Source organism: Aotus nancymaae, unplaced genomic scaffold (assembly GCF_030222135.1).
Source record: "Aotus nancymaae isolate 86718 unplaced genomic scaffold, 86718_ANA_hifiasm-v0.15.2.pri h1tg000028l, whole genome shotgun sequence".
NCBI classification, from domain to species: Eukaryota; Metazoa; Chordata; class Mammalia; order Primates; family Aotidae; genus Aotus; species Aotus nancymaae.
The window spans coordinates 19,758,617-20,046,974 of NW_026988441.1; the positions used below are offsets into that span (position 1 = coordinate 19,758,617).

Sequence of the window (288,358 nt, forward strand, 5' to 3'; positions counted from 1 at the left end):
ATTCGAACCAAAGGTCTCCTATAAATTTCATGCAACAAGTGTTGCCCTGAGTTGTGTGAGCCATCCTAGCAAATGATTAAACCCAACAAGGGGGGTCATGGGAACTCCAACTTATGTCCCATGAATGAGAAGCCCAGGTCACACTTTTTTTTTTTTTTTTTTTTGAGACAGAGTTTCTCTCTGTCCCAGGCTGGAGTGCTATGGTGTGATCTTGGCTCACTGCACCCTCCACCTCCCAAGTTCAAGTGATTGTTCTGCCTCAGCCTCCCAAGTAGCTGAGATTACAGGCAAGTGCCACCACATCCAGCTAATTTTTTTGTATTTTTAGTAGAGATGGGGTTTCACCATATAGGCTAGGCTGCTCTTGAACTCCTGACCTTGTGATCCGCCTGCCTGGGCCTCCCAAAGCTCTGGGATTACAGGTGTGAGCCATCACACCTGGCCCCAGGTCACACTTCTTTAATTGGTGTCTGAAGTGTATGTGTATGGCAGGGTGCTGCCTTGTGGGCCTTTCACCTGTGGGGTCTTTATAGACAGTATCCAGTAGAGGGTGTCAGAACTGAATGATAGAACACCCAGTTGGTGAAGTTCTCTGTTGAATAATTTTTTTTCTTTTTTTTTTTTTTAAATTGAGACAGCGTCTCACTGCAACATCCAGGCTGGAGTGCAATAGCCCAATCTCGGCCTACTGCAACCTCTGCCTCCCAGGATCAAGCAATTCTCCTGCCTCAGCCTCCCAAGTAGCTGGGATTACAAATGCCCACTACCATGCATGGCTAATTTTTGCATTTTTAGTAGAGATGGGGTTTCACCATGCTGGCCAGGCTGGTCTCGAACTCCTGATCTCAAGTGATCTACCCACCTCAGCCTCCCAAAGTGCTGGAATTACAAGTGTAAGCTACTGCACCCAACCAAATTACTCTATATTCTTTTGATAACAGGAGCTCTTACTTGGCTTATTTACATTGGTCTTATTAGCCTTAAAGTTTTAAAATTCTCAGGCCAGCACAGTGGCTCACACCTGTAATCCCAGCACTTTGGGAGGCCAAGGCAGAGGAGATCACTTGAGGTCAGAAGTTCGAGACCAGCCTGGCCAACATAGTGAAACCCCATCTCTAGCAAATACAAAAATTAGCCGGGCATGGTGGCATGCACCTGTCATCTCAGCTACTCTGGAGGCTGAGGCATGGGAATTGCTTGAATCCGGGAGGTGGAGGTTGCAGTGAGCTAAGATCCTGCCACCGCACTCCAGCCTAGACAACAGAGCAAGACTCTGCCTCAAAAAAAGAAAAACTCTCAACTTAAATATGAAAGAACAAGTATGCCGAAGATTCTCATGGTACTGCAATAAAAACACCCAGAATCTTCTATGGATGAGATGAAAAATAAGTAAATGAGAAAAACATCTTTCCAGATATTCATCTTGTCCTCGTGGAGAGAAGACTGCAACATAATCTTTGCTCAGTTCCTAACAGCCAGAAGAAGCAATATTTGAAATGTGACTTTGATCTGTCTTGACCATAGCCAAAGATCCTTCGTATGGAGACCTATCTTCTAGGATTGCATCCTGCATTAAAAATCTGAGTATAATCATATTGTGAGTGGGGCAGGGTAGCTCACACCTGCCACCCAGCACTTTGGGAGGCTGAAGCAGGCAGATTGCTTGAGTACAGGAGTTTGAGAACAGCCTGGGCAACTTAGTGAGAGCCTGTCTCTGCTAAAAAGACAAAAATTAGCTGGGCATGGTAGCACGCCTGTGTAGTCCCAGCTACTCAGGAGGCTGAGGTAGGAGGATCACCTAAGCCCAGGAAGTACAGGCTGGAGTAAGGCGTGATTGGGCCACTGCACTTCAGTATAGGCAACGGGAGTGAGACTGTCTCAAAACAAAAAATCACATTGCAGAAAAGCACTTGGAGATTTACAATACTGAACATCTTACATAATGAAATCTGTGAAGGATAAATACACTGATCAGGATGTTCACTCCCATTCAAATATCAAAAATTAAGAATATATGTGTATACATATATATAGACACAGAATCTTGCTCAGTTGCCAGGCTGGAGTGCAGTGGCGCGATCTTGGCTCACTGCAACCTCCGCCTCCTGGGTTCAAGCAATTCTCGTGCCTCAGCCTCTTGAGTAGCTGGGATTACAAGCACACGCCACCACACCCAGCTAATTTTTGTATTTTTAGTAGAGACGGGTTTCACCATGTTAACCAGGATGGTCTTGAACTTCTGACCTCATGATCCACCCACCTTGGCCTCCCAAAGTGCTGAGCCACTGCACCCAGCCCCAAAATTAAGAATATACATTTTTTAAAAAAGGTCAGGTGCAGTGGCTCACGCCTGTAATCCCAGCACTTTGGAAGGCTGAGGCAGGTGGATCACCTGAGGTCAGGAGTTCGAGATCAGCCTGGCCAACATAGTGAAACCCTGTCTCTACTAAAAATACAAAAATTAGCAGAGCATGGTGGTGGGTGCCTGTAATCCCAGCTACTTGGGAAGCTGAGGCAGGAGAATCACTTAAACTGCCTAGGCAGAGGTTGTAGTGAGCCAAGATTGCCCCATTGTACTGCAGCCTGGGCAGCAAGAGCAAAACTCCATCTCAAAAAAGAAAAAAAAATTAAAAAAAAAAAATCACAAGTTGAAGCTGGGCACAGTGGCTCATATCTGTAATCCCAGCACTTTGAGAGGTCAAGGTGGGAGGATAACTTGAGGCCAGGAGTTTGAGACCAGTCTGGGCTACATAGCAAGGCCCTGTTTCTATTTTTATTTTATTTTTTTCCTATTATTTCTTTTTTTTTTTTTTAATCACAAGTTGATCTCTGAATCATTGGAGGTGACTTTTCCCACTATTACTTTTAATTACATTCTAGTTTGGGCCATCATTCAAAAAGTAGACAAAGCCGGGCGTGGTAGGGCGTGTGCCTGTAGTCCCAGCTACTAGGAAGGCTGAGGCAGGAGGATCGCTTGAGCCTGGGATTTCGACACTGCAGTGAGCTGTGATCGCACCACTGCATTCCATCCTGGGCAACAGAGCGAGACTATGTCTCTGAAGATGAATGAATGAATGAAGAAAACAAAATAAAAAATTCCTAAAAGCAAAACAAAATCAAAGAGTAGACAGAAAGTCCTAAATTCCACCTTAGAGCCGATGCTGCATACACAATCAAGCTAGGCTATGCTTGTGTTTCTCAGCATTAAAGGAGCTCATGCAGTTCTGAGGCTACCGAGTTACTTACGGGATATGATTCTCCCAGCCTCCAAGACAAATGACAGAGCCGCCTATCTACTGTTCCCAGAATCTGGATGTTCAGGTGGCCTGGATTGCTGGGTAAAACAGACTGTTTTAATAATTAGTGGGCTTTCTTAGACTCTGACTTAGAGCCTGAATTTAAATTCCTAGTCTAATTTAAATACTACCAATAAGTACAATAAGTAGCATTTACACACATTTGCTTTTTTTTTTTTTTTTGAGACAGAGTTTCGCTCTTATTGCCCAGGCTGGAGTGCACTATCTCAGCTCACCGCAACCTCCACCTCCTGGGTTCAAGTGATTCTCTTGCCTCAGCCTCCTGAGTAGCTGAGATTACAGGCATGCGCCACCACACCCAGCTAATTTTGTATTTTTAGTAGAGACGGGGTTTCTCCCTGTTGGTCAGGCTGGTCTTGAACTCCCAACCACAGGTGATCCGCCCGCCTTGGCCTCCCAGAGTGCTGGGATTACAGACATGAGCCACTGCGCCCGGCCCACACATTTGCTTTTAAGCCCATTCACTAATTCTGGTGTGCACTAAAATCACGATACGCTTAGTTAATTCTGATTTTGAAAATTAATATGAAGTTTTAAAGTATTTTTTATTAGTTTTTGAAACTAATATCAGACAATAACCAGAACATGATATGATTCCATTCCATTATACACAAAAACCAAGCAACTACACCAAAAAAGACAAAACAAAACCAACAAACATAGGCCTTTCTTGTTTAACTGCATTCTGTTCAATGTTTTAAGCTCTAGAAGGGGAGTCTTTGAGTTAATCAGTTAGGACTCTCATTTTGCAAATGAGAGACGTGAGGCACAAGTAGGTCAATGACTTATTGAGGTACTTGGAGAGAGAGGCAGTGTCCTCTGCCCATCGCAGCTGGCCGGGTTTTGCAGGAGGAAACACACCAAAAAGAAATGTAGAGGCCAGTTCTACTGCATTCATTTCACGCCCTGGGGCTTGCACCCTTAAAAAGTATTTATTCCAGAACAGAGAAGTACATTTTAAAAAGGAGTAGAGTAGTTACACATGTACCAGTGTGCACATTAAAAAGTAAAATAAAATGCAGCATTGCCAAAGTCCCATGCAAACTAGAACTGTCTTTAATCAAAACTACTTTGTGGTCATTCAATATCACACATCTTTTATGTTGCTTTCTGTAAACCTTAGGTAAATCATGACATTTATGCTCTAATTTTATTTACCAAAAATATTTTTTCCTTGTGGGACTTAAAAGGGCACATTCTTAGCTTGGGCACAGTGGCTCATGCCTGTAATCCCAGCACTTTGGGAGATAGAGCTGGGAGGATCACTTGAACCCAGGAGTTCAAGACCAGCCTGGGCAACATAGGGAAACCCCATATCTACACAAATAAAAAAAAAAAAAATTAGCTGGGTGTGGTGGCATGCACCTGTAGTCCCAGATACTCAGGAGACTAAAGTGGGAGAATCACTGGAGCCCAGGGATTCAAGTATGCACCAAGTCACAATCTTGCCACTGTATTCCAGCCTGGGTGACAGAGAGAAACCTTGTCTTTAAAAGAAAAAAAAAAAAAAGCGGCTGGGTGTGATGGCTCATGCTGGTTAACCCAGCACTTTGGGAGGCTGAGGTGATTGGATTGTTTGAGTTTGGGAGTTCGAGACAAGCCTGGGCAACATGGTGAAACTACATCTCTACCAAAAAAAAAAAAAAAATTAGATGGGTGCCTGTAATTCCAGTTACTTGGGAGGCTGAGGCAGGAGGATAGCTTAAGCCCAGGAGGTGGAGGTTGCAGTGACCCGAGGTCCAGCCTGGGTGATAGAGCCAGACCTTGTCTCAAAAAAAAAAAAAAGAAAGAAAGAAAAAAGCAAAAAAAATATACTCTTAGAACATATAAACATAATTTGCCAGGCATTTTTTTCTCCTACAAATATTATTTTTACTAATAAAAAAAGTCCAGATCACATTCTTCTGAAATCAAAGTTTCCATGATAAAACCCTTAAAATTCCAAGTTTTTGTCTTTTCAGTGTCAGCTAACACAGTTTGAATTTTTCTGTTTTTTTTTCTACACTTGTATCATGGTTTAGCATCATACTAAATGTTCATAGAAAATTAATGACGTATGCATCAAACATCTCAATTTAATCAGGCTTCTATTAGAAAGCAATCTCTTGCATGATATATATAAATGAGAACAGAGGTACTAGTTAGAGAGCAGCCTATTGCACAAGGCAGAAAGTGATTTTGCTTGTTGTATAGCAGAAGTTCTATTAGGCAATGTTATAACTCCAAATAATACCCAATACTCCTAATGCTTAAAATTTTCAAACTCAAAGAGCCGTTTACTGTTCATAGGTCCACAGGGTGAGTATATTTATTGTAATTCAGGTTTTTTTTTTTTTTTGCAACATTTTATCACTAATTTCAGTGAGCAGACCTTCAGAATCATGTACACATCTGATCCACATATAACTAAATATCCAAAGATAAGCCAAGTAGGTGTAAAGGGTAACAATAACAAAAACTTGTTTATCCACACCGGGCATGGTGGTGCAAGCCTGTAGTCTCAGCCATTCAGGACGCTGAAGCAGGAGGATCACTTGTGCCCAGGAGTTTGAAGTTGCAATGAGCTACCATTGCACCACTGCACTCCAGTATGGGTGACAGATTCAGACCCTGTCTCAAAAAAAATAATAAAATAAAATAAAAAGAAAAACCTTGTTTGTCTCACTGCTCTCAGTGGAACACACAGCATCTGATGTGTTAATTTCAACAGTAGGTTCTGCTAAACCATTCTTTAAAAAAATTCATGAACCTGGCCGGGCACAGTGGCTCACGCTTGTAATCCCAGCACTTTGGGAGGCTGAGGTGGGCAGATCACCTGAGGTCAGTAGTTTGAGACCAACCTGGCCAACATGGTGAAACCCTGTCTCAAAAAAAAAAAAAAAAAAAAAAATTCATGAACCAAAATACCTTGATAAGAACAAAGGTTCCCAGTGTTAGAAACAGGAGAATACCTTTAGGACTTGGGTTTTAGGTACATTTTATTTTATTTTATTTTATTTATTTATTTTTGAGACGGAGTCTTGCTCCATTCAGGCTGGAGTGCAGTGACACAACATTGCTCATTGCAACCTCCACCTCCTGCATTCAAGTGATTCTCCTGCCTCAACCTCCCAAACAGCTAGGACTACACGTGTGTGCCAACATTCCCAGCTAATTTTTGTACTTTTTAGTAGAGATAAGGTTTCGATATGCTGGCCAGAGTGATCTCAAACTCCTGGCCACAGGTGATCTACCTGTCTCAGCCTCCCAAAGTGCTGGGATTACAGGCTTGAGCCAATGTGCCGGCCTAGGTATATTTTCCAACACAGGGTTATGAAATGTCCCAGCCTTCTCTTGCCAGAGAGAGATGAGACTTTGGGGAAGGTAGCAAGAGACTCCAGGTGTGGGAGGAGGGGCTTAAAAACGTTCTATGTCATCTCCAAAGGCACTCTGGACAACCAGGTGCAAAAGAATTGGAAGTGGCCCTTATTCAGATTCACCCAGACTGGATGAAGCAGGAGTTCTTGGTATTAGTAATTGTCAGCTAAGCATGGTGGTTCACGCCTATAAATCTCAGGGTCTTGAGAGGCTGACATGGGAGGATCGCTTGAGCCCAGGAGTTTGAGACCAGCCTGGGCAACACAGTGAAGGTTCCATCTCTACAAGGACTAAAAAATAAAAATATTTAAAGAATTAGCTGATTGTGATGGTGCACGCCTGTAGTCCCAGACAGGAGAATGAGACAGGAGGATCTCTCAAGCCCAAGAGTTTCAGGCTGCAGTAAGCTATGATTGGGCCACTGTACTCTAGCCTGAGCAACAGAGAGAGACCCAGTCTCTCTCTCTCTCTATATATATATATGTGTATATATGTGTATATATATACACATATATATAATTAGAAAATTGCAAAACGTTTCCTCAGCCTAAGACCTTGTGGGTCTTTTAGAAGCATGATCGCAGACACAAACACAGATCCCACATTTGCCCTATCTGAGCTACTGGAATCTTTAGTCCTCCTGAGAAGTGGGCGGTTGGTGGTGGAGAGACTCTTAAGTCTGGGTGCCCTGAGAACACACCTTCTGGTATGCACTTCTGCCCCTTGGTCCTCCAAGCTGCCCTTGTGAAAGATGGGCAGTTCCTTTCCCCTGGTCCCCATTCTCACTTCAGGGGTAAAAAGGAATTAAAAAAAAAAATCCTTGTCAGTTTTCAGCCAAAGTCTCTGAAATTTATTGCAAATTACCTTTAGAAAGTTAAATGTGGCCTGGCGCAGTGGCTCACTCCTGTAATCCCAGCACTTTGGGAGGCCAAGGTGAGCTGACCACCTGAGGTCAGGAGTTTGAGACCAGCCTGGTCAATGTGGTGAAACTCCATCTCTACTATAATTACAAAAATTAGCTAGGTGTGGTGACAGATGCCTGTAATCCCAGCTACTTGGAAGGCTGAGGCAGGAGAATTGCTTGAACCCTAAAGGCAGAGGTTGCAGTGAGCTGAGATGGTGCCATTGCACTCCATCCAGCCTGGGCAACAAGAGTGAAACTCCATCTCAAAAAAAGAGAAAAAAAAAGAAAGTTAAATGCATCTGTTTTCACAGCCTGACTTCCCCAAGAATGGGACAGAGTTCCAGAGCTCTCTCTGGACCACAGGTGGGAGCTGGCAGCACTGCTCAGGCAGATGTCATCCTGGGATCAAGGACCAAACATTTTCTCACTTGATCAAAAGAATTAGGGGCCACTTAACATTCTGTCACTTAAACCTGTGGTTCCAGTATTTTATGCTACTCAATAATATAGATTTTATTTTGAAGTGAAATTATAGAAAAAATAAAGAATATTGCTTTTAGACTGAGCATAGTGGCTCATGCCTATGATCCCAGTACTTTGGGAGGCCAAGGTGGGAGGGCTGCTTGAGGCCAGGACCAGCCTGGGCGACATAGTCACATCTTGTCTCTACAAAAAATTAGTTGAGTGCAGTGGTGTACCCCGTTACTCCCAGTTGCTTGGGAGGCTGAGTGGGAGGATAGCTTGAGCCCAATAATTCAAGGCTGTGGTTTGAATTCCTGGGATTGTACCAATGCCCTCCAGCCTGCGTGACACAGCAATATCCTGTCTCTAAAGAAAAAGAAAAATAAATAAATAAATAAACTGCCTTAAAAAACATTAGCCAGGTGTGGTGGCACACACCTGTAGTTCCAGCTACTTAGGAGGCTGAGGTAGGAGGACAGCTTGAACCCCATTTGGAGGCTGCAGTGAGCCACAATCACACCATTGCACTCCAGCCTGGGTGACAGAGGGAGACCCTGTCTCAAAAAAGAAAAAAAACATATATCAACTTCAAAAATAGATGCAATGTATATTTAGTAATCTAAGTATCTATGTAAAAATGCTATGTTTGACTCATTGGCAGGTATGAGTTCATGGCCCAATGTTCTTTAATTAAAAAAACAGCTTTCATAGTACACGCTGTGGTGACGTCATTTTTCTTTCAGAGGATAATTACTATTTAAAAGCTTCTTAAATTCCAAGTTAAAGCTGTTACATTCTAACCCAGTCTCAGAGCTGATTGGCTCAAAACCTCTGTGGGCCAGTAATACTACATTACCTTGGAGGGGCAGGCAGCGTCGGGCTCAGGGAGCTGACAAAGCCAGCCCTCCTACTGGCCAGCACGCATATTCCAGGGGATAAATAGGATTAAGTGCTCTAAAGAGGATTCCCAGCCCTCCCACAAAGGAGGATCAAACACTCTGGTCTAGTTCTGGAAAAAAAAAAAAAAAAAAAAAAGCCCCAGAGAAGGAGAAAGTGCCAGTTTAAACAGCAGGTGGCCCTATCCCAAGCCTCTGCTCTTCCTCTTACCCCCATCTCTGGATGGCTGGGGAGAGCCCTTTTCTGCAGGCAAGTGTGCGTACTGGGTCCCTGAGAGTGGGTTCAACCCACCCTCTTTGGTTTCCTAAATAGTGCCAGCCCCTGGGTGGCAGTGGGAGGTCATGACCTCAAATCTCTTCTAGCTGCTTTTGGAGACGAATGGATAAACTCTGCCAGGAAGCGCTAGTGCGACTTAGAGAAAGCCCTTTGTATGAACTGCTCTCGGCACACTCTCCTAAATTTAGGCCCCGAAAGATGAAGGTAATAAAAACTGCTGACATCTGATTGCAATTTGTTTCTTGTCCAGGAAACAGACCAACCAACCACATAGAGCCAAACAGCACCCCTCTCCAAGCTTCACTCCACCCCACACCACTTTTCAAACTGTCCCACGCGGAGAGGGGGCGACACCGGCAGGAGTGGGGGTTTACAGGACTCCCTGTAAAGACGCCCCAACAGCACACGTGTTAACTCATTAACTCGGAGGGATCTGGGGACACTGTGACGGTTTTCTATTAATAGGGAATAAAGCTCCTGCAGACATTAGCGGTAATGCCCTGACCGCCCGCGCAAAGTTAACTCCTCCAGGGCCAGCAAGAGGAAACCGTGTCCTGCCCAGGCAGAAGTGCGCTGGAAATGCGCGTATCCCATGCACACACAGGGTTTTAGGACCGCTCCCCTTGCACAGGCCAGACCCCACACCCATCTCGAGTCTTGTCTCCGGGGAGGGAGCGGGGGCGGGCAGGCAGCCGTCGGGGGTCCGTCAGCTCAGCTTCGCCACGCACACGGCTAGGGCCACAGCCGCCAGCAGCACGGCGGCGAAAAGGATGGCGGCCAGGGCCTTCCTGGGGTCGAAGCCCCGCTGGCGCTCCTCCACGGACACAACCGAGGAGGGGCCGGCCCCGACCGTGGACAGGAGCTCGGCGCCAGGCGCCTGCCGGGCTTGCACGGTCCAGCGGGGCACGTTGACTTTCATCTCCATGCTGTCGATCATCTCGCCCACCTGAAGGACCTCGCGCTCCAGCTCGCGCAGGTCCGCGACGTCGAAGTCGCCCTCCGCCTCGAGCCGCAGGCTGCGGGTGCTCAGCGCGCGCGCCGCCACGCCGGAGGAGGCGCCCGCCACGCCCGTGCACACCAGCGGCCGCCGCGGTGCGTGCAGCGGGAACGCGGCGCCCAGGTCCAGCGCGCGTCGCATGTCCGCTTCCAGCAGGTCCAGGCAGCCCGAGAAGGCCACCCAGAGCCGCTCGAACTCCGCGCGCTCGTCGGCGGCCAGGCCCCGGTCGCGCAGCACGGCAGTCAGCCGGGAGCAGGTGGCCACTGCCAGCTCCTGCGCTTTCTGGCGCGTCTTTTGCAGCTCCTGCCGCAGGTTCTGCGAGTCCGCCGAGCCGCCAACGGTCAGCACCAGGTGGTGGTAGCACGCGGTCGTCTTGTTGAGCCCGTCCAGCAGCGCCTTGCACTCCTCCCTCGCCATCGCGGTGCGCTCTGGCGGGAACCGGTCGCCCGCGCCCTTGTTGGCCTCCCCCTCAGCGCGGCAGGACGCGGCCAGCCCCAGTCCAGGCCTCGGGCCGCGCGGCCCGAACGCTCCTCATGGTCCGTGACTCGCTTGGCGCTGCTGCCAACGTCCACGGAATCCGCCTGGGAGCCTCGACGTGCGCCTCAGCAGACGTGGAGTGGAGAGGGAACCCCGTTAGCGGTCCCCCGCCCCCTCGTTCATCCTCCCCAGGCGCTCACACGCCGACTCTCTGCGCTGCCCTGGCCTCCACGTTGGCTCCTCTCGAAGCTGAGGGTGCGGTCCCCATCCTCTACGGGTGCGGACCCCGGGGCGAGCAGGCGGCAGAGCCGTGCGCTCCGCCTTAGGCGCTGCCAAGGGCGGGCGGGTCGGGTTTCCTAGGACCCGCCCACTCCGCCCGCCCCGGCCGGAGCTGCCATCCCCTAGATCAGGGGTGGGCGGGGCTCCGCGCGGGGAAGTCACGTGTGGGTCGCCCATCCCTCCCTCCTCTTCACCCCATCCGAGTTCTGGAATGTTAGCGCCTTGGAGATCCAACCTGTCCTATTTCATGGATGAGGAAACTGGTAAAAAGGGGGCCAGGCTCCCGCGGAGTTTTTGCCAATGAGGGGACTAGAACCCAGGGATACTGACTCCTAGACCCTGTCAGCGACAGGACGTGGGGTGCCCCTCAGGACTGGGCACCTCCGTGCCCCAAAGCGCGCAGTGACTGGCAATCCCAGGGGCTGGGCGCTGACCGGGTCGGTTGCCTCCGCAGCATCGCGCTAGGGCTGGCCCTGGCTTCCGAGCGCAGACCCCACCCCTAGTGTCAGCCCGGCTCCCGGTTCCGCCCCTCCCTTCTCTGGGCACGCGCAGTTGCTGGCGCGGGGCGGGGCCAGCTGGAGTAGGAAGCGCTGGGAGCCGTCTGAGCCCCGCCTCCGGCTGAGCTGGGCTCAATGATTGCTCTGCGCGCACGTCACTCTGGGAAAGAACGGTTGCTGATTGGGCCAGCCATGGCGCAGCTCCGCCCCACGGCGGAGTAAGTTGGGGGCTGTAGGGCAAGATCGCCGTGAGAGGGTGGTGGGCAAAGAGGTCCCAGCCGCGGACCTGGGAGGTGCCGCAGCCGCCCGGGATGGGTTGGGAGTGAAGCGATGTAGCCTTTTAAGTAAGTGTTCTCGCGCTGGCCTCCTCCCGCGTCTCCCCTCCCGTGGGACGGCTGCGTCTCGGGGCCCGGCGGCCGGGCAGGGCCCCGAGAGCGAGGGGGGAGGGGCTCCCTGCTCTCCGCAATCCGCTCCCGGGTCCGCCAGGTGGCCCCGCGCTGCCCCAGCCCTCGCGCCCCCAGGTGGGTGTCCCGTCCGCAGCCGGCGTGCCCTGCCCACTCCGCCCCTCGGGTCTGGAGGAAAGGGAGTGGTCGGCGCGGAGAATGCGCGCTCTGAGCCCCGCTGCATCGACATTGGCGGGTGGAGCCGGGGTCCCGGGTCCGGGGGTCTCAGACTTGGCTGGGCGCGGGGCCGTTGCCGCTCGGTTTCCCGGAGGCCTCGGGGCTGGTGGAGGGCAGACGGCGGGTGGGGGTCCGAGCCGCGCGCCGGGCAGTTGTGGTTTCCGGAGGTGCTGAGGGCACAAAGCGGGGAATCCTTGCCTGCCGGCCTCTCTCGGGGTGGGATCTCTGCGTCCCCCCAGGTAAAGATGGCTAAAGTAAAACTCTTACAGAGAGATGTTCTGGACTCTTGAGTCTGTTCTCTCGTTTGGTTGAAAATGGACTGCCCCGGAGCGCACGAGCCACGCAGTGCCCCCTTGGCCGCCCCTCGAGGTGCAGGTGACGTGGACCCTCACGGCCCGTGCTGGGCGAAGGAGCAAGGGACTGGTCTTAACTGAGGAATTAGAGCATGCATGGAAGGAGGGCTGCTGGCAGTGCTGGAAGGGACTGTGAGGCTGCAGAGAGCTGGGATTTTACAAGTTGATGAGTTTCATGGAGAGAGGCCCCTATTTTGATTAAATAATGCAGTCTTCGTACTGGCCGAAGAGTAGAGCAGTGGATTTTCTTTTTTTAAAAAAATTTTTTTTCGTTTTTTGTTTTTGTTTTTTTTTCTTTTTGAGACGGGGTCTGGCTCTGTTGGCCAGGCTGGAGTGCAGTGTTGCGACCGTAGCTCACTGTAGCCTCAAACTCCTGGACTCAAGCAATTCTCCCACCTCAGCCTTTGCAGTAGCTGGGACTACAGTCACATGCCCCTAAGCACGACTAATTTAAAATTTTTTTTTTTTTTTTTTTGTAGACATGGGGTCTCGCTAGGTTGCCCAGGCTGGTCTTGAACTCCTGGCCTCAAGCCATCCTCTTGTCTTGGCCTTCTAAAGTGTTGGAATTACAGGCATGAGCCACCACGTTTTGCTGAGCAGTAGCTATTATTGTTTCAAGATCAACCTGGCATGAGGCCTGGTGTTGAGGCACCTTGAGGGTCCAAAGCACTGAGCCCCAGGGCCTGCTGTCACCCAGGGGTCCGTCCTTTAACTGGGTGAGCAGTAGGCTGAGTGTTCACTGCCAGGGCTTGGGTACTTCTGGCCTTGACCATTGTATGGGAGTGGGGCGGGGGGGGGGTCTCAGCCACCCACACCCTACATAGGGTCATTCTCAGGGGAATAGTAGTTTTCAGGATGAAATGGGTGGAAAGCTAGGAAACCCATATTTGGGGATAGCTTTGGGGACAGCAGAGGATGACAAAGCTGCAGAGGTGGCCAAAGGTCAGACAAGCCAAGTCCTGAGCGCCTAGCAGAGAAGTTGAGGGCTCACCTGGTGGGGAGTGGAGGTGAAGCCTTTGAGGAATCCTGCAGAGCTCAGCATTGGAAAGATGACTTTGTTGTGTTGCTGGTGGACAGGTGTGAGTGAAATCCAGGGAGCAGATCCAGGAGGCACAGCCTGGAGACCTTGGGGAAGCAGATGCAGGATGGTGCAGAAACAGAGACTTCTCCTGACCAGCCCTAGGGACAGGAAAGCACCTGGGGCTCTGACGTTGGATAGACTTACATTCCCAACTTACACCCAGCCTTTCCGGGTCATGGGAAATAATCTTGGCCGGCAGCTTCCCTGGGAGGGCAGGCAGAGGTGTCTGCAGAGGGCGGGGGGTTAGGGTCTTCGTTGTGCCTCTTTGTGGCCATTGGACTGTGTCTCCTTCACAAAGACCTGCTGCTAGGTCTTTGTTACTGATGTTTCTGTGTCCTGGTTAGGGTTTCTGTGGCATCTGCCCTGCTGAGGCTCTTCCTGTCTATCATTTGCCAGCATTAGGCTGGTATCCAATGACTCCATCCTCTCACAGAGGAGCAGAGGAATGTGACCACGTCATGATAGATACCAAGCCTAGAAAGGATTCAGTCCAGAAGGATCCAGACTTGATTTGTCCTGAGGTCGATTCTCTATCTGAGGAACACTGAGAAGTGTCCCTGGAGCTCCTGCCCATCCGTCCAAGATGCTGGGGCAGGGATGAGTGCATGGTGGTTCTCCCTGTGGTCCGGGAACAGGGTGATGCAGTGGCGTTCGAAGGGGCTGTTGTGTTCCTCCATACTTTCCTGCTCCCTGCATAGTCTCACTCTGGTTCCGGTCCTGGGCCTTCTCTCTGACCCTGCTCATTCCAGCTGTCACTGTGTTTGGCTGGTGCTGAGCACTTTGTTTTGGACTCTTTGCCTTTGTTCCTTCTTGGCTGTGACTTGGGGCTAGGCTCTCACCTACCCTGGATGTGGGCGGTGGAGTTCCAGCTCCTATGAGAGATGACCTCTCCTTGGGAGCTTGGGCTTGCTCTTAATGCCCCACTATCATTTCATTTAAGTGGGTGAGCAGTTACTCCATGTCTGCAGGGAGCCAGGCGCAGGGCTGGGTGCTTTAATGAGAAGCTTTGAGAAGAATATGGACAAGATCTATACATGTTATAGACCAGAAGGACACAGGTGACTGTAACAGCATACATTACATCACCACATTGCGTCCATTGGTATGAAAATAGATGAATAGAAAGTTTTCGGTTTTTGCCTTTTCCTTCTGAATCATAAATTAGACCAAATGGAGAATACTGCTCATCTGTTGGGAAGTGTTCCTGGTCAGAGGGTTTGGTCAGAGCCCTGGAAGGGTAGGAACAGCCGTCACAGTGAGATTTCAGCAGGGAGTGCATCTCTAAGGAGGCTGAATTTTCCATGCTGCATTCTGCTGAGCTGGGTTGCATGCTGTCACCAGATGGTTCCTGACCACCCAGACTTATCTGGGCTAGCAGGACGGTTGAAGACCACAAAACCACGAGTGTGCACAATGCTGCCTGAAATACTAATTTGAGGCCTTGCATGGCTCTCCTGTTCGTAGAATGACTGCAGATAACTCACATTCAGGGGTATTTGGTATCTCCAGCTAACTCAACTGGATTTTCAGTACATTTTCCCCTCATTTGAACCCAGGCAGGGATGAAATTTTTTTAAAGAAGTTCTATAAGATTCACTTATCTTTCCATGTTATTATTTTTTTCTTTCTATGTTATTTTAAAATAGCAAACTAATTCTTTTTTTTTTTTTCTTTGAGACAGGGTCTCGCTCTATTGTCTAGGCTGAGTGCAGTGGCCTCATCTTGGCTTACCGCAACCTCTGCCTCCCGGGTTCAAGAGATTCTCGTGCCTCAGCCTCCCAAGTAGCTGGGATTACAGGCGTGGGCCACTACACCCAGCAAATTGTATTTTTAGTAGATTTCACTGTGTTGGCCAGGCTGGTCTCAAACTCCTGACCTCAAGTGATCCACCTGCCTCAGCCTCCCAAAGTGCTGGATTACAGGTGTGAGCCAGTGTGCCCAGCCAGCAAACTACTTCTTGCAGGTAAACTTAACAGGATATAAAACTGTTTTTTAAGCATTTACCCTTACGTAAGAACTCAACTCTGGCATTAAGCATCAGATCATATGATATTATTACCTTTATTTATTTTTTGAGACAGGGTCTTGCTTGCTGTGTCGCCTAGGCTAGAGTGCAGTGGTGCAATCATAACTCATTGCAGCCTCGACCTCCTGGACTCAAGCGATCCTCCTGCCTTAGCCTCCCCTGGCTTGGTGTGTACCACCATACCCAGCTCATTTTTTTATTTTCCTATAGAGATGGGGTCTCATTTTGTTGCTCAGGCTGGTCTTGAACTCTGGGGCTCAATCATCTGTCTGCCTCAGCCTCCCAAAGTGCTGGGATTACAGGTGTGAGCCACTGTACCAGGCATATTACATTTTTTTTTTTTTTTGAGATGGAGTCTCACTCTGTTGCACAGGGTGGAATGCAATGGCATGATCTTGGCTCACTGCAACCTCTGCCTTCCAGGAGAATCAAGTGATTCTTCTGCCTCGGCCTCCCGAGTAGCTGGGATTATGGGCACCCATGCCTGGCTAATTTTTGTATTTTTAGTAGAGATGAATTTCACTGTGTTGGCCAGGCTGGTCTTGAACTCCTGATCTCAAGTGATCTGCCCACCTCAGCCTCTCAGTGTTGGATTACAGGCATGAGCTACTGGGCCCAGTTTTTTTTTTTTTTTTTTTTTTTTTGGAAATGGAGTCTTCCTCTGTTGCCTAGACTGGAGTGCAGTGGCATCATCTTGATTCACTGCAACCTCCGCCTCCTGTGTTGAAGCGATTCTCATGCTTTAGCCTCCCAAGTAGCTGGGACTATAGGCATGTGCCACCATGCCTGACCATTTTTTTTTTATTTTTTGTAGGGATGGGTTTTTGCCATGTTGACCAGGCTGGTCTCGAACTCCTGACCTCAGGTGATCTACCCGCCATGGCCTCCCAAAGTGCTAGGATTACAGGAGTGAGCCACTGCTCCCTGCATATTGCATATTTTTAACACTAGGACTGAAAGGTTGAGAACAGTATTGGACAGAGGTCTTTTTTTTTTCTTTTTTTCATGTGCCAGCATGGATGAAAGGACAGAGCTCTTTGAATCTTTACTCCTGACAGAGGGTTCAGTCTTTAATGACCAAGAAGACAGGTCTAAGATAAAGCAGATGACTTGGGGTTGGATGACAGCAGGCTCTGTCTGCATAGCAGTGCTTGTTAAGAGCCTGGTGTATGCACATTCTTGCACGTGACCTGCGTGTTTTGATGTGGCATTCAGTGGCCTGCCCTTCCCTTGCTGTTCTGCCCCTTTCTGGCCTCTGCTTGGAGTCTTATTACTTCCCCATCCTCCACCTCATCCCCCTTCCCTGCTGTTTTCTTCTTTTTCTTTTCTTTTTTTTTTTTTGTGACGAAGTGTCACTCTGTCACCCAGGCTGGAGTGCAGTGGCACCATCTCGGCTCACTCAACCTCTACCTCTTGAGTTCAAGCGATTCTTCTGCCTCAGCCTCCCAAGTAGCTGGGACTATAGGCGCCTACCACCATGCCTGGCTAATTTTTGCATTTTTAGTAGAGATGGGGTTTCACCATGTTGGCCAGTGTGGTCTTGAACTCCTGATCTCAGGTGATCCACCTGCCTCAGCCTCTCAAAGTGTTCAGATTATCCGGCCCTTGCTGTTTTCTTCTCTTTCTGGTCCTCACCTCCCAGCTCCGTTGTTAGTTCCTCCATGGAAGCCCGGCTTTGTCGCCTCATTTTGGGGGTGGAGGTGTTGGTGTTCCTCCAGCATCTTTTCTGAAGCAGAAGGAGTGTCTTTTCCCAGCTTGAGTCTGACCATATTGCATCCTGTTTCTTACATGGCTTTCATCCAGAGCATCTTTTTGCTTTTGCAATGTGCTAGGTAGAACCAACTATGTCAGAAACTAGACAGAGTTTTTTTTTATTCTTGTGACTCTGTCCTGGCAAAACTGCATTATCTCATTGTGGTGGAGATGATCTGGGCTCCAGTAATAAGTGAAATTAATGACTTAAATACCTGAATGGTTGCAGAGGCACTCCTGGGGCCCAGGCAGAGATTATATGCAGCCATTTTTATGCTAGTCTCTTCTCCCTAGGAGGACTGACCGGAAGCTCACAGGCCTTTTTCATGCAGAACCCAGGGTGCCTGCAGCCAAGACAGTTCTGGCTGGACCTGGGGAATTAGGTGTTGGGTCTGTGTAGCTATCTGTCTTGTAGAGTTTTCCATCTGGGGAGATAAAGTATGACTGTTAGACTGGGCATGGTGGTTCATGGCTATAATCCCAGTGCTGTGAGAGGCTGAGGTGGGAGGATCACTTGAGGCCAGGGGTTTGAGCCCAGCCTGGGCCACATAGCGAGACCCCATCTCTGCTAAATGAATGAATGAATGAATGAATGAATAGCTCTTCTCTAACCTTGAGTCAGCCAGCTGAATCTCAGTTTCTTCATCTGTGACACGGGCTAGTGATACCTACTTGTCTAGAGTTATTGAGAGCATTAAAATAGGATGAGAGCTGGGTGCTGTGGCTCATACTTATAATCCCAGCGCTTTGAGGGGCTGAGGCAGGAGAATCAGTTGGGCAACATAGTGAGACCCCATGTCTATTGAAAATAAAAAAAAAATTAGCTGGGCACAGTGGCTCACGCCTGTGATCTCAGCACTTTGGTGGTCCGAGACAGGAGGAGTGCTTAAGTGACACAGTGAGACCCCATCTCTACTAAGAATAAAAAAATTAAGGGGGCATGGGTGGCTCATGCCTGTAGTCCCAACTACTTGGGAGACTGAGGCAGGAGGATCACTTCAGCCCGGGAGCTCAATGCTGTAGTGAGTTGTGATTGTACCAGTGTACTCCACTATGAGTGATAGAGCGAGACCCTGTCTTAGAAAAAAGGATAAGGACTGCACAGTGACTCATGCTTGTAATCTCAGCCCATTGGGAGGCCAGGGCAGGAGGATCACTTGAGGTCAGGAGTTTGAGACCAGCCTGGGCAACATAGTGAGACCTGTTTGTACAAAAACAAAACAAAACAAAAAACTCAGGCTGGACCAGGTGGCTCATGCCTGTAACTGCAGCACTTTAGGAGGCTAAGGTGGGAGGAATGATTGAGGACAGGCATTTGAGGCTGCAGTGAGCTGTGATTGTATCAGTGTACTCCAACCTGGTCAGTAGAGTGAGACCCCAACTCATAAATATATGAAAGTAAGTAAGCAAAGATGAGGATGCATAGAAGTTATCACAGTGCCTGGGACAAGGACTCTCCCAAATGGTGGCTATTTTTTATCATTAGTCCCAAGGAATTGAATTCATCATGCAGTTATGTATCTATAGTGTTTTCCCAAGGAGGCATTCTGGAACACTATTTCATAGTGAGAGAGTACTTCCTGTTTCATATTTCATTCATCTAATTGTATCAAGGGTAAATTTGCATATACTTTTTTTAATAGTTGCTGATTTTCTCGTTTTAATGAAGAAAGAAGGCCCCAGGCTCAAACTTAGCATCTAATGAGGTTTTTTTTTTTTTTTTTGAGACGGAGTTTCGCTCTTGTCACCCAGACTGGAGTGCAATGGCACAACCTCAGCTTGCTGCAACCTCCACCTCCTGGGTTCAAGCGATTCTCCCGCCTCAGCCTCTTGAGTAGCTGAGATTACAAGCATGAGCCACCATGCCCGGCTAATTTTTGTATTTTTAGTAGAGACAGGGTTTCACTGCATTGGCCGGGCTGGATTTGCCCCCCTCGGCTTCCCAAAGTGCTGGGATTATGAGGTTTTAAATAACATTAATTACCTTTATAATTTTCAACTTTAAGGTGATCTTCTCTTCATTGGAAGTGATGCCCTTTTTCTATTTAATGTAGTAATAAGATTTCTTTTTAAAATAAATTTTAGGCCAAGTGTGGTGGCACATGCCGGTTGAGCCAGGAGTTCAAGACCACCCTGGGCAACACAGCGAGACTTCATTTCTACAAAAGTAAACAAAAATAAAATAAAAAATGAAATACATTTTTAAAAAGACAATTAAATTGGCCAGGCATAGTGGCTCATGCCTGTAATCCCAGCACTTTGGGAGGCTAAGGCAGGTGGATCACGCGGTCAGGAGTTTGAGACCATCCTGGCTAACACGGTGAAACCCCATCTCTGCTAAAAATACAAAAAGTGGCCAGGTGCAGTGGCTCACTCCTGTAATCCAAGCACTTTGGGAGGCCGAGGTGGGCAGATCACCTGAGGTCAGAAGTTCAAGACCAGCCTGACCAACATGGAGAAACCCCATCTCTACTAAAATACAAAATTAGCTGGGTGTGGTGGCCCACGCCTGTAATCCCAGCTACTCGAGAGGCTGAGGCAGGAGAATCGCTTGAACCCAGGGGACAGAGGTTGCAGTGAGCCGACATTGTGCCACTGTACTTCAGCTTGGGCGACAGAGTGAGACTCTGTCTCAAAAAAAAAAAAAATCTGATCTCCTTTTATATGCCCATTTTGTAGGCACCCTGTCTGAGAGCTCATTGGCACAGAGGAGCAAACCAGGGACAATGACGAGTGGCTGTAGAATGTTTCATAAAACATGCAAAGCACTGATTCACATTAGTTAGCAGCATGGAGCAGTTTGCAGACAGCAACATCCTTCAAACAGCTTTCTTCCTAAAGTGAGTTGAACATTGATTTGTAATTTGGGTGTTCACAGACGTTTCAGTCATGAATCATGGAAGGGTACACTCTGGCTTCAGAAGTCCTAGTTCTGATGGAAGTGGTAGGTGTGTTCCATACTGATTCTTAATTTATCTTTATAGCGTGACTGAGGTAAGTCCATTTGGCTTTTGCTTTTAGGAGATTACCTATAATAAGCAATCTAATTTTAGCAACTCCATTCACAATAGCAGTCTATAGAGAATATATAAATAGTCTAATAAAAGTCGTATATGATCTTTATGGAAAAGTGGGAGGACATAGAAGAAAGCATTCATGGAAAGATACACCATGTATGTGGATGATAAAATTCATAATGATAGGTCTGAGTGCAGTGGCTCACACCTGTAATTCTAGCATTTTGGGAGGCCAAGGTGGGAGGATCACTTGAAGCCAGGAATTGAAGATGCCTGGCGAACATGGTGAAACCCCCTCTCTACCAAAAAATACACACAAAAAGTTAGCTGGTATTGTGGCATGCATCTGTAGTCCCAGCTACTTGGGAGGCTGAGACGTGAGAATTGCTTGAACCTGGGAAACAGAGGTTGCGGTGAGCCAAGACTGTGCCACTGCACTCCAGCCTGCGCAACAGAGTGAGACTCTGTCTCCAAAAAAAAAAAAAAAAAAAAAAATTCAGGCCGGGCATGGTGGCTCACGCCTGTAATCTCAGCAGTTTGGGAGGCTGAGGCTGGCAGATCACCTGAGGTTAGGAGTTCGAGACCAGCCTGGCCGACGTGGTGAAACCTCGTCTCTACTGAAAATACAAAAATTAGCTGAGTGTGGAGGTAGGCATCTGTAATCCCAGCTACTTGGGAAGCTGAGGCAGGAGAATTGCTTGAACCCAGAGGCAGAGGTTGCAGTGAGCTGAGATCACATCATTGCACTCCAGTGTGGGTGAGAGAGCGAGACTCTGTCTCAAAAAAAAAAAATTCATAATTATAAAGATATTCACTCTCCAGTATATTAATTTAGTGGAGGTCCTATAAAAATCCTAATAGGATTTTTCATGTAATTGACAAGCTCATTCTGATTCATTTGATATTGTAAAGGACAAGGAATAACCTTTGGAGGACAAGCGGCTGGGAAGCCCTTCTCTGTGAGATAGTAAGCCTTATTATGAAGCTGTAGTCATGTAAAATAAATGTTCATATGTGGTCTGTCCCTGCCCTGTCTAGTATAATAGCTGCTAGTGGCTATTCAGCACATGAAATGTGGCTAGTATGAATTGAGAGGTGCTGTAAATATAAAATGCATACTGGATTTTAAAGACTTAGTAGGAATAAAAAAATGTAAAATATATCATTAATCATTTTTTTTTTTTGAGACAGAGTCTCACTCTGTCATCCAGGCTGGTGTGCAGTCGCCTGATCTTAGCTCATTGCAGTTTCTGCCTCCTGGACTTAAGTGATTCTCCTGCCTCAGCCTCCCGAGTGAGCCGAGATCGTGCCATTGCACTCCATTTTTGTATTTTTGTAAAGATGGGGTTTTGCCATGTTGCCCAGGCTGGTCTTGAACTAGTGGAGTCAAGCGGTCCACCTGTTTCAGCCTTCCAAAGTGCTGGGATTACAGGCATGAGCCACTGCATCTGGCCATCATTATCATTATTATTTTTGGGGGATGGATTACTCCATTGCCCAGGCTGGAGTGCAGTGGCACAATTTCTGCTCACTGCAACCTCTGCCTCCTCGGTTCAAGCAATTCTCCTGCCTCAGCCTCCCAATTAGCTGGGATTACAGGCACCTGCCATCATACCCAGTTAATTTTTGTACTTTTGTAGAGATGGGGTTTTACCATGTTGGCCAGGCTGGTCTTGAACTCCTGACCTCAGGTGATCTGCCGGCCTTGGCTTTCCAAAGTGCCAAGGATTACAGGCGTGAGCCACTGCACCCAGTCAATAACTTTTTAAAATGATCAAGTCAGGCTGGGTGCAGCGGCTCACACTTGTAATCCCGGCGCTTTGGGAGGCCGAGGCGGGTGGACCACGTACGGTCAGGAGTTTGAGACCAGCCTGGCCAATATGCTGAAATCCCGTCTTTACAAAAATACAAAAAAATTAGCCGGGCATGGTGGCGCACACCTCTAATCCCAGCTACTCGGGAGGCTGAGACAGGAGGCAGAGGTTGCAGTGAGCCAAGATCATGCCATTGCATTCCAGCCTGGGACACAGAGCGAGACTTCATCTCAGAAAGAAAAAAAAAGATCAAGTCAAGTACATTGGCATATACCTACTGTCCCAGCTACTTGGGAGGCTGAAATGGGAGGATTGCTTGAGGCTGGGAGTTCAGGGCTTCAGTGAGCCGAGATTGTGCCTCTGAATAGCCATTGCACTCCAGCCTGGGCAACATAGCAAGACCTCATCTCTAAAAAACAAAACAAACAGTTAATGGTCACACATTGAAAATATAATATTTTAGATCTATTAAGGTAAAATATATTATTAAAATTAATTGCAGCATGTTTTTTATGTGCTACTAGAAAATTTAAAATGACATTATATATTTCTATGTGATATATACATAATTGTATTTCTCACATGTGACAGTGAGACCCTTGAAACAGAGTAGAGCCTGGAAACAGGCTAAACATACGTGGGATCTTGGAGTATGACAATGGTAGCATGATCAACCAGCATGAAAGGGATAGAACATTCAAACAGTGATGACGACACATTGGCTTACTATATAGAGAAGTATAGTTAGACGCTCGATTGATAGCATGTACAAAAATAAATTCCAAATGAATTGAAGACCTAAAAATAGAAAACTTTAATATTTTTAGAAATCATGATGATGATTTTTATGGCTTTGAAATTGGAAAGGACATGGTTTCAGGTAGCCTTTGCTGTAAAACAAACCAACCCAAAATGTACTGACTTCAGATTGCCACAATTCATTATTCCCACATTGTGTGAGCTGAGTGGGTAGTTCTTCTGCTGGTCTCACCTGGGCTCCCTCAAGGGGCTGTATTCTGCTGGTGGGTTGGCTGTGCTCACTGGGCCACCTGGGCCTCGCTCTTCAGACCCCGTGGCCTTTCATTGTGTGGGCTTCTTCACAGCATTGGGATCTTGGGGTACCAAGAGAATGAGTGGAATCTGCAAGGCCTTATATATATATATGTATGTATGTATATTCATTTACTTTTCTTATTCCTTGAGTGTACTAAGACTTTTTTTTTGAGACAGAATCTTGCTTTGTCACCTGGGCTGGAGTGCGGTGGTGTGATCTCGGCTCCCTGCAACCTCTGCCTCCTGGGTTCCAGTGATTCTCCTGCCTCAGCCTCCTGAGTAGCTGGGATTACAGGCCCGTGCCACCATGCCCGGCTAATTTTTGTATTTTAGTATAGATGGGGTTTCACCATGTTGTCCAGGCTGGTCTCAAACTCCTGACCTCAAGTGATCCACCTGCTTTGGCCTCCCAAGGTGTTGGGATTACAGGTGTGAGCCACTGTGCCCGGTTTTGTTTTTGATTTTTGAAGAGATGGGGTTTCAGCCAGGTGCGGTGGCTCACACCTGTAATCCTAGCACTTTGGGAGGCCAAAGCAGGTGGATCATCTGAGGTCAGGAGTTTGAGACCAGCCTGACCAATATGGAGAAACCCCGTCTCTACTAAAAATACATTATTAGCCGGGCGTGGTGGTGCATGCCTGTAATCCCAGCTACTGGGGAGGCTGAGGCAGGATAATCTCTTGAACCTAGGAGGCGGAGGTTGCAGTAAGCTGAGATCATGCCATTGCACTCCAGCCTGGACAACAACAGCAAAACTCTGTCTCAAAAAAAAAAAGAGCGACTGGGTTTCACTGTGTTGCCTAGGCTGGAGTGCAGTGTTTCCATCATAGTTCATTGCAGCCTCAAACTCCTGGGCTCAGGCAGTTCTCCCATCTCAGCCTCCCGAGTATTTGGGACTACAGGCATGTGCCAGGATGCCTGGATAATTTTTCTATTTTATTATTTGTAGAGACAGGGTCTCTTTGCCTTGGTTGGTCTGGAACTCCTGGCCTGAAGTGGTCCTCCTGCCTTGGCCTCCCAAAGTGCTGGAATTACAGGAGTGAGGATAGACATGCCAATTACAGATTTCCTAAGGCCCAAAAAGCACTGACCTTAAAGGCAAAGAATGTCAAATCCAATTATTATTGACCCTTGAACAATACGAGTTTGAACTGTGTGGGTCCACTTACATGTGTTTTTTTCAACCAACCTCAGGTTGAAAATACCATATTCACAGGATGCAAATTTGTGTACGTGGAGAACTGACATAGATGTGTGAGTTCCACGGGCCCAACTGTGGGATTTGAGTCTGCATGGACTTGAGTATACAAGGGGGTCCCAGAGTACACTGAGGGATGACTGTCCATTTACATCAAAACTTCTGGTCAGGCACAGTGACTCACACCTGTAATCCCAGCGTTTTGGGAGGCCGAGGTGGGAGGATTGCATCAGGCCAAGAGTTCAAGTTCAGCATGGGCAACACAGCAAAATCCCGTCTCTACAAAAAATTACAAAATAGCTGGGTGTGGTGGCACATGCCTGTAGTCCCAGCTGCTCTGGAGGCTGAGGTGGGAGGTGGGAGATCACTTGAGCCCAGGAGTTCAAGGTTATGGTGAGCTATGATCATGCCACTGCACTGCAGCTCTAGGTTGGGCGACAGTGCGAAACCTTGTCTCAAATAAGTAAATAACATGCAAACTTCTATTTCTGAAAACACCCATTTGACAAAATGAAAAAGCAAGTTACAGACTAGGAGATGGTGTGAGTGTATATGTATATGTATGTGTGTGTGTATATATATATATATTTCTTTTTTAGACAGCATCTCGCTCCATCATGCAGGGTAGAGTGCAATGGCATGATCATGGCTCATAGTGGCCTCAGTCTCCTGGGCCCAAGTGATTCTCCTGCCCCAGCCTCTGAGTAGGTGGGATTATAGACACACACCATCACACATAGCTAATTTTTAAAAAAAATTTTTGTAAAGATGGGATCTCGCTGTGTTGCCTAGGCTGGTCTTGAACTCTTGACCTCAAGCGATCCTCCTACCTCATCCTCCCGAAGTGGTGGGATTACAGGCGTGAGCTACCACACCTAGTCTGGGAGATGATATTTAGAACTTACTTTAGTATACGCATGAGTAAAGAATTATCAATCCTAAGAAAAAGGCCAACAATTTAGTAGGAAAGCTAGCAAAAGACATGATAAAGCAGGTTATATAACATGAACAAAGAAATTTAGTTCATTTAATTAATGAACTAATGAAAATTAAAAACAGTGGGATAAGACTTTATACTCACAGACTGTCTCAGCCCGTGCAGGCTGCTATAACAAAACACTGTAGACTGGGTGGCCTGAAAATGACAGAAATGTGTTTCTCACAGTGCTGGAGGCTGGGGAGTACAAGGTGAAGATCCTGCAGGTTGGGTGTCTGGGGATGACCTGCTTCATAGTCAACTCTCTGTTCTCTGTAGCTCTCCCAGGCCTCTTTCTTTCTTTCTTTTTTTTTTTGAGACGGAGTCTCCCTCTGTCACCCAGGTTGGAGTGCAGTAGCGTGATCTCGGCTCACTGCAACCTCTGCCACCAGGGTTCAAGTGATTCTCCTGCCTCAACCTCCCGAGTAGCTGGAATTACAGGCAAGCACCACCATGCCCAGCTAATTTTTGTATTTTTAGTAGAGACAAGGTTTCACCATGTTGACCATGCTGGTCTTGAACTCCTGACCTTAGGTGATCCACCCACCTTGGCCTTCGAAAGTGCTGGGATTACAGGCCTGAGCCACTGTGCCCAGCCACATAAGGGCACTTACGTGGCTCTTATTCATGAAGAGTATGTGGATCTTATTCATGAAGGCTCTGCCTTTGTACCTAGTCACCCCACAAAGGTCCCACCTAGTGGGTTAGGATTTCAATATATGAGTTTTGGGAGGACATAAACATCTAGATGATAGCACAGACTAACAGAATTTTTTTTTTTTTTTGACCTCTAGAAAAAAACAGAGCTTTATTATTCTGAACACCAGCGGCAGCGGTCTCTGTAGGACAGGGGAGTGAGTTCTGTTGACTGATAGGCATAGGTGGCTCCTACTTGCTGGTGATAAGCAGATTCCGCAGGACCACGATGGCTGAGTCCCCGTGCAGGAACATCTTGGAGATGTAGCGGTCTTTGTTGACTGGCTTGGACTTCTTGCCCTTGCCGCTGTTGGGTACCTCAGTCCACATCTCCTTCACATTCTCCAGCGCCATGTTGCAGCGCCTATCGAAGGCCTTCACGCGGCCCAGGAGTTTCTTATTGTTGTGGCAGTTGATGAGCATTTGGGTGTTGTTCTTGACGGACTGAGTGAGCACAGAGAGTGGACCCGTGTTAAATGCCTCCTCCTCTCGCTTCTGCAGCTCCTCCGGGGTCATCTCACTCTTGGGCTTGTCGAAGAGGCTCATGTTGGTCACTAAGCTCTCGGTTCACTCCGGTTTCTTCCGCGTTGCTCGACTAACAGAAATTTTATTATTTTAATTTTTATGGAGATAGTACCTTGCCATATTATCCAGGCTGGTCTCCAACTCCTGGGCTTAAGCAATCCTCCTGCCGCAGCCTTCCGAGTAGCTGGGACTACAGGCATATGGCACCTCACCCAGATAATTGTTTTATTTTTGTAGAGACGGGGGTTTTGCTGTATTCCCCAGGCTGGTCTTGAACTCCTGGGCTCATGTGAATCCTCCTGCCTCAGGTTCCCAAAGTGCTGAGATGACAGGCATGAACCACCACACCTGGCTTCTAGTTTATTTCTTAAAAGAAAATCTGAGGCAAACATTGCAAAACGTGACGATTCCTTAATTCTGGTGCTAGGTTTGCATTATTACTCAGTACTTTCCCGTGTGCTAAAATACTTCATTAAAAATACATGAGTATCTTAAGAATGTCATAATTTTGGTCATGTAGGATATTCTAAAAATAGCCGTTTATACTTTAGCCAGGAGTTTAACAAGATTTTCTGAACATAATTTACACATTAGCTAATAAATAGGTCATCTTGGAATTGTTGGGTTATATTTGAGATTTCCTGGTGGAGTGAGAAGAAAATTGCATGTCATGAATCCTTTTTTTTTTTTGAGGTTGCTCTTTAGAAATTGTCAGATGCAGGCTGGGTGCAATGGCTCATGCCTCTAATGTCAGCACTTTGGGAGGCCGAGGTGGGCAGATCACCTGAGTTCAGGAGTTCAAGACCAGTCTGGCCAACATGGGAAAACCTGACTTTACTAAAAATAAAAAAATTAGCAGATGTGGTGGCCACACCTATAATCCCAGCTACTCCCAAGGTTGAGCCAGGAGAATCGCTTGAACCCGTGAGGCGGAGGTTGCAGTGAGTCGAGATCACGCCACTGCACTCCAGCCTGGGTGACAGAGTAAGACTCTGTCTCAAAAAAGAAGAAAATGCCGGATGCAGACTTTCATGTGTTACGTAAACTTGCAAATGGCTATTCACTGCTTTTCCCTCCCTTGTTGCAGGAGATTTGCTCAGACCCCGCTGAAGTCCATATGGCTCTGTATGATGAAGACCTCCTGAAAAATCCTTTCTATCTGGCTCTGCAAAAGTGGCGTCCCGACTTGTGCAGCAAGGTGGCCCAAATCCATGGCATCGTAAGTGCGCTGAGCCTCAGGGGTTGTCCTGAGGCGTGAATGGTTCCAGACACGTGGTAGACTAAGGCCCAGCTTACCAAGCTTCCAGCAGTGTGCTTGGTCTGTGAGTAAGCAGCGAGGGGCCCCTATAAGCCGCTCCCTCCAGGAAGCCTCCTGGGACTGCAGCCCAGACTGTAATCCTTTCTCTGAACTCCTGGCCCCACCTGTGACTAATTGTGCCCTTTCATGGAGTACCCCCAGTGACACTCGGTCTCAGGCTGTGGTGCTCACCTTCGTCTCTCTTGTTTCTTTCTTGCCTATAGGGGCTTCTCCAGGGCTGAAATCAGTTGCTCCCTGAGTCCTGGTCTGTCTGGGAGGTGGGTGCTCACCCTCATAGAATAAGGGACCGAGTAAACGCATTCATACACTGCTTTGAAAGGTTTTTCCACAGGGAAAGCACCGTGATGAAAGGACTTTTCTGGTAGAGGCCACAACCTCAGAAGCCTCCAGGGGCAGCCAGGTAACAGGAATAAGAGGAGCAGGCAGGAGACACTGTTGCCTGTCATGGTGGGGGCATCTGCCTGGATGGAGGACGGGCCCCGCATTGTGGGTCTTTCCAGTTCTTGGGTCAGTGAACTTGGCAGGCATCCTATTTAGACAGCACTTGGGGACACAGTGTCCTGTGTTCACTTGTGTCGTCTGTGGCCTCCGCTTGAGGAGTCTTTTGCCTTCTTTTTGTCTGTTGTCTCCTACTCTCTCTTTTTGTTGTTGTTGTTGAGACAGAGTCTCGGTCTGTCGTCAGGCAGTGGCGCAATCTCGGCTCACTGCAACCTCCGCCTCTGGGATCCAAGCAGTTCTTCTGCCTCAGCCTTCCAAGTAGCTGGGACTACAGGTGCATGCCACCGTGCCCAGCTAATTTTTGTGCTTTTAGTGGAGACAGGGTTTCACCATGTTGGCCAGGATGGTCTCAACCTCTTGACCTTGTGATCCACCAGCCTCGGCCTCCCAAAGTGCTGGGATTACAGGCGTGAGCCACCATGCTCTTCCCTAGATCACCATCTTTCTCCTCATGGAGCTTAAATTCGAGTGTGAGAGATGGGCATTCACTGGGCTTGTACATATTAATTACCATGGTGGTGAGTGTCGCAGCAGAAAAGTACAGGATGCAGAGCAGACTGGATTAGGGAAGGCCTGGCTGTAGTGCGGGAATATTTCCTCCCTGTCTTCGTTGTATGATATTTTAAACTACTGTCTAGACAAGTGCATATTTTCATATATATCTTTATCTGGCTTTTTGGAAGTGTCATGCTGTGCATAGTTATTTCTGTGGAGGCTCTTTGGGGAAACTCTGTCTTGCTCAGCATGGTGTTACTGAGTCTTGGTGACTGTCACTTGGGGCTTTTCTTTCTTTCTTTCTTTTTTTTTCCTGGAGACAGGGTCTCTATTGCCTAGGCTGGAGTGCAGTGACACAGTCAGGGCTTACTGCTGCCTCTACTTCCCAGGCTTATGCAATCCTCCCACCTTAGCCTCCTGAGTAGCTGGGACAATAGGCACACTCTACCATGCCTGGCTAATTTTTGTAATTTTTTTTTTTTTGAGATGGAGTCTCACTGTGTCGCCCAGGCTGGAACGCAGTGGCTCTGTCTCGGCTTGCTGCAACCTCTGTCTCCTGGGTTCAAGCAATTCTCCTGCCTCAGCCTACTTGCTCCTGCCTCAGATGCCCACCACCATGCCTGGCTGTTTGTATTTTTAGTAGAGACATGGTTTCACCATGTTGACCAGGCTTGTCTTGAACTCTTGACCTCAAGTGATCCACCTGCCTCGGCCTCCCAAAGTGCTGGGATTACAGGCGTGACCCACCGTGCCTGGCCTAGCACAGGAGTTTTGACCTGCTCCATTTCCAACCTGGTGGTGGTCCTCTACTCTTGGGAGGTCACCAAATTAATGCCAAACTTAGTGTGGAAATGAAATCAGCATAGTTCACGACATCCTAGAGCTCCTGGGCACCAACGATCCTCCCACCTCAGCCTCCTGAGTAGCTGGGATTACAGGCGTGCACCGCATGCCTGGCAACCTCACTGATTCAAGTTCACCAAACAAAGCTGAGGAAGACCAGAGGCTCACTGCTGCCCTATGTGGACTCAAGCAGTTCCTTGTAGATGCCTTGGATCTCAGAATGTCTGGGGTTCTGTGGGGAACCCAGGATGGCAGAGCCTGAGAAGAGTCTCTATCCTCCGGTGTCCCCAAAAGGAAGGTGACAAGGGAGAAAAGTTCATTTAAAATCCTCCTTTTGCCAAATTGGGCTTGAGTGGGATCCCATGACTTGTGACCGAAAAGCACTTCATTGGCCAGGTGCAGTGGCTCACACCTGTAATCCCAGCACTCTGGGAGGCCGAGGCAGGCGGATCATTTGAGGTCAGGAGTTCAAGACCAGCTTGGCCAACATGGTGAAACCCCATCTCTACTAAAAATATAAAAATTAGCCGGGTGTGGTGGTGCATGCCCGTAATCCCAGCTGCTCCGGTGGCTGAGGCATGAGAATCGGTTGAACCCTGGAGGTGGAGGTTGCAGTGAGCTGAGATTGCACCACTGCACTCCAGCCTGGGCAACAGAGCAAGATTCTCTGTCCCAGAAAAACAAACAAAAACAAAACGAAGGCCGGGCGCGGTGGCTCACGCCTGTAATCCCAGTACTTTGGGAGGCCGAGGCGGGTGGATCACGAGGTCAGGAGATCGAGACCATCCTGGTCAACGTGGTGAAACCCTGTCTCTACTAAAAATACAAAAAAATAGCTGGGCATGGTGGCGCGTGCCTGTAATCCCAGCTACTCAGGAGGCTGAGGCAGGAGAATTGCCTGAATCCAGGAGGCAGAGGTTGCGGTGGGCCGAGATCACGCCATTGCACTCCAGCCTGGGTAACAGGAGCGAAACTCCGTCTCAAAAAAACAAAAAACAAAAAACAAAACCAACCAAAAAAAAAAAGAAACAAAAACTCCTAATCAGTAGTGGGATGGTACCTCTGAATAGCCACTGCACTCCATCCTGGGCAACATAGTGAGACCCCATCTTTAAAAAAAGAAAATTCTTAAAGAATTAAGGAGGCCAGCTTCTCAGCAGAAATCAGCAGAGTGCAAGAGCTGATGTCACTGTCACACCGGTCAGGTTTGCTGGCCCACGCCGGCCCCCTCTAGTCTGTGTGATGAGGGACGTGGGCCCACCCCTGTCCAATCTGTAGTCATGCTCTACCCATGTTTATGGATTGAAAGAAAAAGTCAAATATCCTGATGGTCTCCAGGAAAATGCCATCCTTTCTGTCACCTCTGAGGAATCCCTGTGGCTTTAGCAGTTGAATGCCAAATATCTTTCCATGAATTTTGGGCATTGTACCAACTTTATTTCATTTTTAGTATTTTGATAGAGTTAGAGATGGGGTCTTGCTGTGTTGCGAGGCTGGTTGTGAGCTTGTACCAAGTTTGACTGCCCTGAGTCTGCCCTGGGGATCAGAGTCCTTTATTAGTCTCCCAAAAATCTGAAATCACCACTTACAAACATGAGTGTCCCACAGAGTGAACTGCACCACACTTCTGTGTCCAGCCTGCTGAACCACCTCATCTCTGTGTGGCCCTGCAGCAGTGTGTGGGGCCGCCGAGGGCGTGGCTTGACTGCTTCTCCTTCCCCTGCCCCCACTCTTGTCCCTACCCTGGCCCTCACCCCCACCCAGCCGCGTCTTCAGGTGCTTTCCTTCCCAGGTGCTCCTTTTGTGGGGATGACCCTATATTCAGGCAGGTTTCTTCTTCCTGCCCTCCTCTCCTCTCTGATTGGACAGTGGAGGCACCTTCTGTGCTCACCCAAATTTCAAATTTCAGTCTCAGAGGCCGGTGACACCCCCACTGCTTCTAAAAGTCACTGCTGTGCTTACAGCTATCTGGCTAATTATGTACCTGTGGCGTCCTCAGAGCAGGCTGGCAGGTCTGCGTCCCTGGGCCTCTAGTGCAGGGTTGAAAGTCCTCCAGGCTTTCCAGGTGCAGCAGGGAACCTGCCCATTTGCCTGCAGGAAAAACAACAATTTCAAAGGAGTAATATTAAGCTTGGTCCTTTTATTGAGGTGTCTGATTTAATGGGGTAAGTAGGCTCTGGGGGTTTAGTTTGGGAGCCTAGGGCATGTTTTCTAAGCCTCAGGAACTGACTTTCATCCAGGCTAAGGGTGCTGAGACCCCTGCTCCAGTTCTCAGGAATTATTTAGTATAAATGATTCCAACAAGCTGTGACCATCCACTCCACCATGCCAGGCACTGTGCCAAGTTTAAGGGTTACTCGATCAGTGGGGAACCTGGCACGCCTTCAGGGAATTCCAGAAACAGGCCATTTTGCAGGCCAGAGGAATGAGTGTCAGGACGGAAGGCAGCATGGGCAGCTGTGGAGTGCCTAATCCAGCCTGGGGAGGAGACAGGAGGGCGCCCTGGAGTAGGTGCCACTCATGCAGATTCTTGCTTTTTATTTGACTTTTCTTTCTTTTGAAATGGGGTCTTATTTATCACCCAGGCTGGAGTACAGTGGTGTGATCATGGCTCACTGCAAACACTGCCTCCTGGGCTCAAGTGATCCTCCTGCGTTAACCTCCTAGGTAGCTGGGACTACAGGCATACAACATCATGACTGGCTAATTTTTGTATTTCTTGTAGAGATGTGGTTTTGCCATGTCACCCAGGCTGGTCTTGAACTCCTGGACTCAAGTGATCCACCTGCCTTGGCCTCCCAAAGTGCTGGGATTATAGGCGTGAGCCACCATACTTGGCTCCTTTTATTTTTCCCCATAAAATGCAGCTTTTAGTGCATTTAGAGTGATTGCACCACTGCACTCCAGCCTAGGTGACAGAGTGAGACCCCGTCTCAAAAAAATATATATGGAAATAATAGTAATTAGTAGTGCGGCTGACCATGGTCTAAGATGTAAATATATCATGTTCAAGAAACTGTGGGGTAAATCACTCTGTAATCTAAGTATATAGCATATAAGAATGCACTCTTTGGTGGGGCATGGGGGCTCATGCTTGTAATCCCAGCACTTTGGAAGGCTGAGGCAGGTAGATCGCTGGAATCCAGGAGTTCGCAACAGCCTGGGCATCATGATAAAACTCTATCTGTACTAAAGAAACAAAAAACAAAAACAAATGAAACAAAAAAATTCACCGGGTATGGTGGCACATGCCTATAGTCCCAGCTACTTAGGAGGCTGAGGTGGGAGGATCACCTGGTCCTGGGAGGCAGAGGTTGTGAGGTTGTAGTGAGCTGAAATCACGCCACTGCACTCCTGGGTGAGAAAACGAGACCCTGTCTCCAAAACAAACAAACAAACAAACAAAAAGGATAGAAGGAAACCATCATCCATGTATCCATGTGTTTGTTTTTTTTTTTAAAGACAGAATCTTGCTCTGCCATGGTGCAATCTCAGCTCACTGCCACATCCGCCTCCTGGGCTCAAACACAACCTCCTGGGTAGCTGGGATTACAGGCACACACCATCGCACCCAGCTAATTTTTCTATTTTTAGTAGAGACTGGGTTTCACCATGTTGGCCAGACTGGTCTCGAACTCCTGAACTCAAGTGATCCACCTGTCTCAGCCTTTCAAACTGCTAGGATTATAGGCGTGCGCCACCACGCCTAATTTCTGTATTTTTAGTAGAGCTGGGGTTTCACCATGTTGGCCAGCCTGGTCTTGAACTCCTGACCTCAAGTGATCTGCTCGCCTTGGCCTCTCAAAGTGCTAAGATGACAGGCGTGAGCCGCTGAGCCCGGCTGTATTTTTTTTTTTTGAATGGTAGGAGAATGTGTGATTTCTTAGCTTCCCTTTTCTATACTTTCCAAGGGCTCCTCTCTTTGTCTGGACTTGTCCCTGAGCCCCCCTGGGTCCTTGTAACTGCAATGTTGAGAATAGAGAGAGAGCCTGGGGCTACTAGCTATAGGGGGACTGAGCGAGTGTGAGAAGGAGCCGTCCGCCTCCACATCTGAAGGTGGAGAAGGCTTTGTGCAGTTCTCCTCCTCCCTCTGCCTGTGGTGGGGCGAGGCTGCTTCCATCACAACAGCAACAACAATAGGAGCAGTAACAGCGGATTAGCTCAGCTGGCAGCCACTGTGGCCGTGTTGGCAAGGGACCTCGGGCGTTCTCTCTACCAGCAGGTCCCTGTGTGTGGACAGCAGGTCTCTATGTCCAGCTGGGGCACCTTTGGGCACACCCTGTTCTGTGGAGGTGGTAAATGGCACATCTCTGTAATGTTCCCCCGAATTGTTTTTTCCAGGTCTTAGTACCTTGCAAAGGAAGCCTGCCGAGAGGCATCCAGTCTACTTGTCAGTTTGAGTCCTACATTTTGATACCTGTGGAAGAGCATTTTCAGACCTTAAACGGAAAGGTATTCATTTCTTGGTGGGTTGGCCAGGGTCACCTATGCGGTGTTTGGGGGCAGAGGGGAGGGAACCAGAGTCCCGTTCTCGGCCTTTCACAGCTACTGGCAGTGGTGGCATTTGACACGCACTGCAGCCCCGTGGGGAGCTGGACGGACCCTGCCTTTGTGGTGGAGGAAAGGGAGGTGGTGACAGTGAGCAGGACCCCAGCTGCTGACTTGGAGGATGGGAGGCTCGGGGCATCTCTCCCTGACCCCGTGATGGGTTTCTGCCATGAGTTGCTGGAACACCTCCTCTTTGCTGCTGTCTGAGCCAGGGGAAGCTGTTTTATCCCAGTGCCATGAAAAGCTTGTCAGTTTCAATGTCCTATTTCCCAAATAGGACATCAGGGATAAGTATTTTAGTTTTTAAAAGCTTTTTGTTTCAGCTGGGCATGGTGGCTCACACGACTGCACCAAAGTGCCATGTAATCCCAGCACTTTGGGAGGCTGAGGCAGGAGAATCACTTGAGGCCAGGAGTTTGAGACCAGCTTGGACAACACAGTGAGACCCTATCTCTGCCAAAAATAAAAACCAAAAAATTAGCCAGGCGTAGTGGTGTGTACTTGTAGTCCCAGCTACTTGGGAGGCAGAGGTAGGAGGATCGCTTGAGCGAGGAGTTTGAGCTTGCAGTAAGCCATGATTGTGCTGCCACACTGTAGCCTAGGCAACAGAGCGAGACCCTGTCTAAAAAAAAAAACCCACCCAATAAACCACCTTTTCGATTTGAAATAATTTCATATGTTGTAGTAAAGTTGAAAAAACTCTTAAACATGCCTGCCCTTAAGCTGTTAATGTTCTTGCCACATTGGTTTTTATCTCTCTTGACACATATCATTATTTTAAATCTTTTTCTTTTTTGAGACAGTCTTGTGCTATTGCCAGGCTGGAGTGCAATGGCACAATCTTGGCTCACTGCAACCTCTGCATCCTGGGTTCAAGCGATTCTCCTGCCTCAGCCTCCTGAGTAGCTGAGAGTACAGGCACACACCACCACGCTCAGCTGATTTTTGTATTTTTAGTAGAGACGAGGTTTCGCCATTTTAACCAGGATGGACCTCATGATCCACCCACCTTGGCCTCCCAAAGTGCTGGGATTACAGGCATGAGCCACTGCGCCCGGCCTGGATCCTTTTTAAATGTTGCAACAGAAAAAGCATTGAGCTATTTCTTGAGTAGAAGTCCTGTGTTCTTTGTGAAAAGAAAAAGTAGGAAAGCTCTCCATGTGTAAGAGATGGAAATAATCTGGTGCCACAGTGTACCCAGGGCTGAATCCTACCTGCTGCTCTCTGCACGGCTCACTGTGGTCATGGCCGGGTGTGGGGGCAGACCAGCCATGCAAAGGCTGACTCCTGCCCTCTTTGTAGAACTGGGTGTCCAAAAGAGAACAAATCAATTAAGAGGTGACTGACAGCTGGGGTCAGCAGATCTCTGGCAGGAAAACAGCAGCGTGTCTCGTGAGCCGCAGGGCAAAGCAGACACACTGACAACCCCATGCTTCCTCTCCCCGTCACAGCGCTACAAGCCTCGCCTGCCACGTCTGTGCACAGTCCCCTCCCCAGTGAGGACAGTGTGGCTGGGCTATACTGACCCCAGGGATACCAGGGAAAACAGGGCCATTCCTGAATGGGAAGAAAGTCTCCCCCTCTCGGAACCTACCTGCTTCCGCTTTAAAAGCAAAACAAAATGGAACAACACAACACATATCCCGTGGTTAACATCAACAGTGAAAAAAGCTGACGTCATGTGCCTTCCAGCAGGATACACAGAGGGAGATAAAACACCCCTTTCAGGGTATTCCTATCAGAAATGTGTAACTGTAATGTAATTGTCAGGACATATCAGACACACCCTCCCAAACATGGAGGGAGTGTCTGCAATACAAAACAAAAATGTCAGTGTCCTGAAAGGCAAAGACAGACTGAGGCACTGTTCCAAGCGAAGGAAACTGAAAAGACGAGCCGATGCACTGGGTGGGTGGGCGCAGTGGCTCACGTCTGCAATCCCAGCACTCGGGGAGGCCAAGCCGGGTGGATCACCTGAGACTGGGAGTCTGAGACCAGCCTGGACAGCATGGTGAAACCCCATCTCTAGTAAAAATAGAAAAATTAGCTGGGCGTGGTGGCGGCGGGTGCCTGTAGTCCCAGCTGCTCAGGAGGCTGAGGCAGGAGAATTGGTTGACCCTGGGAGGCGGAGGTTGCAGTGAGCTGTGATCATCCCACTGCACTCCAGCCCGGGTGATGGAGTGAGACTCTGTCTCAAAAGAAAAAAATAAAATAAAAATGATCCAGGTATTTTGTAGCCACAGCTACGAAAAGAGGAAACATTTTTGTATCAAAATGAGCAAAACAGGAGAGCATTTGTGCCCCAGCTAACCCACACTGGGGTGAAGGCCGTAGGGTCTGGTTAAGTGCCACACTGGGGGCCAGGCTGAGAGCGGGACATGGTTGCCACTGGCCGCTGGTGCAGTGACGGCTTTCTTGTTTGCAGGATGTCTTTATACAAGGAAACAGGATTAAATTAGGAGCTGGTTTTGCCTGTCTTCTCTCAGTGCCCATTCTCTTTGAAGAAACTTTCTACAATGAAAAAGAAGAGAGTTTCAGCATCCTGTGTATAGCCCATCCTTTGGAAAAGAGAGAGAGTTCAGGTATTCTAGGAGGAAAAACCCTTTTCTCCTGTTTTAGAGAAATGTGTTTGTTGAACTTGTTCCTGACTTAGCTGTCTAAAGGTTAGACAAGGCCAGTCATGGTGGCTCGTGCTGGTAATCCCTGCACTTTGGGAGGCCAAGGTGTGAGGATCACTGATGCCAGGAGTTCAAAACCAGCCTGTACAACATAGTGAGACCATGTCTCTATAAAAAAATAAAATAATCAGGCCGGGCACGGTGGCTCATGCCTGTAATCCCAGCACCTTGGGAGGCTGAGGTGGGCAGATTACTTGAGGACTGGTGTTTAAGACCAGCCTGGCCAACATGATGAAACCCCAGCTCTACTAAAAGTACAAAAATTAGCTGGGTGTGGTGGCGCACACCTATAATCCCAACTACTTGGGAGGCTGAGGCAGGAGAACTGCTTGAACCCAGAAGACGAAGGTTGCAGTGAGCCGAGATCATACCACTGCACTCTATCCTGGGTGACAGAATGAGACTGTCTCAAAAATAAAAAGTAGGCCAAGCGCGGTGGCCCACGCCTGTAATCTTAGCACTTTGGAAGGCCAAGGCGGGTGGATTACCTGAGGTCAGGAGCTCAAGACCAACCTGGCCAACATGGTGAAACTCTGTCTCTACTAAAAATACAAACAAATTAGCTGGGTGCGGTGGTGTGCGTCTGTAATCCCAGCTACTTGGGAGACTGAGGCAGGAGAATCGCTTGAACCCGGGAGGCAGAGGTTACAGTGAGCCAGGATTGTGCCACTGCACTCCAGTGTGGGGAACAGAGTGAGACTTCATCTCAAAAAATAATAAATAGGCCGGGCGCTGTGGCTTACGCCTGTAATCCCAGCTCTTAGGGAGGCAGAGGCGGGAGGATAGCTTGAGCCAAGGAGTTCGAGACCTGCCTGGGCAATATAGCGAGACCCCGTTCTCCACAAAAAGGAAAAAAACAAAAAGACAAAAAATAATAATAATAATAATAAAGTATTAAAAAAAAAAAATTAGCCAGGCATGGTGGTGTGTGCCTGTAGTCTCAGCTACTCAAAAGGCTGAGGTGGGAGGGTCACTTGAGCCTAGGAATTCAAGGCTACAGTGAGCTATGATCACGCCACTGCACTCTAGCCTGGGCTACAGAGCAAGACTCTATCTTTAAAAACAATTTAAAAAAAAATTATTTTTTAAAAGAGGTTAAACCTCCTGGAAAATACTCAGGAGCCACATGGAGACCTATATAATTGTTTTCAGTGGTTCCTCCTAGAACTTAAAGTCACTGAGCTAAGGAGGTGTGGATCGGGGCTGCTGTTGCACAGGTTGGGCACTGCACACTTCCAGGAGGCAGCATTCACAAAGACCTCAGCCTGCCTGTGATCCATGTGGGATGTGACCGTTACCGCCTGAGTGGTACAAAGCAGTAGCCCTGACTTTGTCTCTGGGTCTCAGCTTCAGGGCTGGCTCTTACAGCGCCTGGCCCCAGCATTGCGCCTCTTTGAGATCTCGTTATTTTTAATAAATAATTATTCTTCTTTTGCCCCAGAAAATTGAGATAACAATTAATGTGCTGGATGCAGACTGATGCTCTTGTTGTCAGGAACTGGGGTCTTGCCCATCATCCCAGATAGTTTGTTTTTGTCCCCGGAAGAGGCCTTGAGAGGACCAGGCTCTCTGGACCCCAAGGTGTCCTGTAACTGGGCTATTCTCGTGCAGTGTCTTGAAATAAGGACATGTGCCCTTCTCTCCAGAAGCCCTAGACCCTGTAGGATAGGACAAAGAGTCAGGAACCAACAGAGGCTTCAGCAGCCGGCCTGACCTGTTTCTTTTTTCAGAAGAGCCTTTGGCTCCCTCAGATCCCTTTTCCCTGAAAACTATTGAAGATGTGAGAGAATTCTTGGGAAGACACTCCGAGCGATTTGACAGGAACATCGCCTCTTTCCACCGAATGTTCCGAGAATGCGAGAGAAAGAGCCTTCGTCACCACATAGTCAGTAGCCGTGCTGTCCTCTGCCTGGCGTGCCTGTCTCGGTTCAGTGCAGGGTGCTGGGAGCCCTCAGTTTCCTCCAGAACTGCTGGGTGCTGCCTCACTGTTTGAAGTCTTTGAAAAATGTTTCTCTCGAACTATAAAAGTAGTTTAGCTGGGCATGGTGGTGCAAGCCTGTCTTCCCAGCACTTTGGGAGGCCAAGGCGAGAGGATCCCTTGAGGCTGGAAGTTCAGGACCAGTCTGGGCAACATAAAGAGACCCCATTGCTACAGAAAATACAAAAATTAGCCAGGCGTGGTGGCATGCATGTGCATTCTCAGCTACTTGGGAGACCGAGGTGGGGTCGCCCAGGAGTTTGAGACTGCAGCGTGCTATAGTCAAACCACTGCACTCCAGTCTGGGCAGTAAAGTGAGACCCTGTCTCTAAAAAAAAATGAAGCGGGCCAGGCGTGGTGGCTCACGCCTGTAATCCCAGTACTTTGGGTGGCCAATGTGGGCGGATCAAAAGGTCAAGAGATTGAGACCATCCTGGCCAACATGGTGAAACCCCATCTCTACTAAAAAGACAAAAATTAGCAGGGTGTGGTGGCATGCGCCTGTAGTCCCAGCTAGTTGGGAGGCTGAGGCAGGAGAATCGCTTGAACCTGGGAGGTGGAGGTTGCGATGAGCCGAGATTGTGCCACTGCACTCCAGCCTGGCAACAGAGGGAGACTCCGTCTCTAAATAAATAAATAAAATTTAAAAAACAAATGAAGCAGTGTAAGTCATGAGGAAATATAAAAACAAGTACTATTATCCTCTGTGTTAACCCCGAGAGGAAGTTTCTCCTGTTTTTAATGCATATACGCCTAAAAAAAAAAACAAATGTTGAGAAAAATCATGTAATTGACTTGATAAAGCTTGTGTTAGCACCTGAAGCTCTGGGCGAGTTACCTGCTCCGGGTCTCTTGTCCTGGCCTTGCGAGTAAGGGTGGCCTGTCCCTCTGCTCTGTGTGGTTTAGGACTCAGCGAATGCTCTCTACACCAAATGCCTCCAGCAGCTTTTGCGGGACTCTCACCTGGTAAGCAGCAAGGCTTCCGAGAGGGCGAGTGGTGGTGCGCCCCATGCAAATTCAAGCCCTTTCACTGTGCTTCCCTTGCCCTCTAGAAAATGCTCGCCAAGCAGGAGACCCAGATGAGCCTGATGAAGCAGGCAGTGGAGGTGAGGGGCGGGGCAGAGAGGCTGGGAGGCGCTCCCTGTTGCCAGCTCACACCCTGATTGGGGTCTGTTGATTCCACAGATATACGTCCATCATGAAATTTACGACCTGATCTTTAAATATGTGGGGACCATGGAGGCAAGCGAAGTAGGTTCTCAGTCATTATCACTCAAGTTGGAAGCTTCCTTCTGTGCTTTTTGAGAAATTTGAGGCTTCGTTAATATCTGTTGTTAGGATGCTGCCTTTAACAAAATCACAAGAAGCCTTCAAGATCTTCAGCAGAAAGATATTGGTGTGAAACCGGAGTTCAGGTAAGGGTTTGCACTGCAGTGGCTTGGCATCCTTGGGGGCAGGGGCGCTGTCTTCTCCCAGAAGCAGGCCCTCCTGGTGGCAGAGGTGACAACACTGTTTTGATGTGGTTAGTTCTGAGGAGCAGTGCAGTTACTGGCAACTAAAGATAAAGGCTGCTCTTTACAGGTGACTGTGTGGCCGTCCCCCTCCTGCACCGTGCCCATCCCCCTCCTGCACTGTGCCCCAGCATGCTGGCTGCATGGGAGCCACTGGGCATGGGATTTTATGCAGCTGGTCCCCAGGCGGGCATGTCATTCGATCGTGTGGGTTCTGCTTGCAGGGGACATCCCACCTGCCCACCCAAGGGAACCCTGCCATAGAGGCACCTACTTAGGAGTTAGTTAATTTAAGTTTCATTTTTTTAATTTTAGTTATTATTATTATTTTTGAGATGAAGTCTGACTTTGTCGCCCAGGCTGAAGTGCAGTGGTGTGATCTCGGCTCACTGCAACCTCCGCCTCCCGAGTCTAAGTGATTCTCCTGCCTCAGCCTCCCAAGTAGCTGGATTACAGGCGCGTGCCACCACGCCTGGCTAATTTTTGTACTTTTAGTAGAGACAAGGTTTTGCCATGTTGGCGAGGCTTGTCTCAAACTCCTGATCTCAGGTGATCCGCCCACCTCGACCTCTCAAAGTGCTGGGATTACAGGTGTGAGCCACTATGCCTGGCCTAATTTAAGTTTCATTAGGTCACAAACATTTTTCACCCTCCCAAATCCTCTTTGGGTTGTTTCCTTCTTGGAATAGGATTTTTTTTTTTAACTTTCTGGTACAGCTGTATCACCTGGCAGCCTGAATGGGATTGAAGGCTGTTCTGTTTTGCCGCTGACTTGAGTCAGATGACGTCTCAGAATCTATTTTTGTTTTTCATTCCTTCTGGTTTGTCGCGAGAAGTGTAGACCCTGAGATGTGTTCCTACATCCAGGCGGAAAGTTTCTCTTACTTCTCCCAAGTTGTCACTTTCCAAATTATCTTACAGCTTCAACATACCTCGTGCCAAGAGAGAGCTGGCTCAGCTGAACAAATGCACCTCCCCACAGCAGAAGCTGGTCTGCTTGCGAAAGGTGGTGCAGCTCATTACACAGTCTCCAAGCCAGAGAGGTTCGTGCTTGGGGAAGGGGGCTTGGCCAAGGCCGGGGTAGATGCTACTTCCAGATGAAAAAGCAAAGGAGTGATCTTATCTTAAGGGATTTTATGGGGCTCGGCACGGGTGCTCACCTCTGTAACTCCAGTGCTTTGGGAGGCCAAAGTGGGAGGATCACTTGAGGCCAGGAGTTGGAGGCTGCAGTGAGCTATGATCACACCACTGAACTCCAGTCTGGGTGACTGAGTGAGACCCCTTCTCAAAAAAAAAAAGAAAAGATTAAAACAAGTTAAGAAAAAGTCAATAAGGAAGAGACATAGCTATGTGTGTAGATAAGGGATGATCCTGAGTGTATCGAGTGAAATAAACAGGAATGCCTATGGTAGACATCCAGCCAGCAGCATCAAACAAAGAAGGGGACAGCTGTGTAGCCATGATGTGATGGCAGGCTCATAGCTGTCCTGGACAGGTGTGCAGAAAGCAACAGCAGGAGCCTCTGGGAAAGGAGACAGGTTGGCAGTGATGGGAGGGACGTCCACAGTTTGCTCTTTTGTATTGTTTTAATTTTTAGATGTGAATTAATTACTTAAAATTTCACAATGGAAAAAAAAGTGAAACTCCACGTGGGCAGTGGACTCCATGTGTATAAAACGGAAGTGACCTTAGGAAGACCTTAGTGACTTGAGGAAGAAAGAGGCTTTTGGTCATGGCTCCTGGCACATCTTCAATTTGTGTCACTGCTGCCACCTCCGTGGGCTCTTTCATTGTCCAAGGGGGTGGCAAGGCATGATCTGCTGGGAGTTACCATCTTTTTTTTTCTTAAGAGACAGGGTGTTACTCTGTCACCCAGGCTGGATACAATTGTAGGTCACTACAGCCTTGAACTCCTGGGCTCAAGTGATCCTCTTGCCTCAGCCTCCCAAGTACCTGGGACTACAGGCATGCACCACCATACCTGGCTACTTTTCATATTTTTTGTAGGGGGGGTGTTTACTATATTGCCCAGGCTGGTCTCAGACTCCTGGCCTCAAGCAATCCTCCTGTCTCAGCCTCCCAAAACACTGGGATTACAGGCCCATGTCGCTGTATGTGGCCTGAGTTATTCATATCTTGTTTTGCACGTGTTCTGAAAATGCTGGGCATTCTTTTCCCCACTGAACCTAACATGTGATCAGGACGCTGTAAAGCAGCTTGTGCGACGGGGTTTCCTCTTGGATGTATGATTTCCCTGATAACTTGGTTTTGTGAATTGCGCAGTGGTAGGGAGTTGGTACACCTGTCGATCCATTTGAATCTCACTCTGGCATTGAACATGTGTTTCCCATTTGCAGTGAACCTGGAAACCATGTGTGCTGATGACCTGCTCTCAGTCCTGTTATACTTGCTTGTGAAAACGGAGATCCCTAATTGGTAACATTTTCTGTTAAAATATTCTTTTAATAAAACGGCAGTGCTGGACTGTAGTAGTTCTAGTATGACTCTAGGAAAAATCCACCTTCGATTGGACACCTGTTATGAGCCAGATGTGGGGACTCCCCTCGCTTTATCCATCCACTTAACAGTTGGGGAAACCAAGGCCCAGAGAGCTTACATTTCTTGTTCTGGAATGAGTGTCTAGGCAGTGATGGGGCAGAAAAAACCCGTCATCTGTCCTCTGGAACCCACAGCTCAGTTTACAATAATCATCTTGCTAATGACTACTTCCAGGAACTAGCTAGTGTTCCCATCACACGTGCTCTGCAGAGACCCAGGGGTCTCTGTTCCCATCACGCGTGCTCTGCAGAGACCCAGGGGTCTCTGTTCCTCTCTGTTCCCATCACACGTGCTCTGCAGAGACCCAGGGGTCTCTGTTCCCATCACACGTGCTCTGCAAAGACCCAGGGGACTGTGGTTATAGTTCCCTGAGTGAACCGACTGACTTGATCAGTCACTCAAGCCAATAATTCTGTTTTTGCAGAAGTGTGACTTTGGTAGACAACAACATAATTTTTTTCTTCCCTTCATTAGGATGGCAAATTTGAGTTACATCAAAAACTTCAGGTTTAGCAGCTCGGCAAAGGATGAATTGGGATACTGCCTGACCTCATTCGAAGCTGCCATTGAATATATTCGACAAGGAAGCCTCTCTGCTAAACCCCCTGTAAGATCTCACCCCTGCTGTGGCCTTCCTGTGTCGATATCGCGGTTCCCTTGATAGGGTGCTGGGGTTTGTCTGTGGGCAGAGGGATTCTTAAATTGCCTCCCAGGAATGGGGCTTCAGCTGTTAGAGGTCTGCGAGTCTTGAAAACCACTCAGCCCCCAATTGGTGGTAAAAGCTGGTGCGTTATCATTGGGATTTACGTTGTTAATATCCTTCATTAGTCCCAGTCCTCTCCAAAGGCATGTGGGTGCAAAGGGAAGCCAGAAGTAGGGAATTTGGATTTCTTGACCTTGATAGGCAAGAAGTGATGTCACAGGATCCCTGGGCTGTCACTTTTCCAACCGGAAAGCTCTGTGGCTGGTGGCTCCTTTGCCTGGGTTTTGTTCGGGCCTGTTGGGCTCATTCCACCCTCTTGACCTGGCAGGTTGCGCTTGGCTTGTGCTACCAGCCTGGATCCCACGCCTGCCAAGGGCGAGCCAGGTGTGGAGTGGCGAGGGGTGTGTGAGCAAGTGCGGGGTCTGGCCACTGCACACAACCAGGTGTGCTGGCTGAGGTGGGGTGGGCAGCTCCAAGGTGCTCGTACAGGGTCCTGCTCCATGCAAGGTTGCAGCTGCGCCTGGGAGTGCAGGGCTTCCACCCTGCCGACTCAGTAGGGGATGGGGCTCCCGCTGTTCCTGGCTCCTGTAGGCCCCACAGGGTGTGCAGCTGTGGCTGCACCTCCTCGCTGCAGCTTATGTCTTTGCAGCAGCCGCTCCCAATGGGTCGCCGCTACCATCAGTGAGACTGTGCAGTTTGAGGACTCACTGGCCTTGCCTTTGTTTCTTTGGTTGTTGGTGAGCATTGGCTGGGGGATGATGACATTTCCACCTGGATCTTGAGAATCTTGAACCACAATTGGCCTGCCGGCCTAATTCACTACATACCAACGAGTAAAATGTGATCGTACAGAAATCACAAAGTTGAAATCAGTAAAATGAAGATCTCCATATTACAAGGTGAGAGTGCCGAGGATTGAACATTCCTCTTTGTCAGACCTTGATGTAGAATCTCCCAAGATAACGATGAGCTAAAGCACCTGGGAGACAGCATCAGCCTGTCCAGGCGCCCTCAGGTGTGGGCAATTCCACTGCATTCATTTGTTATCAACACATTCATGCATTTTTAGTCTTTTTCCTACTCATGTATATTTTATAGAATTGAAATTATATTGTGTACTGGGCTGGGCGCCGTGGTTCAAGCCTGTAATCCCAGCGCTTTGGGAGGCCACAGTGGGTGAATCACTTGAGGTCAGGAGTTCAAGACCAGCCTGGCCAACATGGTGAAACCCTGTGTCTATTAAAACTAGAATTAGCTGGGCATGATGGCAGGTGCCTGTAATCCCAGCTACTCAGGAGGCTGAGGCGAATTGCTTTAATTCGGGAGACAGAGGTTACAGTGAGCCGAGATCATGTCTTTGCACTCTAGCCTGAGTGACACAGCGAGACTGTCTCAAAAAAAGAAAAAAGAAAAAAAAATATATATGTATATATAGTACTGTTTTTTCCCCAGAGGAATAGCTTTATTTTTCCTTCTTAGAAGGCCAGTTTTACTTACAAATAATATTTACAGTATATAGAATGGCAGTGAAGACAACATTTGCCTTTCTTCTGTGCATACATAATTGTATCTTTTTTTTTTGAGGCATGTGAGCCAGTGTTTTATTCGTTCATTTCTTGCACGTGAAGCGCTCCTCGGTGACATCCTTGGCCCGAGATTCTTTGCCATAGTCCGTAACTGCTATACCACTGCCGTTGGCCCGTTCAGAGGGTCTCCCCTGTTGGTTGGTTTTACAGAGCCCTTACTCATTCCCCTTGTTTCTCATTGTCATCAACCTTAATTAGTTTGATCTGGTGTTCAGCACCCAGCGTGGCACACGCAGGCTCATTACAGTTGGCTGCAAGCACACCAGGATGGGCTCAGCGCTTGTCTGAGGCTTTGGCAGCTTTGCGAATTCCACGCCCTAGGCCACTGTGGAGTAAAGCGGCTTCAGCACCCCTTGTAAAGCAGTGTTAATGTCCATTACACCGCCAGCAGCAATGTCTTCCTTAGCCATGGCGGCGGGTCACAGGTACAGCAGTGCAAGGCCTTCCTCGGCCATGGCGGTGGGTCACAGTTACAGCAGTGCAAGGTTTTCCCAGGTCACAGCGGTGGGTCACAGGTGCAGCAGTGCAAGGCCTTCCCCCGCCATGGTGGTGGGTCACGGGTGCAGCCGTGCAAGGCCTTCCCCCGCCATGGTGGTGGGTCACGGGTGCAGCAGTGCAAGGCCTTCCCCCGCCATGGCGGTGGGTCACGGGTGCAGCAGTGCAAGGCCTTCCCCCGCCATGGCGGTGGGTCACGGGTGCAGCAGTGCAAGGCCTTCCCCCGCCATGGCGGTGGGTCACAGGTGCAGCAGTGCAAGGCCTTCCCTGGCCACGGCGGTGGGTCACGGGTGCAGCAATGCAAGGTTTTCCCTGGCCATGGTGGTGGGTCACGGGTGCAGCAGTTCAAGGCTTTCCTCAGCCACAGTGGTGGGTCACAGGTGCAGCTGAATCTTGAACACACCTGAGCCTCTGCTGCCGCATGACGTGGCAGTGGTAAGGAATGAACACAGTTACCTTTTTAACCAAAATTTTAGATCGTGATCATTCAGCACTTGTTGACAGTATCAGTATTCAGGTACTTGATGAAGAATTAATCTCTGCTCTTCTCTGAAGTCTGATTTGTCCCCCACTCAGCTGCCAGTGAAATTGGGGGTCCTCCATTGCATCTCATATGTGGCTGGCTGTGGCTCTTTCGAAAAGTTATTTTCTTCTGCCTTGTTTCCATATTTAGGGGGAAATCAGCAACATTCTAGGATATGTATGTGGGCCCCGTGCAGTGGCTCTTGCCTGTCATCCCAGTACTCTGGGAGGCTGAGGCGGGTGGATCACCCGAGGCCAGGAGTTGGAGACCAGTGTGGGCAACATAGTAAGAATCCATCTCCACAAAAATAAAAAGAATGTATGTGTGTGCTCTTGTGTCTCTGCCTATTCGTGTGCAGCATCAGAATTTCTGTTCGTTTCCGTGGCTGGGGAGTAAGAGTTGTGAGTCTGACTTGTTTCCCATGAGGCTGTGGGAGCTGTGCTGCTCTCACCGTGTCTGCCCTGCCCTCCGCTTCTTTCGCTTTGATTGCTCTGAGAGTTCACTTCCTTGCCGGCTTTCCCACCCTGCAGAGGAACCGATCTGCTGCTCCTTGCTGGGCCCAGGGTGTCTCTGGTCACCTGGAGGGAGGTGTCCACCTCTCGAAGGTGCTCCCATCCCCTTACTGCTCCCGTGGTGTGGCTCTCTTCTGCTTTCTTACTTTCCGTGGCACTGAGGCAGGAAGGTCATCATGTGGAGGCCTTTGCCAGGCTGTAAGGAGGTGGCTGACCTAACAGTATCCGTCGGCTTCTCACGTCTCTCACACCTTCTTTTATTTCAGGAAATATTGCAGGCAGATTGGGAGTAGTATTTGAGAGGTTGCCTCTCTCGTGCTGGTGTTGGTTTGAGGCCAGTCCTTTTTTTTGTTTTCGAGAATGAGTCTTGCTCTGTCACCCAGGCTGGAGTGCAGTGGTGAGATCTCGGCTGACTGCAATCTCCATCTCCCAGGTTCAAGCGATTCTCCTGCCTCAGCCTCCCAAATAGCTTGGACTACAGGCACACACCACTACGCTCTACTAATTTTTTTGTTTTGTTTTTGTTTTGGGGATGGAGTTTTGCTCTTGTTTTCCAGGCTAGAGTGCAGTGGTGTGATCTTGGCCCATTGCAACCTCCGCCTACCAGGTTCAAGTGATTCTCCTGCCTCAGCCTCCCAAGTAGCTGTGGTTACAGGCATATACCACCATACCTGGCTAATTTTGTATTTTTATCAGAGATGGGGTTCTCCATGTTGCTCAGACTGGTCTCTAAGTCCTGACCTCAGGTGATCCGCCCACCTCGGCCTCCCAAAGTGTTGGGATTACAGGCGTGAGCCACCATGCCTGGCCCTAATTTTTTTATTTTTGTAGATATGGGATTTTGCCATGTTGGCCAGGCTGGTCTCAAACCCCTGACCTCAAGTGATCCACCTGCCTCAGTTTCCCCAAGTGCTGGGATTACAGGCGCCAGCCACTGCACCTGGCCTGAATCCAATCCCTCTGTGGGCTCAAACAGATGTCTTGGGCACATCTGTTTGTCTCTGCATCTGGGGTGTAAGGATGCCCTTACACCCCAGGGATAGGGATAGTGTTGTGTTTGGATGGTCAAGGGAGGGTCACAGCCCAAGGCACCCCTCTTGTTGTCGGGGTGTCGGACCCTGGTCCTGCCCTCCCAGTTGGAGTGTGGTTGATTCTGGTGAAACCTTGAGACAGGTGTGCATCATCTTTATGGCTGGCTGCGAAGCCCGCCCTGTAGATATTGAGAGATGCTGGTGTTTACAGTGGCCTGTAATTGACGGAGCCGGTGTCATGGCTTTCTTGTCACTTGTGACACGAGCGTTGTGATTCTGTCTGTATTATGGCCTCTGTCTTAGCCACTCACTGGTTTAAGTAATGACGCTCCGTTTAGGAATGTGGAGAGTCATTGCTATGTATTGATGGTGTTTCTTAGAGAAATAGCCCAAGTGTATCTCCTCACAGCAGAAGAGGTTTCGGAAAAGTATTAAGGACTAAATGAGTACATCAAGTTAGATTTTACTATTGATTTTATATAATGTAGTTTCACGGAAATTTTCTCTGCAAGATACAATTATACCTGAGATGACCGTAAACATTTTTTTTTCTTAGAGACAGGATCTTGCTCTGTCACCCAGGGTGGAGTGCAGTGTTATGATCCTAGCTCACCACAGCCTCCAACTCCTGCACTCAAAGTGATCCTCCCATCTCAGCCTCCTGGGTAGCTGGGACTACAGGTGCATGCCACCACACCCAGCTAATTTTTTAATTCTTAAATTTTTTATAGAGATGAGGTCTCGCTATTTTGCCCAGGCTGGGCTTGAACTCCTGGGCTCAAGTGATTCTCCCACCTCAGCTTCCCGAAGTGCTGGGATTACAGGCCTCAGCCACCACACCCAGTCAACATTCTTTAAACGTGTATATAAATGAAGACTTCAGCTTTCTGAAAATAAATTACTGCGCTGACTGTAGTGTTACCTTTGTGAATGGAAAAAAAGAGAGATCTTTGAAAAAATCTGGGTTGGGCCTGGTCACTCACATCTGCAATCCCAGCACTTTGGGAGGCTGAGGCATGAGGATCACCTGAGGCAAGGAGTTGAAGACCAGCCTAGGCAATGTAGCGAGACCCCATCTCTACAAAAAATTAGTCATGCATGGTGGCGCACGCCTTTAGCCCCAGCTACTTCAGAAGCTAAAGTGGAAGGATCACTTGAGCCCTGTAGTTCAAGGCTACAGTGAGCTGTAATTGCAAAACTGCAGTCCATGCAGCTTTGCATGCTTCTGGTCTTCCTTATGTTACTGGGTTTCTCATAAATAGAGTTAACCCCTTTCTCTAGTAAATTTTTGTTGATGCTCCCTCTCTTCTTATAGCTCATTCTTCCATGAAGATTCAGTCTTGGGAGACCTACCTCTCTTCATCACTGCCGTCTAAATCGTTACCCAGAGTTGAGGAAAGAGTGCTGGATTTACCTGGATAACAATGTGTGATGTTTCTCTGACCCTAAGCTGCTCAGCCGTGAATTGCGATGTAAAGCGGATTGTGAGAGCTTTATATAGCACACAGCAGCTGGGGGCAAAAGCGCCTCTAACTCTCGGGTGCTGGTGTTCCTTTGCTAAGTTAACCCTCCTGGGGGACTACCTAGAGGTGATGTTAGCTCTATCTTTAGGTGGACCTCCAAGTCAAAACTTAGAGGGCTGTGAAGAGACAGCTTTATTTCACAAATTTGTCAAGGTTTGGGGGACTTCTGGCAGCCACCGGCTGGAAAAAATTCCCATTACTTCCCACCAACACCCTTTTTCAGGCAGTGAATTTGTCATTAGACAATTTGGTTGCAGTTGCTCAAGGGTGCATTGAACTGTCTTGCTAGAAATGATTTCATAAAGTAATATGAAAAGTGTCTAGAGTTTTGCCTTTTTTTTTTTTGAGATGGAATCTTACTCTGTCAACCAGGCTGGAGTGCAGTGGCAGGATCTCGGCTCATTGCAACATCCATCTCCCAGGTTCACGTGATTTTCCTGCCTCAGCCTCCTGAATAGTTGGGACTACAGGCGCCTGCCACCATGCCCAGCTAATTTTTGTATTTTTAGTAGAGAGGGGTTTCACCATGTCAGCCAGGCTGGTATCAAACTCCTGATCTCAAGTGGTCCACACACTCCGGCCTCCCAGAGTGCTAGGATTACAGGCGTGAACCACTGAGCTTGGTCCTTGCCTTTTTTTTTTGAGACAGGGTGTTGCTCTGTCACCCAGGCTGTAGTACAGTGGCATTATCATGGTTCACTGCAGCCTCCAACTGGGCTCAGGTGATCCTCCCACCTCAGCCTCCCATGTAGCTGGGACTACAGGCACGCATGACCACACTAGGCTAATTTTTTATTTTTTTGCAGAGGTGGGGTCTTGCTATGTTGCCCAGCTGGTGTCAAACTCCTGGGCTCAAGTGATCCTCCCGCCCTAGCCTCCCAAAGTGCTTGGATTATAGGAGTGAGCCACTGTACCCAGCCCGAGATTTTTGCATCTAGGCGGACATTACCAGCAATATGAAGATCTAAACTTATTAATTGGTGTGGATCCTGAAACACCCAAAGAGAGGCAGGAGTAGTTAATCTCTGTCTGTGTCATGAATTCTCCCACCATGTCTTCTGGATTTGGCCTCATGGCCATTTTATTTATTTATTTTTGCTCTGTCACCCAGGTTGGAGTGCTTTGGCATAATCTTGGCTCTCTGCAACCTCTGCCTCCTGGGTTCAAGCAATTCTCATGCCTCAGCCTCCAGAGTAGCTGGAACTCCAGGCATGCACCACCATGCCCAGCTAATTTTTGTGTTTTTGTAGAGATGGGGTTTTGACTTGTTGACCAGGTTGGTCTCAAATTCCCATCCTCAGGTGATCTGCCCGCCTCAGCCTCCCAAAGTGCTGGGGTTACAGGTACGAGCCACCACACCTGAACTATTTATTTATTTTTGGGACAGAGTCTCACTCTGTCACCCAGGCTAGAGTGCAGTGGCGTGATCTCAGCTCACTGCAACCTCTGCCTCCTGGGTTCAAGTGATTCTCCTGCCTGTCTCCCAAGTAGCTGGGACTATAGGCATGCACTACCATGCCTGGCTAATTTTTTTGTATTTTTAGTAGAGACAGGTTTCACCATGTTTGCCAGGCTCGTATTGAACGCCTGACCTCAGGTGATTCGTTTGCCTCAGACTCCCAAAGTGCTGGGATTATAGGTGTGAGCCACCGTGCCTGGCCATGTGGCCATATCATTTAATAAGCATGTCCAAAAAACAAGACCCCTCTCTCTTCCTGTTGGTTGACACTGGGAAATAGAGACTAGCTTGTGAAATGGCTTTCCTGCCCAAAGACCCCAGATAAGACAGCAGGGAGTTGGGCTATGCAGGCATTAGGTCAGAGACTTAAGGAGGGAGGGAGGCCAGGGCAATGCGAGTTTCCATCTGGAGGACGATGGTGTGTGTGTGCTGCATTCCACGCTGGAGACGGCACATTCCACACGTACATGCAGCCAGGGTGCCGCCGCCATCCCCGTCCCCTCCGGGGAGCAACTGTCAGAGTCTCCACTTTCCCGGAAGCCCTTCTCCCAGCCTGATGTTAACCTGTCCTTTGTCTCAGCGACAGGTCCTGTGTGAGATGCAAGAGGCGCGGCCGATGCTGCGCTGGAAGAGATAGCCAGGGCTGTTGTTGGGGCGCTGTGTTTTGAAGGATCTGCACCAACGTGTTTGGTTTTTTCCTGCAGGAGTCTGAGGGATTTGGTGACAGGCTGTTCCTTAAGCAGAGAATGAGCTTACTGTCTCAGATGACTTCGTCTCCCACCGACTGCCTGTTTAAGGTAAGACACCAAGATGTCTCTATGGGTAAAGGTAGGTGAGGAACACTGCATCTCTTGGCATCTCTGTAAAATCCATCAGGGTTGGCTGGGTGTGGTGGCTCATGCCTGTAGTCTCAGCACTTTGGGAGGCGGGCGGATCACCTGAGGTTAGGAGTTCAAGACCAGCCTGGCCAACATGGTGAAACCCCATCTCTACTAAAAATACAAAAATGAGCTGGATGTGGTGGCGCATGTCTCTAGTCTCACTCCTTGGGAGGCTGAAGCAGGAGAATCATTTGAACCCAGAAGGTGGAGGTTGCAGTGAGCCGAGATTGTGCCATTGCACTCCAGCCTGGGTGACAGACTCCATCTCAAAAAAAGAAAAAAAAAAATCCATCCAGGTGGTGGTCTGCATAAACCCTGAAGTTCCATTTTGTGCTCAAAGTGGGCGGTGGGAATGATGAGGTTTTTAATTTGGGATCAAGGCTGGGTGGGGTGGCTTACATTTGTAATCACAGCACTTTGGGAGGCCGAAGTGGGAGGATCACTTGAGGCCAAAAGCCCGAGACCAGCCTGGGTAACATAATGACTACCTGTCTCTATAAAAACAAATACAAAAATAAGCCAGGCGTAGTGGTGGGCACATGGAGTCCTAGCTGCTCAGGAGGCTGAGGTGGAAGGATCACTTGAGGCCAGGAGTTGGAGGCTGCAGTGAGCTGTGACTGTGCCATTGCACTCCAGCTGGGTGGCAGAGTGAGACCCAGCACGTTTCCCCGTCTCCCCCACGTGCTGTGCTTAGCTGTGCTGGGTGGCACAGTGTGGGCACCGGGCCCTTCGATTTCTCAGTTCCTTGAAATCCGACTTGTTCTTCCAGGCCAGCTCAGCGGTGCCTCTGCTGGCAGCCCTGGCAGAGCTGATGCCTCCCCTGGGCTGGAGGAGCCCCTGTCAGATGTTTGTGGGTGTGTGCACTGGGTTGGGAACGCTGTGCCTGACTTCCTGGTGGTCTGGTCACCTGGCACATGGGGGCAGCTCCCTGCTCAGACACTGCCAGGCCACTCAGGTGCCCACAGGGCAGGCAGTGAGGGCTGGGCGAGGGCAGAGCCCTCTGGGGACCTGGGGCCAGGCGACCTGGAGCCAGAGTGGGTCCCAGGAAGGAGCACGTCCAGGAAGGCAGGTTTGCGCGTTGATGGGGTCTCCTGCTTATTGCAGCTGTTCTCTTTCCTTTGCAAGCTGAAGCTTTATTAGAATGAAAGGATCCCTAGTCCATTGCAAGGATTAGAATAATAACAAATTAAAAAAAGAAATACAAGATGAAGCTGGGCATGGTGGTGTACACCTGTAGTCCCAGCTATATGGGAGGCTGAGGTGGGAGCATCACTGGAGCCTCGGAGGTCAAGGCTGCAGTGAGCTCTGATCATGCCACTGCATTCCAGCTGGGCAACATATTAAGACCTTACTTCTAAAAAAGAATGGACAATGAATTCTGTTATTTATGACCATGTAATAATTCACTGAAAAAGCAAAAAAGAATAGAAGAGGACAGGAGGCTGAGGCAGGAGAATTGCCTGAACCCAGGAGGCAGAGGTTGCGGTGAGCCGAGATCGCGCCATTGCACTCCAGCCTGGGTAACAAGAGTGAAACTCCGTCTCAAAAAAAAAAAAAAAAAAAAAAGAAGAGGAACAGGACTGAGGCTTTTTCTAGTGAGGGGGCAAAATCCACACTAACGTTCAGAGCTGTGTTGTCTGCCTGCCTTTTCCTATTGCTTTATGAGTTTTGTCACTTTTTTTTTTTTTTTCCCCTGAGACAGAGTCGCACTCTGTCGCCCAGGCTGGAGTGCAGTGGTGTCAATGGCATGATCTTGGCTCAGCTCACTGTAACCTCCACCTCCTGGGTTCAAGTGATTCTCCTGCCTCAGCCTCCCAAGTAGCTGGGGTTACAGGCATCCGTTACCACACCCAGCTAATTTTTGTATTTTTAGTAGAAACAGGGTTTCACCATGTTGGCCAGGCTAGTCTTGAGCTCCTGACCTCAAATAATCGGCCTACCTTTGCCTCTCAAAGTGTTGGGATTACAGGTGTGAGCCACCTCGCGAGGCATGTTGTTTTTTTGATTATGGAAGACTTTTATCATTTCCAGAAATAGAGTGTAGTAGAGTCAGCAGACCACCATTGCACAGTGGTTTCATCTCCCCCCGTCCCCTTTCCCCACCACCAAGATGATTATGAAGGACATGCGAGAGAACAAATTATTTCATCCACCAACACATAGATTAGCGTTTCTAAAAGGACTCTCGGCTAGGCACGGTGGCTCGCGCCTGTAATCTCAGCACTTTGGGAGGTTGAGGTGGGTGGATTACTTGTGGTCAGGAGTTCGAGACCAGTCTGGCCAACATGGTGAAAACCCGTCTCTACTAAAAATACAAAAATTAGCTGGGCGTGGTGGCGGGCACCTGTAGTCCCAGCTACTCGGGAGGCTGAGGCAGGAGGATCGCTTGAATCCAGGAGGCGGAGGTTGCAGTGAGCCGAGATTGCGCCACTGCACTCCAGCCTGGCGATAGAGCAAGACTCCGTCTCAAAAAAAAAAAAAAACGGACTCAAAAAATCCACCCCTAATAATCGCGTAACTCCTGCACGTGGATAGCATCTTGGATGTCCCTTTTCAGCATATTGCATCAGGTAACCAGAAAGAAGTGGAGAGACTTCTGAGCCAAGAAGACCACGATAAAGATGCCGTCCAAAAGATGTGTCACCCTCTGTGCTTCTGCGACGACTGTGAGAAACTCGTCTCTGGGTAAGAGGGTGCTGGTGGGGGCTCTGTGTGCCAGGAAGCAGGAGACAGGAGGCCCCCTGGAACTTCTCCACTGTGCTCCGTGCGACTGCAGTTAAGAGCTGTGCTCCCTGCCCCTCAGCTGCCTGTGCCGTAGAGCAGAGATGATAACATCTGCCCCTTTGGAGAATCACATGGGTTAGAGGTTGTCAAAACACTTGCCCACCAGCGGGCTGGCTGCCAGGGTAGGCTGGTTATAGGGCCTGCCCCAGCCTCAGAAAGGGGGTTTTAGGATGGGAGGAATGTCAGTTTTTCCAATAACATTTTCGGTTTCCTGTTATCTTTGTCAGGCTCTTTTGCTGGGTGTTGAGGCCTAAAGGGTTGGTGGCGGAGAGACTCCAGGGCCAGGTGCCTCTGTTTTCACGCTGGGGGAGCCCTGGGATAGTGCGGGAGACACACATCTTGGGTGGGATCCTGTGAGCCCCCTTCTGTCCATGGTACCTGCAAATGTACCTGGGCAGGAAGAGGCGCTGCGGCACCATTCCCATGTGTTGTTTCATGTGTCTTTCTGTATTTTAGGAGGTTGAACGATCCCTCAGTTGTCACTCCATTCTCCAGAGATGACAGGGGGCACACCCCTCTCCACGTGGCTGCTCTCTGTGGTATGTGGTCCTGGGCTGGCCCCTAAGGGCTGTCATAGCAAAGGGATGGTGCCCAGGGTGACCCAGCAGAGAGGCCTGGCTGATGGGCAGGGGGTTGGCAGTTGGGGCCACATCGTGCGTCCACCCTCCAAGGGCCGGAAGGAGAAGAGAAGCAAATGTTGCAGAGGTCTTGATGGCCAGCGTGCTGTCTCCTGTGCTGGGTGAGCTCCCCTGCGTGGTTCCCACGGCATGGAGACATTCCCTAATGCTGCCCCGGGCTGGGGGCGCAGAGAGGACAGGCTTGAATCTGAGCTATGAGAACGATCTCAGAATTGTCAGCTTGCAGTTCTTGTGGCCTTGCCTTTAAGAAGTTATTTTATTGCCTGGGCACGGAGGCTCACGCCTATAATCCCAGCACTTTGGGAGGCCGAGGCGGGCAGATCACCTGAGGTCGAGAGTTCAAGACCAACCTGACCAACGTGGAGAAATCTTGTCTCTACTAAAAATATAAAAATTGGCCAGGCATGGTGGTGCATGCCTGTAATCCCAGCTACTTGGGAGGCTGAGGCAGGAGAATTGCTTGAACCCAGGAGGTGGAGGTTGCAGTGAGCTGAGATTGCACCACTGCACTCCAGCCTGGGTGGCTGAGCAAGACTCTGTCTAAAATAAAATAAAATAAAAATAAAGAAAATAAAGTACACATTCAAGATAGAAAGCATAAAGTCCTCCAGAGTCCCTGGCCTTCCCTGTGTCCCAGAGATCACTGTGACTGATGAGTGTCTGGGGTTTCTGCATGCTGTGTGGATACATAAAGTATGTAGTGCTCTAGGGCTCATAATGTTCTGCTGTGTGCAGTTTTTCTCTTAGCACTATGCAAGAATGTAGTTCCTTGGCAGTATTTTTAATGGCTGCGTAATAATCCATCTTATGAACGATGAGTCATGGAATCTGTGGCTGTCTAAGGCTCTTTTCGATTATTTTCTATTGCTGAGAGGTGGACTTTGGCTGGGTTCCCTCCAAGGGCCACCCAGCGTGTCCAGAGTCTGCAGAGCCTTACTTGATATTAGCTGTAGTTCCTCTCTAGCAGAAAAAGTATGTATCGTGTGTTTCATGCCCAGGACTAGGAGGGTGCAATAGTGTATGGTATATAATTAAGGTGTGGAAGGCCTCTGCGCCTTCCTTCTCCATCGTGACATCCTTCTCCTCTGCAGGGCAGGCATCTCTCATCGACCTCCTGGTTTCCAAGGGTGCTGTGGTGAATGCCACAGACTACCACGGGGCCACTCCACTCCACCTGGCCTGTCAGAAGGGCTACCAGAGCGTGACGGTGAGCAGTGGTGCCTTTGCGGCGGGCTGTTGCTTTGCTCCCGTGGGCTTGGTTCTGCGTGGTGATGGTACAGTGGTGCTGGCTACACTGCGCCCCCGTCTCCTGGTGCTGTGCCTCCCTTGTCCCACACCAGCTCTGCTGTGGCAGTAGTGAGGGAATCCAGGGACTGGTCCCACCTTTCTGGCCCTCCTGGACAAGATTGTTAGGTTTCGAGTTGAAACTTCCTGGCCAGACGTGGTGGCTCACACCTGTAATCCCAGCGCTTTGGGAGGTCAAAGCAGGAAGATGAGTTGAGCCCAGGAGTTCGAGACCAGCCTGGGCAACCTAGGGAGACCCAGCCTCTACAAAGAACAAAAAGTTTAAATTATCTGGACATGGTGGTGCACACCTGTAGTCCCAGCAACTTGAGAGGCTGAGGCGGGAGGTTTGTTAGATCCTAGCAGGTCGAGGCTGTAGTGAGCAGTGATCGTGCCACTGCACGTCAGCCTGGGTGACAGAACAAGACCATCTCTCTAAAAAGAAAAACTTCCTGATCATCTGGGGGAAGAAAGGGTAGGGCTTTAGACTTTTTTCTTCAGTCGCTAAACTCTGTCAGGAAGGATGGGTGTTGGTATAATTTGAATAGTAGCATAAGTAAGATTGAAGATGGGAACAGACGACCTCCCCCTACTAAGACTGGGGGCCGGGCCTCCTGGGGAGGGGGCTGGGCCCTGCTCATCGCCTTCCTTTGTCTCTGCAGCTGCTGCTGCTGCACTACAAGGCCAGCGCGGAAGTGCAGGACAACAACGGGAACACACCACTCCACCTGGCCTGCACCTACGGCCACGAGGACGTGAGTGGCCCTGCTGTTCCTGGGGGGCTGCGCTCACTCTTTGCCACTCGTAGAGAAGTCGAGATGTCTCATTAGTCTAACGTATTTTGTGTCAATAATTATTGGAACATTGGGTGTGTGAATTTTTTTTAATTTAAAAGAATGTTAGGCCGGGCGTGGTGGCTCATGCCTGTAATCCCAGCACTTTGGGAGGCTGAGGCGGGCAGATCACTTGAGGTCAGGAGTTCAAAACCAGCTTGACCAACATGGTGAAACTCCGTCTCAACTACAGATACAAAAATTAGCTGGGTGTGGTGGTGGGTGCCTGTAATCGCAGCTACTTGGGAGGCTGAGGCACGAGAATCGCTTGAATCCGGGAGGCGGAGGTTGCAGTGAGGTGAGATTGCGCCATTGAACTCCATCCTGGATGATACAGCGAGACTCCATCTCAAAAAAAAAAAAAGAATGTTTAATATATCACAGATGCCTTATTGAAGTAACAGAAAATTAAAACTAGTTGCTCATTATCTTATCCTGAGGTAAAATCGTTCTCATTTATCCTTGCCACCATCTGGTTCTTACTTGTGCACATATTCAATTTTTACATTTTCTGTTTTTATTATTTATTTATGTTTGAGACAGGGCCTCACTATGTCCCAGGCTGGAGTGCAGTGACACGATCTTGGCTCACTGCAACCTCCGCCTCCCGGGTTCAAGTGATTCTCCCACCTCAGCCTCTGAGTAGTTGGAATTATAGGCATGTGCCACCAAGCCCAGCTAATTTTTATATTTTTAGTAAAGTCAGAGTTTCACCATGTTGGCCAGGCTGGTCTGGAACTCCTGGCCTCAAGTGATCTGCCCACCTCAGCTTCACAAAGTGCTGGGATTACAGGAGTGAGCCACTGTACCTGGTCTTTATTTTTTATTTTTTAAAATTAGAAAAAAAATTTTTTTTTTTGAGATAAGGTCTTGTTTTGTTGCCAGGCTGGAGTGCAGTGGCATGATTTTGGCTCACTGCATCCTCTGCCTCCTGGGTTCAAGCGATTCCCTGCCTCAGCCTCCCAAGTAGCTGGGATTACAGGCACCCACCACCACACCCAGCTAATTCTTGTATTTTTAGTAGAGATGGAGTTTTACTGCATTTACCAGGCTGATCTCAAACTCCTGATCTCAGGTGATCTGCCTGCCTCAGCCTCCCAAAGTGCTGGAATTATGGGCATGAGCCACCGTGCCCGGCCATCTAGCACATTCTTTAATAGCTGCAGTGATCTATCGTGTGTCATGTCATGGTCTCCAAGACCACCCCTGGGCTCAGTGATTTGCTGGAAGGACTCACAGAACTCAGCATACAGTTGCTTCACAGCTGTGGTTTGTCACAGCAGAAGGAACGCAGAACAACATCAGCAAAAGAACAGGCACGTGGTGGAGTCCAGAGGAGAGCAGGGGTGAGCTTCAAACAGTCTCTGCTGGCCAGGCACCGTGGCTCGCACCTATAATCCAGCACTTTGGGAGACCCAGGCGGGTGGATCGCCTGAGGTCAGGGGTTCAAGACCAGCCTGGCCAACATGGTGAAACCCTGTCTGTACCAAAAAAATACAAAAATTAGCTGCGTGTGGTGGCACACACCTGTAATCCCAGCTACTTAGGAGGCTGAGGTGGGAGAATCGCTTGAACTCAGGAGGCAGAGGTTGTGCGATGGTTCACCTCTATAATTCCAATACTATGGGAGGCTCAGGTGGGAGGATTGCTTGAGCCTAGGAGTTTGAGGCATGCCTGGCAACAGAACGAGACCCCCATCTCTGCAAAAAAAATTAAAAACATCCAGGCATGGTGGTACATGCTTATAGTCCGAGCTGCTCGGGAGGCTGAGGTGGGAGGATCATGTAAACCCAGGAATTCAAAGTTGCAGTGAGCTATTACTTTACCACTGCGCTGCAGCCTGGATAACAGAGACCCTGTCCCAAAAAAAAAAAAAAAAAGGTGTCCTGCTCAGATACTATGACAACCCTGAGTTCTATCTGCACATTTGCTTGGTGAGTGGAGCCTTGCTTGAACGAAGACATGGACTGAGGCCGAGGAGAGCACAGACCTTGTGGAGCCTTGGTGCATCCGTGAGCGATGCTGTTTCCCATCTCTCTGCAGTGTGTGAAGGCTCTGGTCTACTATGACGTGGAGTCGTGCAGACTTGACATTGGCAACGAGAAAGGAGACACCCCTCTACACATTGCTGCTCGCTGGGGCTACCAAGGCATCATAGAGACATTGCTGCAGAACGGAGCGCCCACCGAGATCCAGAACAGACTGAAGGAGACACCCCTCAAGTGTGCATTAAACTCAAAGGTAGCTCTTCCCATCTCTGAGGGGCAAGATGACTTTGAAAGATCGATGTCCGTAGCTGCGGTCTTGGCCTCCTAGACAAATTGTGCATTAGTGCCTGAGCTCAGGGCTTGGCTTGCACCCTTTCTGCTGCATGTAGGACCTCATCGTTAATGGGTTTTACTGATTCATGTTATTTTCGGTTTGAGTGGGCGTCTTTCTCAGGGTTGTTCCAGGAGCTGCTGCCGGCAGAGGTTGTTCTGGCTGCCGAGTGCTGTTGATTTATTGCCAGATGGAGCGGGCAGAAATGAGGCTCCGCAGGGGCAGGAACCGGGGAGGGAGCAGGATGTGATAGAAACCCCTTTTCCCAGGACGTCACCTTCAACGCCTAGAATCTGACTCGGCCAGTTCCGGACATCGTTGAGGACGGTTTCTTTCATACATAAGTTGTTAATGAACTCACCTTTTTCTCCTAGATTCTGTCTGTAATGGAAGCCCATCATCTGTCCTTCAAGAGGAAGCAGAAGTCATCTGAGGTAAGTCAGCCGGGCTGAGCCGGTTGGTTGCCTTGGAGACCAAGGGTGCCTTCTCTGGTCCTCACGTATCCGTGTGCCCTGTCTTCTTTCCCTTTGGGGCTTCCTTGCTGCAGGCCCCTGTGCAGTCCCCGCAGTGCTCCGTGGACTCCATCAGTCAAGAGTCCTCCATTTCCAGCTTCTCCTCCATGTCATCCAGCTCAAGGCAGGAGGAGCCCAAGAAGGACTACAGAGAGGTAAGGCTTCCAGAGGGAGGACGGGGTGGTGGGGGAGGCCTTGGCAGCCCCAGGCAGTGGCGGCCAGCAGAAGAGCCGTGGCCTGATGAGGGCTACCCTCTCAGCCTGCTTGCCCGTTCTGGGGCTGCTGCTCGTCTGCGGTGGCCGAGGTTGGTGCCCTTGAGCTAGGCCCAGCAGCGTCTCGCAGTGCTGCGCGCTTTGGCGTGCCCTTCCGTTGGCCGCTCCCTGAGCAGCAATTAGTGTGGTAGAGTGTGTTTGCATATTAGAGAGGGGATAGGCTAAGAAAAATACAAGTTAGTTCATGTAGAGGTCCACTGATTTCAGATCATTTTATTTTTATTTTTTTGAGATGGAGTCTCGCTCAGTTGCCCAGGCTGGAGTGTAATGGCATAATCTCGGCTCACTGCAACCACTGCCTCCCAGGTTCAGGCAATTCTGCTGCCTCAGCCTCCCGGGTAGCTGGGATTACAGGCATGTGCCACCACACCCAACTAATTTTTTTTGTATTTTTAGAAGAGATGGGGTTTCACTATGTTGGTCAGGCGGGTCTCGAACTCCTGACCTCAGGTGATCTGCCTGCCTTGGCCTCCCAAAATGCTGGGATTACAGGCGTGAGCCACTGCGCCTGGGCTATTTTTATTTTTATTTTTTATTTTTACTTTTTTGAGACGGAGTCTTGCTCTGTCGCCCAGGCTGGAGTGCAGTGGCGTGATCTTGGCTCACTGCAACCTCCACCTCCTGGGTTCAAGCAATTCTCCTGCTTCAGCCTCCCAAGTATCTGGGATTAGAGGCACCTGCCATCATATCCGGCTGATTTTTCTGTATTTTTAGTAGAGAAGGGTTTCACCATGTTGGCTAGGCTGTTTTAGAACACCTGACCTCAAGTTACCTGCCCACCTCGGCCTCCCAAATTGCTGGTATTACAGGTGTGAGCCACCATGCCTGTTCTGATTTCAGATCATTGTAGAAAGTATCTGCATAGCATTCTGTGCCTTCCATCCCCACCCCGTAAGCACCTCTGCTGAGAGCCCGACGTCATTGTTCCTGACTTCTTGCAAAGTTTATGTAGACACTTGCATGCATGTATACCTTGCATTTTGCAAAAGCTCACTGATGGCCTGTTTTTTTGTTTTTGTTTTTCATTTAACTTACCTTAGAGCTTGTTCAGTGTCAGCCTCATTCTTTAACTGAGGGGTGGACTGTTGAACAGATATACCACCTTTGATGGTCCCCCCATGGGTGCTGAACCCTCACTGACCCCACTGTAGTGTCCCACCACCCTGACCTGCTCTTGGGGGGCCCAGTAAGCTTAGCTCCATGCAAGACAGCGTAGAAAGCCAAGAGACATGATCCAGAGTCTAATGGAGACCTGAAGTTGTTGCTGGGAGGGGTGTCCACCCTCACGGTGCCCCAGCTAGCAGATAGAGCTGAGTTCAGCATCGCTTTTTCTTTTTTTTTTTTTTTGAGGCAGGGTCTTACTGCGTCACCCAGGCTGGAGTGCGGTGGGATATGAGTGCGCTCATAGCTCCCCGCAGCCTCAAACTCCTGGGCATGGCCTCCCAAAGTGCTGGGATTACAGGCTGAGCTACTGCACTTAGCTACATATATTTTTCTAAGTCATAGGGGTGGCTCGCATCTTAGGAAGCACTTGTGCTCCAAGGTAACTGTGGCCTCACCTTTCCACATCAATAAAGTTACAATTTACATTCCCTAAATGACAGTGGGTTCTCTGCACACCAGCAACTTCCTAGGGTGGCCTCTGAGCAGTTTTAGGGACACGTTTGAAGGATACTAAATCAGACGTCAAAACTCCACAAATCAAGAGAAAAATGAAAGCCAATAGGTTTTCTGAATGTTTATGTTATTTCTATTATTATTTTATTATTGAAATCATTTTTCTAACATTCTTGTTCCTTTTATTAAGGTAGAAAAACTTCTAAGAGCAGTTGCTGATGGAGATTTAGAAATGGTGAGTGCATTTTAGAAGTGCCTTTTGTCTTATTTTTATTTTTTAAAGACAGGGTCTTGTTCTGTCCTCCAGCTGGAGTGCAGTGACGTGATCATGGCTCACTGCAGCCTTGAACTCCGGGACCCAAGCGATCCTCTTGCCTCAGCCTCTTGAATAGCTGGGACCATAGGTGTGCACTGCCATGCCTGGCTAATTGTAAAAAAATGTTTGTAGAGATGGGGTCTCGCTGTATTGCCCAGCCTGATCTTGAACTCCGGGCCTCAAGTGATCCTCCTGCCTTGGCCTCCCAAAGTGCTTGGATTATAGGCATGTGCCACCAAGCCCAACTTTAGGAGTGCCAGCTTTAGAAGTGCTTTCTATTATAAAAAGCTGCTTCTCAGGTTAACACAGCCACCCATCTGTGTTTCTTGTCTCCAGTTCAGTTTTGGGTCACGTGGACTCTGATTTTGTGCAGCGGGTGGTATGTTTAGTGCATATTCGGTAATGGCGATGTTAGATTTTTCTGACAAGTAATGGGGCAGTTCAGCACACAGGCACCTAGCGAGCGTGGTCCCTGCCTTTTAGATGTCCACATTCCAGGAGTGTGGTGAGATGTTGCCAACACCAGAGACCGTGTTCAGGGCACAGAGCGTGGGCTCAGAGTGCAGGCTCACTAGCCAGTGTGCAAGGAGGGCAGCTTGGTTTTGGGGAGAGGAGGAAGTAGGAGAGGCAAGGGCCTGGGTCATGGGAGGGGGCCTGAGGCTTGGGGCTCCGAGGAGTTGTATTCAGGTGTCTGGATGAGATGGGGCCCCCTGGCCCTGGGCTGGCACCTGGAGAGAATGTCGTGGCTTGACGAAGGCGTCTGTCCAAACCATCAGGTGCATCTGATGGTGAGATGAGTGGACAATGGAGATAGCCTTTCTTAGATTCCCACGGACTGGTTCCCCTGGCTTGCCTTTGGCCTCCTGAAAGGACTGTTACTTCCACTTTTTTTTTTTTTTTTTTTTTTTGACACGGAATCTTGCTCTGTCGACCAGGAGTGCAGTGGTCCAATCTCGGCTCACTGCAACCTCCACCTCCCAGGTTCAAGTGATTCTCCTGCCTCAGCCTCCTGAATAGATGGGACCACAGGTGTGCGCCACCACAACTGGCTAATTTTTTTTAAAATCAGAGATAGGGTTTCACCATGTTGGCCAGGCTGGACTTGAACCCCTGACCTCAGGTGATATGCCCCCCTAGGCCTTCCAGAGTGCTGGGATTACAGGGGTGAACCACTGTGCCTGGTTGTATCTTCCACTTGTAATGAAGGAGGGAGTGAGGTGCTCACTAAGTGCCCTAGGACCAGGGTGGGTTTATGGGCTTATTTTTTTGAGACAGTCTTGTCCTGTTGCCCAGGCTAGAGTGTGGTGGTGCGATCATGGTTCACTGTAGCCTTGAACTCCTGGGCTCGGGTGATTCTCTGGCCTCTGCCTCCCAAAATGCTGGGATTACAGGTGTAAGCCATTGCGCCCGGCCCTAGGACTAGACTTTTAAAGCCATCACCCTGAGGCAGCACCAATCTGCCCCTTTTTATGATAGAAGAAAAGAATCTCTGGCATAAGCCGTGAAGCGGAAGGATTGAGAAAGGCTTCACAAGGCAGCAGAAGCCAGTTATTAATGGCTGTGGGGTTGAGGAAGGAAGTGTGGGCCCACATCAACGGTGTGTGTTTAAGATACTGTGCAGGCGAAGATGCTGAGGATGTGTTCCCGTTTCCCTTACTCTCCATCACCAGGTGCGTTACCTGTTGGAGTGGACAGAGGAGGACCTGGAGGACGCAGAGGACACTGTCAGTGCAGCAGATCTCGAATTCTGTCACCCGTTGTGCCAGTGCCCCAAGTGTGCCCCAGCTCAGAAGGTTCGGCTTTGTTTCTGTTGGTGGCAGTCAGCGAATGGAGGCAGTCTTTTTTTTTTGAGACAGGGTCTCGCTGTGTCACCCAGGATGGAGTGCAATGGTACAATCGTGGCTCACTGCAGCCTCAACCTCCTGGGCTCAAGTGATCCTCCCACCTCAGTCTCCTGACTGGCTGGGACCACAGGCATATACCACCACACCTGGCTAATTTGTTTCTTTTTGTAGAGACTGGGCCTTTCTGTGCTGCCCAGGCTGGTCTCAACCTCCCAGCCTCAAGTGATCCTCCCCCCTCAGCCTCCCGTGGTGCTGGGATTACAGACGTGAGTCACTGCTCCCGGCCATCAAATTCTTCCTTTTCCCCTCGGGAAAGTTCTCTGCTTCTCAGCCAGATAATTACTGTACTGAGTGGCTGTGAATAGGTATTCCCCAAGATGTGGTGGGACTCATTAGCCAAGGGTGGATGCCAGCTTCCTGCACGGCAGGTAAGTGAGCAGGGGCGTGTCCCTGTGCTTAGCATTTTGGCGGCTATTTGGGTCCCTGAGTCCCATGGCAGGAGCTTATGAACAGATGCTCAAGGGTCTCCTTCCATGTACCCAAAGGCCCCCAGGGAAGCTGCACGCATGTTCTGCTGCTGCCTTTTCTCAGGTGAGTTCACTCTTCGTGGGGGACTCTTCTTCCAAGTGCAGAGAAATCCCCACACCCTCTCCCAACTTCCCCCAGGGGTAACATCCTTGCAAAACTATGGTGCAGAATTACAGCCAGGATATCGACATTGATGTAATCTGTGGATCTTAGTTCAGATCTCCCCAGTTCTGCTTGTTCTCGTGTGTGTGTGTGTGTGTGTGTGTGTGTGTGTGTGTATTTAGTTCTGTACAGTTGTACTGATTTAGTTCTGATTCGTTTTTATATGAAACTAACGGTCTTTTCCCAAGTAGGCTGTATCGTTTTACATGCCCACCAGTGAGGTATGAGTGATCCAGTTTCGCCACGTCCTCCCCAGCACTGGGCGTTGTCACTGTTTTCTGTTTTAAATCTTTTTTTAATATAAAGTATACATATTTAAGTATATAATTTGGCAAGTTTTACAGATATATAAACCTGTGAAACCATCGCCACCATGAAGATACAAACGTTTCCCTCATTGCAAGAGTTTCCTGTGAGATTTTGCAATCCCTCCCTACCCTCCCCCGTTCCCCCACCTCTTCCAGGCAACCCCTGACATGCTTTTCATCATCATGGATTAGTTAGCACTTTCTAGAATCTTGTGTAAGTGGAATCACATTAAGCATGTCCCTTTTTGTGTCTGACTTCTTTCACTTAGGATATTTTTGAGGCCCGTGTTGGATCAGGAGTTCATTGCTGGGTAGTACTTGATTGAATGGACACACCAGAATTTGTTGATTCATTCACCTGTTGACAGACGTCTGAGTAGTTTTCCTGCTTCTGGCTTTGTAAATAAAGCCATTGTGAACATTTGTGTATAAGCTGTTGTGTGGATATATGCATTCTTGGGTAAACACGTAGGAGTATAATTGCTGGATTATATAGTAAGGATATATTTAACCTTATAAGAAATTGCCGGTTTTCCGAAGTGGTTGAAGTAGTTTCTGTTCCTCCAGCAGAGTGTGAGCGTTCAGTTGCTCCATATCCCTGCCAACACTTGGTATTTTGACTTTTTTTTTTTTTTTTTTAAGATGGAGTCTTGCTCTGTTGCCCAGGCTGGAGTGCAGTGGCGAGATCTCAGCTCACTGCAACCTCCACCTCATTGGTTCAAACGATTCTGCAACCTCAGTGCACACCTGTAATGTAGCTGGGATTAACAGGCAGGCACCACCACACCTGGCTAATTTTTGTATTTTTAGTAGAGACGGGGTTTCACCATGTTGGCCAGGCTGGTCTAGAACTTCTGACCTTAGGTGATCCGCCCACCTTGGCCTCCCAAAGTGCTGGGATTACAGGCATGAGCCACTGTGCCTGGACTTGACATTTTAACTTTAGCTATTCTGGTAAGTCTGCAGGGTAGTTCATTTCATGTGTGTGAGTGTGTGTGCATGCACTTGTGTGTTTTTCAGCTTGTTTTTGATTTGTGAGATATAATTTACTTACAGTAAAATTCAGCCTTTAGCATACAGTTTTTTTTTTTTTAAGAGGTAACATATTTAGTCATCAAAAAGTAAAATTACTCGTACCGAAACCCAAGAATCACTGTTTCTTGTAGCGGTGGTTTAAACAGAGGTGCAAATAGCAAGTGAATCTCGTCACCTTTGATGGGCTGTGGTCATGCCCCTCAAAGTGAATTTGGAGGTTCTACATCCCTGGCGAAAAAAAAAAAGTGAAATTAGCTGGCACAGTGGCATACACTTGTAGTCCCAGCACTTTGGGAGGCCGAGGTGGGAGGACCACTTGAGCCTGGGAGTTCAAGACTAGCCTGGGCCACATGGTGAGACGCCATCTCTTTTAAAAAAAAAAAAAAAAAAAAAAAAAAAGCTGAACACAGTGGCTTGCACCTGTGGACGTAGCTACTTGGGAGGCTGAGGCGGGAGGATCACTTGAGCCCTGGAGGTCAAGGCTGCAGTGAGCTGTGATCATGCCACTGCACTCCAGCCTGGGCAACAGAGTGAGACCCTGTCTCAAAAAAAGAAAAGGAAGTTATTCTTTGGCATGCCATGCACTTCTAAAGGAATGGGAATCCATCTGGGATCCCACCATGATCCCACATTTTATGTAGGAGCCATGGGGGGCACATGGCGCCAGTCACTCCGGCCCAGTTTCTTGAATACTGATGATGTTTCTGTTTCCATCTTCTGCACTTCCCAGAAGCTGGCGAAGGTTCCTGCCAGTGGGCTTGGTGTGAACGTGACCAGCCAGGATGGCTCTTCCCCGCTGCATGTCGCCGCGCTGCACGGCCGGGCAGACCTCATCCCCCTCCTGCTGAAGCATGGGGCCAACGCAGGTGCCAGGAACACAGACCAAGCCGTCCCGCTCCACCTGGCCTGCCAGCAGGGCCACTTTCAGGTTCGGGCTCTGCATCGCAGGCCACAGAGCAGGGTTTCCGCTTTCGGCTAGGACCTTGGTGGGAATGCTGCAGGGGTGTGGTGGACACTGCTCCCCTGAGCCCTGAGATGCACACGGTAGGCCACTCAGCCTTAGGGCACAGAGCCCTGGTGCTCCCTGGGGGTGGAGCCAGCCCTCCTCCCACTGCCACTTCCACTGCCGAGGTTGTCATTTCTAATTCTGCAGCAGCAGGAGCTGGCTCTTGAGCTTGTGTGGTGGCCACCGAGGAACGTCCCCAGGGTCATCTTACACCTTTATACCCCAACAGAGCTTGCTCTGGGCCAAACAGTTGAAAACTTCGTAACAACAGTCAACACCCCATAGAGGGGCTCAAGGGAGAATTTTGGAGTGATTAGCTTTTTGAAAGTTGTTTTTCTTTGCCTTTTTTTTTTTTTTTTTTCTTTTGAGACAGGGTCTTGCTCTGTCTCCCAGGCTGGAGTGCAATGGTGCAGTCTCGGCTCACATCACAATGTAGCCTCAACCTTCTGGGCTCAAACTATCCTCCCATCTCAGCCTCCTAGTGGCTGGGACTACAGGTGTGCATCACCACACTCAGATAATTTTTTATTTTTTTGTGGAGATGATTTCACCATGTTGTCTAAACTGGTGTTGAACTCTTGGACAAGCGATCCTTCCATCCCGACTTCCCTAAAGTGCTGGGATGACAGGCATAAGCCACAGCACCCAGCCCTGTTTTTCTTTAAGGAAAACTGTGTGAGTATTTTTTTCATTTTCCTTTATCATTTCTACTGTTAACTTAAGACAGGGCCATATGTCAGGTCTCCCATCTCTCTCACCAACACCTAGCGTAGAGCTTCAGGCATCTATGAAGAGCTTCAGGCATCTTTTTTAATCTGTAAAATTGGAGTGACAATTGCAGCTCTCCCTGGGGTAGAAAGGATAGAAAGGTGAAGTGAGATCACCGTCGCTAAAACCTTGCAAAACCAGCGTCGGAACCCTTGGGACTGCATCCTGGATGTCAAGGCACCGTCCGTTCCCATCGGAGAACCCTGCGTGGGAAGGCGCACATTGCCCACATGGAGCAGTCCCGCAGCAGACACTAGCCCTCCCCTCCTCACCTGGTCCCTTTTCTTCTGAGGGCCTAAAGAGTCTTCTCAATAAGCTCAGAGATGGCTGGGTGTGGTGGCTCACGCCTGTAATCCCAGCACTTTGGGAGGCCGAGGCTGGCGGATCACCTGAGGTCAGGAGTTTGAGGCCAGCCCTGCCAAAGTGGTGAAACCCCCACTCTACTGAAAATACAGAAAATTAGCCAGGTGTGGTGGCGTGCCTGTAGTCCCAGCTGCTCGGGAGGCTGAGGCACAAGAATTGCTTGAACCTGGGAGGCAGAGACTGCAGTGAGCCGAGATCACGCCACTGCACTCCAGCCTGAGTGACAGAGTGAGACTGTCTAAAAATAATAATAAAACCCAAACCCCCCCAAAAAATTAATAAGCTCAGAGACAAGTCAAAAGAATATCAAATTTGAGGATTTCTCTCCAGAAATTTTGTTTTCTTATTTTCTTTGTGTTTTTTTTCCCTATAATTTTTCTCTGGCAGGAAACGACAGAATTTTGATTAAGTTTGCATGTTTTTCTTCTCTGGCATAGGTGGTAAAGTGTCTATTAGATTCGAATGCAAAACCTAATAAAAAGGACCTCAGTGGAAACACGCCCCTCATTTACGCCTGCTCCGGTGGCCATCACGAGGTTGCTGCACTGCTGCTACAGGTGAGGGCCCCTCCCCACCCCCGGCCGACACGCCTACACCAGTTAGCTTTCACCCAGTGACCTGCAGTGCACTTGGGATGGAGAGACTGGGCCACCCAACAGCCCCGGGTCTCTGGGGAGAGGAGCGTGGCAGGCGCCTTCCCACGCAGGGTTCTCGATGGAAATGGACAGAGCCTTGGCATCTGGGATGCAGTCCCAAGGGCTCTGATGCTGGTTTTGCCAAGGGTTTGGGTCTCACCTCACTGACTGAGGATGTGTCGCACTGTTACCTGAGCATGGGCTGAGTGGCCACCTCTGTCCCTGCTGCAAGATCAGAATTTCTTAAAGACGTAGGGAAAAACCAACTTGTCCATGACTCTGCCACTCAAGGGAAACTCATTTTGATGGACTTAAAAAAATGTACATAGTTTGTGTGGTTTTTTTTCTTTTTGAGATGGAGTCTTGCTCTGTTGCCCAGGCTGGAGTGCAGTTGTGTAATCTCGGCTCACCGCAACTTCCTACTCATGGGTTCAAGTGATTCTCCTGCCTCAGCCTCCCAAGTAGCTGGGACTACAGGCATGTGCCACCACACCCAACTAAGTTTTTTTTTGTATTTTTAGTAGAGACGGAGTTTCACCGTGTTAGCCAGGATGGTCTTGATCTCCTGACCTCGTGATCCACCTGTCTCGGCCTCCCAAAGTGCTGGGATTACAGGCGTGAGCCACCACGCCTGGCCTTTTTGTTTGTTTTTTGAGACAAGGTCTTGCTCTGTGGCCCAGGCTGGAATGTAGTAGCACCCTCATGGCTCAGTGCAGCCTCAGCCTCCCAGGCTCAGGCCATCTTCCTGCCTCAGCCTCCCAGGTAACTGGGACTACAGGTATGCACCACTATACCTGGCTATTTTTTTTGCTGTTTGTTTTTAGTAGAGATGGGATCTCACTATATTGCCCAGGCTGGTCTCAAACTCCTGGGCTCAAATGATCGATCCTCTTGCCTCAGCCTCCTAAAGTGCTGCATTACAGGTGTACAGGTGTAAGCCTCGGTGCCCTGCCAAGTTTTCCCCTCCCCTCCTTTTTTTCCAAGATGGAATCTCGCTTTGTCATCCAGGCTGGAGAGCAGTGGCGTGATCTCGACTCACTGCAGCCTCTGCCTCTGAGGTTCAAGTGATTCTCCTGCCTCAGCCTCCCGAATAGCCGGGACTGCAGGTGCCCACCATCATACCCAGCTATTTTTTTTTTTTTTCCTAGTAGAAATGGGGTTTCACTATGTTGGCCAGGCTGGTCTTAAACTCCTGACCTCAGGTGAGGTTGTTGGGATTACAGGCGTGAGCCACTGCGCCCAGCCCCAAGTATCGTTTTCTATCTTGTTATTTAGTTTAGAAACCTGTTCATTCAAACCTTGATTTTTAATGGTTGCATAACCATGGATATCCTTAGTGATTTTTTTTTAAACCTGTTTCTGCTCTGCACATTTAAGTGGCTTGTTTTCTCTGCTATTAGGATAAATGCTGCAGTGAACACTTTGTCTATAAATCTTTTTTCTCAGTTTTTTCCGCCAAATTTTAAGAAAACTTTCAGAGATAAGTTGAATGTGTTTTATAGCGAATACCTGTGCACCCACAGCCAGATTCCATGCTGATGTTTTGTAGCACTCCTTTTGCTCATGCGGTTTCTCTTTCCAGCATGGGGCCTCAATTAATGCATCTAACAATAAGGGCAACACGGCACTGCACGAGGCTGTGATTGAAAAGCATGTCTTCGTGGTAGAGCTGCTTCTGCTTCACGGAGCGTCAGTTCAGGTGCTGAACAAGCGGCAGCGCACGGCTGTAGACTGTGCCGAACAGGTAGGTGGAAAGGGTCAAAGAGCCGAGGGCATCCTGAGCTCCTCACAGCTCTCTCTGGATCCCTTGTGTTTAAACTACATCTGAAATGGCAACAGCCAGCCCTTAGTATCACTGGACTGGGTGTAGTTGGTGTGCCAGAAGTCGCTAGCATGGATTGATGGCTGGTCCTTGGTCCCCTGGTCAGAGGTGGCTCTCTGGGAACCAGGAATCATTCTTTCATGGGTGGGTTTCCTATTTTTTTCTTTAGTAGAATACAGGGTTTCATCATGTTGGTCAGGATGGTCTTTCTCTCTTGACCTCGTGATTCGACCTCCCAAAGTGCTGGGATTACAGGTGTGAGCCACTGTGCCTGGCTCATGGGTGGTTTTCAAAGGCCTGAGTGAAGGGGCTTCCCCTAGCCACTAATAGGGCTGTGGTCCAGTAGTTACGTAGAGTCAGGCACTCATGGGGAAGGAGCAAGTCATGACGTTCTGGTCCCACCATCCCTGAAGCATGAACTCAGCTGTTGTCTTAGCAGCAAGATGGAGGTTTGTTTAGTTGGTGGATCTGAAACTCCTTGAGGCCAGGCGCGGTGGCTTATGCTGTAATCCTCGCACTTTGGGGGACCAAGGAAGGAGAATCACTTGAACCCAGGAACTGATGATCAGCTTGGGCAACATAGTAAGACCCCATCTCTACAAAAAATTAGCCAAGCATATTGGTGCACCTGTAGTCCCAGCTACTCAGGAGGCTGAGGTGGGAGGATCGCTTGAGCCCAGGAGGTCGAGGTTGTAGTGAGCTGATATTGTGCACTCCAGCCTGGGTGACAGAGACTGTCTCAAAAAACGAAAGTAAAAGTCCTTGAGTCCTATAGGAGTCGTGATTATCAGTGCACTGCCTCCTCTAGTGCCGTGCGTGCTCACGTGGAGAGCAATGGGGAGGTGTCCTTTACCCATGGCGAGCAGGCAGCTCTTTCTGTTTCTGTTTTCATGCTGAGTCTTTCTTTTGTTTGCTACTCAAGATAGAGAGCTGTTAAGTGACACAACTGAGATGCTAACCTCACCATCAATCCACTCTATGGTTAGGCTTCTTAGAGTAATTTTTTTTTTCTTAAGACAGAGTCTTGCTCTGTTGTGGCTCGATGTTGGCTCACTGTAACCTCTGCCTCCTGGGTTCAAGTGAGTCTCGTGCCTCAGCCTCCTGAGTAGCTGGGATTACAGGCTTGCACACACCATGCCCAGCTAAATTTTTTTTTTGTATTTTTAGTAGAGACAGGGTTTTACCATGTTGCTCAGGCTGGTCTTGAACACCTGACCTCAACTGTTCCACCTCCCTTGGCCTCCCAAAGTGCTGGGATTACAGACGTGAGCCACTGTGCCTGGCCTCCTCCTATTAATTTTCAGTGACAGAATTGAAATATTTTAAACTCAGTTTAGGCCAGATGCGATGGCTCACACCTGTAATCCCAGCATTTTAGGAGGCCAAGGTAGGTGGATCATGAGGTCAGGAGATTGAGACCATCCTGGCTAATATGGTTAAACCCCATCTCTACTAAAAATATAAAAATTAGCTGGGCATGGTGGCATGTACCTATAATCCCAGCTACTTGGGAGGCTGAGGCAGGAGAATTGCTTGAACCAAGGAGTCAGAGGCTGCAGTGAGTCGAGATCCCGTCACTGCATTCCAGCCTGGCGACAGAATGAGACTCCATCTTAAAAAACAAACACAAACAAACAAACAAACTCTGTTTAGTACTTTCTTAAATGATTATAATGAATGTGTGTGTTTAATTTTAAATTTTAACATTATTTTTTGATGTTTATTGTTTATTTATTTATTTTTTTAATCTCACTCTTGCCCAGGCTGGAGTATAATGGTGCAATCTTGGCTCACTGCAGCCTTGACCTCTGGGCTCAGATGATCCTCCCGCCTCAGCCTCCCAAGTAGCTGGGACTATAGGTGTGTGCCACCATGCCCACCTAATTTTCTTTTTTTTAATAGAGACAGGGTTTCGCCATAGTGGCCAGGCTGGTCTTGACTGCCTGGGTTCAAGCAGTCCACCTGCCTTGGCCTCTCAAAGTGCTAAGGTCTTGCTATGTTGCCCAGGCTAGTCTTGAACTTCTGGGCTCAAGCAGTCCTCCTACCTCGATCTCCCAAAGTGACAGAATTGCATGCATGAGCCACTGTAGCTGGTTAATTAATGTGTTTTAGTGAGTACTTATTATATGGGGGTCCTCAGCCTCATGATAAGCATATGATAATAGATCCTATTATGGTTGAGATGGTTGCACGGAGTGGTGGAACCCCCAGCTTGGAGGCCATGGACAGGCCACAGCCAGGCTCCCCACGCAGGGTTGCTTTTACCACTGGGCTTTATGGCCTCCAAGTTCCATCTGTAATTATTTCTGAGCTTTTTTTTGCCCAGCCACACTAATACATTTAGATAAAAAAAAACCTATGAAAAAAATAAAAATATGACTGTTAACCTTTTCCCTTTCAAATGCAGAATTCAAAAATAATGGAATTGCTTCAGGTGGTACCCAGCTGTGTTGCCTCATTAGATGATGTGGCCGAAACCGACCGCAAGGAGTATGTTACTGTGAAGATCCGGAAAAAATGTAAGAGTTTACATTCTTTCTGTCATGCTCAACTTGGGTTTCTTTAGACATTCATGGGTGGTTGCTGGTGTTCATTTAATTATATATTTAAAGTATAATTATAATCATGGCTGGTGGGGGGATACAGGCACCAAAGAAATATGTTACCCCCTTCAGACTATGGGTAAGCTTTTTTTGCTACTAGTTTTCTGGTTGATGGTAATGATGTATCCTGAGGAAATAAGATAGAAATTGTCAACACTAATTTGAAGGTTCAGGCATCCCTCTATGGAGATGGGGAACAGTCTAAGGTAGTTTCTTTCATGCCTTATGTTCCCAAGTCAGGTATTCTGGGCATTTTCTGGACATCCAGGGTGAATGCTACCTTTTAAGATTCCTTTTTTTTTTAAATTGTACTTTAAGTTCTGGGGTTCACGTGCAGATCTTGCAGGATTGTTGCATAGATACACACATGCCGTGGTTTGCTGCCTGCATCCCCGTCACCTACATCAGGCATTTCTCCCAATGTTATCCCTCCCTAACCTCCCTACCCTCTGCTGTCCCTCCCCTAGCTCCCCACCCCTCAACAGACCCATGTGTGTGATACTCCCCTCCCTGTGCCCATGTGTTCTCATTGTTCAACACGTGCCTATGAGTGAGAACATGTGGTGTTTGGTTTTCTATTCTTGTGTCAGTTTGCTGAGAATGATGGTTTCCAGATTCATCCATATCCCTACAAAGGACTTGAACTCATCCTTTTTAATGGCTGCATAGTATTCCATGGTATACGTGTGCCACCTTTTTTTTATCCAGTCTATCATTGATGGGCATTTGGGTTGGTTCCAGGTCTTTGCTATTGTAAACAGTGCTACAGTGAACATACGTGTGCATGTGTCTTTATAACAGAATGATTTATAATCCTTTGGGTATATACCCAGTAATGGGATTGCTGGGTCAAATGGAATTTCTATTTCTAGATCCTTGAGGAATCACCACACTGTCTTCCACAATGGTTGAACTAATTTACACTCCCACCAACAGTGTAAAAGTGTTCCTATTTCTTCACATCCTCTCCAGCATCTGTTGTCTCCAGATGCCATTCTAACTGGAGTGAGATGGTATCTCAATGTGGTTTTGATTTGTATTTCTCTAATGACCAGTGATGTTGAGCATTTTTTTCACATGCCTTGGAAGTAACACCACACATCTACAACCATCTGATCTTTGACAAACCTGACAAAAACAAGTAATGGGGAAAAGATTCCCTGCTTAGTAAATGGTGTTGAGAAAACTGGCTAGCCATGTGCAGAAAGCTGAAACTGTACCCCTTCCTTACATCTTACACTAACATTAACTCCACGTGGATTGAAGATTTAAACATAAAAGACCTAATACCATAACAACTCTAGAAGAAAACCTAGGCAATACCATTCAGGACACAGGCATAGGCAAGGACTTCGTGACTAAAACACCAAAAGCAATGGCAACAAAAGCCAAAATAGACAAATGAGATCTAATTAAACTTAAGAGCTTCTGCACAGCAAAAGAAACAATCATTAGAGTGAACCCGCAAGCAACAGAATGGGAAAAAGTTTTTGCAACCTACCCATCTGACAAAGGGCTAATATCTAAAATCTACAAAGAACTAAAGCAAATTTACAAGAGAAAAAAAAAAAAAATTCAAAAGTGGGCAAAGGATATGAACAGACACTTTTCAAAAGAAGACATTATCAGGCTAACAAACCTAAGATTTTTTTTTTTTTTTTGAGACAGGGTCTCACTCTGTTGCCCAGGCTGTAGTGCAGTGGTGCGATTGTGGCTCACTGCAACCTCTGCCTCCTGGGTTCAAGCGATTCTCCTGCCTCATCTTCCTGAGTAGCTGGGATTATAGATGTGTGCCACCATGCCTGGCTAATTTTTGTATTTTTAATAGAGATGGGGTTTCACCATGTTGTTGACCAGGCTGGTCTCGAACTCCTGACCTCAAGGGATCCACCCACCTCGGCCTCCCAAAGTGCTGGGATTACAGCCACCGTGTCCGGCCTCAAGATTTTTTTTTTAAAGTTTGCATGTGCACAGAGGTTGATTATAAGTAGAATAGCAGTTGCCAAACAGCAGTGGGACTAAAGTATTTTCTTTTTAAAATGTTTAGAAGGGGGTCCTTGTTGTACTTTTTAAAAAAACTACAGTATGAAATATCTCATGCACTGAGGTATGCAATAATGCAATACAATAATATGAATAAATCCATTCACATATCTGGATAACCCTGAGACTGTGTCACCATAATTAGCTGTGGCTGGGAGAGTTCAGGATTTATCTTTCTATTTCTTGGGGGTTCTCATAGTACAGGCTGAGTATCCCCCATCTGAAATGCTTGGGACCAGAAGCATTTTAGATTTGGGAATATTTGCATTATACTCATTGGTTGAGGATCCAAATCAGGAAATCAGATTCTTTTGACCATCATGTCAAAGAGTTCAAAATGTCTCAGATTTTGTAGCTTTTTTTGAGATAGATTCTTGCTCTTTTGCCCAGGCTGGAGTGCAGTAGTGTAGTCTCAGCTCACTGCAACCTCTGTCTTCTAGGTTCAAGCGATTCTCCTGCCTCAGCCTCCCAAGTAGGTGGGATTATAGGTGCATGCCACCATGCCTGGCTAAGTTTTTGTACTTTTGGTAGAGATGGAGTTTCTCCATGTTGCCCAGGCTGGTCTTGAACTCCTGACCTCAAGTGATCTACCTACCTCGGCCTCCCAAAGTGCTGGGATTACAGGCACGAGCCACTGTGCCTGGCCTGTAGCATTTTTGGTTTCAGATTTTTGGATTGGAGATACTCAACCTGTTACAAATAGATAGTAGCTATGTTTCTTTAAACAAATTGAGTGCTTAATTTTCTAAATTTTGTAAAATAGAGAATGGAAAGATTGTATCTATGCTGTAATTTTAAAACAATCTTTACACTGTTTTTGAAGATTTTAGATGTTTATCCTTTTATCTACAGGGAACTCAAAAATGTATGATCTACCAGATGAACCTTTTACAAGACAGTTTTACTTTGTCCACCCAGCTGGTCAGTTTAAGTGAGTATAAATATCAAGTTGATTTCTGTGCTTTTGCCCCTAGTATACTCAAAGCTGGATGTAACCTGCTTCAGTTTTAACTGGTTAAGGACAAATCTGCACTAATCATGTCAAAAATGTTGCCACCTTGTGGTCAATCAGATTGTTTCATGCCACTGTCCCAAATATTTATTTTATTTTGGGTTTTAGGGGAAAGACTTCCAAGTTTACTCAAAGCTGGATGTAACCTGCTTCAGTTTTAACTGGTTACGGACAAATCTGCACTAATCATGTCAAAAATGCTGCCACCTTGTGGCCAACCAGAGTGTTTCATGCCACTGTCCCAAATATTTATTTTGGGTTTCAGGGGAAAGACTTCAAGGGAGATTATGGCAAGAGACAGAAGTGCCCCTAATTTAACCGAAGGTTCTTTGCATGAGGTGAGTTATTAAACACTGGCTTGTAATCATATTTTCTAAAGCTTGGCTTGGTCAAAAGTAATCCATAGTAAACACTTTTCTCTTTGATGGTCATCTTCATTATTCCCTGCACCATATGAGTTAACAACAATTAAAACTGGGATTATCTCATATGAGTTACCAACACCATATGAGTTAATAACAATTAAAACTGGGACAGTCTAGAGTACAGACTTCACTGATTGTTATATTTAAAAGTACATTTCTGAGCAGAGAAAAGAAAGTGAGGGAAGAGTGGAAAGTGTTACATGTGTGGGAAGCTGCAGGTCTTGTGCTTATAGGAGGTGAAACATCTCATATTTCACTATGGTTTTAATCACCAAAGAAAATGACAATTTGTTTACAGATAGGTAAACGGTGTCTTCAAATATGGTATACAGTTGCTCAGACAATTCTTTATGTGGCCATTTTCCTACTGCATTTTTAATTACAGACAGAGTCTCTCACTCTGTGGCCCAGGCTGGAGTGCAGTGGCGTGATCTCGGCTCACTGCAGCCTCCACCTCCCGGGTTCAAGCATTCTCTACCTCAGCCTCCCGAGTAGCTGGGACTACAGGCATGTGCCACCACGCCTGTCTAATTTTTTTGTATTTTTAATAGAGACGGGGTTTCACCATGTTCGCCAGGCTGGTCTTGAACTCCTGACCTCAGGAGATCCACCCACCTCGGCCTCCTAAAGTGCAGGGATTACAGGTGTGAGCCACCGTGCCCAGTCCCTGCTGCATTTTTAAATTGCTCAGAAGCCTGACTGACAACCTGTGATCCGAAACAGTGATTCTTCTTAGAACCACGGCTTTTCTTACTGGTGATGAGAGTTTATAGTGTATGTGGCATAGGCTTGTATACATAGTATACAAAAGTTCTAAATTGTTGTTTTAGATAATTAAAATGATTTAAATTAACATGACTAATTTTGATGTCATATTTAGTCTTACGTGGCATTGCTAGTAGACCTGCTGCTTTGTGGGAAAGCCACAAATGTTGAAATCGGCCTGAGTTTCATCAAGTGCTAACTTTTCCCTTGCTAGCTGTGGGACTTTAGGCTGGTGGCTTAACTTTGCTGATCCTGTTTCCTCAGCTATAAAATGGGGTAACAATAGTACATGCTTTCTAGAGTCAAAGATTGTGAAAACCTGTGAAACATTTGCTCTGTGTTTGATACATGCAGTATGCACACGCCATGTTACTGCACAGGGATGTAGAATTGAAATTAGGCCTCTCGGCCGGACAAGGTGGCTCATGCATGCAGTCCCAGCACTTGGGGAGGTCGAGGCAGGCAGATCACGAGGTCACTTCAAGACCAGCCTGGCCAATATGGCAAAACCCCTTCTCTACCAAAAATACAAAAATCAGGTATGGTGGTGTGTGCCAGTAGTCCCAGTTACTCGGGAGGCTGAGGCAAAACAATCACTTGAATCTGGGAGGCAGAGGTTGCAGTGAGCTAAGATTGTGCTGTTGCACTCCAGTCTGGGTGACAAAGCGATACTCTCAAAAAAAAAAAAAGGGCCAGGCACAGTGGCTCACGCCTGTAATCCCAGCACTTTGGGAGGCTGAGGTGGGTGAATCACAAGGAGGTCAGGAGTGACCAGCCTGGCCAACATGGTGAAATCCGTCTCTACTAAAAATGCAAAAATTAGCTAGGCATGGTGGCACATGCCTTTAATCCCAGCTACTTGGGAAGCTGAGGCAGGAGAATTGTCTGAACCAGGACCCAGGAATCGGAGGTTGCAGTGAGCCAAGATTGCGCCACTGCACTCCAGCCTGGGCTACAGAGTAAGACTCCGTCTCAAAAAAAAAAAAAAAAAATTATGCCTATCAGGTATTGAGCACATTTTGTGACACTAAGCACTAAGGGACAGCTGTCACTTTCATGGTGGTAGCTTCCACTACAGTGAGGACGTACACTTTTCAAAATGTACTTTTTCTTTAGCCAGGGAGGCAAAGTGTCACACTGAGTCAGAATAACCCACCTGCTCAGACTGCACCTCATGCTGCTGAGAAAGGCAACAGTGACTGGCCAGAGAGGCCTGGACTGACACAGACCAGCCCTGGACACAGGCGGATGCTGCGGAGACACACGGTGGAGGATGCGGTCGTGTCGCAGGGCCCAGAGACTGCTGGCCCCCTCTGCACTCCCCAAGAGGTTAGTACTTCCCAGTCCTAACAGGAATGAGGAGTCGTTAACCCACTGCCAGGAAGCAACAAGATGCTGAGTGTGAACACATCTGAGGACTAAATGTACTTCCATGAAACTCGCTTGAGAAGTTTTCAGTGCCAAGTTCCTGAAAGCTTTTTTGTGGCTGAGAAAAGAAGGCAACAACAAATTCACCATCCTCTCCTCTTCAAAGCTAATGAATACACTTGAAACAGACAAATTCCAGTAGCGTCCAGATCCTTAAGCCAGAAGTACATGCTGCTTTTTGAGTATGAGGGTTTGTTGGGCATGGGGAGAGAGGTTTCACCACCAGATTCTGACCTCCTCCTCCCAAAAGGTGCTAAACCTCTCTGACCTGTGTACGTTATTTGCAAACCACGGCTAGAATTCCTCCATCTGGAATTAAGCCAGAGAGAAGCAATTTAGGTTTCATGGTACTAGAGAGGCCAGGCTGAAATGTTCTATCTGAAGGAAGAAAACAGCTATGTTTCTCTACAAAGCAACACTTGAACCAAAAGATGCCTCAATCCCATTTTGATGTTCATTTTAGTGAAAGGATGCATCAGATCTGTTCCACATCATGCATATAGGAAAGGTTGGTTATCATTTTCCTTCTAACAAATAAGTACAACTATTCCGTTTCTGCATGTGCATCTGTAGCAGTGTTCCTAGAAACATCCCTTTCTGTTGAGAACCTCCCTTGAATGTCAAACTCACATCTGTCAGATGGTTACTGGATTAGAGAGTAGATTGGCACATCTTTTCTTAGTCTTTTGATTCAAATTCAAAACTTACAGCACAAACCAGGTCAAAGTTACTTTTGGTTAGAATTTATTGCCATTTATTCCTTTTTATAAATTTCTATAAATTACACTGTTATTTTTTTATGTTACTGGCCTAGAGCTACAAATATGGGTTTGTCTTGAGTCCATTTTCAAATGCCCTTGTAATAGGGAAACGGTTTTGTGCATGTTCTTGGAAATACTTGTGTATGTACAGAAGGGAGGGGTTATTTTTCTACAAAGTAATTTATGATTTCTAATTTTCTAATGTGCCTTGGATATGTGCCAAATGATGGAAAAGAAACAGTAAACTTTATGATTCTTGAGTGTGTCATGGTATGCTTTTTTAGTTGTTTGGCTGTGTATGTTTCTCTGCCTCTGCTGTAAACATGTGCTTTATGTGTAGAAAAAATGGTCCCCACTGAATGGACATACATTTTTTGGTTATAGATGTGAGATTGAAACATGGGAACTTGATCACTTAGATCATTATCCCTCTATCTGACCAAGGATGACTTAATCCAGTAGGCACGGTGCTCAGGGCCCACAAAAATTTTTTCTTTGAAAATCAGAAGAATAAAATGACCATAGCTTCCTACCCCAAACAGGAAATGAGACCTGTTGCTTTGCTAATTTCTTTGTTCTGATTTTTCCCCCTTTTCAGTAAAACCACCTTATTGACTAAAGCTGCTGTGGTTCTATACCATCCCAATTAAGAAAATAATACATCCTATAGAGTTTATCAGCACAGGTATTTTTCAAGATACAAATACATTTGATACCACCTAATGTTTTGGGGTGGTGCAGTATTTTGAAAACTTTGAGATGGTCTTACTCTGTCGCCCAGGCTGGAGTGCAGTTGCACAACCTTGGCTCACTGTAGTCACCTCCTCCCAGGTTCAAGGAATTCTTCTGCCTCAGCCTCCAGACTAGCTGGGATTACAGGCACCTACCATCATGCCTGGCTAATTTTTGTATTTTTGGTAGAGGTGGGGTTTCAGCATGTTGGCCAGGCTGATTTCAAACTCCTGACCTCAAGTAATCCACCCACCTCGGCCTCCCAAAGTGCTGGGATTGCAGGCGTGAGCCACCACGTCTGGCCAAAAATATTTTTATATATACCCATTTAAACAATTGCCCTGGATGGTAGAATTGTCAAATGAGGAAACAGGTTCGGAAAAATAAGGGGACTTGTTTGCAAGGGATCTCACAGCCAAGATCAAGGCCTGGTTGGCAGTGGCAGCCGCAAGCTTGGCATACCCTTCCCCTGGAGATGTAAATGCTGTGTTTCTTCTTGGGCTATTTTCCATCTTAAAGTGACTCCCTCGATTATTAAAAAAAAAAAAAAAAAAAAAAAAAAAGGTGTGTTTTTTCCAACTGCTACTCAAAACTTGACATGACAGTTTAGAAACTGTTAATGCCCTAATTCCCATTTTGTGAAGAAAAGTTCTGAATTCAAAGTAGTGCAAATTCACTGATTTAAATAAGTTTAGAACAACCACTCTCCGCTCCCTAAATGTACTCCAGCCTCTTGCTGCTGCCAGGAGCCTCTCTCCTCTCTCCCCTTGTGTACAGAACCACTTTTCATTCTCAGGTGTCTGAAAGACAAGAATCTGACCATCTTTAAACACACTGAGTATCTGCCATTAGGACAGTGGTTATTCTGCGAGAGAGAGCGCAGAACAGAACTTGGAGAGAACTGGCTCACATCCCCCTAGCATTTTTATGTAAATGAAGCCTACAGCAAAATTTACCTGTAATTGGGATTTTTTCAAAATTCCTGACCAAATTTGTCTTTTTAAATTACCAGTTTACCCTGACAAAAAATTCTTAACCAGATTTCATCTTATCACTGTTCCTTTAAAAAAATGTTGATATTCTTAATGGTTCTACCTATTTAGAATGTTACATATTATTCTAACACTTTCTTCACTGACAATAAATGCAAATTTCAAATACAGTAGAATGTCCAGTTTAAACATGTATCAGTAATATGCTGGCTAACGCAGAGACTGCGGTTTGCAAACCACATTTCCCTTCACTTTTCTACTAGTCCCATTCACCTTGTTAAATGTTATCAATTTACTCCTGCACTGGTTCTCACAGGACTAAGACATTTAAAAAGTTACACCAAACAGCTGGCTGATGGTTAAGTTTATGATTTGAATATATGAGCAGTGGCTTGTACCTACAATTTCAGCCACGTGGGAGGCTGAGGTGGGAGGATCACTTGAGCTCAGGAGTTTGAGGCCAGCCTCAGCAACACAGCAAGTCTCCGTCTCTGAAAACAGTAATTTATGAGTGCAGGTTTTCATAACCTAGTGGAAAGAAAGCACAACATAAGAGAGAACATTTGCTTTAAGTCACCTGCAACACTATCAGTGATGTTACCGAAATGTTTAAATGCTGAACTGTCTCAGCTGGACTTCAAATCATTAGAAGTCATTTCTCTTACAAACATATTACTGAAGTAGTATTACCAGCATGTCTATTTTGGTCATTACTTTTCAGTCATATCACTCTACAGTTATTTTGGGAGTGGTATGGTTAATTTCATTGCCTGTGGATTATAAATAAGATCAAAGCTAGGAGGTATTTTTTTTTTTGAGATGGAGTCACCCAGGCTAGAATACAGTGGTGCGGTCTTGACTCACTGCAACCTCTGCCTCCCGGGTTCAAATGATTGTTCTGCCTCAGCCTCCCGAGTAGCTGGGGTTACAGGTATGTGCCACCACACCCAGCTTGGTTTTATATTTTTACTAGAGATGGGGTTTCACCATGTTGGCTAGGCTGGTCTCGAACTCCCAACCTTAAATGACCCATCAGCCTCAGCCTCCCAAAGTGCTGGGATTACAGGTATGAGCCACTGCGCCTGGCAAGGCTAGGAACTTTCTTACATTAAGTGGAAGTACTATCTGCAGGAAGAGAAACAGCTTACCTGCTTTCAGAACCTAGGTCTTAGAATATTAGACGTGCTCAGATGTTGAACCAGATTTAGTCCGATCCACGGGTTTTAATTCCCCCATTACTGGTGGCTGCTATGTTTTTCTTCCTGAAGAGTGCTGAAGCAGCTGTTTCCACCATGGACAAACGGACACTTTCGCTATTTAATACTCATGGCACCTTTGCAAAGGATATATTCATGCTGGTACACGTGGTTAAAAGCTTCTGGTAGGAAGGGGAAAAATTCAAAACACAGATCTGGCCACTTGGCTATGATACTAAAACAACTTACCCAAATGTTTTATTTTGCATAACAAGTTTATTTTTTTAAAGGCCTATAGACAATAAACAAAGTAAATAATCAGATCTTAACTTCTGTCCTAGAATTGTTCTGTTAAGTTCTAGTCTGTAAGCACTTTTAGTTCAATAATCGTCATCTTCATCAGAGTCCATTACCTTTCTTCTGTTGAACTAGGGGGAAAATTAAATGAGTGTCAGAACATTTCTAAAAGCATAACTCAAATTTTCCAAGAAAAGAAAATTTCTACCTATTTTAGCAAGACGTTTCTGTCTTTAAAGCAACTTAATGTGAACTAAAAGGATGGGAATGGAGTCAAGAGCTTTTAAAAAACTGGAACCCTCCCCCAATAGTTTCAGCCTTTCTCCCCAAACTTTCACGTGTTACAAAATGAAAATGTCCCTGGGCTAAAAAATACGTTGTGGCAGATGTATATTCAACATTAATCTTAGAGGATCCATCTTTTCATTTGCCACGAGCATCTGGGGACACTTACTTTCACTGTTGTTGTCTTTTCTGTTTGCTGGCTTACTTTTTTAAGGATTTCTATTAAACCTTGTTCTGATACCTAGGAGAACCAGAAAAGATAAAAAACAAAACAAAACAGTACTTTAAACAAATATTTTACCTCTGCAGGTGGAATCACTTTGTAGTCTTTTTGCAGTGTAGGGAAAGAGCTCAGGACGGAAGGAGTGGTGGGGCAGGAGGTTGAAACTATTGGTTATAACTTTTGGTTTAAGTTCCAAATAAAATTTGCTCTGCTATTCCTCATTTGAGAAGGAGGGGGGAGTATCCATAAAGTTGCTTTCTGAGGAAAACTGAAAGCTAACAGATATTTAAGAACACTTTTATTATCACTAGCACAGAGTGACAACCACATATACCACTGTGTTTGATGTCAGGAATACAGACACACCACTTCTGCCTGAGAAGCTTAAACATCTCCTTGAAGGAGGTTAAGTCACACTCAAAAAAGATCAACCCAACCAGCTCTCCCACAACTGATACATGCATTCATCTCTAGTAAAAATATATACAAGTGTGAGGGGTTTAGGGGACAGGACTGATTCGGGTAGGCCGTGGTGGGGGCTTCTCAGGGCAGGTGGGGCTCCTCTGGATCTCAAAGGTCAGGTTTGCTGGAACATACCCCTCAAGGCATCACAGCAACACCCAGAACATAACCAAGGGATCTTAGCACATTCTCATCTGCAAAACACACCTGATTTCTACTTACACTGGTAGTATTTTATTTGGCGTTACTGATAAACCTTGTTTCCAGTATAGCAATTGAAGCTAGCTGACCGTACAGTCATTGGGTCACACAGACACCAACAAGGTTCCAAAGCAACATCAGGAAAGGAAGGAAGCAGAGGAATTTAGGAAAGGTAATTCTCTTTTATGGTAGGTATGACTATTCTCTCCTGCAACAATTTCTTCTAAGAGTCAGCAAGAATTCTGTAATCCAGTGAAGATGAAGCTGACCTTCTGAAGCCATGTTTTCATAAAAGAGGTAACAGTAGGTTAAGATCCTCAAGGCAGTCTAAGCTTACCTTCTCGCTTATTTGTCCATATCTTGCCATCTGTATAAGGTAATTCTCTACTGCTTTAGTTTTTTCAGGCTTTACAAGTGCCAAGTTACTTACTAAAAAGAAAAAATACATATGCAAAGAAGCCAGTAAAATCAAATGCACTTACATTTATTATACCTGAAAACGATGCACTACTTCCAAAGCACTTCACAAGCTTGTCTCTCAACCAGTAAAGTAGGTAGGGCGAGACAGTATTGTTACACCTCTTAAAAATGATAAAACTGAAGTTCAGCTATGCCAATCTCCACATGGCCACATGGGGGTAGTGGCCCAGCCAAGATTAAACTTGGGTTCTCAGATTCTAAGCACCAAGCTTCCTGTTTCTTAAAATACACGACTGCCCTCTGGAAAGTGGTTTATCTATTACACATACATAATGGTGGTGATCCAACTGGCTGCCTTTTCTACACTCAAACTGGAAGCCTCCAGTTGAAATACAGACGATACCAATTCATTCTGATTGGCTCATTTTATTTTCTTTCTGCAGATTTTCGTTTTTATGATTAACTCTGAACAACCAAAACTGACAATACCTACCAAAAGCCCCTAGTCCCCATCACCCATGTCAACTACCAGCAACATTTTGTGATTGGCCCTAGGAGTTGTTTCCTATAAATCTTACCTAATACATACCTAGAGAACATCTTGGTAAGAGAAGTGACTGGTCCTTTTAATAGGGATTAAAGTACAGTTTCTCTGTGTGAAGTTTATAAACTTCACACTTCCTACGAATCTCTAGTGTTTTCAGCCTAATCTAGAGATAGTGATTATGGCATATAATCACCCCATTCAACTAACTCAAGCCAACTTTATGGAAATAAAATCAAAGATGCTTACACCTGGCCCGGGCTGACTGATCCAGTACTTGGGCTAAGATACTGTTTCTCATTTCTGCTTCCCTACAACAAAAACATAGGTCAAGCACAATTAGAACAAAGCTGTCGGCATTCCTATGGAACATACAAAAAAGAACTCATCCAGTATGTGTCTCCACATGGGCCCTGCGGCGTACCGCTGTGTTATGGTAGTTGCTGTATACCAGGCTGTAGCTACATTCCAGTAGAATCTACTTTTGCCCTTAAAGAATCAGCTTTATATTACACAGGTGACACCCTACCAGGCTGGAAGGTGAGCTTTACAGTTTTCATCAGAGTGGAGTCTCAGTTCAAACACTATCACCAACATTTCTTAAGTACTATCGCGTGACAGGTGCTAGAAATTTATAGTGGGATTTCAGGCAATTAAAAGGACCATGTGACTACTCTATGTAATTTTCTTAGAGATAAAGCTGAGATCCAGGAGGCTATACTCAAGAGACATAGGTTAACTGGCAAGCTACAACCGGAGTTCATGTTTTGTTCTATTTTTCTGGGTGGGAAAGGAGAATGAAATTATAACTTTGCAACTATCCTTGCTTCTTCCCACCTACCCAAATAGAAAGTAGTACATGTTCACAGGACAGTGGTCCCATGGATTTCAAGTTTCTTTCAAATGAAGTCCTTTAAGGAATCTAAAAACAAATGAGCACAGATGCTTTGGCTGAACGGAGGGAGAGCTGGGGCTGGCTGTGCCCACTATCCACTCCCAGCTCAGAGGCCCTTGGGTTCACGGAATGTGGCTTAAAGCTCATGTCCATAGGCCACTTCTTTATGGTTTGAATATTTCAGCCCTGCCACAAACTTTTTTAAGAGATGGGCTCTAGGCTGGGTGTGGTGGCTCACGCCTATAATCTCAGCACTTCGGGAGGCCAAGGTAGGCGGATCGCTTGGGGTAAGGAGTTCAAGACCAGCCTGGCCAACATGGTGAAATCCCGTCTCTACTAAAAATACAAAAATTAGCTGGGCATGGTGGTGGGTGCCTGTTCGCCTATAATCCCAGCTACTTGGTAGGCTAAGGCAGGAGAATCGCTTGAACTTCAGAGGTGGAGGTTGCAATGAACCAAGACTGCGCCACTGCACTCCAGCCTGGGTGACAGAGAAAGACTCCATCTCTCAAAAAAAACAAAGATGGGGATCTCACTCTGTTGTTCATGCGGGAGTGCAGTGGTGCAATCACAGCTCACTGCAGCTAGGATCAACTCAAATTCCTTGGCCTCCTAAGTAGCTGGGTCTACAGGCTTCAGTCACCGCACCTGACCTGCCACAAACTATTATCACATAACCCTAAGATGCTATCAATTGTAAGATGCACCATAGTTTTATATATCTCTAAAAAAAGAAAAAAAAATAACTATAAATGAGAGGTCTAATAGGGACCTCCACTCAAAACTGGGGTATCTTAGGAGGCTGAGGCGGGAGGATCACTTGAAGCCAAGAGTTTGAGACCAGCCTAGGTGACATAGTGAGACGCCCATCTCTAAAAGAGCAGTTTAAAACAATTAGCCAGGCATGGTGGTGCGCGTCTGTAGTCTCAGCTACTCGGAAGGCTGAGCTGGGAGGATCACTTGAGCCCAAGAAGAGTTTGAGGCTTCAGTGAGTTCTGATTCCACCACTGGGGTATCAAAGAGCAACATTCTCAGTACAAGGTAAAGAAGAAATAAATCTGCCACAAAGTAAGGGGCAGTACAAAAGCTTGCATGCATCTGGTCCTGACGGAAAGGAAAAAAAAAAAAGTTCAGTCTTACAGGGTTGCCGTCTGAATTCACACTACTGGGGAGGAGGCAGGAAAAAACCTCAGGCAGAGAATTTAACTTTCAGTGGTCTCAGATTAGACATGTACTCAAGTGATGGCAGAGGCAAAAGTAAATCCCCGCTGGAAGAATCTGGGGCAAGAGCGATACATTATGAAAGGCATCCTGATTTTAGATACATGAAAATGAAAAGATGCACACAGTAGAATCATTGAAATTCAGGTCGTTGTATTTCCTTCCTATCACTACTCCAGATGCTTCTTACCATCTGCCTTCTCCTGAACCCTCCCCTGCCTTGCCTATTTCTGCAGACCCAGCACTGTGCCTGGCCCAGAACAGGTGCCTCTCAATATTTGCTGGAGAGGAGTTAGAAGGTGGTAGGAGGTGGGGAACGGGAAATGGAGAATTCTCCCGTAGCTACAGAGTTTCAGTTTTGCAAGAGGAAAACATTCTAGAGTGTGAACACTGCTGAAGAGCACACTTAAAAATGGCTGAAATGGTGAAATTTCAACAATTAAAAAAATGATAGCATGATAGGGTAATCACATACTCATTCAATAAACCTGCCACCGAATCAATTACCTGCATCTGTCTCAGGTGCTCTGCCCTGTGTTGGGGTAAAACAGAATAGTGAGGCAGGCTAGGTGAGGCACTAGACTCATGTCACTCCCACAATCGAGAAAACTGCCACAGCTGCCTATTATCAGGCTCATTTTAAGGTACTCACAGTTTAGCAGAGAAACATCAACCAGTAATTGCAATACAAGCTGTGATGTGGCGCTGCACACGTGTTTACTTAACTAACAATAATGAAGATACCCTGCGAATGATTTTAGCCAAATCACCATTCCAGCCAAAACAAAAAAGTAAGAGTCACCTGTTTAAAATAGCGAACGCAAAAGAAACCCATTTGGTGAAACCACCTTCAAAAAGTTCTGGTTTCCAGCCCATACCTGTGCTTTGCTTCCTGTTGTGCCGCATCACCAGGATCCTGGAGAAAAAAAAAAATAAATTTAATAGAGAAATTTCACAGGGGGTGGGGGAAGGAACGGTTGTGTTGTTTCCGATACATAACAGTCTCTTGCAGTGGTAGAAACTCCCCAAATAATTAAGAAACTGGGCCTCACAGAAATCAATGAACTAGTTCCCACTTACAATGTTTTGATGAGCGTCTAAAATCACAGTCTCACAAAACGCTTTAGAGTACAGAGCACCCCGGCGAGGGGAATTCCCTGAATTGCGAAACCGTGTTTTACGTGTAGAAATAATTTCTGGAAAATAAAATGGGCCTCGATTTTAAGGCCGCCGATAATTCAAAGACGCGTCCTGCGAGACCAAGCCCCCCGTCCCTAAAGTCCCCGTCGCTTTCTTTATCAGAAACGTCCCACCGGGCGGCCCCTCCCGGCCTGTCATCCTGGCGGGACTAGCGTTCCTCAGACCCCACCGCGCTCTCGGCACCGGGAACACAGCGACCCTCAACGCCTGTCGGCTAAACTTGGGTCAGAACAACTGAATTCGGCCCGGCTGCTGCTGGCTCCAAAAGCAGAGACTGTGCTTGGAGTCAGGCCGGGCAGGACGAGCCTGCTCCGGGCCGGGAAACCCCACACCCTCACGCCCGTGCAGGTCCCGCACGTGGCGGCCCCCGCTGCCGGCCTCCCAGGCTCCTCGCGACCGGGAAAGCGGCGAGGACACCTCGGAGCCGGCCACGAGGCCGCCGGGGCAGCGTCGGGGACCCGGGTCCCTGGGGAGGCGCCCAGAGCCACCGCCCCGAGCCGCGCCCTCCACCCTGGGAGAGGGCAGCGCCCCGCGGGGGCCGTGCCTTGCGGGGGCCGGCGCGCTCACCCCGTGCTTGGCCTGTAGCTCGGCCAGCCTCTGCCTCCTCAGCGCCTCCAGCTCCTCTTCCGCCATGGCGCGGCGTCCGCGGTGGAGCAGCCGCGGTCACTCAGCAGACCCTCGGCGCGAGCGCGGTCTGACCACTGCGCAGGCGCCCGCGGGGCCCAGGCGTCACCAATCCAGCCCGGAGCAACGCCCCGCGCCGCTGCCAGGGCGCCGGGAGAGGCCCGATTCCCAGATCTCAGGCGGCCGAGCGCGGGCGCGCGGGGGAGGCGGGGCCTCCAAGATACACCTCCCACCCGTGATCTGCGTCTCTGCGTGGGGGGACGCGGGCTGCGCTGGGGCGGGGCTGCACTTTGGAAAGGTTAATAGCCGAAAAATGTGGCATCAAGCATAATAATTACGGGTACAATGTGCTGGCGGCCTAGAGGGCTAGGCGCTTATCATCTCTATTTATAGATGAGGAATCAGGGGTACAGGAAGGCTGAGTGAGGTGATGGAAATGTCCTAAAGCTGGATCGTAGCGGTGGCTGCGTGGCTCCTCGGTGCACACAGAGGTCGGCCGGTGGCTCCTGTAGTCCTGGCGCTTCGGGAGGCGGCAGGGTCATTTGAGGCCAGGAGTTTGAGACCAGCCTGGGCAATATGGCAAGAGCCTCTCTCTACTAAAAATTTAAAAACCTAGCGGGACGTGGTGGTGTGCACCTGTAGTCCCAGCTACTCAGGAGGCTGTGTTAGGAGATCGCTGGAGCCTGGTAGTTCGAGGCTGCAGTGAGCCGTGATCACTTCACTGCACTCCCGCCTGGGAGACAGAGCCAGACCCTGTCTCTAAAATAAAAAATAAAAAATGTGCACAGACCCTCGCCGCCTGCCTCCTCCACACACAAAACGGCTTTTCCTGGGAGGATGCTGCAGTGGGCAGCTGTGGCTGGTGTAAACTCTTTGGTGGAATAAAGCCCTTCTGCCTTTGGCTTGTGGGGGTTGGGGACAGAGAGGATATTCAGTTACCTAAACGTGTGACTCATACAGATTCTGTTTGTGTGTGTGTTATTTTTTACATTAAAAAATACAGATGGGATCTCCCTGTGTTGCCCAGGCTGGCCTCTAACTCCTGAGCTCAAGCAATCTTTTGCCTCAGCCTCCCTAAGGGCTAGTATACAGTCATGAGCCACCACACCTGGCCTGTGTGTTTTAATTGTGACAAAATATACATAATACAAAATTTACCATTTTCACCATTTTCAGATGCATGAAATACATTGAAATTACTGTGCAGTTGTCACTGTCAGTCTTGGCTCACTGCAACCTCCACCTCCCGGCTTCAAGCGATTCTCCTGCCTCAGTCTCACAAGTAGCTGGGACTACAGACGTGCACCACAACTCCCGGCTAATTATTATTTTTTAGTAGAGATGGGGTTTCACCATGTTGGTCAAGCTGGTCTCGAACTTCTGACCTAAAATGATCCACCTGCCTCGGTCTCCTAAAGTGCTGGGATTACAGGCATGGACCACTGTGCCCACCATCAATCTCTACAACTTTTTCATCATCCTGAACTGGAACTCTACCCAGTAAAGATTTAGTTTGGTTCAAGGGGCCTCCCATCGGAATGGGTGGAGGTGGGAGGGGCCTGAGAGGAATAATCAGTCTCCACCTATCCTCATTCTAGTTTCTATGAATTTGCCTATTCTAGGTACCTTGTATATGTGGAATCATACACTATTTGTCCTTTTGAGACTGGCTTATTTCACCTAGCATATGTCTTCAAGGTTCATCCGTGTTGTAGCATGTGTCAGAATTTCCTTCCCTCTTAAGGCTGAATAAATTTCATTGTGTGGATATACCTAGCACATTTTGTTTATCCATTCATCTGTCAATGGACACTTAGGTTGCTTCCACCTTTTAGCTATTATTAATAGTGCAGCTATAAACATGGGTGTACAAATATCTGTTCAGGTCTGTGCTTTCACTTGGATAGATACCCAAAAGACAAATTGTTGGATCATGTGGTATTTCTATGCTGAGAAATGGCCATACTATTTTTTTTTTTTTTTTTTAAATAGAGATGGGGTTTCACCATGTTGGCCAGGCTGGTCCCAAACTCCTGACCTCAGGTGATCTGCCTGCCTTGGCCTCCCAAAGTGCTGGGATTACAGGCAAGAGCCACTGCACCCAGCCTTGTTCTTCTCTTTCAAAGTTGTTTTGGCTATTCAGAGTCCCGTGAGATTCTGTATGATTTGCAGGATAGGATTTTTAGTTTCTGCAAAAAGTATCTTTTAGATTTTGGTAGGGATGGAAGTGAATCTGTAAATTGCTTTGAGTGGGATTGGCATCTTAACAGCATTAAGTTTTCTAATCCATGAGCAGGGCATGTCTTTCCATTTATTTATGTCTTCTTTAATTTTAGCAATAATTTGGAATTTTCATTGTACAAATCTTTCACCTCCTTGGTTAAGTCCTAAGTATATTATTATTTTCGATGCTATTATAAATGAAGTTTTTTTATTTTTAGATTGTGCATGTTAGGGTATAAAATGCAATTTTTGTGTGTTGAGATTGTGCATGTTAGGGTATAAAATGCAATTTTTGTGTGTTGACTTTATATCTTACTTTGCTAAATTTTGTTTACTAGTGCTAACAGTTTTTTGGTGGAATCCTTAGAGTTTTCTACATATAAAATCATATCCTCTCTGAACAGAGATCATTTTACTTCTTCCTTTCCAATTTGGACGCTTTTACTTCTTCTTCCCGAATTACTCTGGTGAGGATTTTCATTACTATGTTGAACAGAAGTGGTGGAAGCAGGCCTCCTTGTCTTGTTCCTGATCTTAGAGGAAAAACTCAGTCTTTTACTATTGAGTATGATATTCCCTGAGGTTTTTTCATATATGGCTTTTATTATGTTGAGGTACTTTCCTTCTGTTTCTAAGTTTTTAGTGTTTTTATCGTGAAAGCATGTTGAATTTCATCACATGCTTTTTCTGTATCAGTTGAGATAATTATGTAGTTTTCCCCTTCATTCTGTTAATGTTTTATATTACATTGATTGCTTGATTTTCTCTCTCTCTGTTTTTTTTTTTTTGAGTTTCGCTTTGTCACCCACGCTGGAGTGCAGTGGCGTAATCTTGGCTCACTGCAACCTCCACCTCCCAGGTTCAAATGATTCTCCCACCTCAGCCTCCCAAGTAGCTGGGATTACAGGCATGTGCCACCACACTTGGCTAAGTTTTTGTATTTTTAGTAGAGATGAGGTTTCACCATGTAGGCCAGGCTGGTCTTGAACTCCTGACCTCAAGTGATCTGCCCGCCTTGGCCTCCCAAAGTACTGGAATTATAGATGTGAGCCATTGAGCCAGTCCACACTGATTGATTTTCGTATGTTGAATAGTTCTTTCATTCCAGGAATATATCCAATTTGGTCGTGGTCTGTACTTTTTTAGTGTGTTTTAGGATCTTTCCTTTTCCTCCCAGGATTCTGAAATTTTGCAAAGGTTTGGGTCTTTTAAAAGCCCTCATCCTGTTTGCTTGGTAGATTCTTTTGATCTATAAACTTCTATCTTTAACTTTTGGGCAATTTTGTTTTGTTGTCCATTTGATGCTTTTTTTCTCTTTGATTTCTATCGTTCTCTATCTGGGACACCTGTAGACTGGACCTCCTGGATAAATCTTTCATATTTCTTTTCTTTCATGTCTTCTATCTCTGTCTTTCTGTCCTACTTTTTGGATGCCTTCTTTTGTTTTATCGTCTGACCTTTCTCTTCAATTTATTTAAGCCATCATATTTTTATAAGAACACTTTCTTGTTCCCTTATTGCACCATTTTATCTTATTATTATTATTTATTTTGAGACGGAGTTTCGCTCTTGTTACCCAGGCTGGAGTGCAATGGCGCGATCTCGGCTCACTGCAACCTCCGCCTCCTGGGTTCAGGCAATTCTCCTGCCTCAGCCTCCTGAGTAGCTGGGATTACAGGCACGCGCCACCATGCCCAGCTAATTTTTTGTATTTTTAGTAGAGACGGGGCTTCACCATGTTGACCAGGATGGTCTCGATCTCTTGACCTCGTGATCCACCCGCCTCGGCCTCCCAAAGTGCTGGGATTACAGGCGTGAGCCACCGCGCCCGGCCTATTGCACCATTTTAAATTTACTGATTTACTTATTCTCCTTACTCTGTTTATGTGACATTATCGTGCCATTTGCATACTATCTTGTTCTTGATTTTTGAATGTAATAACTTCTTAAATATTGTTATAATAATAATTGGAAAACGTTTAAACATCCTCTTTTATTTCCTGAGTTAGTTCTCTTTCTTTTGAGGTTGTTTTTATTCCTGATTGTTTTCCTTGGTCTCTGTTGTAAGGGTACCTATGATTTGTTTAAACTAGATATGGGAAGGGCCGGGTGCGGTGGCTCATGCCTGTAATCCCAGCACTTTGGGAGGCCAAGGCGGGCAGATCATGAGGTCAGGAGATCGAGACCATCCTGGCCAACATGGTGAAACCCCGTCTCTACTAAAAATACAAAAAAAAAAAAAAAATTAACCAGGCGTGGTGGTGCATGCCTGTAGTTCCAGCTACTCCAGAGGCTGAGGCAGGAGAATTGCTTGAAACCAGAAAACGGAAGTTGCAGTGAGCCGGGATCGCACCGCTGCACTCCAGCCTGGCGATAGAGTGCCTGCTGCTCTGGGCAAGCTTCATTGCTTCCGTGATGATTCCACTGTGCACACAGGTGATCTGGCCAGTGCTACAGTTTCTTTGCGTTTTTCTGCTCCTTCCACTTCTTGCTTCTTGGTGCAGCAGCAGCACAATTACTTTGAGAAGCCCATAGGGGCAGGGCCTGCAGAACAAGTCGGTCCCTCTGCAATGCTCAGCCCCATCTTTCTCTTCCCAGTTCAGGCCAACTCCTCTGTGCTGATCTCCAAGGAACCCCAAATGCCCAGAGTCCTGGTGTCTGCGGCAAGCAGCAGAGGGAGCCCACACTCTATCAAAAGCGATTGAGTTTCTCATTATACTAAAAAGCAGAAAGTACAGTAACTGTTGTTTTCCTGCCACGCAGAATGTCCTTACAGATGAAGCTTTAATCTCCCTCGTCCATCTCTGTTGCTGTAAATTTATGCTCCATTCTGGTTCCATATGCCTGATCCTCTCTGAGAAAGCCACGGTGGGTTTGTGGGGAACCTGGGCTTCAGAGCTGTGTGCGCAGCATGTGGAACTGCAGATTGGTGCTTTGCACACTTAAAGGTTATGTCTTCACAGGTTGTTTTAGAGCCATTTATTAGCCGTGATCCTGCATGGATCAGTCGTGATGTCACGGAAAAGATGCCGTGGAACTCACTGAAAATCATGAAACTCAAGAAGCAGAAGCAGGGTTTGGCCCATTAAAAAGGAAATCTGGGCCGGGCATGGTGGCTTATGCCAGTAATCCCAGCACTCTGGGAGGCCGAGGCGGGCGGATCAGGAGGTCAAGAGATCGAGACCATCTTGACCAACATGGCGAAACCCCATCTCTACTAAAAAATACAAAAATTAGCTGGGAGTGGTGGTGCGCACTTGTAGTCCCAGCTACTCGGGAGGCTGAGGCGGAAGAATCACTTGAACTGGGAGGTGGAGGTTGCAGTGAGTGGAGATTGTGGCACTGAGCTCCAGCCTGGTGTCAGAGTGAGACACCGTCTCAATAATAATAATAATAATAATAATAAAAGAAATCTGGCTGGTCATGGTGGCTCATGTCTGTAATCCCAACTCTTTGGGAGGCCGAGGCAGGTGGATCACCTGCGATCAGGAGTTTGAGACCAGCCTGGCCAACATGGTGAAGCCCCATCTCTACTAAGAAATATAAAAATTAACAGAGTATAGTGGTGGGTGCCTATAGTCCCAGCTAAGGCAGAAGGATTGTTTCAACCTGGAAGGGGGAGGTTGCAGTGAGCCAAGATCGTGCCACTGCACTCCAGCCTGGGCGACAGAGTGGGAAAAAAAAATAGTTTCTCACTGAAAACTAGTTACAGTCTTTTACTTGAGAAGGAGCTCCATCCAAGCTTTTGTGGCCATTTGTTGGGGTGACAGCTTCCTTCACCATGAGATGGCCACACAGGAGGGTGAGGAGATGGCTGTATTACCTCATCAGGACTTTCTTGTCATGGCTAAGAAGCAGCAGACTGGCTGCATGTAGTGGCTCATGCCTGTAATCCCAGCACTTTGGGGGCAAAAGCAGGAGGATTGCTTGAAGCCAGGAGTTCAAGACCAGCCTGGGCAACATAGAGAGACACTTGTCTGCACAGAAAATTAAAAAAATTAGCTGGGTGTGGTGGTATATGCCTGTAGTCCCAGCTATTCGAGGAGGCTGAGGCGGGAGGATCCCTTGAGCCCAGGAGGTCAAGGCTACAGTGACTATGATCATGCCTCTGCTTTCCAGCCTGGGTGTCAAAATAATACAGAAACAAAAAAGCTGGGTAGTGGCTTGCACCTGTAGTCTCAGCTACTCGGGAGGCTGGAGCAGCAGGATTGCTTGAAGTCAGGAGTTAAAGACCAGCCTGGGCAACATAATGAGACCCTGTGTCTGCAAAAAATTTAAAAATTAGCCAGGCATTGTGGTGTTCCCAGGAGTTCAAGGCTGCAGTGAGCTATGATTGTGCCACTACACTTTAGCCTGGGAGACACAGTGATCCTGTCTCTTAAAAAAAAAAAAAAAAAGGGCCGGGCGTAGTGGCTCAGGCCGGGTGCAGTGGCTCATACTTGTAATCCCAGCACTTTGGGAAGCCAAGGTGGGTGGATCACGAGGTCATGAGTTTGAGCAGCCTGGCCAACACAGTGAAACCCGTCTCTACTACAAATGCCAAAATTAGTTGGGCATGGTGGCGGGCGCTTATAATCCCAGCTATGGGAAGGCTGAGGCAGGACAATCACTTGAACCCGGGAGGAGAGGTTGCAATGAGCTGAGATTGTGCCACCGCACACCAGCCTGAGCGACAGAGCTAGACTCTGCCTGGAGAAAAAAAAAAAAAAAAAAAAAAAAAAGGAGGGCCGGGCGCGGTGGCTCATACCTGTAATCCCAGCTACTTGGGAGGCTGAGGCAAGAGAATTACTTGAACCCAGGAGGTGCAGGTTGCAGTGAGCAGAGATCGTGCCATTGGACTCCAGCCTGGCAACAAGAGTAAAGCTCCATCTCAAAAAAAAAAAGAAAGAAAAGAAATGAAAGTTTGCTAACAGGAAACAGGTTATTCTAAGGGCCTCCTGAGCTCCTTTAGTTTTGGGGCACCCATTATATAAAATGTTAAATATACAGAAATGCACCCCACTGCACATTCATTATAATGCATATGTAAATAATAAATGACAACACAGGGGCTTGGATTTGAGTTTCATCAAGTGTATTAATCTTGACTTTGCATTTTTTTCTCTATAGTTTGGCACCAATACATTTTTTTTTTTTCGTTCCTAGTTGTTTATGTTCCCATGGGCCTTTGGAGAACTCTCAATTCTGGGTCTTGATTCTGGGAAACTTGATGCATACAGGGGTCCTGTATGACTGGGGGCCAAGATGAAGTTTGATCGTAGCTTTCACCTGCCTCATCCAAAGAGAACCAACCTCAAAGGAGATGAAGACGACCTTCACCTCTCCTCAAATAAAATCAGGAGGACTCTCATCTGTCCTTAAAAACGCCCTGAGAAGGAGATTCTTTGTTTCCATCTAGTAACATTACTCACTCACTCATTCATTCAACAGATATTTTTACATTTTGGAGATGGGGTCTTGCTGTGCTGCCCAGGCTTGTCTTGAACTCCTGGCCTCAAGTGATCCTTCCACATCAGCCTCTTAAAGTGCTGGGATTACAGGTGTGAGCCACTGTGACCTATTTTAACTTTTGTAGAGATGGGGGAGGAGGGTCTTGCTTTGTTGCCCAGGCTGTTCTCAAACTCCTGGCCTCAAGTGATCCTCCCACCTCGACCTCCCAGAGTGTTGGGATTATAGGTGTGGACTATGGCACCTGCCCTCAGTCTTCATTTTCTTTGACATCTGGGCAGTACCCAGGTCCTCTAAAGGTCTCAGGCTGGCCCTGACTCATGCCCTTTGCTACCTCCAAGTGTACAGACCATCCACTCTGCCATTCACCAGTCTAACTGCTACTCATCCCAGTCCAGTCCCACAGGGGATAGGTCAATATTTGACAGTGTGTTGGGAAATGCATAACAAAGTCTCTTGGAACAAACAAAACAAAACAAACCCTGATTTGTTACATTTGCTGCTTTCTGTATTTACACTTCCACCATTGTCAATTTCAGGTTGCCCACATGAGGTCACTGAACGGGGAGCTGAGTTGGGCACAGTAGCATGTCATTATATTGTATTTCCACCAGAGGGACAGAACAGATGTAAATTACATCACAGCAAATGCGAGAATAGGACACAGTAAAAGAATAAAAAATGATACTTTAGCTATTTAGTACCTTTGTATTTTAATACAATATTTAATTATAAGCTCATGTAGTTTTTTAAAAATAATGACTTTGTTTAAAAACCAGCTTACAGGCCAGGTGCTATGGTTCGTGGCTGTAATCCCAGCACTTTGGGAGGCTGAGGCGGGTGGATCACTTGGAGCAGAGCTCAAGACCAGCCTGGGTAACAAAACAAAACCTCGTCTCTACCAAAATACAAAAAATTAGCTGGGCATGGTGGCATACAGCTGTAGTCCCAGCTACTCAGGAGGCTGAGGTAGGAGGATCACTTGAGCTCAGAAGGTGGAGGTTGCAGTGAGCTGAGGTTGTGCCACTGCACTCCAGCCTGGGTAACATAGTGAAAACTTGTGTCAAATGTTAAACAAAACAAAAGAAAAAACAGCTTGCACATTTTCTGAAAATTTAACAATTGACTCTTGCAATCCAATAGGAATTGGGTCCAGCACACAGTGAAGGTAAAAATCCTCTGGGTAGAATAGGATGGTATGTGGCTATAGCAAAAGTGATAAATGTGGTGAGCAAATGACCCTCATCTGGGAGGCCGTGTGGGCTGGCGATACACACACTAACCATCTAGAAGCCTCCCATGGGAATGAGTGAGCAAACCGCGCCAGGGCCATGAGACAGTTCCCATGTATTCCAAAGCCCTGTGGCTGCTTGCTGAGTCTTAGACAACCCTAAGCCTTGTTTCTGTGCCCTGACTGTGCATTTTCCTGAGTGGTTCTAGGTAGGCTCTCTGAGTGCATGGAGACAGCCATGGGCTAGTCTGTGGGCTGTGGCATTCCCTCCGCTATTCCCCCCCAACAGACCCCAGTGTGTGATGCTCCCCTCCCTGTGTCCATGTGTTCTCATTGTTCAACACCTGCCTATGAGTGAGAACATGCGGTGTTTGATTTTCTGTTCTTGTGTCAGTTTGCTGAGAATGATGGTTTCCAGATTCATCCATGTCCCTACGAAGGACACAAACTCATCCTTTTTTATGGCTGCATAGTATTCCATGGTGTATATATGCCACACTTTCCTTGTCCAGTCTACCACTGATGGGCATTTGGGATGATTCCAGGTCTTTGCTATTGTCAACAGTGCCACAATGAACATATGTGTGCATGTGTCTTTATAATAGAATAATTTATAATCTTTTGGATATATATACCCAGTAATGGGATTGCTGGGTCAAATGGAATTTCTATTTCTAGGTCCTTGAGGACTCGCCACACTGTCTTCCACAATGGTTGAACTAATTAACACTCCCACTGACAGTGTAAAAGTAGAAGAAAGAACTTTTAATTAAAACACAGGAGTACACTTCAGTTGTTGCAAACTGTAATTGTTTTTTAATCTTCTAAAACTGTTTGATAGTTTGGTCCTTTACCTGTCAGGATGATACAACTCTTAGGCCACTTAATAATTCACAAACTGCATCCCTGTGGGATATCTCCCCATGGTCAAGGTAATGACTAGTTCAATAAAGGGACAAGCATAATTATGATGTGGAATAAAATGCATTATTCAGGGTGGCTCAAACCCTGAAAAGGTCTTGAACTATTGTGCACATCTTAATCATTAATTTAAAAAAGGTGTTTCAGCCCAGAAACTACTGAAATATGTGAACGGAGAGGTTTTAGTTATGAAAATTAAAATCAAAGACATCAAGCTTTGCATTTCTGATTACATATTCAAACCATACAATTACAGTGTATTAAATCAATTTTTACTATAGCTGTAAGTAGCAATTAGACATAGACTTTTAAAATGCAAATGATATTTGTATTAGATGAAATTCCTCCTCTTCTCCCCTCCCTTCCCAGAAAAAGATCTGAATGGGAAGCTACTGCCTGTGGCTCCTTTCTTTCTAAGTAGTCCTTAAAATAGCTTGGTTGCAACCCATTTCAACTTGGGGATGGGGAGCGCTGGGAAATAAATAAAGAAGTTGTCTTACTTCAAATGTTGTACCATTCAGGTTCACAGTTTCCAGTCTCGGAGCTTCCAACGTTTGGTCAAAAATCTGATGCCTAAAGGAGGGGGAAAGGAAAATGAAGGTGGGGTAGAGAAATGGTTGAGCGATGTTTGAAGAAGAAAGACCAGTTCTTTATCAGAATGAACAAGTAAAAAGGGCCCAGAAGCCATAAAACCCCCTGGTGCCCAGACTGTGGTCTCTAAGTACCACTCCCTACTAGAATGAACCAAGGCTTCGTGGAAAATGGTGGATTCCAGGTCTGGAGCAAGAAATGAACACATTGAGCCTTCATCATCCTATTTCTCTAGGCAAGAACATGACCCATGATTGATGGGAATATGTCTAAGGGACACAGGAGCTAGCTCGAAGGCATTCCCACTGGGACACTTAGAGCATGAGAAATTAACAGTAATGAATTATAACACATTAAATAAAAAATAGTTTGAGGCTGGTCATGGTGGCGTGCACCTGTAATCCCAGCACTTTGGGAGACTGAGGTGTTGTAATATTGGGGTTTAGGGGTTCAGGGTGTTCTCAGCTCCCGAGAGGACATTCCTCCAGGTTCTTGGTCTCCTGCCCTCTCAAGAATGAGAGAGGGGACCATGGCGCAGTGCACAGTAAATGCCGGACTCAAAAGTGTTTGTAGAAAGTGATTTATTTATTTAGAGAGAGAGAAACAGGAGAAGGAGAGAGAAAGAAACAGCTAACTCTCACACTGAATAAGAGAATTTAGAAAGATGGAATCCAGGAGAGGAAATCAGCTTCCACACTGAGTGGAAGGGAATAGAGAGAGATGGAGTTTAGGAGGGGAAGACAGGCTTCCATGTGAGAGTGTGGAAGGGGACTCCAGAGGGGAAATCCAGGAGAGAGAAAGGCGGCTTCCAGGAAGGGAGTGTTCGTGGAAGGGGACCCAAACAAAGAGTCCGAAGGGGTGTGGAAGAAGGGGATTTTAACCTGGGAGGAATCCCCACCTTCTCTAAGACCCCTGGCCAGTGAAAGGAGTTCCTTAGAACTTCCCCTGGAGTGATTGACTTTTAGTTTCTTCTGGCACCCACGAAATTTAAACATAAGCTGTTAAATCTCCCGGTTGGAGAGAGATGGGTGGGGGCATGGCGCTAGGAAGTTCTTGCCCTTAAAACGACATTCCCTTGTGGATCCGGAAAGAGAACACATTCCCTCATTCCCCTGCTCTGAACAGGAAAGCCCAACTTCTGTTGGAATTACAGACGTGGATCCTCTTTAACTACTTCCTGCTGAAATGGGGCATAGAAGGGGCCCTACAGTTGAGGTTTCCTCCAGAGGGGAGCCTTTCAGGGGTGCAAGTTGATCTAGAGGTCCACGATAGAGCCCACGAGCCAAGGACATCCAGGGTTCCAGTGGCAGGATTATTTGTGACCTTATGGTTTTATAAGAAACAAATGTGACAAAGTGGTTAAAGATGAAAAGCCCAGAGGCCAACAAATATAGAATGGTTATAAATGAGCCTAGGAGAGAATAGAACCAGGTTTTTGAAGGTTTTTAGCCCTATGTTTGATTTCTATGTTCAAAACAACACTTGACTGGTTTACAGAACAGCAGCATTTTTCCTAGAAAGAGACAGCTTCCCTTTTCACTATGAAAAGGATAATTGGAGTTTGAGAGATATTAAAGTTGAGGGTTATAGTCCTATTAATACCAGAATATAAATTAGACTTCTGAGTGGTGACTTTCCTGAGGATTTTGTTGGAAAAGCATACGTAGATTTTCTAATGGCTCCTGCGGAGTGGAGGGTCTCTGACTTTCCTTAGGAGGTATCCAAGGCTTTAGCCGAGTGTGATGAATTCATGAGTTAATTTCCAATACCTTAACTGCCGTCGGGGTAGACAGAATGACGGAAAATGGTCCTTCCCAGGATGGAGCTAGAGAGGGAGAGTCTGAGGGGAGAGAATTAACAAGGACCAAGTGTCCAGGGCAGGTGAGAAATACTGAGAAGGCCATACAGTGTCCAGGAGAAGATTGACTTCCTGGCTCTATGGTCAGCTTTGCCCCGGGCTCTGTGAGGGTGACAGCTCATGCTGGCACTTGCTCCAGGCATCCTCAGTCCTGCTTGGGTCATGTGGTTAGATGCCTCAGGCCCTGGGAACCTTTATTCCCTGGGACAGTGTGCTTTCCAGGAATTCCCTTGGCACAGTGGGCATGGATGAGATGGTGGTCCATTCTCTGGGGACAATTTCTTACAATGTATCCCTTCAGACCACACTGGTAACAAGTTCTGCCAGACTGGTGGCTAACCCAAGTCTTTCCCTCATTTGAGCCCCTGGGGTCTGCTTGCCCAAAAGCCATGATTAAGGCAGCAGTCTTTTTCTGATCTCTCCTGTTCCTCTCAGCCTGTTCCCTCTGGTCTCTATTATAAAACACCGAGGTTGCCTGGTTCAGTAATGATTCTAGACTCTGTTCTGGTCCCAAAGCCAGCTTCTGAAGCTTCCTCCTGATATCTGCTGCTGACTGAGTAATAGATTTGTCCTTTAGTATCAACTGATTCTCAATGGAGTCTGGTGACAGGGGGCTGTACCTCCTTAAAGTTTCCCACAATCGCTCAAGGAAAGCTGTTGGGTTTTCTTCCCTTCCCTTTGGGGGCTAGATTTTCCACTTGGCAGAGGGTAATTTGACATGCTATTTGGCAGAGAAAAATGAGCCGCTTCTTCCTTCAAGACTGTGTGTCAAATTGGTCCCAATTTTCCAGTATACACTTTAATGAGGACTTGAGCTTGGGAGTAGAAGCACCCATTTGAACTCAAACACAAGGGATGCTTGCACCCCTGGTTAAAGAAATTACAGCCACTTCCACCTGAGGCATCCCCCAGGTAAAATGGGTACTGAAATGAAACGTTTTTCAGTCAGTACCCTGAAATTTCCTGTGCCCAAGATGCATGATCCATCTTATCAGAGGGCCTCCTTTGTACTGGATTTCAATCACGACCTATCAGCATCATATGACCACTCTCACTGCCTGCAGGACCTCCAGTGACTACCACAGAGGCAGGGAATGAGAGGAGCTACTGGCTTGGGTAGTCACATGCCAACGAGCCCCGACGAAGCCAGTGAGGCTCAGGAGATGCGTACCAATATTTCCCAGCAAAAGTCCAATTTACACAGGCCAATTTACAAAACTGCCCCCAAAGGGTAAAATTCTAGGGAAGGACCATTAGAGCACACAGTTCAAAGGAGGCAGGCCAGGCGCGGCTGAGGCTGGAACAATACCCTCAGGACCGGGGCTTCCTCTCCCCTAACCTGTTTTCCATTGTAGGAAAATGCTCTAAAGGTTGTGCGACCTGCCATTGACTATTTGGGCCCTGGAACTGGTTTAACTATGATCTTTTAGATGGAAAAGTTCTGCCATAGAGAGAGCCAATCCTAAGCAAGACAAATCATACACCAAATACAAAGTCCCATAGCCTTTAGCTTTTGAATTTCCCCAAAAGGTTTTGCCAATTCAAGACTGGCTCCACTGGGAATTTGAACCAGCAACGTTGCAGTTGTAGACCCTACACCTTAACCAACTGTGCGAACAGGCCACTTGCATTAAGGGAAGGCAGAAAGCTTTCTTAGGCTGTATTTCAAATAAGAATGCTGCACCCTGAGGCAGTGTGGTCTGCTTAAAAGCCAGGTGGAGCTGAGGGCCATTAGCTGCTTCCTTTCCCTCAGCCCCCAAAAAAGGCAGGGGAAAAAAGCCGCTTGCCATGGCGGTTTAAAAGCCTCGTTTGCAGCCGCTGCTGGGCAGGCATGAGTTCCCACCCCCGGGGCTTTTGGTTGCGCAACTGGGCCACTCACGAGCGGCTGCCCACACGGGGACCTGTGGCCTGCAGGCAAACACCCTAGGGGGAAGTGCCCTTGCGCTGTCCCTAACTGTGGTTTTTAACAGCCAGGTTCCACGGTTTCATGCTGCCCCCCACTTCACCGCTTTGCTTTCTTAAATGCTGCCACTCTGCTCAGAGCCTCTGCACCTGGCCGGGGACACACCACGCCTCGCCCTGCAGCTTTTCTCCCAGCCCGCAGTGCTGGCGGATGGCTTGCTGCGCGCACCCGGCCCACCTGTGGGCCGGCAAGGAGTGCTCGCCCCCTCCACCCCACAGGCTCCCGCAGGAAAAACTGCGCTTTTAATTCCCACCAGCTGCACCGCTGCCCCAGTCCCCACAGCCCGGCCTGGCTGCCAGCGCTTCAGGTGTTCTTAAAGAGACAGGACAGAATGGGGCCGGTTTTACTCACGGTTTCGAAGTCTTCTTCCCTGGCTGTACCCTTTTCTGGTGTACCCCTCTCATGGCTGGATCGCCAAAATGTAATATTGGGGTTCAGGGGTTCAGGGTGCCCTTAGCTCCCCTGAGAGGACGTTTCTCCAGGTTCTTGGTCTTCTGCCCTCTCAAGAATGAGAGAGGGGACCATGGCACAGGGCACAGTAAATGCTGGACTCAAAAGTGTTTGTAGAAAGTGATTTATTTAGAGAGAGAAAGAGAAACAGGAGGAGAGAGAAAGAAACAGCTAACTCTCACACTGAATAAGAGAATTTAGAAAGATGGAATCCAGGAGAGGAAAGCAGCTTCCACACTGAGTGGAAGGGACTAGAGAGAGATGGAGTTTAGGAGGGGAAGACAGGCTTCCACGAGAGAGTGTGGAAGGGGACTCCAGAGGGAAAATCCAATAAAGAGAAAAACAGCTTCCACAAGCACACGAGTGTTCGTGGAAAGGGACCCAAACACGGAGTCCGAAGGGGTGTGGAAGAAGGGGACTTTTAACCTGGGAGGAAGCCCCACCTTTTCTAAGACCCCTGGCCAATGAAAGGAGTTCCTTAGAACTTCCGCTGGAGTGATCGACTTTTAGTTTCTTCCTGCACCCTCGAAATTTAAACATAAACTGTTAAATCTCCCGGATGAAGAGAAGTGGGAGGTGGACATGGCGCTAGGAAGTTCTTGCCCTTAAAACGACACTCCCTTGTGGACCCGGGAAGAGAACACATTCCCTCAGTGTGAGAACTGCTCGAGCCCAGGAGTTGGACGTTGCAGTGAGCTGTGATTGTGCCACTGTACTCCAGCCTGTGTGACAGAGCAAGGCTCTTTCTTTCTCTCTCTCTCTCTATATATATATTTACAGTTATATATTTATAATGATTACTATAGTCTTTTTTTTTTTTTGAGACAGAGTCTTGCTCTGTCGCCAGGTTGGAGTGCAGTAGCATGATCTGGGCTCACTGCAACCTCCGTCTCCTGGGTTCAAGCAATTCCCCTGCCTCAGCCTCCTGAGTAGCTGGGACTACAGGCACGCACCACAACGCCCGGCTAATTTTTTGTATTTTAGTAGAGACAGGGTTTCACCATGGCCAGGATGGTCTCGATCTCGTGACCTCATAATTCGCCTGCCTTGGCCTCTCAAAGGAGGATTACAAGCATGAGCCACCATGCCCAGCCGATTACTATACTCTTTATACATATTTACATATAAAAATATATTTATATATATATTGAATTATAGTAATAGTGCCCCTTACCCCTCACACACAAAAAGAAAATGGCAATTAATACATGTAGAAGAAATGATAAAACTAGAAAATCACTTTTTGCAAGAAGTTTTGTGGTAATTGATTTAAGCAAAATTTTTCAGTAGATGGTGAACCACTGAGGGACACATTGTTGGAACAGGATACCATGTGGTCTCAAAGTATCCCCCCAAAAGACTTGTTAATTACAAAGGGGAAAGAGGGTTTACAATGGAGAAATCTGGTAGATACCAACCTTAAATAATCAAGCTTCTCCACCAACAATGGGACCATTTGGCATCCTGGTGGAAGGCACATTACCTATAAGCACCTTTGCCAAAAATGTTTAACCTAAGACTAGTCATAGTAAATCAACTTGGAAAATCTGAATTTAGGGACGTTCTGCAAAACAACAGGCTTAGATTCTTAAAAATGTCAGTATCAAGAATGACCAAATGCTGGGCCGGGCGCAGTGGCTCACGCCTGTAATCCCAGCACTTTGGGAGGCCAAGGCGGGTGGATCACGAGGTCAAGACATCGAGACCATCCTGGTCAACATGGTGAAACCCCGTCTCTACTAAAAATACAAAAAGTTAGCTGGGCATGGTGGCACGTGCCTGTAATCCCAGCTACTCAGGAAGCAAGGAAAACATACTCTACTAACTATAGGCCTTAAATTCTTTTGTCTTTTTTTTTTAATCCACTAGCCATCTGGCTCTAGCTGGTGTTTAGATAGCTTCTTCCACTACTCCTTCCACTCCCTGGGTCCTCAGCAAGAATCTCTGCCGGTGACTTCTGGCCTTATGATGTGACCTGAACCTTCATTCCTGAAGGGTTCAGGTCATTAACAGTCTTGCCAGAACTAGATTGTGGTAGTTTCTGTTCACCTGTTTCTTGTTGTTTTTTTTTTTTTGAGATGGGGTCTCACTCTGTTGCCCAGGCTGGAGTGCAGTGGCAATCTCAGCTCACTGCAACCTCTGCCACCTGGGTTCAAGTGATTCTCGTGCCTCAGCCTCCCGAGTAGCTGGGATTACACGTGAGCACCACCACGCCCGGCTAATTTTTTGTATTTTTAGTAGAGACAGGGTTTTACCACGTTGGCCAGGCCGGTCTGGAACTCCTGATCTCATGATCCACCTGCCTCAGCCTCCCAAAGTGCTGGGATTACAGGTGTGAGCCACCGCGCCCGGCCGCATTCACCTTTTTCTTTTCTAGTTTTTTTCCCCCAACTTCTATTTCTTTTAAGTAAGGTAATAGAGATGTGACACTGTGCACAAAAGTCAAACCTATAGCATGAGAATGTTTTGTTATTTTAAGTAAAGACATCGTAATATCAGAGACAGAGCAAGACTGTCTCAAAAAAAAAAAGAAAGAAAAAGAAATATTTTGTGTTACAAGACTGTTTGCTAGGGCTGGGATTTTACTGGCAGAACAATGCGTGGAAAACAGAATATCGTGTCACCCACGGCTCGCTACAGAAAATGAAGATACCAAGATTCCCGACCTTGAGACTGGGACTTCATGGGACTTTATGACTTTAAAGGAAAATTTTGTCCACCAAATTTATCACAAACCACACGCAGATTCCAGCTCCCAATGACATTGGTCTCTGTATCTATTTTGGTGTCTGAAGTACAATCTTTAATTATTGATGAGGCTGAGATGTCTTGTGGCTCATAAACTGCTATCTGCCTGCTGTCACTTGACTTTCAAGGTTACATATATACAAATGTTTTTCTTGAGAAACTTTATCCTGAGAAAGTTTTTTTTTGTTTTTTTTTTGAGATGGAGTCTCGTTCTTTCACTCAGGCTGGAGTGCAGTGGTGCAATATTGGCTCACTTCACCCTCCGCCTCCCAGGTTCAGGCAATTCTCCTGCCTCAGCCCCCCGAGTAGCTGGGACTATAGGTGTGCACCACCATGCCCAGCTAATTTTTGTATTTTTAGTAGAGATGGGTTTCTCCATGTTGGCCAGGCTTGTCTCGAACTCCTGACCTCAGGTGATCCACCCACCTCAGCCTCCCAGAGTGCTGGGATTATAGGTGTGAGCCACTGCACCCAGCCCTGAAAGGGTTTTGACTAATCATAGATCTTAAGAGCCACCGTCTGCTCCTCTGCCATATGGGATGGCAGCGGAAGGGGTGTTTATGCTGAAGGCCCATGGACTTCTAGTGGTTGTGCACGTCTTGCAGGGAAAGGAGCAGGGCCAGGAGGTAGGAGAAGTCCTCCTAGGGCAGAGCAGGGGAGATGGAGGTGCACGGAGCTGATGTCAGGAGCATGAGTGGGAGTGGGAGCTGGGGGTCAGGAGGCAGTGCTTGGAGAGTGGACACTGGAGTTAAGACTTCAGTGGTGGAATAGCCTCAGTTTATGGGAATTTGTGGAGAAAAAGAGAGAACGAGACTGAAACAGAGGGCCGGGCGTGGTGGCTCACGCCTATAATCCCAGCACTTTGGGAGGCCGAGATGGGTGGATCACGAGGTCAAGAGATCGAGACCATCCTGGTCAACAAGGTGAAACCCCGTCTCTGCTAAAAATACAAAAAATTAGCTGGGCATGGTGGTGCATGCCTGTAGTCCCAACTACTCGGGAGGCTGAGGCAGGAGAATTGCTTGAACCCAGGAGGAGGAAGTTGCGGTGAGCCGAGATTGCGCCATTGCACTCCAGCCTAGGTAACAAGAGCGAAACTCCGTCTCAAAAAAAAAAAAAAGAGACTGAAACAGAGACAGACACAAACAAGGTCTCCATTAAGTGAGGGAAACACAATGAGAATTGATAAGAGTGCTCACCAGGAAGAAATTAATCCCAGCACTTTAGGAAGCTGAGGCAGGCAGATCACCTGAGGTCAGGAGTTGGAGACTAGCCTGGCCCACGTGGTGAAACCCTATCTCTACTAAAAATACAAAACTTATCTGGGCATGATGGCGTGCACCTGTGATCCCAGATACTCAGGAGGCTGAGGCAGGAGAATTGCTTGAACCCCAGAGGTGGAGGCTGCAGTGAGCTGAGATTGAGCCATTGCACTTTAGCCTGCGTGATGGAGCGAGACTCTGTCTCAGAAAAACAAAAACAAAACAAAACAAAAACTCACATAACGACTAATAGCCTACTGTTGACCAGAAGCCTTACTAATTACACAAATGGTTGATTAATATGTATTTTGTGCATTATATATCATAATCTTATAATAATGTAAGCTAGAGGAAAGAACATATTATTAAGAAAATCATAAGGAAAATACATTTACTATTCATGAAGTGGAAGTGATAAATCACAAAGGTCTTCAACCTTGTCGTCTTCTAGTTGAGTAGGCTGAGGAGGAGGAGGAGGAAGAGGAGGGGTTGGTCTTACTAGCTTGGATAGCAGAGGCAGAAGAAAATCTTCCTGTAGGCCTGGCATGGTGGCTTACACCTGTAATCCCAACACTTTGGGAGACCAAGACAGGCAGATCACCTGAGGTCAGGAATTTGAGACCACCGTGGCCAACATGGTGAAACCCCGTCTCTACTAAAAATATAAAAAGTAGCCAGGTGTGTAGTCCCAGCTACTCAGGAGGCTGAGGCAGGAAAGTCACCTGAACCTGGGAGGTGGAGGTTGCAGTGAGCCGAGATTGCACCATGGCACTCCAGTCTAGGCCGAAGAGGGAGACTCTGTCTCAAAAATACAAAAAAAAAAAGAAAGAAAAATCTTCATGTAAGTGGGCCCTTGCGATTCAAACCTGTGCTGTTCAAGAGTCAGCTGTATTGCAAAATGCTGACCACAGTTAAGTTAGTTAACACATCTGCCACCTTACCCGTTATCATTTTCTTGTGTGTGGCGAGAACATCTAGGATCTATTCTCTTAGCAAATTTCAGAGATGCAATATGTTATTATGAACTATCCTTACCATGCTGTCTGGTCGGTCTCCAGATGGATTCATCTTATAACTGAAGGTTTGCGCCCTTTGGCATCTCCCCATATCTTCCATCCCAGGTCCCCAAAAGCCACCATTTTACTCTCTGTTTCTATGAGCTGGACTTTTTTAGATTCCACATGTAGGTGAGATCATATGGAATTTGTCTTCCTCTGATGGATAGTTTAAAATAAGGTGCTGGGCCGGGTGCAGTGGCTCACACCTATAATCCCAGCACTGGGGGAGGCCGAGGCGGGTGGATCACTTGAGGTCAGGAGTTTGAGACCAGCCTGACCAACATGGTGAAACTCTGTCTCTACTAAAAATACAAAAAAAAAAAAAAGAAAAAGAAAAAGAAAAATTAGCCAGGCGTGGTGTCTTATGTCTGTAATTCCAGCTACTCGGGAGGCTGAGGCAGGAGAATTGCTTGAACCTGGGAGGTGGAGGTTGCAGTGAGCCGAGGTCGTGCCACTGCACTGGAGTAACAAGAGCGAAACTCCTTCTCAAAGTAAATAAATAAATAAAATAAAAATTAGATGCTGAATCTGTTGTGAGACAGCTTCCCTACTCACAGGGGAGCTTCTGATTAAAGTCAGTTGCCTATCTACCCAGGAATCAGCATTTTTTAAGGGACAGTGTTTCACTCTGTCACCCAGGCTGGAGTGCAATGGCATGGTCACCTGTGGGGTTCAAGCAATTCTCCCGCCTCAGCCTCCCGAGTAGCTGGGATCACAGGTGCATGCCACCACACCTGGCTAAATTTTGTATTTTTAGTAGAGACGGGGTTTCACTATGTTGGCCAGGCTGGTCTCGAACTCCTGACCTCATGATCCACCCGCCTCCATCTCCCAAAGTGCTGGGATTACAGGAGTGAGCCACTGCACCTGGCCAGGAATCAGTTCTTGATAGGAAGCTGATAGCCACATTTCTTCTCTCCAATAAGGCATCCCATTTAAAAACTTGGACTTAAAATCACTCGAGAACTTTGTAAGATTTTAATGTCTAAGCATCCAAATTAGCATGTCTCTGTCCAAAGGGTATGAAAAACTAATCTGAATATAATTATCATATAATGTGATATCAGGGGCAGGGACCTAGAGCCGGCTGCCCGTGGAGGTGAGTTATTAATGAGAGGGGGAGTGTGGACCATTAACTGACTTCATCAGTCAGAGCTGGACTCTGAGCAGCTGAACATTGCAGCTCTGCTGATGACCCCTTGAAGGTCCAAGCTGTCGCTAAAGGTTGACATACTCACAGTGGGGCCATGCAGAGTAACTGTCTCCTTGCAGTCCTGAAAGGAAACCCACATTTAAAATTCAGATGTCAGAGGATCTCAGATGGAAAATGCTCATGCAATGAGTGGTGTGACCAGGATAACAGGAGGCCAGGAGGCCTCGGAGCTGTGGATTGAATGCTGCCGGTGATTGCTGTATCAGGCTTGCTTCCGGGCTCCAGGGAGCTGACCTGTCACCTCCACTTGATTCTAGTGGGTGGGGCCACTTCTAATAGGGCATCAATAAGGCTTCAGGGTAATTAAGTGCCTAATTGAGTGTCTAATTTCAGCTAAAGCAATTTATACAGAATCTTGCCATGTCGGCAATGCCTTTTCCGATTACTTGTAAGTTACATTGGCCAGGCAAGGTGGCTCACGCCTGTAATCCCAGCACTTTGGGAGGCCGAGGCGGGTGGATCATGAGGTCAGGAGTTCGAGACTAGCCTGCCCAGCATGGAGAAATCCCGTCTCTACTAAAAATACAAAAATTAGCCAGATGTGGTGGTGCATGCCTGTAATTCCAGCTACTCAGGCGGCTGAGACACGAGAATCACTTGAACCCAGTAGGTGGAGGTTGCAGTGAGCTGAGATCGCACCACTGCACTCCAGCCTGGGTGACAAAGTGAGACTCTGTCTCAAACAAACAAAAAATCATATTTTCTTTTTTTCTTTTTTTTTTGAGACAAGGTCTGGCTCTATCGCCCAGGCTGGAGAACAGTGGCACAATCTCCGCCTCCTGAGCTTAAGCAATCCTCCCACCTCCATCTCCCGAGTAGCAGATGTACCACCGTGCCTGGCTAATTTTTGTATTTTTTATAGAGACGGGGTTTCGTCATGTTGCCCAGGCGGTCTCGAACTTATGAGCCATCTGCCTGCCTTGGCCTCCCAAAGTACTGGGATTACAGGCATGAGCCATTGCACCTGACCTCGCTTTTTTTTGTTTGTTTTGTGTTGAGATGGAGTCTCTCTCTGTCTCTTAGCCTGGAGTGCAGTGGCATGATCTTGGCTCACTGCAACCTCCACCTCCTGGGTTCAAGTGATTCTCCTCCCTCAGCCTCCTGAGTAGCTGGGATTACTGGTGCCCGCCACCACACCTGGCTAATTTTTGTATTTTTAGTAGAGATGGGGTTTCACCATGTTGGCCAGGCTGGTTTCAATGCCTGACCTCAGGCGATTCGCTGACCTCAGGTGATCCGCCCGCCTCAGACTCCCAAAGTGCTGGGATTACAGGCGTGAGTCACTGTGCTCAGCTGTTTCTTAAATTCCTTTGACTTATGATTGTGGCTGCCTTTTGGATATGCGGCTAGGCTGCTGTGGTCACACTGTCAAATCAACAAACAAATGCAGAAGAAAAATAATATAGAAATCCAAAAAGGTAAACAATTGGGCATTAGAAATAAGTTTAAACAAGAGTCACAGAAACTCTTCAGGTTCTTTTAGCAAGAATGACCCTCAGAGGAGCACAGAAATATTTAGTATCTTAGCATTCATTCCCGTTAGGAAATCCTTGGCTTTTTGTTTGAAACTGTCTTAATCTGTTCCGACTGCTATAAAAATACCATAAACTGGGTACTATAAACAATGGAAATTTATTTCTCATGGTTCTGGAGCTGGGAAGTCCAAGGTCAAGGTGCTGGCAGATTCAGTATCTGGTGATGGCCTCCTCACGGATGCTGCCTTCCTGCTGTGCCCTCACATTATGAAACAGGCTAGCTGGATCTCTGTGATGTCTCTGTTTTTTTTCTTTTGAGGCAGAGTCTTGCTCTGTCACCCAGGCTGGAGTCCAGTGGCATGGTCTCTGCTCACTGCAACCTCTGCCTCCCAGGTTCAAGTGATTCTCCTGCCTCAGCCTCCCGAGTAGCTGGGACTACAGGCATGTGCCACCACGCCCGACTAACTCTTGTATTTTTTGGTAGAGATGGGGTTTCACTGTGTTGGCCAGGCTGTTCTGGAACTCATGGCCTCAAGTGATCCGCCCGTCTCAGCCTCCCAAAGTGCTGAGATTACAGGCTGTGGTCTCTTCTTATCCCAATGCTGAAGACTTTATCAGTCAGAGCCCTTTTTCCAGCAGCCTCCACCCTCCAGATCAAATCACCTCCCAAAGCCCCACCTCCTCATCCCATCACTTTGGGAATTAGGATTTCAACATGCAAATTTGGAGGGGGACACGCACTTTCAGACCACAGCAATTATCGTGTTGATTTTTATTACAGCCTTTTGCAGCGGACCTCTCACTCATGGAAAAACTTACTGCCTTTCTTCAGCGCCTGTGCTTTGGTTCCTGTCTATCCAGGCAAACATTTATTAAGTGCCTACTGTATGCACCGTTCTGGCTAACCATCTGATTCTCTCTCCCAAATCGTGGCTCATACCCTTCCCTCCTACTTCATTCTCTTTCTCCTCCCCACCCAAAGTGGTGTCTTGGCCTGGTACCACCAACCAGCCAGACAAGTGAATTGGGTGCTACCCCAGGCTGAGAGTGACTCAGGACTATTTCAGGAGGTCCCTGGAGCTTTGGGGAACACAGTGAATTTATTTCTCACAGTTCTGGAGGTTAGGAAGTCCAAGATCAAGGTGAGGGCAGATTCAGTGTCTGGTGACGGTCACTCTCTTGTGCAATGTTGTTTTCTCTCTGTCCAAAACCACAAATGAGCCAGAGTATTGCCAGTAACACTCACACTGCGACCCTATGCTTCAGAAATTCATGTTCAAATCCCTTAGAAGGGGAGAATCTGCCTAAATTAGGGCTTTACTTAAAAACTGAACAGCGTGTATTTAATTTAAAAAAAAAAAAACCAAGATGTCAAAATGTATACTGTTGCCATTTCGTGTATACATTCCTATTCGGTGTCTGTCTTTAATATAGGAAATTTCACACATAGACACAAGTTGAGAAAATAGAATGATGAACCCCACATTATCAGCTTACAGCCAGTTTGGTTTCATCCTTACCCTCCTCCCACTGGATGGCTTGGAAGTAATCCCAGACATCGTACCATCTCATCTGTAAATATTTCAGTATGTATTTCTAAAAAATAAGGACTAGTTAAAAAAAAATCGGGCCAGGCGTGGTAGCTCACGCCTATAATCTCAGCACTTTGGGAGGCCAAGAGGGGAGGATCACTTGATGCTAGGAGTTTGAGACCAGCCTGGGCAACATAGTGAGACCCTTATTTCTACAAAAAGTTTAAAATCAGCCAGGTGTGGTAGCACGTGCCTGTAGTCCCAGTTGCTCAGGAGGCTGAGGCGGGAGAATCACTTGAGTCCAGGAGTTTGAGGCTGCAGTGAGCTATGATCACACCACTGCTCTCTAGCCTGGATGATAGAGCAAGACCACTTTATTTTGTGTGTGTGTGGCATGGTCTCATTGTGTTACCCAGGCTGGAGTGCAGTGGCACAATCTTAGCTCACTGCAACCTCCACCTCCCAGGCTCAAGCAATTTTTGTGCCTCAGCCTCCCTAGCAGCTGGGATCACAGGCACACACCACCACATCTGGCTAAATTTTATATTTTTAGTAGAAACAGGGTTTCACCATGTTGGCCAGGATAGTCTCGAACTCCTGACCTCAGGCAATCTGCCCGCCTTGGTCTCCCAAAGTGCTGGGATTACAGGCGTGAGCTACCACGCCCAGCCAAGACCACGACTCTTAAAAAAAGAAATTCACAGAACCACTATCCTATCAATCCCCTTCTCTTTGAAATTCGTTAGTATGAAATGTGTCATCAGTAAGTTCTCAGATGACTCAAATGCTTTTGCGGTTTGTCTGTTACCGTCAGTTTCCAGGGAAGGGCCATACATTGCCAACAACGGAGATGCTGTTCCATCTCTCAATCTGTTGTTACCTTTTTTTTTTTTTGAGACGGAGTTTCGTTCTTGTTACCCAGGCTGGAGTGCAATGGCGCGATCTCGGCTCACTGCAACCTCCGTCTCCTGGGTTCAAGCAATTCTCCTGCCTCAGCCTCCCGAGTAGCTGGGACTACAGGCGTGCGCCACCGTGCCCAGCTAATTTTTGTATTTTTAGTAGAGACAGGGTTTCACCATGTTGACCAGGATGGTCTCGATCTCTTGACCTCGTGATCCACCCGCCTCGGCCTCCCAAAGTGCTGTGATTATAGGCGTGAGCCACCGCGCCCGTCCCTGTAATTACCTCTTTCCTTTATGTTGATCAAGTCTTTTTAAAACTGATCAAGTCCTTTTAAAACTGACAAATCACCTACTGAATATTATCAGACATGTTTAGATGTTATGCAGTGTGAAGATAGGGACCTTGTGGTTCCATTCAACACTCTGTCCCCAGCACCACGCAACAGGATGGGCCACAGGGCACATTTTCTGACAACAATTAATGAAACTAGAAATCAACTAGAAAAGGTCAATTTTAAAAACTCAAACCCTGGAAGTTAAGCAAGCGTTTTAGGTGCCCCTTGTGTCCAGGAAGAGACGCAAATATAATCGTTCCAGGATCCTTAGGAGTTAGCAACTTGGAGAACAGGGAGCTCAAAAACGGATGAGAGACACAGCCGAGCCTTTGCTCAGAGGGAATTAAGGTTTCCATTATTAGGTAAGAGGATGAAAAGAAATGAACTTAGCATCCCATAAAAGCTAAACCAATACAATAAAGCTAAGCAAAAGACAAATGGAAACAAAATCAGAGAACAACAAATTAGAAGAACTAGTGTAGAATTTATTTTTATATTTTTTTGAGACAAGAGCCTTGCTCCGTGGCCCAGGCTGAAGTGCAGTGGCACAATCTTAGCTCACTGCAACCTCCACCTCCCAGCTTCAAGCAATTCTCATGCCTCGGCCTCCCGAGTAGCTGGGATTACAGGCGCGCACCAACATACTCGGCTAATTTTTGTATTTTTAGTAAGAGTTTCACCATGTTGGCCAGGCTGGTCTCAAACTCCTGACTTCAGGTGACCCATGTGCCTTGACCTCCCGAAGCACTGGAATTACAGGCCTGAGCCACTGCACCCGGCCTGGAGTAGAATTTTTAATATAAGGAATGGGTTTCTTGAAAAAATGTAACATGACTTAAATTTTAACAATGCTAATCAAGAACAAGACAGAGAAAACCATGGTGAATGGCAAAGGGTGTGTGGCCCTGGAGGTAAGAGGGAGATTGATCCCATCACAACACCACGTTCCCTTCCCAGCCTCCATCCTCTCTAGGGCTCAGCTCTCCACCAGGCGCCAGGGGCAGGGAACTCTCGGGGTGGCCACCACAAGTCCCTAGGAACTCCAGTGATGTTTTTGGTGACACGAATGCAGAAACTTCACATCCTTGTTCTTATCTTCCAGTGGTTAAGAAGCAGAGGCTGGAAGCAAACTGGAACGACCTCGGTCTCTTTCTTGGAAAGGGATTTAAGGTTCTGTGACTCTGGTCCATCTGGACCATTTCTCCAAATCGAGAATATACCAATTGGAGAGCTGTGGGTGGCCATTTTGCCTGAGGGTGTCGGGGAGAGGGCCAGGCTGCCCAGGGGAGAGTGCGAAAGGGGCAGGCATGGGATCAATGGCGAGAGAGAGAGACAGAGACAGAGACAGGGAGAGAGACAGAGACAGAGACAGAGAGAGAGACAGACAGAAAGACAGAGACAAAGAGACAGAGACAAAGACAGAAAGAGGGAGACAGAGAGAGACAGACAAAGAAACAGAGACAGAAAAAGACAAAGAGAGGGAGACAGAGACACAGAGAGACAGAGACAAAGAGAAACAGAGACAGAGACAAAGAGACAGAGAGACAGAAACAGAGAGAGACAAAGACAAAGGCAAAGAGAGACAGAGGGACAGAGAAACAGAGAGACAGAGAGGGACAGAAAGAGAGAGAGAGAGACTTCGGGCCCAGAGCCGGTGGGAGGTGGTGGCTGCTTTAGGAGGCTGAGTCCCTCCAGTCTTTGACTTCTCTGAAACCTTTTTTTGGGCTTATGTTAAGGTATAATTCATAAAAGATTAAATAAGATGACTCAGCAATAAAAAAGTGCCAAAGATTTTCTGGGACTCATTAATTAATGTGGAGATCAGGAAGATGCTAAAACTGGTTTAACGCATTTAAGGGACCGGGTATTTTAGACAACTTGGTAAAGTGACGTTAGGGCGAGGTCGTTGGCTTGGATAGCAAACTGGCTCATCTCCTGCAAGCCACAAACCTGTAGCTGGGGTTATCTTTTCTACTGGTCAGTGGTTATTTGCATCCTACAAAAAGAATGTTGAAATTCACCTCTGCCCCTGCGGAGATGTAAAACAGCCCAGGCAACAGAAAGTCAATCAAAGAGGCAAAACCAGGATTGCCCTAAAAGAACCCCCAGCAAACTCTTTGATCAGTTTTCAAGTTTTTGGTAACTTTTCTAACAGAGTGAATTCCCACTTCAACTCAATCTGAGATGGGTTTTGGAACTCAGAGCCTAGAGAGACTAAACCGAGTCTGGTGGGAAGGGAAGGCAGGAAGCAGTTAAGTGGAGGGAGGCTGGACGGCTGCAGTGGCTCATGCCTGTAATCCCAACGCTTTGGGAGGCTGAGGTGGGAGAATCGTTTTAGCTCAGGAGTTTGAGACCAGCCTGGACAACATGGAGAGACCCCATCTCTACACAAAAGAAATAAAAAAAATTAACTGGGCATGGTGGCACATGCCTGTAGTCCTAGCTACTTGGGAGGCTGAGGCAGGAGGATTACTTGAGCCTAGAAGGTTGAGGCTGCAGTGAACTAGAATCATACCACTGTGCTCCAGCCTGGGTGACAGAGCAAGACCTTGTCTCTAAAAAAAAAAGTATTGAGGCATGGAAGATGGAGTCCTCATTGGTTGGATTGGGGGGCCAGCCCCACACTGCACGACCTTCCACAGGACCTTCTCTCTCTGCAGACCAAGAATGACTTTCAAACAATTATCAGTGGATGTTACTTCAGAACAAGTTAACTAAGCAAACTATCAATCAACTTGTGTATTTGAGAGTCTGCTACACAATTACAGACAAGTTGGGAGTGTGCAGATGAGGAAGCCCTTTGAGACACTCTGCAAGACTTCACTGGAGTAAGGAACACACTGAAATTTGTTCTACATGTATCTCCATATGTAGGTTATTCCTACCTAGAAATCTTCTATAATCTTAAATGTTATTTTGAGTGACGAAGAGAACAGGAATAGTGCATTTGAACTGGTAGCAATAAATACTAGTGAAAAGATGAAAAGAAGACACATGTGTGTTTTCAGGGACCGTTCCCATTGTCACACCCACTGTTCTGGTTTCCAGAACCATAGACTCTCTTCTGGGAAAGTGGGGATTTGGAGATGATGTCAGTTATCCAGGGTTGCTTAACAAGCCATCCCCAAACTTGGTGCTTAAAAACAACAATTATGTTTTTATTAATTTATTTATGTGATATTATTTCCATGGGTTGGCTGGGCTCAGCTGGGTGGGTTTTCTGTTGGTCTGATCCAGGGTTACTCATGTGACTGTGGTCATCTGGCAATGCAAGGGTCTGTAATGGCCTCCTCACCCACCTGTCTGCTATCTGCTGGACCTTTTCTGAAATTGGGTCTGGCCCATCCTTACTTCCTTGACAGCAGGAACATTGCAAGAGGGGAAAGAGGAAGTTACAGGCCCTCTCATGGCCCAGATGAACATCTGCTCCATTTCATCGGCCAAAGCAAGTCACAAGCCCAGCCTAGATTCAGGTGGTGGGGAAACAGGCCCCACTGCTTGATGAGAGGGGCCACAAAATTACATTGAAAAGAGAGTGGACCCAGGGAGGCACAATTCACTGGTGGCCTTACTGGTCGGTCTCAGTCTGCCACAGAACCAAAAGGCACTTGCTGCTTACAAGGTTCAGGATAAAACAGACATTTGGCAGCTATCCTACCTGCTTAATTCAGACAGGACCATACATATGGGGAGATTTTAATAAATATTTATTATATTGAACTAGACGGGATGAATACAGACCCAAAGTGAATGTTTTCTTTCCCTGTTTTGTAACCTTCGTAACCTTACTTTGGACAGAGCCATTGGAGCAAAAGGCCAGAAAAAGGTAGTTGAAGATTTGAGTAAAACCCTCTTCAGAATTTTTCATTCTACTTAATTTTAACAAATAGTATATAGATCAGCTAATGAATATTTCAGTCTTTCATGTATGAACCAAAAATGTAATTATGGATTTGATTTCACCAGCGTTTGCTGCCTGAAGTAGTCAGTGATCATGAATTGCATTAAATGAAAGGTGAACCCCATTATAGTATCTGGGAAAATGGAACTTAATAAGTTTTGTAATTATGGGGCAAATCTATGCAAATTGCAATTTTTATTAGGTAATTTTCCATCTTCATCTAGGCTCTAATAGTCTATTAGACTTGTGGCAGTTCAGTGCTTTTATTAAGGAAGTTCTTTAACTTCTTTCTTGTTTTGTTCTTTATAATGAAGAAAATGTGTTTTGGGGTGACGTGGTCACAGGCCTGATTTATTTATCCTTTTCAATCTTTTTACAAATGAGAAGCTGGAATCCTTAGCTCATTATTCAGTGAAAACTGTATAGAGCCAATTTATATTCATTTTAAATAAAGACTAGAAATTTAATAGAATTTTATACCCCCCCCAAAAAAACCCACAAAACTTACAACCGAGGTATTTTTTTTCCATTTATGTACCATGTTGGAATGTTGGCCAAAAAGAAGGTCTTAATTTTAAGAAGTCTTACCAAATCAGTTTGTCTTTTTTTTTTTTTTTTTTGAAGTGGGGTCTCACCTCTGTGGCCCAGCCTGGAGTGCAATGGTGCAATCATGACTCACTTTAACCTCGAACTACTGAGTTTAAGCGATCCTCTCACCTCAGCCTCCCAAGTAGCTAAGACTCCAGGCATGCACCCAGCTAATTTTTAAAATTTTAAAATTTTATTTAAGACAGAGGCTCACTCTGTGGCCCAGGCTGAAGGACAGTGGCATAATCACAGCTCACTGTGACCTTGACCTCCCAGGCTCAAGTGATCCTCCCATCTTGGCTTCCAGAGTAGCTGGGATTACAGGTGCATGCCACCACACCTGGCTAATTTTTTAATTTTTGTAGAAACAGGGTCTCACTATGTTGCCCAGGCTGGTCTCAAACTCCTGGCCTCAAGTGATCCTCCTATTTCTCAAAGTGTTGGCATTACAGTGTGAGCCACCATATCCGGCCCAGTTTGTCATCTTAAAAGTGCTGTTTTGCCTATTTGGTGAATATGAAGCTATAAATCATTTTATAAACCAGGAATTCAAAGTTGACACATAAAATTAACCATCATGGTACCTTGCTCTGTACTGCTTATGGTCGCAGTAAGGTTTTGTAATATATCAGATCCAGTAATTCTATGTTTAGCAAATTATCAGGTATTATTGTCATATGTTTTGCCTTTTTTTTTTTTTTTTGTAAAGTCTGGCTCTGTCACCCAGGCTGAAGAGTGATCTCAGGTAGCATCTTGGCTCACTGCCACCTCTGCCTCCCAGTTCAAGGGATTCTCCTGCCTCAGCCTGGTGCCCGCCACCACGCCCAACTAATTTTTTGTATTTTTAGTAGAGATGGGGTTTCACTATGTTGGCCAGGCTCGTCTCGAACTTCTGACCTCAAATGATCCACCTGGCTCTGTCTCCCAAAGTGCTGGGATTAAAGGCATAAGCCCAGCCTGTATTGCTTTTAAAAATTTTGTTGTATGTTTTAAAATCATGATTTGATAAGGAGAAAATGGCCCTGTGTCATTAAATATCAGGAGAGAACCTTGTGAAAAGCTCTTCAGGGTGCATGGGTATTTCTATATGCAATATTGGAGGTGGCTGAGATGCTGGAGTTGGCTCTATGCTCAGTAAGAGGTTTCTAGCATGAACCTGGCCCAGAAAACACAGAAGGCATGGGACTAACAGTAATCACCTTGAATAGCTTTGGATGCAACAGAACTCACCTAAGTACAGGGATGTGTGTGTGATGTGGTTTGGCTGTGTCTCCATGCAAATCTCATCTTGAATCATAGTTCCCATAATCCCTACATGTTGTGGGAGGGACCCGGTGAGAGGTGATTGAATCATAGGGACAGTGACGCCCATGCTGCTGTTCTTATGATAGTGAATTCTCATGAGATCTGATGGTTTCATAAGGAGCTTCTCCCGCCTTTGCTTTATACTTCTCCCTGCTGCCACCATGTGAAGAAGGACATGTTTGCTTTCCCTTCTGCCATGATTGTAAGTTTCCTGAGGCCTCCTCAGCCCTGCAGAACTGTGAGTCAATTAAACCTCTTTCCTTTATAAATTGCCCAGTCTCGAGTATGTCTTTATTAGCAGCGTGAGAACAGACTAATATAGGATGCCTCTGGTTTAATTTTCAAAAGAAGGTTTTGTTCCAGGTTCAGTAGTCTCCTCTTATCTGCAAGGGAGATGTTCCAGGGCCCCCAACAGACGCTTGAAATTGTGGATATTATCGAACCCTACATATAGTACGCTTTTTCCTATACATGCCTATGATAAAGTTTAATTTATAAATTCATTGCAGTAATATATTAATAACAATAACTCATAATAAAATAGAACAATTACAACACTATTCCAGCATCAACCCCTTGCACTTTAGGGCCATTATTTAGTAAAACAAAGGCTACCTGAACACAAACGCTGCAATATGGAGACAGTTGGCTTGAGAACCCAGACAGCTCCTAAGTGACTAACTGGCAGGTGGGGTAGGCTGTGTGGTTACACTGAAGTAAGGGCTGCTTGTCTCCAGGCAAGATGGAGCAGGACAATGTGAGATTTCATCATGCCACTGGGAAGAGCGCATGTTTTAAAACTTAGGAAGTCCTTACTTCTAGAATTTTCCATGTAATATTTTCAAACTGCAGTTGACTGTCAGTAACTGGAACCGCAAGAGAGTGAAACTAGGGATAAGAGGAAACTGCTGTACTGGGACCACCATAATACTTTGGGCTTTCAGTGGTCTGGAGAGCACAACTGTTGAAGTCTGTTCAATAGACTACCTGACATTTACATCTTACCCTTCCAGATGGTGCAGACAATCTCTCACTGCAGGGAGGAGTGACCCAGGTAAATGGTGATCTGGGTTTCCTCGGGATGGATGATTCAGTTGAGTTGGACCAATGATCCAACAGAATGGTGAAATTCTATTGAGACTTAGAGTTCATAAGTTTCCACGTTCCCCGCTCCTGCAAGGTGAGACCCTTAGCAGCTCTTCCTTCCTCCCATGTTCCGGCTAAGGCCAATGGGGATGTAATCTGTTTATTGAGACCAATGTACCAATACATGCATTGGTGTCTTTCTTCAATAATGCAGTATATTTGCTGACTCCTGGAAATATACTGCATTCATTCATCATCCTGCCCTTAATTTTGAAAGATAATCAGACTGGGAATAGTATTCTAAGGTGAAGAATAATTTTCCATCAAAACCTTAAAGACCAATGTAGTCTTCCTTTCTTTCTCCTCCTCCTCCTCCCTTCTTCTCCTTCTTCTTTTTCTTTTTCTTTTTCTGAGGCAGGGTCTCACTCTGTCATCCAGCCTGGAGTGCAGTGGCATGATCATAGCTTATTGCAGCCTCAGACTCCTGGGCTCAAGTGATCCTTCCATCTCAGCCTCTCAAGTAGCTGGGACCACAGGCATGCGCCACCATACCTTGCTAATTTTTAATTTTTTTTGCAGCAACTGGGGTCTCACTGTGTTGCCATGGTGGTCTCGAACTCCTGGGCTCGAGAGATCATCCTGCCCAAATCTCTGGGATTACAGGCATGGGCCACTGCACTCAGCCACCCTATCCATTATCTAACTGCTCCCCATGAGAGCATTCGGCTCTATTAACAGAAATCATCTTGCTTTACCCAATTCACCATTGCAAAGAAATAGAACCAACCTAAGTGCCCATCAACCAATAAGTGGATAAAGAAAACGTGGTGCACGTGCACTATGGCATACTATTCAGCCATAAAAAGGAATGAAATAACATCTCTTGTAGCAACTTACATGGAGCTGGAGGCCGTTATCCTACGTGTAGTAACTCAGGAACAGAAAACTGAATATCATATGTTCACACTTATGAGTGGGAGCTAAGGCCTGGCATGGTAGCTCACGCCTGTAATCCCAGCACTTTGGGAGGCCGAGGTGGGCGGATCACTTGATGGCAGCCGTTCGAGACTAACCTAGCCAACATGGTGAAACCCTGTCTCTACTAAAAAAAAAATATAAAAAGTAGCTGGGTATGGTGGCACGAGTCTATAATCCCAGCTACTCTGGAGGCTGAGGCAGGAGAATTGCTTGAACTCGGGAGGCAGAGGTTGCAGTGGACTGGAATTGTGCCGCTGCACTCCAGTCTGGGTGACAGAGCAAGACTCCATCAAAAAAAAAAAAAAAAAAAAAAAAGCAGGAGCTGAGCTATGATTATGATACAGAGGGGTAAAATGGACTTTGGAGACTAAGAATGTGGAAGATAGGAGGGCTTGGGAGACTAAAAAGCTACATATTGGCTACAATGTACACTATTCAGGGGATGTGTGCACTAAACTCTCACAATTCACCACTATAGAATTCATCCATGTAACCAAAAACCACTCGTACCCCAAAAGCTTATTGAAATAAAAAATATTGAAAAAGAAAGAACTCATCTTGCTTTAAACACACAAGCTTTTTGATCTTTCTAAAGATTGAATCTATCCATTACATTTATTCCCTCAAGATGTTACAACAGAGGTTCTAAGTTAACACTTGTGAATAATTAACATGGTGAAGAGAATGATTTTACGAATGACAAAAGCTTTAGATTCCGGGCCCAGAGTAAACCCTATTAATAGGTAATTCCCCTTTGATCTCCGCCTGAGAGGGCCATCCAGCACAACGTGAACATGAGTAAACAGAGTGGAGGCAAAGGGATGTGGGGTAAACAGACTTAAACCAGGAAAAGCCTCTTATCGCCCCTATATTCTCCCTAACTTAATGGACTGGATGGCCACCTTTGGCCTCCCCCAATGAAACCTTTCAGCCTTCCAAAAGGTTTGAGACTATAATCTATAACTTTCCCTAAATATTTTCTGTAATATTTTGCCAACCACCCCATGAATTCCAACAGAGCGAGACTCTGTCTCAAAAAAAAAAAAAAGAAAGAAAAAAAAGAATACGTTGGACTTTACTAAAATTAAAAACTCCTCTTTGCAAGACACTGTTAATAGGATGGAAAGAATAATATGGGAGGAAATATTATTAAAACAACATCTGATAATGGATTTGAATCCAAAATATACAAATCACCCTTAAAACTGAACAGTAAGAAAGCAAACATCTCAATTTAAAAATGGGCAAAAGATCTGAACAGACGCCTCACCAAAGAAGATGTAGAGAAATGAATAAGCCCAGAAAAGATATTCAACATCATTTGTCATTAGGGAAATGGAAATTAAAACCACAAGAAAACACCATTACACACGCACTAGAATGGTTGAAATCCAAAAACCTGACAATATCAGTTGCTGGCAAGGACACAGAGCAACAGGAACCCGTATCACTGGTGGGAATGTAAAATGGTGCAACCACTTTGGAAGACTGTCTGATGACTTTCCATGAAGCTAAACAGTCTTAACAGGACCCAGCAACCGTGATCTGTCTCAATCATGTTTACTCAACTGATTGGAAAATATACATTTACATGAAAGCCTGCTAGTGTATATTTATAGCAATTGTATTAATAATCACCAAAAACTGGAAGCAACTAAGATGTCTTTCAATAGGTGAATGAATAAAAAATATGTGATACATCCATGCAGTGGAATACTTTCTGTTTATCAATAAATAGGAATGTAAGACTGAGCATGGTGGCTCACACCTGTAATCCCAGTGCTTTGGAAGGACAGAGTGAGAGAATCACTTGAGGCCGGGAGTTCTAGACCAGCCTGGGCAACATAGCAAGACCCCAACTCTACAAGAAAAAAAAATTAGCCAGGAGTGGTGGCATGCACCTGTGGTCCCAGCTACTCAGGAGGTTGAGGCAGGAGGATTATTTTTGAGTCCAGGTGGTCGAGGCTGCAGTGAGCCATGATTGCACCATTGCACTCCAGTCTGGGTGACAGAGTGAGACCCTGTCTCTAGAAATAAATAAATAGGTCAGACACAGTGGCTAACACCTGTAATCCCAGCACTTTGGGAGGCTGAGATGGGCGAATCACTTGAGGTCAGGAGTTTGAGACCAGCCTGACCAACCTGATGAAACCCCATCTCTGCTAAAAATATAAAAGTTAGCCAGGCGTGATGGCATGTGCCTGTAACCCCAGCTACTCAGGAGGCTGATGCACAAGAACTACTTGAACCCTGGAGACAGAGGCTGCAGTGAGCTGAGATTGTACCACTGCACTCCAGTCTGGGCGACAGTGAGACCCCGTCAATAAATAAATGAATAAATAAATAAATAAATAAATAAATAATAAATAGAAAATAATGTAATATCAAGCCACACAAAGATATGGATAACTTTAAGTGTATATTTCTGAGTGAAAAAAAGCCAGTCTGAAAAGGCCATATACTGTATGATTTCATAATTGAAATGTCATATAATTATGACACTCTGGAAAGGGCAAAACTATAGAAATGGTAAATAGACCAATGATGGCCAGGGACTCGAGTAGAGGTTTGAATAGGTGAAGCGCAGGAAGTTTCTTTGGGCAGTGAAACTATTCTGTATGACGCTATGATGTTAATGGTGGCTGGATAACACTATGCACTTATCAAAGACACCAGGTGGTTTCTGTGTACTTTAGTTTTTAATTTTTCATTAAACAAATTTTTCTGAGACAAGGTCTCACTCTGTCATCCAGGCTGAAGTGCAGTGGTGCAATCATGGCTCGCTGCAGCCTTGGCCTCCTGAGCTCAAGTGATCTTCCCGCTTCAAGTGCTGGGATTACAGGCATGAGCCACCGCACTGGGCCATTTCTGTGAACTTCCAAGTTCAAGAAGCACAGTTTCACGATGAACCCCACACGCAGAATCCCCACCCTTCTTTTGCAGCCCTAAGACAAAGGGAGACTGTTTTGTCTCAGCAGTCAGGGGCTGCAGCCCTCCAACCTCTGCCACCCCAATTTGGGTCCCAGCCACACCAAAGTTAGGAGCGCTCTGGTCACTCTGTCTAAAGGCTGACCTGTACATTCTGGAACACTTGCCTGGGGAGTAGTTTAATACCAGAGGAATGATGGCCCAACTACACTGAGACCACCACACTGTGACAGAGCCCAAGGTAGCCATGTAGAGAAGCCCTGGGGAGAGGGGAGCCCTGCCAGCCCCTAGCTGCCCTTGCCATGGTGGCCCAGGTGCCAGACGTGTGACTGAAGAAGCCCTCAGATGACTCCAGCCCCAGATGCCACCTGACCGCAACAGCATGCGATGCTAAGACTCACTCAGCTGAGCCCTGTCAACCTACTGAGCTGTAAGAAATTGTTGTTATAAGCTGTTAAGCATTGGGTGGTTTATTTTATTTTATTTTATTTTATTTTTGAGACAGAGTCTCTCTGTCATCCAGGCTGGAGTGCAGTGGTGTGATCTTGGCTCACTGCAACCTCCACTTTCTGAGTTCAAGTGATCCTCCTGCCTCAGCCTCCAGAGTAGCTGGGATTACAAGCATGCTCCACCACACCTGGCTAACTTTTGTGTTTTTACTAGAGATGGGGTTTCGCCATGTTGGCCAGGCTGGTCTCAAACTCCTGACCTCAAGTGATCCACCCATCTCGGCCTCCCAAAGTCCTGGGATTACGGGCATGAGCCATCGCACCTGGCCAGCACTGGGTGGTTTATAAGACCACAGTAGACAACCAGTCCAGAGCTGTAAGGCTTTTCCTTGATATGGGGACTTCTGTTACGCTGCCTTCCTCATACCAAAGACAGAAAGGCCTGAAACATCGCGGGAGAACAGTGGAAAGTTCTGCAGGCAACATTCCCAAGTCGAGGCAGCCAGTCTCTCCAGTTCACTCCCCCTTCCTCCCTCCCATTCCCCAGCAGTGGAAGAAGTGAGCAGGGATAACACTATACATAGCTAACATCCAGTCCTTCATCTAGCTTTCCGAGAGAACTAAAACAGTGCCCAGGTTATCAGTAAAGAGCGGGTGATGGCATTATGTCAGGTAGCCTTGGATAGATCACCATCTCTATTCAACAATGACCAGAAAGGAAGCAACGTAGGATTTAGGCATAGATATTTCAACAATGTTGGGGCGGGGAGTGCAGATTAAGAATATATACATGAGTTTGGGTACGGTGGCTCATGCATGTAATTGCAGCACTTTGGGAGGCTGAGGTGGGAGAACTGCTTGAGGCTAGGAATTGGAGACCACCCTGGGGAACACAGCAAGACCCATTCTCTACAAAAAAATTAAAAATTAGCCAAGTGTGGTGGTACATGCCTGTAGTCTCAGCTGCTTGGGAGGCCGAAGAGAGAGGATCACTTCAGCACAGGAGGTTGAGGCTGCAGTGAGCTATGATCACACCACTGCACTCCAGCCTGGGTGACAGAGCGAGATCCTGTCTCAAAAAAACAAAAACAAAAACAAAACACAAAAAAGAGGTGCTCCAATGAACAGTATTGGCACAATCCAAAACATTTTTATAAAGCTAGGTGGCTGGGCGCGGTGGCTCACGCCTGTAATCCCAGCACTTTGGGAGGCCGAGGCGGGTGGATCACAAGGTCAAGAGATCGAGACCATCCTGGTCAACATGATGAAACTCCATCTCTACTAAAAATACAAAAAATTAGCTGGGCATGGTGGCGCGTGCCTGTAAGCTGCTCAGGAGGCTGAGGCAGGAGAATTGCCTGAACCCAGGAGGCGGAGGTTGCGGTGAGCCGAGATCGCGCCATTGCACTCCAGCCTGGGTAACAAGAGCGAAACTCCGTCTCAAAGAATAAATAAATAAATAAAGCTAGGCATGGTGGTTCATGCCTGTAATCCCAGCACTTTGGGAAGCTGAGGTGGGCGGATAACTTGAGGCCAGGAGTTTGAGACCAGCCTGGCTAACATGGTGAAACCCCGTCTCTACTAAAAATACAAAAATTAGCTGGACGTGGTGGCAGACACCTGTAATCCCAGCTACTCGAGAGACTGAGGCAGGAGAACCACTTGAACCCAGGAGGTGGAGGTTGCAGTGAGCTCAGACTGTGCCACTGCACTCCAGCCTGGGCGACAGAGTGAGACTCAGTCTCAAAAAAAACAAAACGAAACAAACAAAAAACATTTTTTATAGATAACTAAAAAAAAGGAACACGTACCTGAACAAGAATTGAATCGTATAATTGAAGAACCCTTTAGTTATGAATTCTATAATCCCTCAAAGAAACTGAAGAGGACGTCTTTATGAAACAAGAGTTCAAACAAGACACCCAAGAGGTCAAAGACGAGAGCATTAAACAACAGAAAGAGGGGAAAAGTGATCTTGGAGAATTCGTTGAGGGAAAATTCTTTGTAAAATGGAAACCGCCTGAGAAGCACCTTGGAGTCAAATCTGTACCGCTGCCGCGGAGATCAGGTCTGGGGGAAATACATCAAGTACGAGGGGCAGAGGTGGGGGCGGCGGAGATCAGGTCTGGGGGAAATACATCAAGTACGAGGGGCAGAGGTGGGGGCGGCCGAGATCCAGATGGAAACTGACAGTAATGATACAACACGCTGAGGAAAAGGAAGCAAATGTAACAAAACCAAATTTATAGATAAAACAGAAGGACGACTGGAGATTGTACGCTAAAAGGATTCTCTCACTGTAACAAAACAAATCGGAATAAAGCCATCAGGGCCAAGACAAATTCTATAAGCATCAGGGCAGGATAAGGTCAGCTTACTACAGGAAATTTCAGGTGGTTTATTTCTTTACTTGAAAACTAAAGGTAACGGCGGGGCACGGTGGCTCATGCCTGTTATCCTAACACTTTGGGAGGCTGAGGTGGGTAGATCGTTTGAGCCCAGGAGTCTGAGACCAGCCTGGACTACACAGTGAGCTGCCCTTCTCTACAAAAAAAAAAAAAAAAAAAAAAAATTAGCCAGGTGTGGTGGCATGCATCTGTAGTCCCAGCTACTTAGGAGGCTGAGATGGGAGGATTGCTTGGTCCTGGGAGGTGGAGGCTGCAGTGAGCTGTGATTCAGCGACTGCACTCCAGTCGGGATGACAGAGTGAGACCCTGTCTCAAAAATAAATAAATAAATAAATAAAACAAAATGAAAGACATTAAAGATAATATTTCCAGATTGTTGTAGGAAGAAACCTTAGAGTTGGGAACTCACAGTGCTTCTTAAAATGAGTGCTTTATTTGATGGAATGCATATCCAAAGAAGAATAAAAATAAAGGACTTGTGAATATAAGGAATGGAGTTTGCGGTGATTCTTGGGTCCAAAGTAAACAAAACTATGAGGTCTAAATGGTGGGAAATTACGGCCATAACATCATACATGACTTATGAGGCAGTCTTCAACACACAGCCTGCGCTGGATTCAGAAAGTCCATTTCCTTTCCCGCTCCCATGAGTGTGTACATATTCACAGGTGGTTTCCTTGGCTGGCAGTAGAGCAAAGCTGCAGTCCTTCTACTTGGAGGCTTTCTGACAACAGTCAGCTAGAAGCGTCCCACCTTTGAGTAGGACCCCAACTCTGAGAGGTGTGCCTGTCCCTCAGGCTCCTCCTGGGTGCACACAGCAGTCACACAGGGGAGTTTGCAAGCACACACTGAGAGGTGGGTGCTGGCAACTCCAGGAACCAATCTGTTCCCTTCAAGATTCAAATGTATGTTGCATGATAAACATTTTTTCCACTTTTAAGTTGCAAGTCTAATTTGGAATTTTACTCGTAGATGAATCTCTAAAGACGAAGACATTCTGCAGAGGTAGTGTGGTATAATGGTTAGCAGCAGACTCTGGAGCTCAGCTGCTTCAGGCAGAAGCCCGGCTCTGGCATGGACTAGCTGGGGGGCTTTGCGCAAATGAATTGTTGGAGTTTTCTCATCTGAAAACGGAGTTTACAATAGCACCTTTCCCATAGCACTGTAGAGCGAGGGTTAAATCAATTAATATACGTACCGTCCTTATGGGCATTCTTGGCCGATAAATGACACTATGTGAATATTCAATGCAACAAATGCAATGGAGAAGGGAAAATAGAGTCAGCCTCGGAGTGCCTTCCATCCTTCTCCTCCCTGAAGGTGTGTTGATGGCGGTGAGCTGACAACTGTTCCATTTTTGTATATTGGGAGTGGGCCAATAGCTTGGGAGGTGGGGCAGGTAACTCGGCTTTTAGTTCTTAGGCCTCTGGAGGGAGAGATGCCCATGTAGCACCCAGCACTCTGGGACTTCCAGTCTAATTTCCTCATTGGGTGGAACTTTTGGATTATTTCTCTTGGGGAGGATGGCGAGTATATTTTGCTTGCTGGGAAGAAGGGCAGTCGGAAGATTTAGTGACTAGAGGGCAGACTGTGGTAATCTTTAGTGCTGTTTGCAGATATTCCCAGTGCTCCCCCTGTCTGGGAAGGTTAGAGAATGCATTTTCTGGGCTTCTTATGGTTAAGTGGAGCCATATTCCAGCCAACGAGCTGAGAGCGGAAGAGACACATCTCACTTCCTGGCCAGAGCATTTAATCACTGGTGCGAGGGCTTCAGGAGCCATTTCTCCCTCCGCCATTGTGACCAGGCCTGTCCCAACAGTGGCTGCTTCATCAGCTGGTCTAGGACGGATGACAACATGATGGAACGTCCCGGCCAACCTGCTGGATAAGCAGCAAGAATGGAAATAACCCTTCATTGTCTTAAGCTACCAAGATTTTAGGGCTGTTTGTTATGGCAACAGAATCAAGCCTATCCTAAGCAACAGAAATCGTGAAGAGAATATTTTACTTGTAAAATAACCTTGTGCTCCATCTCACTGTTTTGGGGCCAAAACGCTTGCTCAAGGCAAGTGCAATTGGCCTGTGCCAAATACATCATAGGTGTGCAGAGGGTGGTTTATGACTGATTGGTGAACATACTTTTTTATGCTAGAGATTTGCTTTCATCAGGCCTATCAGGTCTCCAGTTAGCTATTTTTAGAACATAAATTGGAGGGGATGCTTTGTATTGACAGTAATACAAAAGTAGGTCACTTGGAGGCAGTTCATTTTGAAACCAATTGCACATCTCACATTCAGGTACCACAGCAGAAAAGCTACGAGAAAAGATGAGGATGGGGAAAGCAGGCTTGATGAGTTTAAATGCTGCTGGCAGAAATACTCTGAGGGGATCCCAGCCATCTCAAAATTCACTGCATGATGAGTGTTGAAGGGAGACAGACGCTTTTTAGCATCAATTCCCAGTGGCTTTGTTTCCTTATAGAGAAGGGACCTAGAAAGGTCACTATATTAAACTGTTGCAGGTCAAGTTCAAAGTCATCCATTCTTGTAGTGATTCTTCTGAAGTTATTTTACCAAATGTGTCCCTGCCTGCTATGTATTATCATCCCTAAAACTTCACAGTTTCGAGTTTATTCTCATTTCATTTTGACTTTAATATAGACTGTGTTATATTTGTCTATTTCCTAAGAACAGTGAATATGTGGAGGTAAGGTGGAATGAGGCAGCAACATCAGAATTGTATTTTGAAGCAAGTCTACAGTGTGCAGAACGGGTGGTAGGATGCAGGAGTGGCTGTGGAGAGACAGGAGGCTGTTATAGACTCTAGGTAAGAGGTGATGGCAGCTTGAATTAGGTAGTGGTAAAGAGGGAGAAGTGGACAAATACTTGAGATGTTGAGGAGTTAAAATAACTCGTGGATGCTTTGGTTACTGGAAACAAGTGAAAAGATAGCACAAACACTATTATGAGGTTCCTCTGGCCCAAACAACAGGATAAAGGTGCCATTCATGGAGCTGCATTGAATGGTGGCCTCCTAAGAGATATGTTTCCACCCAGAACCTGTGAGTATGGCCTTATTTTAAAAAAAGGGGCCTTTGCAGATGTAATTGCAATTAAGGATCTTGAGATGAGGTTATTCTGAGTCCTTCTAAGAGAAATGCAGAAGGAGATTTGAAACACATGAGGAGGAGAGAAAGCCACATGAAGATGGAGAAAGAGATGGAAGTTATGTGGCTGCCAGACAAGAACCAGTGTTGGAAGAACCACAAAAGGATCTTCCCTCAGATCTGGCCTTTCTGGAAGGAGGCCAACTCTTGAAAGTTGGTTTCAGATTTCTTGTCTCTAGAACTGTGAGAGAATATATTTTTGTTGTTTTAAGCTGCCGAGTTTGTGGTAATTTGTTACAGTAAGCCCTAGGAAACAAATACGCTAGAGAATACAAGAAAAAAAAAACAGGTTTGGGGTGAAAATAATGAGTTCCGTTTTGGACACGTTGAGTTTGAATTGCCTTCGAGACATCAAGAAGAAATGTCGAATGGGTCAACATGTACACAAGTCTGGGCTTGAGAAGTCAGTTGGTGAGTCGTATGCATTGAGATGGTAGTTGAAACAAGGGCATGGGTAAGGTCACCAAAAAAGAGAAAATCAGAGTGAGAAGGGAAATCTCAGGACCAAGCCCTGAGGAGCTCCAACATCAAAGGGAGGAATAGGAGAAGGGAAGCCCTCACAAGCACTAGAGAAGGGGAAAGCTATGGAAATAGGAATTGAACCAGGAGAGCATTGTCTTAGAAAGTAAGGGAAAAGGGGGTTTCAGAAAGGACAGAGCAGTCACTAGCATTCAAAATTAAGAGAACACAGGGACTAAAAAATGTTCATTGAGTTTTACGAAGTCACTGGTAACACCAGCAACAGTCAAGTGATTTTGCCAAAAGCTACCTTGAAGATTGACAAGTGACAACAGACAGCTTTTTATTCTTTTGAGGAGGGAGGGTATTTGGAATATTAAATAAAGGAGAGGAATAGAATGATATCTATTGGAAAGAGGAGGCAAGTGGAGGTTTATGTTTTCATTGGTTTGTTTCTGTGGGAAGAGCCTTGAGTCCACTGAAAAGTTGTTGGGAGTGATGCAGTTGAGTTGAGAAGTTGACTGTACAACAGAGGGGTAACAATCAATTTACCCCTCTCAGATTGGCCCTCAGTAATCGGAGGAAAAGGATCAAGGTGGGAACCAAAGCACAGGTGGGATTGTCACATCTCCACTGCTACAGCAGGGAAGGACGACAGGGTGGTGCTGATGAATGAGTAGAAGATGAGAACATTCTAATGCCACGGCCTCGATTTTCTCTGTAAAATTGGATATGGGTGCAGTAGGCAGCCCCTAAGATCCCACAAGGCTCCCTGTCTCCTGGTGTTCATTACCCTGTGGAATCCTCTCCTTTGAGAGTGTTCTGGCCTTAGTGACTGGCTTCTAACAAATACAACAAGGAGGAGTGATGAGATGCCACTTCTGTTATTAGAGAACCTAAGGACAGTGACCTCTGGCTTGGACTTTTTGGTGTGCACGTACACCTGGAGGAAAGCCAGCTTTCACGTCGTGTGCAGTCCTACAGAAAGGCTTACAAGGCAAGAAACTAAGGGAAGCCTCTAACTGACCACCTACAAGGAACTGAACACGACCAACAAGCATGTGAGTAAGTTTGGAAGAGAACCCTAGGCTGAGCCTTCAGATGAGACCACAGACCCCACTGACAGCTTGACTGAAACCTAATGAGAGAGCTTGAGCCAAAGGCATCCTGCTAATTTATGCCTGGATTCTTTTTTTTTTTTTTGAGACGGAGTTTCACTCTTGTTACCCAGGCTGGAGTGCAATGGCGTGATCTCGGCTCACCGCAACATCCGCCTCCTGGGTTCAGGCAATTCTCCTGCCTCAGCCTCCTGAGTAGCTGGGATTACAGGCATGCGCCACCATGCCCAGCTAATTTTTGTATTTTTAGTAGAGACGGGGTTTCACAATGTTGACCAAGACGGTCTCGATCTCTTGACCTTGTGATCCACCCGCCTCGGCCTCCCAAAGTGCTGGGATTACAGGCATGACCCACCACGCCCGGCCTGCCTGGATTCTTGAGCAACAGAAACTGTGAGATAATAAATGCTTTTAAGGTTTTAAACCACTAAGTTTTGGAGTACTTTGTTACATAGTAATAGATACTGATACATGGATTTATCCACTGGAAGTGTAGGAAGAGGAGGGGCTGGATGAAGAGGAGAGAAGATTTGGAATAGTTGTCATGGAAAATGAGAAAATCAACTGGCAACACAATACAGTTTCTGGGCTGTTGAGGGCCTATATGAGTTTAGCAATCATGGCTTTATATTAGAACGAATTTGCCATATGTAAGATATAATAGAATTATTATTTTTTGCTAATGAAAATTTTATTATGTTTTGATTGACTATGGGAAATATAGCCTTCCTTTGGTCCTTCCATTGCATCTTCTGGGAACTTTATTCATTTGGGATGTTTGCTAAGGGCCTATTTATACCAGCTACTCTTTATGCATTAAAATATTTATTAATAAAAAGAAATGATAAATGCTTGAGGTGATGGATAGTCTACTTTGATGTGATTATTGTACACTGCATGCCTGTGTCAAAATATCTCATGTACCCCCATAAATACATACACCTACTATGTACCCATAAAAATAAAAAATAAAAAATTAATAAAAATAGACAAAATTAAAATATTTGAGTGTCTAATTGATGCCAGGATTTTTAGGCCCTGGAGACATGAGGTTTATGTTTTAGGGACATGAAAAAAAAATAATTAAACAATACAATAATGCACACTATAAAGAAAATCAAAGCAAAATAAGGGACCGAGAAACGGGTGCTCTTGGCCGGGCGCGGCGGCTCATGCCTGTAATCCCAGCGCTTTGGGAGGTCGAGGCGGGCGGATCATGAGGTCAGGAGATTGAGACCATTCTGGCTAACACGGTGAAACTCCGTCTCTACTAAAAATACTAAAATTAGCTGGGCCTGGTAGTACATGCCTATAGTCCCAGCTACTTGGGAGGCTGAGGCAGGAGACTCACTTGAACCCCGGGGTTCAAGCAGTGAAGCCAAGATCACGAAGGTTGCAGTGAGCCAAGATCACGCCACTGCACTCCAGCCTAGGCAACAGAGCGAGACTCTGTCTTAAAAAAAAAAAAAAAAAAAAAAAGCAGGGGTGCTCTTTTCTGTAGGGAGGCCAAGGAAGTCTAATTACAGTGGGTTCTGGAAACAGAGGAGAGACAGTGAATAAGATATAGTCCTTGGCCTTTGGAAACTTACATTCTGGTGAATAAACTAGAACAAGCAAAAATATAATCATAGGTGCTGATTGATAGTATAAAAGAGAATTGGGGGACTAGAACAGGCCGCTCTTAGAAGGCAATATTTGAGCAGAGTTGAGTGGAGGGAGGGAGGGAGTCATGTGGAAAGGAGAGGGAAGAGGCCGGGCAAGTGGCTCATTCCTGTAATCCCAGTACTTTGGGAAGCCGAGGCGGGTGGATCATGTGAGGTCAGGAGTTCAAGAACAGCCTGGCCAATGGGGCAAAACCCTGTCTTTACTAAAAATGCAAAAATTAGCCAGGCCTGGTTCGGGGGGAGCCTGCAATCCCAGCCACTTGGGAGGCTGGGGCAGGAGACTCGCTTGAACCCAGGAGGTGGAGGTTGCAGTGAGCTGAGATTGCACCACTGCACTCCAGCCTGGGTGACAGAGCGAGACTCTGTCTCAAAAAAAGGAAAGGAAAAGAAAGAAGAGGGAAAAGAATGACGGGCTGGAGGACCACATGTGCCAGTGCTTTTGGCTGGGACCACGCCTGGAATGTTCAAGTAGCAGCTAATGCTCTGTGAAGTTCCTTCCTTTATTGCTGATGGTGGCAGAGGGTAGACAAAGAGAAGCTGACGTATCTACTCACAGAGGGGCCAGCCACATCAGGGTAAACATGTTATACCAGAGGGTAAAGCGAATAATTACACAAGCCAAACTCACTTTTAAGAAGTGTCCAAATTGTGTTAATAATATCAATAAATATTAATAGGCTCTTACTCTGTACCCAACACTGTTCTAAGAGCTTTGAATTATTAATTTAATCCCTTTTCAAAAACCCTATGGGATAAGACTGTTGATGGAATCTATTTACAGTTCAGGAAACTGAGACACAGAAAGGGTGCCCAAGGTGACGCTGCTGGCAAGTGGGTGCCAAGGCAGAACCCTTCACCACCCTGGTACCTTCCTCCAAATCTCTCGTAAAGTTATTAGAACATAATGTGCCTTACAGCTTAGGTTTAATGGAGTAGATTATATATGTGAAGGGAAAATTAATTTCAAATATCTTACTGCAAAAAGTACCAGAGTCGATTTTTGGTAGTCACCAAAAATAAATGTAAATCTAAGCTCATAGAAGCAGCTTAGATTTACAGATGGCTCACTAATTGTTTTGCATTCGAATTCTTAAAATATTACACACTGAGTTTGCATATTAACCTAAAATAGCACAGATATATTAATAAGCTAATGATTTATGTTGAACTAGGTCCTTTAAAATATTGTCATTTTGGAAAACCCAAACATTTGCATCCATAGTAGTAATTCTTTCTTTTTTATAGTGTTTCTGTTAGACGTCAGACTCAAATACTCTGCACTGCAATTTCTTTGTTGGTTTTGAGGTCATTCTGTTACTGACTGATCTTTCATTCAATTAACTTGAAAAAAAGATAGACTCTATTTTTCACAGCAGTTTTAGGTTCACACATAGCAAAATCAAGAGGAAGGCATCGAGGTTGGGAGCAGTGGCTCACGCCTATAAACTGGCACTTTGAGAGGCTGAGGCGGGCGGATCACCTGAGGTCAGGAGTTTGAAACCAGCCTGCCCAATATGGTGAAACCTGGTCTCTACTACAAATGCAAAAATCAGCCAGGCGTGGCGGCAGGAGCCTGTAATCCCAGCTACTTGGGAAGCTGAGGTAGGAGAATCGCTTGAACCTGGGAGGCAGAGGTTGCAGTGAGCTAAGACCGCGCCATTGCACTCCAGCCTGGGCAACAAGAGCAAAACTCCATTTCAAAAAAAGAGGAAGGCACCGAGATTTCCCACAGACCTCGTGCTACCCCCACACTTGCATGGCCTCCCCCATTATTCACATCCCCCACTGGAGTGGTAAAATTAATACAATTGATGAACATACACATCATAATCAACCAGATTTTACAGTTTGCATTAGGGTTCACTCTCAGCGGTGTATGTTCTACAGGTTTAGACAAACGTATACTGACATGGATCCATCATTTTAGTATCCTATAGAAAAGTCTCAATGACCTAAAAATCCTCTGTTCTCTTCCTATTCACCCCTCCCTCCTCCCTAACCTTTGGCAACCCCTGATCTTTTTTTTTTTTAATTGTACTTTGGGCTCTGGGGTACCCGTGCACATCCTGCATCCTGCAGAATTGTTGCATAGGTACATACATGCCATGGTGGTTTGCTGCCTCCATCTCCCCACACCCTGTTGCCTACATCAGGCATTTCTCCAGGTGTTATCCCTCCCCATCCTCCCCTCCCGCCTCACTGTCCCTCCCCTCCCCTCCCCTCCCCCCTCAACCTAGCCCTGTGAATGTTGTTCCCCTCCCTGTGCCCAAGTATTCTCATTGTTCATCACCCGCCTGTGAGTGAAAACATGTGGTGTTTGGTTTTCTGTTCTTGTGTCCGTTTGCTGAGAATGATAGTTTCTAGATTCATCCATGTCTCTACAAAGAACATGATCTCGTCATTTTTTATTGCTGCATAGTATTCCATGGTGTAGATGTGCCACATTTTCTTTGTCCAGTCTATCATTGATGGGCATTTGGGTTGGTTCCAGGTCTTTGCTTTTGTAAACAGCGCTGCAACGAACATACATGTGTATGTGTCTTTATAACAGAATGATTTATAATCCTTTGGGTATATATCCAGTAATGGCATTGCTGGGTCAAATGGAATTTCTATTTATAGATCCTTGGGGAATCATCACACTGTCTTCTACGATGGTTGAACTAATTTACTCTCCCACCAACAGCGTAAAAGTGTTCCTTTTTCTCCACATCCTCTCCAGCATCTGTTGTCTCCAGATGTTTTAATGATCGCCATTCTAATTGGCGTGAGATGGTATCTCAATATGGTTTTGATTTGCATTTCTCTAATGACCAGTGATGATGAGCATTTTTTCATATGTTTGTTGGCCTCATAAATATCTTCCTTTGAAAAGCCTCTATTCATATTTTTGCCCACTTTTGAATGGGTTTTTTTTTCTTGTAAATCTGCTTTAGTTCTTTGTAGATTCTGGATATTAGCCCTTTGTCAGATGGGTAGATTGTAAAGTTTTTTTCCCATTCTGTTGGGCAACCCCTGATCTTTTTACTGTCTCCATAGTTTTGCCTTTTCTAGAATGTCATAGAGTTGAAAGCATACAGTAAGCCCTTTCAGACTGGTTTCTTTCACATAGTGATACGCATTTAAGATTCTTCCATGCCTTTTCATGGCCCAATAGCACGTTTCTTTTTAGGGCTAAATAACATTCCATTGTCTGGATGTACCACTGTTTATGTGTCCATCGACCTACTGAAGGGCATCTTGGTTGCTTCCAAAGTTTAGCACTTAGAAAAAAAGCTGCTACAAACATTGCGTACGGGCCTTAGTGTGGACGGAAGTTTTCAACTCCTTTGTGCAAATCCCAAGACACTTGATTGCTGGACAATGTGGTAAGAGTATACTTTATAAGAAACTGCCAAATTGTCTTCCAAAGTGGCTGTATGTACAGAGCCAGAGTAGCCCACCCCTCTGGGGAAATCAGCAGCAAGGCTGCTGTGAACTTTGAGTGAACTCCAGAGAAGCGAAACCGTAACAGGGGAACGGGTATGTCTCGGAGAAGAGCAGAGAGGCCCAGAAAAAGATAATCAGCTCTCACTAACCTTGCTGCAAGACAGTTTGTAGCTGAAGTATGTTAACTAAAGTGTGAGAATTATAATCACAGGCTGTTCTAAGTAACTGCACCCTCCCTCTGCTATATACTTTGTAAACATATGAAATAAAGTACTTGGAGGCAAGTTGGGGCCGAAGAGACTGATACCATCAGCTTTTTGGACCACCTGGCCCCGCTTTCTTCTATGTCTGTCTTGTGTTTTTCTTCATTCATTCCCCCACTGTTCCCTCTTAGGTCTTTGAACCCTCGTGCAGCGCGGTACGCAGTGTATGCCAGAGCTGTAACACTCTGCATTGCCGCCGGTCATGAATGAGAGTTTCTGTCATTCCACATCCTTGACAGATGTAATGTCATCAGTGTTCTGAATGTTTGCTTAATAGGTATGTAGTGATATCTCTTTGTTGTTTTAATTTGGAATTTCTGCAATTGTTTTATTTATTTATTTATTTATTTATTTATTTATTTATTTATTTATTGAGACAGAGTCTTACTCTGTCGCCAGGCGCCAAGCTGGAATGCAGTGGCACAATCTCGGCTCACTGCAACCTCTGCTTCCCAGGTTCAAGCAATTCTCCTGCCTCAGCCTCCCAAGTAGCTGGGACTACAGGTGCACGCCACCATGCCCAGCTAATTTTTGTATTTTTAGTAGAGACGGGGTTTCACCATGTTGGCCAGGATGGTCTCGATCTCTTGACCTCATGATTCACCCGCCTCGGCCTCCCAAAGTGCTGGGATTACAGGCGTGAGCCACCGCGCCCGGCCGCAATTGTTGTTTTAACTTGCAATTAATGACATATAATTAACTATTTCTGAAGTTTATGATCACCCACGTGAGTCCAAGGATAAAGGTAAAAGTGTCTGACACTAGTTCTTTGTTAGTAACTTCTCATTTATTTGTATATTCTGTGACTTCCTAGATTCAATGGGGCAGGGGTGTGGTTTAAGGAGACGAAGACAAATTTCAGTGGAGACAAACACATGTACTGTGGTCTCTCTCCATGATATTAACATACAAATGCATCCAGGGACGGCTCAGCTTGCCTCTATGACAGAAAGCATTCTAGCTACCTTACCAGTTCAACAAGAGACATCATTCACCAATCTGATCTAGTTAACAGTATCCTTCATTTAGTGTATTCTTCAGTTTGGTCTCAGGTAGTTATCATTCATGATAAAAAATGTCCAACGATCTTAGAAGAAAACTTCCTCAACCTGATACAAGACATTTATGAAAAACCCACAGCTGAGTCAGGCGCGGTGGCTCACGCCTGTAATCCCAGCACTTTGGGAGGCCGAGGCGGGCGGATCACAAGGTCAAGAGATCGAGACCATCCTGGCCAACATGGTGAAACCCCGTCTCTACTAAAATACAAAAATTAGCTGGGGGTGGTGGTGGGTGCCTGTAGTCCCAGCTACTTGGGAGGCTGAGGCAGGAGAATTGCTTGAAGCTGGGAGGCGGAGGTTGCGGTGAGCCACAATCACGCAACTGCACTGTAGCCTGGCACCCAGTGACACAGCAAGACTCTGTCTCAAAAAAAAAAAAAAAAGAAAAACCCACAGCTAACATCTGACTTAATAGTGAAAGACAGAACGTTTTCCCTTCTAAGATCAGGAAAAAGAGAAAGATATCTGCTTTTGCCACCTCTATTTAACACTGTACTGGAGGTTCCGGCAAGAGAAATTAGGGAAGAAAAATAATCACAGGACATCCAGATTGGAAAGGAAGAAGTTACTGCATTTACAAATGAAGGAATCTTCTATGTACAAACCCTAAGGAATCCACTAAAAAGCTATCAGAATGAATACAGGAGTTGATTAAGGTTGCAGGAGACAAGATCAACGTAAAAAAATCATTTGTATGTCTATATACTAGCAATGAACACTCTGAAAATAAAATTAAGAAAAAATTCATTTATAATAGTATCAAAAGGAATAAGAAATGTAGGTTTTTAATTATTGTTTTATGCAGATGTCTTTTAAGTCAGTAGGAGAAAAATGAGCAGCAAAGAATATATTTATACTGTACACATATCCATGTAATTATATTTTCCAGTGGCCTTTATTTCTTCAGGTAGATTTGAGTTACTATCTAATGTCCATTCCTTTTAGCCTGAAGGACTCTCTTTAGTAATTCTCGTATGGCAAATCTGCTAGCAATGAATTCTCTCAGTTTTTTCCTGGAAAAGTCTTAGTTTATTTTTCATGTTTTGAAGGGTAGTTTTGCTGGATATAGAATTCTTGGTTGACTTGGCCAAGCTTGGTGGCTCACACCTCTAATTCCAGCACTTTGGGAGGCCAAGAAAGGAGGACTGCTTGAGTTCAGGAGTTTGAGGTAAGCCTGGGCATCATAAAAATATCCTGCCTCAGGAAAAAAAAAAAAAAACAAAGCCAGGCATGATGGTAGGCTGATAGCCTCAGCTACTTGGGAAGTGGGAGGAGGATCCCTTAAGCCCAGAAGTTTAAGACTACAGTGAGCTATGATCATGCTACTGTGCTCCAGCTGGGGCAGTAAAGTAAGACCCTGTTTCAAAAAAAAAAAAAAAAAGGAAGGAAGAAAGAAAGAAAGAAAAAAGGAGTTCTGGGAAGAATGTCAATGGTCGTTAAAAAAAACAAGAAGAAAAGAAAAAAAGAAAATTCTTAGTTAGCAATCTTTCTTTCAGCACTTTCCACCTTTGGTGGCCATTGGTTCTCATGAGAAGTCAATGGTTAATCCGTGGATCCCTTATTCATGTCAAATTGGTTTTTTTCTTGTTGTTTTTAAGATTTTTTCTTTATCTTCAGCATGTTTACTATGATGTATCTTTGTGCCTATCTCTTTGTGTTGATCTTACTTGTTATTTTTAAGCTCCTTGACTGTGCGGATTAATGCTTTTCATCGAATTTGGGATGATTTCAGCCATTATTTCTTATAATGTATTCTCCTCTCTCTCTGTCTGTCTCCTCCTGATTCTACAGTATGCATATGTTTGTGTGCTTGATTACAACCCACAGGTCTCTAAGGCTCTATTCATTTTTCTTCTTTTCTCTCTGTTCTGCTGGTTGTTTAATTTCTATTGATCTACTTTCACATTTGTTAGTTTTTCTTCTGCCAGTCCAAGTCTACTGTTTAAGCCCATTTAATTTTTTATTTCAGTTTTTGTACATTTCAGCTCCAGATGGAAATATTTGTTTTTTTAAAATGATTTTTATCTCTCCACTGATATTTTTTATATAATGAGATATTTTCATCATACTTCATCAGCATGATTTCCTTTACTTCTCTGAATGTATTTAACATGGCTGTCTTGGAATCTTTGTCTATTCAATCTGACATCTGAGCTATCTCACAGATGCTCTTTTTTCCTGCCTATGAGTCACATTTTCCTGTTTCTTTTCATGTATTGTAATTTTTTAAAAAAAAACTGGACATTTTTGGGAATCAATAGATAACAGAGACACTGACTCTCTCCACCTGGGCTTATTCATTTAGTGATCGGATGGACTATTTTAGTGGGGTTGTTGCTGCTTGATATATGCAGCCTTGGACATGTGTATAGTCACTCTGTCATGACAGTGGTTCCAGCAGGGCTTTCTTAGTCTCTTTCCCTGATCACACCCATCTTTAATCTCCACTAATTGCTAGCTGACTGGTCAGTGTTTTCCACAATACTCTGAGATAGAAATTGCTTCACAGTCCCATCCTGTGACACTGGAGCCCTTTTGTAAAAGTAGTTATGAGTCTAGTGTTTAAAGTTAGTTTTTTTTTAATCTCAGAAAGACTTTTTTTTTTTTTTTTAATTTTTGTAGAGACGGAGTCTTGCTCTGTTGTCCAGGCTGGAGTGGTGCAGTGGTGCAGTCTTGGCTGACTGCAACCTCTGCCTCTCACGTTCAAGCAATTCTCCTGCCTTAGCCTCCTAAGTAGCTGGGACTACAGGCGCACACTGCCATGCCTGGCTAACTTCTTTTGTATTTTAGTAGAAACAGGGTTTCACCATGTTGCCCAGGCTGGTCTCAAACTCCTGAGCTCAGGCAGTCTGCCGACCTTGGCCTCCGAAAGTGCTGGGATTACAGGCGTGAGCAGGAAGGCTCTTTTTAATGTCCTCTTTCTTTGGTTCTCTCTGATAAACTAGCTGACCTATAGTTCAGCTGTGGTTCACATGAAGCTACCAATATCCTTAATCGCTTACCACCAAAACCTCCATTGTTTTTGACTTAGGGATGGACTTCCCTATAGTTCATTTAAAATAAAGTCAGTTCCTTTGGGGAGGGCTTCAGAGATCTCTGTTCTCATGGTTTTCCTCTTATCCTGGCAAAATATCAGCCTGGGGGCAGAGATAGTAGCCCACTTCTGAGGGACACCTCTGCTTTAGGAGCAGGATAATGGATGAGATCGGTAGCCTCTGTCTTCCCAGCTTGCTTCTCTTGACGTTGAAACTGTGAACTGGCTGGAGTGACAGTGATCAGGGCATAGTATTCTCAGTGTTTCATGCCTTAAGTATGGCCTCCACTCCATTGTGGGGATCTGGGTGGAAGAATGGAGCCTCAAGCCTCTTGACCACACTGGCCTGGAATTTAGCCTCTGTGACATGTAGCTGAGTTTGGGGGACACGAAATGCTGTGGCCTGCCACTCCTTGAAAGGTTCTGTAGCCGTCGACTGTTAGCTGAAGAAGGAGCCCTGCACTCTTAGCTGCATGTGCCTGGAGCGGAGTTTGCATCATGCTGAGCTTGGAGTGTTGAGGGAAGGAAGAAGTTGTGGTTCAGATGCCACAGACTTACATTTCCACAAAGTTTTAATGGATTTTCTTGAACAAATATTTCTTCATTTGCCATAGGCTCTTAGGACAATTTCCAGAAACTTTAAATCGTTGATTTTTAAAAATAATTTTCCCAGTGGCACTCATTTCTCTGGGGAGCAGGCACACAGAGAGAAAACCTTTATACACTGTTGGTGGGATTGTAAATTGGTACAGCTATTATGACCAACAGGCCGGGTGTGGTGTCTCACACCTGTAATCCCAGAACTTTGGGAGCCTGAGGCGGGTGGATCATCTGAGGTCAGGAGTTTGAGACCAGCCTGGCCAACACGGTGAAACCTCATCTTTACTAAAAATACAAAAATTAGCCGGGCATGGTGGCGGGTGCCTGTAATGCCAGCTCCTCGAAAGGCTGAGGCAGGAGAATCACTTGAACCGGGGAGGCAGAAGTTGCAGTAAGCTGAGATGGTGCCACTGCACTCCAGCCTGTGTGACAAGAGGAAGACTCCATCTCAGTAAATAAATAAACAATTAAATAAATTTATTGTTGTTGTTAAAGACAGGGTCTCTCTCTGTCACTCAGGCTAGAGTGCAGTGGTGGGATCACAGCGCATTGTAGTAGCTGGGACCATGGGCATGTGCCACCATGCCCGGCTAATTTTTTAATTTTTTTTTTTTTTTTTGTAGAGATGGAGTCTCATTACATTGCTTAGAGCAGGTCTCAAACTCCTGGCCTCAAGTTATCCTCTGGCCTTGGCCTCCTAAAGTGCTGGGATTATAGGCATAGGCCACTGTGTCTGGTCTAAAGACTTTTATTAAAAAGAAAAAATGGGGCAGGCACAGTGGCTCACATCCGTAATCCCAGCACTTTGGGAGGCTGAGGTGGGATCGCCTGAGATCAGGAGTTCAAGACCAGCCTGACCAACATGGTGAAACCCCGTCTCTACTAAAAATACAAAAATTTGTCAGGCATAGTGATGCACGCCTGTAATCTCAGCTACTTGGGAGGCTGAGGCAGGAGAATTGCTTGAACCTGGGAGGCAGAGGTTGCAGTGAACCGAGATCACTCCACTGCACTCCAGCCTGGGTGACAGAGTGAGACTCCAACTCCAAAAAAAAGAATAAAAATGGAGGCAAAAAATCCCCTAACTGTATTAAAGCATATCATAAATATAGGAATACAGAAAGGTTCAAGGCAGAAGGTCACAAATATATATATGTCAACTGGTAGACTACACTGGTATTGAACAAAATTAGCTCAGGCAAGAAGCAATGCTTAGAAATGAAGTGGGCATTTCATAGATGTTAAAGAGACCAGTTCACCTGTAAATGTTAGCAATTCTAAATATTAATGCACCCAACTGCACAGTTTCAAAACATATAAAGCAAATTAACAGGACTAAACTGAGGTTGGGTGTGGTGGCTCATGCCTAATCCCAGAACTTTGGGAGGCCAAGGTGGGGGAATCACTTGAGGTCAGGAGTTTGAAACCAGCCTGGCCAACATGGCGAAAACCCATCTTTACTAAATATACAAAAAGATTAGCCAGGCATGGTGTTGTATGCCTGTAATCCCAGCTACTTGGGAGGCTGAGGCAAGAGAATCACTTGAACCTGGGAGGCGGAGGTTGCAGTGAGCTGAGATCGTGCCACTGCACTCCAGCCTGGGTGACAGAGTGGGACTCTATCTCAAAATAAAATAAACTGAGAAAGAGACAAATCCATAATCACAGTGGGAGAGTCTAACGCCTCTCAACCACTGACAGAAGAAACACAGAAATAATTCTATGCATATTGAAGATCTGAACAGCAAAATTAGATTTGGTCTAACAATAAATTTCAGACCACTGCACCCAACACTGACATGATAGATATCCTTTTGTAAATGGGCACATATTCTATCATTGTATTCTGTTACTATTCCCCACATTTTTCTTTTTATTTTTTTGGCTGTTGATTTGAATGCCTGGATATTTTTAGCGGAGTTTTCATATTCATACATTCTTTTGGGGATGTATAGGTAGTGTCTTTGAAAGGCAGGAGGGAGGGAAGTTATCTCGCCAGGCATCACGGTCCACGTTCTCATTCTGTTTCTCTCCTTGGAAGGAAGACACTAATTATAGTTCACTGAGTATCACTGTCATCTGACCCTAACCTCACCTGCGGAATCCAGGGCCACAAATACACACTCATTCCAAGAACCCACTGGGGATTTAAAGATGAAAAAAAAAAAAAAGTTTCAGCCTTCAAGATTTCAAAGCACTGTGCGAAGGTAGAAGCATATGTAATTAACCAGAATTCAGGGTGAGAAGTACCATTTTTAACTGGAAACGGTGTTATGAAAGAGCATTATAAAAAAGGTGTATGCCTCAAGGAAAGCAGACTCATGAGAACGCTTTAGGTTCTTCATCAGGGATGATTTAGCTGTAAGGAAGGTGTTCTTGCACTAGCCCAAGGCAGAAAAGTCATTCATCCGAAAGGTAACCAGGAGCTTCAGGAAACCCAGTGAGGCTGAGCCTTGGGACTTACACGTGGGCCCTAGGAGTCCAGAACCCAGGTTTCTTCTGCCTGCTTCCCTGGGGCCACCTGGCCTCTCGTGGCTACTGTTCGTGTTTGCTTCGTGGCAGGCTGCAGGCTGTCTTCTTGGTGTGCACACAGCTGCTCTAGCCTCATGACCTCACCATTCAGGTTGCCACTGGAGACCAATTAGAATCTCTGAATCACATTTCCAAATTCACAGAGAAGAATCTGATGGCTCACCCTGGGTAAGACAGCCGTGGGCAGTTGGCTGTGGGCAAGGGTCATGAATGTGGTCTCAGCCAGCTCTCTAAAAAGAGGATGTGGGCAATGAAGGTGTTACTGAGCCCAAGGGCTGGCTGCTCAAAATCCTCCACTATTTTTCAGTCACATCTGGAAACAAATTCAACTTCTTTTCAGTGGCATGTGTGGTCTGCCTTCTGCATCCTTCTCCTACTTTCTCCTCTCCCATATGCCACATCTGACAGGTGCACCAAGCTCCTTTCTGCCCAGGGCTTTGTGATACTCAGCAGCCTGGACCCTTCTTCCCTACAATCTTAGTATAGCGTGATTATCCTGGTTGTAGTCATTGAAATCTTAGCCTAACTATCTCCTCCAAGAAGGCTTTCTGAGCACCTAAACCCAAGGAGCCACCCACTCATACTCTATCACAGCACTTTATTTCATTTCTCTTAAAACATTTGGAATTGTCTGATATTTTTCTTATCTGTTGTCTGTATCGTCCACTAAATGTAAGCTCAATGAGAATATGGAATGTCTTAGACACTAATGTATTCCCAAGGCCTTTGAGGTCTCAACAAGTATTAATTGAATAAATCAAATTACTGGGATATCAGATTAAGCCTCACCTAAAGGCCTAAAATAGTTAAATGTGCTAAAACATTTCCTTTATGTAAGACAACTTGGGTTAGGTTTTCTATAACTTGCATAAATCAAATATAAAATTCTAAGGCCCCCCAACCACCTGAATGGACCCCTCCTTTTGGCCATGGGCATTCCAAAGTTAACCCGAAAAACTAGTTCAGACCATGGTGGGAAGTGGGAGATGAACCTGCTTCGTTATACCCTCCTTACTTTGGGAATTATGGATAGAACTGACTCTTTAAGTCTGATAAGAAACATTTACAATCTACTCTCCGAAGCCTGCTACCTAGAGGCTTCATCTGCATGATAAAACTTTGGACTCCACACACACTCCCTTATCATAACCCAGACATTCCTTTCTATTGATAACAACTCTTTCAACCAACTGCCAACAGAAAAATCTTTAAATCTACCTATGACCTGGGAGCCCCCCACCTTGAGTTGTCCTGCCTTTCTGGACTCAACCAATGTACATCTTACATGTATTGATGTCTCATGTCTCCATAAAGTGTATAAAACTAAGCTGTACCCCGACCACCTTTGGTACATGTCATCAGGACCTCCTGAGGCTGTGTGTAATGGTGCATCTTTAACTTGCAATTGTAAACTTCCTAAATGATACACCCTTGGTTTTCCCTTAGAGGTCATCATAACCGCTTCAATTCAATGCAATAATAGGATCTTTTGAATTCATGTTTATATCATAAGCCTATCCCCATGTCCTATCCTCACCTCTTCCTCTGGCATAGAGTAGGTACTTGGTAAGTTCTCACTGAAGAAACAACTGAGCCACATGATGGCCTAGGAAAGACTGTGTTTGTAATTTTCATAATCTACCAGGCTCTTACAGATATTCAAAGATTTAGAAACATTTTCTATTAAACAAAAAGGCTGCCCACAAAGACAGCACAGTAACAGTACAGCATGTCCCCTAACAATGGTCTTGTCTATTTGTGCTAAACTTTTAATTATCAGTAACCCCCAAAGCACTTTCCAAGCTACAGAGTGAATCTAGTGTGAGATGAGGTGTTGTTAAAAAAAAAAAAAAATTAACAGTAGTGAGTGCTAAATGAGCAAAACTTATGTAAATAATCTTAATAGAAATGAGAGATAATTGTTCACAGGTGTCATTTCCTGAAGAAAAAAAATGCACCTTTTTTTGCATGAGAAAATGCTAATAGTTTCATTAAATTTATGAGCCTTAATTAGCACACTGTGGTTCTAATTACCGGGTTAGTCCTTAAATCACGTTCCTTCACTCCTTTTTCTTGAAGCAGATTCATGCACAATCAGCCCCTTCTACTTCTTTATGAATATGTGCATCTTGGCAGGGCTTTGGCATTTAACTTCAACAATGATAATGTCTCCTCTAAGAACATTCAATCAATCAGTCTCTCTTGGTCTTTGTCCATTGCTCTATTTTCCTGTCTGTCTTCCCCACCCATACACAGACACAAACACAAATTTCCTTGCGTTGCAAATATACACCTTAGGAATTACTAAGAAATTGATTTCTCTATAAAACTGTTCTCTTAATCTCCTCCTCAGCCCCTAAAGTTTTGTTTTGTTGTTGTGTGTGTGTGTGTGTTTTTCTTTTAAAGACATTTTCTATAGCAAGAATAGTTAACACAAAATTACTAAGGGCTCTTTGGTATCTGTCAGACTCACTTGTAACTTTGTTCTTCAGGCTTTTCTCTTTCACATTCTAATTTTGAAGATGACAGTAATAATAATCCTGCAGCTTTCATCTTATGTACTTACCATGTGCTAGATATTGGGCCTAGTGTCTGAAATGTTATCTTGTTTAACCCACCCCACAACACAATAGGTAGAGTACAAGTACACCTCCATTTACAAAAGACATGAAGCTAAGAATGAGTAGCATGCCCAAAGTCATACAAGCCCATTCTCTTTCCTCTCCTTGTGGGACCCCAGTTACACCTGTAGGATGGCAATAAAATGTTCCAAAATATATTCTATGCTCTTCCCTTTTCCTTTTTAAATAAAAATGGGGTCTCACTATGCTGCCAGGCTGGTCTCAAACTCCTGGGGCCCAACTGATCCTCCCGCCTTGGCTTCCCAAAGTGCTGGGATTATACGTGAGTCGCTACACCCAGTCCTTCCTTTGTTTTTCACCTTCTCCCCAACCTACAATATTTTAGTCTGGATATTTTCTTCTAACCTATTGTCCAGTTAACCAATTCTCTCTTCAGCTGTGTCTAACCAAACAGTGAACACTTAATTCATTGCATTTTTCTAGTATTTCCATTTTGCTTTCAGTTCTTCACCTAAATTCTCCATCTTGCCATTTAAAGTCTTAAAAATGATAAACATATTTTTAAAGTCTATGCTTTCGGTTACAATATTTGATTTGCCTGTGGCTGTTTTTACTTCAATTCTGTTTCAGTCATGTTTTTTGTTTTTGTTGCTGTGAGGCAAGCTCTCACTCTGTCACCCAGGCTGGAGTACAGTGGCATGATCATGGCTCCCCGCAGCCTCGATATCCCAGGTTCAGGTGATTCTCACATGTCAGCCTCCTGAGTAGCTGGGATTACAGGCATATACCACTACACCTAAGTTTTTGTATTTTTTGTAGACACAGAGTTTCGCTTTGTTGCCCAGGCTAGTGTCAAATTCCTGGGCTCAAGTGATCCTCCCATCTTGACCTCCCAAAGTGCTGGGATGACAGGTGTGAGCCACCACACTTGGCCTCAGTTTTTAAAAATTATTCCTAATTATTTTTTATTGAGCCCTACACCGTGTATATAAAAAGTGTAAAGATAATTTGAAGCCATGAATAAGGTTATCATCCTTCATAGCAGATTTACATTTCCTTCTGGCAGGCAATCTGGATAACAGCGTCTACTTCCAGGATAAGGTATAGCCTCTCTAGAGTCTCAGCTGAATGCCTGGGAGATTCACCACGGTCTCTCAGCCCCAGCTGTACTCAAATTCCAATGTCTCCTTGGGATTGTGTAACCTCTGAAACTTCTGATCAGCTCTGCCACTGACCAGATGTTCTCTGCTAAGCCTCTGCAGGCTAGGAACTGACCAAGAACCCAATGGGAAATTCTTAGGTTTTCTTTGTTGCAACTCCCTCCTCTCTGGTGCTCTGCCCCTCCACCCGCCTGCTGAATCCTAGCCACCTTAGCAGCCATCAACTCAAATCTGCCTCCACCAGGAAGCCTGCCGTACTGTGCTTGGGCTCTATTTTCCTGTGCCACAGTTTGGAAAACACTCCAAGGGAGAAAGCCTGGGTGACCCTGGGATTCACCTTGTATGTTTCCTTTCTGTCAGAGTTTACAAAAGCCCTATGTTAACCATTGCCACTCAGTTATCACCAGGCCCTATTCTTTCAATTTTTTTTTTAAGAGACAGGCTTGCTCTGTTGCCCAGGCTGGAGTGCAGTGGTGCAATCATAGCTCACTGCCACCTCAAACACCTAGGCTCCAGGGATCCTCCCACCTTAGCCTCCTGAGTAGCTGGGACTACAGATGTGTGCCATCACTCGTGGCTAAATTAAAAATATATATATTTTGCAGAGGCAGGGTCTTGTTAGGTTGCCTAGGCTAATCTTGAACACCTGACCTCAAGCGGTGCTTCTGCCTTGGCCTCCCAAATCACTGGGATTACAGGCGTGAGACACCATGCCTGGCCCAGACCCTGTCCTTTTAAACTGTCTGTGGTAGGAAGAATTCTAAGATGGCCCCAAAGATTCCCACTGCCTGAAGAACATGGCCTGCAGAGCCCCTCCCCTTGAGTGTGGATGAGCCTATGAATATAAATGCCACTTCCGTTTAGGTGATCATGTGAGGCTATACAGCAAAGGCGAAAGGATTCTGCAGATGTAATTCAGGTCACAAATAAGCTGATTTTGAGTTAACAAAAATGGAGATTTTACTGGGTGGGTCTGACTTAATCCAGGTGAAAAACTCTTTAAAAGAGGAACTGGAGAGAGAAAGAGAGAGATGCTTTCTGATGGCCTTGAAGAGGCGCCATGCTGTGAACCGCAGAGAGAGGAGTGGCCTCTAGGAGCTAATGGCCTCAGTCTCACAAGCATAAGGAATTTAATTTTACCACCAGCTTGTGTGAACTTGGAAAAGGTCCCCTAATTCCAGATGAGAAAGCAGCCCGGCTAACTGCAGCTTTGTGAGACACGAGAGGACCCAGCGAACCTGTGCTTTGACTCCTGATCCACAAAACCTTGAGATAATAGATGTGTGTTGGTTCAGGCTGCAGTTTGAATTTGTTATGTGGTAATAGAAAACGGATACATTCTCTGTGTAGTTTTGGTGTTAGAGTTGGACTAGCTTTCCTAAAACTTGGGGCTCTCTCTATCCTGTGGCTGAGACTAAGTGAACTTGGCAGTCATCCCCTCGTTAAAAGTGAGGAAGAATCTGGTGTGTACCCTTCTTGTCCAAATGTCCTTTGCGACCTTTGAACCCCATGCCAGAACTTTCACGGGTCTTGTCTATTCAAGTTTTCAACTTCTTGTGGGGGCCACATTGACATTTTCTATTTTGTTAGAAAATCACCCATTTCCTATAGGCTTTTGATTTATTTTTGTTACAGAATCGCATACATTATCCTCATATAATCATTATTCCTGATTCTGGAATTCTGTTTTTCACATTCCTACTTTTGTATATTTTTGCTGTTTTGTCTTAATCAGGTTGACCCGGTGTTTATCTACTTCATTTGAAAAGAACTGAATTTTCGATTTATTTCTCCTTTCTACTATTTGTTGCATTGATTGATTTCAGCCACCTCCTAAATGTTATCTTCCTAGTTTCCTGGTCTGCTTCTGGCTCTCATTTCTCTCTTTTCACTATAAAAAAATTCCAAGGCCGGGCGCGGTGGCTCACGCCTGTAATCCAAGCACTTTGGAGGCCACGGTGGGCGGATCACCTGAGGTCTGGAGTTCAAGACCAGCCTGACCAACATGGTGAAACCCCATCTTTAAAAAAAAAAAAAAAGATTCCAAACTAGCTTAAACCGTATCTTTTGTTAATTTGTTTCATCTAGATGCCCCACAAAATTATTTTGACACAAATCCTAGACATATACTTCTATCTGTAAATATTTCAGTACATATTTTAAAAGGACTTTTAAAAAACTTAAGAAAATGTCCATACCACATATAAGAATTATTGAGATGAGATTTCCCTTGACCAAGGGAACTCCTTCGTGAGTGGGAACTGGAGTCGCTCGTTTCACTCAGCCTGCTGCTGGCCACTTCTCGCAAGAGGGGAGTGTGGGAATTGGAGGGAATGAAGGCTGGAACTGGCCAGTCACTCCTCTCTGGCAGGAGGCAGGCTCTGTGCGGGCCCTGCAGCAGCAATCCAAGCCCCTGCCCTCCTGACACTCGGGTTCTTGTCCGGTGTCCAGGAAGAATCAATCAGGCCACATGAATGGACTGAAGGGTAGTGTATGTGGAGGACTGTATTGGGTGATGGAAGTGGCTCTCAGTGGGATGTGAGTTGGAAAGGGGACGGTGTGGGAAGAAGGTGATCTTTCCCTGAGGCCACACATCTGAAGGTAGCTGGGTCTATCTGTAGTTTCTGCTGCTCAGCCGCTTGTATTCCCGTCGCTCAGCGGCTTGTATCCCTGTTGCTCAGCTGCTTGTGTTGCTCTGCCAGCTGAAGTCTTTTTATGGGCACAGGACAGAGGCGTATCAGGCCAAAAAGGCAACATTTGGGCAGGAAAAACAGGGTCAGCTGTTTTCACTTAGGGCCAGGGTTCAAGGCTTAAGGGTGGGGTTTAGCCAGAAGCCCAGCCATTCTGTATCATTACAATAGTTCTTTAATATCATCAATATTCATTCAGACAGTTCTACTAGCACAGAGGGCAAAGACACAGACAAGTTCAAGCTGTCATCCTCCCAGAATCCCCCAGCTAATAAAAGCCAGGCTTTCAGCCTATCTCAGAGAAGAAATATATTTTATATTGTACCTCCCAAACACAAATACCTATATGTGTAACTGGAACAAATCTTCCACAAAATGGCACTTATATTTACATTGGGCTGTCCTCCTCCTTCCCTCCCTCCCTCCTTTCCTTTTAAATGCTGGTTGTAACCATGAAATTGACTTCACATTACACTATAGTTCTATTATCTGCATTTTGAAAAACAATCTTATATAACCAACTTCTAAATATTAACAGAAGGGTTTGTGAAATGAGTTTCAGACACCTTATCTGAAAGGAAGGGTAGAGAAAAAAAAAAAACATTTCATCTGTCAAGTGCCTGGTGTCCATGTCAGCCCATTCCATGTTCAGTTCATTGATATCCCACATCTCTCACTATATTGTTATTCTTACTTTGCTAGGGACCACCTGTCAGTACAGAATATTTGAGATCTCACTGTCGGTTTTTTTTTTCAATTTGTCTTTCTGACCATTTTTGCTTGAAATTTCAACTTGCGCTTTGAACATAACAGCCAATACATTTGTTATCCATACACTCTCACAAGCATGTGTGCTACCTCCCATCTTCCTGAATTACTAAAGGCTCAGAATGTAATCAAGTAGAAACTGTTCTTGAGGTCAAAACAAATAGCATTTATCTCTTCAAGGATAAATTCTGCTGACAATAGTCATCTCTTTATAAATCTAAACTGTAACCTTGGAATTCAAGTGAAACAAGCAGGCGTCGAACCAAAATCTATGTGAAAAAATGAACACCCTCAACAATAACAGTTACAATGAAGACCCTACACACCCATCTTTGGTGATCTGCTCTATTTAGCAAATATTTAATGCACTTCCGAAAGCAGGTTCCTTGAGTTTTGATCTTCAAAGAAATGCAAGACACTCATCTTACACAATTTAAAAGAGCTTTACTTAGTATACAATCTCCAAACAATTCAGTACAACAAATTATAAAAGCTCTTTGTAAGATTGTACCCAAAGGATGTTAAAAACAGAAAATCATTTGCCACAAGAAAGTAAGACACTCTCTCATCTCAAAAGCATTTTTTCACCAATAAACACTCTCTTAGTCCAAAAGGTTGCCATGTTTAAAGCGTTTGGGAGCATATTAACTAAAATACAGGGTCTGAGAACACTTTACTGATTTTGAGATTTGAGTTAAATTTAAAAAATCAAATATCTGTATGTTAATTCAGGTAGATTTGGGCCAAAGATGAACTCAAATTTTTACATCTTAGAGAAAGTTAATACAAAATCAGATTAGACGTTTTTCTTTTAGTTCGTTGTGAAATAAAGACGCAGATCAGATGATGTATTTACAGATGCCTTTGCCACCTGGCAGGACCCGACCAAAAGCACACGCCCAAACACACACCCACAGACTCTCCTGTCATGCTGATCTCACGAGGGTAGGGAAAATCACCAACAGGACGACAATGGCCTGGGTAATATCTAATTATGCTCCTGGCTAATATATTTGAAATCAATGCCTATTTTTCAAATGCCTGTAATAAAAGTGATTAGAACCTTCCAACTGCATTAGAATCTCTAATGACTACTGTGATCAGTATCAGCAGTTGGCCATTTAATAAAGCAAGCAGGTTAAAGTAGGGAGTCATAACCTAAACTGTGTAACTACATTCATTTGCTGATCTTCTGATATAAAGACATGGTTTTCCTTTGCCTAAGGGTCCAATCACTATAGTTCTACTTCTCACATAAATCACACCAGTATCATGATCTGGGTACCTTCTTCTCAGTTTAGAGTCTGTAAAGGTGGGATGAATACTTAAATAAATCTAAGAAGCAATCTAAGCTCAGAAATTTTCTTGATTTGTATATTTTCCCCAGTATCTTATAATTTTCCCAGCCACACCTAATTTAAAAGCAACTTTTATTGGCAACTCAACCTTTATCACTTCTTACCAAAGCATTCAGCTTAATTTTTGCAGACAGAGCTCTTTCTTGCACAGCTGTATGTTCTGTGTGTACGTAAATACTTAGAACTGAGTTGTGTACTTACAAGAGGAAGCAGAACTTGCACGGAGAAGTTTGGGACGGGCGCACAACTCAAGGGAGGGAGCCGGAGCACTGAGAACGCCAGAGAGCAGCCTCCGGCCGTGCCAGGACGGGTGGCTTACGAGAGAGATGGAGACTCCAGGGCCTGGGAGTCACGCAGGCAGAGTCCGTTAAGAGCACTTCTATTGTACTTGGAGGGTCTTCTGACTGCTAACTCAGAAGCAAAATCAGGTGTTTTCTATCAATAGAAAGCAGAGCCATTCTTTGAGGCTCTCACCAATCAGGTCTGAGTGGCAGGGAGCTGCAGCTGCGGGTCTCTTGCTTCGGTCTGGTGGAGAGGCTGTAAGCCAGAGCCAGAAGTCAGATGCCCTTCCTTGCTTTCCTTCTGTGTACTCCAATGAGAAGGTCACATCAGAGAATACTGACGAGTGCTAAAAATATTTATTCATAACATGATTCGTTGAGAGATTTGGTCATCAGGAAATAAAAACTTCTACTTTACATGGTCACAGTGTTTTGGAAAGAGTGTTAAGTATGGATTCGGTCTTGCAAGTTTTTTTGGCACTTTATATTTTTCACTAAAGACTGAGCACTAAAGGTGCTGGCAATAATGACACCTAAATTATGAAAAAAAAATCACTGTATGCCATCATTGCGGTGATAAGCATAAAAATTTAAGTACATGTTTCTTGTATATTGAGACTCCAAATGCCTAAGTGCTTAGATGAATACACACAGGAATATTTAAAATAAATTTAAATATAGCTGTAACAGAGGATTTAAAAAAAAACCACAGTCTAACATATTGTACCTTACATGTGCTTGGTTTCAATTAGAGTAAGGCACTCGCTGAAGGATGTACTGACCCATGCTGTCAGCTACAACAGGTATGCATCATTATTGGCTTAATTAAAGTTTCAGTACTGATTAAAACGTTTTATTATTGTATTATCCTAAACTGCAGTGGTCTCCAATCTTATTAAGAGATACAGAAAAGGTATAATTCAGGAGTTTCAGTTGCATAATTTAATAACCCAGGTACTGTCAATTTTTTAAATAAGTTTTGATAAAAGCTGAGTCTGCCTGTGTCTAATATGACAGTGTAAAAATTTTTTTGAATGCTGCTTAATAAGTAATAACTGAATATAAAAGCATTTGAAAATGTGATGCAGCCATCTTGATGCCTACGGTAATTTACTTCAATACAAATGCAAGGAGAAATGCTTAAATCATTTCCACCTGGCAAGAACAGGGGAGGAAAGTTAATTCCATTAGCCATCTTGATTTAATTAAATGCATAATATGTTCTTCCTAGCAACTTTTACAGGTCCTCATCATTAGAAATTAATTATATAAGTAATTATCAAACAAATTTTGAGCAGGTACATATACTCTTCTTTGTTGTTTACAAATAAGCATGACTTAGAGGCACTTTCAGTAAGGAAAAGAGTTACACCAGGGCCCTCCCAGTAAGATTGGAGACCACAAGTCAAACTTGGTATGAAAATGCTGTCTGAAATGCTGTCTGCTAAAAATACTGTATTAGTGAACCAGTTAAGATATAACATTTAAAAAATATTCAGACTTTGCAAGGCTCTAGGCTGTAAAAAATACAAAGGCTAAAAACACAAGAAGTTTACAAAATTTTGCAAACCCAATAAATTGAAATGAGTAAGAAATAAAGCAAAACTGTTACTTGCAGGAGAGGTTAAAGAGTATCCGTAGGTTTTAAAACAGTAACACTAAACTTAATGAAATCTTCTTGGCTACATACATTTCTGCCCCTTTAAGGACTTACAATATGGAACTTGTAACACTTTTCTGTGCCCAGCATTAACACACACACACACACACACACACAATACATGACACATACCGCTGAAGTACTCCACGTTACATTTCAGAGTGTAACAAAATGTTTGATACAAAGACCTAACATGTTTTTTTTTGTTAACGTTAAAAGCATGACAATTGGAAAATATTATAACATTTTAAGGTAAAACAGGACACTAAACAGCTTTTTAAAAAGTTACCAGTTGGTCTCCACCAGGGGAATCATATTAAATAAGTCAATCATCCTGTCTAGTTGATTCAATCATAGCTGTCCTAAGTCACCTGAAAATTAAAAGTATTTCAAATCCTGAGCAGGTGCTCATCTTCCAACGTGATATGTGCCTATCCAGGTTTCCATGGAATACACATCATTCCTTCCAACAACGTCATTCTAGGTCACTCTTAGAAAGCTGTGAACATTTAGGCTAAAGAACATTAATGAGAAAGACACACGACAAAAAAGACTTCTGCTTGTAGAAGATGCTTTCAAAGATGGCAATGCTTGTGTAAACATCTGTAGAACTTACTCATATCACAGCTTGAAGTCTCGGGCTACCTACTTACATAGGAAATGTCATCTACCGAGTTTCATCATGATGCAGTTTCACTGTATCAAAAATAGACACTGGGCAGAAATCTGCGCTACTTGTTTCTGGACAGCTTGTAAACGTGGAAGGTTTTGTTCTGGAACACTCTGGTGAAGTGGGCCATGTAGGGAGGCAGGTTTCTTTTGATCTCTTCACAGAAGCGAGGGTGGTCTGCAGGTTTCAAATCAGGATCATTCTCTCCTGGGCCATCCATCATCTAAAGCCAAAACAAACCCAAATACGATTTGGGGGGAAAATCCTACTTACAAAAGACAGTAGGAGCAGGAATAGGTACTGGGTTTAAGAATGACCTGTGAGTGAAATTAAATTACACTATTTCAGTGTCCATGGGCACTTGGAGATCATCTGGCCCGTCCTTTTCCCCCTTCAGAAGTGCAGACCAAGGCTGAGAAGGGGAGTGCAGTGTAACACAATAATCCCATTAACGGGAAAGCCGGAACTAGAGCTCAGATCTGCTTGTTCTTAGGAACATACTATAGTATCTCTCTCACAGAAATGAAACACAAAGAACTACTGTGATCAGGGAAATCTTCCTAACTCATCAGAAAAAGTCACACTTAGGCCAGGCATGCTGCCTCATGCCTGCAATCCCAGCACTTTGGCAGGCTCAGGCAGGAGAATTGCTTGGGTCAGGAGTTTCAGACCCATTTGGGCAACATAGCCAGGTCCCAGCTTTACAAAAAATAAACAAAATTAGTTGGGTATGGTGAGGTATGCCTGTGGTCCCAGGTACTTGGGAGGTTGAAGTGGGAGGATCACTTGAGCCTGGGAGGCTAAGGCTGCAGTAAGCCAAGATCACACCACTGCACTCCAGTCTGAGTGACAGAGATCCTGTCTCCAAAAATAAACAAATAAATACATAAATAAATAACCTGAAAAAGTCACAGTCAAATCAAAATTTAAATGTACATCTTTGGTCTGTACCACCTCTGAACTCAAGAGAGTTATGAACTATTATTCTCGGACAAAAATCTGAATCTCAAATTCTGTAAAGATTTTTTTTTTCAAATTTAGGCTAGGTTTGTCACTTTGTCCAACTTGTTTACAAATATCTATCGGTTTTCATACCATTAATTATAGCACACATCACACCTCTAAAGGGTGAAAATCTGTTTGCTCTGCTGAGACCTGGCATAGCTCCAAGAACCCTCTCCTGAGAAGGGAGAAGGGAGAAGGGAGAAGTGGCTTGCTGCTTTTCTGCTCTGGAGTGCAACTCGGCCTCTGAAAACCAGCCTGTGGAAACGCACCAGTGGACAGAGGACACTCAGTGGGAGAGAGCAGAGGGGCAGGGGAAATCCACCTGGAGGGCAGGAGGGCCCCACCGTCCCCGCCATGCAGCAGCTACCCAATACGAAGCACTGGAGCTGTGGGATTAAAGGCTGAGGTTTTGTTTTTAACAGCAAAATCCTTAACAGACACATCTGATGCAGAGTTCCATCATATAAACGAGCTGAAGAACGAGCTCCTCTGTTTGGTGTGACACTGGGGACCCGGGGCTCCCCTCTCACCTCTCCCTTGCCCAGCCTTGGTGACAGTCACTAAAGTGCCAAGAGAGGGGTTCTGCAGGAAGCAAGAGAAAAAGCGAACACTTGATTCGTAGAGTAATTCTCCTAGGCATAAAGGATAAAAAGATGCACATTCTTAGGATTCAAATCAGAGGCCCGCCCCTCCAGGAGACCCTGCACAGGGAGAGGCAGCATGCTCACGTGGCCATTGGCGATGTCCAGCAGGTCCCGGAGTCGGCAGCCCCGGCGATGCCTCCGCTCGTAGCAGATGCTGTCTTCCAGGATTACGTAGTCGGTGCCGAAGGACCTTAGGAGGGCATGCACTTCCTCTGGTGCCCTCTTGGCATATATCTGATAAATCTTCAAAAGGAGATAAAAATAAATGTGGCAGATGCCACTCGACTGCCAGGGAGTTTACTAAGGAATGTGATGTAACCTCCCACAGGGCTGAATCCAAGACCTAACATCCAAGGTGCTCCCCTCTCCAGCCCAGGCCACGCTGCACTCACTCATCTGCAGGCCTAGAGTGTGTGTGTAGGAATTCCCAGAACACCTTGAGTGCTCAAGTCTTGGGGAGACAGTGCGCCAGGCTGAACACATCTGGATTTAGAATATATTACTTAGAGTTAGGAATATATTCATCAGTAGACACCAATTCCAAGACTGCTGTCCCAAGGCACATGACAGGGCTCAGTAAATAAGACAGTCTCTACCTTTAAAAAAAGGACCTCTAGGGCCGGGGCTGAGTAAATAAGACACAGTCTCTACCTTTAAAAAAAGGACCTCCAGGGCCAGGCGTGGTGGTTTACGCCTGTAATCCCAGCACTTTGGGAGGCCGAGGCGGGTGGATCACGAGGTCAAGAGATCGAGACCATCCTGGTCAACATGGTGAAACCCCGTCTCTACTAAAAATATAAAAAAATTAGCTGGGCATTGTGGCGTGTGCCTGTAATCCCAGCTACTCAGGAGGCTGAGGCAGGAGAACTGCCTGAACCCAGGAGGTGGAGGTTGCGGTGAGCCGAGATTGCGCCATTGCACTCCAGCCTGGGTAACAAGAGCGAAACTCGGTCTGGGTAACAAGAGCGAAACTCTGTCTGGGTAACAAGAGCGAAACTCCGTCTCAAAAAAAAAAAAAAGGACCTCCAGACTAACATGGCCCATTAAGAGTGATGATGGGACAGTCTGAGGGGCACATGTCCCAGTAAGGTGGAGGAGCCCCAGCTTCTGATACTGGCAGGTGGGGCGAGGGATCCCTGGAGGGTCCCTGCTCCTAGGCTGGAGCAGTACAGGCTGCTCTACCGCTGCTACCCCACATCTCAGCTGAGAGACCCCACTGCTCCTCTTCCTCTCTTCCATCCTGGGGCCGAGAGACACTTGCAGCACACCGTGGGCAACATCACAGGAGGCCCCCTTCCTGTTTATACCAGTGCCATACATCCTCAGTGGATGGATGCAAACTGAGCGTCCTAGATTCTGGGGCTGGAATGGAAACAGGTCGTGTGAGGTGTTGTATGTGGGGGCTGATGAAGAGAGGCACTGCCTCTTTTGTTGTGCCCTGATTTCGAGTGCTAGGTTTCTGATTTGGGGATTGGGCTTGAGGGCCTAATTCGATGCATCCATATGGATGGGTGAAATGGTAGGGAGGTAGGATGCTGTTACTGTGACAACTGTGTCATCCTACAGTCCAGCACAAGGTCTGAGACGGAAGGCATTCCAAGGATTCCAGGGTCACTACTGAAGAGCTGTAGGACCATCAGGGCGTCAGTGTTTGGGGCCTAACCCTTGTACTGACACAAGAAAGGAGATGCCCAAGAGGACATTCTGTGTACTCGACCTGTCTTTTCTGCAGTCTCCAGTCCAAGCAGTAGAGGCCACCCTCTGATGAACCTGGTGTCTGGAAAGCCAGGGAGCCCCTTTCCCGCATCCTCCTAGTTAATTTGAAACCATCTGGAACACTTGAGCCCATCAAAAAACTCCTATTTTAGCAGGAGTCGAAGTTCAAATGATTCTTACACAAATCAAGAGATTTAGTAAAAATCATCTGCTTTTAGGCTAGTCAAATCTCACCTCAAAACAAGACTTTTTCAACAACTTTTCAACTTCCAACAAGAAAAAGTGACATTAGGAAACGTTTATGAGTTTGAAACTTGATTGGTGAGGACGAAGGGACACAGGCACCCTCCTACACCGCTGACTTGAATGTAAACGAACACGATCCGTACAGAAGGGACTTGATAACATCTCTCGATCTATATTACAGATGCCAACAACCCTGACCCAGCACTTCCACATCCAAGAATCTGCTGTAGAGACAGACACTGTGCCTGGCAAGAGTGACATGCAGACAAGTTTATCTGCAGCATTGTTCATATAATCGCCAGTCAGGGAAACGGTCGAAATGGATAAATAAAATATGTCACACCCACATAAAATATTAAGCAGCTTTAAAAATAACAAGGAAGCTGTTAATATACTGAATATAGAATGATATCCAAAATATATTGTGCCAAAGCAGAATGTAGAATGCCACTTCTTTTGCCTAAAAATGGAGAAAGGAATACCGCCCTCCCCCTGATATTTGTATATGCATAAAATACCTGTGGAAGGAGACACAAGAAACTGCTAACATTATCTGCCCTCCAGGAGGGGAACTAAGAACCACAATAGTGGGAGGGAGGCTTTTCACCATATTCCCTTTTGTATGTTCTGAATTTTGAACTGTGAGACTATATTATTATCTATTAAAAAACAAAAACCCCAGACTTCAGAATGGTCCATAAGAAATGTGACCAGCATGCCTCAACTCCTTTTCCATCCCCTGCCTAATCCAAAAGCTTGCTCCCAAATGCTCTCTTCTGTACATTTCAAGGCATGTGTCTTCTCAGTTCTTCCCCTGGGAGGACCTGTGGCCTAACGACATGTCCTCAGTGGATGTGGGCGGGCAGAGGTCCCGAACCGGGAGACACAAGCTTTGTGCACTTACATTCTGATTTCCCCTCTGATATGGTTTGGCTGTGCCCCCACCCAAATCTCATCTTGAATTCCAACATGTTGTGGTAGGGACCTGGTAGGAGGTAACTAAATCACAGGGGCAGGTCTTTCCTGTGCTGTTCACATGGTAGTGAATAAATCTCACAAGATCTTATGGTTTTATAAGGGGGAGTTTCCCTGCACAAGCTCTCTCTTTGCCTGCTGCTAACCTATATGCTGCTATACACATCCAAGACATGACTTGCTCCACCTTGCCTTCCGCCATGATTGTGAGGCCTCCCCAGCCATGTGGAACTGTAAGTTCATTCAACCTCTCTTTCTTCTGTAAATTGCCCAGTTCAGGTATGCCTTTATCAGTAGCATGAAAACAGACTAATACATCCCCTAACCTAATGCTGGAGGATGCAGTATTCAGCCCTATCTTTACCATACATAGGGACACACAGTTTATGGCTGGCCCACAAGAAGTGAGGGGAGGTACAGGGAAACCTCACCGCTCTGGTCCGCTCTCTCAGGCTGCTGTCTTCGTAGTGCGGGTGATTGGTTAGGGTCCTTCCTGTGCACAGCTTGACTCCAGCCAGCAACTGCATGCTTCCAGCGAACACAGCCTTTCTTGGAGTGTTAGAGCTGAAAGATTTGAGAGTCTGAATTAAGGACCCACTGCTAAGAGGTCCTTAAAGACAACAAAGAAGCCAGTATCACTCTTTCAGAAGAATCCAGCTATGTTACAAAGTGTTACGAGTCAGAAAAAAAAACAAGAATTTGCTTGGGTTTTGATCTGCACTCAACTTATTGAGTGCAAACATAATTGCAGTTTTTGCCATTGAAAGTAACACCAAAAACCACAATTACTTTTGCACAAGCCCGTTATTTTTTACAGCAATATTTTGTATCTGTTTTTGACTGTTCACCAGAATAACGGTGGGGAAGGTTCTTACTGTTTTGCTAGGTTTACTTTGATAAGGAATTGTCTTAGAAGGCAGGGAATGTAGCTCCAGAGTCCAGGCTTCTAGGCCAAGACCCACAATCCTCTCCTGCTGTTGTTCCAGAGGAGCAGAGTCTAACAAAAAGAACCTAAAAGCTGCCTTGCATATTGAACTTAATATAAGGGCTACCTAGAGCAACATGTAACAAATCATCAAGCCAGAAACTGCAGGTGATCATGAGTCAGTTCCAAGGGTTTTTGCTTAAAAAAGCAGTAAGGAAAAAAAATCACAGATACCACCATAAATAAAAACGGAATTAACAAAAAAACATGGAAACAAGATTCTAAAATAGCCAATATCTTTTTACTCAATATGGGGGATACACAATACTTCTAAACACATACCTTTTCTTTAGTCCTGATTATGATTAACTATATGCAGTTTAAGGAACACAGGGCACCCTAGTATTAAGGCACAAACTCGCTTTCCAGTTCCCATCATGCTACGATTTCCTGCCTCCCAGGTAGGAGGGGCAGTGACTAAGGACCAAGAAAAGACTCTCAGAATACAAGGAAAGCATTTTTCCTTTTTCCTCCCTGGAAAAAAGGAATCACAGTAGTTGATTTAATTCCTTTCTCTTTTATTTTATTATTATTATTATTTTTTGGAAAACTGAGAGTCACTTGCGAGCTGTCAAGAAGTTAATTTCTCAGGAGGCCCTAACAGCTCTCTCTTCTAGGGATTCTCCCCAGTGCAGAATTTCCCACAGAGGCCCACTGAGGACACTGCAGGATGCATTTTTCCTTCTTGTGTTGAGAGGAGCCCGTGCTTGTTGGACTGAACTAAAATGAGGAAGATAGTTGTGAGGAGTTTATTTAAAATCATTAAAATTCAACATCCTCTGCAGAAAAAGCCATGGCAGGCTGTTCTCCATGGTTTTGGAGCAGGGCACGCAACTAGCTCTAGTGCTGCGGTTTCTAAGAGAAGCCTCATCACATTCATACATCCCACCAGGATGTTTTATTTATTCCAACTCAGCGCTAAGACTCCAGCGTGAATGCCATCCAACAGAGGCCTTGGATGTCTACAAGCAAGACATCCTGCAATTCAAGTTGTGACATTTACAAATAGTTTACTTTTGAAAAATTCAAGATTTTCTTTCTAACAATGACATTCTCATTCACTTGCATTCCAATAAGTGTTCTTAAGTGAGGAAAAAAAGTGGCTGGAATGACAATGAGCATACATAATGATACATAATCTGCATCCCCTTGCCCATGCCAGAGTCTAGAATGCAGATTCCAACAGGAAAAAAAGTTTCACATGAGCTTGGCTGCACTTGAGAGCTTGTCATTCTGACAGACCCAGGAACACAAGAACAAATAGATGTTAACTCTGTCCCCGGTACCAACAATTTACAGGCAATCTCTCACACTCTGCCACAAGTGGTCAGAGGAATAGGACGGTTTCAGTGAAAACGCAAAGGTGCACAGAAATCCTTAGTGAAAGGTTTTACTGAAATTCAGCTTAATTCAGTTAACACTAAACACTTACTCTGGGCCTTCTGTACTGTGCTACCCTCACTTAGAGTGTAATTGCTAACAGAAACAAGTACGAACAAATACTAATTTTAAAAAGTGCCACCATTTTTCCAAGCCAGGCTTCTTTCCTTTTGAATACTCTCAACAGGCATAAGCCATTCCACAGCAATCAACGATACAGTAACTTGACACATCCATGCCAAAAACTGGCTGTTTTTGGTCCTCCGAACTAGACAGATTTAGGATGCAGAAGAAACATGAGTCTGGTTTCCACGCCTGGCAGAGCAGGAGGTGGAGGCGAGAGCTATCAGGGGCGAATGATCCTGGTTTGTAGTCTCACTGCCTGAACAGTGCCAAGCTGGCCTTCTACACAAAAGACAAACCCGGCAGCTGAGCTTACAACATCCATTCCAATCACAAGACTGCCTCGCCATCACCGTTTTGAATGTATAATAGGAATCTCTGCAGCTTCAGCACCACGAAGATGCACAAAGCTGTTTGTGCATGCATTTTATAATTACGGCAGAGATAAGATGACAGGCCCTGTTATCTAGTCACAGCTAATGACCAAGGTTTCAGCTCGTCTCCTGGACTATAATCATAGCCCTTGGATGAATCACAGAGTTCACAAAGGCTTAAATGCCTAAAGTCCTCAACTGCCCTCCAGGGACTTATAAAGTTATTCTTTATTCAAAAAACATTGCTGAGAATCTACTATGTGCTGGGCTGGCAAACATGATATGACAACCTGTCTTCAAGCTTACTTAAGCCAGGCATGGTGGTTCATGTCTGTAATCCCAGTACTTTGAGAGGCCAAGGTGGGCAGATCACTTGAGGTCAGGAGTTCGAGACCAGCCTGGCCAACATGGTGTAACCTGTCTCTACTAAAAATACAAAACGTAGCTGGGCATGGTGGTGGGCACCTGTAATGCCAGCTACTCGGGAGCCTGAGGAGGGAGAATTGCTTGAACCTGGGAGGCAGGAGTTGCTGTGAGCTGAGATCGCACCACTGCACTCCAGCCTGGGCAACAGAGCAAAACCCCATCTCAAAAAAAAAAAAAAAAAAAAAAAAGCTTACTTAACAGCTCCCATTACAGACAAACACTTCAAAACAAACGAGTGCTGGAGTTAGTCTAGTCTATCATACAGTTACTAATGCTTACCGCAGGCCTTCCGCTAAGCTGGAAATTAAACAGTCACTGAATATGCTCTCTCCTGGGCAGGTTCTAAGAGCTCTTGAGTGGCTCCCACCCCCAACCCCTAGCAGGTGCAGCCCCAAGGCAGCAGCAGGGCCATCCCAGCAGAGTGAGTGACACATGGCTGCTCAGGGGAATCAGGGAAAAAACAGAATAAAGCACATTCAGTTGTGACTGTCTTAATGTCTGGCCTTATTAGCAAAAAGTCAGAAAGTTTAAAAGAAGTGTAATCTATTTAATGTGTTAGTGCCACAATCCTCTGGATTGTTAACATACTCTTTCACTGAGGACTTGGCTTTATTTTAAAGCAGTAACATACACATATCCTCATGCCTATAAAATGAATTAAAAATAATACTTCTGGCCAGGCGCCTGTAATCCCAGCACTTTGGGAGGCTGAGGTGGGTGGACTGCCTGGGGCGGGTGGATTGCCTGAGGTCAGGAGTTGAAGAGCAGCTTGGCCAATGCGTTGAAACCTCCTTTACCAAAAATACAAAAATTAGCCAGGTGTGGTGGTGGCTGCCTGTAGTCCTGGCTACCTGGGAGACTGAGGCAGGAGAATCACTTGAACCCAGGAGGTGAAGGTTGCAGTGAGTCGAGATCACGCCACTGTACTCCAGCCAGGGAGACGGAGTGAGACTCCATCTCATAAAAATACATAAAATAAAAACAAAAGTAACACTTCTTTGAAAACGACTGAGTTCTAAGGACAGTAAGGATGACGATTCTTCCCTCTGTGCCATGTGGCCTGGTCTGATACGCCAGCTCTGTGGTAAACCTGGCAAGTATTACTGCTACTTCTAATACTACACTCTACCCATAAGGCAAATGCCAAAGGAAAAGCTACAGGCAAAGTGGAACAAAATGAGAAACAATCAATCACACACTTCTAAACTGAAAAGGATACCTATATCCACTGTCCTTTATATTTTGTGGTAAACTTAGTGGGCTAAGGGAGAAGGGATCTGTTGTCCTTAGCTGGAAACACGCACAGTGACGGACACAACGCTGGGCGTTCTTCATTTACACTCTCGCCTGATATAGTCTGTGGTCTGTATCTAAAACAGCTAATGTCCTTTTAACCATTGAATGACATTTCTCTATTACAGAAAAACAAAGCCATTTTTACAAATGTTTGAACAAATGATGTATAAAATGAAAGGATAATTTGTTTTTATAGCCCTTTGCCAAGCTCCATAGCAGACTGCCCAACCTGCACACAATTTGTTCTGTAAGAAATGTCACTAAATAATGACAAGGACTCACAGGTCAAATGGATTTACATTATATAATTTAAATGTCATTCCAGGAAGACCTGATGGCATTTTGAACAAATAATCTCATTTATTTTTGAAGCTCTAAGCTTCAACAAGTTAATTGCTGTTGAACTAATGGGGAAACTGAGCATTATAATATAATGTGTGAACATTGCTTTAGCTACACTTCAAAAATTTATAGAATTATGCAAATACTACAAAATGATTCATTAAATAAAGAAGAGGCTTATAGGCATTTAAGGTCTGAACTTAGCCTACATCATATTTTAAATATACACTAACTTTCTGCTTTGATTAAATGTGAAATTAAGTTGGTCCATTTTTCAGGCCCATTGAGAAAATACTGCACAAGCAGGCTTCATTACTGGAAAGAGACTATTTCCAGTGAAAATTTCCTAAAGCAAAGTAGCTAAAATGTCATCCCTCAAAATATGCAAATTATGGATCTATCTATCTTATTTGCAAAATGTCAAAAGAAAATGTTCAGGAACCAAAACCCAACATTCAAAGACACAAAGGAACAAGGCAGGAACCACAGATTGCGGTTGCATTCGGCCCTGCTGAAGTAAACGTGCTTTCTAATCACACAGAAAACCTATAAAAGTACCACCTGGCTTTTGCTGAAAGAAATACCAGAAGGGGAAAAAAATTCCAAGTTTTTAATCTTTGTATCTAGGAAACCTTATCAGCAGAGAAGGGTAAATATGAATATATGCATTTAAATCTGCTTGAAAACAAGGCACGCAGCACATCGGTGTAACAGGGAGAGCAGCAGGCAGGTGAACGCACAAAGGCTGGGGCGTAGAAGGCTGGGGTGGAGGTGCCTCCCAGCTCATAGGGAAGGCAGCTGGGGCTACCGCAGCCTGGTTCTATGACTTTAACAACATGTCAAATGTCACAACATCCTTGTAAAAAAGAGCAACTTAAACCCGAAACACTTACTGAAACTTAAATCTCTACTCCTTTTAGGAGCTAAAGATAGGAAAGCATAAAACGTTTCTATTACTAAAAATTAGAACTCTAAAAAAAAACTTTCCCACTGAACTTGCTAAGCCTCTGAAGATCCTAAAATGGAGTTGAGGGTGAGAATCTGGGAGAGAAGAATGAGGGCAACTGTGCTGAGGCGAGGCCCAGCGGTTACTCCGGTGACAGGCAGCTGCAGCGGAGCGCCACCCGCATCCACACACTTCACACCGTGCCCGTACACAGCTGGTGCTCCATCAGCAACTGCTGAATTGTATTAATAAGTGTGCAACTTCAGATGTGAAATAACTTTATAAATTAGTTAAGGCTTTAACAGTCTCCACAGGAATCCAACCCCCTGGGTATGACCCCTCTCATTTTAAGTGTCGCCCTCAAGTAATGCCCTTTATTTTCCCTTGAGGGTATCTCTTTAGCCTATAAAAAAGAAAAGAAAAGAACCAACTTCCACTGAGGCAACCACATCTTTCAATTACCGTCAAAGCAGAGAAGCTCTCCGAAATTACTTGGAAAGCCTGAGTCTCTGAGCAGAAGTCCTGTGTCCAGGAGCACAATGGTGATGCCCCCTGCGGGGTGTGGCTTACCCCAGTAGCAAGGACACGGGGTAAGGGGTGCCCTGTGTCAAAAGGGAGGGTCACTTGAGGTGCCCCCAGGGATTCCATAGGCCACTATTTCTCTAGTTCTGATTCATCCCAGGGGCAGCCATCCCTCCGATAATGGAGGCTATGCCCCTGTCTGATAGATGCCGTGTCTGATAGACTGCGCGGACAGAAGACAGACATTTGGGTGTGTCTGCTTGACTGTCTGAGAACACTGCAGACAGGAGGACAGAGGCAGCCCTGAGAGACAGTGCTGGTTTTCCGCCAGGCATCTTGGGACTCTTTCAGACACAGCTCATCTATCTGAAAGAGTCCTTAGGCCGCAGCCTTTTCTCCAACACAACTCAAAACCTGCTAATAACATGGACACCGTGTGACTAACCAAAGCAGTGAGGTGAAACTTGAAGGTCATATTTTATGTTTCGAAAACAGAAGAAATCAGGGCAGGTTAAAACAATATTAAGGCAGTAACTTGCGTTTGGAATCCAAGCCTACAGGCCAGTGTGGATTTGAGTGTTGATTTAAACAAACATATCTGATGCCTACATAGACCCTATTTTGGCATACATTCATCATCACTTAACAACTTATTTTGCAAACATGCCAGGCAGCTAGTTTTACAAAAATGATTATTTAGATTTGAAGAATTTTAGGGGAAAACAGCTGAGATTAGATCACAATAGAACAAATTTTTGGAACAATGCAAACCCTTCAGTTGCTGAGAATTAAAAAAAAAAAAAAAAGCCAAGAGTATGCCTACTACAAAGGCACTACAGGGAGAGGAGCTGTAGCAAAAGGAGGGTCTGAGGAGCAAACATCACCTCCCAAACGAGAGAAACAGGACACTTGTGCTTTCTTCTGTACACCTGCAATCATCTCTCATCCACCATTTTCAAAGCCAGAAATGTTACTTTAATTTGCTGTGGGGAAAAGCATAAAAATAAAGGCACTACAAATAAGTGTATCTAGTCTGAGACTGCCAAAGATAACCTGGGGCTCTGCTAGAAGACATTTTTAATGACTCTATAATTAATTCCTGAAAGACTGGGGTGTTTATGGTGTTAATCCAAGGAGATCCGGAAGACCCACCACGTTCGGGATGCTACCAGAACACAGGGGTCCTCCAGTATTAACTTCAACAGTACAGTCCTAAAAATAGAAAAGATCAGCCTCACCTTCAGATGTACGTCATAAATTTCCAGCTGACTATAGTTAACACAATAGTAATTAGCTTTCCTTTACATGAATAACTCTCTTTTCCTGTATATAATAAATACTGAAGGAATTATTTACTCTGTAATTGTCTGGCATGATTTAAAATTACAGAAATAAAGATAAAGCATGGCTTAGTGCTCTCAGCACTAGAAATATGTGAAAAATTATACTCACTACATCTAGTCAAATCCAGCCTGACATTAGGACCAAAGCCATGTGTATGTTTTAGATACAAATCTCTATAAAATCCGTGCATTGCACTAGGGGGACCTTAGCTATCAAGCACTCACCATCTCTGCAGAAAAGCAGGGCTAACCTGTACTGGTGAGTAAGCATTAGCAATGGGCAGGTGCTGATATGGTCACTAAAATCCCAAGTGACTCGGACAATCCAGCCAATGCTTTCGGAAGGCGCCACACATGATGTGCAGCCTCTATTTACATGTGAATAATTATATGGCTGCTTTCTGTTTTTAAAGTAGGGAAATACAGTATCATAGGGCATGGGAATGCTGCTCTGGGTAGGAAAGTTTATTTTTGCTGGTGGGAGGCAGGTTTTGTTAATAAAGCTTTGAAATATACAAATTTCATTCTGATGATGAATGCTGAGGCAAAACAACAAAGTGCTGGCAGAAATAAGAGCCAACAGGACACTAAAGCACTAACAGAAAGTTCCAGGTTTTGTGTCTAAAATTTTCTCTGGTCCTAGGCTTTGGCAATATGATGAATTAACATGAAATCTGCACTGAGCTGTCATGAGCCTCTACTTAACTGGGGTTTACAGCATAATCTAAAAATAATTAACAAGGAAAGAATGCTTGCTTTTTTTTTTTTTTTTTTTTAAGACCGAGTCTTGCTCTGTCGCCCAGGCTGAAGTGCAGTAGTCTGATCTCAGCTTATTGGAACCTCCACCTCCTGAGTTCAAGTGATTCTTCTGCCTCAGTCTCCCGAGTAGCTAGGATTATAGGCACCTGCCACCATGCCTGGCTAATATTTGTATTTTTAGTAGAGACAGGGTTTCATCATGTTGGCCAGGCTGGTCTTGAACTCCTGACCTTGGGTGATCAGCCCCACCTCAGCCTCCGAAAGTGCTGCAATTACAGGCGTGAGCCACTGCGCCCAGCCAGAAAACATACTTTCAAGTGTCCCCATTAGTAGAAAATCACAATGGTATTAAAATGAAAATAATAGAAATAAAATTGGCAGAGACATAACGTTTTAAGTTTCAAAAGAGATTATAAGTAAACAGTTATTGCCATTTCTGTCAGTGGTTTGAAATTTATTTATTGAATCTGTTTACCTCTCCAAAGGGGCATTTTCCTTTCCTCGTGAGATAAAGAGAATATTTCTTGAATAGAAAGAAGTTATTTTCAAATATGGAGTTTTAAAGAAAAATTTAGTAAGGATGAATGTTTCTTCCTAATTAGATTCAGAAACAAACAAACAAAAAACCCCCAAAACCAAATGTGGTCTATAGTGACTCTTAAAAGGCACTTAAATTTTTAAAAGTTAAAAAAAATCCTCTTACTTAATCCAGTTCATCAGCTCCACTGTATCTGGATCATAGAATTCTCTCAACTCGGAGAGTTCATCCATCATTCCTGGCCAGAACTGAAATTAAAAACAAAACAAAAACAAAATCCACCCCTATACCCACAACTGTCACTAAGATTAAATGAAAAAAAGATAAACTGCACATAATGTGTGAACTAAATAAACATGATAACTCGAATATACAACTATTTCACCTCTGCAGTAACCCTCCTAATAAAAGGGAAGTAGCGTCTGGGAAGTTTCTGAAATTATCTTCAGCTGAAGCTAATTAGGATGAGAGGTCTTGCCAACTTTTAAAAATGAGCTTTTTATCTTACTCTCATAAAAATGCTACCGTATGTGATGTTAACACCTAGCAAAACATTATTTTGACATGACAAGAATGCCAAACATGAGAAAGCTCACAGTCCTTTAGGAATAGGTAATTAACAAATACCATGCAATTCACCCCTAAAAGTAGCATGTATCCTGCAGAAGACAGTGCTGTTTTATAGCTGCAAAAATGCTTTAGAATACGGCAGTGTTTTATCCTCACAATAACCCATGATGTGGATGATGTAGCAGGCAGCATCACCCACTGGGATTTATTTTTCATTTACAAGTGTGGAAACTGTGGCTCAGAGAGGTGTCTGACTTGACTAGGTCACAAGTGGCAGAGCTACAACTGGCCCCTGGCTCCAAATCCAGCCCCCTTTCCATTTCATAATAGCATGATTGTATTTTTGTGCTAGAAATGTGGTCAAATGATTTGACATATATTAATATAACTGTTGGGACAATAAGAGAGAAGAATGTAAGGCTCTCCAGGAAAATCTGGTACATCTGGCTGTATTTATAACACTTGGCGCCTCCTGGTCAACCTGAGTTACTTAAGGTTTTGTAAATAAAATGTAAAAATTACTCTCTGAATTACTCACTTATCTAATATCTTAAGTCCATTTAATTCAACAATTAACTAAACCTTAATTATTTTTATCAAATGACAGTTGACTAAAAAGACTTGATGATATCTATATACATCCTAAGGTTAAAGGCAGAATTCATTTTGCATATTAGCACAGAAGACCAACGACAATGTATATATGCTCCACTGATGTAGAAAATATAATATTTGATTTAATCACCACTAGTAGAATCAAAGCAGCACCTGATTGATCTCTGGCTGTGTTTGAGACCTATCACTTTTTTTTTGGTCATCTCATCTTTGGCCATTTTTACTGCTCATTCAAATCTTGTCTCCTGGGTGGGTGAATCAGGAAAATTGCTAGTGATGGAAAATCAGGTGTCAGCACTTCTGGTTCTAGTTTTTGGAAGAGATGTAGTAAAAATTACTGATTAAATGGTATCTTCATCATAGTTCAATTATCTAGTTTTCCTTATTAATTTGATAAACAATAGAATACCAACTTTTTAATGAAATGCTCTAATTCTTATAGTATAAACATATTTGAAATATATGAACTCAATGAATATTGGATATTTTTCTAGTTTGAAAGTTATTAATTCTGAAAATGTTAAAATCTAGTAAGAATTTTGTGGCAAACTCCTTTAACAATAAGAACGTGCTGAATTAACTAACTGTTGTTTTTACCAGTCAGCAGTAGGGATTTCAGAAATCCAGTTAAGTTACCAAGACCAAAGTACTGATTTTATTAAAGTCTTGACTTCAGAGTGGAGGCTAGTACACGCTTTTTTCCCTTTTAATAGGCTTATCCTAAAGAGAGATATAGCAAAATTGGTAGTATGAACAAAAAACTTTGAAACCCTCATAACAATTGCAATGTAAAACTGAAATCAGGCTTTGAAATATATGAATTCACATTACTTACAGATAAGTCTCTAAGAGTTGGAATAGTTGCAAAACAGATTCAGTTTCATACTCATGTCTTTATTTTCTCTGTGATTTTATATAAGTTTTGCAGAGATGAAATATCTGAACTATTTTATACAGTGAAAGCTGAATGCACTAGGATTTTTCCTGAAGTCCTATATCAAGAGAAACTAGGCTAACAGTCTTTTGGAGGATTCCTTAGGCTACTAATTCCCTTACTTAGGGAAAACTGTAAGGATTTCCTGCAGATGATGGCTTTTTTGTTGTTGTTTTTTGAGATGTAGTCTTGCTCTGTCGGGAGGCTGGAGTGCAGTGGTGTGATCTCTGCTGACTGCAACCTCTGCCTCCCGGGTTCAAGCGATTTCTCCTGCCTCAGCCTGAGTAGCTGGGACTACAGGCGTCTGCCAACACACCTGGCTAGTTTTTGTATTTTTAGTAGACGGGGTTTCACATGTTGGCCAGGATGGTCTCGATCTCTTGACCTCGTGATCCACCCGCCTCAGCCTTCCAAAGTGCTGGGATTACAGGCGTGAGCCACTATGCCGGGCCCAGATGATGGCTTCTTTAGCCATTCCAGTTCTTCTATAGCAGTGGTTTTCAAGAGGACTGAGGGGAGAGATTGTGCCTTCAGCCCAGCCCCAGGGCGTCTGGCAATGTCTGGTGACATTTTTGGTTGTCGTGGCCAGGGGAAAGGTGCTTCCACGAGCGGGCAGAGGTGAAGATGCCACAGAGCAGCCTACAGCACACAGGACCCTCCCTGCCCCTGGCGGCAAAGATTTCTCTGGCTTGAGTGTCAATGTGCCACTGCTGAGAAACCCTGTGAGTGCTACAGCAGGAATTTTTTTTTTTTTTTTTTTGAGACAGAGTCTCACTGTGTCGCCAGGTGCCAGGCTGGAGTGCAGTGGAGAGATGTCGGCTCACTGCAACCTCCACCTCCCGGGTTCAAGCAATTCTCCTGCCTCAGCCTCCCGAGTATCTGGGACTACATGTGCCACCATGCCCAGCTAATTTTTACATTTTAGTAGAGACAGGGTTTCACTATGTTGGCCAGGATGGTCTCGATCTCTTGACCTCATGATCCACCTGACTCGGCCTCCCAAAGTGCTGGGATTACAGGTGTGAGCCACCGAGCCCGGCCTGGTTTTTTTTTTTGGAGGGGGTTGTTTTTTTGAGACAGGGTCTCCTTCTGTTGCCCAGGCTGGAGTACAGTGGCGTGATCTTGGCTCACTGCAACCTCTGCCTCCTGGGTTCAAGCGATTCTCCAGCAGGGGGTTCTTAAACTTGATGGCGCATCAGCATCACCTGGGAGGCTGGTTAAACACAAATTTCTGCACTGGACTTCCAGGCTTCTGATTTGGTAGGTCCAGAGTGGGATCCAAACATATGCATGTTTACAGGATCCCAAGAGACGCTGATGCTGTTTATCTGAGCATGACACTTCAAGAGCCAATGCTTCCCAGGACAGTTTACTTCTTATATAATGTCCTTCCTTAATTTTATTATGAACAATAGACCTCTGTCTATAGACAACTGTCAAATAGCTTAAAAAAAAAATCAGTAAAATTTCAATAGCTGAGACATAAAAGAACTGAACCTACATGCACACAGGCAGTGTGAAAGATGGTTACTGTTTGGTACATCTTCAGTGGTGAGAAAAACATTCATGAGCTTTATCTTTTCTGTGAGGAGGGTGCTTTAATCCTCAGAATCATTGTGTATATGTAAACTGACTGGATTCCTCAGTAACATATACTGTTTAATCCTTAATTGTTGGTGTCTAGATGTTTTTAATAAGTTTCAGTTATTTACATTGGAGCAGTAACATTTCCAGAGGTGGAGAGGCATAAATCTATTTGTGTGTTTTTTTAATATCTAGGAATTACCACAGAGTTTTTGCTAATGGTAAATGTTCCGATAAGACAGGTTCATGATAGAACATATTTTTTTTGAAATGTTTACAATATAGCATTTAGCAATATTTTCTTTAGCCTGACACCTTTGGTTCACAAAATCCTACATGAAAATATAAGCAAATAAACCCCAAAGCAGAACTGCTCTAGCTGATCCTCTGTGGAAGGACACATCACCCCTGCTTTTAGCCTCTCTCCCAAATCAAGGGTTCTATACAGTAGTTTGAAGTCCACTGTTCTAACTTAAAATAAAATTTAAAGGAAAAAAATCTAAAAGAATCTGTTAAGTTTTTTTTAAATGAGAGGGCAGAAACTCAATTGGATAAAAGAGTCTGTGCTATCTGCCCTGGTGATGATTCAAGACTGTCAATGTCTAAGATGTGACAGAAAGAGCCACACACAGTCAATCTGACCACTGATCACTGTCTCTGACAAGAAATTCTCTGAATTAAAGGGCAGTTCATGCTGTTTCAGAAACTAGTCAAATGAGAATATGAAAAATTCACTAACTTCCTATTGATACTGAAGAACAGATTTTAAAAAGCCTACTTAGATTCTATTTATGTGTCTAATTCTCTCATGAAGATAAGCATCTAATAAAATATGGAGCTTAAAGTAAGATACATTTAAAAATCTCTTACTCTATATAAATCAGGTAATGGGGGGAAATAATTTTTCTACTTTCAAAATAGGTCTGAAAACATCTTATTTTCAGAATTGCATCAGCTGAATAGTAAGAGTCTAAACCAAAATTAATTAGAATTATTAATGCTTAGTACTTTTCACTACCATGTTTTTACTTGTTAAAACTATTTGGGAAAAAGATCCATTTTCCTATCAATGTGAACTTCAGTAAGAAGCTCAGGAAGTATTTATAACCTCCATAAATCACTCTATTTACCAAATAATACACAAAATATATTGAATCAAAGCAATTATTTTGCTAAATACATGAATGACAAGAATGAGGAAAATCAGTCTTACCTTATAGCACAGATACAGCAGAATTAATATCGGTACTGAATATCGCATTATACATATCTATATAAGAAAGACACTATTTAGATTACAAGTATTTTGAACCTTTTTTTTTTTTTTGAGAGACAGGGTCCTGCTATGTTGCCCAGGCTGGCCTCGAATTCTTGGGCTCAAGTGACCTTCCTGTCTCGGCCTCCTGAGCAGCTACAATTACAGGAGTGAGCCACTGTGCCCAGCTTTTTTGAACACTTCTGCCTTACAGTTTTGCTCTGTAAATATATGCCTTTTAAAAAAAACCAGAAATATAATTTAATGGAGCACAAGTCTCCAATATGCAGAATAACAGAGAGTTGATATTAGGATTCTAATCATTTGCAAGATATCTGCAGCTTCTACCATATTGCCACCTAGTGAATTTATAGAGAACAAACAATTCAAAACTGCATTTATAGGCTATGAAAAATTATCATACATGTATCAATAATTATCTTTACAAAAATTCATTATAATAATGACAGTTATAATTCTGGTTAAGGGAATTATTGGTAATTTTAATTCCCCTTTTGTGCTTTGTATTTCCAAATTCTGTACAATGAACATACCTAACTTATAGTCTGAGAAAAAAGTAATTTTGAAAATAAAATTATTTTAAAATAATTCCTTATACAATCTTAATATGTCAATTATGTATTTTTAGCTTCAATTTCAGTATCCATTTTATCTCATTGATGGAGACTTTTTTCAGGCAACTATTAAAAAAAAGGAAGTGGTATGAAAGAAATATTACGAGTCATAAAAAGGAGATGGAAAAAGGGATGACACTGACCCTCTTTGGGTTATAAAGATGGACTGACTTCAGAAGTAACTCCCATATTTCGGGGCTACATAGGCCGAATGATGCGAACACGCACATGTGTGACGTCCAGAGGTATTTCATTCTGCAAGAACAGACACAGGCACAAGTTAGGAAGCACTAGTTGTGTATAAACCTGGATTCTGAGATACCTATAAAGGCAGATTTACAGTCTATGACAGCAAAATCTTACTTAAAATTATGCAGATGTCATTTGCTGAAGGGTTTGTTTAACTCCACTGCCTTTTGAGAACTGTTTTGAGTAAAACATAGAGGCACATTTGTAATTAATTGTAAAAACTGGTGATGAATATTTTATACTGAGAGAAGACAGTACATAAGGATGATTTTATGGGAACCATGATCATTAATGAAGATGACTGTCACTTTCCAAATTATATTGGTAGATAACATCAAAGGTGGTCAAAGTAAAAAATAAACGAACAGATAAGACAAAAATACCTCATTGTACTCAATGCCAAGAATCCAAACAGAATGGTATGTATTAAGTTGTAGGCAGTTTCTGGTTTCAGGTCAACTGTGCCTTTTTCCATTTTACCCATGGATTGTTGATTTGTAGAATCACTGAGTAAAATAGCAACATACAAAATTTAAGCTGGAAATGTAACTTTAGTTAAATCTTTTAAAAGAAGAAATTATAAGAAATGTATGCCTTTATATATTTAGAAATTGATTATTTCCCTAAGATGAAATGAATTCACATTGATCAATTTTGAATTTATGAGGCTAAAAATGTCACAATATAAATGCATTATTGAGAAAAATTAAAATTTCACAGCAGCTCTGAAGTGAAAATTTAAAGTGCTTCAATTCTTTAATTTTACAAATAAGTAAAAGCAAAAAACACATCCATTAACTTGGAATTCAGTTCATTTATGACCCTCCCAAAAATCACATTTTTAACCTAGCAATACCTCGTGATATCCAAAAGATGATTTTTATCAAATACAGCTACATTAAAATTCTTACACGCAATAAAAGTAACATTAATTCGTTAACATCATCTAATACCAAGTTCATATTCTATTTTCAGTTTGCATCAATTGCTTTTTCCAGGAGGTTTCTCTGAATCAGGATCTAAGAACTGCATGCTGCATTTCACTAATATATCTCTTTAAATGTCTTTTGATCTATAAAAGTATCTCCTTTTTTTAAAAAGCAGGCCATTTGTTTGTGGAAGAATATGGAACATTTGTCCTGAAACTGTTCCCGTCTCCCGGGTGTGGCTCACAGTGTTGTTTAGACATTTCTCCATGCTATGCTTCTTGTAAACTTGTAATTAGACCTAGAGGTTTATTAGACACAAGTTCATTTTTTTTGGCAAGAACACTTCATAGGATTATGATGCATAGTAGTCCCTCTTATCTGTGGATTCACGTTCTGTGGTTTGTTACTGAGGAAACTGTTGTCCAAAAACATTAAATGGAAAATTCCAGAAATAAACCATAGTTTTGAATGACATACTATTCTGTGTTGCATGATGAAATCTCTCCATCCCTGTCTGTCCCACCGGAGACACAGATCAATCATCATCCCTTGGTCCTGTGTTTCCACACTGTATATGCTACCACCCATTAGAGACAGACAAAACTACTAATACAGCAAGATACATTTAAATGTCCCTGTATTGTTTGTGTTCAAGCAGACGTTATTTTACTTAATAAAGCCCCAAAGTGCAAGAGAAATGATGCTGGCATGTTTCTATAATTGTTGTATTTTATTATTAGTTATTGTTGTTAATTTCTTACCATGATTAATTTACAAATTAAACTTTATCATGGGGATGTACCTATGGGAAAAAGCATAGTATAGAGAGGGACTGGAACCATCCAAGGTTTCAGGCATCCAAAGATGGACTTGAAACATATCCCCACAGAAAGGGGGACGGCTCTACTCCACGTCACATCACACTGGGAAGCACACACTACCTGGCTGTCTTCACTTCAGTGACATTAAGACTGATCAGTGACTTTAGATGTTGCACAATTTGTTGTCGAAGGGAAAAGAAAACAATAGTACAGGCTACTAGTTTAAGATGAAAACTTTCATGAACGTCTATTGACCTCGCATACATACCCAATAGAACTGGGCATATATGATGCTTCTCTATGTAACTAGAGACCTTTTATTTCCTAGAAATCCTCTTTTTCCTACCAGAGATACATATGAAAATTAAAATGATACTCTAAGGCAGTTCTTGCCATTGATAATTCACCATTGGAATCTTTACTTAAATACTACAACTCAAGCACTGGTTTCTATATTGGTACAAAAAGGTTACTCCAAACAAGGAGAATATCCATAAACAGGGCAACGTGTAAAAAATAAATAAAAATAAAACAGACAAGGAGAGTATCTGCTCTTATCCTCTCTAGATACCTAAGAGAAGTCTGCAGCACCTTGCCCATAACTCAGTCAAGCTGGAAGGCTCTGATTAATTCCATGAACACAGAACACTGGGCCCCTTTCAGATGTACTCCTCACATTAATGCAGATGTATACATAAAAGTCATAGTAACTGGCAGGGTGCAGTGGCTCACGCCTGTCATCCTGACACTTCGGGAGGCTGAGGCGGGTGGATCACTTGAGGTCAGGAGTTTGACACTAGGCTGGCCAACATGGTGAAACCCCGTCTCTATTAAAAATACAAAAGTTAGCCAGGGGGGATTGTGCATGCCTGTAATCCCAGCTACTCAGGAGGCTGAGGCAAGAGAATCACCTGAACCCAGATGTCGGAGGTTGCAGTGAGCTGAGATTACACTACTGCCCTCCAGCCCGGGCAAGAGTGAGACTCATCTCTAAAACAAAACAAAACAAAACAAAACAACAACAAGAAGTCATAGTATCATCCTTCCTAGTACTAAAAAGGCAGAAATACTTTAAATACTTGGCACTGACAAAAGGCCCTTATTTAAAAGTTAATTCATATTAAGACACACTCACGTGCCATGTAACAACATTTCGGTCAACAGATGGCACATACCACAATGGATTCGTAAGATTACAATAGAGCTGAAAAACTGCTATTGCCTAGTGACATCACAGCCATTATAAAATAACATCATAGCACAATTACTTTGTTTTTTAAATAGATTTATTGTAGCCTAAGTGCATAGTATTTATAAAGTCTACAATAGTGTATGGTAACGTCCTAGGCCTTCACATTCACTCACAGGCTCTCACAGAGCAACTTCCAGTCCTGCAAGCTCCATTTATGATAACTGCCCTAAAGAGGTATACAATTTTTAATCTTTACGGTATTTTTTAAAAATAGAGACAGGGTCTCACTCTATTTCCCAGGCTAGAGTGCAACGGTGCAGTTATAGTTCACTGAAACCTCAAACCCCTGGGCTCAAGTGATCCTCCTGCCTCAGCCTCCCGAGTTGTTAGCACTACAGGTTTGCACCATCATGCCTGGCTAATTAAAAAAATTTTTTTTTTTTGGTAGAGATGGGGTCTTGCTATATTGCCCGGGCTAGTCTGGAACTCCTGGCCTCAATCAATCCTCCTTCTTAGCCTCCCAAAGCACTGGGATTACAGGTATGAGCCTCCACACCTGGCCTTTATATTTTTACTGTACCTATTCTATGTTTAGATATATTTAGATACACAAATACTTACCATTGTGTTACAATTGCCTACAATACTCAACATAGTAACTTGGTGTCCAGGTTTATAGGCTAGTAATAAGTTATACCACATAGCCTAGGTGCGTAGCAGGCCATACGATCTATGTTTGCGTAAGTATACTCTATGATATTCACACAATGATAAAATTGCTTAATATGCATTTCTCAGAAGACATCCCCCTTGTTAAGTGACACATGACTGTACTATGATTCTTTAATTACTTTTATGTAGTGCTTTTTCTCTAATAAAGTCCTAACATCCCTATCTGGTAGATGAAGATGCTCTAAAATCTTTTATCTATGGTCATATACCAAATCAGCCTCCAGAGATGGCTCACAGATTCACACAGAGCATGGAAGACATTTTCATAAAGATACTGCAGGCCCACTGAACTTCCTGCTTTGTATGCAGTCTAGAGTCCTGTCGACACTTGGTGTGTTTGGAATAATATTAAATCACACTGTCCAGAATAATTTCCATCTATTTTCACAGGGCTAAATTTATCTTGGGTTAGGTATAAAAAAGAACACTTCTGAAAGATAGTAAAATAGTTTATGGTCAATGAAATATTTTCATGGTTCAATGTTGCTTCATTCTTAATAATCATAAAAACCTCTCAACTGCTCTGGACTCATTTTAATGACAGCCCTCTCATGGCTGTGAAACACAGTTCGCCAGCACCTTAATTGGCAAGGTAACTATACAGAAAAAAGGCTTCCTTGTGAGCTTCATTAACTTTTCTCAAATGACAGTAGCTTCAACTTCTTACACTTAATTTTCTTTCAGTTTAACAAGAATAGTCAATGCAAAAGCCCCCAGCAGCTTGATGGGTAGATATTCTTACAAGTTTTTTAGAAGGCTTTACACTCCTGATTTTTTTCTTTCAGTAGATTAATTGACATGCTAAGGTTTTAAAATTTTTTTTAAATTGGTAGTTATTACTCAAAACTTTCAGTAGATACTAATAATTATGGTCCACTCCAACATTACGAACCCTGAAGCAAGATGGAAGAAAACAAATAACAATAATTAGCTCTTACGTTTCAAGAGTAATAAAAAAGGCAAATAGAGGAGAAAGGCAGAAAAACATAGGATGCTGATGATGGAAACACAACAGAGGCTTATGAGTCAACAGTGATAATGAAACCAGTTCATGACAGCTTGTACCTGCCAAAGTCTAGGCACCAGACACTATTTTAAGTTCTCACTTATTTCTCACAAAACCCTGTAGAGTAAGTACTTTTAGTCTTCCCATTCTAAAGACAAGGAAATGGATATATCGAAAGGTTATGTAACTGGCTCAAGGATCACTTTGTTCCCAAGTGTGCAGGCCAAGACTTAAGCCCAAACTGGGTGCAATCTAATCATGACTCTGTTGTCTCTTGGCTACTGGGAGCAGAGTCCATTCTAAATGAGGTATGTTCCCTCTTTAAGATGAATACTGTTACTCTGTTCTGTGTCTCATATTCTGATTTTCAACTCTGCAATTTTTCTGCAACATGAAACAAGTTCATTAAAGGAGAACATTAGATTTCTGAAATACACCATACCTGAAATATACCATACCTGAGATTATGAAAGGCAACAACTAATGCTACTATCACTGTGATGGACAGAACGAATATGTAAGCATAAAAAAGCAGAGTATCTGAAAGCCTTCCAAATGTATTAAAAGGCAGGAGGCCAAAAGCTTCTTCACACAGATAGAGATTTGCATCAAAATCCCTAGGGAACAAATGGAAAGTAAAGTATTAAATTCAATACAAGACAAGGAAACAACATTACATCTTTCCTCAAAAGGAGTCTGCAATTAATAGTTGAAGGCACAAAGACAAGTTTTTTTTTTTTTTTTTTTTTTTTTTTTGAGACAGAGTTTCGCTCTTGTTACCCAGGCTGGAGTGCAATGGTGCGATCTTGGCTCACCGCAACCTCCGCCTCCTGGGTTCAGGCAATTCTCCTGCCTCAGCCTCCTGGGTAGCTGGGATTACAGGCACGTGCCACCATGCCCAGCTAATTTTTTGTATTAGTAGAGATGGGATTTCACCATGTTGACCAGGATGGTCTCGATCTTGACCTCGTGATCCACCCGCCTCGGCCTCCCAAAGTGCTGGGATTACAGGCTTGAGCTACCACGCCCGGCCGACAACTTAAGTTTTAAAGTCCCTGCTGATTCAACAGAAAATAGCAAACACAGATTTTCAATTCAGCTATACCTTGTTGCTCCAAGCCCAAATTTTGCCTTCAGAAATTTAAATATGTGTTCATCTGACTTCAGGTTAAGAATTTTCTATTGGGGAAAGAGAAGACAAAAATTGCTATTAGTCCTTTAGGCATGGTTTCCTGATAATTTCCCATTGAATTTATATATATTCAGTGTCCAATTTCATAGGAGCATGTGGGTGTATAAAATCAGTAAATGTTCACAGTAGTTCTCAGAACTGAGGAATTCCAAAGTAGGGACTTCCAAACTCCTTCCAATCCCCACCCCCTTTTTAGCATAATCCTTTATTAAAAAAAAACTTATACATAAGTTAAATATGCAAAATAGGTAAAAGATGACATTTTTTGGTTTCAGGGAGAGGGAGAAGGCTGAGGCATAGTGAGCACAAGTTTTCAGACCAGAAAACTGACAAGACGATGATCTGAAACCTCAAATAGATATGCCACCCACAAGGCCTGTCTGGCTTTGGGGTTTTGATCTGTGATTACAATCAATCCAAGACTTATTCACTGAAAGACAATTCAAGACAGTTGTAACCCTTAAGGGGTGGACAGACAGATATGAGTGTTCATCATTAGTGATTACAATTTTAATTCATATGATTCTATTTTAAATTTGTGGCTTAAAAAATCCATATATAATAATATAAATGGTAAAGAAATTCTATCAGGCTTCCTGTGACCAACCTTCTAGGACAGGCAAAATTATCTGAAGAAATCAATGTAGTTTTGCTCTAGCATAAAAACAAATGGAATATCAAGGTCCAAGAACTATACCTTTAATAAAGCCTACCCTGAAAAAAAAAATTAAAAAGCCAATAAAAACATTTAAAATGCATGTTAAACCAAGCAGAGCCCCTGGGGCAATGTAAAAATCTTAGCAAAGCACCTACTGGACATAAAACCAATGGATGCCTATGATACTAAATGAGTTGTTCTGTTAGGGCTGTTAAAGTCAATTAAATGTTGGGAAAAATGAACTCAACTCTTCTTTCTAGCAGAAAGTGGATAGTAAGGCCAGTTTACTTACTAACTGAACTCAATAAAAATCATGTCTTTTTTGTTTTGTTTTACTACCACAGTATAGAAAGCTATGTGTATACTATGGTACTAAAAATAAAATTTTTAAATGTAGAGAAATATTTGTTTGTTTAATGCTTTTTAAGTTAAGCTCTTTAAAGTTTCATAACAAAAGGTGAGTAAGTTCAAGGGGGAACGTGTTGAAGAGTACATAGAAATTAATGACTAAAATCAACAAAATAATCCTTGTTAGTAAGACAGAGTTAAAGCTGAGTCTGTTTGAAGCAAAACTAATAACTCTTTAGACATGCTAATACACTTTATAAAGCAAGAAGGTATTTAAAATTGATATTTTCAAAGAAGCCAGGTATGGTGGTGCACACTTGTAGTCCCAGCAACTTGGGAGGCTAAGGTGGGAGGGACATTTGAGACCAGGTATTCAGTGCTAGCCTGGGAAAAAGCAAGATCCTGTCTCTAAAAAAATTAGTTTATTAAAAAAGAAAAAGAAAATTTCAAAAATTATCTCCAATGCCATTAATTAAAAAAATACATTAAATATGTCATTTTCAAAACTTACCTTAATTATGTTGTTGAGAAAAAGTGTCAAACATAAAACCATAAATAAATGTAACAAAAGTTTCCCAAGCCTATTAAGGAAGCTTCCAGTTTTCAGATTTTTCTAGAAATTAAAAGAGTTATGTTTTAATTCTTAAGTTTTAATATAACTTCATAAACAGTGAAGATGAGCTTACTTAAGGATTTAAAAACACTGGCTAATACAACATAAAGGGAAAATATACGTGAAAAATATAACCTCCTCATTTTCATGACGGTACACTGTCTTAACATTTGTGATTTTCGAGTAGTAAATGAATCTCTTAATAATAAGCTTCATAAGATGAGAAAATGTGTCCTAGCCTTTTTTTTCCTAATTATTTTTTAAGAACTTAGCAACTGGAGGAATGGGGTCTGCCATTTGGAAGGTACTCAGGATATGCTGACTAAACAAACTGTTACATCTTTTATCCATTAATTCTTACCTCACAGATATAGTTACAAGTCAATTACATAAAAGACCTATGGGTATAAAAAGAAGTACATTGTGCCCTCTGACATATAATAATGTTCTTATAACCTTCAGATAATTTTATACATTGTTAAACATAATATCTAAACAGTCCAAATAAGAGTAATGTTTATTTATATTTAAGGTTAAAAGGATGACTGTGAACTGCTGTTTTTGATAGTCGACTAAAACCCTGGTTCCAAAAAAATATTTATGGCCGGGCGTGGTGCCTCATACTTGTAATCCCAGTACTTTGGGAGGCCAATGGGGGGCGGATCACAAGGTCAGGAGTTTGAGACCAGCCTGGCCCATACAGTGAAACCCTGTTTCTACTAAAAATACAAAAATTAGCTGGGCATGGTGGCGGGCGCCTGTAATCCCAGCTATCAGGAGGCTGAGGGAGAATTGCTTGAACCTGGCAGGCGGAGGTTGCAGTGAGCCAAGATTGTGCCACCGCACTCCAGCCTGGGTGACAGAGCTAGACTCCATCTCAAAAAAAAAAATTATTATACCTTATCCATAACAATTCTCACTCAAAAGACTAATAAGAAGAATGATTTAGTCTTCTCAAAGTGGTAAACAAAATGGCTTCTTGACACAGAAATATTTCCAGCATATGTGAAAGAAAATAGGATGTTAAAATTTTAAGTAAAAACCAATGACTCATATTTTATGTAAACATTAAGAAATGTAATTATATCAATAAAGCCAAAAGAGCAAGTCATTGTTTTTAAACATGATTTTACAATACCCTAGGAAATGTCCCATTATTTCTGAAGTTATTTATTTGGAGTCTCAAAATTCTCAAAACAGAGTTAATATAGTATGGAAGGATGGGGAAAAGAGTAGTATTACTACGTCAAAGATTAACAAGGTGACCACCAACGTGAAGGGCTGTGATGAACATGCTCCCACCACAAGCAGAGACTTTTCTCGCTCCTGAGTTCACATACGTAAAAGTTACAAACTTTTCTCTTTTACTTAAACTTTAAATTATTCAACCAAGCTTCACTGGCTGATCCCCACATTGAAGGTAAAGTTCCAATTCTCTAAGAAATAACTGTCAAAACAAAAGGATGACCTCACAAAGCCTGAAACAGAAATGTTACCACATACATTTGAAAAAGCACACACCACCACTTGTGCTTTTTAGTGGGAATTGCGTTGTAAATTATTTCCCTTCATATGCTGCATGAAATAAGGTTCAATGAGCCAAGAAATTTAAAAAAAAAAAGTTTACTTTCATAAAGGACAAAAAGAAGTCCTACCTGAAGTTTTCTTGCAATTAATACTGAAAGGTTAAAACTGATGAGCAGCGATCCAAGAATCATGGAATTAAAAAACTGAAGAATGCAGACCAGGAGTAAACTTGTTATCTGTATTCCATACAGCCACGTTGCCTGAAAGAACCAAAGACTAGATGAGTAGAAATATTTTACCAAGAGACTACCACATGCCAAGATGTTGGTCATGAGTTGGATACACCTCAGCTTACAAATAATGCAGAAACACTAGCTTCAAAAAACACCATCTAGGCTGGTGCACCGGCTCATGCCTATAATCCCAGCACTCTGGGAGGCCAAGGCTGGCAGATCATCTGAGGTCAAGAGTTCGAGACCAGCCTGGCCAACATGGTGAAACCCTATCTATACTAAAAAAAAAAAAAAAAAAAAAAAAAAAATTAGCTGGGTGTAGTGGCGTGCCCGTGATCTTGGCTCCTCGGGAGGCTGAGACAGGAGAACTGCTTGAACCCAGGAGGCGAAGGTTGCAGTGAGCTGAGATTGCACCACTGCACTCCAGCCTGTCGACAGAGTATATCTCAAAAAAAAAAAAAACAAAACATGATCTAAAAAAGGAACCTAAATCATATACATACCAACTGTTTAAAAAGGGAGGTAAACAGGGATAATATGAAGTAGAGGAAATAAACAGCATAAATGTATTTATTACTGGGAATTGGCAAGGGCCATTTGTAATCATCAGTTTTTCTTTTCAACTATTTCAGTTACTGTTTATGGCCAACAATAAGTACTTTACTGTGTTCTGTTATTTCCTAGTTTTCTATAATCTATATAGTACTCATTCATTCCTTGCTTTGTATGAGTGTGTGCCCAGATGCCCTGATTAGACTGCAAACCCCTCCTGCTAGACAACCTTGTCATCTCTGACCTCACAGCTTCATAGCAGGCAGCACAGTACAGTGGGCAATGACATCAGCTCTGGCACCAATAGCACCTGTACTGCAGTTCTGATTCTGGTGCAAACCAGCTATGTGACCTAAATTGTTCATTTGTGAACAAGAGATAATGACACCTTCCTCACAGAGCTGAACCAGATGTGGTAATGTATGAAAATGCCTAGTGGCCAACACAGTGGGTAATGCCTGTAATCCTAACATCTTGGGAAGCTGAGACAGGAGGTTCACTTGAGCCTGGGAGTTCAAGACCAGCCTGGGCAACATAGCGAGATCCTGTCTCTACAAAAATAAAAAACTAGCCAGGTGTGGTAGTGCAAGCCTGTAGTCCCAGCTACTCAGGAGGCTGAAGCGGGAGGATCACTTGAGTCCAGGAGGTCGAGTCTGCAGTAAGCTATGATCGTTCCACTGCACTCCAGCCTGGGCAACAGAGCAAGACCTGGTCTCCAAAAAAAAAAGGCAGGTGGGTGGGAAGGAAATGGCTGGCATATCATAAGCACTAAAGATAAATCTGGATGTAATGAAAAGTGTTGGCAGGTTGACACCGAAAGAAGCAAAACACAACTAACTTCAATACACAAAACACACCACACACACACACAAAAGGCAGTCTCTAATATAAAGAGTAGACATTTATTCTGTTAGTTTTCTTCTTTTTCAAATTAGACAATGCCATACTCATCCTGGCATGTGAAAAATACCAGTTTTATTCAGCAGCAAACCCGATTTTCCCTATGGTTTTGTTCTCTTAACCTCAAGGGAAACAAACCTATTGATAGAGGCATTGAAAAGTGAGGCCTGCAGCAGTTCAGTGCTTTTGCTTAGTGTCAATGGGAACTCAGGGAAATGGATGCTGATGATCTTTAGGATCATAAAGATAATGTATCTTACTCTATGAGAGTTAGACACTTTGGAAAAAAACACAAAAAAGAAATAGCAATCGATAGGTGGGCTCTTGAGTCAAAACCCAGCACCATTACCTAAAGAAATAATATTGATTTCACAGCAGTATATAGTATTTCACATACAGGATTCTACATTCTTCACATCCTACCGTATCATTTTCTCACATCAGTGACTATTCTGTGAAATTACATTTTAAATGGTTATGTAACATACCACCATATGCCATAATTTGTTTGCCACTGGACCATTTAGGTGTTTCTGGCTTGTGAACATCCCTTTAAAAAGTTTTTTTCAGATCTGATTCTCAGAATTTCTGATCTAATTCTCTGATTAGTTATGCATTTTGTTCACTGCTGTATCCCCAGCACCTTAAACAATACCCACTAGATGAGTGGCACTTAATAAGTATTGGAGTAATGGAGGAATAAATATATTTCCTTAGGGATAGATTCCTGAGTACAATTACTGGTTAGAGAAGGAAGAGTTTTTCCTTCTTAGCAGTTTTATTAGTTGATATAATTCATATGCCATCCAATTCACCCATTTAAAATGTACGCTTCATGATTTTTGGTTTATTCACAGAGTTGTGCAACTATCACCTCAGTATCATTTTGTGACATTCTCATAACTTCAGAAGAAACCTATATGCATTAGCCAGCACAATCCCTCATCCCCTACCGCCAGCTCCAGCGACCACTAACATACTGTTCTCTACAGATGCATATATTCTGGACATTTCACAGAAGTGGAATAAAGCGCAGTCTTTTTTGGCTATCTTCTTTTAGCATGGTGTTCTCAAGTTTCATCCATGTTGCAGCATGTACCAACATTCTTTTTTATTGTTGAACGCTATTTACTGTATGGACAGACTACATTGTTTATGGAAGGGATATGGGCATTTGGGTGGTTTCCACTTTGTAGTTATGAATCACACTGCTATGAACATTCATATACAGACATTTTTGCATAGATATATGTTTTCATTTTTCTTGGGTATGTATCTAGGAGTGGGATTGCTAAATCATATGGTAACCCTATATTTAAAATCAGGAAATGCTGAGGAAATGTTTTTTTTCAAAGTGTATACCATTTTACAATTCATCATCAGCCATGTATGAGAGTTCTAATTTCTCCACATCCGTGACATTTGTCTGTTTTTTAATTTTAGCCATCAAGTGGGTGTAAAGTGGTATCTGCTTGTGGTTTTGATTTGCATTTCTCTGATAGCTAATGATATTGAGCATCTTTTCATGTGTTTATTGGACATTTATGTATCTTACTTGGAGAAATATCTACCCAAATCCTTTGCTATGTTATCACTGAAAGAGTTATAAGAGTTCTTCATATATTCTGGAAGTTCCTGATCAGATATATGATTGCAAATATTCTCTCTTGTTCCATGGGTTGTCTTTTTAATTTCTTAGCAGTACACCTCTGAGCACAATAGTTTTAATTTTGATGAAGTCCAATTAATCTACTTTTTAAAAAAGTCAGTTGTGTTTTTGGTGTTGTATCTAAGTAGGTTTGTGTTACTCCAAGGTCATGAAGAGTTATTATGTTTTCTTCTGAAAGTTTCAGTTTTAGCTCTTATACTTAGGTCTGTGATTCACTTTGAGTTAATTGGTGTGTATGGAAGGGAAGGGGCTCAATTTCATTCTTTTGCATGTCGATATCAGTTATTCCTGCACCATTTGTTGAAAAGACCATTCATTCTCTGTTTAATTACCTTCACATCCTTGTTGAAAATCAATTGACCATTTCTTGTGAGGGTTTATTCCTCTCTCTCAATTCTGTTCCATGGGTTTATGTCAATCCTTCTGCCAGTATCACATTGTCCTGATTACTACAGTGTTGTAGTACATTTTGAAATTGGAAAGTGTGAGTCTTCCAATTTTACTCTTCTTTTTCAAGATTGTTTTAGCTATTCTGGGTCCCCTAAGTTTCCATATGAATTTCAGGATCAGCTTGTCAATTTCTGCAAAAACTTCTCCTGGGATTCTGAGAGGGAATGTGTTAAATCTGTAGATCAATTTGGGAAGCACTGCCATCTTAACAATAGTAAGTCTTCCAATCCAAGAACATGCATTATCTTTGCAATCTAGGCATTTAAAACTTTCAACAATGCTTTTCCAGTGTTTCATAAAGCACAAGTTGTCACTTCATGTTAAATTTACACCTATGCATTTGACTCTTTTTGATGCTCATCTTTCTAGGAAGTGTTTGAGTTGTTTGTTCCCTTTTCTCATTGGTTTATAAATGGTTTTCTTACGGATTTGCAGGAACTCTTAAAGGATATTAACTCATTTACAAATGCTTTTTTTTTTTAATCTTTCTGTTTGCCTGTATTTGTGGGTGTTTTTTATATTTACAGTTCTTTTTATATCAAGTGAGCATATTTCTAGAAAAAGGGGCAGTTTATATAACAACAAGATTGTATAGTTTTATATATATTCAAAACATTGCTGATGACAGCCAAAAATGTAAAATTGAGCAGTACTGTATATTAGGAAGTCCTGGATTATGATTATCAGTAATATACTAGATATTCTTTCCCAGTTCTATTAGTACAGTACAGTATAGAAACAAGGCAGCAAGAATATAGTTGACCCCTGAAAAACGCAAGTCCAATCATACATAGATTTTCTTCTGCCTCTGCCACTCCTGAGACAGCAAGACCAACCCTCCTGTGCCTCCTCCTCGGCCTAAGCAACGGGAAGACGATAAGGATGAAGACCTTTGTGATGATCCACTTCCACTTATTAAACAGTAAATATATTTTCTCTTCCTTTTGGTTTCTTAACATTTCCTTTTTCTCTAGCTTACTTTATTGTAAGAATATAGTATATAACATATCACATACAAAATGTGTGTTAATCAACTATGTTATTGGTAAGGCTTCTAGTGGTTAAGTTTTTGGGAAGTAAAAATTGTGCCCAGATTTTCAACTGCTGGGAGGAGGGCTGGCACCCGTAGCCCCTGTTTTGTTCCAGGGTCAACTGTACATCCTTTCTGTGTAGAATAACTGCAGTTGTCTTCAATGGATCATGTTCATGCTCCTCATCACCATTCATAATAACCACAGTTAATATCTGTTTAATGGCTGGGCGCGGTGGCTTACAACTGTAATCCCAGCACTTTGGGAGGCCGAGGTGGGCGGATCATGAGGTCAGGAGTTTGAGACCAGCCTGACCAACATGGTGAAACCCCATCTCTACTAAAAATACAAAAATTAGCTGGGTGTGGTGGTGCACGCCTGTAATCCCAACTACTCAGGAGGCTGAGGCAGGAGAATTGCCTGAACCTGGGAGGCAGATGTTGCTGTGAGCCAAGATTGTGCCACTGCACTCCAGCCTGGGCGACAGAGTGAGACTTTGTCTTAAAAAAAAAAAAAAATCTGTTTAACATTAATAAAACACCAAGCATTGTTCTACATGTCCTATATATGACTCATTCAAACCTAGGCAGTCTAGTTGTAGAATCTGTGTTCTTAACCACTATGCTACCACATAAATAGTGCCACAGAGACTCAGACTTTGTTTTATATATTTTACTTGTATAAATTTAAGGAGTACAAGTACAGTTTTGTTACATGTATATAACATATAGTGGTGAAGTCTGGGCTTTTCATGTATCTATCACTCAAGTAATGTGAATTGTATCCATTAAGTAATTTATCAACAACCCGCCCCCAACAAACTCTTGCTGAGACTCCGAACTTTTTAATCAGTCTGTTAAGATTGAAAAGTTTTTAATGTTCCAAGCCAATTATGGAGGAGGTTTGCAATTTTACTAATCTTTCAAAGAGCTAGCTCTGTTTATTTATTTATTTTTGAGATGGAGTTTCACTGTCATTGCCCAGGCTAGAGTGCAATGACATGGTCTCTGCTCACTGCAACCTTCACCTACTGAGTTCAAGCGATTCTCCTTCTCAGCCTCCCAAGTAGCTGGGATACAGGTACCTACCACTACTACACTCAGCTAATTTTTGCATTTTTAGTAGAGACGGGGTTTCAACATGTTGGTCAGGATGGTTTCGAACTCCTGACCTCAGGTGATTCACCTGCCTCGGCCTTCCGAAGTGCTGGGATTATAGGCGTGAGCTACCATGCCTGACTGAGCTAGCTCTTTTTAATGGATTCTACTACTCATATGTTTTCAATATCATTGATTTCTGTTCTTTATTATTTTCTTCTCCTGGCTTGAATTTATTTTGCTCCATTTTTGTATTTTAAGGTGAGACCTTGGATGACTGACTTCAGACTTTTTGTCTTTTCTAATGTAAACATTTTAGTGCTACATATTTTCTTCTTAGCACTGCTTTGGATGCGTCCCACAAATCTGGATATGCTTCATTTTCATTTTCACTGAGTTCAGTGTTCTCAAAGGGTTCCTCTTTGACTCTTTGTTTTTCAGTGTATATTTTTATAAATTTATAAAGTGGTTATTCTGGCTATTACTACTATATATGTAATAATGAGTTTAATTCCCAACTATTGAAACATTTCCTGTTACTTTTCTGTATTGATTTCTTATTTGAATCCATTATAGTCAGAGATTATATTCTCCATAATTTTATATTTGTTGTTGTTTTATGGCCTGGGATATAGTCTATGTTGGTAAGTATTCTGTGAATGCTTGAAAAGAATGAGTATTTTGCTGTTGTTGCGTGGATTTTCTAGAAACAATTATTAGATTCTTCTTTATATCTTCTACTTCTTTGCTTAGAGTTTGTATTTTCATCTGTTTCAAGTGCATTTGTAATTGCTCAATGAAGTCTTTTTATGATGGATACCTTAAATTCCTTGTCAGATAATTCCAATTTATGTCTATCTCAGTGTTAGCATCTATTGTCTCTTTTCACTCAAGAGAGATTTTCCTGATTCTTAATATAAAAAGTAATTTTTTTTTTTTTTTTTTTGAGACCGAGTTTCGCTTGTTACCCAGGCTGGAGTGCAATGGAGCGATCTCGGCTCACTGCAACCTCGCCTCCTGGGTTCAGGCAATTCTCCTGCCTCAGCTTCCTGAGTAGCTGGGATTACAGGCACGCACCACCATGCCCAGCTAATTTTTTGTATTAGTAGAGATGGGGTTTCACCATGTTGACCAGGATGGTCTCGATCTCTTGACCTCGTGATCCACCCGCCTCGGCCTCCCAAAGTGCTGGGATTACAGGCTTGAGCCACCGCGCCCGGCAAAAAGTAATTTTTTTTTTTTGAGATGGTGTCTTGCTCTGTTGCCCAGGCTGGAATGCAGTGGCCCAATCTCAGCTCACTACAACCTCCACCTTCTGGGCTCAAGCTATTCTCCTGCCTCAGTCTCCGGAGTAGCTAGGATCACAGGCATATGCTGCCACACCCAGTTAATATTTGTATTTTTAGTAGAGATGGGGTTTCACCATGTTGCCCAGGCTGATCTTGAACCGACCTCAAATGATCTGCCTGCCTCCGCCTCCCAAAGTGCTGGGATTACAGGCATGAGCCACTGCACTCAGCTTAAGAAGTGATTTTTAACTGTATTCTATAACATTATAGGACCCTGGATCTTACTTAAATCTGCCATGTTAGCAGGGCTTCTGTGACACCATATGTCTTGGTCCATTTAGGTTGCTATCTAACAAAATATTGTAATCTGGATAGCTTATAAACAACAAAAAAGTTGTTTCTCATAGTTCTAGATCTTGAAGTCCAAGATCAAGGAGCTGGGAGATCCAGTGTCTGGTGAGGGCTCGTTTCCTGGTTCACAGATGGCACTTTCTTGCTATGTTCTCCTTACATGGTGAAAGGAATGAAACAACTCCCTTGTGTCTATTTTAGAATGGCACTAATCACCTCCTAAAAGGCCCTATCTCCTAATACAATCACCTTGGGAGTTTGGGTTTCAACATATAAATTTGGCAGGGGACCACAAAAACATTCAAACTATGCCAACACTATGCTAACGGGGAAGGAAGGGTGCTGCTTCATTACTTCCAGATGGAAATGGAAGTCCAAGGTGCCCACTTGATCTCCATTGACATCTCGGGGTCAGGGGAAGGTGTACTTCCTCACTGCTGAGTGAAGGTGAAAGTTCAGGCTCTGTATAGGTCCCTGCTAATACATCCTGGCTGGGTGAGATAGAAGTGTATCACCACTGCTCCTTACATGGCCTCCACTGACATGGAGGTAGAGCAGTAGGTAGAGAAAGGCTTATTACATTTGGGTGGTGGTTAGAGTCTCAACTTCCCTGTTCGCCTCCTTTGACACCATCCTGACAGAGAGGGGACAGGATGTCTCATTATCACTGAATGAGGGTTGAAGTCCACGTTTCCCATGTGGCCTTCATGGATTTCTCTGGGAGATGCTGAAAGTTCTGGTTCCCTACTAGACTTCTCTGACATAGCTCTGACAGGAAGCGAGGCATGCCTAGTGACAGCTAGGTGAGGGTAGGAGTCTAGGCTCCTCACTGAGCTTTGCTGATGGAGGTGGGAGTGGGGCTATGGTTTTTGCTGTAGCATTTGGCTGGAATAAGGCAGTTAATGTCTGAAGGTTTTCTGTTTTGTTAGGCTTCCTCTCTTCTGGTCCTTTTGCTAGAGGGAGGAGGCTTTTTGTTTGATTGAGTCCATTGGTATTTCCAGGTTTCTGACTTCTCCAGCACCCAATCAAGGATATGTGGGGCAAAAAGAAAACCCAAGAAATTTGCTGCCCTATTTTCCCTCTGGTCTCAAGGTCTCTAGGCAGTCTGATTTTTTCTTTCTACCTCTCAAACTCCTCTTAAGTTTGTGATAGATACACACACACACACACGGTCTAGGGTTTTTAAATGTACTTTGAGGAGGAATAGAGAGAAATGTGTCTACTCCCTCTTGTCTGGAACCACATAGGGTTAAAATAATCTTAACTTAAAATAATCTCTTAGGTAATTTGTTCCAAATAATCTGTTGTGGAAACAGATTAAGAAAACTTTATTAACCTCCATATTTTAACCTTTAATTAAGCAAAAGGATACGCTTCATAATATGTTTGCTGTTCTGTTTTACTCTGTTCACATTTCTGACTGCAAACTTGAGCTTTTGCTGGTAAGAGTTTCATCATTCATAAAAAGACGACAACACGTACTGAAGAACATACTGCTTCTTATCACCACACTGAGCTCTGAATTTGTATTACCTTTTTCTATACCAATTATTCCAACTCTTTCCAATTGGACATGGTTAGAGAGAAGTGATTCTAATTTATGGAGAAACTAAGTTAAATCACTTGCCTAAGATGAAAAAGCCAGTTATTCTCAGAGCTGATAGCAGTTAAGTTTTATAACTAAAGATTCTTTCATTGTAATAATAATCCTCCTTAAAGTCAGGTACTTAAAACTACTTTTAATATCAACATAGTTTCAAATGTAAAAGTTGAACAAAGTTTAGAACTAAATATAAAATAAATTAGCTCTAATACTTTAACATGTTGTATATGTGAGCCGAAACAGTACCTTTAATTTTAAAAGACATACATGTTCAGATGGGCACAGTGGCTCATGCCTGTAATCCCAGCACTTTGGGAGGCCAAAGCAGGTGGATCACTTGAGGTCAGGAGTTCAAGACCAGCCTGAGCAACATGGCAAAACCCCATCTCTACTAAAAATAGAAATATTAACTGGGTGTGGTGGTGCATACCTGTATTCCCAGCTACTTGGGAGTCTGAGACAGGAGAATCGCTTAAACTCAGGAGGTGGAGGTTGCAGTGAGCCAAGATTGTGCCACTACACTCCAGCCTGGGAGACAAAGTGAGACTCCATCTCAAAAAAAAAAAAAAACACCAGAGAGATACATGTTCATTATCAGAAAAAATCAAAAGATCTAAAGAACAAAAAGAATATACAGAACATCCACCATGTAGCTGACTGTTAATACTTTATTGTGTATTTTTCCAAAACCTTTACTTATTTTCTCTGTTTTGCTTTTTCAAAAAATATACGGGAGGAACTAATGGTTATACACTATTTGATTACATAGATATGCCATAATTTATTTAAGTATATCCTATTGCTATTGACTCAAGTCATTTCCAGTTTTTTTCTTTTATTTCTTTTTATCTCTTCCTCCCAGCTTTTTCTTATGATACAACTAAAATGAAGATGGTAGATTATTTACTTAGGACAAATTTATAAGGGTAGAAATGTTGGTGAAAAGGCAAACACATTTTTAGGCTTTTGATACTTACTGTGAAACCATACTAAAAAAGGATTATAGGAGTGTATAGGTTACCAGAAGTGTGTGAGTGGCCACTGGCACATCTGCAGAAACACTAAACATTTTATATACATATATAAACTCTGCCCTATCTACTTGCTCTTCTTGCCATATTCCACCTTCCTATTTTGCTTCCACTCCCGACATACCACCCACATTCTACCCTCATTTGTGATCCAGGTGGTCCAGTTCTAGCTTCTCACTTCTGTAAACACTTTTCTGCCTAAAAATAACTTTTCTTCTTTTAGATATATCAGTATTGCTAATTGGCAGCTACCATTTGTCTACCTGTTCTTGTTGTATCTTTGTTTCCTAAGCTAAATGGCAACCTGTGGCTACGACAATGAATTACTTATGTTGGCATTTTCTGTAGTGCCCATCCTATTACAGTGTCTCAGTAGACAGGCAATGTGTATTTGTTGGTTGGCTTTCATGTTTCTTAATTCAGACTCAGTCAGTTACGGAAGCTTACTGCATCTCCTTTGATATGGAATAAACAAAACAAATCTTTGGGCTACTTTGCTGCCTTACCTTAGATCTGGAGAAAGTATTTTATTATTCTTGGAAAATATTTAAGTTACTGCTACTTTAGAATAGTAACTATAAGCCATTTTAAAACTGTACACAATACATAAAATCATATTTTTACACATGAAAAAATGTGATTAAATGACAGTAGCAGACACTGGGAGACAGAGATGGGTTTCTTTATTTCACATGTGACTTTTAGCCAGTCAAAAGGGATTCACATCCCATATTAGTTAAACGTTACTATGAAAATTTTATAAAGTACTACAGAAAAGCTGTTATATACCTATTGAGTTCTTTTTAAGAAATAGCAATACACAGAAATTTTAAAAGAGCTATCTATATTTCGAAATTTAAGTCATCTCTATAAATAACAACTGACCCAGGCATTTATGCCCCAAAATAAATCCATTCCATTTTTTAACTTAAAATAAGCAGAATAAAAGTTAAGATGGTCAAACTAGGCTTCATAAATGACTCAGCTTCAATTGACCACAGCAAATTTACAGCAGATCTAAGAAACAGCTTCAATTTTATCCATAAGCACTTGCATACTTTCATCTCATTCTATGATATAAAAACACTAAATGGCGAAAATCTTAAGTGAGAAAAGCAAGCAAAGCTCACCTTCACTGCTGGCAGCATGTCCAGGGAGTCCAGTGTGAACAGCACTAATGCTTGCATCAGCATCATAAATTGATTAAATTGCCATGTCAGACTAAAGAGAAAAGTTGATATGAAAATGGCAAGAAGTGTCAGCCTCTGTAAAAAGAAAACCTTTGTATAATTTACATGTCTCTAGTAATAAAAAACCTTGCAGACAAGTTTTCTCAAGAGCAGCCAGTATCTCTATAAACCAAACAGAAAAACCATAAACTGTTGCTCTGAAAACCCTTGCATTTGTTATTTAAGCTCTAACTATCATAAAGTGACACTTTGCATATAAATATTCACATACGGTGTGTGTATTCCACACTATTATGGAGGCGATAATGCACCAAATCACATCTCAAGAGCAAGGGCTTAAAAATTCTGACAGTTTTGCAGAAATTGTGTGTGGGTTTGCTGCAACTATTTAAGGGTAGATTATGTAGAGTACATTTTTAACATCAAAAATGAAAACATTTTCTTTGCAAAGTAGGAAAAAGCTCAGGAAAAGAAAACTTAATTTAACTCAAGTTTAAAAATTGGTCGTGGAATAAGAACTATTCACATGCATTGGGATACTAAGCACCTCACAGTTTTTTGAAGCTTCTCATATAAAATTGGGGGATTAAAAATATATGAAATTTTATAAACACTTACTTTAGAAAGAGGCTGTAAGTTTGGTCTCAGGAAATACGTAATTGCTGCTATCTGAATTGCAAAGAATGGCAGCGCCCAGTTCTCCCTCAGTGGGATGGTGAACTCAACTCTTGTGGTATCTATTCTGCACAAAAGAAAACACAAATGGCCAAAGTGATAGTTTTTAAAATAATTTCCTTGTAGACTTTCTCAGTGAAAGTATATTACATTAAGATTCTGGCCACTGGTTCTCAATAATTGTCCTTATTATCGTCATCATTCATGTAACATAAAATTGGCATAGAGAGTGTTTAAATGCTCTGTCCATGGGTATGCCCTTAGCACTCAGGGTTCAAGCCCAGGTTGGCTTGACTCCTAAACACACAAATGTATCATGCCAAACCCTTACTTTTATTTATCTCTAACTTCATTAGTGTCAAGTGGCAATTTTCCCTCTCTCTGTATTTCTTTGCTGTTTCTTACACTTAAGTCTTAAATATGACATTGGTGGTATTTTTTTAAAAAAACTTCCTGCCTTTCTAGAATGTGAACCCCAAGATGGCAAGTATAGGTAAGATTCTTCATCTTCATACACTCAGCACCAAGAATCATCCCCAAACGTACTAGGCATTCAATAAATGATACACATATACAACACATACATACGTGTGTGTGTGTGTATCTCTATATCAAACAATGTATCTATATCTACATATATTTCTATATAAGAGATATAGATACCTATATATCTATATATATCAAACGATGTATTTATATCTGCATATATCTCTACATAAAAGAAAGATACATATAGATATCTGTATATCTATATCTCTGTATAAAACATAACCTTTTAAAACTCAATTTTATCATTTCTAAAATGGGGATAATAGTAGTATCTATAGGGTTCTTAGAAGAATATATATAAAGCACCTTGTAAAGTGCTTGGCATACAGTAAACACCCCCTAGGATTGTACTAAAAGTAATTTGCTTAGAATTACAAAATAAAACCTGTATGAGAACTCATGCTCAAGTTTTGACTCCTACTGAATACTGGTGTTGCCACTGTAGGTCAGGCAATAATTCAATGATCTTGAATAACCATATATATATATATATATTTTTAAAGATGGAGTTTTACCATGTTCGCCAGGCTGGTCTCAAACTCCTGACCACAGGTGATCTACCTGTCTCAGCCTCCCAAAGTGCTGGGATTACAGGAATGAGCCACTGCACCCAGCCTGAATATGTTTTTTCTTATGTAACTTCATAAGGCTCTACTGCTTATAAAATTAATAATAGATATTAATTAAAGCAAAAATGCCCTTGCGTTTATATATCTTTATGTTCTACTAATTGAGAGCCATGCACAACCCTTTTAAGGTTGATAGTGAGGATCTAATTAAAACTTTTTTAGGCAAGGCATAGCGGCTCATGCCTGTAATCCTAGCACTTTGGGAGGCCAAGCTGGGAGCACTGCCTGACGCCAGGAGTTCAAGACCAGCCTGGGCAACATAGAGAGAGAGAGATCCTGTCTCCACAAAAAACAATCCCTAAATAAAATTTTTAAAAATCTTCATTGGCTTTAAAAAAGAGCAAAAAACCCCCAAAAACTTTATAATGACTGATATGCTAACTACCTTGATCTGATCAGTATACACTCTATATGTATTGAAAAATCACTATGTATTCCATGAATATGTACAATTACTATTTGTCAATTTAAAAAACTCTTTAAGAGATGAGATATGTGGCTGGAGAAATCTTGATCACACAGCAAACAGGTAATAGGTTTGGGATTATTATGGATGGTTTTCTTTATTTGTAACTCAATGATCTGTTCCTCAGCTGGCATTATATGTAAGTTAAGTAGCGCTTTCTCCCTAACTAAATAAGAAAAATTGAGTAAACCACCAGGTAAACCACAGAGAAAATGCTTCCAACCAAACAAATGTGGCAGAAGAAGTTTCTCTGAGCTGGAAATGAAGTGACTTCATTTTTACTCACATTTTGGAAAGAAGAGAAGCACACTGACTCCAACTCACCTATTTGTGACATACCAGAAAGCTGCCAACAGTCCTGATAGCCACGTACCACTAAGGAGCCAGCTGGTTACGTAGAGAGCTGTGACATAGATCGCCTGGAGCCCAAATAAGGTGTAAATATAAAAATAAACCGGCTCTAAATATTTCTGTAAAAAGGAACAATAAAACATGCTTGTCAGGTGACCCCTAACCCTCCTCAGTGCCACTTAAAACATGACAGTAGGAACAGAATATGCAGGAGCTTGCCCCTAATTCCCAGCAGCAAGCCCACACCCCCTTTCATCTATTAGAGAAGCGTGTGGGCAGGCTTTCTTCCTAACACCAAGAAGAGACAGGAGAAGGAAGTCGGTAAGGGGGTCTGGCTTCACTCTTTACTCTAGAAAGTTTATACCTAACTGCCTGATGGTACTTCATTCACATGAGAAGGGGTCATTGTGATTTGCTGACTTTACAAATTTTTTTATCTCCAAGATCCATCAGGAGTGATTATACATATCCAAATGAAAGTATTTATCAACTTCTAGACTGCATACATATATTACAAGCCAGGAAGCATCTATGTACAAAAACCTTATATCTCATGTAAATAAAAAGCAGTATCTTATAAAATACAAAGTTCACAATATACATGGAAAAATTATGGTATTGCTGATTTTCTACTAAACTAGTTGAAGATCAGAAGGATATATGTGACAACTTTCAGTTCAAAATGGCAGACTTTGACTTTCATCTGATATTAACAATTCAATGTCACAAAACATAACATACCTGTATGGGTAGAACTCTATATAAAATACTGAGAAAAACCTCTTGGTAAATATTCATTCGCTGAAGGAGGTTAATTGTCTTCATAGATTCAGTTTTATTATCATATATTAGACCATGAAAACCTAAGATTGATATGTGAAAAGTCAGGAAGAAAATAGTTACATTCATAATTATTCATTCATTCAAAACTATCCACAGATTGTTTAGTACGTGTTAGAGACTGTGGTAGGCACCGGGGATATAATAGTAAGCAAAAAATCCAAACTCCTGCCCTCGAAGAGCTTACCACATATTAGATGGACATCATTTAAACATGTACACAAACATAGGTAAATTAAAACTTTTGTAACTGCAATGAAAATATCACCACCACCACAAAGTCCTTCTCTTGTAATCTGGGCAACAGGATTTCACATTTCTCCACCCTGTCCTCCTGCCACGTGACCTGCAGTGTCTCCTTTGGGAGAGTATACATGGCCTTTTCCAATCCCCAGAATGGCTTTGGCCGTGTGCTCTGACCAGTGGCATGTGAATGGAAGTAAGCTACAGCTGAGCAGAGGCTTTAGGAGACAAAGCATGTTTCTACCAGCTCTTGCTCTTGCCCTGCCATGACACTGGCATATTCTAAATAGGGAATAGGCTGAAATGTGCGGGTGCTGGGGGCAGGGCAGAGCAGAGCTGCAGCTGCTTCACAGCAGACACGTCATGAGAAGGAGAACTCGACCTGCTGTTACAGAGATCCATGGCCATAGAGGTCCTCTGTCACTGTAATCAAGCTAATTAAGCCAAAGCATGAATGGCTAGTTCACAGAAGAAAACATGCACACAGTTCTTCCACACAGAAGATGCTCAACCTCACTCCTATTAAAAGAAGTGCAAATTAAAACTACACTGAGGGATGCTAATTCTCACCTATTGCCTTGGCAAAAATCAAGAAGTTTTACAGTACACTCTGCGAGATTATAAGGAAGTAGACTCCTATATACTACAGTTGGGAATACAAATTGGTATCATCTCAATGGAGAGGAATTCTGCAATATCCAGCAAAATCACATTAATTTACCCTTTGATCCAGAAAGCCTGTTGTCTAGGAATCGATCTCACACACAGGCTGGCAAAAATACAAAATGACATCAGCACAAGGTCACTTCTGCAGCACCATTTGTACCAGCAAAAGAGTGATCCAAAACAACCCAGACGTCGCTCAATAGGAGGTGCTATGGACTGAAATGTGTCCCCCTCAAAGTCATATGTTGAAGCCCCAACCCCTTATATGACTGCTCTTGGAGACAGGGCCTACAGGAGGCAATAAAGGGTAAGAGAGGTCACACGGTCTTGGTCCGATAGGACTGGTGTCCTTATAAGACGAGGAACATACAAGAGCTTGCTCTTGTGCTCTCTCTCTCTCTGGCTGCACTTGCACAGAGGAAAGGCTATGTGAGGACACAGCAAGAAGCGGGAGGAGAGGCCTCTACAGAAACCAATCCTAACAGCATGGGGATCTTGAAATTCTAGCCTCCAGAAGGGAGAATTTCTGTTGTTTAAGCCACGCAGTCTGTGGTATTATGTTATGGTAGACCTAAAGTCTAACACAGGAGTGTTAGGGATGGATAACTCTCCAACTCCTATGTGGGAGAGTTAGAGTTATGGGCCCTTATGATGGGATTAGGTACCCCACTAACCCGGTTGTGACAATTACACATTGCATGCCTGTATCAAAATATCTCATGTACACCATAAAAATATATACCTACTATGAACCCACAAAAATTAAAAACTATATATTAAGAGTGGAAGAATAGAGGGAAACAGGGTGAAGAGTCAGTGATGGAAGCAGACGTCTCTGAAGGCTCCCTGTTTTGTAGTTTTGACTTTGGAACCATGCAAGCTTTTTTTATAAGTACAAAGAAACTAAAAATTTTTCTAATACAAACTCTGAAAATGAAAAGCAAGATACGATAAACCTAGTTAGTTGGTGGCTTGGTCATGTATAGGAAACCTTAAATGACCTGAAGACAGAAGAATGTGCCGGTACATCCCTCAGTGAGTTATATCCTAATGAGAAGAATAGCAAAGACAGCCTGAACTGTTTTCAGGTAATCATATTGTTAGCAACAATATTATGTTGTGGCTTTAAAAGTATTTCTTATATATATATAGTAGAACAAGACAACTAAGTGATAAGGTTAATGTCATAGGAACCCAAGTTTTCAACTGGAGAAAGGAGATACAACCATAAAATCAAAAAAAGTAAAAATCCTTGTCATTCTAACTCCGAGCTGAAATGAGCTAGATTCATATTTTCTCTTAGGAAAAAAGTTCACATTTCCTAGTGCTCCTCACTAAAAACACCTGAAAACAATAACCAATCTAGCAGCAATAAGCATCCCTCATACCCAAGTTGTGGTCCCTAAACAGCCACTAATAAGAACTAGAGGCTGGTGTAGTGGTTCATGCCCATGAGCACGTTGGGAGGCGGAGGCAGGCGGATCACCTCAGGACTAGCCTGGCCGACATGGCCAAACGCCGTCTCTACTAAAAATACAAAAATTAGCCAGGCATGATGGTGTGCGCCTGTGATCCCAGCTACTCGGGACGCTGAGGCAGGAGAATTGCTTGAACCTGGGAGATAGAGGCTGCTGTGAGCGGAGATGGCACCACTGCACTCCAGCAAGACTCTGTTTCAAAAAAAAAAAAGAACTACTAGTTGGAAGAATGGTTGATTCTAGGTAGGGGTAGGAAATAGACACAAAGGGCCTACTGCCACACCAAAAAGCTAGGGAGTTTTCAAAGACCACTGGGGTGATGTTGGAAAGACAGCCATCAATCTGAAGGGCATCCTACTGGACAACGATGGGGCAATTTTAATAAGAATAATACAAAGCACTGAAACACACCAATTATGCTAAAAATCCACACGTTTACGATGATTCTTAAAAAGCACAATCTTATGACAGTACTGGAAATGTAACTCATTCTAAAAACAATAATGGGCAAGGCCAAATATTTATCCTCCCTTTCCTTTATGAACGAAACTGGCTTACCAAATAGCTGAGGGAAAATGTTTTTCTTTAGAGATAAATTCTACCTAACAATGATATAAGGAACGACAGAGTTAGAACATCCCCATGTTACAGTCCTTACGAAATGGATGGATTTAGGTAATGATCAACCTTGGTGCTAAGCCATTAGGGGAAAGGCTATTAGGAACTTGCTGTAATGTGGAAGCATGCCACACCATCTAGGAAGTATTCTCACCAAAGGAAGTGCCTAAATCCAAGCAAACCTTAGATCAAACTATCAATTAACTAAAAATCCAGGCAACAGTGAAACATTAAATGACACCATAACAGTAAAATACAGAAGGTGGAAGACTCGATCAGACAAGTGTTTTCAAAAGAAATTTCAAGAAAAAAGAAATATAATGACAGATTTAAAGAAACAGTTAAAGAAATTATCAAATGATTGTAATGTATAGGCTTTATTTGGATCTCAAAAACTGTATTAAAAATCTGTAAGACAACTTGGAAATGAGAACACTGACTCTGAAACCGACTGATATATTTGCACATGAAGCAATGTGATGTCTTGAATTTACTCCAAAGCAATCCAGGTTGGGGGCAGGGATAGAGGAAACAAGATTGGTCATGAGTTGGCTACTGCTTTAGCTGGATAGTGATACACAGAAACCAATTAGAGGATTCTATCTTTTTATATGCTTGAAAATTTTTTTCTTTTTCTTTTTTGCTTGAGACAGGGTCTTGCTCTGTCACCCAGGCTGGAGTGCAGTGGCGTCATCATTGCTCAGTGCAGAGGCATGATCATGGCTCACTACAGCCTCAACCTCCTGGGCTCGAGCGATCCTCCTACCTCAGTCTCCTGATTACTGGGACTATCCATCATTCACCACCATGCCTGGCTAATTTTTTATTTTTTGTAGAGATGGGGTCTCACTATATTGCTCATTCTGGCCTTGAACTACTGGGCATAAGTGATCCTGCCACTTCAGCCTCCCAAAGTGCTGGGATTACAGGGTGTGAGCCACTGTGCCCCACCTGTTTGAAATCTTCTACAAGAATAATCTCAATGAATGACATAAATGAATTAAAATGAATCAGCCAGTGAGTTCATAGTGATACTTAAAAAGAAAATACTCATCACACAACTTTAGAGTAGTTTCTCAACCTCAGCACTTCGGACATTTTGGCCACATAATTATTTGCCGTGGGGATCGTCATGTGAGTGGTAGGATGTTTAGCTGTGGCATCCTTGGTCTCTACCCACTGGATTCCAGCAGCACCCTGCCCCTCTTGTGACAACTGAAAATGTCTCCAGACGGTCCAGATGTGCCCGGGACACAGCTGCTCCCAATGAGAACCACTGCTTTAGAAGATGCTAGAGAGGTAGCTCATAATGTTGAGAATAATTGCAGCCAATTCTCATTATGCACAGTGGTAATGTCCAATAAAGTTTCAGTAAAAACTGAACTGGTGAAAACTGAACAAGTAAGAAATAACAATTGCGTTCCTGCAAGCCTACGGTTGTGTATTTTTGTCGACTGACTGACATATAACCTAGTTTTATGTGTGTTTCTGTTTAAAGACACTTGCTTTAATATATATTGTTTATTCATGAACACTTAACTCATGGCCAACAGCAATATAACCCATGCCTAAATGAAGCTTATCGAACACATGTTTTCTCTATAAGGCACATCACAGCATTCTTGCACTCAGGAACACTAGACACCACTTTAGCACTGTTTTGGGGGATCATTTTAAACTGTTCAATCACCAACAAACAGCAAAATAATGCAAAAGCCATGGCACGAAACAGACTTTCTGAAAAGGACACTGCAGTGTGAGAGATGAGACGAGGAGGCAGAGTGTCGCCTCATTCAGTCTCTGTGGGGAACGTGTGTGCCAGAGGCTAAAATACTTTGTTGCACTGGACATGTCCATAAATGACTGTGAAAGCACCATAAATACTGATTTTAGGGTTACAAATACATTTTAGGAAGTAAATCATTTTGCAACTATGGGATCCGTGAATAATAAGGTTTGCTCATATGGGGAAAAAATGAATACCAAGCCTGCCTTTCTTGTATAAACTGCACCACAAGAGCCAAACAATCAATGAGAAAAAAGTTTTCTATATAACAGAGTCCCAACTAATCAATACAGGAGGAATGACGGAATTAGAAGCTCACTAATTTGCACCCCTTCTGAAATAAGAACTATAGATATAATCATCAATGGCTGCTAAAACCACAAAGTAAAAGGCTGGTGAGTAATTACCCTTGTTATGGATGAATCTGGCTATCAACACAGGAACCACCTCATTAATTTTTATGGCACAAAACCAAAGATAACCAAAATGTCATGTCTCCTAGGTGATAAAACTAGAAGTACAAAACATCACTTAGGGGCTGGGCGCAGTGGCTCATGCCTATAATTCTAGCACTTTGGGAGGCTGAGGTGGGAGGATCACTTGAGCTCAGGAGTTCAAGACCAGCCTGGGTAACATAGTGAGACTTCATCTCTACAGAAAAACAAAACAAAACAAAAAATGAGGATGGCAGTGCACAGCTGTAGTCCCGGCTACTTGGAAGGCTTGAGGCAGGAGGACTGCTTGAGCCTGGGAGATCAAGACTGCAGTGAGCTATGATTACACCACTGTACTCCAGCCTAGATGACAGAGTGAGACCCTTTCTCAAAAACAACAGCAAAAATATCATTTATGAATAACTGCCACCAAAAATGTCAAAGCTGACTCCAAGTAAAGCCTAGAAAAGGGCAGTTTTCTGTCACATGCACTCATGCTAAGCCTATCAAGTATGTATTAGGTAGAAGAGATACATTACATGTTGGGGCTTTCATTAGATGGAGTAAATGTAGAGTGTGGGCTCTAATCCACTTAGGGAAAGTAAAAATTCAGGAAAAAGGCAACTGTGAAATAAAGGAATGAATGGGGGCACTGGGGACAAGAGGGACAACTGTAATTTTCATTTGTGTTACCAAAATGCCTCCTGTTCTCAGACAATACTCCTTTCACCTGCAAAGACCTCTTCCAAAATGATCATGAGAAAATTCAGCAACACAACCATGAAACTGCAAAGATACTACTTTTGGGATGGAGGAGAGCTGGAGGTAAGGAGAGGAGGGTTATATAAAGTATTATATAACTTCTTCCAGAGCAAAAAAATTTTCATGGAATGATTAGACATTAACAAGGAAAAACTACACATGTTCTAGAGAGCATTTAAATGCTTTTCAGTGCACAGTACTTCTGACTAAAATATTGAAAAGAACGCAGGAGACCCCAAATGAAACTATAAGTTGCAATTACCTTGCACGAGGGTTGGAGCCTGCAACATCTGCTTGTAGTAGGAGTAATAGAGGCCACACTCTGTTCTGAATGAGATTTCTCGCTCCACTTCCTGAAACAGAGTTAGATCCTATGGGTTTACATGACCTAGTTTTGTTTAAATACATATTGTCACTGTAGAAAGCATAGAGAACTGCAACTTCAAAGAGAAAAAATATGAAAATACAGTCTCAACCTTGGCAAACAAGAATGGAACGCTGATCATTGTTAAAGCTGAGTGAGGGATACATGGGAGTTGGTCCTATTATTCTCTACTTTTTTAAAAGACCATATCACCATTCCCATGCAATATCAGTGAGACAGAAAACAGGGATGGCACCAAAAAGTTTCCCAAATGAAAAGAAATACTGCATTAGACATCTACCTAAAAGCTCCCAATATTACATAAGATCAATCGTTTTCTTTTTATTTTAAGAATAAAAGGCACCCGTAGTCAAATGAGGCAGAAACATGAATTTTACTCTGACAAGTGTAACCCTGGTAGGAAGATGTTCATGCAGGTAAATGGATATATGAAATATTTAAACTGGTTTTAGATAAGTATTTAATCTTAGAAGAACTGAAAACTTAAAGTAACAGCTATTAGTCAATCTGGTTACAAGATACTTTTATTAAATTTAAATTATAGTATTTAATCTTAGAAGAACTGAAAACTTAGAGTAACAGCTATTAGCCAATCTGGTTACAAGATACTTTTATTAAATTTAAATTATTACTGTGAAACATGGAAGCAATGGGCAGTAAGGATACAGAAGACTTTCTGGAATAATCCTATTAATACTCTTAGATAATATACTTTATATATAGGTTTGAGCAGCCCTAACCTGAAAAGCTGAAATTCAAATGAAATACTTTGAAAATCTGATACTTCTGAGAGCCAACATGATGCCACAAGTTACCCTGAACGTGTTATTTTTCCACTGTATTGATGGTATGTCATATTTTTTATTGTTAAGTACTTGGGTGTGAATAAGTGTAAGAAAATGAATACTTATAAAGGTAGCATATGAATTCAGGGTCAAGAATGATGGTGATGCCAAGTAACCACAGACTGTCCACTAGGATGGTTGAGATAGTGACACCTTTGTTTTCTGATGGTTCAGTGTCTACAAACTTGGCTTCACGCACAAACTTATGTTATCATATAAAACCACCTTTGGGCTATGTGTATCAGGTGCATATGAAACATAAATGAATTTCCTGTTTGCACCTGAATCCTATCCGCAAGATTTCTTATTATGTATATGCAAATAATCAAAAATCTGAAATCCAAAACACTCTGGTCCCAAGCTTTTCAGATGAGGGATACTTAACCTGTACCTGTAGAAGTATAAATAAACAAAAAGTTACAATCTATATCATTAGAGATTATTTTATACTAGTGTTAATAAAAAAAGCAAAACAAACCATGTCCTAGAAACTGTAACACGTTGTCTAAAATGTAATTTGATCTACGTTTTTTCATATTATAGCAGATCCACTTTCCACAAACCCAACTGGGGAAAAATGATAAATACTGAACATCTCATTTTCTTTTTTTTAAATTTAATTTAATGTTTAAAATTATATTTTAAGTTCTGGGATACACGTGCAGAATGTGCAGGTTTGTTACATAGGTATACACAAGCCATTGTGGTTTGTTGCACTCATCAACTCGTCATATACATTAGGTTTTACTCCTAATGCTATCCCTTCCCTAACCCCCCACCCCCCAACGGCCCCCTTGTGTGATGTTCCCCTCCCTGTGTCCATGTGTTCTCTTTGTTCAACTCCCACTTATGAGTGAGAACATGTGGTGTCTGGTTTTCTTGAACATCTCATTTTCTAGCTGATGAACTCCTTTAGCTCATCTTTGCTTTCCCCTAACTCCACTAATTTTCAAATGGTAATAAACATTTTGTTGAAAGAACCACTCAGGTTGGGTATGCTGGCTCACACGTATAGCCTTGCACTTTGGGAGGCTGAAGCAGATGGATCGCTTGAGCCCAGGAGTTCAAGACCAGCCTGGGCAACATGGTGAGACCCCATCTCTATCAAAAAAAAAAAAAAAAAGCCAGGCATAGTGGCACACACCTGAACTCCCAGCTACTAGGGAGGCTGATGAAGGAGGACCCATTAAGACTCAGCCTACTAGGAGGTTGAGGCTACAGTGAGCCATGATCAATCCACTCCAGCCTGGAAGATACAGCAAGACCCTGACTCTCTCTCACACACACACACACACACACACACACACACACACACACAGACAAATTCATGTTATCTTCAGACTTAGAAATTATTTATTGAATATATTTCTGCTACCCTCTAAATATCTTTATCATTGTCAGTTAAATCCTTTTAGAAATATGGGAGGTGGGGTAGCAAACCTTATATATTGAACTTCCTTTCACAAAAAAACAAATTTATCCGGAGAAATCAAGCATTTACAAAAACGTCCATCAGGTTCTGAAATTTAATTTCTTTTCCTTTCTTTTGGAGACAGGGTCTCATTCTGTCACCCAGGCTGGAGTACAATGGCATAATCACGGCTCACTGTAGCCTCCACCTCTCAGGTTCAAGTGATCCTCTCACCTCAGCTTCCCAAGTGGCTGGGACTACAGGCACTTGTCATTATGCCAGCTTAATTTTTGTATTTTCTGTAGAGGTGGGGTTTCGCCATGTTGCCCAGGTTGGTCTTGAACTCCTGAGCTTAAGTGAGCCTCCTGTCGTGGCCTTTCAAAGTGCTGAGATTAAAGGCGGGAGCCACAGTGCCTGGCCCTGAAACTTCATTTCAGTAACACACTTGCTTTATAAAAAGGCAAATACATAATAATACAGCTTTGTTAATTTTCACAGTTGCTAGCGATTTGTGTTGTACCTTTCACAGCAGTAAAGGCAACTCTTCTGGGTAGTTATGTTAAACCACTCATTTTTTATCTTTGAGAAAAACTGCTCTATTGCTTTTGTGAACATAAAACCAACCTGGTACCAACTCGTTTCTAGAATGTTCAAACTCCTACTCAGTCAAAGAACCAAAGAGGCTATGAATTGATGTTAACTGAGCAAATACTAGCCTCTGTCCATGCAAATAAGAAAAACAACAACATTACATTCATTTTCTTTTCTCTAGCTTCCTTAAAGTGTTCAAAGGCACTTGAGGAGTGTGAAAATCCTCATATCACACCTACATCCCCAAATCAAACTGGAGAGCCAATAAAGAATGAAAAAGTGAATTGTATGGTTCTAAGAATAAAAGACCAGGAAATAAGAAAAAACGCTGCTCAAAGTACTAAAGGTAGAAAGCTTTTGCGTCTCATCCCTCCCTCTAATACAGCCCGAATGCATAAAGAACAGAGGGGGACCTAATTAGTAAAAACGCATTCAAACATGATTAATTGGTAATCCGGCACCAGCTGTATAGAACCAAATGCTATCCTTTTTAGACAGACACTTGCAAGTTTTACATCTGCTTCATGCTAAGAGAACATCTGCTTCACTCATTCAAACACTTTTCCAGTTTTACAGCAATTTATACTTCGCTTGGTAGATCATGCCCGTGAAAATACACACCAATAGTAGTCATCCTCTAAAGAATGCAAAACGAACAAATACTTCATATTTTAATTTTCACAGGTTCCATGGGGAATGCAACATTGACAGAATGAAAACATCTTCAAAGACAACGACAGAAAAGTGGAAAAACAAAAGACTTGTATTTATAAAGAACTGTACAGCTAAACCATTGAGGTAACAGTGTATATAGTAATCTAATAGAAGTACAAAAAGAAAAAGGCATCAAGAAAAAAAATGACTGCTCACAATGAATGATCACATTCCCCACAAGCACTCAGATAACTTGCTGGCAGTGCTCAAAAGGCTAGAGTCCTTTAGACAAATGACACCGGATTTGGAAAGGAAACATCAAATTGGGTTTTAAAAAATCTCATGTAAATAGATCCCCCAGGTAATGTCTGGTCACCCTGGCCTGCCTTTAGTAAGAATCCTCTAAGCCTGGTTAAGCCAGAACCCCCTACACCCCAGAGGTTCCTCTTACTCATTTCCCAGCCACCGACACCACCCCCATCCTTGGTTGCCCATCCCTACTCGCCCATGCTGTACTAGGAGTTGAGTATAAATCTCTCTCTACCACTGCAAGACCTCGTTGCAGTGGTCCCTACATCTATCATGATGGTCCTGAATAAAGTCTTCCTTACCTTACCTTGCTTAAATTAAAAAAACAAACAAACAAACAAAAAAAAACAAACTTTGTTTCAGGCCGGATTACACCTGTAATCCCAACACTTTGGGAGGCTGAGGTGGGCAGATCACTTGAGGTCAGGAGTTTGAGACCAGACTGGCCAATATGGCAAAACCCCATGTTTACTAAAAATACAAAAATCAGCTGGGCATTGTGGCTCATGTCTGTAATTCCAGCTATTTGGGAGGCTGAGGCATGAGAATCGCTTGAACCTGGGAGGTAAAAGTTACAGTCGGCTGAGATCCTGGCACTGCACTCCAGCCTGGGTGATGGAGTGAGACTGTCTCTAAAAAAATAAATAAATAAATAAAGTTTTGTTTGCAAAAATTATCCCCCAAAATAATGAGACTGCTAGTAGTGGGGAAGCCACTGAAAATTTAACTTTATAAATGTAATCTGTTTCAGAATTAGGTTAACAAATCATCTCACCAAGAAACAGTAGCCCATAAGACAGCTGTTCTTAAAGTTCTGTACTGGGAATCATGCCCTCAGCAAACATATTTATGGCACATACATGGTTTATTGTCTGGTTAAATTCATGTCCATCTGTTGGAGGAGAATGAGTCTTGCCCTAGAGTTGATTAAAGCCGTGACATGTGAGAGATGCCGAGCAGGGCTTCTGAGGAGGGCAGTCTGCTGCTGAAGCGACAGTTCTTCCACTGGGCCCATGCTCAGGCAATCAGCAGTCTTAGCAGGACTGGACTACTATTGTGTGGATTAACCCTATTACAATATAAAGTCTCCTCGCTCTGTAGATTTATTCAATGGGAAGACATGCAAATTCTGTAATATCAAGTAAATACGAGTAACAGTGGAAAATGTTAGCACAAGGAAAAAAGACTAAAAAGAAACAGTGACCTTGATGCTTATAGCCTTCCTTATCACTGCACATTTATTTGCTGGGGAAACAAAAGATGCAAGAATTTAGTACTTGACTAAGTTTATGTTCCAATGAGAAAGAAGAACGTGGCCAGGTACAGTGGCTCACGCTTGTAACCCCAGCACTTAGGGAGGCCGAGGCAGGTAGATTACTTGAGCCCAGGACTTTAAGACCAGCCTAGGCAACATGGCAAAACCCAGTTTGTACTAAAAATAAAAAAAATTAGCTGAGCGCGGTGGTATGAACCTGTAGTTACAGCTACTTAAGGGGCTGCAGTGGGAGAATCACCTGAGCTCAGAGGTTGAGGCTACAGTGAGCTGGGATCGCAGCACTGCACTCCAGCCTGGGACACAGCGTGAGACCCTGTCTCAAAAACAAACAAAGAAACAACAACAACAAAACACCACAGAAAGAACACATTGTAAACAAAGGGAAAGGACTTCAGGCAGGCCTCATCTCACTGTGCCTCACTTTCCTGCCCTTTGCAATTAATGCGTTTTTACTAATTGAAACTTAGTAGCAACTCTGCATCAAACAAGTCTATCAATGCCATTTCTCCAACAGTGGGTGCTCACTTTTTGTCTCTGTCACATTTTAGTAATTCTTCCAACATTTCACATTTTTCTGTATTATTATACCTGTCATAGGATCTGGGATCAGTAATTTTTGATGTTATTAATACTACTGTAATTGTTTTGGTGCACAATAAACTGTACCCATGTAAGACGGTGAACTGAAATGTATGTGTTTTGACAACTTTGTCATTCTTCTGTCTCACTCCGTCTCCCCAGTCCTCTCTGCTTCCTGAGACACAATAATACTGAAATGAAAACTTTACAATAGCCTCTAAGCGTTGAAAGGAAATGTGGCACATCTCTCACTTTATGGAAAGCTAGAGATGATAAGGTAATGAAGAAAGCATGTTGAAAGTTGAAAGAGGCCAAAAGCTAGGCCTCTTGTGCCAAATAGCCAAGTTGTTAACACAAAGGAAAAGTTATGGAAGGAAATAAAAGTGGTACTCCAGTGAATGCATCAATGATAAGACTGAAAAACAGCCATATTGCTGACACGGAGAAAGTCTGATACTTGGATAGAAAATCAAACCATCTAAAACATTCTCTTAAGCCAACGCCTAATCCAGAGCAAGGCTCTAACTCTCTTCAATTCTGTGAAGGCTAGAGAGGGTGAGGAAGCTGCAGAAGAAAAGCTGGAAGCTAGCAGAGTTTGGTTCACGACGTTCAGGGGAAGCAGCCATCTCCGTAACATACATGTGCAAGGTGAAGCTGAAAGTGCTGACGGAAAAGCTGCAGCAACTCATCCCAGCTAAGATCGCTGACGAAGGTGCCTACATTAAACAGATATTCAATGTAGACCAAATAGCCTTCTATTGGAAGAAGACACCATCTCAGACTGTTACAGCTTAAGAGGAGAAGTCAATGTCCTACAGTTAAATAAATTTGAGCCCCACCAAGAATCTTTCTGTCATTATTTCTCTATGTATCGCATGGATGGATGAAGTTTTTCCTCTTCCAGTTTTTTCAGGTATTCTTTTTTGTTTTTGAGACAGAGTCTCACTCTGTCACCCAGGCTGGAGTGCAGTGGCGCAATCTTGGCTCGCTGAAACCTCTGCCTCTGGGTTCAAGCGATTCTCCTGCCTCAGCCTCCTGAGTAGTTAGGACTACAGGAGCCCGCTACCATGCCTGGCTAATTTTTTGTATTTTTAGTAAAGACAGGGTTTCACCATGTTAGTCAAGATGGTCTCGATTTCCTGACCTTGTGATCCACCTACCTCAGCCTCCCAACATGCTGAGATTACAGGGGTGAGCCACCGTGCCTGGCCTTCTTCAGGTATTCTTAAAAATACATATTTCTAGGAACAAGAAAGTTTGTATGCCATCTTTATATGCAATGGAATGACTGGGTTAAAATGTGTAAATCACTTTCTTTTACTTGAGCATTTTACAGGCATCATTCATGGTCTCTGACCATCAGACTTTTCTGTAAAGAAGCTGGACGCCAGGTGGACCTTTGTTTCTCCTTATCGGTAACTTGATCGTTTTGTCTGGAATGTCCAAAGGTTTCTTTATATATTTAAGCCCAGCAACTTCATAGAACTCTATCTTGCTCATGATTTTTCTAGGCCAATTTATCCCGGGACTTGCTCTGTCCCTTCAATTAGAAGATTCAAATTTCCTTTCATTTTTGGCAAATTTCCTTGAATTATATCTTTAAACACGTGGGTTTTTCCTTCTGATTTATTCCTTCTGGTTCTCTTCTTTTGGGATACAAATGATGCATGCTTGCTGCTCTTTGTCCTCCTCAATTGTCACTTGCTTTCTCATACTGTCACTTTACTCAATCTCCTTTCATTTTGCTGTCCAACATTGCTCTTTCTGTACATTCTGCAGATTCTAGTCTCCTGTATGGTGCATCCAAGATGGTCATAATTTCTATAATGGTTCTACCTTGTAATTCTATTTCTTGTCTAAAGTCTGCCAGTTCACGTTTCCCTTTGTTCTATTCCTGTTCCCCTTGAAGAAGGTATATACCTTCTTACATTCCTGCTTTGCATTCATCTTCCACAGTGGCAAATGATTATCTTTTAATGTGACATGTGTGGTCACAACCTTCACATCTCCGCTGTAAAATTCTTCTGGTGACTGTTCTTCATCAATGACGTGTCTTGTTCTCTTCCTTTTTTTCTTGCAGTATCACTGGACTCTTGTCCCAGTTCCTTCCTTGATTAGCAGTTATTTCTGAATATGGCAAGCTCTTACTACATAAGCTACTTGCAGGAAGTTCATGTCGGGGAGAGGCCAGGCACACAGCTCAGGCCAGCAAAATTTTCCTTATATAGAGTGGTTTACAAGGGTGAGTTCTTCAGTCTTTTCCTCATTTTAGTTAACAAAGCTTCATAGCTTTGGGGTTCTTCAAAAGGCAAGTTGCCTCCCTCTATTCCTGTCCTCTTAAATCCCATCTCTTACAAATATGGCTTGTCTCTGTGATTGCTCCTTCCGGCCTGCCTAGTAAGCTGTTCTTCATAGTAGAATGGATCCAGGAGAGCTGCTGCCACTACTGCCCGCACACCCATCCCATGGTCCTACTCAGAGTGCTGTTGGTTTTACCCCTTAGGAGATGCCACTGACTTTGGAGAATGATGCTTTACCTGCTTTATCTGACCCCTGCAGCTTGCAGACTCCTCTTTCTGTCTCTCTCTCTCTTTTTTTTTTTTTTGAGATGAAGTCTCCAGGCTAGAGTGCAATAGTGCAATCTCGGCTCACTGTAGCCTCCAACTCCTGGGTTCAAGCGATTCTCCTGCCTCAGTTGGGATTGCAGGGGGATTGCAGGCGTGTGCCACCATGCTTGGCTAATTTGTGTATTTTTTGTAGAGATAGGGTTTCACCACGTTGGCCAGGCTGGTCTTGAACTCCTGGGCTCAAGTGATCCACCTGCCTCAGCCTCCCAAAGTGCTGGGATCACAGGCGAGAGCCACTGCACCCAGTCACAGACTCTTCTCTCAGCATCTTTCTGAGTGCCACTGGATTTGGCAGCCTCCTTGATCAAAGCTGGAACTTGACTATCTATTTATCACGTTCCTTAATTGCTCTGGGGGAATTCCAAGAAAGAAGGAACTGATATCACTACATTGCCACTTTAAAGTGAAACTAAGCAAGCAAAGTTAGGAATTAATACCATTATAAATAATCGAAGCATCCAAAGCTGGGAGCATGGAAATAGTGGAATAATCAAGATTATAAAAACCTCAAAAAGATCAGATTATAAAAACAAAACTCCTTACATAATAATTATAACAGTTTTGTGAAAATGTATAACTATATATGCAAAAAGCATAGGATGCAACAGCAGATAGAGCAGATGATAAAAACTATCTATACTTGGGTCATAAATAAGTAAAATATTTATGCACTTAGGATGAAGAGTAGAAGGGAAAAATGAAAACTGCTTTTCATTAAGGGTAATGAATACCGAGTAATGGTTTTCATTTAAAATTTTTCAATATTGTTACAACATAGTTTCAATAATTAAAAAACAATACACATGTGAAAAATAAAAATGAAGACCATACAGATATCTACTATGGAATCTACTAAACACAAGGCCAGGTGCGGTGGCTCACACTTGTAATCCCAGTACTTTGGGAGTCCGAGACAGGAGGAACACCTTGAGGTCAAGAGTTCAAGACCAGCCTGATCAACACGGCAAAACCTTGTCTCTACTTAAAATACAAAAATTAGCCAGGCGTAGTGGTATGCACCTGTACTCCCAGCTACTCTACTCAGGAAGCTGAGGCAGGAGAATTGCTTGAACACGGGAGGTGAAGATTGCAGTGAGCCAAGATCGCACCACTGCACTCCAGCCTGGGCGACAAAGTAAGACTCCATCTCAAACAACAACAACAACAACAACAACAAAACAACAACAAAACCCTACTAAACAAAAATCACTTAAAATGCATCCACTGGCTCCTGCACCTGCCAGGACTAACCATATCATATCCCTGAAGGCAAGCTCCAGAAGTCATGTCCTTTGGCTCTAGTTCCCATCCAGATCCTTCACAGCAGTCAGTGCCTCCCCTTTTCCTTTGCCTACCCCATACCCCTCAGCCCCAGCAGTTAAATCTACTGCAGAAGACTGGAAGCTACTTAGCACTGATGACATGCCAAGCACCATAAGGGCAGCACACCAGGAAAATGGGCATTTACTTTTTGTTTACAATAAAGGGCAGCAAAACAGCAGGTTGCATTGAAAGGACAATTTAGAGTTAGTGTTTGGGCTCTGAAGAAAGGCAGATTAAACAGAATATGTAGGTTGGGCATGGTGGCTCATGCCTACAATCCCAGCACTTTGGGAGGCCCAGGTGGAAGGCGTGCTTGAGGTCAAGGGTTCGAGAACAGCCTGGGCAACAAAGTGAGACTCTGTCTCTACAAAAGATGAAAAAAATTAGCTGGTGCCACTTGGGAGGCTGAGGTGGGTGGATGGCTTAAGCCCAGGAGTTCAAGGTTGCAGTGACCTTGAACGCACCACTGCATTCCAGCCTGGGTGACAGAGTGAGACCTTGTCTCAAAAAATAAGTAAAAATAAATAGAATATGTATTAAAATACCCCCAAATAGTTCCAAGCATGTAGCAAACATTCAATAAAGGATATTTTTAAAAATCTTGAATACTTTCAATTTCTCAGCAAGGGGAATATAATACAATTTAGGCAATAGAAAAAATAAACTTAACATTTTTAAAATATGCTGAGAAAGGATGCTAGATATATATTTTCTAAGACCATATAAAACCAGTATCTTTTCCTTCAACATTCCAGTTGCTATTTCAGCGTTCCTACTTTCATGTACAAACAATACAACAAACATTTAAGAAATCATTTCAAATGCATACATTCAATGTATGACTTGTCTATTATAAAAGTCTATTATGGCCGGGTGCGGTGGCTCAAGCCTGTAATCCCAGCACTTTGGGAGGCCGAGACGGGTGGATCACGAGGTCAAGAGATCGAGACCGTCCTGGTCAACATGGTGAAACCCCGTCTCTACTAATACAAAAAAAATTAGCTGGGCATGGTGGCGCGTGCCTGTAATCCCAGCTACTCAGGAGGCTGAGGCAGGAGAATTGCCTGAACCCAGGAGGCGGAGGTTGCGGTGAGCCGTGATCGCACCATTGCACTCCAGCCTGGGTAACGAGCGAAACTCCACCTCAAAAAAAAAAAAAAAAAAAAAAAAAGTCTATTATATAATACTTTTGCTCTCTGAATAATTACAACTACTTCAAAGTATTCAAAAATAAAATCAAAGTATTTTCATTAAAAACTAACCTACCAATTTTGATAAGAAAAAATTATAACCCCCAAAAAACGAAAGGAAAACAAACTTACCCTTCTCAAATAATTCCCCAATATAGAAATGGTATAAATTATGGGAGTAGATATAAAAAATACTACACTCCGAAAAGGAGCATTTCTTTTGGCTAAATAAGGTCTTTATTCAGTAATATTTATAATTTCTAATTGTTTATTGACAGAAAATATATACATATTTAAAAATTAAATCAGATTAATAAAAAAAAAATTTAGTTCCTGAGTTGTACTACTCCATTTCAAGTGTTTAGTAGCCACATGTGGCTAGTGGCCACTGTACTAGACGGTGCGTATATGGACTATTGCCCTCATTATAGTGCTATTGGACAATGCTGATCTAGAGAATCTAAGCAAAACACTAAACCAAATGCTTATGCAGAGGTATTATCAGGTTTGAGAAATGGTTGTAACGTTGGAAGATTCTTCTTATGACATAGGAAACAAACAAAAATGTGTGCTATGGGCTACTGCTTGAACAAAGAGGGAAAACATGGAATAAGATTCTGAGCTCAATTGTAACTTTCGGAGGACTAGGGTGGTGGGTGGGGATAAGTGCCTGTTTTATAGCTTCCCAGCTGGTATCTGAGGCACAGACAGAAACTGGCCCAGGTTCCCTTTCCTTTCTCATTCTACACACTCCTGAAACAATCTCACCCACACATCTACAAGATGGTAATATGGAAATGCCCATTTGCAACACAGACGGAACTCCTGCCTTCAGCCCCGTAAGTCTAGCTTCCTTTACTCCACATTTCTATGTGGACTGCTTTAAAAGTGCCTTGCAAGACAGTCAAACCTGAGCTCGTTGTTCCCTGCCTTGCCTCCTGTGCAAGAAAGAACTGGTTGGCTTCTGTCCCTGGTTCCAGGGAGGTAACCTAGTATTAGTCCGTTCCTCACGCTGCTAATAAAGACATACCCGAGACCGGGTAATTTATCAAGGAAAGAGGTTTAATGGACTCACAGTTTCACATGGCTGGAGAGGTCTCACAATCATGGCAGAAGGTGAATGAGGAGCAAAGTCACGTCTTACATGATGGCAGGCAAAGACAGTGTGTGTGGGGTAACTCCCCTCTATAGAACCATCAGATCTAGTGAAACTTATTCAGTATCATGCGAACGGCATGGGGAAAGGCCCACCCCCGTGATTCAATTACCTCCCACTGGGTCCCTCCCATGATATGTGAGAATTATGGGAACTGCAATTCAATATGAGATTTGGGTGGGGACACAGCCAAACCATAGCAAACCGCTAAGCTCTAGGAATTAAGAATCTGGCTGTTCTTTGTCCCCAGTTCCTAGGAGACAGCCTCTAAATCCTTGGAACTTCTGAGTGATGAGAGTGTCTTTGTCATTCACGGCAGGTTCTTCAGACCTCATCCAAAAGCCTGTGTTAGCAGGTGACAGTGAGTTCCTAATTTGTGCTAAGGAGATGACTCAGCATTGGGGCTGGCCCTGCCAGAACACCCAACCATGTGGTCTGAGAGTCAGGGCTTTGAGCCACATGCTAGCAGCCCAACCTCCAGGGAGCAGAAAAGGGCTGGAGATTGAGTCCAGCCTTGTGGGCAATTATTCAATTAATCATGCCTACATAATGAAACCCCAATAAAAACTGGACATCAGAACTCTGGGCAGTTTCCTTGGTTGGCTCCACATAGTATAACACACTGATTTGCCAACAGGGTAATGGGCCTGACTCCATGGGAAAAAGCTAACGAAAGCTTCCAATGGGACCCTCGAAGACTTGGCTGCTTGTGTCACTCCCTTTGGCTGGTTCTCAGTTGTAACCTTTTGCTACGATAAATCTGTAGTCACAGCACTTTCCTGAATTCTACAAGTTGTTCTAGTGAATTATTGAACGTGAGCGGTGGTGGGAACCTCAGAATTTGTAGCCAGCTGATCAGAAGTGAGGGTTGCCTAGGTGGGGCCCCAAACTTGCCACTGGTGTGTGAAACAAAGGCAGTTTTGTAGAGGACTGTGGCCCCACCCTGTGAGGTTTGGCCTAATGGTGGGTAGGTGGTGTCAGAACTCACTGACCCTCCAGCTCTTCTTCCCCCAGTGCTAGCTGTCACAGTAAATGGTATGTGCATTCATCTACCCAGCTTCTAAAGAAGGGACCAAGCAGCTTGCATCGACAACCTCTCAACTGTTCCCTCTCAATAGGCTTCCACACAATGAATCAAGACATCCTTCCAAGTCTACTTCCTAAAAATCTCTGACTCTGTTCATGTCTCTGCAGCTCTTACAGCCTCAAAGTCCTACATGATCTGATCTTCTCCTCTCTTGTACCTTCTCCTCATTGCTCATAAAATTCTGGCCACATGAACCTTCTCTCTGATCCTGGATTTGCCAAGTTCATTCTACCATAGAGCCTTTTTGCTTGCTGTTTTCTCTGCCTAAAATGTTGCAAAACATTTGCTTGGCTGGTTCCTTCTATCATATCATGTAGGTTTCAGTTTACACGTCCTCAAAGTGGTCCGCTTTACTTCCCAATTCCAAGTTGCCTCTAGTGACTATCTCATCATCCCGTGTGACTTTCACCACAGGATTCATTTTCATTTTCTTTTTGATTTTTCCCCTTTTTCATCAGAATTAAGTTCCATGTCATATTCAATGCTTTACTCCCAGGGCCTAGAACAGTGTCTGGCACACAGAAGATACTCACTTACTGAATATCTGAATGTGATATTTAAATATTACTGAATTCACTGAATTGGATTATTCAGCAGCTTCCTGACTTTAGTTCTGCTCCCTCCAAATCCATTTTCCACATCGCAGCCTGAGGCAATTTTCTGAAACACCAATATGATTACATCACTGCCTCACTAAAAATAGGGCTCACTACTATAACACATTCAGAAAGAGTTCTGTCCTTGAGACAGAGAAGACAGACCCTTTATTATCTGGCCTCTGTTTACCATTCCCAGTACATCCCTTCTCCCCTTCTACTCTCTAGCCAGGCTGAACTACTGCCAACGCTTCACACACCGGGCTCTCTTGCCTCTTGGATTTCCTGTACTTGTCCGTCTTCTATGACATTCATCTTTCCTCCCCAGCTTGCCTGGTTAACTCTTACTCATTCTTCAGGTCTACTTAATCATCACTTCCTCTAGAAAAGCTTCCCTGATCTTATAATATGGGGTTAGGCTCCCCTGCCTATGCGCTCCCACAGTGCTCTCTATCTCACCCCAACCTAGCACTGAGTTTGGATGTCCTGTAATTGTCTGGATACTCACCTGTATCCTTTTCAAGAGTGTAAGTTCCTTGGGGGCAGGCAGGCAGGGCCTTATCTTACTCAGTGACAATGCTACCACTAAGCACAGTGCCTGCTGGCACACTATAGATGCTTAATATATATTTACCTAATTCATTTACTATACTGGAAAATCTGCTGGCAAATTCAGAAATCCTTGTTATTTCTTCCATGTTCTCCACAGTGTATAACTCAATGTTACCCACAGAACAGGTGCTCAGTAAATACTAGGTAAAAGTAGAACTTCCTTAACCCAGAAAGTAAAGAGAGAAAAACCAAGATGTTCAAGTTTCTTGATGATGGGGCATATTTATTTAAGGAAACTAGCAAGGTTAGTGACAAGTTTTAAATTAAAGAGCTATACTTAATAGTTTATAATTAAGTTATATATCTCTTTCAACATGTCTCCTTGCTATGCTGTGGCTAGCATTTAATTTGGGCTATCTGCTAACGTCGGGATAGTTCAGCCTTTTTTCAAAACACCTATGTTAATATATAAGCACTACATGGTTTAATTCTAGGGAATCACTTTATAAGCACTCTTTTTTTTTTTTTGAGACAGAGTCTCGCTCTGTCACCCAGGCTGGAGTGCAGTGGCCCGATCTTGGCTCACTGCAACCTCTGCCTTCTGGATTCAAGCAGTTCTCCTACCTCAGCCTCCTCAGTAGCTGGGAATACAGGCATGCACCACCATACCCAGCTAATTTTTTTTGTATTTTTAGTAGAGATGGGGTTTCACTATTTTGGTCAGACTAGTCTCAAACTCCTGACCTCAAGTGATCCACCATGCCTGGCCAGCACTCCATTTTAAAGAGATAGGCAGGGCATAGTGGCTCATACCTGCAATCCCAACACTTCGGGAGGCCAACACAGGAGGACGGCTTGAGTCCAGGAGTTTGAGAACAGCCTGGGCAACATAGTGAGACTCTATCTCTACAAAAAAATTAAAAAACTAGCTGGGCACAGTGACATGAACCTGTGGTCCCAGCTACTTGGGAGGCTAAAGTGAAAGGAATGCTTCAGCCCAGGAGGTCAGGGCTGCAGTGAGCTGTGATTGTGTCACTGGATTCCAGCCTGGGCGACAGAGAAGGACCCTGTTCGCCCCAGTTTCTCACCTCCCAAAAAAGATATATAAATGAGTAAACCTTTTCTGATAACAAGAACTACTGTCACTAAAGGATAAGAATTATTCTTCTTTGGTACTATGATAATTTGTATAAAGATATATAGATACAAATATAGATATATGCTGTACCCATAAAGTAACATGGTTAAGTTCTAAAAATAAACACACTAGAAGTTATTCTTATAAATTAGATTTGTCATCAAAGTAATCTCCTTTGGAGACTCATTCAAATAAGAGGACCAAAGCTCAAAATGTTTTGGAAAACTTTCTTTGGAAAATGTCTTTATATCCTACACCAATCAATTCTTTTGAACATTCTTACAGATGATACATCTTTGGCTTTGAAGGTGTTTGTTTACCTTTACAAGCAAGTAGTCATTAGACGACACAGTTTAGGTTAAAGATCATGACATATTAGATAAAAATAAGGTGTATTTGGATATGCAGATTTCCATGTGTAAATTATATATGAGTTCTGAAAACAATGCCAAGAGTTCTAGAAATGTTGAAAGACAGAAAGACAAAGACAACAAGGAAACGTATTTAGAGTCACAGATTCCCCACCCCCGCTTTTTTTTTTGGAGAAGTCTTGCTCTGCTGCCCAGGTTGGAGTGCAGTGGTGTGATCTCGGCTCACTGCAACCTCTGCCTCCTGAGTTCAAGTGATTCTTGTGTCTCAGCCTCCTGAGTAGCCAGGATTACAGGTGCGTGTCAACATGCCTGGCTAATTTTTGTATTTTTAGTAGTGATAGGGTTTCACCATGTTGGCCAGGCTGGTTTCACACTCCTGACTTCAAGTAATCTGCCTGCCTCAGCCTCCTAAAGTACTGGGATTACAGGCGTGAGCTACCACACCAGGGTGACCCTTGAAAATCTGATTAAAATTACAGCTCCTTTCCCTAGAAACATCATGGCTTCCTCATTGCCCTACGCCCCCCAAAACCACTTGCACTAGAGTATTAGACAGACATGAATATGCTGAGGACCCTCTGTGGAGCCACATTCAGATCCCATGATTTAAAGCACTGGCTTTTTTATTTCCTTCATTTTTTTTTCATGTTTTAGTCATCAGGAAAAAAAAAAAAGTTTCACAAAACAATCTTCAACCCTACTTGATGTGATATTATCTTCGTTTTGATTTCATTAAGAAAAATGTTACTTGGCTGGACGCAGTGGCTCACGCCTATAATCCTAGCACTTTGGGAGGCCGAGGCGGGTGGATCACGAGGTCAAGAGATCGAGACCATGCTGGTCAACATGGTGAAACCCCGTCTCTACTAAAAAAATACAAAAATTAGCTGGGCACGGTGGCGCGCGCCTGTAGTCCCAGCTACTCGGGAGGCTGAGGCAGGAGAATTGCTTGAACCCAGGAGGCGGAGGTTGCGGTGAGCTGAGATTGTGCCATTGCACTCCAGCCTGGGTAACAAGAGCGAAACTCCGTCTCAAAAAAAAAAGAAAAATGTTACTCATGACCTACTGCACTAACTTCACAATCTATAACTTGAAAGATAATAATTTTAGAGTAATTGCTAAATAAATGAAATACGTTAATGAAAAAGAAAAAACTCATGTGATTATAAAAATTCTGGGCTGAGTGATGTGGCTCACACCTGTAATACTCATATTTTGGGACTCTGTGGCAGTAGGATTGCTTGAGCCCAGGAGTCCGAGACCAGCCTAGGCAATGAAGTGAGACCCTGTCGCTACAAAAAAAAAAAAAATTAAAAAATTGGCTGGGCATGGTAGTGCATGCCTGTGGTCCCTGCGGCACAGGAGGCTTAGGCAGGATACTTGCTTGAGTGACAGAGTAAGACCCTCTCCCAAAAAATTAACATTAAAGATTCTGGCTGGGCGCAGTGGCTCACACCTGTAATCCCAACACTTTGGGAGGCCAAGGTGGGTGGATCACAAGGTCAGGAGTGTAAAACCAGCCTGACCAATATGGTGAAACCCCGTCTCTACTAAAAATACAAAAATTAGCGAGGCATGGTGGCACACATCTGTGGTCCTAGCTACTTGGGAGGCTGAGGCAGAAGAATCGCCTAAACCCAGGAGGCAGAGGTTGCAGTGAGCTGAGATCGCACCACTGCACTCCAGGCTGGGTGACAGAGTAAGACTCCATCTCAAAAAAAAAAAAAGGTTCTGACATGTTATTTAAAAATAATAAACAAAAATAGTCAAACCTTTCAAGAGATTGGATTCTTTATGCCAAAACTGTGTTGCCTTGGTCATTCATCCACATGGCTTACTACTGGAGACCCCAAAGAGTGAATCACACAATGGCCACAGAAACTCCATACCTTAATATTAGAAAACCATAAATCATTTTCATGTAACGTGGCAAGGTAGACAGATGTAAGAAGTCCAATGCAAAGGGCAATGGTTCCACCAATTGTCAATGACAGAATCTTCCATAATCTTCTACTGGTACAACCTTTTGGAAAAATGGAACAGATAAAAAACAAAGTCAGTAAAAAAATTAGAATGTAATAGTTCTACTTCAAATTATCAAGTCAGCTAAGCCTAGCTGCCTGTCACTAGGAAAGCTTTTCCTATCTCCAGCAGAGGCTCCTTTCTGATTCCACAGATCTGTTTTCATTCTATTAAAAGTTTTACCCCATATCTAATTGCTCACGTGTCTGTTCTGCCAACCAATGTGAGCTTCTTGAAGGCAAGTACATTTTCTTATTCACCTTTAATACTGGGGGCCTGTGTCTGGCACAGTTTAACAACCATAATTTATGAAGTTTGTTAAATGGACGACTAAATGTGTTACATGTCTAGGATGTAATTAGTCTTAGGTGATCTAGGTACAATTGGTGGTTTATTCTTTAAAAGCTATTTTAAAAACTTTATTACCTAAAAAATTCTTTTTTGAGATAGGATCTTGCTCTGTTGCCCAAGATGGAATGCAGTGGTGCAATCTCGGCTCACTGCAACCTCCGCCTCTTGGGTTCCAGTGATTCTCCCACCTCAACCTCCTGAGTAGCTGGGACTACAGAAGCCACCACGCCTAGTTAATTTTTGTATTTTTAGTAGATACAGTGTTTCACCATGTTGGCTAGGCTGGTCTTGAACTCCTGACCTCAAGTGATCCACCTGCCTCAGCCTACCAAAGTAGGATTATAGGCATGAGCCACTGTGCCCGGCCGATTACCTAAAACTTTTTTAAACCCACAGGTTTTGCAGGAATGCTCTGGGGGGAAAAAACCCACAGAATAAATAGTCCATCATAACTCAAGTTAAAGGACATATAAACTAGGAAAAATATAGACAGCACATATAAAAAGCTTAAATACCCTTAATATAAGATGAATACTTTCAGGACAATTTAAAAAGATGAGTATTGCAGTAGGAAAAAAATTAAGGACACGAACAGGCAATGTACAATAGAAAAAAGTGGCCAATAACAATAACAGACTGAAGATGTTCAAATTCATTAATGTTACAGAAGTGCAAATCAAAACTGTGAGTTATACTTTTAAAAATCTTAGCCAATTTGACAGCTTTCAAAATGCTAATACTCTGTTTTGGTAAAAAATAGACATCTTCAAACACTGCTGCTAGAAGAATAAATTGGTGCCTCTCTGGAACGCAACATGGTAGCAGTGAGTAAAAGCCACCAAAAGGAGCATCCCATTTGGCCAGTAATTCCAAATCTAGGCACGTACCCTGAGATGGTTTGGCTATTTGCCACCTCTAAATCTCATGATGAAATGTGATCCCCAATGTTGGAGGTAGGGCCTAATGGCAGGTGGTGTGGTGATGGAACCAGATCCCTTATAAATGGCTTGGCAAGGTTCTAGCAGTACTGAGTTCTCATTCTGTTAGAACTCATTCTGAGTTCTCAGGAGAGCTGATTGGTAGAAAAGAGCCTGACACCCCATGTTCCCTGGAAATTTCTTCTATTCTGGTCATGTGACCTCTAAACACTGGCTCCCCTAACCCTTCTGCCATGATTGGAAGCTTCCTGAGGTCTCACTGGAGGCAGATACTGGCACCATGCTTCTTGTACAGTCTGCAGAACGCTGAGGCAAATAAACCTTTTCTTTATAAACCATCCAGCCTCAAGTATTCCTTTATAGCAACACAAATAGACTAAGTAAGACATGCCCCAGGAAATAAAGTTTTAAACAAACATATGGTCACAAGGAAATTTATCACGACTCTGTCTGTATTAGTAAATGGTAAGAAAACCTTTTACTTCTACAGTGGCAGCTATAAAAATACTTTACATTGATGATATTTCAAAAATACCTCAACTGGCTTATGACACGTTCATAACATAATAAGAGAAAAATAGCAAGTTACAAAACAGCACATAGATCCCAATTTTGTAAAACTGTATACAAATGCTTGTGAGTATATATGTGCAGAATATGACATTGAGACAGCAAGACAGTGTCACTGGTGGTAGTTTCAGGATGGGAGTATATTTTTCTTTCTTTGCATTGTATAAGGTGTTCAGAAAGTACTGTTATCCAAAATGCATTCATTACACTCTAATGACTGAGCCAGGTGGCATGACATCCCATTACAGATTACTTTCGTTAAACTGTTTCCCTGAATTGCTTTACTAGCCTGACTGGTAAGAATTAACATGGCTGTAAATAACGTAAATTCTGTCAGATATCCAAAATGGTTGATGGGTATGAAGATTTTCATGTTAACTTTTAAACTCCTGACCATCCTTTATTTACAAAAGGTATTCAGAAAGCAAGAAGTCGGTAATTAATGCTATTTGATGCATCACTTAGCAAATCTTTACCATTATACAAACAACTGATCAAGTTCTGATTACTTTTCCCACCGAAAAAAAAAAAAAAAAAGCAAAAGAGAGAACTTCAGGAATTTGACTAAATTATAAAGAATTAAAAAAATATATTGATTCACCTTTCACTACTTTAATGAAATGAGAAACTCATCCAAGGTAAGGCTGCCTGGTGTCTGAATAGTATACACGATCAGAAAAATTCGAGACATACTAAAATCTGGGGTATGGGTGGGGGACCATTACTCTAGAGAGTCAAAGGATGAGACTGGCAGAACCATAAGTTAATGAACAGACAGCTGACGAAGGCTTCTAATCAAAGCTCTTTCATCTTTTTCAAATCAAATTGCAATTAGAACATCAGGGGACTAGAACCAGTTTCAGTTGTTAGGTCCCACCAAATTTTTACCCTACTGGTGAATGACATTTTAATATGCAGAAATAAAAGCAACCCAAAATGCTACTTTAGTTTAAATCACCTACCAGATGGCAATTTATTTTCCAACTTCACATTTTCTTCTTGGGCTGGAAAGTCTTCAGAAACTTCTGTGGCTTTTATTTCTCTTCTTTGCCGGATGGACATCATGATGTCAGACTTACATGCATCGTTCTCCCAATCACTCCTACAAACATTGAAATAAATGGGCTGTCAACGTCAGTGCCTTCTCCCCAACAGACCATGTGCTCATCTATGCTGAAATGCATTTACTTGTGCCATTTTCCTTGACTACCATGCCCTCCCATCTTTTTTTTTCTTCCCCCTAAGACAGGGTCTTACTGTCACCCATGCTGGAGTGTAGTGGCACCATCATGGCTCACTGCAGCCTCTACTTCCCCAGGCTCAGGTGATCCTCCCACCTCAGCCTCCTGAGTATCTGGACTACAGGCATGTGCTAATAATTACCTGGCTAATGATTTTCTGTAAAGATAGGGTCTCCCTATCTTGATCAGGCTGGTCTCAAACTCCTGGCCTCACACGATCCTCCCACCTTGGCCTCCCAAAGTGCTAGGATTACATGCATGAGCCATTGTGCCCAGCCTGCCCTCAGTCTTGCCATCCAAATCATTGCTGGTCTTCAAAGCTACACTCAAGACACAATTCAAATATTTATTTAACTCAATCACATTTATTCATGAAGTATGTGCTTTACAGCAGGCCCTGCCAGGAATCAGAAATACAGGTGAACAACACACATGAGCCACTGCTCTCCTTCCAGAACATCTTGAGACATTCCAGTTCCTGCTGATCTTCTCCCTGAGCCACAGCAATTACCATGCAATGCGTCACGTAATTACATAGTTGTATATTATTTTCTACTTCCATAGGCAGTAGTAGGTCTTCTGCATCTCCCACAGAACTGGCCACGTGGGAGATACTCCATAGTAAATGTGTTGACAACCGGATTTTGAAGAACTAAAATATTGTTTCGTCTCAGGTACCTGAATTTTAACACCAGTGTTCTATAAAACAATTCACACTGGCAGCTTCAGGAATATGCCTCAGTGGTGATGACTGCGGGGGTGTGCCAATCAGGGCAGCTGCTATCCCAGGGAGCTTTGGTGGGAGTAACCGCGGGGAGCAGGAGCCTGGTTTGGCAGCAGCAGGTGGGAGGCGGGGGAGTGGTGGCAGTGAGTAAGCGGGTTCCAGTCCTCCAGAACATCCTGCTTCACTCCTCTGAATAATGAACAGCCTCTCTTACTAATTATTTCTCAAATATGACTAGTAGCCTGACATGATTGTTTCCACAGTTTATTAATTCCTAAGGGTAAGTAACTTGCTCTACAGAACAAACCAACTAACATTATACAATTCATGTATTCATTCATACAAAAAAAAAAAGCAGGAAGCCAGATTTAAGTGCTGTGCTTTCAAGCACTAGAAGTAGAGAATCTGGAACAGAGAGGGAGAAGAGGAGTGTTTAGCAAAGTCCAATAGCCACAGATGGGCTTATCCCCCAAGTGACCTCATCCTAGAGTCCTGCCCTCCCTGAGTGGGAGAGGACTTTTTGAAACAATTCATATATTCCAGTATGTTAAAGCAGAAAGCTAATACATACTTAAGTGCCAATTATGTGCCGGGCACTGCAATAGTCCCATGAACTATGAAACAAAAGTTCCTTCATCAGATCAAAAGGAGTGCCATCACCGACAGAGCGAGACTCTGTCTAAAAAAAAAAAAAAAAAAAAGAAAAGGAGTGCCACATCGCAAATGACTGAAAAGGGTGGCCGGGTATGGTGGCCCCCAGCACTTTGGGAAGCCAAGGCAGGTGGATCATGAAGTCAGGAGTTCAAGACCAGCCTGGCCAAGATAGTGAAACCCCATCTCTATTAAAAAATACAAAAATTATCCAGGCGTGGTGGCAGGCGCCTGTAATCCCAGTTACTTGGGAGGCTGAGGCAGAGAACTGCTTGAACCCAGGAGGCAGAGGTTGCAGTGAGCCAAGATCGCACCACTGCACTCCATATTGGGAGACAGAGCGAGAAAATTAAATTAAAAAAAAAAAAAAAAGGACCAGACGCAAGTCATCATTAATAAGGAAGACTAGTGCTGGCGGGGAAAGACAGCTCATGCCTGTAATACCAGCACTTTGGGAGGTTGAGGGAGGAGGATTGCTTCAGGCTGAGAGTTTGAGGCCAGTCTGAGAAACAGAGTGAGACCCTATCTCTGAAGAAAAAAAAAAAAAAAAAAATTAGCCGGGTGCGGTGGTGCATGCCTGTGGTCCCAGCTACTCCGGGAGAATCGCTGGAGCCCAGGAGTTCAAGGCTGCAGTGAGCCATGATCGCGCCACTGCACTCCAGCCTGGGTGAGAGAGAAAGACCCCGGCTCTAAAAAATGAGTCTACCGCTTTAGTGCGCATCCCCTGGGCGAGGCAGGCACCGGGTTCCCTTACCTGCGCGCCACGCCCCTCCACACCTGGCGTCCCCATCAGATAGGTCTCCCAGGACAGGGGCAGCCGGGAAGTTCGGGCACGCGCCCCAGCTCTCCCAGAACCGCAAGCGGCCAGCGGGGGGTCGCAGCCCAGGCCCTGCCTCGCCGCGCGGCCGACGGGCAAAAGCCGCTCTGCAAACTTGCTCCTTCCCGAGCCCAGCCCGGCCCGCGTCCCGGCGGACACTCGCGTGCTCCGCCCCTCCCGACGCCCCGACGCCGCGACCGCGCCCCCCGACTGCGCCACGCGGCGGGGCGGGGCGGCCGGAGGGGCTCGGGGCAGTCGCTGTGGGTTCCGCTGGCGCCCGCCTGCCCTCCCGGGGGACCCTCGCCCGCGCGTCCCCGCGCGCCGCAACAGACCTGCGGCCTCAGCCGTCCTCACGCGCTGCTCCGGGCGGGGAAGGAAGCCGGCTGGGCAAGGCGGGGGCGGGACCGCGCCACGGGCCGCAGGGCGCCGCGGGGACTGGGAGGGCAGGGCAGCCGCGGAGCTTTGTGGAAATAAGGGACTGGGGGGCGTCAACAGTCCCGGGGAGGGGGCGCGCCGGGGAGGCCGGGTCGCTGTGGCCGCGACCATAGGCTCCGGGAGCTGTTCGTCAACGCCAGGCCCCGCCTCCTCTCGCGGCGCTCCGCCCCGTCTCGTGCGGCGCTGGCCGGAAGGAAGCGGCGCACTTCCGCTTGCCTGGCCCGACTTGTGTCCCATCTGTTTCGGGGAGCTGGTCGGTAGAGCCCCGGTCGTAGGGAACGGGATGCACATCCTGTCTTTACGCACGCAGGCGCCGGTCACCCCCAAGCCACAGCTGGAGATGCGGCTCGGGAGAGGAGAGTTTGGCGGCTCCGAGGAGGGATCTCCTCGAGCCGCAGGGCTCAGAGCAGTGGCTCCGCCATGCCCCCCGGGGCTTGAGATCGGTACGGGCTGGGGAGCCTCTGAGGGCCTGGTTTACAGGACTCCTCCTTGCTCCTTCCTGCCGTCCCCTGCTTTGTGGCGGATGCGCAGGGATCGGTAGGGACGATCTGAGGGACGGAAGCAGTCGGGCCACTCGGGCCTGTCCCGCTTCCGGCGTTGCCTGGCTTGGCGCTCCACCTCCGGGCCTTGGCAAAGCCCCAGCGCCCGATGGCCACTGACTGGGGCTTGAAGTCCTTTAGCGACTGCCCGCCAGCGTCCCGCAGAGAGGGTTTTGCGTCCCCAAAGACGCCGTTCTCCCGAAAATAGGCTCCTTTGTGTTCTCAGTCGGGTATATTTTCTGTCTCCAAACTAGATTGGCAGCCGTCTTTTGAGAGCACGTACTGACTGTACTTTGTCTCTAGATACTTTTCTTAGTCACACTACGAAAAACACTAGATAGAACCTTTTTAAAAATTAATTTTTAGAGACGAGGCTCTCTGTCGCCCAGGCTGGAGTGCTGCAACCTCGACCTCATTTTTGTGTTATAAGATCACACTTAACGTTTAGATGATTTTTAAAAGGAATTAGTCTCGAAACAGTTTTACGTGTTTTAAATTATTATTTTGTAGAATGCTTTGATATTGAGAGGGCAACTGACCCTTCATTACACTCCTTTTAACCACATATTTTAGCAATTCCTGCATATTTATTTGCTCAGATAAACTTTATAACCATTTATCAAGTTCCAAAAGAGAATCCATGGAAATTTTTGCTAGAACTATATAAAATGTTTAGAAATGTTTGGGAGAAATGAGGTATTACAATGCTGAGTATTCCCTTACAGAAGCATGTATGGGACAGTTTGGTACACTACATAATTTTTTTTCCAACGGTGCTTTCATCCAATTTGGTTGACTTTTCAAGTGTCTTGGTAGAAGTCAAAGCAATGGTCCCCAAACTTCTTTTTTTTTAGACAGTGTTTCACTCTGTTGCCCAGGTTGGAGTGTAGTGGCACCATCTCAGCTCACTGTAGCCTTGACCTCCTGGGTTCAAGTGATTCTTATGCCTCAGTCTCCTGAGTAGCTGAGATTACAGGCGTGTGCCACCATACCTGGCTAATTTTTGTACTTCAAGGTGAGATGGGGCTTCACCATGTTGGCCAGGCTGGTCTCAAGCTCTAAGCCTCAAGTGATCTGCCTGCCTTGGTCTCCCCAAAGTGCTGGGATTACAGGCATGAGCCATTGCGCCCAGTCTTCAAACTTTAATCAGAAAAAAATTTTGCGTCTTCTCTTTCTATATACATATAAACATATTTTTTTAAAAAATGATGCAAGGTCTCACCATGTTGCCCAGGCTGGTCTTCAACTTTTGGGCTCAAGTGATCCTCCAGCCTTGGCCTCCTGAAGTGTTGGGATAACAGGCATAAGCCACCACACCCAGCCCATATAAACGTTATTATTAAACAAAGTGACTACATGGGAAATCCTAGTGTTTTCTGCATACATCCCATTGAATTGTTTTACGCACTCTATAAGACTTATGTCAGAGACCACAGAGGTGGGGCGTGTCTATGGCAGTCCTCTGAGATTGGCATGGCACGCATGGTTCTTAGGGAACCCAGGCCAAGTGCCAGGGATGAGCTTCCTCGATGCTTGCATTATTCCAGTGTCCCACAGCCACTGACATCACACTGGATTCCTCTTTCTCTCCTTTAAAACGTTTGTCGTAGATGGCTGCTTCTCTGTGAGTCTTCATGTGGCAGGCCAGGTCTCACTAACACAGGCCTCCATAACAACCATTTTAGTACTGACTGAGTGGTTAAGTTAAATATTGAAAGGTGATAGAGCCAGTGCCCTATACAAAGGCTAGAATGAAACAAAAGCCCACCAGGAGTTTTGCCCAGCCCTTTTCTGGGCCTTGAAGCATGACAAGATGACGAGGAATTCTCAACAGGACCCGTTTAGGATTAAACAAGTTTTATTGGGGGTCTGAAGAAACTCCGCAGGCCTCCACAAACAAGTTTACTGGGGATCTGAAGGAACTCCCCAAACCTCCATGATTTAGCAGGAAACAAGATAAGGATAATCACCCCAGCACCTGGACCCATTTAGAGTAAGTAAATTTACCGAGGCTCCAGAGGAAGGTCTTCAGGACTCAGATATTAGTTATAGATGAGAAGTCAATCACTTATATCTTTAGATGAATGCACACTTACAGACGTATAGCATAGACGGTATATAAGCCCTGGCAAACTTTATGATTTTGAGTTGGTCTCGGGGTAATTTCTAGGCCTTCTCCCTGTAACCAGTTACAGAAATAAACTTCCTTTCCCAGTTCATCTGCATCTCATTATTGGGCTGTGAGAATAAGAAGCCTGACCTTCGGTTTGGTCCAAGAACATTCAGAAAAAGCATTATGAAATATTGTCTGTATTTTTTCTCTTTGTTTATATTAACTAGATTTGTAGTGCTTTAAAATAGTGAAATTTTTAGGCAGACTAGCATAGGTGCACAAATCCAAGGATTCTATAAAATGTAGTTAGTTAGCAAAGTATTTATGGAATTTTTGTTTCATTTTCTTTTAAAAATTTATTATTATTATTATTTTGGGACAGAGTTTCACTCTTGTCACCCAGGCTGGAGTGCAATGGTGTGATCTTGGCTCACGGCAACCTCCACCTCCTGGGTTCAAGTGATTCTCCTGCCTTGGCCTCCCAAGTAGCTGGGATTACAGGCATGGACCACCACGCCTGGCTAATTTTTTTTGTATTTTTAATAGAGAGAGGGTTTCACCATGTGGGCCAGACTGCTCTCAAACTCCTGACCACGGGTGATACACCCACCTTGGCCTCCAAAGTGCTGGGATTACAGTCATGAGCCACCTTGCCTGGTCGATTTTGAATAGAGGTGGGTTTTCGCTATGTTGCCCAGGTTGGTCTCAAACTGCTGGCCTCACGTGAGCCTCCCACCTTGGCATCCCACAGTGCTGGGATCACAGGGGTGAGTCACTGTGCCTGGCCTCGTTTTCTTCTTTAACACCTGCTTCTCTGCTTACCTCTACTTGTCTGTACTTTTTTCATTCCCATGGTTACCACCTACACTTTTTTTTCATTTCCATGGTTAGAATAACTTGTGTATTTTTGAATGAGGACATGAATAGGTAAGGTATTCAATTAAAGCAGATGATGATGTTTTATTACATAAGCTTTTGCCACATGTGATGATTCTTTAGATGTTAGTCCGAGAATCAGTGTCCTTGGCTGGTCGTTCTGGTTTCCTTGGACTGCTGTAATGTCATTTCCTGCAAAACAGGCATGTACATGTGTCCACAAATCCCAGCAGCAGGTTTTTCCTACTAATAGATGCCAAGGCGTGTTGTCAGGCTTGAGACATTTTTTTGTTTTGTTTTGTTTTGTTTTTTCCTGTTGTAAGCAGGACTTTCAGCCAGAAAAGGATGTGTTTCTAACACTCATGAATTCAGACATTTTATCATGCCTTAAATTAGGGCTAATCTAGTGCAGGGCTGGATTCTCACTAACACTTATCAAGTGCACCCCACCAACTTCCCTGAATCAACCCATGGACAAAGATGAGATAAACCAAAGGATTCCTTATGCATAAAGTCTACAGGTTTGATTGCAACTGTGCAGGTCCGAAAGCTCTGAGACTGAAACTACCCCAACAGCTAGATGGAGTCTAGCTGTATTGAGTCGATTCTGTCTGTACTTAGTGATTCTCCACGTGATGGAGGTAACAAATCCAGCCTCCTCTTACAGATTTTTCCTCACAATCTCCTGATGAGCTTTTAGATGTTCAGTCAAGATACCAGGAAATGAGGTTTGAAATAGCTTTCTCTCCCTATAACCATCTTTATTCAACCAATTCATTTATATGCAAGGATGAATTCCCTATGGCAATATGACCCCCCCCCCCAGTGGGGAAAACTGGTCTCTGGGGGGTTCAAAAAATTACTCTTTTTATGTATAAAGCACACACAGACTTGGCATGGTGGCTTACGCCTGTAATCCCAGCACTTTGGGAGGCCAAGGCGGGCAGATCACCTGAGGTCAGGAGTTAGAGACCAGCCTGGCCAACGCGGCAAAACCCCATCTCTACTAAAAATACAAAAATTATCCAGGTGTGGTGGCACACACCTGTAGACTCAGCTACTCAGGAGGCTGAAGCAGGAGAGTCATGTAAGCCTGGAGGCGGAGGTTGCAGTGAGCCAAGATGATGCCACTGCACTACAGCCTGGGTGACAGAGCAAGACTCTGTCACAACAAAAACAAAAAGGCATAGATATACTTATAGTTTCTAGACAGATAAACTGTACGGTACTTCTGTGTCATGGATGGGGAAATTAATTGGGAAAAACCTCTCAAAGGGCTTCTTAGGAGGATGGTAATGAAATAAAGGTGGAAACACCGATGTAGACTAGGTTTTGGTGGTTGGATCCTTGCAGAATCCTGGTGGTTTACTTTTCTCTTTAATGTATTTCTCTATATGTAAATGGGGGGCAGACTGAAAATAAGAGCTGAGGGTTCAGTATTGACCCAAAAGACAGTGGCTGAAATGACGTTTATTTCTGTCACATAAGCAGTCCAGTTCCACAATGCCGGGGACCCAGGGTCCTTCCCACAAAAATGTCACACTTGAGTGTGTGTGTGTGTGTTTTAATTTTTCTTTTGTGGTAAAATACATAAAATTTACCTTAACTTTTTTTTTTTTTTTTTGAGACAGGGTCTTGATCTGTTGCCCAGGCTGGAGTACAGTGGTGTGATCTCAGCTCACTGCAGCCTCTACCTCCTGGATAAATTTTCAAGTGATTTCGTGCCTCAGCGATTTTCACGCCTCAGCCTCCTGAGTAGCTAGGACTACAGGCACCCGCCACCACACCTGGCTAACTTTCGTATTTTTAGTAGAGATGGGTTTTCACCATGTTGGCCAGGCTGGTCTCAAACTCCTGACCTCAAGTGATCTGCCCCCTTTGGCCTCCCAAAATGCTGGGATTGCAACTGCGCCTGACTGATCTGAACTATTCTTAAATGTACAGTTCAGTGTTACTACATTCACAATGTTGTGCTACCATCATCACCATATACCTCCGAAACTCTTCATCTTATAAGATTGAAACTGTGTGCCCATTAAACCACCATACTGTTTCCACAGTGATTGCACCATTTTACACTCTCACCAATGGTGCACAAGGGTACCAATTTCTCCACATCTTTACCAACACTTTAGTATTTTCTGCTTGTTTTATTTTTTGATAGTAGCCATCCTAACGGGTGTGAGGTGGTATCTCATTGCAGTTTTGGTTTCCATTTTCCTAATGACTAATGATGTTGAGCATCTTTCCATGTACTTGTTGGCCATTTGTATATCTGCTTTAGAGAAATGTCTTTCAAGTCCTTTGCCCATGTTTGAATTGGATTTTGTTGTTGAGTTTTAGAAGCTCTGTCTTGTGCTTGTTCTCATAGTCCGTGATCGTAACATTTACATAACAGGTGGCAGAACAGAGAAAGAAGGGGAGGTGGAACTCCCCTTAATTTTAAGGGCACACTCAGAAGTTTTTTTCATTTCTTTTGGGGTAACTTCAGCTGATGTATTCTATTGTTTTCTGAAACAAAACAATTTTATATTTGTATTACAATATGCTTAGAGAAAAGATAGCCATCAAATACAGTGAATGTGTCAACGACAACTGGTATATTTTCTCAACCAGTTTTGAACTCTGTGATCCTAGATTCATTTTGTCTCTTTTTTAAAAAATGTATTTTTTATTTATTTTTAGAGATAGTATCTCACTCTGTTGCCCAGGCTGGAGTGCAGTGGTGCAATCACAGTTCATTACAGTCTCAAGTGATCCTCCCACCTCAGCCTCCCAAAGCTGTGACTACACCTGGCTATTTTTTTAAAAAATTTTATTTTTGTAGAGATGGGGGTTTCACCATGTTGCCCAGGCTGGTATTGAACTCTTGGCCTCAAGCAATCCTCCTGCCTTGGCCTCCCAAAGTGCTGGGATTACAGGGAGCCACCATACTCAGACTGATGTCTTCTTGAATTTTAGAAACACTTAAGGTACTTAATACAATGTATAGGTGCAGCTGGTGTGCCTGTTTACAGTAGACAGCTGTTACTGTTTTAGGGTTTTAATTAACGATCATACCCTTTGTATCTTATGTCCATACGTATTCTTTTTAGTTTTATAAGGTATAACCTAGTTAGGAATATGGCTATGAAGCTCTTGTTCCGCTTTATCTTTTTTGTTGAGACAGAATCTCACTCCAGTGAATGAGATTCCGTCTCTCTCGCCTAGGCTGGAGTGCAGTGGTACGATCTCGGCTGACTGCAACCTACGTCCCCTGAGTTTAAGCAATTCTCCTGCCTCTGTCTCCCAAGTAGCTGGGATTACAGGTGCCCACCACCATGCCTGGCTAATTTTTATATTTTTAGTAGGGATGGGGTTTCACCATGTCAGCCAGACTGGTCTCAAACTCCTGACCTCAAATGATCCACCCGCCTTGGCCTCCCAAAGTGCTGGAATTACAGGCATGAGCCACCGCACCGTGCCTTGTTCCACTTTATCTTTCAAGGGTAAATTTCATCTATCAATTATGGTTAAAGATGAGTGCTGATTTGGTTTTATTTCTTGCCACTTTTACTGTTTTCCTACCTGATCACAAGGCCACTGGACTGAAGTAGAAAGCTATTCCCTGGGCCTGCAGGATGGCATCTGACATGAAGAGGCTAGCATCTGGACTGGTTTGCAGGTATACTTTTTTCATTTTTATTTTTATTTTTTGAGATGGGGGAGTTTAGCTCTTGTTGCTCAGGCTGGAGTGCAATGGCGAGGTCTTGGTATCTCACCATTGCACTTGGTATCTCACTGCAACCTCCACCTCCTGGGTTCAAGTGATTCTCTTGGCTCAGCCTTCTGAGTAGCTGGGATTACAAGTGCCACCACACCTGGCAATTCCTCAAAGATCTAGAACCAGAAATACCATTTGATGCAGCAGTTCCATTACTGGGTATATATCCAGTGGGAGATCAGTCATTCTGTTAAAAAGATACATGCATGCTTATGTTCGTTGCAGCACTATTCACAATAGCAGAGACATGGAATCAACCCAAATGTCCATCAGTGATAGACTGGATAAAGAAAATGTGGTATATATACACCATGGAATACTATGCAGAAATAAAAAGGAATGAGATCATGTCCTTTGCGGGGACATGCATGGAGCTGGAAGCCATTATCCTCAGCAAACTAAGGCAGGAACAGAAAACCAAACACTACATGTTCTCACTTGTAAGTGGGAGCTGAACAATGAGAACACGTGGACATAGGGAGGGAAACAACACACACTGGGGCCTGTCTTGGGGCGGGGTGAGGGGAGAGGGAGCACCAGGATAAATAGCTAATGCATGCTGGGCTTAATACCTAGGTGATGGGTTGATAGGTGCAGCAAACCACCATGGCATGTGTTTACCTATTCAACAAACCTGCACATCCTGCACATGTACCCCGGAACTTAAAAATTAAAAAAAAAAAACCACTCAGACAGTACACTGGAGTTTTTGTCTGCATTTGCAGGCTGAGCGCAGGGTTGCTCCAGGTGGTCCCAAATGCTGAAGAGCCTCACGTTAAGTTTTTCACCTCTGCGGTGAAACTGTGATGGACTCCAATATCATCCTTCCAGGGAGGCACTGCCGCACCAACTGTGTTCTCAGGCTTCACGTGGAGAAGGGCTTTAGAAAATGCAGATAGCCTTGAAACCACTGGTTTCCTACCACTGTTTATTTCAGCATAACTATTTTTTGTGGAATGCTAGCTCTAGAGGAACAGAAATAAATACAGCTTAAGCTCTGAACTATATCCTGCTGTACTTTTTCTCATAAGCCTGAAATAGAATTTTCTAACACCGTTTGTGGTTGGAAATACTGAATTTAAATGGGACTGCAGATATAAACAAAAAGAACAAGATGTGGATTGATGTGCCTATTTCAGTAAAACACAGCCACACTATTTCTAAAATATGGATACTAAAATTAATAAGATGACAAGTAGAAAAAAAATTGGAGATGTGCACAGTAGTGACAATAAACCTTTAAATAGCACTAGTAGGTGCTAATATAAGTCCTGAAAAATGAATGTTTTATTTTATTGAGGGTCTGTTCAGGTCCAGTTTTCCACTGTGTATACATTTAAGATAATATACTTTCTCATTTTAAAATGATACTTATTACTGATCAATCTATGGTAATAACATGGGTAATTATAAATATTCTTTTTGTTTTTCCTTTTAACAAAGTACCAAGCTGAGAAATCAGCAAGGTGAAATAGTTGGGTCTGAGCTCATGGCTGAGGATTCATGATTTTCTGATTTGTGCAATTATTATTATTATTATTGAGACAGAGTTTCGTTCTGTCACCCAGGCTGGAGTGCAGTGGTGTGATCTTGGCTCACTGCAACCTCTGCCTCCCAGGTTCAAGTGATCCTCCAGGCTCAGCCTCCCGTGTAGCTGGGACTACAGGTGTGTGCCACTACAACTGGCTAATTTTTGTACTTTTGGTAGAGATGTGGTTTCACCATGTTGGCTAGGGTGGTCTCGAACTCTTGATGTTAAGTCATCTGCCCACCTCAGACTCCCAAAATGCTGGGATTACAGGTGTCAGCCACTGTGTCTGGTGAAAAAAATTTTTTTAAGTTGTTTTTTCTTTTTTTTTGAGACGGAGTTTCGCTCTTGTTACCCAGGCTGGAGTGCAATGGCGCGGTCTCAGCTCACTGCAACCTCCACCTCCTGGGTTCAAGCAATTCTCCTGCCTCAGCCTCCCGAGTAGCTGGGACTACAGTCATGCGCCATCATGCCCAGCTAATTTTTTTATATTTTTAGTAGAGACGGGGTTTCACCTTGTTGACCAGGATGGTCTTGATCTCTTGACCTCGTGATCCACCCGCCTCGGCCTCCCAAAGTGCTGGGATTATAGGCGTGAGCCACCGCGCCCGGCTTAAATTGTTTTTTCTACATCTGCCTAATAGGTAGAATCATTTTAAAACAAACACCCCATTTACCTAGAAGTATCTGTTTTATATGCATTTTTACAAATTATTACAGAATGGCACCTTTTCTATCTGGATTAAGTAACACAACTGGTGTAAATCTGGTTGAGTTAAGGAGCAAAAAGCCACCAACATGTGACATGATTCTGTTATATGGCAGTAATAATTTATATTAGATGCCTGACATTAAACTTTTTAATTCAAAGGAAAACCTTCTTACCTATATAATCTACTTTGGTAAGGCAAACAATTTAAACTAATTACCCATTATTGGAATAAAAAATCAGGAGATTAAAGAAACTAAAGCTGTCATAATCTTATAAACACTTCTTAGTTCAAATAAAACTAAGTACAGTATAGTTATTAATGTGCCACTAGAAAAGCAAGGTCTATAGTCCTCTAACACAGCATGCAAACTGGATTGTGCTGCACAGATACATAGGCCTTTGAAAATGGTTTCAGCTGATTTGGATTCTGAGATATACACCAAAACACACTACCTAAGTCAGTCTATCGTATGGCACCAATTAGAAACTTCTCTATGAATTTACAGGGCCAAAAACGTTCTCATTTTCCATCTTCGTTGATTGACTTGGAAGAAATCTATGTAGAGGAGTACGAATTTTTTCTTAGCTCTGCCAGTTTAATCAACAGCTCTAGACCAAAGCCAACTACCACCTCCTCCCTACCTTTGAAGTTGGCTTTGGAGTCGCACATGCTATTCATGATAAAGAGGTGCACTGAAGACTCTTTTCTTTATATCCGGGGTTATTCAAGTCAATTGTCACCCCAGCTGAGTGGATTAGTCACTGGGGTTACCTTGCACCATGGTTACACTTGCAGGCCGTGTGCTACAGTCCCACAGCACTGACAGGGTGAAGCCGTGGGGGCCAACAGCGACACCGTAAAGTTGTCAGGAGACAAACGAGACTTTATAGCTGCATTTTGATTTATTATTTAATTATGCATTGCTATTTTAAACAAATTGTGTTTGGCTTTAAATATCAGAGATGAAATAGGTTAAAGTCATAAAATATGGCTAAGATCTGTAGACAGGTAGACTATAAAAATTACACAGGAAGAAACAAACTAATTTAGTTATAAAGCACTACTATAAAAAGCTTTCTTTGTAAAAAGCCGTTTGCTTTCTGGTAGCTCTAGATCACAAATTATATCGTGGTTCTAGTTCAGAGGTCTAGTCAGCAAATGTTTTCTATCAAATAGGTGGTAAATTAGGCTTTGTGGGCCATACAATCTCTGTCACCATTACTCAGCACTGCTGTTGTACCTTGAAAATAGCCATACATAAAATGTATACACACGGGCTTGGCTGTGTGCTAATAAAATTTATTTGCCAAAACAGGTGGCAGGCTGGCTTTGAAGAGAGGGCTCTAGTTTGCTAATCTCTCTTCTGTGCCAGCGCTATCCAATACAAATACATTGTAGGCTGGGCTCGGTGGCCCACGCCTGTAATCTGAGTACTGTGGGAGGCCGAGTCCAGCGGATCACCTGAGGTCGGGAGTTCGAGACTAGCCTCACTAACATGTAGAAACTCTGTCTCTACTAAAAATACAAAATTAGCCTGGCGTGGGTGGCACATATCTGTAATATCAGCTACTCAGGAGGTTGAGGCAGGAGAATCTCTTGAAACCGGGAGTTGGAGGTTGCAGTGAGCTGAGATCATGCCGTTGCACTCCAGCCTGGTCAAAAAGAGTAAAACTCCATCTCAAAAAAAAAACAAAACAAAAAACAATGTAAGCCACTTGTCAATTAAAATTGTCTAGTAGCTACATTAAAAAAACAAGTAAAACTAATTTCAACATGTAATCAATATAAAAAAACTATTAATACAATTCCTTTTTGTATTAAGTCTTTGCAACTGCTATGTATTTTACACTTAGAGCATATTATAGTGGCTGCCACACTGGATCGTATGTTCTAGAGCTTCCATGCTAGGATTTCTCTAATTTGGAGGTTAGTGACACATTTCCGATTAGGTTCTTGAAAGACAGGGGATATGATTAATGTGTCCCTGGGAAGCATAGGATGAAATATTTGGCCTTGGTCACTTTCAACTGAAGTGGCCCCAGGATTCTAGGGCACAAATTGATAACCAGACCCAGAATACAGTCAGATGATGTTAGCTTCAATTGTCAGTGCAACAGATAGGACATCAACAGCTATCTGTATAGATTACAAAATTATCAAGGTGTGAACACATCACTGTAGTTTTCGGCCTTCACTAAAGAATGCTAATTGTCAATAGCAGAACTAGTCTTTAGCACTTTGACTACATCAAGAATTGAAAGCATATAACCGTGTCAACATTTGGAAGAGAAACTGAACTGGGTAGCAAGGAAAAAAAGCTTCAAAATTATACTGAATTTTTAAAATGACTTAAAAAGCTAAATGCCTTTTCAATTTATCTTCATCTAACAGTCTAATGCTAGTCAGCACAGATTAACAAGTTATCAAGATAGCCTTCGTTTAATCCTTGGGAAGCTTTTAATTATTTAAATGCGACTTTCTAAGCAATAAAGTCATCATTTCCAGGAAAAGAATGGACACAACCTGTGGTTAATAAAAGTTAGAGGCAAATTTTTTTTAACAAAAAATTTATTACCAAAATACAATATTAAAGTCAATACATGACAAACTCCTGTAAAGCAAAATAAATTATTCTAACATTGTACAGTATTTCCAAAGGTAGTTAAAGAAGCACTATAGACCTTGCCTCACTGTTCTGAACAGATGAACTGTTCTTACCATGAACACAATCCTAGAGTTTCAGCTTTAAGGCATGCAGCTCGATGTGCAGGATAATTTTACAAAATGCAAATCATCCTATTTTAATAAGATACAGTGTCAGAATTAACTGTAGTCTTTACATGTCAGTATTCCAGAAATTTTTATACTTTGGCTATAGAAGCAATGCCATAGTGTTACACAATACTTATTTCTTAAAAAAATACATGTATTCATGTCCATGAATATCAAACACACATTTCTATTAAATATATTTTATCGAATATTACTTAGAGCACCTTGCTGTACAATTTAAAAAGATTAAATAATAAGTGTCTATGAAAACTAAAAATACAGTAAGTCTCAACAGAAAAGCCTGCTTGCCTTTGTCAAGCCAATTACAGCACGGAAAGGTGCAATGTAAACATGGATGCCCACCATTTGCTTTGTGAGAAAAAAAAAATCAGAAAACAATTATGAAGCCACCAGCAGCCACCTTCAACAGGAAGAAAGATCCAGAGCAAAGGCTTGGGTGTCACGACATTGCACTATCTGGCCAACGAACTTGGACTACCAATCACACAGAATATTAGTGTGATACTGTTGGAACACTGGGACACCTACCGTATTCTGGATGATTAGAGAAAGGGAGAAAATGATAGAGCCCTGAAAAGTATTCTTTATAATGATCAGAATGCATCATCTTCCCCCTCCCCACCTTTGTCATATACAGTTTCTTTTCAAAGCTATTTTCACTACCACATCTAAGTGTTCAAAGCAGAAAACAAATATTATCAGCTTTGTCTAATAAGGAGTCTAATACCAATAAATGTTATTCCTATGAAGTAATTCTTACTGAAATTTTTTTTTTCTTGGAAACAGGACCTCATTCTGTCACCCTGGTTCGAGTGCAATGGTGCTATTACGGCTCACTGCAAGCTTCCACCTCCCAGGCTCAAGCGATCCTCCCACCTTAACCTCCCAAGTAGCTGGGACTACAGGCACGTGTCACCTATGCCTGGCTAATATTTGATTTCTTGTAGAGATCGGGTCTCCCCATGTTGCCCAGGCTGGTCTTTTTTCTTGTTTGTTTGAGACAGAGTTTTGCTCTTATGGCCCAGGCTGTACTGCAATGGCGTGATCTTGGCTCACTGCAACCTCCACCTCCCAGGTTCAAGTAATTCTCCTGTCTCAGCCTCCTGAGTAGCTGGGATTACAGGTGCCTGCCACCACGCCCAGCTAATTTTTGTATTTTTTAGTAGAGATGAGGTTTTACCATGTTGGCCAGGCTGGTCCTAAACTCCTCACCGTAATCCACCCACCTCGGCCTCCCAAAGTGCTGGGATTACAGACGTGAGCCACCATGCCCGGCCTGCCCAGGCTGGTCTTAAAACTTCTGGACTCAAGCAGTCCTCCAGCCTTGGCCTTCTAAAGTGTTGTGATTTACAGGTGTGAGCTGCCATGCCCAGGCTACTGATTATTTTAATAGCTTTCTCTTTTACAATTATAATTGCATAATCTTCATTATTACTTTTAGAAAACTCGATTGTTCTTAGTAGACACATTTTTAACTTAAGGCTTGCCACAAAATGTTAATGGGAACGTACAGAACCTCCTTGATACATGCTTTCTCTTATTGGCCAGGAGAACGCTTTTAAGGACAATTCTAAGGCCAGAATCAGATGTAACTTGAAAGGCTCTGAACTTCTGGGTTAGTTTTCCCCATGAGGTGGGGAAATTTTAAATCCATGATACCAAGTGGAAAATCTAAGTAACAATCAATGCAATTAGTTTAAAGAAATAAAGTAATTTAAAAATTCACATCATTGAAATTTTGGGGATTCTTTTCATTATTAATATTTTCCAAATATTATACAAAACTAAAGCCAAGGAAATTTTATAAAACAAAATTCTTCTAAGGTTGTTAATTTCAGAATAACAGATTTTTATAACACAATACTGAGTCATTGTACAAGCAATGATAAAACTGACTTACAGTGAGTGGGAACAGTAATAATAATGAAACTATTTTAAATGTTTTATTTAAATTTAAAATTAAAATGTTTCAATTCTGAAAAAAGGAGAAAATGAATATAAGTCCACATACAGTGGATTTGGGGAATATAATTTAGTATATATAAATCCATTTCATATTTTTAAAAACCACATACCAGAAATGGATTAACTTTCATAAATAAATTAAAGCTACCTAAATAAAAAAGCTGCAAAGTTACAATCATTTATGTTTGTTTAAATATCACCAAAATGAGATGAGAAAGAAAAAAAAAACCCAACAAATCAGACAATGTTTCAAGATGCCTGGCCCCACTTAAATAATTCCTAGTAATTTTATAAATATTAATCCAATCATACCTGGACTTTAGGAACGGAATTCTTCCCTAAAACACGCCTACAGAGTATCCCATTCGAAAACCTGTTTTCAGTGTTCAAAGCTGATGGGTCACAGCCTCGTCTCAGGTGTTAGAAATCAATATTCAGATACTCGGAAATAGCACCATGAGCATAGTGCACGGAAGAGCGCACCGGCCTTTTCACCTGTAAGCAGAATTTACTTTAACAAAACAATGCATAAATAAGTAATCAGAACTACAAAAGCAAAAACACCCTGTTTTCTTCACTCTTGGAAATAATTATAAAATGTGTAATTAATAAGACTATATCTATTTGATGGTGAGTTTTAATGCTAAAGCACTTTGCGTTGGTTTTCCATATGTCCTATCGCATTCTAACAAAATAGAATTTTCCAGATAGGAGGAATCCTATAGACTTGCCAAATGCTGTTTGTTATTTCAATTTTTACAAACAACCTGAATTTCTGCTATATTTTAGTCACATTTGGATATATTCCACTTCTGCTAAATATAAGTAAATTAATATACCCCAGGAAGGAAAAGCTCAACACAGCAGTACTTATTTTCAGGAGCTTCTAAATTTCACCCCTCATCCCTTAAGGGATTTTTGGAAATAGTTCAAACTATTTCCAATGTCGAATGATCAAATGTAAATTTTCATACATTGTTTCTTTCACACACTTTCAGATAACAAGCATGGTCTCATTTAGCAGAGTATTAGAAGGTCTATGTACTACTGAGAAAGTATGCAAAGTTCTGACAGACACTGAAAAGAACCTCTGAGAACACTCAAGACAATTTAGCATTACTATAAATTGAGATCTGGTTTGAGTCTGGTGGGAATTCACCTGTTTCCTCTTTTGCCCACAAAAAGTCACGGTAAATTTAAGACAATACTTTACTTCTTAAATGCCTATTTACAATCTAGTTTTGAATTTAGAGGTCTGTCTTCTTTTCTTTCTTTACTAAGGAGTAAAGGAACATATCCTAGATTAAGTAAATTTCTACCAATTTAGGGATTTCAGTAGATCATTTCAAAGCCCTCTATGTTTCATTGTTGACTTTGTTGGTGACACTGAAAAAACCTCTCCCAGAACTGTCTCCCATTTCTCACTGGAGTCTGCATGTCAGAAGTGAGAAGAAAACTAAGTTCTGCTTAAGACTGTGACACTTCATGACTTTTAGAACAGTTCCTGAAAAGCTCTTTCTTAACTCTTTTGCTTGCATTTCTATACTATATAAGCTTTTATTAATAAATACACTCAACACTAAGAAGGGGTAAAAGAGGGTTAATATTGTATTACACCTCTGCTTCCTCTTCGACCCACTCCCCCTCACTCAAAATACTTAAATTTATCATTACTGCTCATCCGTTTGGAATTCCTTTTATTACAAGTTTGGTTCCAAAGTCACATCTGTCACTTCCTCAAAAATCACATCAACGATTTCTTCTGTGGCTAGGTTGTTTGAAGCGCAAAGGTGAAACTGGTGAAGGAATCCTCTTCTGCTGCTTTCCTGTTTGAGTCATTATTCCATCTAATTTGTGTTTAGAGCTGTGTTGTGGTCCTTATTCAGGATGATGTTTACAATTTCACCTTCGTGCTCTTTCATATGATCCAAGAGGTTTTCTTTGCTGGTTGATTCAAAACCACAAATACAACAACAGAATAGTAAAACACAGTACTCCATACCAGGAGGGGCCAGAGTGGAGATTTTTTCTAAACTATATGAGGTATTACTTGTAGGGCTCAGTTTCTCATTCTCGTTGGGACCCAGAACTTCACTGGGAGTCTGGGAAATCAGTTCTGAAGATGACACTGCATTTTCTGAACTTCCAGTGATGGGATCTGTGCTCTCTTCACTGTTCTTTAATTGAGTCTTTCCAGGGGATTTCCCTAGAACTCTTAAAAACAAAACAAACACACCACATCATGAGGAGGCTATAATGTAGGACTAGCAGATTTAATCTTGGCTTTAATTTACACATAGCAATAAAGGGAGGGGGTAGATGAAATACCTGCCACTTTGTGAAATCGCGTCGTTAATAGCCTTGTTTACTTGTTCGTAGTTATAATTTTGGTCACTCGCATGTTTCCACATATGAGACTTCAAAGAAGGAGGATGGCTACACACATACCCACACAGAGAGCATCTGAAAGACAGGCAGGCACAGGGAAAATCAGAATGGTCCCATAACACTGCTGAAAAATTATCATGATTCTGTAACAATTATTATATCCCTTCTTCTGAACCCTTATTATACATATCGTATTGCACTGAATCTAAGATGTTACTGATTCTAAGAGGTACATTGATTTCTAAGAGGTACACTGATTTCAGAATGGATGTCCTAGAATCAATGAAAGAAGGTATTTTATATTATAAAGAATTAGTAAGAATCAAGACAAACATTCCAGATTACTTTAACTATTACGATATTTGGAAAGATTTCTGATACAGTAATGCGCAAAATCTTTGCTCTAAATTATTTAATCACACACATAAAGAAAACTTACAAAATTAATACCTTATACCACTCTACTGCTTAACCGAGAAAGCAAAAAGAAACGAAATGATTTTCAACATGAACTCTGCACTCTTTATAGACTCCCAAAAAACGGAAGCAGTTGTCTTGAAAAAGCTTCAACAATTTAATTTCATAAATAAAACAAATAATAGTCTTAAAATGTTTCTATTAAAAAACATAATTGTTCCATATAGTTGGGTACACTTGGTAAAATCTGAATTTAACAAAGAAGGATTTTTAGAAAGATTAATAGCCTTTAGTTTTTAGATGCCTTTAGGTTTACAGAAAACTGGTCAGATAGTACTGAGTCCTCATATGCCTCCTCTTCCCCTGTATCCAGTTCCTCCCATTATTAACACTGGTGTGCTCTACTTGTTATAAATGATGAAGCTATACTGATACTTTTTTATTAATGAAAGTCCATAGTTTACATTGTTCACTATTTGTGTTGTACAATTCTGTTTTTTGTTGTTGTTGTTTTTTGAGACAGGATCTTGCTCTGTTGCCCAGGCTGGAGTGCAGTCTTGCTTTGCCGTGTTCTTGTTTCACTGCAACCTCTGCCTCCTGGGTTCAAGCGAGTCTTGTGCCTCAGCCCTCTAAGTAGCTGGGATGAAAGGCATGCACTACCACGCCCGGCTAATTTTTGTATTTTTGGTAGAGATGGAGTTTCACCATATTGACCAGGCTGGTCTCGAACTCCTGGTCTCAAGTGATCCACCCGGCTCCCAAAGTGCTGGGATTACAGGCTCACGCCACCATCCCCAGCCAATTCTGTGTTTTGACAAAGGTATACTGCCATGAATTCACCATTCCAGTGTCACATGAATAGTTTCACTGCCCTAAAAATGCCCTGTACTCCACCTTTTTATCCTTCCTTCCTGCCCCTGAATCCCTGGCAACCATTGATCTTTCTATTGACTACGTAGTTTTGCCTTTCCCAGAACGTCACATAATTGGAATAATAGCAATATGCATATACAGTTTTTCCATGTCTTTCAGGGCTTGATCATTCTTATCACTGAGCGATATTCCATTGTGTGGATGTACCATTGTTTGTTCACTCACCTGCTGAACAATATCTTGGTTGCTTCCAGTTTTTTGCAATTATGATTAATTGCTGATATGAACATTGATGTGCAAAGTTGTTTTGCTTTGTTTCTGAGACTGGGTCTTACACTCTGTCGCCCAGGCTGGAGTGCAGTGGCATGACCATAGCTCACTGCAGTCTCAAACTCCTGGACTCAAGCAATCCTCCTGCCTCAGCTTCCCAGCAAGCACAGGTTTTTGTAAGGATAAAAGTTGTCATCGTTTGGGCAAATACCTAGGAGCATAATTGCTGGGCTGTATTGTAAAACTGTCATCTTTTTAGGAAATTAAAAATGCACTTTTCCAAAGACATTTTTGTTAAATACTTAATTACTAACCTAAAAAATCAGATAACTTATCTGAACTCCTTCCTACACCAATAAGAGACACAGTCAGCAATAACGAGGCATAAAGAAAATCAAACGGCATAGGAGTAAACAAAGCAATTTAACACGGGCAAAGACTAAACTCTTATTCTGACCACCTCCAATTTAACTTTTTGATAGCATGCAGGAGTATTTTTTTATTACACACCCTGAGGAATCAGGCCTAAGGCCAAGGATCTCTGATCTCAAGAAACACTAGCCCACTTACAGGCAATACATAAGCAGTTATTTTTTTATTTTTTATTTTTTTTTTAAACAGGGTCTTACTATGTTGCCCAGGCTGGAGTGCAGTGGTGCGATCATGGCTCACTGCAGCCTTGACTTCCTGAGCTCATACTCCCAAAGTGCTACGATTACAGGCATGAGCTACGATACCCAGCCTAAACAGGAAATTCTTGATAGAATTTCTAATAAATTCAACTATATAAAAAGATGTTCAATCTCACTAACAATCAGGGAAATGTATCACACCCGTCCGACTGGCAAAGATAAGTAAGTCTGAAAAGATGTGGAATCTGGTAAGATTTTTCACAGATGTGGAAAAATGGAAATGTACAAACTCTATGTATGGCACTCTGAAGAGCAATTTGGCAGTATCTATTAAGGCTGAAGTGGCACACACCTGTAGCCCCACAAATCTGGTGTTCACAAGGACGCACATACAAGAATCATCCTAGCCACGAACAGCAAAAAAAGGATACAAAGCACAGCCACTATTGTTCCACAAGGATATGGAAACAAATTGGTTTATGTTCATATAGCAGAATGTTATGAAGTGGAAACAACAACAACAACAAAACACACAAAAAACCCCCACGAGATCTACACTTAGCACCAGGAACCAATGTCAGTAATGATCAGTGAAAAGAAAAATAAAAACATCTGTTAGGTACATAATTTAAATAAACTGTTAAAACACCAAAACCAACAGTATGTATTGCTTAACACGTCCATATATATGTACATGTGCACACATATATGTTATATACATAGAAAAGTTATTCATGAATGCCTGAAATGATACACATCACTATCAAGACAATGGGTTGCCTCTCAGGAAGAAGGGGTGAAGAAGTAAGAAAGTGAGGCTTTAGCTATATTTACAATGTTTTATTTCTTCAAAATGTGGTAAAATGTTTGATGTTTCATTATTTAAATATTTAAAAATTTGCTTCCCTATTCTTTTTAAGCTTTTGTAGCCTGCATTCTCCTTAAGACTTTATTACAGCTGGCATGATAAAACAGAATCACTACATTTCATTCTTGATTAACTACAAAAAAACTAACCTTAATTCATTTTATTTTGCCCATTTGTATCTTAGATGCAGCAATTTTTTGACAAACCTCAATAAATCTATAGTATTTTCACTAACATCTTTTTCAGAGGGTGGGCAGCTGGCAAATTCTCCACCCCCAAGCCATTAAACTCAGTGTCTGCCTCTGTGACCGTACTGGTCACATGATGGTAGTGTGTAGTGTGGTGTGGTTACAGTCCCCTACTCAAGTGTTTCTGGATCAGTTGCTTGAAAAGGGCAACTGCCCTCCACTATGGTGGCTGGGCACCCAGCTTGACGCCACGCAAGAGATGCCCACTCTCTTCCACCTAGTGCCTCTACCTAGGTGCCTTTACATATGTCGGGCTTTCATATGTTAATTTTTATGTTATGCAAAGGGGAAACAGACACGAAATGCTGGCTCTTTATAGACACTCGCCTCCTCACTTATAATCAGACTGTGGTCCTGAGTCCTCACCAGAAAATTCTTTATCCGGAATGATCCCCCAGTGACAAGTCAGGCTTATGCAACAAGAATTTCATACTTCTGAGAAAACTGGGTCAGAAAGCAAACACCAGAAATTACAAATTTATCCTACAGAACATCTCTAATATTATTCCAACCTTTTAAAAATAAGAGTGATGAACTATTGTTTACTGTTTTCCTTAAAAAAAAAAAAAAAAAAATTCTAGTTTTAGAATAGTTACAGATGTAGTCACAGATATACAGAAAGGTTATTTCCCTTTACATTCCTGGGGTACATCTGCCATAACTCAGGAGCCAATGTTCCTTACATCATTATGAACTGAAGTCCACACTTTATTTGTATTTCCCTGGTTTGTACTTAACATACTGTTTCTGTTCCATGAACCCATCTAGGACACCACCTGGCTTTTAGTCCTCACTTCTCCTTAGGATCTTCTAGACTGCAACTGTTTCTCCTACTTGCCTTGTTTTTTTTTGAAACAGTTTCACTCTGGCGCTCAGCTGGAGTGCACTGGTAAGGTCTCACTCACTGCAACCTCCACCTCCCAGGTTCAAGCGATTCTCCTGTCTCAGTCTCCTGAGTAGCTGGGATTATAGGTGTGCGCCACCACGCCTGGCTAATTTTTGTGTTTTCAGTAGATATAGGGTTTCACCATGTTGGCCAGGCTGGTCTCGAACTCCTGACCTCAGGCGATCCGCTCACCCCCCAAAGTGCTGGGATTACAGGCGTTGAGCCGCCAAGTCCAGACAACTTGCCTTGTTTTTAATGCCCTTGACAGATCTGAGGAATATGGGTCAGATACTTTGTAAAATGTCCCTCAAGTTGGAGCTGTCTGCAGTTAGACTGAGCTGATGGGTTCTTGGGAGAAAGGCCACAGAGGAAACAGGCTGTCTTCCCCACATTCCAGTCTTAGGAGGGCTCGCCCCTGACCTTCCTCACCTGGCTGCGGTCAGGTTTCTCCATGGTCCAGCTCCTCTTTCTCTACCCTATTTCCATAGTGTACAACTGGTAAGGGAGTCACTGTATGCAGCTCACACTTAAGAGCTGGAATGACCACCTGCCTCCTCGAGGAAGGGGCATGTACGTCAATTACAGGGAATTCTTCTGCACAGGATGTGTCTATTCCTACCCGCCTGTTTATTCAACCATTTATGTACATCAGTGTGGACACATGGGTATTTTATACTTTGGGATATAATTCTGTATTGCACTATTTATTTTGTTGCTCAAACTCCCCCAGCCTTCCCCCCTGGGCCTCTGTGGTGGGCTCCCATGTCCTGCTGCCACACCCCAAGTTTCATTTCTTGAGCACTTCTTTACTTGTCAGCCCTATGAGTCACTCCAGGATCACCTTGCATATTCCCCACCCCAGTCCTAGACTAGAGTGATAATTTCTCTAGTTCTTTTAATTAGAGAAAGGTATCAGAAACCAAGATTTGGGTGATAGGCGAACTGCTTTAATTTTGTAAATAACTTTTTTCCTGATTTCAAAAATTTACTATAGAAAATTAGAAATATACAGGGAAAAAAACAAAACAAAAAATCAATCATAACCTTATCACTAGATATAACCATTATTATTATTTTGATGTTTGTTTTCCACTATTTAAAAATACAGATATTATTTTTATAAAATTGGAATCATGGAAGTCTACTGTTGATATAATTTAACCTTTCTATTAAATGACTATAATAAAATATTTAAAGGCTGCCTAGCATTTCACATTGGATGGAATTATTGGAATTCCACTGAATTCTCTATTGTTTATGCAGAAAATATAATTCCGACTATTGACAATCATCTTTGTATAAAAATTGTAGGCACTTAAAGCTTTTGAGCACACACTCTATAAACCTTAATTTGTGCATTAGCATGTGCTCATTCTTTTAAGAGACGCTTATTCTAGGAATACAGACAATTCAGTATTAGGAGATTCATTATTATGAGTCACCATTTCAAAGGATCAAAAGAGAAAAGGCATATTTATTTTTATTGGTGTTGCTGCGACTAAATCTAAAAAAAAAATCAGTATTCATTTTAAAATTTCTGATTATGGAAGCTGTTAAACAAAGACAAAATTATAAATAAAAATGTGATGGATCCATACCATCCAGTTTCAATAACTGATTGTTGGCATCTTGCCAATCTTGTTTCATGTATTCTCCTAACTTAAACTTGCTTGATTTTTGCAGACATGTCTTATTCAAATTAGGATCCAAATGAGATGTACATTTCATATTTGGTCGCTAAGTCTCTTAAGTCTCTTTTAATCTACAATATTTCTTCTTTCTTTCCCGTCGCCCATCATGCATGTATCTGTTGAAGATACCAGGCCATCTGCCTTGCAGAATCTCTCATAGCATGGACTACACAGAGGACTTTCTGGTGATGTAGTTTATCATGTCCCTATGTGCTTCATGTTTCTTGTGAACTGGGAGTGAGTTCTAGGAAAGAGTTTCTTGGCCTCTGCACTCTTGACATTTGGGGCAATTCTTCACCGTGGGGGCTTCTCTGAGGCACTGCAGGTTGTCCAGCAGCATCCCTGGCCTCTACTCACTAAATGCCAGTAGCACTCTCTCCGACTCAGTTGTGACAAACACAGTAATGTCTCCAGACGTTGCCAAATGGCCAAATGTCCTCTGAGGGGGCAAAAGCACCCTTAGTTGGGAACCAATGATCTATAGGTTTCATTAGATTCAAGGTCAGATTTAATTTTTTTTTCAAGTATATACCATGGGTATAGCTGGGTATTTCCTATTGCCATACTCAGGAGGCACTTGAATCAAACCAACAACACCTAACCCAATATACATTCTTAATAAAACTTCTCTACAAAATAGGGTAGATGGATAATTCTTCAATATCATAAAAATACAACTTTCTCAACTCCAAAACTAGTATCAAGCTTAATTAGGAAACACCAGAAGCATTTCCATTAAGCTCAAGAACAGAACAAGGGCATTTACTATCCCCACTATTATGCAGTGTTGCGGAGGTACCAGCTAGGACAATCAGACGAGAGAAAGAAAGAAGAGGTATAGGCCAGGTGTGGTGGCTCATGCCTGTAATCCCAGCACTTTGGGAGGCTGAGGTAGGTGGATCACTTGAGGTCGTGAGCTCGAGACCAGCCTGGCCAATGTGGTGAAACCCTGTCTCTACTAAAAATACAATAATTAGCTACGCGTGGCAGCAGGCACCTATTATCCCAGCTACCTAGGAGGCTGAGGCATGAGAATCTCTGGAACCCAGGAGGCAGAGGTTGCAGTAAGCTGAGATCACACCACTGCACCACACTGTACTCCAGCCTGGGTGATAAGCACAAGACTCTATCTCAAAAAAAAAAAAAAAAAAAAAAAAGAAAGAAGAGGTATAAATAGAAAGGAAATATGAGAAAATGATTTGCAGATAATTTAATGATATGCTTTAACAATCTAATTGTTATTAAAATTAAATTAATATTATTATTAAAATTAAAAACTGTTACAAATAATTACTCAATAAAGCCAAAAAACTAACATTCCATACAGATCAAGAACTTTCCTATATGGAAACAATATTAAAATGCTAGATAAATGCCAGCAAGAAGGAAAAAACACAATTTATAATAGCAATGGAAAAAATATACAAAAACAAGCCTACGATGAATGTGTGTGTGCGCCCACATGCATGCATATGGTCCTTGCTTTGCATGGTTCTGAGCTTTATGAATTTCAGTTACTATGGCTTCATTAAACATTATCAGTCCCCCGACAGCATGGTTCAAATTTCAGTTATTAACTACTATGGGAATACGAACTGTGAGTAACTGAAGAGAACAAACTTCACTGGCAGCTCTTCAGTCTACTATGTAAACACAGATGCACCATGCCCAGTGACTAAGCAAGCCTTTCAAAGCTGGTGACTGGTCATTGTGCTATGCAGTTCACTCCCAGACAGCAAAACATGGAGTTATGCTGCCTCCTTATCTCCCAATGTTAAACCTGCAGGACATGTTACAAAAATCGATAGTCACAAGAGAGGAACTGGCCAACAAAATCAAAGTGCAGCAAAAACCCAAAAAGTGATAATGCTGGAAGCAAAATTAGACACAGATGTAAATCAATTCTAGAACAAATAAATAGTTGGCCACAGGAATGTTGATACTGCTGCCACTGAAGAAAACTTGGGATACGCAGCCAGAGGATCTTAGTGAAAGTGAATTTAATGAGGAGGTATGTAGTTCCTGAAGGAAGTTAGGCTGGCAAAAAAGTCTGCACTAAAGGAACTCTTGGAGACATTTCATGATGATGACCCCATAATTACTTAGAAAAGACAACTGACCACTTGCCAAGGCATAGGAAAATGCTCATTCTAGACTGTAAAGGACACAGTGAGAAGGCAAGCGCTGTTTAAACCACTTGATAAGTCTCTTACAAAGAGACAAAACATTTTATTTCTCAAAGTTTCTAAGTTTTAAATTATAGTGTAGTATGATCTGAATGTACGTGCCCCCCCACCCCAAATTCATATGTTGAAACTTAACCCCAAAGGGATTGTATTACAAGGTGGGGCTTTGGAAGGTGACTAGGTCATGAGGGCGGAGGCCTTGTGAATGGGATTAGTGCCCTTATAAGAGGCTCAGGGGAGTTTTATTGCCCCTTCCAGCATGTTATTTATGAAGTAGGGAGCAGGCCCTCATCAGACACCAAAGCTGCTGACACCTTGATCTTGGACTTCCTAGCCTCCAGAACCATGAGCAACACATTTCTGATATTCATAAATTACCCAGTCTAAGGTATTTTGTTATAGCAGCCTGAATGGACTAAGACACAGTACCACAGTTTGGATGTGATCTGTCATCATCAAAACTAATGTTGAAATTTGATCCCCGATGTGGCTGTACTGGAAGATGAGGCCTCATGGTAGGTTTCTGTGTTTGGGGGTGGATCCTTCATGAATGGGATGATGGTGCTGTTGTCTCGGTGGTGAGTGAGTTAGTTCCTGCTCTTCCAAGACTGGACTGGTCCTCAGAATGAATTGGTTCTCCTGAGAGTGAGGTGTTATGAAGCCAGATCACCCCTCAGCTCTTCCCTTCTTTGCATGTGTTCCCCCCTTTTTTGACCTTCTCTGCCATGTGACACAGCACAAAAACTCTCACCAGAAGCCAGGGCCAGGCCCTCAAACTTTCTGGCCTGCAGAACTGACAGCTGAATAAACACCTTTTCTTCATTTGGAGTGTTGTGGGTTATCTGGTTTGCTTTGCTATCAGAGCCCCTTGCTTGTGGATTGTTAGTCTGAACTACTGAGCCAATTCCTGTCCATTTAACTGGTCAGCAAATGCTATCTCTTTATTTAAACCCTTTTCTGATTATGTAATCTATATTCCTTGCACAAAAATGGAATATAGGCAAGTATAAAGACAAATTCTAAAAAATTACTTGCATAGCTTCCTGGTCTTTTTTAATGTACATATGTAGATCTGAAGCAAAAGTAGAATCATACTATAGATTTTTAATCCAACTTTTGACAATGTTCCATGAGTATTTTCTCAAGTTAAAAATTATGCATTTTCAATGGGGTATAATGTTCCATCCTATGAAAATATCATAATTTAACCACTCTACTAAGTAGCATAGAGCCAGAATGTTTTTGATCTTTTTGACATCATAAACAATACTATAACAAATTGTACATTAATGTAAATGCATTTCAGACCCTTATTCTTCAGGATAGAGTTCATTTTCCCCTAAGACTCCTTAAGAATAATAAAGAATGAACACTCCTAGTTGGGACACAGAACATGACCAATATACCTTTAAGACCCCCTGTGTGCCTGACCTCGACTGCCTTCCCTTCCTTTCCAGAGGTAAGAACGTTCCTGGGCTGTGGGGCACAGCCATTTTTAAGGCTCTGATCTGTACATGTAGCACGAAGAAAAAGGAGAAATGATAGAAAGTATGTTTTGACAGTATGGTAAGGGCATAAAAACAGAAACGCAGATCCATAGAACAGGATAAAGGGCCCAGAAATAAATCTAAACATACGGAGTCAATCAACATTTGACAAGGGCACCAAGAGGACATAATGGAGAGAGAACAGTCTCTTCAATAAATGGTGCTAGAAATACTGGATATCCACATGCAAAAGAATTAAATTGGACCAGTATCTTACACCATCCACAAAAATCAACTCAAAATGGATAAAACACTTGAATGGAATACCAGAAACCACCAAATTCCTAGAAGAGGATACAGGGAAAAATCTCGCTGCTGTGGCAATGATTTTTTGGATATGACACCAAAAGCTCAGGCTACAAAAGCACAAACAAATAAACGGACAACATCAAAGTAAAAAACTACACAGCAAACGAAACAAATCAACAAAATGAAAGGGCAACCTAAGGACTGCGGAAAAATATTTGCAAACCACTTATCTGATAAGGGGTTAATATCCAAAATTCATAAAGAACACTTACAACTCAATAGCAGAAGGACAAATCACCCCATTTAAAAAATTGGCAAAGAACCTGAACAGATTATTTCTTCAAAGACATAAAAACTGTAACAGCGATATGAAAACGTGCTCAACATCACTAATCATTAGGGAAATACAATTAAAACCACTATGAAATGATAACCTGTTAGGATGACTATTATCAAAGATAAAAGAGAGAACAAATGTTGGCAAGGGTGTAGGGAAAAGGAAATCATACTATCGTGTTGACTGGCACGGCCATGAAAAATAGTATGGAGGTTCCTAAAGAAATTAAAAACAGAACTACTACATGACGCAGAAGTCCCTCTTCTGCATAGGAGATGAAATCGCCAGCTCACGAAGGCATCTGTATTCCCATGCTCAGTGCAGCATTCCTCACAAAAACCAAGGTATGGAAACAACCTAAGTGTCCACTGACGGATAAATGGGTAAAGAAAATGTGGTGCGCGTGTGCGCGCGCGCGCGCACACACACACACACTCTCATTCCACCTTAAAAAAGGAGATCCTGCCTTTTGCCACAACATGGATGGGCCTGGAGGCCTCATACTAAGTGAAATAAACCAGACACAGAAAGACAAATATTGCTCAATCTTACTTAAAAGTCAAATACACAGAGAGAGAGAGAGAGAACGAAAAAGTGGTTACCAGGGGCTTGGGGTGGGGAAGGAAAGAAAAGATTCCAGAACACAAAGCAGCAGGTATTAAGGATGAACTTGTCTAGAGATCTAATGCACAGCACCAGGACTATAATCAAATTGTCCTGTATTAGGAATTTTTGTTAAGTAAGTAGATTTTAGCTGCTTTTGCCACAAAAGAAGTATATATGATAGATATGCTAATTTGCTTCATTGTAGTAACCATTTTACTATCTATATCCTATTACATCATATTAACCTCTAATATAAACAATAGAATTTATTAAAAAACAAAACAAAAACATAAAAAAATAAGTTTTGAAACAGAGGCTATGTCTAACAAATCATTTCTACCCACCTCAACAACAGACCAGCAACGACCATATTTCCACTTAGGATAAACTGCTCCTTCCCATCCTGCCCCATCCATTGGGCAAAAAAAGTCTACACCAAAACGAAACCACACTGACAAAAGAACTGCCACAGCATGAGTGCATTTATCGCACCACCTGTCACGATTCTACTTTGCTTCCTTGGTGGAACTGCTGGCTGCTCCTGATGACAGAGCCATTTGGGACTCAGTTATTCAAGTCTATCAAGGCAAAGTCATACAGATGACATGGGGAAAGAAGTGAACACCCTAACAGTGTAGCCGCTGGACTCCTAGAGTGGCTTATAAATACGGCCAATGCTGGACCCAGGCTTTGGAATGCCCAAAGAAGCACAATTTCTGTGTTAACCAATAAAACCCCACCCATATTTGTATAAAAAATGATTTCTTCCCAATGCAAGGAAGCTACTTTGGTAACCCAAAGGAAGCCAATGTAGAAACCTAAGGCTTCTTACAACTCGGCTAAAAAGCTCCGACTGCTAGTAAGTCAGTTATCTCGGTCTCAGAACCCCAAGGAGATAAGGACGCTGGTTTATAAACACCCACTTCCCTGGCCTGGGACTTTACTTGGTTAGTTTCTAGGTCAACTGCCTTGACGGCTTAGATAAAAGAAAGCAGCTGGATGTCTACAAGATTTGGTATGACCTGAGTCTGGTTTGAACACATACACAATGACTTGAACAGAAACTTTTACAATAGAGCTTATCTAACGACATTCATTTTCTATGCTTTTAAAGAAATAACTAAGGCCCGCTCCCCCGCAAACAGCCACTTCAAATTTTGTGATGAACCTGAGAGATCTTTATGCCACTGGGAAAAACAAACTCTTTCAGTTCATCTCTTCGAAACAAAATATGTATTTTTTTCTCCTGATGAAACTATTTCCTTCACTATTTTCCTTAAACAAATTCAAGCTTTTTAAAGACTTAGTTTTTCCCCAAGCCAACACATTGGTTGGACTCAAGATGCCTACAGATGAAAAAAGACTGAAGCCTGTAACTCTTGTGGAAGTGATGGGCTGTGACTTTCAAGATTAGGACATAAAAGGCAACACAGCTTTTTTCTTACCTAAGAAGCTCATTTCGGGAACTAGCAGACCTGCAAAGTCCACGAGGAGAAATCATGTATATGTTCCAGCTGAGGCCCAACCAACAGCTAGCACAGTCACCAGCCTATGATGAGGCAGCCTTCAGAGACTGTAGCCCCCAGCTGTCTGGGTCACCCCCAGCCTTCAAGCCTTCCCTGATGAGACCCCAGACTGCATCAACAGAGATAAGCCATCTCTACTATGTCCTTTCCAAATTCCTCACTGACCCACAGAATCCCTGAGCATAATGAAATTGCTGCTGTTTCACACCCTGATGTGAGGTGGGCTGGCATGCAGCAGCAGTACACTTCATAAAGAGATCTTCCTGGCATAGCACAGGCAGGCAGGATGGCACAGTTTTAGGAGAAAGGGTTCAAGCCCCAGCTCTGCCACTTGTGAGACATGGGGAAACTTATTTGAGCTAGCCCAGCCTCTGTTTCCACATCTACAAAACTGGGGTAGTAATATTCCTAAGTACAGGGCTGCTGTGAGGACTGAGCTGACACATATTGAGTGCTTAGCACACCACCTGGCCCACAAACAATCTTCTCAAAAATATCAGCCATTATCATCATTTCTAACATACTTACATTTATATAAATCCCATACAATGACTGACCACACTGAGAGGCAACCTTAACATTTCCATTGTGAACTGTCATTCCCACTGCTGAAAGCCTTTCTGGAATGCTTTCTGTTAGATTTTTTTTTAGCTTTAGTGCCATATTAGTAAACCAGGCTCAGTAATACCTAAGCACACATAGTTGATGTACCATCCCAGCACACATTCTTATTTCTGTATCATCGTCTACCTTACTCAACAGACTATTTCAAAAAATCAAAACCAGTTTCAGAATATAAAGACACAAAAGTCCTAAACACAAAGAAAAAGATTAATACATTTGACTATATTAAACTAGAAATGTCTGTTCATCAAAAGACATAATTAAGAAAATAGAAAAGCAAGCCATAGTTTAGATGACATTGGCAATATGCTCACAAAAGCCTTGTACTAAGAATACATAATTCAGTAAGAAAACAGCAGATGATACAGTTTGGATAGTTGTCCTTCCAAATCTCATGTCCAAATTTGATCCCCAATGTTGGAGGTAAAGCCTGGGAGAGGTGAATGGGTCATAGGGAAAGATCCCTTATGAATGGCTTAGTGTAGCCATTCATGAATAATGAGTTCTTTCTCTGTTACTGCAAGATATGACTGTTAACAAGAGCCTGGTACCTCCTTCCCTCTCTCTTGCTCTGTGTCTCACAATGTGACACATCTGCTCCCGCTTCACCTCTGTCATGACTGGAAGCCTCCTGAGGCCCTCATCAGAAGCAGAGGACAGCTTGCAGAACCATAAGCCAAATAAACCTCTTCTTTATAAATTACCCAGCCTCAGGTATTCCCTTATAATAATGCTAAACTAATAAAACAGACAATCCAAAAAAGTGGGCAATAGCCCAGAAACAAATGCAAAGATGCTTAACCTCATAAATTAGCAAGGAAACCACAAACGAAACCACAATAATACACTGCTGTACATCTACCAAATTGATAAAGATTAAAGACTGACAACACAAAGTGCTGGTGAGGATATGAATGGGTACAACCATTTGGGAAAACTGTTGACATTGTCTACCAAAGCTGAACATATATAAAGGTCCAATTACCATGAAATTCCACTCCTAGGTATAAACCCAATGGAAATGGACTCATTTCATATATACACCCAAAAACATGTAAAAGAATGTTCAAAATGGTATCAATTCATATCAGGGAGGAAAACCTTGCAATAACCCAACTGTCTATCCACAGCAGAATGAATACATTGTGGTAGTCTTAGAGTAGAATGCTATACAGCAATGAAATGCATTTCTGCTATGTTGAATTATATATACATGCACACGCACACACACACACACACGTTGAGTGAAAAAAATCTAAACATAAAGTAGAATATGTACTGTTAATTCCATTTTTATTAAGTTCAAAACGAGGAAAAACTAATTGATAATGTTAGAAGTCAATACAGTGGTTATCAGAAAGAGGGGAGGGGTAGTTAACGACAGGAAGGCCCAAGAAGGGATGCTGCTGAAGGGCTGATAATGGTTTGTGGTACAAGCAGAGGTTTAACTCGTGATTATTCATCAGTTGTACCTTTGTGATTTATGCAATTTTCAGGAGCTATGCTAACATCAATTATAAAATCTATTTAAAAAATTTAGAGGGAAGGAGGGAGCGAGAGAGACTTTAAGAGACTCTCAATAAAGTGGCTGGACCTTGTTTGGTTTTCGATATGAAAAAGCCACCTCTAAAAGTACATTTTGCAACAATTAGGGAAAAATGGGTGTTTTTGGACTGGGCATTAAAAAAATTCAACTTAACATTGTTTGGGCAGCTATTCTATTTAAGGAAGAAAAAGCATAATAACACCACTACACATTTATTTTCAAGAATAAAACTTACATAAAAAACTTATAGAATCAGACCCATTTTATAGATGGGAAAAACTGAGGGATGTGGACAACTATCAGTCAACATTTACTAAGCACCTACTATGTGCCAGGCAGCATGTGGAGTACTTTACCCCAAAGCCCATGTACTTCCCTTGACATAATGCTGTCCCCCGCCACAGTGTAGTTTCAGAAACTAAGCACAGTACAGTTGTGTTTCTAAGGGAAAATGAGTTCCATGCCACATGGTTAGAAAGAAACTGATTCCCTCAGGACAATGCTTTGTTCTCCCATCTTGTTCTCTACAAAAGTGGTAGTGGGAGATGTCAGTCAGGGCAGGTCCAGCACTGCAACATTCAACTAAACCAAGGACCATCTAATAATATGAAAAATTTTGAGTGGAACTTTTCAGTAAAACTTTGGGGTCAATGTTATAAATGTCAGGTATAATCTCTCACCTTATACAAAAATCAACAATCAACACAAGATGGATTAAGGACTTAAACCTAAGACCTGAAACTATAAAAATTCTAGAAGATGGCCTGGCACGGTGGCTCACGTCTGTAATCTCGGTACTTTGGGAGGCTGAGGTGGGCGGATCACAAGGTCAGGAGTTCGAGACCAGCATGGCGAAAATGGTGAAACTCCATCTCTACTAAAAATACAAAAATTAGCCAGGTGTAGTTGTGTGCACCTGTAATCCCAGCTACTCAAGGGGTTGAGGCAGGGGAATTGTTTGAACCTGGGAGGTGGAGGTTGCAATGAGCTGAGATCGCACCACTGCACTCCAGCCTGGGCAACAGAGCAAGACTCCATTTCAAAAAAAAAAAAAAATTCTAGAAGATAAGATTGGAAAAACCTTCTAGACATGGGTTAGGCAAGGATTTCATGACCAAAAACCCAAAAGCAATTGCAATGAAGCCAAAGATAAATAGCTGGTACCTAATTAAACTAAAGAGCTTTTGCATGGCAAAAGGAACAGTCAGAGTAAACAGACAACCCACACAGTGGGAGAAAATCTTCACAATCTGTACATCTGACAAAGGACTAATATCCAGAATCTACAACAAACTCAAACAAATCAGCAGAAAAAAAAAACAATCCCATCAAAAAGTGGGCTAAGGACATGAACTGACAATTCTCAAAAGGAGATACACAAATAGCCAACAAACATATGAAAAAACCACTAAATGATGAAGGAAATGCAAATCAAATGCCACATCACTAATAATCAGGGAAATGCAAATCAAAATCACAGTGTGATACCTTACTCCTGTAAGAATGGTCATAATCAAAGAATCAAACAACGGTAGATGTTGGTGTGGATGCGGTGATCAGGCAACACTTCTACACTGCTGCGGAATGTAAACTACCACAGCCACTATAGAAAACAGTGTGGAGATTCCTTAAAGAACTAAAAGTAGAACTACCATTTGATCTAGCAATCCCACTCCTGGAGATATACCCCGAGGAAAAGAAGTCATTATTTGAAAAAGATACTTGTACATGCATGTTTACAGCAGCACAATTCACAATAGCAAAATCAACTCAAATGCTCATCAATCAATGAGAGGATACAGAAACTCTGGTATATATATATACAATGTTATACTACTCAGCCATAAAAAGGAATGAATTAACAGCATTCACAGCAACCTGGATGAGATTAGAGACTATTATTCTAAGAGAAGGAACTCAGGAATGGAAAACCAAACATTGTATGTTCTCACTGATACATGGGAGCTAAGCTATGAGGACGCAAAGGCATAAGAATGATACAATGGACTTTGGGGACTTGGGGGAAGAGTGGGAGGTGGACAAGGGATAAAATACAACAAATAAGGTGCAATAAATACTGCTTGGGTCATGGGTGCACCAGGTTCTCACAAATCACCACTCAAGAACTTACTCATGTAACCAAATACCACCTGTACCTCAATAACTTATGGAAAAACAAAATTTAAAAAAGAAAAAAGAAATGTCAGGTATAACTATAATTGGTGTATGGTTTACACAGAATAAAAACAAAGTAATTTTTTTTTTTTTTTTTTTTTTTTTTTTTTTTTTGAGACGGAGTTTCGCTCTTGATACCCAGGCTGGAGCGCAATGGCGCGATCTCGGCTCACCGCAATCTCTGCCTCCTGGGTTCAGGCAATTCTCCTGCCTCAGCCTCCTGAGTAGCTGGGATTACAGGCACGCACCACCGTGCCCAGCTAATTTTTTTTTTTTTTTTGTATTAGTAGAGACGGGGTTTCACCATGTTGACCAGGATGGTCTCGATCTCTTGACCTCGTGATCCACCCGCCTCGGCCTCCCAAAGTGCTGGGATTACAGGCTTGAGCCACCGCGCCCGGCCAAAACAAAGTTATTAATAGCTGCAGTGGTAGGGACTGGGATGGAATGATGTCATTTTAATCTTTCCTTGTCCTTCCATAGGAATGGAAAATGGCTCTTTTCCTTCAGGATAAGAACAGGGTTTCTGAGATGACCTGACAACTTCATGAGCAGAAAAAGGGAACAAGCCCCTTCCATGCACCTAGTAACATGCTGGGTACTTCAAAAACATAATCTCACTTAATCTTCACAAAGCCTTATGACTGGTGAAGTATTCAACTCAGTTTCATATGGGAAAAGAGGCTTAGTGTGGCATAACATTCCCAAGGTCACCAGTGGGGCACAGGAGATGTGTGGTCCAGGCCTGGGATGCTCCCAAGGCACCAGACTGACTCCAAAGCAGCCAGACATAGCACAGGGACCTCAGCAGTGACAGCATTCTGCCTGGGCCCTGCATCTTTCCTGTAAAATGAGCTCTGCCTGCCTACCCTAGGACAGAATTAATTCTTTGTTTCCCTAGTGTTTAGAGGTCATAGCCTTTTAGTCCTTTTCTTTGGTTAGATAATGAATTATTGAGAAGGTAAAAGCTGGGCCCAGTAACTACCAGACAGCTACCACTTACTGGCTCTTTATTATGTGCTGGTACCTTATATGGTATTTCATTTCATCCTCACAACCTTAATATCCTCATTTTGTTGATGACAAAACCAAGCACAGAGAGGTGAAACAGTTTGCCCAAGGTCACAAATTCCACAAGTGAGAGAGCTCAGATTCAATCCCAGGACTATCTGCCCCCAGAACCAGAGATCCATGAAGCTGTACTGCTCAGACCACAAAGACGGGGTTACTGAAGGACTGGAATGACAGCATAAAAAGCAAAGGCATGAGAAAGGAACAGGTTTCACCACTACAGAAAACCTATGATGTAATAGCCACAGTAAAATAAACCTTTTGTGCCCTTGTACAAAGTTTAGAAGTTGTGCAAAAAGACCTTCTAGCTCTGTAAGAATTCAATTCACTGCTTGTAAGCCTGTTTCATAACGAAATGTAGGGAATCAGAAATGCATAGGGTATGGCAGGAACTCTGAGAAACCAAGTCCAAACTCTGACCGTAAGTGCACTAGGTAACGAAACTGAATGAAGCAGACATGAAATGAGCCAGAAAAACTCCTGTGATCCTTGGATTAAGTCAGACATTATGAAGCCTATGCTCACCGGCTCGGCTTAAGGCACATGGTATAGGACAATGAGGAGAAAGTCCTTGAAACATCCTGGCATAGAACATGTTAATCCATAATGCTCTATGACCACAAATCCCATGAAGACAAAGGATGGTGAGTATTTAAAGAAGGTTAAAAGGAGAGCCATGAGATCAGAAAATAAGACGTATGAGGAAAAACTGGTAATAAGTACAAAGAGGGAGGTATGACAAAATTTTTTTCTAAGGCATAAACACACCAAACCCAGTGACAAAGTGGAGTGTGAATAAATTTGGAAAATAACAGACTGAGACTTCTTTGATGTTACTCAAAGAGGATTCTCATAGGATGTTGCCCATTGGTAGGAACACCCTAGGACAACTGCAACAAATGCTATGAGTCTGAGTATTTTAAGAACGTAAGAAAACATCCCTGAGACACTGACAGCTATCAAAATGAATCTTTAAGCTGCAAGACAGATCTAATAAAGCAGATATAAAACCTTCCTCTACAAAACCAGAATCACTAACCTTTTTCATACATTTATTCTAAGTATTTGAGGGTTTACTTGCTTACTGCTTGTCTACAAGTTCCAGGAGAGCAAAGATGACGTCTGTTTTGTTATGACTGTAATTCAAGAACCTAGCACGGCCCCTGAAGCATATTTGCTCAATAAATATTTATCCATGAATGAAAGAATAATCTAATTCTGGACCCAGAGAAATGCCATTTTCTTGTTACCTCTATCACATGAATCTGGCACAGCATGCCTAAATTCAAGGACACCAAAAATATAAAGGCAAAGCTTCCTCCTCCTATCAGGTAAACTAGTATTCCCTGTTCCATCACATTCTCCTAAACATTTCCCAGTGTAAATCACGAAGGGATATATACTCAGTCCCACTTATTATTCCTTATTTAGTAATTTATGGCACTGAGTTATGGTTAATAATGGCCTTCATTATGCTCTGTGAAAAAATTTCTTAGGGATTCTAGTTTTGAAAATATTTGAAATAAAAATAGACTGGTTGGACATGATGGCTCCTATCTGTAATCTCAGCACTTTGGGAGGCTGAGGTGGGGAGACACTTGAGGCCAGGAGTTCAACACCTGGCGAAATCCTGTTTTTAATTAGCTAGTCATGGCGCATGCCTGTGGTCCCAGTTACTTGGGAGGCTGAGGCGTGAGAATCACTTGAACCTGGGAGGTGGAGGTTGCCGTGAAGTGAGATCATACCACTGCACTCCAGCCTGGGCGAAAGAGCGAGACTCTGTCTCAAAAAAAAAAAAAATAAATAAATGAAAAAAAAATAAATAGAGACACTGAGTACTGAGGGGTCAAACACTTTCCACAGAGTTTTAAGACTCTACAGGCCAGGCGCAGTGGTTCACGCCTGTAATTCCAGCACTCTGGGAGGCCAAGGTGGGCAGATCATGAGGTCAGGAGTACGAGACCAGCCTGGCCAACATGATGAAACCCTGTCTCTACTAAAAATACAAAAATTAGCCAGGCATGGTGGCGGGTGCCTGTAATCCCAGCTACTCAGGAGGCTGAGTCAGAAGAATCACTTGAAACCGGAAGGTAGAGTTTGCACTGAGACAACATTGTGCCACTGCACTCCAGCCTGGGGAACAAGAGTGAAACTCTGTCTCAAAAAAAAAAAAGACTCTACAAACAGATGTACTGTCTGAAGAGTGATTCTAAATAAGTCTGCTGGTTAGAAAATTAAGCACATATTAACTATTCAAAACCATACACAGATCACCACACTATGGGATTAAACAATGACCTTTTATGACAGTCTGTCCGGTTTTCAATAAGATTAACAGAATAACCTTTGATACTCACTTGTGTCATATCTATAAATCTGGGGAGAGTGTTAAAACCTGAAAAGTTTTGACAAGGGGGGTGAAAGAGTTCATGCCCATGGCCTAGCACTATCAAGTCATAGTAACAAGGTTAGCTCTGATGTCGGAACCTGATGTTCCACTGTGGCTGCAAACAGAACAAACTGTTCAGTGACAGCTGGACAAACTCTGTAAAACATTTGCACCTTGACTCTACATAAACAACAAGCAGTTTACTCTCAAGAGGCAAAGTTTATTTAAGAAAGAATGATTTTTATTTATCAGCTCGTCTGAATTGACTGAGAATGCCTGTATTTTCTGAAATACCTATTTGAATTTGCTTTTGGGAAAAATCAAGTAACAAAATTAAATGACTTATTCTATACATACTAGCTTAATTTTGAAAAATGGACTCTTTCATAGGAAATTTTACTGCTTTTAAGTTTTAAGGATCTTTTGCTGGAATACTGAATACCTTACTGACAAATTACTGAAATGAACTATAAGGCACTGAAAATTGCTATGAAATTTTTTTTTTAAAGACGGGGTTTCACCATATTGGTCAGGCTGGTCTTGAACTCCCAACCTCAGGTGATCCGCCCGCCTTGGCCTCCAAAGTGCTTGGATTACAGGTGTGAGCCACCACGCCCGGTCTGCTATGAAATTTATACCCATATGAAATAAAAACATAAAACTGACAGATAAAGACAACTTCCTATATATCAACTAGACAAAATGCCTACTGTCCTAAGATTCAAGCTTAAAGTTCACACTCCTTAACAAATCAAACAAGACTTATAAACTAGCGAGGTACAGTGGCTCATGCCTGCAATCCCAGCACTTCGGGAGGCCAATGTGGAGGACCCCTTGAGGCCAGGAGTTCAAGGTTGCAATGAGCTATGATCACACCACTGCACTCCAGCCTGGGCAATACAGTAAGATCCCAACTCAAAAAATAACTAAATATATAAAAAAACAAAAAAATAAAACCAGTTACTGAAAATTTCTTCATTCTTAACCTGTGTTTCAATAAGCGGTATAAATTTTAAATTATTTCATTTTATTTCTTTACTATAAAACATTTTAATATAAGCATTAAAATTCTAGAATCATAACACTTACCTGTATGGCTTATCAGAGTTATGGATTCGCCTGTGGTTTCTGACACCAACGTAAGTTGTACTTGTATAATCACACACATCACATCTATACTGTTTCTGGACTGAAGACTTATTTCCTAGACAAGGTATTTCAGAGTTTTAGTGGCAGACTTTGACAAGATTCAAATGACAGCATTTACATTCCATTGTAAATGAAAATTTATACCATACAGTTGTATTAATATTTCAATCACGGCTTTTCGCTGTTTTAACAAGCTTGAAGTGGTTTTATAGGTTTTCCTGCCTATACACTATCAGCAGATATAAACTGAACACCTTATGACCTATAAACACAGATAGGTTGGGATGATTTCTGCATAACCATGTACAGTACTCTAAATCCTAACAAACTTGCTTCAGGCTGAACGTGTAGGAGCTAAATTAATCAGATACCCTGTTGATCTGTATTACTAAATAGATGTTACTCTAATCAATATTGGATATACTGTCTTAAAGAAACACTGATTTGCCAACAAGCCATAATACTATAATCCAATATGATAAAGTATAGCTATGAAGCATATATAACAAACTCAATATAAAAAGTCTGGCTGTGTGTGGTGGCTCATGCCCGTAATCTTAGCACTCTGGGAGGCCGAGGTGGGAGGATCACTTGAGGCCAGGAGCTGGAGACCAGCCTGGGCAACAGAGCATGAAATCTCTTCCCTGCCTCATTCCACCCCCAAAAAAGCCTAAGGCCTTTTCACCCAGTGCATTTTCTTTGTTTACCACTAAATGTCAGCTACCAGTGCAACATGAAAGGAAAAGCAGCCACAAATTATTAAGTGCTATGCAATGTATAATTCTATCTAGTTAACTGACAGGTGACAGGGACAAAGGTTATGACTGACATGAATATGCAGCTCTCCGAAACGCAGGAAACATGGATCCAATGAAAAGAAGCCATGTTACTAAACTCACTCTGCAACAACAGGGCTGAGTAATTCAAGTTGGGGTAAGCTTATGTCAACACGAGTTGAGTGACTTGTTCATATAAAACGATTTCCTGAAGACAGTCAATGCTCCATGTACTTGTCTGTCTGTCAGCATACAGTCCACAGGCTATTCACACTCTGACTGCTTTATATTCAGAAACAGAGCAAGCATGGAAGCTCAAGAAAAAGGCAGAGCAGGAAGAACTCTGTGTCTCTTGGCAGGAAGAAAGCTTAGGTAGAACACCTGTATATGCTGCATAAAAGTAAAATTTGTGGCATTATACAAAAGAAAATCCACATTGAAATTTCAACAAAGAAAATCCTTAAGTTAAATTTACACTTCCTAAAACTGAAATTTTCTTTTGCTAATAACTACTGCCAGGCAGAACAAAATGTCCTAATTTTGTGGTATAAATCTATAGCATTAATATATACACTAATCATAATTATAATCTAAGTATTGCTCTTAATTGGTAGGTTAAAATCTTGGACTTGATTATAAATGGCACTGTTCCAAATACAGTTTTTAAAAAAACACTAAAAAATGAAGTGTGAAATATTGGATAATGGTTTTGTGTGAGAAATATTACAGATCAATGACAACTAATAAAACTGACAGATGGAAAAACTTAATATAGCACAGAATGAGAGCCTGTGCTACTTCAAGCAACTGTTTCCAATGGAAAGAATGTTGGATTTAAAGTTCAAAAATTTGGGCTTAGTCCTTGCTCTGCCACTTTCTACCAGTATGATCATGGGTAAATTATTTTGCCTCTTGAAGTCTCAGTTTTCTCATCTACAAACTGGAAATGCTAGAACCTCACAGCATAGTTTAGTAAGTCCTATATTTTTCCTTTAGCAAAGTCTGTACTTTACCTGCCATGTCTGGGTAAAATCTCTGACCTGTCACGAAGCTGTCTATTCCCTGAGGATAAGAATCTGCCTGTTTTGTTTAGACTGAATCCCAGGACTTGGCAAATTATAGGTTTCCAATTAAAAAACAATTTAATTAGGTTTCATGGAGTAACACCGTATGAAAGCGCTTTGCTTGGGCTTTATTTGAGTTCCTGTGGTATTGGCTTACATACCCATCAGCCTCATTCTGTCTTCTTCACTGAGGTGGGTTCCTAAAGGGCACTGATGCCTTTCACTGTACTCCCAGCACCTAACACAGTATCTAGCTCAAGACAGGCAGGCCATGCCTTTTGGTGAAGGAAATGTCAAGCTGAAACATGCCCTACGGTATCTGTGCTATCACAGAGGCACATACCTCTCTTCTTGTTTAATAAGTTTACTAAATGGTTAAAGAAGTTTTAACAAAGCATGAATTATTATTACTTTCTCTGTGAGCTAAAAATTTACTCTTTGGCCTGACAACCAAATTTCAAAATATCTAATACTGAATTAATAAAGTACCCATCCAGGTGTAAGTATACAGCCATCTGAACTGCTATAGTACTGACAGAAAAAAAGCAAACAGAGCCAGGTGGGGGAAAAGAGGCAGGGCAGGCAATTTAAAAATCCATACATTTCACCCTAAGAAAAAGGCATGAGCCACAAAGAAAAGATGCTGCAACATAAAATTAGTGAACTTATACTGTAAAATCTGAAGTGGTTATTTTAATTATGAGCTGACACTTTAATCTTTTTATTAAAATTATGAATTTTAATCTGTTAACTCATTTGGACAGTTTGAAATGCTTGCTTTTTAGGACAGTGCTAAAAAAGACATCTCCAACACTGATATTAACTGCAGGTGGTGCTACTGAGTAGTATTTACTTCATCCCTTCATTAGGGATTTATGGTCCAATCATATCAAACGTTTTAATGCCTCCTTTAAAGGGGATACGGAAACATAATGAATTAAAATAAAAGGAGGCATTTAGGGATATTTTGTAAAAAGGAAACAAAACTGTTTTAGCTCAGCCATCTACTGCAGAAACAGATGCTATGTCATAAACTCCTTTTGTTTTGTAGAGTTTTACAGGGATGACATCTGTTTGACATGAGAATTTTGGTGCTACAGTGGTGTCAAAATCAGTTCTTTCAGAAACATTCTAGAATCAGTTATGCTTTCTGGGGTATAATTTAATGAAACATTATGGTAAAACATTTCACTCTGTAGACGTTTCTAACTTTAATTCTTAGCAAATCTAAAAAGGAAAGTCACCCCAATATGTTTTATCTCCCATAAACATTATGTGCCACACTGGAGACATTTAAAGTATATCAATTTAAGTGAGCTGAAGCAAAGCGGCACAGCTTAGTACACTTTATCCTTAATTCTCCGGATGTGGCATCCGCCTTTTCATGGAACTCTAATTAAATCTTTTAATTCTAATATTCCTATTACCAGAAACTCGGTCGACTGCTACCTAACTAGAACATAAAAAGATCTTGTGTGTCTGTGTGTGTGTTTTTTTTAAAATAATGCAGATGAAATCTGGCAGTCATACTTGGGTAAGAATAAGATCACAGCGGGAAGCCCAGTTAAAGTTTGGGGTAGGGGCCCACCATCTGCAAAAGCTCTGTTCTCAGTAGGTCAACTGGTGCTGAGAGAGGGAGGGGAGGCCTGCTTCCATGTTGCAGCTTTTCTGGCTTGCTGGTACATCACCTTCGAAGGGGCTCTTAAGTTTCAACTGCAATATCTACCTACACAGCTGAAGATGAATCCTTACTAATCTACGGCTTCTCACCTAGGACCTAGTAATCATCTGCTTCATTCAGTACTTGGCATTTCCTTAGAATCAGAGATCAGATTCACTTGCATCCATGGTACAAAAACAGGAGAATATAGGCTTTTGCCCTGAAAATAACCAATCGTGACAACTAAGGGCACTTTTACTTCATGTGCGAGTCTTCATGTGTTATGCAGCCTGCATAACAAAATACACAGATACCTTCCTGGACACATTTTCCATCGGCTGTATCACTGGAAATTCTTGGCTCATTAGAAGTTGCTATTGACAAGGTATCTGGAAGACTGTGCTGTTCTCTCTCATGATTCCTCAACTGACTCTGAAAAATGAAAAGAAATATGTAATTTTCAATAAATATACATGTCCAAATCTTAGGAGGCTGTAGAAGAATGGGTTCATTGCTTTCATGGCCTAGTACCTACAACATTACAGTATGTTAAATACGCATGACCGTATTTTAAAATTAAGTCTGCTAAAAGATCATTTGACACATTTGACAATTTATAGAAAGAAGTACATTAGCAAATCATAATCTCATGCGAAGGGCAGTTCCTCTCTTCATATTCTCCGAAAGGAAGTCACTACTTTCTAGGTGATTATGCATGGTGTGTCCATGTTTACTGAACCACTGGCATGTCCAGGAGAGGAACGAGCAGAGTGTTCAGAATAACGCAACTTCACAAAAATAAATCCAATCAGTAATCACCGGACTCCTAATTTTTCACTTAAATATCAAAATGTGTAAAAGACCTAAATGGAAGTGCTCCTCCAAGGACATCCTGTCTCTTCTACTTCCATTCCCATGAATCAAGAGCTCAGCAGCAAAAGAAACTCCTGGAGACTTCTTGCCTTTGCAGCCTATGTGGATGTGCTATCTGGAATTTCATGAGTGTAATCTGAGAAGGAGTGAACCTCAGACTCCAGAGCTTTTTTATTCCTGATTACCTTTTCACCACAGCTAGACCCCACTCTCATTAATCTAAGGGAAAATGTCTACATCCTAGTTAGCTCTTAGGATAACATTTGTAAAACATTTTCAAGGATTCACCTGGCCCATTGAAGAAGAAAACTTCTTAACCAATGATTCAATGAATCCAAGTTTCCTTTATAAAAGAATAGCATGTCATATTAGGATATTGGTTTTGGTAAGGTCAGCACTTAAGATGAAAATCAGTCAAAATAACTCTTGAAATTCCTTTACCCTGCCCATAAAACATGACACACATGGCTCTATTTCCACAACACAGCCATAGGTCCAGTGTAGCCCATTTTTCCGTCTGCAATGATACAAATCATTATTGACTGTGTAGAAGCCGAAGTGAATGCCTGGCATTTTGGGGCCATGTAAGATGAAAAATATGATTTTTTTTTTTTTCCGTGATGACGTACAGTTAAATCCATGTCAGTCAAATGTGTATATGATGTGACTCTACTGTACACTCCCTGGTAATTCTCATGCAACAGAAAATCAACACTTTTTAAATAAACTATACACACAGGCTGTTAAGGAGGCAGCAGGCAGGGAAAAGGATTCTACAGCAGAAATTCGGAAGACCTAGATTTCAGTCCTAACTTTAACACTGATTAAGTTGGGACCCCGTTGGACAAATTATCAAACTTTTCTGGGACCCAGTTTCCTTAACGATAAAACGAGGTGGTTGGACTAGATCTACAAAGTTCCCTTCTCACTCTAAGATGCTAAGGTCCTCTGAAAGACTTCCTGAACCAATGCCTACCTTATAATGGAAGGATTCTTCACATTGCTTGCACTGGTATATTCTTGTCTTACAGTGGTGGATCATGTGGCTCTCCAAATCTTTGCTGTTGTCAGCTATGTGCTCACAGATAGGACACTGATAAGGCTGTCTCTGTCGATGGACTCGTAAGTGTTGCTTGATGTAGCCCTTGTTGCCACTTGTGTAGTGACACAGGCGGCAACGGTAGGGTCGTTCAGCATTCGGGATGTATTCCACCACGCTGTTTCCGGACAAACTCGTATCACTGTTGGGTTGGCACTGGGCGTTGTCCTGCAACTCTTTCAAAATGTCGTCATCTGAAGCATTTTGGTCTGTCCTTTCTCTCAATTTTTCAATGACGGTGAGTAAGGACATGCTGATGCCTGTCTTAACCTGCCCATCTGACAATTCCTGCCTACCCTCTGGGAGTGCTACCAAGGTAGAGTTGCTTTGGTTAAGACTAGCTAATCCATCTGAAGAGTTTTTAAGTGGTGACATCATTTTTGAATATGCTGCCAATGTACTATCTACTTGCCTTTGACTAGGATCTGGATCTAAAAGGTTTATATCCCCATAGTGCCCCAGGTTGGCTCTTGTCAACTCTGCAGCTCTTATAGGCATTGTGACGAGGGCTTCTGCAGCTAATGAATGCAGTCGAAGAGACTCAGAATTTGTCCTTCTCCGGCCTGGTGGGGCATTCTCATCAGTAGCCAGGCCTTTATTCATTAACTCATCTTTCTTCTCTGAACTGCTCCAGCCTATAATCAACCCCCCAATATCAACAGTACATTTATCAGCACGATAAACATCATCTGTTCCTTCATGCCCAATCTGGGCTTCTGTTGGGCTTAGGTCCTTTCCCTCTTCCATTTCAGTGTTCATGAGGAAGCGCTTCTGTGAAAGGGTTTCTTCAGCACTTGGCAATCGCTCCACTATCACGTTAACATGACCTTTTTTATTAGGGCTGCTGCTGATGATTTTTTGTGCTGATGAAAGGAGGCTATCAGCAATCAAATTCTCCTCTGCATCAGAAATCACTTCCAGCATTTCTTCCTCACTGGGGTCCAGGGTAACTGACTGACTTACGTGTACTCCCCTTTCTGCACTCTGTTCTAAAGGAGATGAAGATGGTAACTCTTCTGAGCTGCAAATCTGCACTTGCACTGATGGCCCATTGTGGATACTCAGTTCACTGTCTCCAATAGCAATGACCACTGCATCGACCCCACCAGGCGCAGAAGCTGCTGAAGAATCCAGCAGGCCTAGGGGTTCATTTTCATTTTCAAAGATTGGATAGGAGCAATCAACCTCCCCAGCATGTTTCCAAGCGTGTGTTTTCAACATTCTCTGCTGGCCACAAGTGTAACTACAAAACAAGCATCGATACATGCCGTACTGTTCATACGCATACCATTTCCTCCTCCCCATTTCTGCCACAGATGCAGTTTGGACAGTCTGAGTCTGTAGATTGTCCACACTTACTGGGATGTCTGGAATGGTTTCGTTATTTCTTTCTGTGGTTTTCTGACATAAAGAATTGGAGGGGCTTATGCACTGTTGGGCTTTGGATTGGGTGTGGTTATTGGCATCATTTTCGTGGTCATTCACCACATGAGCTTCAAGTTCCTCCTGGCTTCTAGACGTAATATGGCACTCCGAGCACATTAGTATCACTTCGTTCTGCTGACCATGCTGCTTAATATGATCTTTTAACACGGAAAAAGATGATGATAGAAACTTACAAAGGCTACACTGATAAGACATAGCCTTCCCTTCATTCTGGGCAAGAGTGTCAGGGGCAAAATTTGTTTGTGACATCTCAGCTCTTCTAGTATCAGCAGCAGGTGACTGGGTTACTTTAGCTGGAATCTCACAAAGCTCTTGGGTTTCAAGAGAGTGTGTTGCAGCACTTGAACGAGGGCGTTTCTTTCCAATTAAAAGACATTTTTGTGACTTTTCATGTTCCACTATCTTGCTTAACTTCTGGATAACATGGATTAATGGATCTGGTTTAGTTTTTCTTTGTTCATCAATTTCCAGTGAAGGACTGATGATACTTTCAGCAGTCAATATAGCTTCCTGTTCCCCAATATCTGGCACCAACATGGCAACACTGCTACTTTCTTCCATATCTAAAAAGGATAATGTAAAATAGAAAAATACCAGGTTACAGGATAATTTTAGTGTCTAAGTATTTTCTAAGCTGGAAGCGCCACATCTGCACACCTGGCTATCCCTAGTATAGATTTAAATTGGCTAGAATTTCTCTTTAGAATGCAATCTTCTATCAAGACTAATGATGAGGATACTCCCCTCCATCACTTTTTTCTTTTGAAAGGAAGATCTTCTTCTCCATTTTTCCGCACTTTCTTTGCCCTCAGCGTCCAGCAAGACCAGAAGTATTCCCTCCCTTTTGCACAATGCCAAGAAAGAAAGAAAGAAGAAAGAAAGAAAGAAAGAAAGAAAGAAAGAAAGAGAGAGAAAGAAAGAAAGAAAGAAAGGCAGGCTCCTATTCCTTGATTAAAGGAGCATGGCCATTCTCAAGGCATGTGAAACCCCCTCCAGTTACTGTGAAACATCACTCTGTAAAGCCGGTAACTGATACAATTCTTGAGAGACTATTTCTTATACCAAATACAGCTGCAGTTTTATTACTATAATCACAAATTTGTTTTTTTCTCCCCAAATCTCTGGAATTGTGAAACTATAGTCATGTAGTTTGTACAGGGCATAGTAAATCTGGGAAAGTACTATATATACAAAACTAAATAAAAGCAATGATCTAGTTCCTACTTTTACTTCCTTTATCTTCCTGAAGATAAACCACAAATTATGCTGTGGTTTTTTCCTAGAGGTCATATCAGTGGTCAACTATTACTCATATCCATATATATGTATTTTTTTTTTTTCCTGAAAGGGTAAGGGACATCAGAGAAGGAAAAAATTGATATCCCAGTTGTTTTAGGTCCAGATTATGACAGAGTCCTTAGAAGGGGTTATCTATTTGCTCTAATAATGCATTATGGCTGAGGAAGTCACTAAACATAAAATACCCATAAATCTTTCTGCCTAAGTCTAGAATACTCTTTATATTTCCTGGCAGTACTTTCATTCCAAACATTTCCTTTGGCTTAAAGTGAGATTAATTTGTTGACTTGGATCACATTTTTAAGTTTAGGCTTTTTTCCAGCAACAAGTTTTGTTTTTCCACATTTTAGGTGCATTCTGGAATCTTACTCACAACATTCAATAAATGCCAACAAAATTTTTAGTGGCACTAGCTATAGACCAAAGACCACACTATTCTTAAACTTCAGTCCCAGGCTCTGAATTCTTATTTTAGGTGGTGAATCATGGCTGTTCCTCCCTGCACGGTTGAATCAATTCAGCCCCTGCCAAGATGATACCTAATGTCCTGCCAGGCCCCGCCCTCCCCTCTCCCCCACACAGTGCTCTGACCAGCTTCAGCGCCAGGTCGCCCACAACTCTGGGCAGCAGCTTTGGCTTTTCTTCCTCATTTTCTACTCCTTCTGGCAAGCCAGCTTTCTAGATCTAGGTCCGCATCAGGCAAAAATGCAAACACTTTACTCCTGGCTTCTTCAGTACTACTTCTTCCCTTCTTCCTAATACTACTCTGCCCTATGGGATCAGCTTTTCTCTCTTTGCCACTAACTGTCTCTAACTGCCCTCACAGCAGAACAGGCATTCCATGGCCATTCCAACAGTGACACCTACCCTGGCTCCCAAAGGCCCGTGGTCCTTCAGCCACTCTCCCTTAAACAATCTCTCAAAAGATTATTCTGTTTTATCTTTCTCAGGTAGAAGGAACAAAAGTTTTTTAGATCTCTATACACAGCTGTAAGTCATTAAAGAAGAGACCAATGGGGGAACAATTTGTTTCCTTAGAAAAACCCTTTTGTGACTTCCTAAGTTGCTTTATTGTCTTAGAATTCTGCATTTTTAGGCCAAGGGGAGCTGTGGCTCTTCGTATGACTACTGATTTCCCTTTAAGGTGATTAACTTAAGGCTTTATTTCTTTCAGTTCAATGGTTAAATGCAAATTGGTTAAATAATAAGTTTAATAATAGGAATCCTCAAACATTCAATTTTCTGGACACAATATGGCTCTCTACTGTAGATCTAAGGTCTCTTTCCCCATGAATTGTAACACCCATGTAGGCTGACTAATCATCTGGAGGTTAACAAGCAACTGTTTGTTCAAGAGACTCTGCAGACCCACAGGGTTACAAAGGTGACTCATGTTATCTCTCTTCTACTTAATGATATAAGAGAAGTGACAGAGACCAGTGCAAATTGCTCCCTGTGGATATTTCAGTGTGTACCTTAAAAAGAAAGTGAAATGAAGAGAAGGAGGAGTTCATCTTAACTCAAGAAAAAGACTAACACAAAAGACTCTGACAAAACATTCAGATTTTTAAAGCTGTGTCTGCTCAGGCATTAAAAGCTAATGGAAATTTGCAGCAGATGCTCCAATTTTCCCTGAACATTTATGTAAGTATCTCATTTTAAAGGCTGCATACATTTGGGGATAAATACAGTAATGGCAGCTATAAAGTAGATATGACAACATAAAATACATCAAGAAACTCCTGAAAAACCAGTTTGGGTCCACATGCAAAATCGATGCACAGGTTAATCTAATAAAAACGAGTCTCTGTTAAAAAAAAAGCTAGATAAACTGATAATAAAGTATACACAGAGGGAAAGTTACTGCAAGGCCAGCTCTTCAAATTTTCACAAAAATTTTACTTAGACCACTAATGCAGAAATACATATATATGGGACTGCATGTCAAGTGAAGTAAATCTGAACAAGAGATGAAATAAGGAGTATACCTACAATGTCAGTGGCTCAATAATGACAACATAAACTATGACAATCTGCATACTCTCCCTGGCCTCCAAGAGATCAACATAAACACAGCTTTAAAACAACTACCATGGTGACAATGCAGTGGTGGGGTGGTCAGAATGAGAATAAAGTAAGAATGACTAATTATGTGATTGAAGTTGAATGATAAGTACCTAGGAATTCATTGTTCTTTCTACTTATGTACATGCACAGCAATTTTACTTAGACCACTAATGCAGAAATACAAATATGTGTGTGTGTGTAAAAATTGTTATGTACGAGGCACAAGGCAAAGTATCAAGACAAACAGAAAAATTTTAAATTCTTAATACTTGTAGTTTAAAACTGAGTTGAGTGGATAAGGCAAACATTAGGAAGTCAAAAAGTAAAAGCTTTTAACAATGCAATGGTACACAAGGTAAAAGAAAAGGCAACAGTCAATGACCAAATCCTGAGACTGAAGAGCTCCTTTGGGCTAGCAAGGTAAGCAAAAGCTTCATGGAGAGGTAAGATTCCACTGGTTCCCAAAGAACGGGCAGCAGGCCAGACATCATCTGTTTGCCCTCTAGGCTCACTGTATCCTCCTCTCCATTCTGCTTTGTCTCAGGAGGGATTATATCACTAGGCTCCCCTGCCCTCCGGCTTCTGGTTGAGGTCGGCCAATGAAGACAGATCAGAGGGAGGTAGCAGAGTGAGATCAGAATATTCATTGTCCTGGTTCACAATCTCTAGGTCACCTTGGATTGGCCGTGTTTCTCAACAGAAGGTTATTTCTCTCCAGGCAGGTTGCTCTACAAGAGCCTTCTTCTGATTCTGATACCTCTCCCTCTCCCGATGCAGCTAGCTCCAGATAACTGCATTCTGCTGTGGTTTGCTTATTTAAGTCCAACACCTTTATTATTAATATCTTTGTAAATATACCTTCCTTGAATTATCCTCATTTCAACGTGCCATTTGCTTCCTTGGAATACTGCTGATACAAGTTGCCACAAGGGTAGCAGTGACAAGAAAAGCAGCCATGACATTACTATATTTTTAGAAGTGAGAATAAGCATGCTATCTAGGGGTGAGTGAAAAGATCAATATGGCTGAATAGGAAAGTTCACTAGGAGGAAAGAAGACTACAGGCATTAGCAAAACAGGAGATTTCTCGTTTGGAATGCTGAGACATAACAATGTTAGAGTAAATATATTAAACTGTTACAAATAACACAAGTTGTATCCCAAACCAGAAAAGTTCCATAACCCTTTCCACCAAATCTTTCCTTGACAACAGTGTTCCACAGGCAAACGCTTCCAATTAATATCTTTCTCACGAAAAGTTAAGAACCAAATTATTTCAGTTGTCTTTATTTCCTTATAATTTGCTATTTGGTTTATCTGGGTATCTAATTAGTTCCTTACAGTTACAGCAGTATGGTTATCATGAGTAAAATCAAGTTGAACACTTCATGTGGGCCTGGAGAAAAGGCTATAATTTTCTGTGTATATATAAAGACAGTACAATATGATACAAAAGAACCTTCTCTTTCAGAGTAAGAATTTTTTTTTTTTCCAAAATTTTGTGCTACACCAAAACTGAAAAAAAAAAATGTGGTATAGAAGTAATGGCCACTAAATTCTCCATTCTTCCAAATTATCGTAATTCTAAAATATGACACATTTATTTTGCTCCAGCCAAAAGAAGGCACGTGATATAAGCTCAAGGGTCCCTCCCCTAAAGTGCCCTCAATTAGCTGTGTGACCTTAGGCAAGTCACTGTCTCTGAGTTTTAGACTGCTCAGATGTAAAACAAGACGGTGAAGCTAGATGAACTTTCAGGTCCTTGAATTATAAACTGTCTATAAAGTTACCTGGAAGCTACTTACACATTATTTATAGATTTACCTCACTGTATTGGCTATAGTTAATTTGATTTAAAATCTTCTGAGCTCAAGGTAATTATTAATTACCACTAAGAAAAAAATGAGTATAAATATCACAAGTATATGAGTTTCATAGTCTGGAGTTTCTTAATTGGCACATAGCCTGAGAGAACATTCTAATTTGGCAGCTGCAATGAAGACATAAGGTCTAACTAACATTTACCAATATTCAGATTTACTATCATTTATTGAGCACCTATAATGTGCCAACCAGGGTGCTGGAGACTACAAAAATGACTGAGGAAATCCTCGCCCATGAGGTGCAAGTCTAGAGAGTAATGCCGATGTAGATTTTGTATAATATTCAAATTATAGTGTTTTTTTTTTGTTTTTTGTTTTTTTTGCAGATGAGGAACCTGAGACTCATAGACATAAAGTGGTAACTGGTTTAAGAGCAGGAATCCAGGCCAATCTGATTCTAAAACCAAGCTTTCTCTAATGTACCAATTCTCCTTTTAATTCTCAATGAGAACAAAAATGTATAAAATATCAATACTGAAAAGAATAACAGCTCCTTACAGCTACGCTGTATCAAACACGTTAGTGGTATCTGATCCTCATAACTCTTTGGGACGGGCTACGTGGGTGTTATACAATCTTATAAATAAGAAACACTCAGTGTGGTTTAAGTGACTTACCCAAGGTTACATGGCTGTTAAGTGGCAGAGCCAGTGTCTTTCAAATCAATTCCTGAAATTAATACAGTCCCTTGGATCAATCTTCAAAATCCAGCTGTGACCAAGAACGAAAGTATACAGTATCAAACATTTCTCTTTCTTGGTGAAACAAAGTAATGAATTTTTTTGGCAGCGAAAAATTTCTCAATATTCCATATAAAAAAAAATTCAGAGGAATGTTCATGCAATCTCATTACATAATGCAAATTTAAATAATTTATCTAACAAGCAGACTTGAGGATTTTGCAGCAGTTAGGAAAAATTAGCTCTGGAAACTTCTCCAATAATTGTATATTTTGTTTTACCTCAGAATTTACGTACTGGACTCAACACTATTGGTTTTACTGACATCATTTTCTAATGAGAATGGAACAATAAATTGCACATAGCTATTTTAATCTAAACTAAAAATACAATCTAACGAGTGATTCTGCAAATTTTGCAAGCACAGTAGGCAGAAGAGCAGCATAAAAAGACATGACACAGTGGTGTGACCTATATATCTTCTAATGCAGTTTCCTACTCTGGTCCTACATTTCTTTGCCACTGTTTCTTACACTGGCTAGAATAAATCTAAAAGATAAAAAAATGCTTATTCGTTTCACCTAGAATGCAACTACCTTATCGATCACGGCTAAATAAAATAGTTCACTGTCAGGGCAGAAAAAACATCTTTAGGCCTCCCCTGAAGTTAATTTTCAACGAGTTAGTGAGGTAAAGGAATGAAGGGCCAGGCTTTCTTTTAATCAATAACGCAACCCATACACTGAGTGAGAGCGGAGTACTGCAGAAAGTGCAAACTCAAAAGAGGTGATAAATCCAATAATTGCCTGAGAAGAGCGATGCAGACTGATAGCAAATTACAGCCCACTGCAGAAACTTAAAAAGACCGCCATGGGGTTGGGAAAGTAGCCTCCACCTTATTAATCACCCCGGCCTTCTAATAAACCATTCATTCCGGTGCCCCCAGGTCTTAAGAGGTGGGAACTTTTCCCAGTGGTCTCCGTGATCTCTGGAGATATTCTATTGAGGATGGTAATAAATGCAGAAGACCAGCACTGCGTTTCTCTACTAGCTTCTTGTACACCACGCACTGGCTAAAGGAGTAAGATGATGGGGAATGAGGGGGCTTGGAAAATAAATCAAAAGATGCTGTGAGAACATCGTGGCCGGCTCCATCCCCGCTGGCCTAAGCGATCTCACGTCTGCAGAAGGAAGTAACGCCTGCGGGTGGGCCTGCGGGCGCACGGGGCTGGTGACAGTATGCGCGGAGCAGCAGGTTCCCCCCACCCCCAGCTGCAGGGCAAGCCCGGGGTCTCCGCAGGCCTTGCTGCACAGACGACAGAATTGGGGCATGTGGCTAGCACCGGGCGGGGGTCGGCCAGCAGAGGAGGAAGCGAGCGCCGGCAGAGGCCTGAGGGGAGGATGCACATGGCTGGCGGCGGCGCTAACAGCGGGCGGAGGGGCGGCCCCGGGACGCGGTACCTGCGGTCAGGCGGCGGCTGCTGCTTCCGCGAGCCTCCTTTGGCCAGCCAGGACCCGGCCGTGCCCTCGCCCTTGTCCTTGCCCACCTCTCTCCCGGCTCTTTTCCCTCTTTTCCCCCGCTTTCCCCCTCCTCATCCGGAGCTCCAAAATGGCGGCGCTGGGGACGGATCACGTGAGCCGCGAGTGGGTCAGGTGACCCGAATGGCGGGCAGCAGGGGCGGGGCGATGCTCAGGCCCTGCCCACGGGTATTCCGGGCCGGCGGGGCTGGACCTGCGCGAGGGAGGCTCTCCAGCGGGTTTAGCTTCTTGCAAATCCCAGCTCCCGGGCGGGGTTCTGGCTCACGGCCCCCCCTCAGACGTCTAGGTTTAGAAGTCACCGTGTATTCACTTTGGCATGTCCCCACGTCACCTAAATCCGCTGTGGGCTAGCCTCATCACCCCACTCACTCCGCAATTGGCTTTCAACAAAGGACATTAACTTTTTTTTTTTTCTTTAGCTTGGCTTCTGGATTTGTATTAGTTCTTTTGGTAGGGCTGTACACTTTGAGGTGTTCTTGGCTAAAATGTAGCGGTCCTAGCCAGGCTCACGGCTTGGCTTTAAGTGGTGCCTGTTAAGGGCCAGAGCTGACTCTGGGAAATCTTGTTGCTTGAAAGATTCAGAATTTTCAGGTTTGTAGGATCAGACCCAGTTACACAACCTCAGCCCTCCCAGGTCACGACGGCGTTTGTCATTCGGATCTGTTTTATGAAAGATTCTAGGGTGGTTCTCCTGCTAACAGTGAAAAAGGGACTTGGTGAAGCATTACAGCCAATTTCACCAAAATTGCTGAATAGTTTTGCTATATTAGGAACTATGCAGCATGGTGCTCTGGTCTGGACTCAGCGGATGGGCTGTGGACATGAGCAAGGGAGTAAAACTGAAGGTTCTGATCATTGTAATGGAATGTGGTGAGACACCTCTACTCCAGATCTTTGAGAGGCCTTTACAGCTGGCTGGGCTGTCCACTGTCCTGGGAGGAAGATCCAACAAAATTTAGAATCAGACAGGCTGATAATTCCTGTTACTGTATATTAGGGTACAAATTCATCTGAATTTGGCGGTTAGGAAACCAGCAAAGTTTTATTTATTTATTTTTTTGAGTTGTAGTCTCACTCTGTCACCCAGGCTGGAGTGCGGAGGGACGATCTTGGCTCATTGCAATCTCCACCTTTTGGGTTCGAGCTATTCTCCTGCCTCAGCCTCCGTGGGAGCTGGGATTACAGGGATACGCCACCACGTCCGGCTAATTTTTGTATTTGTAGTAGAGACAGGGTTTCACCACGTTGGCCAGACTGGTCTCGAACTCCTGACCTCAAGTGATCTGCCCACCTTGGCCTCCCAGAGTGCTGAGATTACAGGTGTGAGCCACCATGCCCGGCAGCAAAGTTGTAATTCTGCTATTGCAATTAGACCAAATAGCTATGAAGAAGTAAAAATAAAATGTTAAGTAATTTTGTTTTCAATGAAAGGTGAGAGATTGAGCAGGAGGCTCGCATAGAAGGATGGAAGGAAAAGCAATCAGGGAAAACCAGAAATACAAAATGTTCAAAGGGAGAACAAACAAGAAATATGGGCTATTGGCACAAACAATCCTAGCTTCCCCTCCCCTCCCCCCCCCTTCCCTTTTCTTTCTTTTTTTTTTTGAGATGGAATTTCAGTTTTGTTGCCCAGGCTGGAGTGCAATGACACGATCGATCTTGGCTCACCACAACCTCCACCTCCCAGATCCAAGGAATTCTCCTGCCTCATCCTCCCGAGTACTTGGGATTACAGGCATGTACCACCATGCCCAGTTAATTTTGTCCTTTTAGTAGAGACAGGGTTTCTCCATGTTGGTTAGGCTGGACTCGAACTCCTGACCTCAGGTGATCCACCTGCCTTGGCCTCCCAAAGTGCTGGGATTACAGGTGTGAGCCACTGCACCTGGCTATGTACTGCATTTTCTTTATCCGTTTTATGGTTGTTGGGCACTTTGGTTGATTACATGTCTTTGCAATTGTCAATAGTGCTTCAGTAAATATATGAGTGCAGGTGTCTTTTTGGTAGAATGATTTATCTTCCTTTGGGTATACACCCAGTAGTGGGATTATTGGGTGGAATGGTAATTCTAATTTTAGTTCTCTGAGAAATCTGTTTGTTACTGCAGGATGACACAGCCACTAGTACCCCCTCCCTACTCTGATGTAACTGGAACAGCCAGAGCCATTAGGAAGAAATCATTATAGGCAGAAAAAATGATGATGAAAAAATTGAGACCTTCATTCCTGAAGACTGAGAAGGTATACAATGCAGAATCTGATAGGAGAACCAAGAAAACTTCAAAAAGCCTGGAACACAGAACCTCAGTATTTCTGTCTCTTAGAAAAGAACTCTCCAGGAAATTACAGTCAAGCTTTTTAAGTCAGAAGAATGCAAAGGCGTTCAGATGTAGTTCCATTGAACTTGTGGACATCTCACCTAAACTCTTCTCAGCACCTCTCACCTGCCACAGTGTTATTTATCATGATTTAATTAAACAATCCTAGTAAGATGTAGTGTTGTTGATAGGAAACCCGCTTACTCAGTTATCTAGCGCCTATTCAGTGGAATCTGATTCTGCCTCCAGATGAGAGATGACCCAGTAACTGAATTCCTCCACACACCTTGTTATTTTACTTTGGGGCCATTAATTAGTCGATGAGGTTAAAGGTTTCGCTTCTTCTACAAGTATCGTGGGTCTCTGTATCTCTTAAAGTGACCAGGGAGCCTGATGATGCATAGTGCTTTACAAGTTGAACTGGAGCACTGCTTACATTTTGGGAATGCTACAGACAGTGCCTCGAGTAAGTTGCCAAGGTGATGACTGGTTGCAAACCGAATGAGACATCAAACCAGTTAAAACTGGAGGAAGACCTACTTCTTTCCAGCCACAATACTTATGAAGGACGCCTCGTCTTTGATGTGATAAGATTAGATTAGATTTCTTTTGAAGGGATTAATCATGTAAGTCTTTGGCACAGCACAGAAAATTGGACGAGACGTGTGGCCCGTATTTCTTTAAGCTGTAATTTTTATCATGACCTTTAAAAAACATACTGCCTCAAAAAAGGAAAGATTGTGGAAGGGTGAGAGGAGGCAAGAGAGCTAAAAGGAAAAAAAGGATGTGGTAGTGAGAGCTGAGAAAAATAAACCCAAAAATTGTCCCTGACTTTGCTACTTAGCGCTCGTGGGACTGTGAGAAAGTGGGTTCTGTCTTTCTGATGTTTTCACTTTGCTTGTAAAACAAGAAGTTCAATTTATCCTTTTATTGAGCTTCAGATGACTGGTATATGGAAGCACGGAGTTTAATGATAGGAGTCCTCTGGGTTCAGGATGGGACTTCATCATTAAGAATAATGGCAAGACTTGATTTTATTAATGAATGAAAAGATTGCTTGATGTAAGTCAGAAGGAATGTAAGATGAAAAGACGTGATATATTATTATATACAGCTGTCAGTAATAAATTAACATTAGCTCTGGGTTCCTTACACTTTGCATCCTGAATATACACCTAGAAATACTTCATAATTATAGTTCAGGTCTTGAGGACCATCATAAATTATCCATCTGTCATTCATTCTCTGCTAAAAGCCACAGACCTACGTTTTTCCAACAGCACATTGACATCTAAAATCTCTGGTGCTATAAGGCATACATATTAATTTATTTCTTATTGGGGCCCAAGTAGACCAGAAGGATAAGGGTACATAATGACCAACCATGACAACGAAGAGGAGGAGAAAGGGCGGGGGATGTGATTGTGAAAGTCAGGGTTGGCTCTGGTTAACTAACACTGGTCTTTGCTTAATTTGCAGCTCAGTTGTTTTGGGTCTGAGATGCTAATTTATTTAGAAAAGCCCCACCGAGGAACTCAGACACAGTGAACGTAGCAGCCCTGCAGTCAACGCTGTGATGGAATTCTCTCCAGAGTTCCCCTAGCCCTGGGACCCTGTCTTAGACTCAGGACCTTGGTATAAGGACAAGAATCAATAATGGTGACATCTAGTGGCCCACGTGCAATGTGCAGCCAAGCCACAGGGCACTCCAGTGGAAAGTAGGGCCTGTGCCTGGTCCAAGCTGACTTAGGCCTGACCCCGAGCTCCTGAATCAGCCTGAGAGTTTGGTGTCTGGCAGAGATTCCCCGCATTCATGTTGATTTGTGATTGGGATCCAGGAAACGCACCAGCAGGCTGGGAGTGGAGGTGGAGGGGGGCTGCTTTTGAGGCCGACAGGAGGCTCCTCTCAGTCTAGTCTGCATATGCCACAGACTGGTGCTGCAGGAAAGTGTGGCTCGGCGGAGCTAGCGGTGGAGCAGGGAGCTTGCCTCCGCCAGACTGCCTTTCTGCCTCAACGCAGACTGGTTATTGGAACGCTCAAGCAATTTTCAGTCGTCTTTGTCAATAAAGTCAGTCTCTTCTCTGCAAGGGGAATGAAAATGAGATTTTGAGGCCTCCAAAGAGCTCTCTCCTTTGGCCATTTTTCTCTACCCAGGAGCCAGGGAGTGGCTCCACCGAGCTGGGTGGGAGCTATCTGCTCTGTCCCAAACCCCTGCTGACAGGTAATATCTGTCAAGAAGACAATGTGATTGTAATAGGATACTGCTGAATTCTTCCTAGAAAAGCCGTTTCCTGAAAGCAGTGGCCTTTATGGATGAGTGGAGCAGAGGAAGAAAATGAAAAGAAGAAGGAGGCGAAGATGAAGAAAGACACTAAAAGGAAAAAGTAACTGCTAATCAAACCAAGAGAGCCCAGCTAAGGGGTAATCCTGCAACTTAAAAATATGTCATTTGTTATTTTGACAGTTCCTCTTGAGGTGATAGACTAGGAGGAGCTGCTGGCATCATCACCGACTGGCTGCGAGTTCCACTTCTTGCTTCTTTAAGACATCAGTAAATGGATAACTGTAGATTGCAAGGAGTCTATCTTCTAAGTTTCCCAGCTTGAGCTCCTCATATACTAGGGAAGACCAAGCAGAGGGAACATGGTATAGTGTTTGACTTTCTGGGAGGTTTCTTATTTATTTATTTATTGACACTGACTCTTGCTCTGTCGCCCAGGCTGGAGTGCAGTGGTCCAATCTCGGCTCACTGCAACCTCTGCCTCCCGGGTTCCAATGATTCTCCTGCCTCAGCCTCCCAAGTAGCTGGGATTATAGGCATGTGCCACCACGCCCAGCTAATTTTTGTATTTTTTGTAAAGACAGGGTTTTACCACATTGCCCAGGCTGGTCTTGAACTCCTGACCTCAAGTGATCAACCCATCTTGGCCTCCCAAAGTGCTGGGATTACAGGCATGAGCCACTGTGGCAAGCCTGGGATGTTTCTTTTACTGAGAAAGAGACATGAGTGAGAAAGTAAAAGAAAAAACGCATATCGTACCCAGAGAAAGTTCACCCTGTTAGTCCATTCTCCTGTTGCTCTAAAGAGCTACCTGAGACTAGGTAATTTATGAAAAAAGGAGGTTTAATTGACTCACAGTTCTGCAGGCTTAACAGGAAGCATGACTGAAAGGCCTCTGGAGACTTACAATCATGGCAGAAGGTGAGGGGGAAACAAGCACATCTTACCATGGTTGGAGCAGGAGAGAGAGAGGGAGTGAGGGGAGGGGAAGTGCCACACCCTCGCAAACAACCAGATCTCGTGAGAACTCACTCACTATCACGAGAAGAGCAAGGCGGAAGTCTGCCCTCATGATTCAGTCACCTCCACCAGGACCCTCTCTGACACGTGGGGATTACAATTTGAGAGGAGGTTTGGGTGGGGACACCTAGCCAAGCCGTATCATCTGCACTGCCAATAGCAAATTACATGCCCCTTCTGGCCTCATCATCAGCTCCACGAAGCCACAGGCAGGAGGGCCCAGCCGAAATCTGTCACCAGGTGTAAGTGATGCATCCAGAATTAGGCACGTGTGGAGCTGTGGGGTGCTTGAGGCTTCATGAGTAGGTGGCCAGGCTCCCATGCCATTCATCCCTCTTGCGTCAGGCCTCCTCCTTCAGCTCATACCTCTAGGCCACTTGCAGAGACATCCCTAGGACCAGGTAATGGAAATCAAAACCTAAGCTAGCTAAGTTCAAGAATGGTCACCTTGGTACGTGGAAGAAAATGGAGCAACCTGAATGGAGGAATGAGGTGGACACGGACACGGGGGCTCGATCTGGATTGTGGAGACCCCTCTACCTGGCTTGGAGGACTCAGTGTGGGGAGCAGGAAGAGCTTTGGCTAGAGAGGCAGGTTGGGGCTGGGACTGGGCGGGCAGAGACAGGCAGCAGGCCTCTGTTGAGGGCCCATGTTAGGGGCTCTGCTTGTGTGATTTCTCGCGTCTTTGTGGACTTTACTCTCTTGCCTTGAATTCTGTGTGTAATCACCACCT

General features: G+C 43.6%; 6 protein-coding genes and 1 non-coding gene across 17 annotated transcripts; 2 read left to right on the forward strand and 5 right to left on the reverse strand.

Annotated features, from left to right (window-relative positions):
* Positions 1-7,177: 7,177 nt before the first annotated feature.
* RGS9BP (regulator of G protein signaling 9 binding protein) lies at positions 7,178-11,035 on the reverse strand. Its single transcript, XM_064380688.1, has one exon. It carries the CDS (start codon positions 10,625-10,627, stop codon positions 9,920-9,922), a length of 708 nt encoding a protein of 235 aa, XP_064236758.1. The 5' UTR covers positions 10,628-11,035; the 3' UTR covers positions 7,178-9,919.
* A 654-nt stretch (positions 11,036-11,689) lies between these two features.
* On the forward strand, positions 11,690-80,061 carry ANKRD27 (ankyrin repeat domain 27). Of its 6 annotated transcripts, XM_064381518.1 has the most exons (30): positions 11,690-11,807; positions 19,975-20,135; positions 27,662-27,793; positions 34,070-34,180; positions 36,702-36,858; positions 38,685-38,839; positions 39,839-39,898; positions 39,985-40,038; positions 40,118-40,183; positions 40,271-40,347; positions 41,365-41,486; positions 42,801-42,879; positions 43,477-43,609; positions 51,539-51,631; positions 54,273-54,400; positions 54,956-55,038; positions 56,229-56,344; positions 57,084-57,176; positions 59,298-59,495; positions 59,948-60,007; positions 60,121-60,240; positions 62,165-62,209; positions 63,961-64,083; positions 66,898-67,095; positions 68,742-68,861; positions 70,522-70,683; positions 73,169-73,280; positions 76,260-76,338; positions 76,685-76,757; positions 78,726-80,061. In XM_064381518.1, exons 3-30 carry the CDS (start codon positions 27,692-27,694, stop codon positions 78,957-78,959), a joined length of 3,153 nt encoding a protein of 1,050 aa, XP_064237588.1. In that variant the 5' UTR covers positions 11,690-11,807; positions 19,975-20,135; positions 27,662-27,691; the 3' UTR covers positions 78,960-80,061. The 6 variants fall into 6 exon arrangements, with proteins under 6 accessions (XP_064237588.1, XP_064237587.1, XP_064237589.1 ...); XM_064381517.1 differs by lacking the exon at positions 19,975-20,135; XM_064381519.1 differs by lacking the exon at positions 19,975-20,135 and having other exon boundaries at positions 66,901-67,095.
* LOC110567329 (small nuclear ribonucleoprotein Sm D2-like) lies at positions 26,242-26,595 on the reverse strand. The gene has a single exon (XM_064380689.1). It carries the CDS (start codon positions 26,593-26,595, stop codon positions 26,242-26,244), a length of 354 nt encoding a protein of 117 aa, XP_064236759.1.
* LOC135276866 (small nucleolar RNA SNORA68) lies at positions 66,263-66,395 on the forward strand. Its single transcript, XR_010344420.1, has one exon. It is a non-coding gene; the product is annotated as a small nucleolar RNA SNORA68 (small nucleolar RNA).
* Positions 80,062-82,946: 2,885 nt separating the features above from the next.
* PDCD5 (programmed cell death 5) lies at positions 82,947-89,169 on the reverse strand. Its single transcript, XM_012448443.3, has 6 exons — positions 89,034-89,169; positions 88,145-88,182; positions 85,400-85,461; positions 84,524-84,615; positions 83,470-83,541; positions 82,947-83,146 (listed from the first exon to the last, which is right to left on the reverse strand). Exons 1-6 carry the CDS (start codon positions 89,097-89,099, stop codon positions 83,099-83,101), a joined length of 378 nt encoding a protein of 125 aa, XP_012303866.1. The 5' UTR covers positions 89,100-89,169; the 3' UTR covers positions 82,947-83,098.
* Positions 85,438-229,688, reverse strand: DPY19L3 (dpy-19 like C-mannosyltransferase 3). 5 transcript variants are annotated; one of them, XR_010344302.1, is made up of 23 exons: positions 229,549-229,580; positions 226,746-226,885; positions 223,792-223,925; positions 206,075-206,165; positions 199,727-199,848; positions 198,959-199,104; positions 196,934-197,057; positions 196,256-196,390; positions 185,048-185,179; positions 183,291-183,392; positions 181,687-181,760; positions 181,040-181,198; positions 176,285-176,407; positions 175,796-175,907; positions 174,976-175,032; positions 170,225-170,307; positions 161,457-161,589; positions 158,173-158,331; positions 154,030-156,662; positions 99,414-99,486; positions 96,061-96,182; positions 88,145-88,182; positions 85,438-85,461 (listed from the first exon to the last, which is right to left on the reverse strand). XR_010344302.1 is itself a non-coding variant. In XM_012448441.3 (19 exons), exons 2-19 carry the CDS (start codon positions 226,846-226,848, stop codon positions 156,501-156,503), a joined length of 2,151 nt encoding a protein of 716 aa, XP_012303864.1. In that variant the 5' UTR covers positions 226,849-226,885; positions 229,549-229,688; the 3' UTR covers positions 152,893-156,500. The 5 variants fall into 5 exon arrangements, 2 of the variants coding, with proteins under 2 accessions (XP_012303864.1, XP_021522335.1); XR_002477786.2 differs by lacking the exon at positions 229,549-229,580 and adding an exon at positions 229,154-229,232; XR_010344301.1 differs by lacking the exon at positions 229,549-229,580 and having other exon boundaries at positions 226,746-226,949.
* A 12,028-nt stretch (positions 229,689-241,716) lies between these two features.
* On the reverse strand, positions 241,717-282,017 carry ZNF507 (zinc finger protein 507). Of its 2 annotated transcripts, XM_012448439.2 has the most exons (7): positions 281,928-282,017; positions 280,404-280,497; positions 272,969-275,100; positions 271,434-271,551; positions 267,560-267,674; positions 246,270-246,404; positions 241,717-246,155 (listed from the first exon to the last, which is right to left on the reverse strand). In XM_012448439.2, the coding sequence occupies exons 3-7, from the start codon at positions 275,096-275,098 to the stop codon at positions 245,789-245,791; spliced, it is 2,865 nt and encodes a 954-aa protein (XP_012303862.1). In that variant the 5' UTR covers positions 275,099-275,100; positions 280,404-280,497; positions 281,928-282,017; the 3' UTR covers positions 241,717-245,788. The 2 variants fall into 2 exon arrangements, with proteins under 2 accessions (XP_012303862.1, XP_012303863.1); XM_012448440.2 differs by lacking the exon at positions 280,404-280,497 and having other exon boundaries at positions 281,928-282,007.
* Between the last annotated feature and the right edge of the window lie 6,341 nt (positions 282,018-288,358).

Bases quoted from the DNA above. Each gene is read 5' to 3' on its own strand.
- ANKRD27 (XM_064381518.1), top strand. From the start codon at position 27,692: ATGGCTCTGTATGATGAAGACCTCCTGAAAAATCCTTTCTATCTGGCT. The intron at 43,610-51,538 runs GTAAGATCTCAC...TTTTTCCTGCAG, and splicing joins GCCTCTCTGCTAAACCCCCT to GAGTCTGAGGGATTTGGTGA. The intron at 76,758-78,725 runs GTGAGTTATTAA...CTTTTTCTTTAG, and splicing joins CCGAAGGTTCTTTGCATGAG to CCAGGGAGGCAAAGTGTCAC.
- PDCD5 (XM_012448443.3), bottom strand. From the start codon at position 89,099: ATGGCGGAAGAGGAGCTGGAGGCGCTGAGGAGGCAGAGGCTGGCCGAG. The intron at 88,183-89,033 runs GTGAGCGCGCCG...TTTTTTCTCCAG, and splicing joins AGCTACAGGCCAAGCACGGG to GATCCTGGTGATGCGGCACA. The intron at 83,147-83,469 runs GTAAGTGTCCCC...TTTTCCCCCTAG, and splicing joins AAAAGACAACAACAGTGAAA to TTCAACAGAAGAAAGGTAAT.
- RGS9BP (XM_064380688.1), bottom strand. From the start codon at position 10,627: ATGGCGAGGGAGGAGTGCAAGGCGCTGCTGGACGGGCTCAACAAGACG.
- LOC110567329 (XM_064380689.1), bottom strand. From the start codon at position 26,595: ATGAGCCTCTTCGACAAGCCCAAGAGTGAGATGACCCCGGAGGAGCTG.
- ZNF507 (XM_012448439.2), bottom strand. From the start codon at position 275,098: ATGGAAGAAAGTAGCAGTGTTGCCATGTTGGTGCCAGATATTGGGGAA. The intron at 267,675-271,433 runs GTATCTGTGTAT...TACCTTGTCTAG, and splicing joins TGGAAAATGTGTCCAGGAAG to GAAATAAGTCTTCAGTCCAG. The intron at 246,156-246,269 runs GTATTTCATCTA...TTTGTTTTTAAG, and splicing joins GCGATTTCACAAAGTGGCAG to AGTTCTAGGGAAATCCCCTG.
- DPY19L3 (XM_012448441.3), bottom strand. From the start codon at position 226,848: ATGATGTCCATCCGGCAAAGAAGAGAAATAAAAGCCACAGAAGTTTCT. The intron at 185,180-196,255 runs GTGAGCTTTGCT...TGGTTCTTTCAG, and splicing joins ACATGCTGCCAGCAGTGAAG to GCAACGTGGCTGTATGGAAT. The intron at 181,199-181,686 runs GTATAGCTGAAT...TTTGTTCCCTAG, and splicing joins TTTGGGCTTGGAGCAACAAG to GGATTTTGATGCAAATCTCT.